A 276,377-nucleotide genomic window follows, 5' to 3' on the forward strand; every position below is an offset into this window, starting at 1 on the left:
AAGTCATTAATACAAATGTTGAAGAGCACTGGGCCCAGGACTGAGCCCTGCGGCCGGTACCCCACTCGTTGCCTCTCCCCAGTTTGAGAAGATCCCATTGATAAGTACTCTTTGAGTCCGATTCTGTAGCCAACTGTGGATCCAGCTGATCATTGTTTCATTCTAGCCCACTTGGAGCTAGTTTGCTCATCAGGAAATCATGGGGCACTTTGTTGAAAGCTTTGCTGTAGTCGAGATATATGATGTCTACAGCATTCCCACGGTCCACAAGGGAGGTTACTTGATCCAAAAATGAGATCAGATTTGTCTGGCAGGATTTGTTCTTGACAAATCCATGTTGGCTTCGAGTAATCACTGCATTGTTGTCAAGGTGCTTCCAGATGGATTGCTTTATGATCTGCTCCATAATTTTCCCAGGGATTAATGTCAGACTGACTGGTCTGTAGTTTCCAGGTTCCTCCTTTTTACCCTTTTTGAAGATAGGGACAACATTAGCCCTCCCTCAGTCATCTGGCACTTCACCCGTCCTCCATGATTTCTCAAAGAGAACAGACAGCGGTTCTGAGAGTTCTTCTGCCAGTTCCTTTATTACTCTAGGATGCAGTTCATCTGGCCCTGGAGAGTTGAACTCATTCAAAGTAATTAGGTGTTCCTTGATATCGATCTCAAGCTGCAGTCCTGCTCCTTCAGCCTGTACTTGGCCTTTGCCAGGGGGGTCATAGACCCTCTTTTGGGAGAAGACTGAGCCAAAGTAGGAATTGAGTACTTCTGCCTTTTCCTTGTCATCTGTTGTCATTTTGCCATCCTTATTTAATAGCTGAACCATCATTTCTTTCCTCTGTCTTTTACTATGCACGTAGCTGAAGAAAGCCTTTTTGTTGTTTTTAGCCTCCCTCGCTAACCTCAGCTCATTCTCAGCTTTAGCCTTCCTGACGCCATCCCTGCAATTCTGTGCTACCTGCCTGTACTCTTCCTTTGTTGCTTGGCCTTCTTTCCACTTCCTATGTGTCCTTTTTTGTTTTCAGGTCATCTCTAAGCTTTTTGTGAAGCCACATTGGCTTCTTCTGTTGTCTTCCACTTTTTCTTCTTGTTGGAATTGTTTGTAATTGTGCCTTGAGAATTTCCTTTTTTAAAAGCTCCCACCCATCTTGGACTCCTTTTCTCATTAGCGTCGCTTGCCATGGGACCTTACTGATCTTTGTTCTGAGTTTATTAAAATCAGCTTTCCTGAAATCCAGGGTATGCATTTGACTACACTCGGCTTTTGCTTCCCTTAGAACCATGAACTCAAGTATAACATGGTCACTTTCCACTAGAGCTCCTGTAACTGCTACTTTATCCACTAAGTCATCTCTGTAGGTTAGGATCAAGTCACGGATAGCCAATCCTCTAGTTCCTTCCTCTACTTTCTGTAGGAGGAAGTTATCCACCACACAAGTCAGGAATTTCCTGGACGGGCCATGTTATAAAACTCAATAGGTGACTGTGGGCTATTCACCACGTATCTCACAGGGTTGTTGTGACTTTTTTTTAAAAGGGTGTGTGTGAAGAACTCGTATCAGGAGTTCAGGGGAAGGAGAGTTGGTTCCATATTCAGCCTGCTGTCCGGACAGAAGGCATGTCTTTGTCATCATCCTTGGGGGAGCCCTCAGCAGAACCTCCATCTCCCCAGCATCAGAGAAGTCTGAGACTATAAAATGAGGTGAGGGTCCTTTAACAGCTGCCTTGAGTGCCATATTTCTTGGTAGAAATACAGGGTATAAATCAAGTAAAGAAATAAAAATTCCAGTCAGCTCCTCCAGAAGGCATGGAGCTGACCATACTACAGATTCTGGCTGCCTCCATAAGGCATCAGTTGGCTTTAGCTTGCTACTGAGACAGTGTCCTCTTATGTTTCCAATAGAGGGGAGCTCCAGTCTGCAAAACTCCCTGTGACTGTGAGCTACCTGTGGTCCTGGTTCAGTTGCCCTTTACACAAGAGGGCTTCTGCCTTTGCTTAGCCTGCTGTACTTCCCTTGATTGGAATCTACTTATTTGATGCAGCCTCACCTGCCTAAACATGTCAGTTCTACCTAGGCTGGACTCTCTGTGCTCAGGTCTGCCTGTGCAGATGCCACCAGCTTCCCGTATGAGCCTCAGGTAACTGTGGAGCTGGAGAGTCATACACTGATGCATCAGCGTCCTTTCCTATGTGCCAAACTCATCCAGGACAACTCTACCTGCAGTGTAAATGTGCCAGTTTTGCTGGCTTGCAAGTGTTTATCCCTTGGCTTCAAGCTTTCATGGAATGTTTCTCTGTGGGTTCCACACAATGGCGACATTTTAATTTTGCATATGGCCGGCAGATGTATATGACAGCCAGCTTGCCGCAGATGCAAAGATGACACATATAAGCTTCCCACAAACCCTGACAGTTGTGCAAAGAGGCCCATCATTGGTCATCAGAGTTTGTGAGAAATGTATTTTCCTTGGAAGGTTTGCTTTGGAAGCTGGCATGAACTGTGTTAATGTTTCCTCTCTTTTACAAACTTTGACTCGACAAATGTACCAAAGCAAGAAGAAATCCAGGGCAAACAAACACAAAAATATGACAGTTAAGACTTCACAGTCTAAATATTTACGAGAGGGATGAAGTGATGGCCTTGACGTTCCTTGGCTCTTCTATGAAAAACAACAGTCCAGGCTTTTCAGAAATGACCTTTTCATTTTCTTTTCTTTTCCTTTCAAAAGGAGAGATCTGGTATCTTCTGTGTCACTTCCTCAACATTCCCGTCGCTATTCTCAGGGCTGGCTCCAGATTTCTGAGGGCCCTGGACAGATGCTTTCAGTACTCTCTCCCCAGCAGGCTGCCCTCAGTGGGCCTCCTCATGGGCTTACCAGATGTGTGTGTGGTGTTAGTGGCACTGGTACTGTCCAGCAGCACTTGCTGGATCACTAGCCCTCTTCAGCTGAATTTGCTGCCAGCACTCTAGAATGCAATGCCATAATATGACATTCTGGTGGAATGAAAAGGGGTGAGTGGGTTCAGCTTCATGGATGTGGTAGTCCTGTCTGTACTAGGGAAATAAATATAGGGGAGCCATGACCAGACCCAGCATCAGGAGTGGTGGACCCTGCCAGAACCCCAGCATTTGCCTGAGTATGCTATGAGCTAGTGCTCATCCTGACTGTTCTGAAGTGACCCACCTCTTCACCCTCACCCACCAGCCATGTCCATGCCTAAAGGAAACAGAACCATAGTGTACCCCATAAAATGATCTGAGATGATTTGAGGATGTATTATATATTCCTGTAACCCATAATTGGTCTTTGCCAACTTGACTTATCACCAGTGTGATATATTGACACAGTTATGAATGCTCAATTACCAGATATTCTTATATAACGGGCTTCCTGGCTGTTCTTCAGTGTGATTCCTCTGCCCCTGGAAGACCATGTTGTGAACACGAGCTACAGACGGCATGCATGCTGTTAGCGATGTAGAACTATGTTTGTGGGCCTTTATACAAATCTGTGGTGCTAACAGGGTGGCCGCATGCAGTCTTTTACAGAAGGGCTGTCTGGTTCAATTCCAGTTGAGATAAGGAACCCTAAGGACCGTTGCTCATCACAGCATCTGGAGAGCAGGCTGAACATGGAAACACAAAGATCACCTGGTGACAGTTTTCTGCACAACGGTGAGATTCACTGCATTTCTGTTTAGATTATCATGATTCTTTCTAAATTTGCATATATACATATAAATTAACATATGCATTTTAATGCATATTTAAACACTGATCGGATCTGAGCTAGCAGTGGCTGACCAAGAAAGATATCTTGGGGTTGTGGTGGACAGTGCAATGAAACTGTAGACCCGATGTGCAGCTGCTGTGAAAAAGGAAAATTCCATGTTAGGCATAATTAGGAAAGGATTCGAAAATAAAACTGCCAAGATCGTCCTGCCCTAATATCAATCTATGGTATGACCACTCTTGGTGTAATGTGTCCAGTTCTGGTCACCACACCTAAAAAAAGGGGTATTGTAGAGCTGGAAAAGGTGCAGAAAAGAGCAACTGAAATTATCGAGGTGTTATAGAAATTTCAGTTGTAATATGTTTATTATCCCATGATTTTATAAGCTATGCCATGTCTATTCTACCTCTGCAAGGTAGAATAGACATGCTTTGGCAGATAAGGCTGCAAAAGAAGCAGCATAGATAAGAGGTGAAGAAGTACATTATGAAGAAGCCCTAATCCCATACTTGAGCACAGACTTAGTTCCAATTTACTCCCTGGCTGAAAATGAAAAAGCCCTTGAATACAAGGTAAAACAAACTGAAGATGGATGGTGGGTAGTCCCAAGAGGCAAAGTATTCATACCCAGGCCTCTTTTGAGTTTTATAGTAAGAGACTTGCACCAGGCTATGCATTTAAGAAGAACTGCGATAGAAGATCTACTCATGAGACACATTGTGGCCCCAAGATTGTATGTTGAAACCCAGAGAGCAGTGGCTAATTGCTCCCTTGTGCCTCAAAAACAATCCAAAGATGTCTAAGCCCCCCGCTCAAATGAGAGGTCACCCATGGGCCTACTGTCCTTTCCAGAGACTTCAAATTGACTTTTCAGAGTTGCCCCAGACTCATGGCTATTGGTACCTGCTAGTAATAGTAGACCAATTGACCGGATGGGTTGAGGCCTACCCAACTTGTACAGCCACCACACAGACAGTAGCCAAATTCTTGTTAAAAGAAGTAGTCCCTAGGTTCTTGTTACTTGAAGAGATTGAATCGAATCAGGGCCCCCATTTTGTTGGACAGGTGACGCAAGCAGTGGCCCAGGCACTACAGATCAACTGGAAGCCACACACTCCTTGGAAATTCCAATCCACAAGTCAAGTTGAGAGGATGAACCGCACCCTAAAGTCAACGCTTACTAAGATTTGTTCAGAGACTAAGCTGAAATGGCCACAGGCCTTGCCAATCACCTTGACTTGAGTACAGTGCACCCCCAAGGGAAGTATTACATTGACACCCTTTGAAATGTTATATGGGCACCTACCTCAGATATTACCTATGGCTGATAGCTTAAATGTGAATTTAAAAGTAAGAGCTTTAGAGATCCAAGAATATGTTACTGCTTTGCAGTCTGTTCTGTTTTGTCTTCATAGGTTTGCAGCACCACACCAATCCTTGCCTTTGGACGTTCCAGTGCATAATTTCAATCCCGGTGACTGGGTGTTGATCCGGTCCTAGAAAGACGAACCACTTACCAAGAAGCGGAAGGGCCCGTTTCAGATCCTACTCACCGTTCACATTGCTGTAAAAGTCGCTAGAGGAAAGAAGCGGATTCATCACACTCAAGTAAAAACATCACCTTCACCAGAGAGGGTCACACTGGAAGCTGACCCACCTGAAGGCCACCGTTGGAGTAGCGAACCACTAGAAGGACTCAAGTATTTGTTCAAGAGAGAGCTTTCTCCGAAGGCTTACTCATGTGCAATATTCTTTCCTTCTTAAGTCTAGTTGTCTTAACACTCCCCACTCGAGTAAAAAGAAGTTAGTTTAAAAAGCATGCTGAGTTTATGTTTAAAGAGACTAGAGATGATTCTGTTCTCTATTACGAATACCCATCAACTGTCAGAGATTTCACTTTGTTGCCTGCCTTGACTAGAGAACCGCAGGTAATAGTAAGAGCTCTACAAAAAGAGGGCACTCTCTTTTCAAGGGATCCTGATGAATTGAACAAAACTACGTTCCAAAAGTTCAAATTCCAGACTTACACCAAGAGAATGTGTTTTTGTTGTCAACATTCTGGCAGCTAGAACAGAAAAGGCATCCTAGGCCTCACTTGCCATTTAGAGAAAACTGTCAATGCCACAGCTATAATAGTGAGGGCCATGCAATCTGTAATTGAGAATCTCAACCAGCAAGTGGCACAGCATAAGTTTGTTTTAGATTATCTCTTAGCACATCAAGGTAGTTTCTGCACCTTAGTAAGGCAAGGGTGTAAAGTAAAGTTCCATGATTTAAACAAAACTATAGAAGATGAAATCGCCAGACTACAAGATATGATTGGATAATGGATAGAACTATTTAAGAGCAAGTGATCCTTGGTTATGGTTGACTCCCTGGCTCCCTGATTTTGCATGGTTGAAACAACTTGTGATTAGCGCAGTTCTGTTTCTTATGGTATCATTGATAATGGTTTGCGTCTTTAATTGCGTAATCCACTGCTGGACCAAGGAGAGGTATGGGATTTGAGAAAAGCCTTTTGCGGGGGGAGCGTTATAGAAATTTCAGTTGTAATATGTTTATTATCCCATGATTTTATAAGCTATGCTATGTCTATTCTACCTCTGTGTGAGATTGCCATGCTAAACAAAGACACAGTGCCTTATCAGAGACTCAGGAATGTCGAGAATGTAGTATGCAAGAGTACGTGACTATCTGCTGCCTCTCTCTGCGCATGCCTGAGTATGTGAAAGGTGTTGCCTGTTTCCTGTCTTTTTGTCAGCTAAACAAAGAGATTAATAGAGCACAAGCGTAAGACAGCCACCGAAGAGTTTGTCTATATAAGCTTCTGAATCACATTACTTGATAGCGATCTTTGCTGGAGCGTTAGCCCCAAAGGTTGTCTTATTTTGCAAAATAAAGTCATGTTGGATCAGATCTCTGCCTCCTCTCATTCTTGGTAAACACATTGGATGAGTCTACCAGGGATAGAACACAATTTTTGTAACAAAGGGGATGGAGCAACTCCACTGTGAGGAAAGGTTACAACATCTGGGACTGTTCAGCTTACAAAAATGGTGAGACAGGGGAGACGTGATAGAGGTGTACAAAATTATGCATGGTGTGCAGAAAGTGGGCAGGGAGACATTTTTCTCCCCCATGCTACTAGAACCGAGAGGGCTCATCCCATTAAGCTGATTGGTGGGAGATTCAGGACAGATAAAAGGAAGTACTTCTTCACACAGCACATAATTAAACTGTGGAATTCACTTCTAGAAGAGGTAGTGATGGCCACCAGTTTGGATGGCTTTAAAAGGGGATTGGACAAATTCATGGAGGAGAAAGCTATCAATGGCTACTAGTCCTGATGGCTCTGTGCTACCTCCAGTATCAGAGGCAGTCTGCCTATGTACACCAGTGGCTGGGGAACCTGGGCGGGAGAGTGTACTCTTGTCCTGCTTGTGGGTCTCCCATTGGGGTATCTGGTTGACCACTGTGGGAACAGAATGCTGGACTAGACAGACTTTGGTCTGATCTAGCTCGGCTGTTCTTATATCAGGGGCATTGTAGAGCTGGAAAAGGTGTAGAAAGGGGTAAAGAAGTTGACTGTGTGTGTGTGGTGGAGAATCTTCCCTATGAGGAAAGCCAGGGCTGGCCCAAATCTGTCTCTAGTGAGTTCATATTTCCAGCCAAATTCTCATGGACTTCACAGTCTAATAAACGCATTCTCATATGTTTCCTTCCCATGCGAGATTCACTGATTTCCAGTGGCTGGAATATAGCAACTACAAAGACCTCTGAGAGAAATGTGCAAGTAGCGATGTAGCATGTGCCCTGTGGGCGGAACTCATAGCTCATGGTAGCTCAGTGTAGGTATCCTAAAGTGTGCATTTCTTCGTGTGCACATTTTTAAAAGCATGAGTTATACGCCTCTCCTTGTAAGGGGAATGGAGAGGACAGATGCCCTCCCCCAGGGAGCTATAGGAGTGCAACACGGCAGGGGCTGTGGCTAGGGGTGCCAGTTGGCATGGCTTCACTCAGGTGGGTTGGGCACAGTGTAACCAACTCTGAAACTGTACGTTTGCTTGAAGCTCCCACAGTATGAAGTGAAGGGCTCTTCCAGCCTGTGCAAAGCTGGGTCCATTCGCTCGTTGTAAATAAGAGGCGGAGGCCAGCCAGGAAGTGAATTTGTGAGTGACCTGGAAGTTGAACTGAGAACTCTCCTGTCTCTCAGCTTGCTCAGCCATGACACCACACTGACTCTCAGCCAAACCTCCGCTAAAGGGCTAGTGCAAAAAGGGAATAATGGGTGTGTGTGTGTGTGTGTGTGTCTGTCTGTCTGTCTGTCTGTCTCTCTCTCTCTCTCTCTCTCTCACGCGCACACTCACACACCACAACACATCTTTTTCCAGTTTGGTTAGAAAAAGAACGGATGACAGAGGTGAGGTCAAATGTGGAAGGCCTGAACAGGCTGCACCCAAGCCTTGCTAACTCTTTGGAGTTCATTAAAAATGGCTTGTCAGTAGACCAGCTGGAAGCAGGAGAAGGGAAAAACAGTCGGAGTTTCTTGCATCACCGTCATAATTCTGGTTGCCACTTGGACAGCTTTCATCACACCTGCCAGTTTTATTGAGAGCTGGCTTGATGATTTTCTCTCTCTCTCTCTCTGTGTGTGTGTGTGTGTGTGTGTGTGTGTGTGTTTAATTTTAGCCTCTGGTGCCAACCTATGACAACAGCAACAATCAGCACCACCACCACCAGAAGTTGGGGTAATTGATGTTGTTAGTAGTTGTCATAGGTTGAATAAGATTTGACGTTTGGCTAAAATGACCAGACTTTACTAAGATGGTGTGACTGAGAGAAAACTTGGAGAGACTTAGACATTGTTCATTGCTTGTAGAATCTAGACATTAAGATGGATATTAATGAATAGAAAGTTCTAAAAGGTTTAGGGTGCAATCCTATGGGGATAGGCGACCACCTCCAAACTCAGAGGCAACCGCCTACGCAATGCATGGCGAGAGGAGTGCAGAGGGGATCCTCTCCTCTACGCTCCAGCCACCTTGTATTTGTGGCTAGACTGCCGATTTTGGACGTTGGAGTGCAGGGTGGGTGTAGGCCGGAAGTCGTATGGGAAGTGTCATACCAGCATTTACACACTCCCCGCCCCTGAGACTGCCCCCTTTTGCCCCGCTCCGCGCTGCTCTTACAAGTGCAGAGCCCAGGGATGATCTGCACTGCCTATAGAACCAAACAATTCTGTGGCCATCTAGCTGCTGACTAGTGGCCATAGGATTGTGCCCTTAAATGCCTCTCCTACTATGGCTGAGTTACTGGCTGTAAGAGCTTTAGGGTACAATCCTGTGCCTGTTTAGACAGAAGAAAGTCCTACAACTCCTAGCATGCCCCAGCCAGCTATGCTGGGCGTTGGAGCACTATTTGTCTAAACATGCATAGGATTGCGCCCTTAAGCTACAATATGCGAGTGGGCCTCACCCACCACTAGAATGTGGTCCCCAAGAGCTTCGCCAAAACTGAATTTGGCCCAACTGAGAGTTTCAACACCCCCACTATTCACTAATTACTCTGAGGGCTGCAGGGGAAGATACACTGCCCTTACACCGGCCAAACAGCCACCATACCCTCTCCTAACTCACCATCATGTTTCACGGCACATGATCAGAAATGGGCCAAGACATTTGCAAGGAGCAGAGACCAACCATGCAAATGATGCCATCCACAGTGGTAATAACAGAGTAATACATGAAATAGTTTCAAGCCACTGCTCCAGAATCTGTTGACTCAGGCCAGCCACCCACCCCACCCTGCAGCCTTTCAATTGTAGAAGGTAGGATAAGGAAATAAAATAAGCCTTGAAGTTCATTCAGAGTTCACCCCCGCCCCAGTACATCTCTGCCCCTAAATAAAACACATTTTTTTATTTTATTTCTTAAGAATTTTAAAATTTAAGTGTTTTTTTTTAAGTTTGAGAACCACTGTGGTGTAGTGGTGAGAGTGTTGGACTGGGACCCGAGAGGTCTGGGTTCTAGTCCCCACTCAGCCATGAAACTCACTGAGTGACTTTGGGCCAGTCACTGTCAAGGGCTCCTTGGAGGCCTCTCTCAGTCTAATCCAGTAGCCAAGTCCAGACACAGACGAAGGGATTCCTTTCAAAGCTTTATTCTTCTTTTACAACTTAACAACTATACCGATTGCAACTAGATCCGAGCAGCACCGAACCTATGCCCTAAGTTGGAACAGTTGGTCCCCGTTTGAAAGGGAATTACTGGCAGACCCCTAAACTTAAGGACTAGGGAGAGTCCCTCCCCTTTTCTCTTGGATCCTCTGGGCGCAGCCGTTGTTTGCGCGCCAATCGGGCACTCCGCCTCCTTTCCGCGCCCTCCATCTGGCACCGCTCTCTGCGTCGGCGTCATGCGTCCACCAAGTTTGCTATCCGCGCTCTGTTACTCCCTGGACTGCTATCTAAGCTAGGAATGTTGGTGGGAGGAATCTCCGTCAGCTGTTGGCCCTGGGAAAGAGGAGCGCGCTGCCCTCCCAGGAGCGACTGCTCTTCCTCAGAATCAGAACTACTCTGGGATTCTATGGGCTCAGTGTCCACCCTGACAGTCACCAACTATCAGCCTACCCTCCCTCACAGGGTTGTTGTGAAGATAAAATGGAAAGCAGGAGGACCATGTAAGCCATCTTGGCTTCCTTGCAAGAGGAAAAGAGTAGGGATGGCAGAGAATTCCGCCACGGACTCCAGTGAGGCCGGATTCTAAAGAATCCAGCCCCCCGGAGTCCGTGGCGGAACAGACTGCTCCCCCCCGTGAAGTCCCCGCGGACTGGATCCTACCTGCCTCTAGTGGGCCCGGATCCGGCCGCTGCTCCCTGCCGCTCTGCTGTGCAGCTGTTAATGGCGTCCCCTATGCAGGACGCCATTTGCGTTCCTGCTTTAGCCGTGATAGGCTACATAAATACTTAACTAGCCTATCACAGTGTGGCAGGCATGCAAATGGCGGCCAGTGTAGCAGCCGCCATTTGCGGCCGCAGCCCGGCAGCGGCCGGAATGGAAGTCCAGCTGTGGCGGGGGAGGATTCTGGGGGGGAGGGACGGATCGCCTCCCCACCCACCGCGGACTGCCGGACCGGAATGGGGTGAGTATTCCGCACACCCCTAGAAAAAAAGTCAGTATATAAATGTACTACTACTGAAGTGCTGTCCTCCAGCGCCATCTTTATTTGGGTTGGAAATAGTGGTTTTGTGTTTTGGAACTCAGACCCCACTTTTGCCTTGTACTTACATTCTTGGGCAAGTTACTTCTCTTTTAGTCTCATCAGTTGGCCTTCTGGGAAATGAGTCTTCTGACCATGGCAGCCATTTTATGAATAGGCAACCCCTGGCAGCCATTTTGTGAAAGCATCCACAACACTCTCTCAAAATTCCAAATGTGCCCACTGACCCAAAAGGTTTGGGTACCCCTGATCAAACCAATGCCCTCTTCAAGAGCCAAGGTTTCACATACTGCCTAGGGTTGGGGCCTGAAAAATCTCTGTTGGCCGAGCAGTCCTTATGGGTGCACCCACAGAGAAGGCCTTGTGGCTGCCCACCTAGCTTCGTGAGACCAGGGGATCTGAAGTCGTGCTTCAGGTGATAACCTCTGGACTTGTAGGGAGGAACATATGAAAGCAGGTGATTCATAAGGTACCCACATCCTAAGCTGTTTAAGGCTCTTAAGGTTAACACCATCACCTTGAACTGAGCCTGGAAATAAAAGATAGGGGGAAAATCAGTGGTGTGAGGGAGATGGAAGACAGATGCTGTCCAGGGTATCCCTGTTGCAGCTCTCTGGAGAAAGCTGTTTTCAGAAATTCAAATAAATTGTGGAGAGCTGTTTCGATTGTGTGGAGAGAGGGTGGAGAAATCTCCTTTGCGCTCATTCCTTTGGTGTTTATTTCAATCCCACAATACCCAGTTGAAGCTGTTGTGTGTTCAGACAGGCTTTCCAATCAAAAATTCACTTCTTGTACTCTCTAGCTAGTTAAGTGCTCCTTAATTCACCTCCAGCGAACTCATGGTACATGTAATAAAAGGGGGAGGCGGTAGCGGTATTGTTTATATAACGTTTTCCTTTAAAATGCAAAAGCACGAAGCAGATTTCACAAAGAGTTTTTCAAGGTACAAGTAGGGTGGAGGAGATCTCAGTAAAATGTTCCTTAGGCATGTTTGTTCCCATTTCGAACAGAAATGCTGTCACGCACACATGTACCTCCATTTTGCATCCAAGAGAAGGGGTTTGGTAGAGATATTATTGCTCCCGTGAAGACCCTTCCCTTCCTCCAAAAAGCTCTGCATGGTGTACGTCCCCCATTCCAATGCCCTCCCAGTGGCAATGGTCATCCAGTGCATGCCTTGCTCCCCCTCCCCGCTAAAAAAATTCTGCTGACGGAACTGCTGACATATAGGACACTCTCGAAAACTAGTGTCCTACTTCTGCATTCAGTAACCCACGAGATCAAGGCAGAGCTAGATTCACAAAATCTTCTGCTTGCTGAGACCAATGCTGCTAATGCAGCCAACGATGATTAGGGATGGGGGATAGTTTCATTTCATTTTGTTTTTAATAAGGATTTACCAACATTCACAAATTTCTTCATATTCTGGCCAGAAAGAATATGAGATTTAAAAAACTGTTAATGTGGGATAAATCAACAGATTTGTTCATCCAGTATTTGACAAATCACAGTGCTAAATCAAAGTTAATGCCTCTTTTTTTCTGACTGGTTTCCCTTTTTTAACCACTACATGGCAGGCAGCTACAACATGGGCCTCTCAGTGCTGGGAGAAGCTGTGCCTGTTGAGTTTGGCCACTGAAGATGGGTGAGAATTTAGTTTCAACTGGGTTTTGATAAGAATATACCAAAATTCACAAATCTATTCATATTTGGGTTGGAAAAAACTTGATCTTAAAGTGTGTGTGTGTGTGTGTGTGTGAGAGAGAGAGAGAGAGAGAGAGAGAGAGAGAATGCAAAAGTGACAAATTCATCCATCCTGCCTTGAGTGCCCCCTTTTGGTTGAAGGGCAGGGTATAAATCGTATGAATGATGGACAGGCCTATATGGGATTTCCCGCAAGCCTTGTCAGAGCTTTTAGACTTGTCTGTCAGCAAAGGTTGATTTATTTGTTGTTGTTTATTCGGTCATTCTGACTCTTTGTGACTTCATGGACCAGCCCACACCAGAGCTTCCTGTTGGCTGTCGCCACCCCCAGCTCCCCCAAAGTCGAGTCCATCGCCTCCAGAATATCATCCATCCATCTTGCCCTTGGTCAGCCCCTCTTCCTTTGGCCTTCCACTTTCCCTAGCATCAGCATCATCTCCAGGGTCTCCTGTCTTCTCATCATGTGGCCACAGTACTTCAGTTTGGCCTTTAATATCATTCCCTCAAGTGAGCAGTCTGGCTTTATTTCCTGGAGTATGGACTGGTTTGACCTTCTTGCAGTCCAAGGCACTCTCAGAATTTTCCTCCAGCACCACAGTTCAAAAGCATCTATCTTCCTTCGCTCAGCCTTCCTTATGGTCCAGCTCTCGCAGCCATAGGTTACTACGGGGAATACCATTGCTTTAACTATGCGGACCTTTGTTGTCAGTGTGATGTCTCTGCTCTTCACTATTTTATCAAGATTTGTCATTGCTCTCCTCCCAAGAAGTAAACGTCTTCTGATTTCCTGGCTGCAGTCAGCGTGCGCAGTAATCTTTGCGCCTAGAAAGACAAAGTCTGTCACTGCCTCCACGTTTTCTCCCTCTATTTGCCAGTTATCAATCAAGCTGGCTGCCATAATCTTGGTTTTTTTAGGTTTAACTGCAACCCAGCTTTTGCACTTTCTTCTTTCACCTTCGTCATGAGGTTCCTCAGCTCCTCCTCGCTTTCAGCCATCAAAGTGGTATCATCTGCATATCGGAGATTGTTAATGTTTCTTCTAGCGATTTTAACTCCAGCCTGGGCTTCATCAAGCCCAGCATGTCGCATGATGTGTTCTGCGTACAGGTTGAGTAGGTAGGGTGAGAGTATACAACCCTGCCGTACTCCTTTCCCAATCTTAAACCAGTCCGTTGTTCCGTGGTTTGTTCTTACCGTTGCTGCTTGGTCGTTATACAGATTCCTCCGGAGGCAGACAAGATGACTTGGTATCCCCATCCCACCAAGAACTTGCCACAATTTGTGATGATCCACACAGTCAACGGCTTTAGAATAGTCAATAAAACAGAAATAGATGTTTTTCTGAAACTCCCTGGCTTTCTCCATTATCCAGCAGATATTGGCAGTTTGGTCTCTAGTTCCTCTGCCTTTTCAAAACCCAACTTGTGCATCTGGCAATTCTCGTTTCATGAATTGCTGGAGTCTACCTTGCAAGATCTTGAGCATTACCTTACTGGCATGTCAAATAAGTGCCACTGTTCAATAGTTTGAACATTCTTTGGTGCTTCCCTTTTTTGTTATGGGGATATAAGTGGATTTTTTCCAATCTGGTGTCCACTCTTGTGTTTTCCAGATTTGCTGGCATATGACATGCATCACCCTGACAGCATCATCTTGCAAGATTTTAAACAGTTCAGCTGGGATACCGTCTTCTCCTGCTGCCTTGTTATTAGCAATGCTTCTTAAGGCCCATTCAACCTCACTCTTCAGGATGTCTGGCTCTAGCTCACTGACCACACCGTCAAATCTATCCCCGATATTATTATCCTTCCTATACAGATATTCCGTATATTTTTGCCACCTTTTCTTGATCTCTTTTGCTTCTGTTAGGTCCTTGCCATCTTTGTTTTTGATCATACCTATTTTTGCCTGGAATTTACCTCTGATGTTTCTAATTTTCTGGAAGAGGTCTCTTGTCCTTCCTATTCTATTATCTTCTTCCACTTCTGAGCATTGCTTGTTTAAAAATAATTCCTTATCTCTTTTGGCTAACCTCTGGAATTTTGCATTTAATTGGGCATATCTCCCCCTATCACTGTTGCCTTTTGCTTTCCTTCTTTCTTGGGCTGCTTCCAGTGTCTCAGCAGACAGCCATCTTGCCTTCTTGGTTTTCTTTTTCTTTGGGACATTTTTTGTTGCCGCCTCCTGAACAATGTTGCGAACTTCTGCCTATAGTTCTTCTGGGACCATATCTACTAAATCTAGTCCCTTAAATCTATTCTTCACCTCCACTGCATATTCATGAGGAATATTAGTGAGCTCATATCTAGCTGATCTGTGGGTCTTCCCTATTCTCTTTAGTCTGATTCTAAATTGTGCAATAAGAAGTTTGTGATCTGAACCACAATCAGCTCCAGGTCTTGTTTTTACCAACTGCATAGATGTCCGCCACCTTTGGCTACAAAGGATGTAGTCAATCTGATTTCGGTGTCGACCGTCTGGTGAAGTCCATGTATAAAGTCATCTTTTAGGTTGTTGGAAGAGAGTGTTTGTTATGCACAGTGGGTTGTCTTGGCAAAATTCTATCAGCCTATGTCCCGCACCATTTTGTTCTCCCAGACCATGCTTGCCTGTAATTCCAGATGTCATTTGACTACCCACCTTAGCATTCCAGTCTCCTATAATGAAAATAACATCTTTTTTTGGTGTACTATCCAGTAGATGCTGCAGATCCTCATAGAACTGATCTACTTCTGCTTCTTCAGCATCTGTGGTTGGGGCGTATATTTGGATCACTGTGATGTTAAATGGCTTACCCTGAATACGAATTGAGATCATTCTATCGTTTTTTGGATTGTATCCAAGCACTGCTTTAGCCACTTTATTATTAATTATGAAGGCTACTCCATTTCTTCTGTGGTCCTCTTGTCCACAGTAGTAGATCTGGTAGTGATCTGATGTGAAGTGGCCCATTCCAGTCCATTTCAGTTCACTGACACCCAAAATGTCTATATTTAATCTTGACATCTCCCCAATAACCACATCCAATTTGCCCTGGCTCATAGCTCATAGATTCCAGGTTCCTATGGTGTGTTGATCTTTAGAACATCGGATTCTTCGTTCACCACCAGCACCGTCGGCCGCTAGCCATCCTTTTGTCTTTGAGCTAGCTGCATCATCACATCTGGGGCTAGTTGAACTTATCCTCTGTTCCTCCCCAGTAGCATTTTGACCATCTTCTGACCTGGGAGTCCCATCTTCCGATGGTATATCGACATATCTCTGGTTATACTGATCCATTAAGTTTTCATGGCAAGAATACTGGGGTGGGTTGCCGTTACCTTCCCCAGGGATCATATTTAGTCTGACCTCTCTGCCATGACCTTCCCGTCTTGGGTGTCCCTTCAAGGTTTAGCTCATGATGTCATTGAGGTGCTCAGGCTCCAGCACCACGACAAGGTAATGATCTTCTTTGCTGAAGTTTACTTACTTACTTACTTATTATTACTACATTTATATCCTGCCTTTTTGAACTCTTGCAAGGAACCCAAGGTGGCTTATGTGGTCCTTTTCCTCTCCATTTTATCCCCACAACAACCCTGTGAGGTAGGCTGGGCTGAGAGTCAGTGACTTTCTCAAACTCACCCAGTGAGTTTCATGACTGTGTGGGGACTAGAACCCAGATCTCCCAAGTCCCAGTCCAACACTCTAGCCACTACAACACCATGCAGGCTCTCAAGGTTGGGCTCTAGGTGATCAGGAGCCAGAACCTTGGAGTGGGGGTCAGGGGTAGGGAGCTGTCTGTCAATTTAAGTGTGTCAGAAGTGGGGTGGGGGTCACATTGCAGAGCAGCACCAAAGGCAAGGGCATAGTCCAAACCAGGCAGGGGTCAGGATCTGAGACAGTGATCATTGATTTATTTATGTATAAGGGGGCAGGAGCTTAGATAGAGTTCTCACACTACTGATAAGTTGCCTGTACTAGTGTGGCTGCTGTACACATCACCCCCAAAACACAAAATGTATTACCATAGAAGACAACAAAAGTGGACACTGATTCGCAGAAAATTGGCATATGTTAAATGGTAAGTATAGATGCAAATCCCAGCCACTATGGCCATGCAAGGCTGAAATAAAGCTTCCTTCCAGGCAAGCAAGCTCTCTTTCATTCTGCCATGCCTCCTGTTCACATGAATTGTACCCTTCTGGCTAGCATCATGGAAAGCAAAGCAACCCCAGGTAGCGAATGTGTCTGCCAAGAACAGTTCAAGAATGACTCACAAGACTTTGTTTTCTCTCTTTTCTCTTTTGCTGATGCCCATATGCACATGACCATGGGGGCAGGCAATGACCCGGAAAAAAAACCTCTCAAACAGTGAGAATTAGGAAAGCCTACATTGTTTAAGACTTTTTATTTTAGGGAAGGGGGAAAAAAGATTATTATGAGGACTCGTCATAGAGGTTTATAAAATGGTGCATGGCATGCAGAGAACAGAGAGAGGGTTTTGTTTTTGTTTAAATATCTCCCTCTCATTATATAAGAACTCAGTCACCCAATGGAGTTGGCACAGAGCAAGTTTAGAGCAGGCAGAAGAGAGTACACGTTTCACAGAATATGCCATTAAACATACAGAATGAGCTGCCACCGGATGTGGCAATCATCACCAATTTAGGGTGCAATCCCATGCACGTTTAGACAGAAGAAAAGTCCTCCAGCTCCCACCATTCCTCAGCCAGCATGGCTGTACTTCTTCACACAGCGAATAGTTAAATGGTGGAATTCACTTCCAGAAGATGTGGTGATGGCCACCAATTTGGATAGCTTTAAAAGGGGATTGGACAAATTCCTGGAGGAGAAGGCTATCGATGGCTACTAGTCCTGATGGCTACATGCTACCTCCAGTATCAGAGGCAGTATGCCTATCTGTACCAGTCACTGGGGAACATGGGCGGTGCGGTTGTACTCGTGTCCTGCTTGTGGGTTTCCCATGGGCAGCTGGTTGGCCACCGTGTGAACAGAGTGCTAGACTAGATGGACCTTTGGTCTGATCCAGCAGGGCTCTTCTTATGTTCTTATTGCAGTTGTGTGCTTGACCCTTGCCCTTCCTGGCTTATTACATCAAGCAAGGAGGGGATGTCCAGCTGGGTCCAGGAGACTGTAAATTCCTCCTTGAGAGAGGGAGTGGTGCCTGCCACTTTAAAAGAGGCAGTAATTAGACCACTCCTGAAAAAGCCTAACCTGGACCCAGAGGATGTTAACAACTATAAGCCGGTGGCCAACATCCCCTTCCTGGGCAAGGTTCTTGAGTGGGTGGTTGCAGGACAACTCCAGGCACTCTTGAATGAAACTTATTATCTAGATCCATTTCAGTTGGGTTTCAGGCCTGGTTTTGGAACAGAACTGCCTTGGTCACCCTGTGGGATGACCTGTGCTGGGAGAGGGAAAGGGGGAGTGTGACCCTGTTGATTCTCCTGGACCTCTCAGCAGTTTTTGATACCATCAACCACAGTATCCTTCTGGATAGGTTGTCTGGGTTGGGAGTTGGAGGCACTGCACTGCAGTGGTTCTGCTCCTACTTGGATGGCCAATTCCAGAAGGTGCTGCTGAGGGATTATTGCTCTGTGCCTTGGCAATTATGCCATGGGGTTCCACGGGGCTCTATTTTATCCCCTATGCTGTTCAACATCTACATGAAACCACTGGGGGAGGTCATCCAGAGGTGTGGGCTGAGGTGCCATCAATATCAGGATGACACCCAGCTCTACCTCTCTTTCTCATCAAATCCAGGTAAGGCAGTGGCTGTTTTGAATCAGGGCATGGTAATGGACTGGATGAAGGCCAATAAACTGAAACTCAATCCAGACAAGATGGAGGTACTGTTAGTGGGTGGTCCATCTGCCCGGCTAGGTGATGTTCAACCTGTTCTGGAGGGGGTTGCACTCCCCCTAAGGATCAGGTTCATAGTTTGGGGGTGCTCTTGGACCCAGAACTGCCATTTGAGGCACAGGTGAACTCAGTGGCACAGAGCACTTTTTATCAGCTTAGGCTGGTATACCAACTATGCCCTTTTCTGGGCAGAGATAGCCTAGCTAGAGTTGATAACCTCTCATCTGGATTACTGCAATGTGTTATTCATGGGGCTGCCTTTGAAAATGATCCGAAAACCTCAGCTAGTCCAAAATAGGGCAGCAAGATTGTTAACAGGGACTGGCCAATGAGATCACACTATGCCAGTACTTTTCCAGCTGCACTGGCTACCAGTCCATTTCTGGGCCCAATTCAAAGTGCTGGTATTAACATTCAGTGCTCAGACAGCTTGGGGCCAGGTTATCTGAAGGATCACCTCCTCCCATATGTGCCTGCCCAGACCCTAAGATCATCCTCATTGGTCCTTCTCTGGGAGCTCCCACCAAAGGAAGTGAAGGGGGTGGCTACCAGGAAGAGGGCCTTTTCTGCTGTGGCCCCCCAGCTGTGGAATGAGCTCCCTAGAGAAGTTCGCCTGGCGCCTACGTTGTACTCCTTCCGGTGCCAGATGAAGACCTTTACATTCTCCCAGTATTTTAGCATTTTAGCTTCCTAATCTTTTAGCTTTGGTGTCCTAAATCTGTATTTTAAATCAATGCATTGCTGCTAGGTTTTATTCTGGTTGTACTGTTATTTTGTGGTTTTAAGCTTTCTTATTTCATATTTATATTATTTTATGCTACACTTTGTGGTTTCAGTTTTTGTGAACCACTCAGAGAACTTCGGCTACTGGGCGGTATAGAAATTAAATAAGTAAATATGTAAATAAAATAAATTCGACACCTTTTTTAAAGCAGTAGAAAAATTTGTGGAGGAGAAGTCTACCAATGGCTATTGGCCATGTGAGGTCAGTGGCACTTCCACATTCAGAGGCAGTATACCAGTGAATAGGAAGGTAAACAACAGGGGTGGGCTTCCTGGAGTACATCTAGTTGGAAACAGGATGCAAAATGCATTTGTGGGAGTGGGGTGGGTGGGATGAGTGAGCTTTTACAGGAAGCATGCATTGGATTGCAGCTTAATTTTAAATTCCAGTTGGTGATGCACTTACAACTTGTATCTGAAAACTTCCTTTCCTTCAAGTAATGCCAGGGATCAAGGGGTTGGGAAGATGAGCTACTTGTCTGAGGGGGTGGAGTGCATTTGAACCCTTTCCCTTCCATCTAGTATTGCCTGTGTCCTAGAATCATAGAATAGTAGGGCTGGAAGGGGCCTATAAGACCATCGAGTCCAACCCCCTGCTCAATGCAGGAATCCAAATCAAAGCATCCCTGACAGGTGGCTGTCCAGCCTCGTCTTGAATGCCTCCAGTGTGGGAGAGCCCACCACCTCCCTAGGGAATTGGTTCCATTGTCATACTGCTCTAACAGTCAGGATGTTTTCCTGATGTTCAGATGGAATCCGGCTTCATGTCACTTGAGCCCATTATATTGTGCCTTTGTGTGGATTTTTACTCTAAGTCTCTTTAGGAACCAATGATGGCTGAAAAAAGGCAAGTATAAATAGAACAAATAAACCTTGTAACCCTGTACAAAAGTATGACAGGTTTAGGTGGCAAATTCTATACCAACTTACCTGGGTGTAAGTTCTATTAAACTCAATGGGACTCCCTTTTAAATAGACATGTGTACGATTGCACTCCAGCAAAGGAGATCATTTTTACCTTGTCATGGTGCTGGAGCTTGAGCACCTCAATGATGCTATGAGCCAAACCGTGAAGGGACACCCAAGACGGGAAGGTCATGGCAGAGAGGTCAAACTAAATACGATCCCTGGGGAAGGTAACGGCAACCCACCCCAGTATTCTTGCCGTGAAAACTTAATGGATCAGTATAACCAGAGATATGTCGATATACCATCGGAAGATGGGACTCCCAGGTCAGAAGATGGTCAAAATGCTACTGGGGAGGAACAGAGGATAAGTTCAACTAGCCCCAGATGTGATGATGCAGCTAGCTCAAAGACAAAAGGATGGCTAGCGGCCGACGGTGCTGGTGGTGAACGAAGAATCCGATGTTCTAAAGATCAACACACCATAGGAACCTGGAATGTAAGATCTATGAGCCAGGGCAAATTGGATGTGGTTATTGGGGAGATGTCAAGATTAAATATAGACATTTTGGGTGTCAGTGAACTGAAATGGACTGGAATGGGCCACTTCACATCAGATCACCACCAGATATACTGCTGTGGACAAAAGGACCACAGAAGTAATGGAGTAGCCTTCATAATTAATAATAAAGTGGCTACAGCAGTGCTTGGATACAATCCAAAAAACGATAGAATGATCTCAATTCGTATTCAGGGTAAGCCATTTAACATCACAGTGATCCAAATATACGCCCCAACCACAGATGCTGAAGAAGCAGAAGTAGATCAGTTCTATGAGGATCTGCAGCACCTACTGGATAATACGCCAAGAAGAGATGTTATTTTCTTTACAGGAGAATGGAATGCTAAGGTGGGTAGTCAAATGACATCTGGAATTACAGGCAAGCATGGTCTGGGAGAACAAAATGGTGCGGGACATAGGCTGATAGAACTATGCCAAGACAACTCACTGTGCATAACAAACACTCTCTTCCAACAACCTAAAAGTTGACTTTATACATGGACTTCACCAGACGGTCGACACCGAAATCAGATTGACTACATCCTTTGTAGCCAAAGGTGGTGGACATCTATGCAGTCAGTAAAAACAAGACCTGGAGCTGAATGTGGTTCAGATCACGAACTTCTTATTGCACAATTTAGAATCAGACTAAAGAGAATAGGGAAGACCCACAGATCAGCTAGATATGAGCTCACTAATATTCCTCATGAATATGCAGTGGAGGTGAAGAATAGATTTAAGGGACTAGATTTAGTAGATATGGTCCCAGAAGAACTATAGGCAGAAGTTCGCAACATTGTTCAGGAGGCGGCAACAAAAAATGTCCCAAAGAAAAAGAAAACCAAGAAGGCAAGATGGCTGTCTGCTGAGACACTGGAAGCAGCCCAAGAAAGAAGGAAAGCAAAAGGCAACAGTGATAGGGGGAGATATGCCCAATTAAATGCAAAATTCCAGAGGTTAGCCAAAAGAGATAAGGAATTATTTTTAAACAAGCAATGCTCGGAAGTGGAAGAAGATAATAGAATAGGAAGGACAAGAGACCTTTTCCAGAAAATCAGAAACATCGGAGGTAAATTCCGGGCAAAAATGGGTGTGATCAAAAACAACGTTGGCAAGGACCTAACAGAAGCAGAAGAGATCAAGAAAAGGTGGCAAGAATATACAGAAGATCTGTATAGGAAGGATAATAATATCGGGGATAGATTTGACGGTGTAGTCAGTGAGTTAGAGCCAGACATCCTGAAGAGTGAGGTTGAATGGGCCTTAAGAAGCATTGCTAATAACAAGGCAGCAGGAGAAGACGGTATCCCAGCTGAACTGTTTAAGATCTTGCAACATGATGCTGTCAAGGTGATGCATGCCATATGCCAGCAAATCTGGAAAACACAAGAATGGCCACCAGATTGGAAAAAATCCACTTATATCCCCATAACAAAAAAGGGAAGCACCAAAGAATGTTCAAACTATCGAACAGTGGCACTTATTTCACATGCCAGCAAAGTAATGCTCAAGATCTTGCAAGGTAGACTGCAGCAATTCATGGAACGAGAATTGCCAGATGTACAAGCTGGGTTTAGAAAAGGCAGAGGAACTAGAGACCAAACTGCCAATATCCGCTGGATAATGGAGAAAGCCAGGGAGTTTCAGAAAAACATCTATTTCTGTTTTATTGACTATTCTAAAGCCATTGACTGTGTGGATCATCACAAATTGTGGCAAGTTCTTGGTGGGATGGGGATACCAAGTCATCTTGTCTGCCTCCGGAGGAATCTGTATAACGACCAAGCAGCAACGGTAAGAACAGACCACGGAACAACGGACTGGTTTAAGATTGGGAAAGGAGTACGGCAGGGTTGTATACTCTCACCCTACCTATTCAACCTGTACGCAGAACACATCATGCGACGTGCTGGGCTTGATGAAGCCAAGGCTGGAGTTAAAATTGCTGGAAGAAACATTAACAATCTCCGATATGCAGATGATACCACTTTGATGGCTGAAAGCGAGGAGGAGCTGAGGAACCTCATGACGAAGGTGAAAGAAGAAAGTGCAAAAGCTGGGTTGCAGTTAAACCTAAAAAAACCCTAGATTATGGCAACCAGCTTGACTGAGAACTGGCAAATAGAGGGAGAAAACGTGGAGGCAGTGACAGACTTTGTCTTTCTAGGCGCAAAGATTACTGCGCACGCTGACTGCAGCCAGGAAATCAGAAGACGTTTACTTCTTGGGAGGAGAGCAATGACAAATCTTGATAAAATAGTGAAGAGCAGAGACATCACACTGACAACAAAGGTCCGCATAGTTAAAGCAATGGTATTCCCCGTAGTAACCTATGGCTGCGAGAGCTGGACCATAAGGAAGGCTGAGCGAAGGAAGATAGATGCTTTTGAACTGTGGTGCTGGAGGAAAATTCTGAGAGTGTCTTGGACTGCAAGAAGATCAAACCAGTCCATACTCGAGGAAATGAAGCCAGACTGCTCACTTGAGGGAATGATACTAAAGGCAAAACTGAAGTATTTTGGCCACATAATGAGAAGACAGGATACCCTGGAGAAGATGCTGATGCTAGGGAAAGTGGAAGGCCAAAGGAAGAGGGGCTGACCAAGGGCAAGATGGATGGATGATATTCTGGAGGTGACGGACTCGACCTTGGGGGAGCTGGGGGTGGTGATGGCAGACAGGAAGCTCTGGCGTGGGCTGGTCCATGAAGTCACGAAGAGTCGGAAGTGACTGAGCGAATAAACAACAAAACAATTGCACTGTTATGGTGTTATCACTAGATCTACTGTTCCTTCTTAGCAACACCCCCGGCTTCCCGGTCTGTCATCTCTTTCTGTACATCCTTTTAATCTGCACGTATTATTGCTGGGGGGGGGGGGTGGTTATAACTTTAAGTATAAGAACATTATTATGGTAGTTATGAGATTTAAAAAGCACTTGCAGTCAATGCCGTTTTTGTGCAGTTTAATCTTAATTTTGCAAAAAGATGCTTAGAGATCATTTTGCAAATGCGTTTGCCAATCTCTCTCTCTCTCTTTGAAGAAACAGGGATAAGCTCATTGAAGAGTCAACCTGGAGGGGGGGAAATCACACTTCAAAGACAAAAAGTAAGTCCTTTTGAGCAAATTCAGACCTGTGCTAAGTGCCAACTCAACCCTTCGGTCAGCTCTGCAGAACACCGGACGAAATGTGTCAGGACTTAGGCCTGACTGCAGGAGGGTCCAATATTGCTAAAAAGAGAGCCGGTGCACCATCGTGGTTAGAGGCAGACAACTGGTAGTCTCAGCCAGGCTTACCTCACAGGGTTGTTGTGATTGCATTGATACAGTCATCCCTGGATCATTGTGAGGTAAGTGTGGCTGAGCCCAAGGTCGCCCAGAGATCTTCCGTGGCTGAACAGAGATTTGAACCCGGGTCTGCCACAGTGGTGGTAGTCCAGCACTCTAACCGCAATGGTGTTCTGGCTCTTTTTTTAGTAACTGCAAATATATGTGAAGAATCCAGTGTCATACGCTCGCCCAGATCACGCTGTGAGCAGACAGCCCTGTTACCCTACCCCAGTTGCACTGTGACATCTGCATCCTCAGCATACACTCCCTGCAGAGCGCTGGTGGGGAAGAAAGGTCAGCTCTATGTATGTACCAGTCACCAACTCCCGATCGCCCGGCTTTGGATCTCTGCCTGTGTACAGTTCAAAGTCCAGGCCGGCCGGTAACCAGTGGGAGTTAGTTGGTCTTTGCACCACCCAGAACTTCCACATTGAACAATCCTGCAAAGGTCAGTGTCAGAAATGTGATCCCCCACCTCACTTTACTTTCTTTGCTGGTGTGTATATGTGCTGCTTATATATGTCTCTGTGTTCCAACTGCCACCAGGAAACTGGTCTCCTCCGGTTTTGTCTTATTTTCTTTTGTGTGTTATTTGCCTAGTTTGCCTAGGTTGGGGGATGCCTTGTAAAAATGTTATCATGAGTTGCTTGCTAGTGTGATCGTTCTTTGGGGTTCAGCTCCCCGACCCCTTGGGCACCTCTGAAAGTTAGATGTACTACAGCACAGTCCAGTCCTAAGCATTTTTACTCAGAACTTAAGTGCCATTGAACTCAACGGAGCTTACTCCTAAGCAAGTACGCATAGGATTGTTCCCTGAGTGGGGGAGTGGATGGATTTGATCTCTGCTGCACATCCACGTAAATGCATGCGAATGAACAGTAAGAGGCCACATGGTACACAGTCTGCTATTTCATGCGCTGTAGCTGCTGGGATATGTTCTATATAGTTAATAGGGCAATGACGTAGGGCTGGAATAACGAAAAAGCACAGCTACCTTCTTGTCTTGTTGCAAATCCTAGCGGGGCAGACTGTTGCTGGATAAATGGAAATGGCAGACAGAGGATGGAATGTCAAAAGGTTGGGGAAGGCATGGCATGCAACAGACACACTTTATTGCAGGGCCTTCTCTGTGGCTGCTCCAAAGCTCTGGAACTCCCTGCAAGGAAGGCCAGAGTAGCTTCATATGTGTTTGCCTACCACCCAAAGGACAAGACATTTTTATTCAGACGGGCTTCTGTCTTTTAAGCTGATTTGTTTGCTGAAGGAGGTTTCGACTACTTTGCTGCTGCTTATTACTTTTTATATTGGTGTGTGTTTAAATGGGTTTTTTTAATTGACTTCTTTTTACTGTTTAAGGATAAGTTCTGTATTTTATCTGGGTTTTTAAAATTATTGTTAGCCACCTTGAGCACTATTTATAGTGAGAAGGCAGAAATATAGGTGTAATAAAAGAATTTAATAAAATAAATAAATAAATAAATAAATGCAGGTACACCTGTCAGGGAGGTGAGATTGGCCGCAGCAGGTGCCTGTTCAGTACAGGCTATGTGGCAAACCCACTGCGTAATGTGTGAAAGGATTGCTCCTTATTTTACTCCCCCGCCTCCGCCTCTACAAGCACAATATCCTTTACGTATTGATTGTACCTATACCTAAGAAAATTTAATGTGTGCATGACGTACGTAACCGCTGCACCTAGCTTACAGGGGCACCTGCTAAGGAAAAGGGCTTGTACTCCGTGTTACACGCGTTGGAAACATGAGCAACGTGTGAGCCCGCCTTCAGCTTCCGTTGTGCACGTGCACGGAAGCTGGTCTGAAGCGAGGCTCCCCAGGAGGGTTGCTCCTGCTTATTCTAAGCTGTTTTGATGCATTCCCGAAGAAAGGCTTTTTTTTTTTTCTTCGCTCGAGCGCTCTGCCTCGCGTTGCCTTCTGGGTCTTGCAGTTCGCCTCTGCAGAACAGCTGCAAGCGAAGCGTACAGACGGGGGAGAAGAAAACGACATTTCCCAGCAAGTTCCGCAGGACATTTTTCGCGATGAGTAATCAGGAAGCTGCAATTGGCTCTTCGCAATTTGCATTGCATCAGTTAAGCAAAGGTGGGACAAGAGGCAGGGAGGGCGTGGCCGTTAAATCCCCCTTCTCCTTTATGCTTGGGGAAGGGCCCTACCGACGATGTAGGGTGTTAAAATTCAACATTAAGCGGTAGTTTTGAATGCGTCTCCTATCTTCTTTGGACTGCTGTGAAGGACTGAGTAATGTGGATTATAGCAAGGTAGATCTATATATTTCGGAAATTCTTGTTGTTTTTGCTTTTTAAAAAGAAACATTTCCCAAAGGAGGGGGGGGGGGTTGGGAAAGCAGGAACACTGCAAGGCCATCCACCAGGGCTTAGCGGAATCAGCAGCAGAAAGAGCTCTAGTCTTTTTCGTTGCTTTCCTAAAAGCAAAACAAAAACAGAAACAGGCGAGACTTTGGTAGAGGTTTTGCCTGCAGTGGGCCTTAATGTGTAAATAACCCTCCCCCCGACACTCCCCCTCCCCCAGGGTGAGATATCAACCTACTTCTGAGATGGAGATCAGATGGGTGACCTCACACTTGAATATTCCCAGTTCTTGGGGGGGGGGGGGCGTCTTGCAACATCTTGTAGCTTTCCCCGACCTCTGTCATGTTTGCCAGTACACAGGAAACTTAGACTGTTACTTTCCCTGAAGCCCTTCCGAAGGGTTACTTTGACCCAGGGAAAACGTGTTTTTCAACTGAAAGCAGTCTGTGTGTCAAACTCGTCTCCTGCTGCCAAAGAGCTCCTTGGGGGAAGAGGTGGATCGTTTGCGAAGTTAAGTTTTACAGCCCATTTCAACCGCCGCCTTGACAGAAAGGAGCTGGTGTCGTTTCTCTCGTCTGTCTTTGCCATTTCATTTATGGATGGTGCGTTGTAAAAGTCTTGGGCGGTAATGATGACTCTTTGATTTGCATCAGTTGGCACAGATGTTTGTTGCAAACTTTCGCCACCGTTTGTCTCCCTGTTCCCCAACCTCTTGTCTTTGGAGAGCTGAAAGGTGATGGATGACTATTTCTACTAAGAGTTAGTGGAGCTCATCCTGCTGGGAACTGAGTGTCCTGTATATTTCTATGGGTTTCTCTCTCCAGGAACAAAGGCCTTGTGGGATAATTGAAACTGTTATGAGCAATTAGGTGCACAGAGATGTTGGAGGGGCAAACAGCAGTCTCGTGTTATCCAGGGAGCACGCTGCTCTGTCAACTGCGCTAAGGCCAAACAACTAAGGAACCAGGGAAAGGGCAAATAGCTGTCAAATGCTTTTCTTAAGCTAATGCTTTGGGAGGAGAGAACTGTGGGTCATATTGCAGGAGAGGTAACCAGGTTATTTTGCATTTGGGTTTTGGTCTACCTGACAGATGTATCCTTTTCCTTACATCTTTTAGGATGCAATCCTAGGCAAAGTCATACAAGTTGTAGGCCTTTTTTCTGTCTAAACCGCATAGATTTGCACCCTGTGTGGAATATGCAGATTCTTGCTGTATGTTCCCACCAAGTAATTTAGTGTTTTTTTTAAAGAACAAACAAAGAGGGGATTCTTAAAGTTTGAGGTGTCCAGGTTTATGTTACCAAATAGTGGAATTCTAGATTGTTACTTGAAAAAAGGAAGTTCTTAGCTAGCTCTCGTGGTTTAAGAAGGAATGTTGGGACAGGGGTGAGTTGCTTTCGCTTGTGTGTTGCATAAAGGTCAGATAAAGGGAGTTTTCCAAATGGTTTTGTGATTTCGTACAATTGATTTCTTCTGGTTCTAGTAGGAACCTGTCCTATGTTCTCTGTAAGAGGTTTACCTCCACCTACTGCTTAAAATTCTTCTGTTTGCTTACAGTACTTAACAGCTTCCCTTCTGACCCAAATAGCAGCTTGGTGATGTGATTTCCATTTGGACTGCAGCAGAGCAGGGAAGGTTTAAACCTTCCTGCACCCCCCCCCCCAAATTGGTATTTTAAGGTTTACAAAAATATGAACAACCTCAAATGATGCTCTTAGCATTACATTTTCATTTTCATTTATTTCATTTCTATACCACCCAATAGCTGAAGCTCTCTGAGCAGTTCACAAAAATTAAAACCACAGAATGCAGCATAAAACAATATAAAATATGAGACCTTAAAACCACAATATAGCAGTACAACCAGAATAAAAACCAAGCAGCGATGCAGGGATTTAAAATACATATTTAAAACAGCAGAGCTTAGGAAGTTAAAATGCTGGTGCCAGAAGGAGAACAACATAGGCCCTAGGCAAACCTCTCTAGGGAGCTCATTCCACAGCCAGGGGCCCCAGCAGAAAAGGCCCTCTTTCTGGTAGCCACCCACTTCACTTCCTTTGGGTACGTGGCTACCACAACAATGTAGGTTGTCCCTTTATATAAACCACCCTTCAGTAGAGTTTCCAAGGCAGTTTACAAAAACAAGATAAAACACACATATAATAAATCATAACATCTTAACAGAGGAAAAATACCTTTTAAAAGCCTAGAAGAATAAAAATGTCTTTGGCACCAGGTGGGCCTTTCTGGGGAAAGAATCCCATAAGCGGGGCACCATGCGGAGAAGGTTATCTTCCTCTGTGGACATCTCTCACCTTACCTTAGATGGTGGGGGCACCTGGAGGAGAGGCCCCGAAGCTGACCTCAGTGCATGGGCAGTTAGGGGAGCAGGCGTTCCTTCAGGTACCTGCATCCTAAGCTTTACAGGGCTCTAAAGATAAGTCCCAGCACTTCTAATTGTGTTTGGAAACCAATGAAATCCTTTCAATACAGATGAGAGAGATTCCCACTGATGAGTCCCTGTCAGCAGCCTGGTGTCTCAACAGTCTTCAAGGGCAGCCCCACATACAAGGCTTTACAGTAGTCCATCCTAGGTGGTTACCACAACATGGATAATTGCGGCCAGCCTACCTGTTCAATACTGTTTACTCTCGGGTAAGAAGGACTTTGTTAAACGGCAGTCATATGAATATCTGTGAGTAACTTTACTTCAGAGTAAACTTGCCCGGAGTTGCACGGTTAAAGTCGCTCGGCTGAGAATCTGCACCCCCCATACTAGTGGCTGGATTGAGATCATGATGGGGAGTGTGTCACCCCAGGCTGGCAATTTCAGATTCCCCCCCCCTCGCCCCATACAAGGGAAAACTTTCTCAAGAACACACTTTTTGAGTGTGTTCTTGAGTGTTCTACCACAAATTATGCAGTCGGGTTTCCCACATTTGGGGAAATCGCAGGGGTCAGCTTTGGGGACTCTTGATCAAATGAGGCCTGGGGGATGGGGGTGGAATTTTATCCATTAAATTTGGATCTCACCTTTCCACTAACGGTGCTCAATGCTGGATCCATTTGCTTGTATGGATCACTGCTGGGCAATATAAATTGCAGGCGCAGGGGCCCTGATCTGGATTGGGAATGCAGGGGGGGGTGTTAAAGCCCCCTCTACTCCCCCACACTGGGGTCCCAATCCAGATCAGGGCCTCTGTGCCTACTTGGGGGGCAGGGGATGTAACTGCTAGCTATGTCTTTAAAGTAACATGTGCTTTGGGTCTTCTGTGAGTTCTGTTGTCTGTTTAGGGCCGCACAGAGTTCAACCTGTTGCACCATCAAGAACTGGTTAAAGCAAGAGTGTGGAACCTCAGGCCCAAGGGACAGATCCAGCCTTCTGGAGCTCCCCCTCCAGGGTTCCCCTGGGCCTTTCCCCCCAACCACTGATGATTTGGTTTTCCTGTTTTTGTGCAGATTTTCCCTATTCAAAAAGGTTGAAATGCTTCGTGACTGGCAGAAAGAGCTTTAAGCTAAATTAGGTTGGCATTTTTGGGTTTTTGGCCCTGTCCTTTTTGCCTTTGGCCCCACCCACCACTGGAATGTGGACCCTGAGAGCTTCTCTGAAATGGAATTTGGCCATCGGACTGAAAGAGGTTGTGTACCTCTGAGTTAACCCCCTCCCTGCCTGAGACCCTGAAGAATCAGAGGCGACAGGACTGGGCTCAATCGACCAACGGTCTCTGTCTTGATATATGGCTGCCATATGTTTGTACATGTTCTGCATGACATCTGCATTCTCACCACCTCGGATAGCATCCAGCCATTGTATGTGTCTTTTTTGCTGCTGCAGCGTGCTTGATCTGACGTAAAGAAAGAGGCAGGTGGCAGGATCAGCGTGGCAAGTAAATTCAGGTGCTCAGCTGGCATAATGGATTGTCGTTTCGTCATTAAAAAAACTCCTTGGAAATAAGGCTAATGGGAGAGCATCAGTATAAGAAGGGAAATTGTAGCATTAAAAAAAGGAAGTAAACAAAGACCCTCTATCCCCCACCAGAATTTACTTCCCCACTGGATGTCTTTTGGAACATAAAATTGCTTCCAGTTTGGTCACCCAGTTCTCCGCAAATTGAGAGGTAGTGCCTGTTATTTCAATAGCTATAAAAGATATTCAGGAAACCAGCTCCTCTCTCTGTTGTGTGTAAAACAAAAGTTATGTTATACCAGTGTGTTAAGTGTTGGATAGGAAATGCACCCTTTCCATTTTAAATACCGTGCTTATGTCAAAGCTAAAGGCCCTTTCCACCATTTAAGTTTTCCTCTCAACTATAATTCTGTTTTCATTCTTCTTTCTTATGCTTCCACCACCGTGGGGGTAACAGAGGTCCTTAGAAACATGAATGAATTAGCAGTTCTGATACTCTTAAAGAAAGTGCAGTGCTCTCTGGCAAACTGCTATTTTAACACCATGGAAATCTTTCTCCCAAAATTACCCTGTTGTATATCTCGCCTGTTGATGCTGTAGCCATAGTAAAGGAGGCCAAATATTGCGGGTGGGCGGGCGGGCGGGGGGGGGGGAAGCACGCAGACGCGCGCGCTTACACACACACACACACACACACACACATATATTTTGGAACTGAATTATCATAAAATTACGGAGATAACAGACACAGAAGTACTGCTGAACCCCACGGAGAATTGTCTTGGGGCATCTAAAAAGGGTACCAAGCAAGGAAGCGAGCTAATTTTTCACCGACTGCTTCTAACAAGATAACGTAATGGCACAGCACTTGAGGAAAACAAAGGATGTACCCTTAATTCCAATATGGGAGAATAAATATTGGTATATTTTCAGTTGTTTAAACTGAACATGTGTCTAACTCTGAGATTATTTTATTTATTTATTATTTATTGTATTTATATCCCACCATTTTTCCACCAAGGAACCCAAGGCGGCTTACATTCTCCTCCTCCTCTCCATTTTATCCTCACAACAACAACCCTGTGAGGTGGGCTGGGCTGAGAGTCTGTGACTGGCCCAAAGTCGTCCAGTGAGCTTCCATGGATGAGTGGGGACTAGAACCTGGATCTCGCAGCTCCCAGTCCAACACTCTAGCCACTACATCACACTGGCTCTCAAACAGAGATGGTATGGTAACAGTAAAAGGTATTAAGTTTAATTTTTTCTTGAAAACTCTACCTGCAAATATTATGGAGACCATTTTGGAAACAACTTGAAAAATACAACATGCAGGAAGGTTCTATCTACTACCAAAAATCTATATACAGGTAACCCAGGGTGACCCATTATTTCAGGCATCAATACCATAACGAGGGTGTTACCATCCATTTGTCAAGAATACAGCCAGCTACTTACAGGATACAACAGATCTTCTAATTAAGCTGGAGGATATTAGGGGCCTCCCTGAAGGAACCTTAATTGCAAACATGGATATTGAATAATTTTCCATAAACGTTCCTCATAAAGATGGACTAAGAGCAATATCAAAACATTATCCCAGACAAAAGACACTTCCAGCATTGCCATGGAATTATCACGGTTTGTACTTTCCCATAACTACTTTAAATTTATGGACAGATTATATCTCAAATCCATGGCACTTGGATGGGCACCAAAATGGCTCCACACTATGGAAGACGTTGAACAACACTGTTTATCTACCTGTTTGGTGGTCTCACATGTATACCTTGGATACGTTGATGATATTGTCCTAATTTGGACACATGAGAAAGAATTATTGAAGAGTCTCCGTGATAATTTTAATGCCTTCCATCCTACTATTAACTTTAGCATTTCCTACTCCTACATGGATGTAAATGGAGAGCCAGCATGGTGTAGTGGCTAGAGTGCTGGACTGGGAGTCGGGAGATTCGGGTTCTAGTCCCCACTCGGCCATGAAAGCTCAGGGGGTGACTTTGGGCCAGTCACAGACTCTCAGCCCAACCTACCCCATAGGGTTGTTGTTGTGAGGATAAAATGGAGGAGGAGGAGGATTATGTACGCCGCCTTGAGTTCCTTGGAGGAAAAAAGGCGGGATATAAATGTAATAAATAAAATTTTCTGGATACTACCATCATTTTGACGACTGGCCACCTTCATACTATCTTATATAGAAAACCTACTGACCGATACACATATCTTTATGTAAGCCCTTACCATCCTCATCACTTTAAAAAAATGCATTATTTACAGCCAAGCCACACTTTGTAGCTGCATATGCTCTGATGAATGAGATTCTCAGAGAGGTTTGCCTCGCACCTAGATTGGGCTCTTTTCAGTGCCAGGTGAGCACCTTTTTATTCTCCTAGGCGTTTCAGTTTTTCAGTTTCTTTTTTAAATCTGGTATTGTATTTTAACTCTTTGCACTACTGCTAGCTTCTATTTGGTTATTATTTTTATTTTTTATACTGTGGTTTTAAAGTTTAACACTTCTATATTGTTTTATGTCTTCTACTTTATGGTTTTAACTGTTACGAACCGCCCAGAGAGCTTCAGTTATTAGGCGGTATAAAAATGTAATCAAATAAATAAATGAACAGGGTCTTGACAATCAGTTGAATATACTTCATAGAATCGTAGAGTAGCAGGGTTGGACGGGGCCTACAAGACCATCAAGTCCAACTCCCTGCTCAATGCAGGAATCCAAGTCAAAGCATCCCTGACAGATGGCTGTCCAGCCTCGTCTTGAACGCCTCCAGCATGGGAGAGCCCACTACCTCCCTAGGTCATTGGTTCCATTGTCGCATTGCTCTAACAGTCAGGACGTTTTTCCTGATGTTCAGCCAGAATCTGGCTTCCTGCAGCTTGAGCCCATTATTCCGTGTCCTGCACTCTGGAACAATCGAGAAGAGATCCTGGCCTTCCTCTCTGGGACAACCTTTCAAGTACTTGAAGAGCGCTATCATATTTCCCCTCAGTCTTCTCTTCTCAAGGCTCAACATGCCTAGTTCTTTCAGTCTCTCCTCATAGGGCTTTTTTTCCCTGTCCCCTGATAATCTTTGTTGCCCTCCCCTGAACCCTTCAAGTATTCTTAAAGTGAAGGTACCACCCAGACTTGGTAAATAGCAAGATTAAGGCTACGTTATTACTTATAGGTAAACTGCTCTAACACCAGCAAGATAACAACCTTAACAGAATGACTTTAGTAGTCATCTGTAGTTCACAGTTAGGGTGCTGCAACTCATTATCCGACACCTACAGCCCATCCTGGAAGGTGAGGCCACTCTCAGAGACATAATAGGAGGCACTCCTATGCTAGTTTATTGGCAGCCACCTAACCTGAAGCAACAGTGGACCAAGGACAAAACCTCTTCACTGGACTCTGATCAAGTTGCCAGACCTTGGAAATGTAAATGTCAACTGTGCCCATTAATAAACTCCACAGATAACGTAAGTAGACCCAATGAAGTTGTCCAACGCATCGAGGGCAAATATGCCTGTGCCTCATCTAATGTTGTGTATTCGATCTCCTGCATCAAGTGCCCGATAGCCACTCGCACTGGCCAAACAGGACTATCTTTGGGGCAAAGATTAAATGGGCACAAATCAGACACGAATAAGCTTGTCAGTGAATACTTCAGCTTCCCTTAACATACCATCATAGACCTCAGGGTGATAGTTCTAAAGAAATTGAAATCGGGGGCTCTCTTGGAATGTGAGACTGCAGAACAAGAGATGATAAGGGACTCAATAAGGACTATGGTTTCTGTGCACATTATAAGGATTCTTAGTGCGTTTTCTGGCTTGTAACCATCGCTTTATTAGAATGGAATGCTTGGTGCAGATCTACCTGTTTAACTATCTTTTCAGGCTCAGAGTGTCCAGTTCCACTTACATTGTCTGGATGTTTAGGAAATAGCTGATTTTGCTTTATTGGTCTTGCTGGGTAGACTACTGAAAGATGCTAATCCACCTCTCTTAAAACAATGTAAGATGTCTTCTCATGAAATAAAGATGCCAAATGTTTAATGATAAATAATTAAGAATTTTAAATTTTAAATAAGTAAAATGTAGTAATTGTATTAAAGGAAAATCAGTCCAGAGATACAAGCAGGTTCATAATGAATTCTGGGTAACTGGCATAGAAAATAAGGGTCACGATGACTTGGCTGGTATCCAAAGAGAAAATGCTGAGTTAAAGCTCTGTCATTGGACCAAAGAGTTGAGTAATGAACTGGCATGAGATTGTGTTATTCCAGGTCAAAAGTATAATTTAAGTTTTTGTTTATTAATTGATGAGCAAGAAATATTGTGTAAGGTATACACATCGAAAAGCTTGATATATAGATGTCTATACACCTTTTAGGTTTAATTGGCAAATTTTGGAAGGAGTTATCTTCTCAAATTCAAAATTGATCTTATTTATCAACAACCTCCGATATGCAGACAATACCACCCTAATGGCAGAAAGCGAAGAGGATCTAAAGAGCCTCTTGTTGAGGGTGAAAGAGGAGAGTGCAAAAGCTGGTTTGAAACTCAACATTAAAAAAACGAAGATCATGGCATCTGGCCCCATCACTTCCTGGCATATAGAAGGGGAAGAAATGGAAGCAGTGACAGATTTTACTTTCTTGGGCTCCAAGATCACCGCAGATGGTGACTGTAGCCATGAAATTAAAAGACGCTTGCTCCTTGGGAGGAAAGCTATGGCAAACCTAGACAGCATAGTAAGAAGCAGAGACATCACCTTGCCGACAAAGGTCCGTCTAATCAAAGCTATGGTTTTCCCAGTAGTAATGTATGGCTGTGAGAGCTGGACTATAAGGAAGGCTGAGCGCTGAAGAATCAATGCTTTCGAACTGTGGTGCTGGAGAAGACTCTTACGAGTCCCCTGGACTGCAAGGAGGTCAAATCAGTCCATCCTAAAGGAAATCAACCCTGAGTGCTCATTGGAAGGACAGATACTGAAGCTGAAGCTCCAATATTTTGGCCACCTAATGCGAAGAGGAAACTCTCTGGAAAAGACCCTGATGCTGGGAAAGATTGAAGGCAAAAGGAGAAGGGGACGGCAGAGGATGAGATGGCTAGATAGCATCACCGATGCAATGAATATGAACTTGAGCACACTCCGGGAGAGAGCGCAGGACAGGAAGGCCTGGCGTGCTACGGTCCATGGGGTCACGAAGAGTCGGACACGACTGAACGACTGAACAACAATTACACCTAATAGGTGTAATCATAAACCTTTTTTATATTTTCTAATTTTTTAGGAATATGTAATAACAGTGATAAGACTGTGAGTGAGCCCTAATTTATGGGACAATAGCTAATATTAGCTATGAAGTCATTTCTACACAAAAGAGGTATAAATACGTGCTAATTTTAGAATGTAGGAGCTTCTTATTAGAAGCTCACCAGACCTGTATACCTGTCAGCTGAATAGCTTATTTCATATTGAATGAAGAACTTCGTACTTAGGATGAGATTTCTCCTTTTTAAACTATTAGGACTAGAAATCTAAAAACAAGGAATGTTTAGGAAATTCTGTTTCCCGTTAAGCTATTATGATCTAAGAAACTTTAGCAATGCTCTGTTTAACAACAACAATGGTTTTATGTCATTTTTTGCAAGTTATATTTTCATGTGATGTTACATTTCTAATAAAAAATAAACAACGGATCAAAAGATTTTCCTTTACTGGTTCTTGTTAGTACAAAACCAAAATTGAATTCACCTAAAACATATTTTGGTGTATGCTTCTGAAGTATATTGATCAACTATGGGTAGTTAACTGGCAGCCAAAAGATTCCTAAATACTGAAACTATAGTTTTAAAACACCCAGCAGAGGCCAAATCTGTAACAATATCATCTGATGAAGTGGATTGTGACTAGGGATATATGAATGTTGTTCCATCCATTCTGTGCAAGTTCCATGGTTTGCGTGCAGCGCTCCACTCTGCCGTTGCAGGCCCCCAGAATTTTTCTCTCTGGTTTTCACTCCGAAATTTACGCCGATAAATGCGTACCGATGAACCCAAATCCTGTGTCCTCTTCACCGGTCTGTGTAATTTACATAAGATATCGCAAATTTGGGGAGATTTTCATGTCTCCTCCCCCCGCATTGGCACCATTATTTCCCGCCTTTTGTGTGTGCTGCTGCAGTCTTGCTTTCTCGGACAGGGACTGTGGAAATAATGATTTTAGTAATTTCTTAGGATTTCTGCTGTGTGTCCCTCTTGTTTACTGGCCTTTAAAGTGAGTCCAGGAAACCTCAAATAATAAATACGTATTTATTATCGTAATATTATTTGAATCGCATTCGCATACCATCCTTCAGGTTTACGGATTTCACTATGGATTTATTTCTGTAAATTTTGCAACTTTGAAAAGAAAAGATCATGTGATTGCGGACTCCACTGGACCCACTGGCGCTGCTCCGCTGCGGATTCCACGGCCAGGTCTGAAGGAAAGGAGGGCAATGAAGATGATCAGGGGACTGGAAACAAGCCCTATGAGGAGAGACTGAAAGAACTGGGCATGTTGAGCCTTGAGAAGAGAAGACTGAGGGGAGATATGATAGTGCTCTTCAGGTACTTGAAAGGTTGTCCCAGAGAGGAAGGCCAGGATCTCTTCTCCATCATCCCAGAGTGCAGGACACGGAATAATGGGCTCAAGCTGCAGGAAGCCAGATTCCAGCTGAACAACAGGAAAAATGTCCTGACTGTTAGAGCAATGCAACAATGGAACCAATTACCTCAGGAGGCGGTGGGCTCTCCCATACCGGAGGCATTCAAGATGAAGCTGGACAGCCATCTGTTAGGGATGCTTTGACTTAGATTCCTGCATTGAGCAGGGGGTTGGACTCGATGGTCTTATAGGCCCCTTCCAGCCCTACTCTTCTATGATTCTATGAAATCCAAACCCATTTCAGTTCATGGCGGATTTCTCTGACATCCTTCCTTGTGACCCATGAAAGTTCATGCAGAGTTATTAGTATATCTGAACAACTAAAACAGTTGTCGTATGTTAGCCCTTCATTTTTTTTTTTGGATCAAAACCGAAATAGTGTCATAAAAGGATGGATTGAGAACATAGGAATATGTCTTACCCCAGGTCAAACTACCTGTCCATCAAGCCTAGTTTTGTCTGTTCTGACTGGCAGCAGCTTCCCTGGGTCTCATGCAGAGAATGGTCTTTCCTAACTCAGCTATGTGATCCTTATAACTGGAGTTGCGACATTTTGAAACTGGGATGTTCTTCATGCAAAGCATGTGTTATGGCTGCTTCTCGAAAGGTACTGATATGTTTTGATACTTAACCATTTATTAACTTGTGCAATTGCTTTATACATGAATATTTGTTTGAAATTATAATTTAGGAACATAGGAAACTACCATATATCAAGTCAGCTCATTTCGCCATCTAACTCAATCTTGTCCACACCTGGGGTGGAGGACCTCAGTCTGGGAACCAAAGCCGCCCCTCTGCACCCTTTTTCTCAGCCACCAATCACTGGGTAGTTTCCCAAGTTTTGTGCGGTCTTCCCCCCCCCCCCCAATTCTAAAAGGTTGAAATGCCTCTCCTAAGGCTGCGTGACTGGCAGGAAGAGGTAAGATAGGTGGGTTTTTTGTATTTTGGCTCCACCCCTTTTGCCTTTGGCTCCACCCCTTTGCCTGCAGCCCTTCCCATCACTAGAATGTGGCCCCCAAGAACTTTTCTGAAATTGAATTTGGCCCTCTGGTTGAACTGAATGACAGCTGTGCTTCAGGGTTTCAAACAAGTGCTTTTCCCAGCTCTACCTGGAGATGTTGGGGATTGAACCTGGAACTGTCTGCATGCAAACGATACCACTGAGCTACGGCCCTTCTCCTTCACTTATTGCTGTTAAATGTTCTGTATGGGGCTTTTTTTTTTAGGGTATTGCTTCCATTGTCTGTAAAATAGCAGACTTATAAAAGAGATCTATTCTCCAATACTGTCATAGTTTCCCCCCAAGGAATGCTGGGAGTTATAGTTGGATGAGAGTGCCGTAAATTCTCTGCTGGAGATCTCCAGCCTGCTTAATGAACAAGAACATGTATTTATTTGAAGTATTTATATACTGCTTTTCCAGGGATAGCTTCATGGAATTAAAAGGCAGCAATAAGCAGCAACAACTAAGAGTTGATCCAAAGGCCTGAGAGAAATTCTGATTTAGGGATGGGAAACCTCACGCTCTCCGAGGTTCTCCGATATCCTCCTTGAAGCGCGTTCTGACTCGTGTCAGTATCGGACTGCAAGCTTTGTTGTGTGTTTTTCTGCACAACAATTTCTATGCATTTGGGGGCACATTTCCCCAAAGGTATGCATCAGTTGTTCACATTTTTGAAAGGTATGCATTTCCCCCCCATTGATTAAAGCATGTTTGTGAGCATTTTTCAGACGTACACATTATTTTTTTCATATGCATTTCTGTTGTTGTGCGAATTGCATTGCAAGCTCAGAAAATGCCTGGACTTTAGACCGCAGGTTGCGTTCAGATCTGAGAGTTAGGAATTGGATACATTCTGCTCAAAAAGGAACCAACACGAATTTTTCACCTATCTCTGTTGTGTCTGTGCTCCTCCAGGACCATGGAGGTGTAACTAGAAAGGCATTTTTTCATCTGCAGGGCTGGCCCAAGCCGTTTCTCTGCCAGAGACAGAGGCCCGCCACGCCACTTTAGTGTCGGCAGCCAGCCGCTACTCGCTCAGCCTTGCTGGCGCTGCAGAGACGCCACCCCAAGGCTTGCAAGACTTCACCGAGCCTGTGGTGAAGTATGGCAAGAAGCATGGGCAGAATTAGCAAAGTCTCATGGGAGTTGGGGAAGGGTTTGCTAGGGTTGTCCATTGCTGGGAAATCTATTTGTCTTTTCGCCTGACAGAGTTCCACAGCATGCCCAACATGGTTTGCATTTGCAGGCCAAGCCATGGCTTCCCTCCACCCTGAACTTCAGGAACTTCTTGCAGTTGTCGGGTGTTTTGGGGTGGTGATTTGCACAAATTAGGGACATTTGCACAAAGTTCAGCTGCAATTCATGCCAATTAAAAAACACGGAAAATCTGCAAACTGGCCTGACTCACTGCAGGCCAAGTCAGGCTCCGTGGCGGAAAACAGACCCTAGGGCCAAGCCAAGAGCCAAGCCCTAGAGCCAAGCCTCTCCCAACATGGCCCAGCCTCAGTCTGTGGGCGGCTGTTATCCAGTCAGGTGCTGAATACTGGTAGCCATGGAGCGTCTGGCTGGACAGCCACCACCGCTCCCTCAAGATCTCTTCGGCTTGAAGTGCGGCAGCTGTCGCTCTTCCATCAGAAGCAGAAGTGACCCACCAGCGGTGCTCCACAGCCTGTCCGGTGCAGAGTACTGGATGTGAGGGTTGAGCAGCATGGTGCTCAAGACAGTGGTGAGCTGCATGGCAGGGTGTGCGCATGCTAATTCTGGTTGCTGAGGTGGGCAGCAGCAGCAGTGGAGGACGTATTCTGCTGGTTTGGAGTTGAAAGTGCTGTCAGTGCAAACCATGGCTTGGTGCCTTGTCTGAGCCAACCTCATATGGGTGATCCCGAAATGAACCTACCATTCTCTACGTTCGGCATCTAAGGTCCTCCTCCAGGTGCCTCCTCCAAAGGAAGCTTGGACGGGGGCAAGGAGGGAGAGGGCCTTCTCAGTGGTGGCCCCCCATCTGTGGAGCAAGCTCCCCAATGAGGTCCTCCTGGCACCAACATTATTATCTTTTCGGCACCAGGTTAAGACCTCTCTCTTTTCCCAGGCATTTGGCAGCACATGATGAGTTGTAATAGGTTGTGGATTTGTCTTTACTTATGACTGATGGTTCAAAGTCATCTTTAGTTATATGGTTTTTGTGTATATTGTCTGTCTGCTTTTATGTAAATTGCTTTTAAACTTCATATATTATATTTTAAGGTTTTAACTTCTGTAAACTGCCCAGAGAGCTTTGGCTATGGGGCGGTATAGAAATGTAATAAATTATTATTATCATCATCATCAAAAACTTTCCGTGCCTCTTGCAGGTGGATCTCTCTGCCATGTCTCTGCTCCTTGATTATGTGGATGTGACCGACTCCAGCTTTGTGGTGGCCCTCCTCTGCATTGCCTTTAACCCACTTTTCTGGAATCTGGTACGTGCTGTCCCCTTTTCCAGCTCATTAACTGGAGATATTTTTTTTAGCCTTTGTGGCCATTGAGGGGCAAATACCATGGTTTGGCCTAGTTCTGAACCAGCATTTCACCTCTTTTCAGCTTCGTTCAATGGCTGACGGCTGTGCTTCCTTTATTCTTCTGTGGCTTGGAGGGGCTTGGCTCTGTGATCTCTCCTTTTGCTGTCTCCCTTGATAGCATTGTTATGGTTCTGAGTGGGTGGGGAGGCTGCAAGCAATTGCTTTTACTCTCCAGAGCTCATACGGTGCAGCATCGAGATAGAAAAGGTGAGTGCTTAAAAAGGAATGAGCTCAGACAAGAGCCGGCTGACCATGCCGTTGATGAATGCTGTAGATCTAACGGCAGACAATGAAACATTTGTCTGGGAGCGACAGATCTTTCAAGTCTGCCTCTTCCCTGTGCTGATCAAGTTCTCTCTGCAGCAGGCCATGATCCATTTGCCTTTGTCATTTGAGCTCAAATCAGCAAACGCTGGGAGCAGGGCTTTGACTACAATGGTTCCCAAACTCTAGAGCAGCCTTTCCTGGCACCACCCAAATTTGGACTACAGCTCCCATCACCCCAAGGCAGCATGGCCAATGACGGTGGATGATGGAAATTGTAGGATGAACCATCTGGAGGGCACCACGTTGGGAAAGCTGCTCGATTCATTCATTTATTACATTTCTATACCGCCCAATAGCCGAAGCTGTCTGGGCGGTTGACGACCTCTCTGTGGAAGGCAGGCGTACTCCTGGACCACAAGAGTTGGTTATGACCTATAAATCCCTCTGTGGCTTGGGGCCAGGCTACCTGGCAGTCCGCTTTCTCCCATATGAGCCTGCCAGAGCTTAAGATTTTCGGGAGAGGCCCTTCTTTCAAGACCACCACTTTCAGGGGCATGTTTGGCAGCGACTTGAGAAAGGGCCTTCTCAGTGGCCGCTCCCAGGCTGTGGAACTCCCTTCCCAGGGAGGGCAGGTTCGCTCCCTCTCTGCTGTTCTTCTGCTGGCAGGCAAAGACCTCTTTATTCAAGCAGGCCTTTGGCGTGTAAGTGGGCCTGCTGGGTTGGATGCTATTTTTATTCTGTTATTGTTGTGTTTTTAATTGTGTTTTAGTGTATGTGTTTTATTATTGTTTTAACAAGCTTTATTTATGATTGTAAGCTGTCTAGAGTGCCATTTTTCTTAGCAGGAAGGTGGGGTACAAATCAAATCAATAAATAAATGGTCCAGCCAGCTCCTCCAGAGAGCTACAAGATTTACCTATTTTGGGTCACTCTTGGAGACGGATCTAAAGAAAGGCTGTATCAATTTAGGGATGTTTTGAAAGCTGCTGAATTATTCATTGTTGTCGTTCAGTCGTTCAGTCGTGTCTGACTCTTCGTGACCCCATGGACCATAGCACGCCAGGCCTTCCTGTCCTGCGCTCTCTCCCGGAGCGTGCTCAAGTCCATATTCATTGCATCAGTGATGCTATCTAGCCATCTCATCCTCTGCCGTCCCCTTCTCCTTTTGCCTTCAGTCTTTCCCAGCATCAGGGTCTTTTCCAGAGAGTTTTCTCTTCGCATTAGGTGGCCAAAATATTTGAGCTTCAGCTTCAGTTCCTGTCCTTCCAATGAGCAGACAGGGTTGATTTCCTTTAGGATTGACTGATTTGACCTCCTTGCAGTCCAGGGGACTCGTAAGAGTCTTCTCCAGCACCACAGTTCGAAAGCATCAATTCTTCGGCGCTCAGCCTTCCTTATAGTCCAGCTCTCACAGCCATACGCTGCTACTGGGAAAACCATAGCTTTGATTATACGAACCTTTGTCGGCAAGGTGATGTCTCTGCTTCTTACTATGCTGTCTAGGTTTGCCATAGCTTTCCTCCCAAGGAACAAGCGTCTTTTAATTTCATGGCTACAGTCACCGTCTGCGGTGAACTTGGAGCCCAAGAAAATAAAATCTGTCACTGCTTCCATTTCTTCCCCTTCCATATGCCAGGAAGTGATGGGGCCAGATGCCATGATCTTCGTTTTTTTAATGTTGAGTTTCAAACCAGTTTTTGCACTCTCCTCTTTCACCCTCAACAAGAGGCTCTTTAGATCCTCTTCGCTTTCTGCCATTAGGGTGGTATCGTCTGCATATCTGAGGTTGTTGATAATCCTCCTGGCAATCTTAATTCTGACCTGTGATTCATCCAACCCAGCGTTTCTCATTATGTACTCTGCATATAAGTTAAATAAGCAGGGTGACAATATGCAGCCTTGTCGTACTCCTTTCCCAATTTTGAACCACTCGGTTGTTCCATGTCTGTTTCTTCCTGTTGCTTCTTGACCCTCGTACAGGTTTCTCAGGAGACAGGTAAGGTGGTCTGGTACCCCCATCTCTTTCAGAATTTGCCACAGTTTGTTGTGATCCACACAATCAAAGGCTTTAGCATAGTCAATGAAGCAGAAATAGACGTTTTTCTGGAATTCTCTTGCTTTCTCCATGATGCAGCGAATGTTGGCGATTTGATCTCTAGTTCCTCTGCCTCTTCGAAACCCCGCTTGTACTTCCGGTAGTTCTCGGTTCGCATACTGCTGAAGCCTAGCTTGTAGGATTTTGAGCATCACCTTGCTGGCATGTGAAATGAGCGCAATTGTGCGGTAGTTTGAACACTCTTTGGCGTTGCCCTTCTTTGGAATTGGAATGTAAACTGACCTTTTCCAGTCTAGTGGCCACTGTTGAGTGTTCCAAATTTGTTGGTATATTGAGTGCAGCACTTTAACAGCATCATCTTTTAGGATCTTAAATAGCTCAGCTGGAATACTGTCATCTCCGCTAGCTTTGTTGTTAGTAATGCTTCCTAAGGCCCACTTGACTTCACTCTCGAGGATGTCCGGCTCAAGTTCAGTGAGCGCACTATCATGGCTATCAGGGACATTCAAATCTTTCCTGTATAGTTCTTCTGTGTATTCTTTCCACCTCTTCTTAATCTCATCTGCTTCTGTTAGTTCCCTGCCTTCTTTGTCCTTTATCATGCCCATCTTTGCACAAAATGTTCCCTTGAGATCTCCGATTTTCTTGAAGAGATCTCTAGTCTTTCCCATTCTGTTGTTTTCCTCGCTGTCTTTGCATTGTTCATTTAAGAAGGCCTTCTTGTCTCTCCTTGCTATTCTCTGGAATTCTGCATTCAGTTGGGTATATCTTCCCCTTTCTCCCTTGCTTTTCGCTTCCCTTCTTTCCTCAGCGACTTGTAAAGCCTCATCAGACAGTCACTTGGCTTTCTTGCATTTCTTTTTCTTTGGGATGGATTGAGTTGCTGCCTCCTGAACAATGTTACGGACCTCCGTCCATAGTTCCTCAGGCACTCTGTCTATCAGGTCTAATCCCTTAAATCTATTCCTCACCTCCACTGTATATGTCAAGGGCTCCTTGGAGGCCTCTCTCAGTCTTATCCAGTAGCCAAGTCCAGACACAGACGAAGGGATTCGTTTCAAAGCTTTATTCTTCTTTACAACTTAACAACTACACCGTTTGCAACTAGATCTGAGCAGCACAGTACCTATGCCCTAAGTTGGAACAGTTGGTCCCCGTTTGAAAGGGAATTACTGGCAGACCCCTGAACTTAAGGACTAGGAAGAGTCCCTCCCCTTTTCCCTTGGATCCTCTGGGCGCAGCCGTTGTTTGCGCGCCAACACTACGCCTCCTTTCTGCGCCCTCCATCTGGCGCCGCTCTCTGCGTCTGCGTCACGCGTCCACCAAGTCTGCTATCCGCACTCCGTTACTCCCTGGACTGCTAACTAAACTAGGAATGCTGGTGGGAGGAATCTCCGTCAGCTGTTGGCCCTGGGAAAGAGGAGCGCGCTCCCCTCCCAGGAGCGACTGCTCTTCCTCAGAATCAGAACTACTCTGGGATTCTATGGGCTCAGTGTCCACCCTGACAGTATATTCATAAGGGATATGATTTAGGTCATACCTGAATGGTTTAGAATTATTCATTGTGCTTATTGCCAAATGCTGAGTTTTATGTGCAATTGGTGCTTTACATTCTTCTCTCTTCACGTTAACAGCTTCAAGCTTAGGAAAGACAGTATACAATGCTTTTAAATAGATAAATCCAGGTCTGATATTGCAGCCAGAGGCTGAAAGGTTGCAAGAACTCACTTCCTTAATAGCTTGCTCGGTATAAACCTCTTCATTTTTAATCCTGCTCATTGTTGGCTGACCAAAGCCTTCCATTAGTTGGTACGATTTGGTCAATGTCACGGCAGCCCCTCTGTGATCCTGCCCCAGTCAGCCTGAGAAGCTGGCTAAGCAGCCTTCCCTGACATAGTTCCCTCCATGGCCTAATGGCCATGCTGATGGGGATGATGTGAGTTGTAGTCCAAGCCATCTGACCAGCAGCTGCTCTGCAGTCTTGCTTGGCAGAGGCCTTTCCCATCAGTGACCGTCTGATGTGTTTGACTGAAGACAGCTGGGATTGAATTTAGGACCTGGTGCTTGCCTTCTACCACTGAGCTACAATAGTATAGATACCTTGATATTAGTGACATGGGAAATCCAAGAGATGTCATGATAATGACCAATCAAAAAAGTCGGCATGTGAAACCACCCCTCCACCCCGAACTATTAAAGCAGTGGTGCGGAACCTCAGGCCCAGGGCTAAATCCAGCTCTCTTGGGGCCCCAGTCCAGACTTTCAAGATTCCCTAGATAGCCCCACCCCCTTTCCCCGGCCCCACCCCCTTACCTCCAACCACCAATTTTTGGTAGATTCCTGGCTTTTGTGCAGTTTTCCCTCCTTCTAAAAGGTTGAAATGCAGCTCCTAAGGCCTGGGGGGGGGGTGTCTCCATGAGCAATTTAATGCGAGGTTGCTGCATTTGGACATCGTTAGGGATACATGATGTCATGGCCATCTTGCAGCCACCCTGGAGTTTCACACCAAAACACTGGTTCTTCTGAGACTACTTTTAGTCTGATTGTTTTCCTTAATTCAGCTTGTCTGTGCATCTGTTGTGGTGTGCACCACCCTCTGCTTTTAGTCTGGCATGATTTCCCTGCCCAGGGGTGTGTCTTTCATCTGGCTGTGAATTCACTGACCCTGGTCAAGGGGTGTTTCCCCAGTGTTTTCCCTTCCTGTGTTTCCCCGATGTTTCCACCATTTCACAGCTGGCCGTCAGAGTTCTGAGCTACCTCATAGCATTTACTTCGCCTTGCCACTAAACTCTGGTGGCCATCCCCACAGTATAGGTGGGGATGAAAGAACTGGGCATGTTTAGCCCTGAGAAGAGAAGACTGAGGGGAGATCGGATAGTGCTCTTCACGTACTTGAAAGGTTGTCCCAGAGAGGAAGGCCAGCATCTCTTCTCAATCATCCCAGAGTGCAGGACACGGAATAATGGGCTCAAGTGACAGGAAGCCACATTCTGGCTGAACATCAGGAAAAACATCCTGACTGTTAGAGCAATACGACAATGGCGCCCATGACCTAGGGAGGTGGTGGGTTCTCCCACACTGGAGGCATTCAAGACGAGGCTGGACAGCCATCTGTCAGGGATGCTCTGACTTTCCTGCATTGAGCAGGGGGTTGGACTTGATGGCCTTGTAGGCCCCTTCCAACCCTACTATTCTATGATTCTGTGATTCTATGCTCTGGGCAGCCTCTAACTTTTTTTTTTTTTTAAGTAAAGCATTAAAGCGAAATAGCGCCTTTGTCCAGTAATACCTACACCCCCTATCTCACTGTCACACATTTGCCAGCAAGTCCTATAGCCCCTATTTCACTATTGCACAATTGCGCGATAGTGAGATGGCGAGATAGGGGCTATAGGACTTGCTGGCAAATGTGCAATAGTGAGATAGAGGAGAGTAAGAAAAAACAAAATTGGCAGAATCGGGCATAGGTTGGGGAAGCAGGTGTTTCCTCAGAAGTAACTCCCATTGTGGTCAGTGAGGCTTGTTCCCTAAATATCAATGCTGTGTTTCTTTACTGTTTGCTTTGTTGCTGTAAGGAAGTAATTAATGTGAACCTTCCCATTATGGGAGCTTAATTGGAAGGAGGTGTGTGTATGGGGGGTAGAGCCTGGAGGGGAGGAGCCTCTCTTATTGGTTGAGCGGCCTCTGCCAGTCTGATGATGTTCACTCCAACCCCACACCCCACCCCCCACCCCACCCCACCCCACCCAGGAGTATGTTCCTGTGACTTAGAATGGTGTGGTACACTCACTTGTGGAGCCCTGCGCGGACCAAAGCTGGTTCCTTGAAAAATACGGGTAAGCCAGCAGTCGCTTCTCCTTCCGCTGCTGTGAAGTCACCCCCTTGATTACTGCCAATACGAGCTTTAAGCTAAAAATAGTCTAGTGTTGTTGTTTGGGGGGGCATCCCCACCACTGGAATGCAGCCCCCAAGAGCCCCATTGACATGGAATTTTGCCCTTGGGGTAAAAGGGGTTCCGCAGCCCTGCTGCTTTAAAGTACAGGAGTTATGTAGAAATTCGTCTGTGTTTCATTAACTTCAACATTGCATGGATGTTTTAGCCACGTAGGGGCCAGCCAGCATCACCCTGAAATTTCACCTTGAAATGAACATTGGCAGCCACAGTGCTGCATTGTGAAGCCTTGGGGACAGGGGGTGATGCAAAGCTGACACCGAAGGGCGGGAATGCTTGGGTCTGGCTGCAGCAGCAAGGTGGCTAAGCGGACCTGAGGAGCTTTTCCTCGCTAACTTTCTGCAGCCCCTGCAGTCTCGCTGGTGCGGCACTTCCAGGTTCGGACAAATGCTTGAGCCTGAGCAGGATAAGCCGCCCACGGTACTGTGGTGTTAGAGAAATTACCTGCAGCTGGTGCAGGAAAAAAGGGTGGTGACAACTGAGTTATCAGGACAAAGGCAGCAAAAAGTAATTGCTGAGGGGGGGAAAGGAATTGAAAGCAGAGGAACAGGTGTTTCGTTGCTGACAGCTGACCTCTGGGGATGAGTGATGTGGAGCTGGGAGGATACGGCTGGCAGTAGCTGAGTCTGAAGCATGTGTGTCTTCCGCAGCCCGGGGAGGGATGCCCCCTCCAAAGGCAGGGCGCCTGCTTGGCATGCAGGAGGTTCTCGGTTCAATCGCTTCCCTGGATCATGGGTAGGTGGGCTTGGAAATTTCAAGTCAGCAGCCTTCCCCGGGGCGGCTTACAATATATAACATACAATTCTATATCCGTACACCAAGTTCATAAAATCTTACATTAATTTTAAAGCCAGTTTAAGAAATAACCGGAAACATGTTGTTGTTCAGTCGTGTCCGACTCTTTGTGACCGCATGGACCGTAGCATGCCAGGCCTTCCTGTCCTCCGCTCTCTCCCAGAGCATGCTCAAGTCCATATTCATTGCATCGGTGATGCTATCTAGCCATCTCATCCTCTGCCGTCCCCTTCTCCTTTTGCCTTCAGTCTTTCCCAGCATCAGGGTCTTTTCCAGAGAGTTTTCTCTTCGCATTAGGTGGCCAAAATATTTGAGCTTCAGCTTCAGTTCCTGTCCTTCCAATGAGCAGACAGGGTTGATTTCCTTTAGGATTGACTGATTTGACCTCCTTGCAGTCCAGGGGACTCGTAAGAGTCTTCTCCAGCACCACAGTTCGAAAGCATCAATTCTTCGGCGCTCAGCCTTCCTTATAGTCCAGCTCTCACAGCCATACGCTGCTACTGGGAAAACCATAGCTTTGATTATACGAACCTTTGTCGGCAAGGTGATGTCTCTGCTTCTTACTATGCTGTCTAGGTTTGCCATAGCTTTCCTCCCAAGGAACAAGCATCTTTTAATTTCATGGCTACAGTCACTGTCTGCGGTGATCTTGGAGCCCAAGAAAATAAAATCTGTCACTGCTTCCATTTCTTCCCCTTCTGTATGCCAGGAAGTGATGGGGCCAGATGCCATGATCTTAGTTCTTTTAATGTTGAGTTTCAGACCAGCTTTTGCACTCTCCACTTTCACCCTCAACAAGAGGCTCTTTAGATCCTCTTCGCTTTCTGCCATTAGGGTGGTATCTGTCAGGGTAGAAACTGAGCTAATAGAACTCCAGAGCAGTTCTGATTCTGAGGAGGATCAGCAATCCGTGAGAGAGGAGCCAGCACATCCCTCACAGGCACAGCAGCTGGCTGAGATTCCTCCTGCCAGTATTCCTGAGATAGATGGTGACCCGGGCAGTGAGAGAGTGCGGGAACGGGGCTTGCTAGACCCTCGATGCAGATGCAGGGAGGGACGAGCGATGGAGGGCACGGAAAGGAGGCGTAGCGCCCGTTTGGCATGCAAGCAACAGCCACGTCCCGTGGACCCAAGGGAAAGAGGGAGGATCTCTCCCTAGCCCATACGTTCAGGGTCCTCAAGTGATTCTCCTTCAAACGGCGACCAACTGCCTACCCGGAGCATAGGCTACTCTGCTGTTCATTGCTTAGTTGCTGGTGATTAGCATCTGAAAGAGTCATTAAGTTGTAAAAGGATTAAAGCCTTGAAAAGAATCCTTTCATCTGTGTCTAGAGTTGGCTATTGGAGTGTACTGAAAGAGGCCGCTAGGGCGCTCCTGACAGTATCGTCTGCGTATCTGAGGTTGTTGATAATTCTCCTGGCAATCTTAAAAAGCCACATATATAATTGTAAAAGCGCCTTTCAATATAAAAGCTAAATCAAATAAAGAAGCACATAAAACCCTCTTAAAAACACCCCCCGATGGAGCCAGTCATGTATCTCTTGCCTCGAACAATAACATGGGCAGGCTCATAAAGGTGTAGTAGGTGTTCCTTGAAATAACTTGGACCTAAACCAGTTAGGGCAGGGGGGCAGAACCTCAGGTCCAGAAGCCAAATCCAGCCCACTTGGGGTCCCAATCCGGCACTCCAGGGTTCACCAAGTGGCCCTGCATTCTTCCCCTGTCTCGACCTTCTTTCCCCCAATCGTTTGGAGGTTTCCTGGCTTTTGAGCAGTTTTTTCCCCTTTCTAAAAGGTGGAAATGCCTCTCTCCTAAGGCTTAGCTACTGGCAGGAAGAGCTTTAGGCTGAAATAGCCTGGTATTTTGGGGATCTTTGGCCCTGCCCCTTTTGCCTTCAGTAAGCCCATCTTGGAATGTGGCCCCCCAGAACTTCTCTGAAATGGAATTTGGCCCTTGGGCTGAAAGAGGTTCAACACCCCTGTTTTAAGGCTTTAAAGGTCAAACCAGTACTTTGAATTGGGACTGGAAATGCACCAGCAACCTGTCAGGAATGAATCTGAGCATGTGGAGATGTCTGGCAGCTCAGATTTGGATTCAGAATAGGAACAGCTAGAACAGATGGAGGCACCCTCCCCAGTGAGCGCAGATACAGCGAGACTTTCTTCCCACAGATGGCCCAGCCTGCACGGCTCTCCCATTCCTCCACCCTGAGAACTGAAGTTTCGGAGGGGGAGGAGGGGGAGGGGCATGATTTGAGGGACGCTAGGGTCCGTCGCAGAGCAAAGCGGGAAAAATTAGGGGCAGGGCTCAGACGCTCCGCCAGGTTGGCCACTCATGAAAGCCAACGCAGGAGGGAGCCACCCTAAGGGAGGGGCATCCCTGCCAAGCAAACCTGGCCGTGAAATTCATGCCCAGACTGCTGGCAACCTCTCTAACTTCAACTTCGGCTCCTCTGTTGATATTTGTAGATGTGTGGATGAGCTGGTTCTATGCAGTCTGAGAGTTTCCTAGAACCTGCATTTGTAAAGAAGCAAGTCATTTACCGATAAAACAGTGTTGGCCTGAAGCCTTGTTTCCTGGAGTGTGTTGATTGTGAAGGGAGAGGACGAAGGAATGTGGCACAACCATTGCAACTGGTACAGAACTGGTGTAATGTGACTCTCTTTGTGTCTTGTACATCTCCATCAAACAAGCAAAGATTTTTGAAATGACATTTACCAAGGAGGGGAAGGTACTGAAGCTGGGCCAGAAGGATGGTGGCAGCTGAGGATTTCTGTCCAAGCTAGAAACCATTGATCGATGCTGTGACATCTCTGTCTGCTGTAAAGTGACAAAGGTTTAAGTAGGCTAATACGTAACTCTTGACACCTGGTGATGATGGATAAAAACGGCAAGCGGCTAAATTTAGATTTCCAGTGACTCGACATGGCTGGGTTACACACAAAGGCTCTAGAAAATGGGTCATACAACTTGAGAGATTCTGTGCCTGGGGTCTCCAGGGTGGTAACAGCACCTTTCTTAGTGCCCACCAGGCTCCCTGCTCTTCCTAATTTTAATTGTATTTGTTAAGGGCTTAAAAAAAAACAAAACACTGGGACACTGTCATGCTGGAAAGTGAAGTTCAGTCTTTATTTGAGTTCAACAGAGTGGTTTTGTGTTTCAGAGCTCAGACCCTCACTCTGGGCTTTAGTTTCACTAGTTTGTCATCTGGAAAATTAGTGTTTTGGGGCCTACTGCGCTCACCATGGCAGCCATTTCATGAATGGTCAAGGCCCCCATAGCAGCCATTTTGTGAGAACACCCCCAACACTCTCAACATTCTGACTCTGTCCACTGAGCCAAAAAGGTTGGGCAGGGGGCCTCTTTGCTATGTATTCATAGACAGAGACATCGTACCATTTGTAGGGCTGAGGGAAAATGACCCATCCAAGTTTGCTCCCCCATTCACAGGCAGTGATGGGGGGGGGGGTGGATTCAGTGTTGTTGCATAGAATTGCACTCTAAGCTTTGAAAAACCCTTCCCATTGGTACCAATGGGAGGTTTTGCCTAAGCTTACCTGCTTTGGGGGGCAGGATTTCCAGGGGGATCCTTAGCTCTGACAGGTCAATGGAGCCTCCATTTTTGGAGGCACAGCCTTCATGTCCTGCATGTAGACTTTTTGGAGGCTTTTGGTGGGCCGTCATTAGAAACAGGATGCTGGGTTCGGTGGGCCTTTGGCCTGTTATGGTCTCCCTTCCCCTTTTGCTCACCAGGATTGGTCTTCATGTCAGTCTCCCAATTGCCAGCAGGGGGCACTGATGGAGCAACGTATCTTCCCCTCCATCCTTACTTCTTGCTCTTCAACGTTTTTATTAATGGCTTGGATGAGGAGGTGCAGGGAATGCGGATCAGATCTGCAGATGACACAAAATTGGGCAGGATAGCTAATACTTTGGAAGACAGAAACAACATTCAAAGTGATCTGGATAGACTGGAGCGCTGGGCTGAAAATAACAGAATGAAATTTAATAGGGATAAATGCCAAGTTCTGCACCTAGGAAAAAGAAACCAAATGCACAGTTACAAGATGGGGGATACGTGGCTCAACAACACTACAAGCGAGAAGGATCTTGGAAGTGTTGTAGATCACAAGCTGAATATGAGCCAACCATGTGATGTGGCTGCAAAAAAAGCCAAATGCTATTTGGGGCTGCATTAATAGAAATATACCTTCCAAGTCATGTGAAGTACTAGTTCCCCCCTACACAGCACTGGTTAGGCCTCATCTTGAGTACTGTGTCCAGTTCTGGGCACCACACTTGAAGAAGGATGCAGACAAATTGGAAAGAGTTCAGAGGAGGGCAACGAAGATTATCAGGGGACTGGAAACAAAGCCCTATGAGGAAAGAACTGGGCATGTTTAGCCTTGAGAAGATAAGACTGAGGGGAGATAGGGTAGTGCTGTTCAAGTACTCAAAAGGTTGTCACAGCGAGGAAGGCCAGGATCACTTCTCGATCATCCCAGAGTGCAGGACACGGAATCATGGGCTGAAGTTACAGGAAGCCAGATTCTGGCTGAACATCAGGAAAAACGTCCTGACTGTGAGAGCACTACGACAATGGAACCCATGATCTAGGGAGGTTGTGGGCCCTCCCACACTGGAGGCATTCAAGATGAGGCTGGACAGCCATCTGTCGGGGATGCTCTGACTTGGATTCCTGCACTGAGCAGGGGGTTGGACTCGATGGTCTCATAGGCCACTTCCAACCCTACTATTCTATGATCCTACTGCATGAAGTCTGTGTATGCGTAAGGGACAGGGAGGGAGCTGTATGCTGTGTGTGCGTTTTCCCCTTGGATGCCCTTTTTCAATGACGTTTTTGCTATCAAGCCCTTGAGGTGCAGGGAGATAATGGAATACCCTTATCCCTGCCTTCCTTTCTTTCCTCCTCTTATTCACCTTTGATGAATTAAATGGTTGGAAGTGACACCGGGCTGGGAGCAGAGCACATTTGCCGTTGTCTTGTGTTTGAAACTGGATCTCTGAGATTGGCGCTTTGGATAACCACCATTACTGGAACCCATTAGGCCCTCAGCTTCTGGGGGGATGCTTGCTAATGCCTTTGGAGGGGGTCCCACAGCCCACCTGTATACCTTGTGAATGGCAACCAGGCATTACCTGGGGAATGGGAGCTTAGGAGACCAGATGAGAGAGCAGCACTGGGATGATTCTTTGGACCAGGGCCAGTCCGAAGCATTTTGCTGCCTGAGGTGAAGGGCAAGATGGTGCCTGCCCATTCCATGTGCAAAAGCCAACTGGACTGGTAGCGAAATCCTTCTTCAACACTGACAAAGGGACAGCATCCTCTACCACCCCTGAAGGTAGCAGGTTAGGGAGAGCAGGGCAGACTGCATGGCCCGCAGCTCCCAACACCTTGCTGCCGCCTCCCAGAATCTGCTGCCTGAGGCAACTGCCTCATTCTGCCTCATGGTAGGACTGACCTTGCTTTGGACAACCTGCCTCTGTGGTTTTCAAACCATGTTACAAGCATGCATTGGATGCTTCTGGGGGGGGCTTTCACCAACGAGAAGATCAGTAATAGTGGACAAATGTCTCCACAAGAAAGCTTGCTGGCCTGTTACCGTCTTTTCCTGTAGTGCAGGGGAATAACTTTATTTAATTTTTTTAAGTTTACTTGTTTTATTTTTATTATTGAGTCATTTTTCCATCTGATGTCTACAAAGTGATGCACAAATATATTGAAAGCCATTGTAGTGCAGGGCAGCCATCCCCAACCTGGTGCTCTCTGGATGCGTTAGGCCGCAACTCCCATCATCCCCAGCTAGCATGGTCATTGGCTGAAAATGATGGGAGTTCAGTGCATCAGGAGGTCACCAGGTTGGGAAATGTTGGTGTGAGGGAGGGGTGGGGGACATGTGGCCCTCCAGACATTGCTGGACTACAGTTCCCATCAGGCCTAGCCAGCATAGCCAATGGACAGGGATAATGGGAGTTGCAGTCCAACAACATCTGGAGGGCTCGATCCCTGTTCAGACAGGACTCAACTGCAACAGAAGCCCTTTCGACGCCCTTGCTGAGCATGAGGCTCCCACGGCCCGTCTGGGTGGACCAAGCCAGCTCAGGGCTGGAAAGTTCTTCACACAGAAGCTGACAGCTGCACTTCAAAGATTCCCCACCCTGAGAGCTGCACACAGAGGAACCTGTTCCTGACAGTCCCTGTCAACCTGGTCAAGAGAGCAAGATGGAGGGAGTCCTCAGGACACAAGAGCCCTGCTGGATCAGACCAAGGTCCATCCAGTCCAGCATTCTGTTCACACAGTGGCCAATCAGCTGCTCATGGGAAACCCACAAGCAGGACTTGAGCGCAACAGCACCCTCCCGCCCACGTTCCCCAGCAACTGGGGTACACAGGCTCACTGCCTCTGACACTGGAGGGAGCACATAGCCATCAGGAGGGCTAGTAGTCTTTGGCAGCCTTCTCCTCCGTTAGTTTGTCCAATCCCTTTTTAAAACCAACAAAGTCCATGGCCATCACTACATCTTGTGGTGGCGAATTCCATCGTTTAACTATGTGCTGTGTGAAGAACTCCTTCCTTGTATCTGTCCTGGATCTCCCATCGTTCAGCTTCATCTGTCCTTCATGGGAGGACCCCGTTGGGTCCTCGGGTTATGAGAGAGGGAGAAAAACTTCTCCTTATCCACTGTCTACACACCCTGACTAATTCTGTACACCTGTATCATGTCTCCCCGTTCTTGCCTTTTTTCTAAGCTGAACAGTCCCAGACATTGAGACCAAAAGAACATCATGGAAGAACATTGATAGTGTTTGTACAAATCATAATAATGTTCAGCTTCCCCAGTAATGAGCCAGATGATTTAAAACCAACCTCATCATAATGACATTGAACATCTCTGCCTTTATCCCCTCACTGTTTAAATAGGAACAGGTAACACTCCTGGCCTGTAAACCACTGTTTTGAGAATAAGCTGCCCTCCCACATTCTCCTTGTTCCTAATTGGTTGCAGCTGTGGGACGCTGTCTTTGTTGCTTGAATACAAGAGATGCTAATGGAGGACATTCAGTACCCTATTACAGCTGTGCTGGACTCATGCTTGTTTAGCAGGGCACTTGGCACTCCAAAGGGCGCCAGCAGACTGGCATGGGGCTAACTCCTGTGTTGCTACCTCTAGCCAGCTACTTTTCAATGGCTGTGGTGTTTATTTATTCATATATTTTCAGGATATGGCAGGATTTCATTAAGAGCCCATTAATCAGCAGCCGGCTTTAGAGAGACAGGAACAGGGTGGGGAGTGGGGGACAATCGCAGCATGGTTTTGATTGGTATCTGCTGGGCCGTAACAGTGGGGAATGATCTAGATGTAGAATCTGGCTCGGCCATGCAATTAACAAGAGGGGCAGCGCTAGAATCAAGGCGATGTAACTAAAGCAAGATGGGGAGGCGAGCTCAGTTTTGGAGCAGGGGGAGACTAATCCCACCCCATTCACTGCACTAACAGTTTAAACCTATCACCAATATTTTATGAAGATGCATTCTACTAAATCAACCTTCCCCAACCTAATGGCCTCCACAGTTCCTGGCATCCCCCAGCCAGCATGCGCATGGTGATTTCCACATATGGGCTCTTTTCTGGGGTAGGGGGTGGGGGTCTTTAAATTTGCGCGAATGGGATCGTAATATTTTTCATATATGTTTTTTCAGTGACCTTGTGGACATGCAAGTACCGAAGTGGAGGATGAAATTGACACATGCTTTGACAATTTCAGAATATGGCTTTGCTGGGCAAAAGGAAGGAGTGTGGGGAGAGGATGAAACTGACAAGGATGTTAGCAAGAGGGGAATATGCCTCCATGGGGCTATATAGCTGACAGGCAGACTTGCGATGGTGTGCACTTGCGTAAGATTGCCGATACAAAAATATGCTTTCAAAATTACGACCCCATTTGCGCAAATTTCAAGATCGCTCCGCAAAAAGATCCAATTCACACAAATTGGCACCATTAAAAAAAGACAGAATCCGCATGTTGGATCGACTTGCTACAGATCAAGTTGACACCAGTGGCGGGAAATGAAATTAAATCCACCAGTGCTGAAGCGGAAAAATCCATTGAGATTTCACCCCCAAAAGAGAACTCTCATACATCCCTACTCCTAAGTCATACCACTGGGTGTTGTATCCCAGTAATGTCTTCTTTAGAAGGTGCTGAACTTCAGAGATTGTCAAGGTAGTGTCTTCCTAGCTAGCATTTGTACTAGGCGGAAGTTTGTACATAGGTGGAAGTTTGCAAATCACCCAGGAGATGCTGTCCCACGCAGCCCAGATAGAGCAGGTGAGAGTCGCCAGAGTCAACAGGACTTCCTCGTGAGTAAATCTGCACATTTGCATATTTGGTGGTGAATAATGCTTCACATTTGGGAGAGTCACAAGCATATCTTTACCAAGCCTCTTTGCTGCTCTGATTAGACAGCAAATGAGGCATTGCAGAAAACCCTTCAGATAAAGCACAGCCCCTTGGCCAACTTGGTCTTCACAACTGGGATGAAGGTGAAAAGTTGTTGCTTTTTGCATGGGCTCTGTTGATGTCTCCAGTTCTAGGGCAGCCTTCTCCAATCCGGTGCCCTTCACATGTCTTGGACCACAACTCCCATCATCCCACAGACGGCATGGCCAGGTTTGATACACAGTTCATTAACTTGAAAGCTGGAGCCATGGGGTTGTACATCATCATATCCTGCATGTAGCCAACTAATTTACTGAGAATTGACCTGCCTGCAGTTTTAAGAGGAACTGTACCCCATGTTTGGTGGTTATCTGTTTGCACTTTTCACTTCTGTTAGAGAAATCAACAGAAACAGTTCAATTTTCGCAACAGCAGCAACGGAACACTTTGCCCCTGCATTTATCTATTTCATTTCTATACTGCCCAATAGCCAAAGCTGTCTGGGCAGTCCACAGAAATTAAAACCACAAAGGGTAGCATAAAACAATATAAAATATGAACGCTTAAAACCACAAAATAACAGTATAACCAGAATAAAACCTAGCAGCAATGCAGAGATTTAAAACACAAATTAAAAACATCAGAGCTAAAAGACTAGGAAGTTAAAATGCTGAAATACTGGGAGAATGAAAAGGCCTTCACCTGGCACCGGAAGGAGTACAACACAGGTGCCAGGCGAACCTCTCTTGGGAGCTCATTCCACAGCCGGGATGCCACAGCAGAGAAGGCCCTCTTCCTGGTAGCCCCCTGCCTCCCTTCCTTTGGCAGGGGCTTACAGAGAAGAATAACTGAGGATGATCTTAGGGTCTGGGCAGGCACATATGGGAGGAGGTGATCCTTCAGAAAACCTGGCCCCAAGCTGTTGAGGGCTCTGAATGTTAACACCAGCACTTTGAATCGAGCCCAGAAATGGACTGCTAGCCATTACATTATGTCTCCTACTGTATTATATTATAATATTAGATTATATCTCCTACCTATACGAAGCTGTAGGTGTCCATGGTGGCTTACAGTGTTTCAGAGGCAACGGAGACGGGTCCCTGCTTGCTAGGAGCTTACATTCGAAAACAGACAGTGAGGAGGCAAAAATGCAGGCAAATGTGGTAGAGCACTGCTGTTGAACCTCTTTCATCCCATGGGCCAAATTCAAATTCGGAGGAGCTCTCAGGGGGCACATTCCAGTGGTGGGCAGGACCGAAGGGGAAAGGAGGTGTGGCCAAAATACCAGAACTCCCAGCGTATTTTCATTTAAAGCTCTTACAGTCAGTATCTGAGCCTTAGGAGAGGCATTTCAGCCTTTTAGAATTGGGGGAGGGGGGGACTAGATGAAAGCTCTGCTGTTTTAAATCAGCATTTCAAACCTCTCCATTGCTGCAAGGTTTTATTCCAGTTGTAGTTTTAAGCTTTTATATTTTATATTGTTTTATGCTGCACTCTGTGGTTTAAACTTTTGTGAACCACCCAGACAGCTTCAGCTATGGAGTGGTATGGAAATGAAATGAAATAAATATAATAAGATAGCACCAATTGATTGGTGTTCAGGGGACATGGGGTGGTGCCATCTGGGAAGCCCTGGAGGGCCAGATTGTGACCTCAAAAGGCAGGCTGGATTTGGCCCTCAGGCCTGACATTCGGCACCCTTGTTGTAAAGCTTGAGGATGAGGATTAATGAGGATTAAGAGGATGAGCCAAAGGAGGGAGGGATTCACCATGATAAAGGCGCGCATTCCATAAATCCAGTGAGAATGGGCAGAGCCATTTGAGGGAGCAAGAGACCTTCAGCCAGTAGAGATGGACAAGCAGGAGCAGAATGAGAAACTGAAAGAAGTCAGTGAAAGCCGGTGTGTTGTGCGGGTTAGAGTGTTGGACTGGGACTCAGGAGTTCTGGGTTCTAGTCCCCACTTGGCCATGAAGCGCACTGGGTGACTTTGGGCCAGTCCCTGACTCTCAGCCTAACCTACCTCACAGGGCTGTTGTGAAGATAAATGGAAGGAGAGGAGGACCATGGAAGCCCGCTTGGGTTCCTCTCAAGAAGAAAGTAGGCAGGATTTAAATGTAATAATAAAATAAATACAGTTGGGGTAAGACCATGCGTAGCTTTAAAAGTAAGGAGGACATGTCCATGCTAGGTATGGAAGAAGCTGGATCGGAAGCAGATCTGAGGAAGGAGCAACACGTGGTCAGAGCGATGAATAATGTTGGTGATGGAATTGGGGAGTCATTGGGAATAGGGATGGACGAATCAGTTTATATGCAGTTCATGTCAGTTTCTCAGCTATTCAGTCATAAATCCGTTCTGTTCAACTTCTGCAGCAGTCTGCAAATTAAAATGGACGTGTGCACACAGACCACATTTATTTTCATATGCAACTTTCCCTAATATATGCAGTTTGTTGTACACATCTTTCCCCAACATACACAGTTTTGGCTACATATTTTAACTCAAGAGCCCCATCACAAAATTCAGAGAAATGCACAATCCAAAAGATAACAGAATGGATGTGTTACTGTGATGTGGTCTCACAGATCAGTCCGGGAAGTGCGGATGAGGTCATTTCCTTTAAAAATATGGACTAAACCATCCCTGATTGAAAATCGCCCAGTCAAACTGATTGGCAATTAATCGAAGTGTTTCTCCAAACAATGTGGAATGTAACAAGGGCATTCGCTTCTGCACGCTGTGGTGAAGGCCACCAGCTTAGATAGCTTTAGAAAAGGGTTAGACAAATCCATGGGGGATCGGGCCATCAGCTGTTAGCCGTGGTAGTGAAAAGAGTTCAAAAGAGTATGATGGGGGCATGCAACAGCAGAGAGCTGGTGCCTTCATGCCTCACATGTTGGGTTGGGGCCCTGCTCAAATTGTCACCAGCAGAATCAAGGTGAGCATGCCCCCCCACCTCAGTTTTGCCAAAGCCCCCAGCACCAACATGTCTGTTAGGTGTTCAGTTGAACACATAGGTGTTCAGCTCCAGCTCTCCAGTGTTCCCCAAATGGCCATGCCCCAAACCCTTTCCCCCAACCACCAATCATTTAGTGATTTCTTGCTGTTTGCACAGTTCTTTCCCCATTCTGAAAGGTTGAAATGGCTCTCCTAAGGCTTAGTGCCTGGCAGGAAGAGCCTGAAGCTAAAATATGCTGGAATTTGGGGCCTGCTCCTTTTGCCTTTTTAGGGGCCGCCGCGGTGGCTTAGTGGTTAAGACGCTGAACTGCAGACCGGAAGGTCAGCAGGACAGCAGTTCGAGACCCGAGTGCCGCAAGATGGAGTGAGCTCCCATCTTCAGTCCCAGCTCCTGCCAACCTAGCAGTTCGAAAGCAAGAAATTGCAAGTGGATAAATAGGTACTGCTTCGGCGGGAAAGGTAACAGCGTTCCGTGCACCTCGGTGTTTAGTCATGCCGGCCACATGACCACGGAAGCGTCTTCAGACAGCGCTGGCTCTTTGGCTTAGAAATGGAGATGAGCACCACACCCTAGAGTCGGACACGACTGGTTGGGGACACCTTTACCTTTTTATCTTTTACCTTTTGCCTTTGGCCACACCCAACACTGGAATGCACACCCCGAGAGCTTCTCTGAAATTGAATTTGGGCCTTGGGCTGAAAAGCGGTTCAGCACCCCTGGCACAGGGGCTACTTTGGAGGAGTTCTGGGGGCAAAACCTTCCGAGTGCTTGCAAAAGCCCTTGAGCTTTCAAAAACCCTCTTGTTTTTGAGCTGAATGTGAGGTTGTTTGTGCACCTCTGTTTGCTTGTGAGGTTCTCAGAAACGGAATGCTCACTAGATGGATTTTGCTGTGATCCAGCAAAGGTTCCTCTTTATGTTCTTTTATATTTTTAAAAAAGTGAGAGATCTTTCACAAACAGTTATCCACTTCTTTGATGTGGGAGCGGAGTGACCGTAGAGAACCCCTGAGGTCACTTTGGGCCACTTCTCTTCCTTGCTGCAGGGTCTTTGTTTGTGTTTTAAAAGGAGTTTTGGTTTTAGTCTTTAAATTAATTCTGAGTGGCTTTGGCTTATCAGTCCATGAATGAGTATGCCCTAAAAGATTATGCCAAAGGAAATCAATTAGACTGAATTGACTTCGCTATCCTCACTGCAGTGTGCTCAGGACCAAGGAAAATAAACACAGTTCAGGAAAAATAAATAGATACAGGTTTCATGAGGTCTAGGATGTTGTTTTGCCTTTGCACCTGGTTTCTGGAGATTATTTCTCCCTCAGCCCTTCCTTTAAATCCATGCATGATATAACAGCTTGATAAGGGATTTTCATTTCTCTAATAGTGTTTACGTGAATTCCCGAAAGCCCCATCTCATTACCCAGTTTTGATTCTTTTTAAAAAGACCTCCCCACACACACACACACTTTTTTTTTTTAAAGCAGTAAAAGTTGGTAAATGTTCCATGCGGTTTAGAAGGATTCACAATCCTTTCTGTTCCAATGATGGAACAAGAGCAGTGGGAAACATTCATTTTTGCTGGAAGCAAAGGCCATTGGACAAATTTGTGGGGATTCAGTCCATCAATGACTGATTGTCAAGATGGCTATCTGTATGCAGCCCCCACGTTCAAAGGCAATATTGTGCCCCTGAAATACCACTTTCTGCAGGGCAACTATGGATCAAAGTGATTGCTTTCATGCCCTGCATGTGGGTTTCCCAGAAGCATCTGACTGACCACTGCTGGAGACAGGGTACTGGGTTGGATGGACCTTTGCTCTGATCCAGCAACAGGGGCAGCCCAAGACAAGGAGAAACAGCAAATGGTGACCACCACCACCCAAGTCAAAGTGTAACACCTCAGGCCAGCCAAATTATGTTGGCACCTGAGGCAGAAAATCCCACAAGCACCTCTTCCCCCAAACCTGGCGGTAAAAATACAAGCACAAATTAACTAGCAATTTGCTGTCCTCTCAAGACACCTAAAACCAGCTTCCTGAGGTTGGCTGGCTACGTTATTCGGCATCTGTCTTCAAGTAGAGCTACGAAAGAATCCTGCCTGAAACCCTGGAGAGCCATTGCTGCCAGTCAGTGTTGACAGTGCTAGGCTAAATGGAGCCAGGGTCTGACTCAGTAGAAGGCATCTTCCTATGTTCCTGTCTAATGGTAGAGCCGGCCCTGTCCTAGCAAGATGTCAGGGTGGACACTGCGCCCATAGAATCCCAGAGTAGTTCTGATTCTGAGGAAGAGCAGTCACTCCTGGGAGAGGAGCGCGCTCCTTTTTCCCAGGGCCAACAGCTGATGGAGATTCCTTCCACCAGCATTCCTAGCTTAGATAGCAGTCCTGGGAGTGACAGAGCGCGGGAAGCAGACTTGATGGACGCACGATGCCGACGCAGAGAACGGCATCAAATGGAGGGCGCAGAAAGGAGGCGTAGTGCCCGGTTGGCACGCAAACAATGGCTGCGCCCAGAGGATCCAAGGGAAGAGGGGAGGGACTCTCCCTAGTCCTTAAGTTCAGGGGTCTGCCAGTAATTCCCTTTCAAACGGGGACCAACTGTTCCAACTTAGGGCATAGGTATTCTGCTGCTCATATCTAGTTGCTAACAGTAGAGTTGTTAAGTTGTAAAAGAGGAATAAAGCTTTGAAAAGAATCCCTTCGTCTGTGTCTGGACTTGGCTACTGGATGAGACTGAGAGAGGCCTCCAAGGAGCCCTTGACACAAGGCTGTTCTCATGTTCTTTATGAGTCCCATCACAATATCTATATACAGCAGGGGTGAGGAACCTCCTTCATGTCGAGGGCCAAAGTCCATTTCAGGGAAGTTCTCGGGGGCTACATTCCAGTGGTGGGTAGGGTCAAAGGCAAAAGGGCACAGGTTTTAAGCTGTTACTGCCAGTAAAGACAGCTTAGGAGAGGCATTTCAGCCTTTCAGAGTAATGGCTCTGTCTGCAACCTAGATAAATGATGCAGGTTATACAAATTAACTGGCCTTGTCTGGTTTCTCTTATTGTGCATAATTTTTACTGTGTTTACTATGTTACATAATGTACTTGGCTTCTCACTGCCTTGGGCAGGGGCAAAGAACCACCTGGGATGCTAGCACCTCACCCCTGAATTTTTGGTTATCTGATTCAGCCAATTCCTGCTGCTTCTGACATTTCATCGGGTGTTGCGCATGCACTTTCACACCCATTTCTGTAATCAAAGGGGCGAGAAACTGTCTTTTTTCAGAAAAGAAAGCAGAGATGCTTAGGAAATGGAATTCACCACCCAGACCTATTCTATAACTTTTCTGCTCTCCTGGGCATCATTGCATTTACACAGAGCTCTAGTTTCTACGAACATACATTGTCTTGGCTTCTTTGTTGTTTAGTCCTACCAGAAGAGAACATTCCCCTCCAAGACTATAGGCCAGGAAAATTAACTCAGAAAGTCGGGCTCTTGATCACACATTCCCCCAGCACGTGGGGAATATGATTGCGGCCTGATCTCGGATAATTGCTAGTAGCGAGTTGAGTGTTGTTTAAGCAGCCTCATTAACGTTGGCTAATTGGCTCTTGGTTTGTTGAGGACTGCTCCTCGTTCCCTCGTCGGCACAAGCACCTTGAACGTTCCTATATGACTTGGCCACACGTAGTAGGATGTATTTTAAAGGGGCTCATTAGAGAATTCATGCAAATACCATCTTCTCTTAATTGCCTGCTTGTACAAATTAATTAGTGTTGGGGGTTGCTTTGTTTTGTTCTGTTCTCCCACTTTGCTCTCCTGCTATTTTCACTACTGATTAAAATAATGTTTGTTCTCTCTCTCTGTCTCTCTCTCTCACTCTCTCACACACACACACACACACACTCTTACTCACTCACTCACTGACAATGGAACAGGGCTCCAGATGGTGGTACAATGAATACAGTTAGGACCATTTCTCCCACAAGGAGAGGGTCTTTTCAGCTTTGGCATAGGTTGGATCCATGGCTAGCTGTAACGTTACTCCTTCTAGATTCGTCATTGGGGAAATTACACACAGCGCCATATGCGTTCCATCACCATTTTTCACAGGAATGCATAAGTGTGTGTGCGTGTGAAGTATCATAAAAGCACCTGCAGACAGCAAAATAAATTTTACCCACACAGGCTCTGACTAACAAATGTCCATGGTCTTAACGGCCCATTTCACAGTGAGCAAGGAGGGGCATAAAGTTCACCTTGGGAGGCTGTTCTACAAGTGAGGTGCCACGACTGAAAAGGTCCTCTTTCTTGTCTGTGCCAACCACACTTCTGATAGCGAAGAGCCACCAAGAAGGGCCTCAAAAACTGAAGGCAGATCTCAAGTAGGTTTATATTTGGGCCGGGGAGAATTCTGGAGTTATGTGGTCTAGGGTGGCCGGTTATCCTACTTTACAGAGAACAGTCCTGGATTTGAAGGCCTCTTGTATGTATCTAGTCCAAGTCCGGTTCAAAAGTAAAGGGTGATAAGAACTGTTGCCTGCCTGTCAAGAATACCTGGGCAACAGACTGAACAGGTAGGCACGCAGGTCACCTGGTCACAGTCTTCCACAGTATTGTGAGATGTACTGCATTTATATTTAAATTATAATATTTCTAAATTTGCACGTGTGTGCGTACACACACACACACACACACACACAGCAGCATATGCAAATTTGTGTCCTCTTTAGTTCTTTTTGGGAGGTGGTGGTGAGTGTTCTCTTTTTTGCGATTCAAAAGCGCCCCCCCTAGCCTGAGACGAGGTGCTCAGAACTGAAGATCCAGGCCAGTGGATCTTTCAGGGGATTTAAATGGCACAACGATAACAATATTGGCCTGTCATATCACCTGACCAGCTACTGAGAGCCAGTGTATCGTAGTGGTTAGAGTGTTGGACGGGGACTTGGGAGATCCGGGTTCTAGTCCCCACTCAGCCATGAAGCTCACTGGGTGACTTTGGGCCAGTCACTGACTCTCAGCCTACAGGGTTGTTGTGAGGATAAACATGGAGAGGAGGAAGAGGGTTGTATGTCCGCCCCCCTGGGTTCCTTGCAAGAGGAAAAAAAGTGGGTATAAACTATGGAATTCGATACCTCAAAATGTAGTAATGGCCACCAACTTGGATGGCTTTAAAAGGGGGTTAGACAAATTCCTGGAGAAGAAGGCTATCAGTGGCTGCTAGTCCTGATGGCTATGTGCTATCTCCAGTACCAGAGATGATATGCCTGTGTACATCAATTGCTGGGGAACATGGGCAGGAGGGTGCTGTTGCACTCAGGTCCTGCTTGTGGGTTCCTGGTCGACAGCTGGTTGGCCATTATGTGAACAGAATGCTGGACTAGATAGACCCTTGGTCTGATCCAGCAGGGCTCTTATATTCTTAAATGTAATAAATAAATGAATGAATGAATGAAAGGTCCAAGGCTGGAGTACCTCCAGCTGTATATAGGGGGCAGCAAAGAGCAACAGATTACGAACATGAGGCGCTGCAATCCTATGCATGTTTAGTCAGAAAAAGTCCTACAACTCCCAGCATCCTCCAGCCAGCCATGCTGGCTGGGGAATGCTGGGAGTTGTAGGACTTTTTTTCTATCTAAACTCACCTGGACTGCACCCTTAAGGCACAGATGGCTCCCTCTTTTTGTGAACTGTCACAGCGGTATGACGAGGGCGGGGGGATAATGTACTAGAGTGTATTTGCTAGTATTCCTGGTTCTAAATCCCCTCATAATACACAGCCAGAAGGAAAAGCTCTGGATGCTGGTTTTGAGGTGGACAGCGCATAATGGACTTGAAAGAGCATGGCACACCCCTCCACATGGCTCTGCACATGCTTCCAAGATCAGATTTTTCATGTCAAATCTGAAGCCTCTTTGTTGTTGTTGTTCAGTCATTCAGTCGTGTCCGACTCTTCATGACCCCATGGACCATAGCACGCCAGGCCTTCCTGTCCTCCGCTCTCTCCCGGAGTGTTTTTCTTGAAGAGATCTTCTAGTCTTTCCCATTCTGTTGTTTTCTTTGATTTCTTTGCATTGTTCATTTAAGAAGGCCTTCTTGTCTTTCCTTGCTATTCTCTGGAAATCTGCATTCAGTTGGGTATATCTTCCCAACTGAAGAGTTGGGTTGGACTCAATGGTCTTATCAGCCCCTTCCAACCCTACTATTCTATGATTCTATGATTCCCCTTTCTCCCTTGCTTTTTGCTTCCCTTCTTTCCTGAGCTACTTCTAAAGCCTCATCAGACAGCCACTTTGCTTTCTTGCATTTCTTTTTAATTGGGATGGATTTAGTTGCTGCCTCCTGAACAGTGTTACGGATCTCCATCCATAGTTCCTCAGGCACTCTGTCTATCAGGTCTAATCCCTTAAATCTATTCCTCACCTCCACTGTATATTCATAAGGGATATGATTTAGGTCATATCTGAATGGCTTAGTGGTTTTCCCTACGTTCTTCAATTTAAGCCGAAATTTTGCAACAAGAAGCTCATGATCTGAGCCACAGTCAGCTCCAGGTCTTGTTTTTACTGACTGTATAGAGCTTCTCCATCTTTGGCTGCAAAGTACATAATCAATCTGGTTTCGATATTGACCATCTGGGGATGTCCATGTGAAGAGTCGCCTCTTGTGCTGTTGGAAAAGAGTGTTTGCTATGATCAGCGTGTTCTCTTGGCAAAACTCTATTCGCCTTTGTCCTGCTTCATTTTATACACCAAGGCCATGCTTGCCTGTTATCCCAGTGATTTCTTGACTTCCTACTTTAGCAATCCAATCCCCTATGATGAAGAGGACATCTTTTTTTGGTGTTAGTTCTAGAAGGTGTTGTGGGTCTTCATAGAACCGATCAACCTCAGCTTCTTCCGCCTCAGTGGTTGGGGCATAGACTTGAATTACTGAAATGTTGAATGGTTTGCCTTGGATTCATACTGAGATCATTCTATCGTTTTTGAGATTGTACCCCAGTACTGCTTTTCCCACCCTTTTGTTGACTATGAGTGCTACTCCATTTCTTCTAAGGGATTCTTGCTCACAGTAGTAGATATAATGAATTAAATTCGCCGGTGCCTGTCCATTTTAGTTCGCTGATTCCCAAGATGTCAATGTTCAATCTTGCCATCTCATGTTTGACCACCTCCAGCTTACCTTGATTCATTGACCTTACATTCCAGGTTCCTAAACAATATTGTTCTTTACAGCATCGGACTTTCTTTTCACCACCGGACACATCCACAGCTGAGTGTCCTTTTGGCTTTGGCCCAACCGCTTCACTCTTTCTGGCGCTACTTGGAAATTCCCTCTGCTCTTCCCCAGTAGTATATTGGACACCTTCCGACCTGAGGGGCTCATCTTCCGGCGTCGTATCTATTAGCCTTGTGATACATTCCATGGGGTTTTCTTGGCAAGAATACTGGAGTGGGTTGCCATTTCCTTCTCCAGTGGACCACATTTTGTCAGAACTCTCCACCATGACCTGTCCGTCTTGGGTGGCCCTGCACGGCATAGCTTATGGCTTCACTGAGTTACACAAGCCCCTTCGCCACAACAAGGCAGTGATCCATGAAGGGGCAGTGATCTTCCATTCCTCCTCTGGACCCAGCACATGGACCCATCATGTGGCATCTCTGGCGGGTAGGCAGTGTTCATCTGCATGCAATCCTGGATTGATCTGAGGCTGTGCCTGCATCTGAAGGATCTGTGGATGTGCATTGGATGTACAAATTAGTGCATTAAAAAAAAGCTAGGTAGACTTGTATCTAGGAAGTTGCAGTCGTGGAGCTGAGCCAAAATAAAGATGCCAGATCACACAAGCCACGTTTTGTACCCTACAGGGGACGAAAAATGTGGTCTGGAAATGTCTGAGAAGCAGCAACTCAAATTAACTGTTCAATGTGATGCCTTTTTTTTTTTTTTTTTTTTACCAAAAAAGAAGAAGACATAACACGCTGGAGCACTCCCGTATCTTTATACCCAAACGCTGGAAAAGTTCCAAGGGTAGCCCCATGATCTGTTTTCTGCCGCCTGCAAATTAAAATTGGACCCCACCCCTCCTCCTTGTGTTTCTTTTTAGTTGCTGAGCAGCATAGAAATAGCACCTTTCATGATAAAGAGTTGTCCAGGGCAGTATTGTCTCATTCTTGGGGCTGCCACTGCTTTACTTCTCTCCCCTTTTCCATCGTGTCTGTTCCCCTGGACGGCTGGTGGAGATAAGAACGCCTTTGATTATGTTATCTAGAATTCAGGGGATATTTACAGCCTCCCAGCATTCCATAGATGAAAATAGGGACATGCTTGTGTTCTCCCAGGGATCACCTTGTGAGCCCCATCCCTTCCGCTGTTACCAGGGCTGGCTCCAGCTTTGAGGGGGCGCAGGGCAACTTGCCCTCTGGTGAACCTCATTCTCTGTCAGTGGGCCCTGCTGGTAGAGGCAGGGAGCAGTTGGCAGTGCTCTGAGCAGCACTGGGTGGCTGGGTCACTTGGCCGCCATTCTGATATCCCACAGTGCCTGGGGTAGTGCTACATAGAATCATAGAATCATAGAATAGTGGGGTTGGAAGGGGCCTGCAAGGCCATCGAGTCCAACCCCCTGCTCAATGCAGGAATCCAAGTCAGAGCATCCCTGACAAATGGCTGTCCAGCCTCGTCTTGAAGGCCTCCAGTGTGGGAGAGCCCACCACCTCCCCAGGTAATTGGTTCCATTGCCGTATTGCTCTTACAGTCAGGAAGTTTTTCCTGATGTTCAGCCGGAATCTGGCTTCCTGTAATCAGAAGCATTGTGGAAAATTAAGATGGTGGCTAGACCCAGCTATAGGGAGACCTACTTTATAGAGAAGGGTTGTTCCAGTCCAATTCTGGTTTAAAGATAAAGAACCCTAACAAGGGAGAGCAACGCTGGGCCTTGGATAGGGATGTCAGAGAAATCCACAACAGAACCAAATGAGTTCAGATTTGGCTTTCTCTCTGTTGGGTGGATTCCACCGACTTGCGGACCGATTTTCTAACTTTCCTGAATTTGGGGCAAATTTCATTGTAGAGACATATGCAAGATTTTTTTAAAAGCCTGGCCAAAAATGCACATTTCCCCCATAGGCTAAAGCGTGAAAATGTGCATTTTGGTGAATTCGTGCCTTTTCATATGTGCGGAATTGCACATTTATGCAAATATGAATTCGTGCAAATTTAGAAACGAGCAAAAATCTGATTCCATCGATGGGCAGAGGACAGAGCAAAAGGCACCTGAGAATCCATGAAACACAGGCAGGATGGATTTTATACAATCCGTACATCGCCAGCCTTGGAGTTCCTGCTCATCCACAGTTAGCAGCTAAATATAAAACTGAGCACATGTGCTTCGCCAGTCTTCCCCACTATGGTGAGACGTATTGTACTTCTATTTAAATCAGAGCAATTGTTTCTACATGTGTGTGTGTGTGAGTAGCATGTGCACATTTTATGCAAATATGTGCCCTCTCTTGTGGTGCTGTGCTTCCTCTTTTGTGGAATGGCAAGCTAGACCCTGCATGGGGCCTTAACGTTCATGTGCTTGCATGTATGCATATTTCTGCTAGAGGTCAGGTGCATCTTTCCGTCCATGCGGAGATTCAGCTTCAGTCTACAGCAGCCTTTCCCAACCTGGTGCCCTCCAGATGTTTTGGACTACAACTCCCACCAGCCCCAGCCAGCATGACTAGTAGTCAGGGTTAAGGGGTTGGGGGTTGTAGTCCAAAATAATTGGAAGGTACCAGGCTGTTGTAGAGATTTGAGGGAGGTTGCTGAACCCCATAGATTCAAGCAACTTGTGTGAACGACATTTTAGCAATGCCAAAAAAAAAGACAAAACAAGAAGCATGATTTAGTGGGGGACCAGAAAACAACAGCTGTCCCTGGTAAATACAAGTGCAGGAAGCCTTGATCTCCCTCCCCCCCACTCTTTCAAGCATAGCTGAGGTCAGCACCCCAACATTTTTGGCAGCCTGGGTGGTTGCTTAGTCTGACTGCAGTGGAGGCTGGTGGCTCTGATGTCAGTGGGGTGGTAAATCCGCCCCGGGTTTCAGAGCATCTTCAGAGTTCTGACTGAAATCCAGAGAGGATTCACCGCCCCATTGAATTTGGAGCACCTTGGATAGCTCCTTCAGAGTTCTGGCTGGTTCTGACTGAAACCCAAACCTCCACAGCTTGGATAGCTCCTTTGGAGTTCTAACTGAAACCCGGAGCGGATTCACAGCCCCACTGACGTCAGAGCCACCAGCCTTTGCTGTCTGACTCTGTCACTGAAGCAGCCCTGGAGATTTCAAAATATGCCTCATGCAAACGAAGTGTCACTGTATTCTTTCCCCTTCACCCCAGGCCATCTCTGCATGAGGTGCCTCGCTACTGCCTCTGGGCTGGTTTCTAACCCTGAGGGAGCACAGCAGTCTTTTTTTCAAAGTGGACCCCTTGATCTCTGGATCAGAGCATGGAGATCAATGTCTTTCTAGGAAATGTGGGGCTGAAGGAGGAATTGAGTCCTGCTTGCTTACGTTCCTTTGCCTTGGGATGCATCTGAATATATTTAATTTGGTTCTAATAACATCGTGTGTACCTTCGTTTTCATTCAAGCGCGCTGAAAAGCCATCTCCTCTCGTTTTCCATTGACTTTAAGCGAAAGCAGAGCAATGGCAAGAAGAAAAATTAGGCACGCCTTGACATGCAGACAGGGCCAGCCTGATCATGAAGCAGAGTAAAGCAGTTGTCTCAGGCAGCATAGAATAATAGAACAGTGGGGTTGAAAGGGGCCTACAAGACCATCGAGTCCAACCCCCTGCTCCATGCAAGAATCCAAGTCTGAGCATCCCTGACAGATAGCTGCCCAGCCTCGTCTTTATCGCCTCCAGTGTGGGAGAGCCCACCACCTCCCGAGGTAATGGGTTCCATTGTCGTATTGCTCTCACAGTCAGGAAGTTTCTCCTGATGTTCAGCTGGAATCTGGTTTCCTGTCACTTGAGCCCATTATTCCGTGTCCTGCACTCTGGGATGATGGAGAAGAGATGCTGGCCTTCCTCTCTGTGACAGCCTTTCAAGTACTTGAAGAGCGCTATTCTATCTCCCCTCAGTCTTCTTTTCATTAGAATATTCTCCAGGGAGCTCAGAAGTTAGGAAAATGGCTGGCACTTTGATTTCCCCTCAAAATGGTCCTACAGTGGCTAGGCTGAGAAGCTACAAGGTTTCTCAGCAAGGCATCACTCGGTGAGGATCGGGCAATAGGTTCCAAAGAGAGTCTTCAGGCATGTCCCTGAATACCAGTTACTGGGGAACATGAGTGAGAGGGTGCTGTTGTGCTCATGTCCTTCTTGTGGGTTTCCCATAGGGATAATAGAACCATAGAATCAGAGTCATAGAATCATAGAATAGTAGGGTTGAAAGAGGCCTATAAGACCATCGAGTCCAACCCCCTGCTCAATGCAGGAATCCAAGTCAGAGCATCCCTGACAGACGGCTGTCCAGCCAGACAGGAATCTGGCTTCCTATCACTTGAGCCCATGATTCCGTGTCGTGCACTCTGGGATGATCGAGGAGAGATTCTGGCCTTCCTGTCTGTGACAGCCTTTCAAGTACTTGAAGAGTGCTATCCTATCTCCCCTCAGTCTTCCCTTCTCAAGGCTCAACATGCCCAGTTCTTTCAGTGTCTCCTCACAGGGCTTTGTTTCCAGTCCCCTGATCATCCTTGTTGCCCTCCTCTGAACCCTCTCCAGCTTGTCTGCATCCTTCTTAAAGTGCAGTGCCCAGAACAGATTTGGGGTGTCCTAAAAGGGCAGCAAATATTTAGTTATTGACTTTGTTACTACTGTATTTCTGCTGCCAGAGATGGGGAGAGGTGCTTATGGGATGTTCTGCCTCATGTACCAAAATAACTTGTCTGTCTTTGGATCCTCAGGCAAGTGGGTGGGGGGCTCCATTTGCTGCTCTGTGTCAGGCAGGAAAATGTCTTGGGTTGGACCTGCACAGAGATGTATGATTCTAAAGCAGGGGTGGGGCCCCAGGTGTCTTCGGACTACAACTCCCCATCATCTCTGACCATCTCCAGTCCCCTCCCCGCCTACAGAACCACCCCCTTTCCCTCTTCTCCAAGGTCCTGTTTGTGACCTCGCAGAGGCAGCCAGGGCAGTGCTGTCTGTGCCAGCCGAGAAGGGGAGGGGCGGGGAGCTCGGATTCCTGGGTCTGAAATAGGAACGCTGTCTCCAACCTCGGATCCAGGAATCTGAACTACCTTATCCCCCCGCTCCCCGACACTGTCTAGGAGTCATAGGATTGCTCTTCCCATAAATAATAGATGGATTATCTTGAGCATCACACACCAACGAGCCCCCAGCTTATTGCTAGATTTCTTGGGACACAGCGATTCATCTGCAGACAATCGGCTTGGGTTTTCATTTTAGGCCCCTTGTTTACTCCTTTCCACCTGAAATTGGCATCTAGCTGCATCTCCCTCATTCTTTAATCCATTTTGTGAGAGGAGATGGATGGCGGAGTAACAGACTTCAAGGCAGAGTACCTCTCCCCCTGGCCACCGCCTGCTTCTCATTTCCTCTGCCCATTAATCATCGCCATGCTTGTTACCAGCTTGAAGGATGTGGGGCCTTTCCTTCGGCATCGTGGCCCGCTCGTGCCACCATTCGGTCCTCTCCTCCTTCTCCTGCCTCTGCAAAGTGCCTGCTTGCGTGAGAACCCATCTGAAGCCCAGGAGCCAATGACGTACGAAGCAAGGCAGCGGCTGCTGCTGCTGTCCACCCCCCCCCCTTGGAACAGCGCAGGAATCAATGTCATTTTGATGGCAGAAAAAAAGAAAACCGGGAGGCTGATGTTTTGACAGCTTCCAGATAATATCAGAGTCTGACTTCAGCTGAGTCGCTCTTCGGTTTTCAAGCCCTGTCTTTCGTGGCACGAAGGCTGTCTGGTGGGGATTGCAGCTATGTGCAGCGTCATCACGCCAGATAACTTGATAATAACTTGTGTGTCCTGCAGAGGTTTCCAACATTCTACGTCCAACCCTTTCCAAGTCAACAGGTCACATCAACCTGTCCAGGAGACCCTGAACATCTATCGCAAGATTCCTGTGCATTGCAGAGGACCCCCTGGGAAGATGAGTCTATCAGTGGCTATTGGCTGGGTTCACACAACATGCTGTCCCACACTCAGTGGTTGAGTGTGGGTTGTCGTTGAACCATGGGTTGTTGTACCATGGGTTGTCGTGTTGTCTGACCGCAGCACATTTTCCGTAGAGTGGCTGGTTACCCATGCAGTGTGGTTCATTTTTCTCAAACAAGCCACCTCAAGAACCCATGGTTTGTTGTTGGGTTTTTAAGGCCACATTGCATAGTTAACAAGCCACCCTGAGGAAAACGCGCTGTGTTCTGACAACACGATAACCCATGGTTCAACAACAACCCACACTCAACCACCGAGTGTGGGTTAGCATGTTGTGTGAACCCAGCCACTATATTGGCTAGGTAGAACCTCCAGATGCAGAATCAGTATGCCACTGAATATCAGTTTCTGTCTGCGGAGCAATCACAGGAGAGGGCTCTTGCCTACAAGCCCTACTTGTCAGCTTCCTGGAGGCACCTGGTTGGCCACTGTGGGAAACAAGATGTTGGACTAGATGGACCATGTGGTCTCCCCAGCAATACTGCTGTTCTTATGCTTGGGGGCATGTCCATGGGTCCATATTCAGTTCATGAAGAGCAGTGCCCAGTCTGTTGGGCCCTGCTGTAGCTACGCATGAACTAAGAGTATGGTGTGGCATTCCTGCCCTTTCCCCATGAGAATTCCTCTTCTCTCAGGCCTTTCTCACCCAAGCAGGGCACACATTTCCCACACACAGTCACGCTGCCACCAGGACCTTTAAGACTCAGATCCAGCCCTTTACTCTGTCCTCAAGCTGTGAGGTCACACTTCTTTATATTATCATATTATATTGTTTCCTTTTTTACCTTCCCCTTATGTAGCCAAGTGCAGGAGGCGTAGAATTTGTATAAACAAACAAGACATTATTAAATACAGCAATAAGTTGTTGAATAGTAAGCAAGTAACTCTTAATGGTTCTACTAGTGCATGTTCTCTCATACATAGTACTCCAGTTCACACTCTCAATCAATCACTACACAATCACTGCAGACCTTTATCTCTAACTCATCCAATCTCCCTCTAATCCAAACCCTATCACATCAATGCCCCATCTCAAATCATATTCCTGTCTGCCTCACACAAGCACAGCACCCAACTTTTATAGCACACACACTTCACACACACACACACACACACCCCACTCAGCCAGTGCAAATTACCATTCTTCCTGTCATTCACCTCATTCTCACTCTAGAGACACTCACCATAACCATAGACTTATAACAGGAACACATTATTATATTTACAAACGCCATATAGTTAAATGCAGCACATAGTTAAACTATGGAATTCGCTACCACAGGATGTAGTGATGGGCACCAATTTGGATGGCTTTAAAAGCAGGTTAGGAAAATCCCTGGAGGAGAAGGCTATCAATGGCTACTAGTCCTGATAGCTATGTGCTACCTCCAGTACCAGAGGCAGCGAGCCTGTGTACACCAGTTGCTGGGGAACATGGGTGGGAGAGTGCTGTTGTGCTCATGTCCTGCTTGTGGGTTCCTGGTTGACAGCTGGTTGGCCATTGTGTGAACAGAATGCTGGACCAGATGGACCCCTGATCTAATCCACCAGGGCTGTTCGTGTGTGTGTGTGTGTGTGTGTGTATATATATATATATATACAGAGAGAGAGAGAGAGAGAGAGACGTGTAATGTCACATATGGTCTCGAGCATACCCTACAAGGAAAATGGGTGGAAAGGCAAAGCCATCTTTCAGAGAAAGTTGTCCACCATTATTGAACCGTCTCATTAAGGAGCCATTGATGGGCGATCAAGGAACTCCCGGTTTCCCCACGACACAGTTTAGAGACCATTGTGTCAGGGCTGAGCAACTGTTGGAAGGGAACCAGGAAGCAGCGACTGTGACAGGGGGCTGGAGCCAGGAGTCAGAGCCAAATAACAAAACAAAACAGAGCCAGGAAGATCTTGTTGCTCAGGCAAGTTCCCAGCCCAAGTAGGTAGCCTGTTATAGCCCTCCCACTCTAGAAAAGGCCCAGTGGCCAACCAGTCTGGGTGGGTGAGCCCAGACTAGAGATGGGCAAATCTGTCAAACTTGATTTTGCACAGGGTTACAATTTTTCATGTTTAAGTTTTGCTTTTGTCTTGCTTCCACATCGGATTGTGATTTTTTTTCATCCACATGAAAATTTGTACAGATTCGCATCCTCATTTAAAAAATAAATAAATTAAAACTGGTTTTTGGTGTGCATTTTAAAAAAATGTATATGCACTTTTGTGCACACTTCTGTAAACATACACATTTTAAGTGGTTTTTCCAATGAGTAAAGATTTTGTGCGCATTTTAAAGATGTACCTGTGTGTGTGTGTGTGTGTGTGTGTGTGTGTTTGCAACTGCATCGTAAACGTCGGATATGTAGACTGCAATGCCAAATGGTGTTCCAGTTTGCGTTCAGGTTCAGGAGGTGCGAATTTGGTGATTTTGCATTAATGGCTTTTATCCTCACAACAATCCTGTAGGTAGGTTTGTAGCGGAATATGCATTGTACTGCATGGAATTGATAAGGATGTATTGTATTTTTGTAGATGTGACTAGTTCCATGTGTGTGTGTTATGGGACGACTATGAGTAATGGAATGTGTTCTCGGAACTGAAGGAAGGGTTCCATGAGAGGGTCGGTCAAATACTGGAAGCAGCACACTGCTTGGTTTAGCAGGGATACTTTGTCTGGGTGTTACTGGTGTCACTGGCAGGCCTGGTTATATTGAGGACAATGGGAATAGTGGCAAGACCAGGTCTGAAGTGAAGGATGAGGTCATCAACTTCATGTAAGTTATAAAAGACCAGGGTTTGACCTGATGGAGAGAGAGAGATCCCTGGAGAATGAGAAACCTGCCATACATGCTCAGACTGGCTTCGCCCACCAGGCCTTCCATTTAGGTAAATATGAAGCTTTGATATTGACTGTTAGATTGAGAGGAACCTAGGTTTTACTACGTTGACAATATGCTTGCTATTCTTTTCATTAGACTCTTAATAATTATAACTTGTGTGTATTTAGGTAATCCATCTCATCTTAGCTAAAGCTCTTTATTCTCTTAGACTGTTTGAGCAATCAATATATATTCTTTAATACCATATTTGTGTTGTCTGGCTTGAGAGAGGTTTCAGGGACCACTACCCATACATTGATTCTTGAAGCCCTGAACTTTTGGTAGAGATTTGACCCCTCTGAGTGGGGTCTGTCCTTAAAGCCGTTGTATCCTCTCTTGATCTGGTTAATCTCAGATACACCTGATCAAGTTTGGGAAACAAGCTTGTTGGATGAAGCGAGAAGTTACTTGTCTCTGGTCAGGTTGAAAGATAAGGACTTGGCCAAGGCCATCTGGTGAGTTTTGTAAGTGAGGAGGGGATTTGAAACCGAGTTTCTCCCCTCCATCCAAACTCTAGCCACCGTGCCACAACTGGGTAGCCCACACACCATAAGACACCATCCAAATGTTATCTGGTATGTAGTTGTGTTTCTTGGCTTCTGAGTTGTTCTTGTTGCTGAGCGTCTTGTGAGCCAAGAGCGTGATGGCTGTTTTATATTGGATTCCTCCTTCTCTTTCACTTCAGGAGCCATATGAAACAAAAAACACAAAGCACAAAACACGTGCCTAAAGGATCAGTGAATCCCTTAGGCTTGGAGGGAACAAAATCCATTTCAAGGAAGTCATCACACAAAAATCAATGCCTGTCGATCTGATCATGTGAGCTGGGGACATGTGCTTGGGTTTTGTGTCTCCCGTCATTAGAACAAAAGATGAGCACCAAAACAGCACTGTTCCAGGAAGCATTCCTTAATTGGCCAGTCATGGTTTCTGTTGGTATTCTGGTTTTTAAATAGCATAATTTTAATCTGGTCTTTTAATCTATCCTTTTACCGTTTTATCTCTTGTGTTCACCACTCCAAAATCTGTTCTAGATATGGGGCAGTATACAACTACTGTAAATAAATAAACAAATAAAACTAGATCTTCAGTGGCAAGCTTGTTTCTTCACCAGAACACCTGCGAGGTAGCCCCTAATCCGCCCCCCAGCTGAGTTCCTTAGAAATTCATTTTCCTTGCAACCACCATTTCTCTCCTTGTGTTTTTAATTATTTTTTGCAGACCTGTGTGTCTCTACTAGGGGTGTACAAACTAAACTTACCTTTCCAATCCAGGGTGTCCGCGGGGCAGGGGAGGCGATCCGTCCCTCCCCCTGGAATCCTCCCCGGCCAGCTCCGCTCCACGGTGAGTCCGCAAAGCCGCTGGCCAGGCCCGTCCACAGCCGGACTTCTGTCCGCTGCCAGCCTGCGGCTGCAAATGGCATCCAGCGTAGGGGACGCCATTTGCATCCCTACTTTAGCCGTGATAGGCTACGTAAATCTTTACGTAGCCTATCACGAAAAGAGCCGGGACGCAAATGGCGTAGCGAAGGAACAGAGACGCAAATGACGTATGTGCATCCCTGTTCTTTCGCACAATAGGCTACGTAAAGATTTACGTAGCCTATCACATCAAAGAGCAGGGAACCAAATGGCAGCCGCTACACTGGCCGCCATTTGCGTCCACAGTTCGTCAGTCCATCCAGCGATACAGCAATGGCGGCTGTATCACTGGGGCTTTGGAGCTGGCGGCAGGCAGGACTTCGCAACAGAGGAGGAGGTAGAGGATCTGATCGTCCACAGACTTCGGGGGGCTGGATTCAATAGAATCTGGCCTCATTGGGGTTTGTGGAGGATTTCTCCAACATCCCTAGTCTCTACCAAGCTCTAGCTTGGGGTGAGGGCTGGAAATTCAAAATGGTAGCCCTCCTGCTAATTTATTTATTTAGGATGCAGTCCTATCAGGATTCATGTCAGCCTCCGAATTCAGAGGCTGATGGGCATCCTATGCAAAGTGGGAAGAGCGTGGAGGTGACTTTCACCTCCACACGTCTCTGACTCTGAATTTTTGCTAGGTTTTTGCTCATCTAGCTAGGGCTGAGTGGATGGGGAGGGAAGGAGGGTGGGGATAGCTCAGACCCCCACTTCCCCAGTCCCCTCCCCTCCTTACCCACAGAACCACCCCCTTTCTTTCTTCTCCGAGGTCGCCTTTGTGAGCTCAGAGATGCAGCCAGCACGGTTCTCTCCATGCTGGCTGGGAGGGGGAGGGGGTAGGGAGCTCAGACTCCTGGGTCTGAGGTTGGAGCGCTGTCTGTGACCTCAGATCCAGGAATCCAAACTATCCTATCCCCCCCGCCCCGGATGCTGTCTAGGGGCTATAGGATTGCTTTTCCCATTGCTGGTTTCATTTATATTCCGCCTTTCTTCCAAAAAATGGCATTCAAGTCAGCTTACAATAAAATCCCAATTAAAAGCACTTAATTAAAACATAGCCTAAAAAGAAAATTAAAAGCACAACAACAACAACAACAATATTCATTCATTCATTCGTTCATTCATTCGTTCATTCGTTCATTCATTCATTCGTTCATTCGTTCATTCATTCGTTCATTCATTCGTTCATTCGTTCATTCGTTCATTCATTCGCTCATTCGCTCATTTGTTCATTCGTTATTGCCATTATATATGTATAGGGACAGCTTCGGTGTCAGGCCAGTGGTCCCAGGCTGCAGTGGCTCAGGCCGTATAAGGACCCAGACAGGCAGATTAGTGTAGAGCAGGGTAAAGGACCTCCGCAGGTCTGGCACATCTGTATTGGGTGTAGCACCATGCCTTTGTGGTAAGCCAAAGATGAAAATGGAATGGCATAAAATAGAACGTGGGAGCCGGGTTTCAAAGCCAAGGTTGCATAAATTAAAATGCAACATGTTTAAAAGTCAGGTCTGCCCGGACGATGGAGAAATAGTATATCCATGTCCCTGGAACAAATACTAAATATGAACGAATTGCAAGTATCTGTGGTCTGAGGAGCACAGAAAAGAAAACCGTGGCATTTCCAGCTGATTAAATTGAAGAGCTTTTATTTAAAATAGAAAAACAAGCAGGGGTAAGCAAATGTTATGCTCACTGTAAAAGTTTTGCAGTCAGGATGTTCAACATTTAAAATGAAAATATCTAATGGGGAAAAACAGCACAGACACACCTGCTCAAAAACATGTTTTCTTTGAAAATTTCACTTGCAACTAATGTAAGCATTGAATCATCCACTTCCAGTTCTGCAGAAAGCTGGTAAAAGTAGTGTGAAGAACCTGTAACATGAAAAGTAGGTTATCTTGGGAGAATGGGACAAATAATTCTTTTTTGGTATAAGGTATATGTTAGATCTGGTGACTCAAAGCTGGACTTCCTGGTTCCTAAAAACAATGCCGTATTTACCCCATGTCCAAAGAAATTTACAATTCTGAACTGAGAATTCTGTATTCTGCAACCTTCATAAATTATGCAAATTGAGCAAATGTGCATAATTGATACTGCTAATTATGCTTTTTTGCTTAGGTTATTCTAGCTTTGCTTAATCACAGGGAGGGGAAGAGGGCCCCGCCCTAAACTATTGGGAACTTGACTCAGGTCTGGCCTCAGTGATCTCATCTGCCATTATCCACATACTTCCAAGCATATATATGCACTCTGTGATGAGGGCAAGAAACTTGGCCTTTTAAAAAAGAAGAGGGGCTTAGGGGATATTTGAACCTAGGACTTCCCAGGTCTTAGCTACTATAAAGCTTTCCTTAGATCCCAAAATCTATCAGAAGCAGCAATCTGGATTTGCATCTGAACTGGACTTTGCAAGTGAAGCGTTCCATGCAAGCAACATCAATCTTTCCAAGAGACAGTTAAAAGGCATCAATTTTGCCTGCACGTCTGATATAGGGCTCTGCTCTCCCTGTGACTCAGCAGCCTGGTGTGGATCCAAACCTGATGTTGCTGCAAGACATGGCAACTTGGCCGAGCCCCCATTTCCCCCCCCACACACGTCTTGCCTGGAGCTGCGGTTATAGCAACGCGGTGACACATGCTTTCTGTTTTTCAAAATTTAATTTACAACTGCAAACTATTTATATACCAGCAAAAGAGAGGAATCATGCATCTGCATTTTGTCACTTGTGTAATTGTGAAGCTATCATTGCATGAGCCATCTGATCAGCCACTCATAGATTCCCAGCTTTGATGCCTTGTGAAGCAAGTGGCGTGTTGGACCAATGGCCAGTTTTGCCTTCAGGCCAGTCCCAAGACAGAGAGACAAGGTGAGCTGTACCTGCACCGATGTTTCATCCCGGCCTCTGCTTGCAGTGTGATAAGTAGCGTATGCTAAAACCATGAATATTTAGAGCCGGGGTGTGGAGCTTGTGGCTCCCAGATGGTTTGGTCTACAGCTCCCATCAGCTCTTGCCATTGGCTATGCTGGCAAGGGCTGATGGGAATTGTTGGCCGAAACATCTGGGGCTCCACAGGTTGTCCACCCCTGATTTAGAGGCTGAGCTTGAGGTGGGGTAGGGAGAAGAGAACAACAGGTCCCAGAACATTGTCCAAAAGCATGATGCAGCCAGCTTGCTGAAGCTAAGCAAGTCTAGGTATCTCTTGATAGACTGATTGATTTGATTTGTACCCCACCTTTCTACCAAGAAGAAATGACACACAAGGCAGCTCATAATCATAAATAAAACTTGATTGAAACAAGAATGAAACCATGCATTTAAAACACAACAAAACCCCAGCAAGAATAGAATAAAAACAGCATCCAACCCAACAGACCCACTGATACTGCAAAGGCCTCCTTGAATAAAGAGGTCTTTGCCTGGAGGTGGAAGGACAGCAGAGAGGGTGTGAGCCACTGAGAAGGCCCTCTCTCACATCACCATCAAATGTGCCTCTGAAGGTGGCGGTATCGAAAGAAGGGCCTCTCCCGAAGATCTTAAGCCCAGGCAGGCTTGTATGGGAGAAGGTGGTCTTTCAGCCAGCCTGGTCTCAAACCATATAGGGCTTTATAGATCATAACCAGCACATGCTCCTGGTGGTTCCACACGGACCTATGGCCCAACTGCAGTCCACTCGGAGAAGAGCCTTCAGTGTGATGGCCCCCTTTCTTTGGAACTCCCTTCCCCAGAGGTCAGGCAGGCGCCAACACTGTGCTGCTTCCAGCACCTCCTGAAAACAGCTCTCTTCCAGGAAGCCTTCCTTGACTGACCAGCCATGGTTCTTATTGGTATTCTGTTTTAAAAGAGCAATTCTAATACGGTGTTTTAATTCTGTTTATCTTTCTATCCTTTTACCTTTTATGTTACTGCTCCAGAATCTGTTTTAGATGTGGAGCAGTGTACAACTGTTGTAAATTCATCAATTCGTTAATTGTGCGCAGTATGGTCAGTGTCTGGAAGGGAGACTGTTGAGAAACCCCATCTATGCCACTTTGAGTTCCATCATGGAGAGAAGGTGGGATAGACATTTAAATAAATAAACGCAGGTTCCAACTGCCCCTCTTTACCAGGGATTGTCCCTAGGCACTGCATTGGTTGCCTGTCAGGTCACATTTCAAGCTCCTTGTCTTGACTTCTAAGGCCCTGCATTTTTCCCTTCCCAGTTATTTGGCAGAGTTGGTTGTGTGGCATGCTCCTCTTAGGAGAGCTCGGTCTACAGATTCCAGAATCCTGGTGGTACCTTGGACTAAGGTGGCAAACTCTGGGCTCCAGGCATTTTCTCATCTTGGCCCACGTTTGTGGAAGTCTCTCCTTCTACACCTCCGTATGGAACCAGAGTTGAGCAAATTTAAACGAGGCTTGAAAACTTATTCATTCAAGTCGGAGCCATAAGCATTGGTGTACGGGGTGAGATACAATCAGTTTGTAGTTGGGTTTCAAATTGGTTGGTTGTTTTAACTGATTAGTTGTAAGTAGTTAAAATTTTGATTAGTTGTTTATTTAATGTGTCATTACTGACTTTGTTTATATCATTATGTCATGTGTTTGGGAGAGAATTGGAATGCATTCTGGTACAGAGCGCAATATAAGCTGTTGTTGTTATGGTGATGGTGATGTTCTGGTCCCTGGTACAACAGCATCCCTATTACATCCCTTTTCTTGCCTTCGTGGGATGCTGTGTTAAAATGTTCTTCTCTCTAACCAGCTCTCTTGGTGGCACAGTGAATAGGAAACAGGTCTAGTGATGCCTGACAGACTCAATTCCAGCAATGCCCTACAGGTAGGTGTGATGGTCAGCTGGATGGACCATTGATCCAGTCCTGCAACTCCTCTGTTCTTAAAGAAGGGAAGTTTCATGCAAAGCAGAAACTTGTCTGAGTTGCTTGCATTGTTTGATGCGCCTGTTTTTGACACCTCTTGTTTTTCTTTTCATTTGTCCAATCAGGTAGGGAGATGGGAGCACAAGACTCGGTCTCTCACACACATCTTCCATTCTCCATACATGGCCTGTTACTGCCTAGGAGCTGTCATCGTGACACTTAATTTTCTGCGGAGTCACTGGTAAGCATCCCCATTCTATGGGCACTTGGGGCTTGCAGGGGAAGCCAGTAATGTCTGATGGAATTAAATCAGGGCAGGTAAAGTCCAGTCCAGGTAGGTGAAGTCAAGTCATAGCAGGCAAAGTAAAGCCAAATGTATTCTTATGCAGGAGGTAGAAGAAAACAGGACCATGGACAGCTCCAAGTGAGCCCTGCTGGCTGAGACTCTCTCCTACTAGGATAATTATAGGAGGATGTTGTCTTAGCAGGGAGCTACTAAAGTCAACTGAAGCCTTCAGTAGCCTGACAAAACATATAGTATAGTTGGTTTCACCCCCATGGAGAAGCTAACTGGGTTGTTAAAGGGCCTTCACCTGCATCTGTAGTATTTGACTTCTGTGAGGCTAAGGAGACAGAGGTACTGTCAGGGGCTCTTCCTGTCCATCAGAGGATGGTGGCAGGGCTGTCTTTGGGCTGGAAGGGCCCTGCATAATGTACCGATGGTCCTTCCCTTGAGGAGAAAGCATGAACCTTGTCCTCATTAGAGTCCTCATGCAGCACCAAAGCTCCCATAACATTTAAAAACAAAAACAAAAGAAGAGAGTTGTACAATGCTTTTGAAAATGCAGCGGATTTGGACTTCTGCTTATTATAGAGACCAAAAACACAACAGGAACATTCTCCAAGGTGTGCAAGTCCCAAGCTTTATCTTATGTTGATTGATCTGTGGTTGAGGGGCTGTTGTACAGACTAGAACACAAAGGGGAGAGGGGTCAGGATTGATGATCTCTGTGGAGCCTCTGTGGCAGAGACTCTTTCTGGCTCAGTGAGCCTCTCAGAATAATCTTATATTGTACTGGCAAAATTTGACAATTGGAGGCAGCTACCATCAGGCATCAGAAGGACATGAGAGGAGTCCAGCTGGGCCAAACCCAGAGTCTATCTGGTCCTGCTTCCTGTTTCATTTCATTCCATTTCATGTTCATACCTTGCTTTTCCTTCTGAAAGGAAGTGCAAAGCAGTGAACAATCACAGCAGCCAACCAGATTCTTCCGGGAAGCCTGCAAGGAGAACATGAAGGAAATCATCCTCCCCAGCAACTAGTATTCAGAGGAGGAGTGGACACAGCTAGAATGCGTTTTTTGCATGTTGATGTTTCCAGGTTTGATCCCTGAGATCTCTAGTTTAAAAAGGACCAGGTAGCAAAGGATAGGAATGGCCCACATTGGTCTGTGTCCCTGGAGAGTCAGAGCAGACAATACTGAGCTATAGGAGCAAATAGTCTGACCCAGGTGTAAGGCAGCTTCATTAAGATACACTACCTCTGGACATGGAAGTGTCTCTATAATTCATATCTACCTGAAGCATCATCTTCTCCCACATACACCTGCCCACACCCTAAGATCATCTTCAACAGTCCTACTCCAGGAGCCCCCGAAAGGAAGTGAGTGGGTGGCTACAAGAACAGGGCCATTTCTGCTGTAGCACCCAGGTTGTGGAATGAGCTTCCCAGGGAGGCTCACCTGGCACCTACATTGTGCTCTTTTCAGCATCTGGTGAAGACTGTTTTATTTTCCCAAGCCTTTTAGTCCTGTGGTTTCTGTTTTAAATCTGGTTCTGTATTTTAAATCTTTGCACCGTAGCTAGGTACTGTTTGGTGGTTATTTAAATTTTTTATGCTGTTAGTTTTAAACTTTTAAATGTTCATATTGTATTTTATCACCTTGTATTGTATGGTTTTAACGATGAACCACCCAGAGAGCTTTGGCTACTAGGCGGTATAGAAATGTAATACTAATATAATTTATTATTTTTCTTTTTCTTTATTGCATTTATACCCCGCCTTTTTCCCTCTTGCAAGGAAATATATTCTAAAATATAAATATAAGACAGAATTTTTGAATTGAAATGGACCTTGGAGATCATCTAGTCCAACCCAGTGTCCAGTACAGACTCTGCAATGCTGGATGCAGCCACAGCATCCCTGCCAGATGTCTGTCTAGCCTCTGCTTCAGTACCTTCATCAAAGGAGAGCCCACCACCTTCCGAGGCAGTCTGTTCCACTGCTTGGCTGCTCTCACCATTAGGAAGTTTCTCCTAATGTTTAGCTAAAATCTGCTTCTCTGCCATTTCCACTTATCAGTTCAAATCTTGCCCTCTGAAGCAACTGAGAACAGGTCTGCTCCATCTTCTGCTTATATCACTTTCAAATATCACCTTCAGATACCTGAAGACTGCTATCATGTCTCCCCTTAATCTTCTCCTGGCTAGACATACTCACAGAACCAGCCCAAAACTTTTTTCTGCCTGAGGCAAAGAACAAAATGGCACCTGTTCCATGTACAAAAACCAACTGGATGGCAGTGAAATCTTTAACACTGGAAATGCGACACTGCCGTACACCGCATCTGAAAGCAGCAGGCTATCTTCGGGGGTGTAGAGCAAGCCGTGTGGCATACAATTCTCTCCTCCAATACCTTGCTTCCACCTCCCAGCAACTGCTGCCTGAGGCAACTGCCTCACTCTGCCTAATGGTAGGGCCGGCCCTGCATACCCAGCTCTTTCAGCTGTTCTTCATAGGACTTGATTTCCACAGTCCTGGTTGCTCTTCTCTGGACAGGTTCCAATTTGCCAATATCCGTCTTAAAATGTGGCACCCAGCAATTATCTATCTCGATTTTGCAAGGAATGCCAGTTTACTTTCCAAAAGGTACACCCACATTTCAAAGGGAGTGAAGACTGTCATTGTTCAATACAGCATTTTCATAACAACAACAACAACAACAACAACATTTTTATTATTGCTGCTATTTTGATAACTGACTGTTTTGTCTTATTTGTAGCTTTCTTTTTCTTTTTGAATACCATTTCTTTAGAAAAGGTGGGATTGTTGTAAATTATTGTAATGTGATGAATGATAAGAGGGAGGGAGAGAGAGAGAGACTGAAGAAAATGTTTTGCTCTGATTTTTCTTAGCATCCTGCCCCCACCCCCTGCTCCCAACCCTGCTTTGCCATCCCATGGATAGTGGGGGTCTCATTGGGGTCTCAGTGAGTGGAAGGGGTGCAAGGCCACCCACCCCCATTAAGAAGGAAAGGGGGAAAAAATCTGATGTGCTATTTAAGAGTCACAGAATTCTCTGTTTGCAGAAGCATTGGGGATTTTCTGTGCACTTAGCTCACAGGTCGCTTCAAGTCTCTTATCTCTGATATGACAAGATAAAGTTGCCTCCTCCTCTCCTGGCAAGTAATCCTGCATGAATGATGTACTGTACATTATGGTAATGTGTCCTCAGATATACCCAGTGCAGTGAAGGTAACCGAAGCAGGATGTGCGTGGCTTTTTTCACGACTTTTTCAGCATCTGCTACGGCTTCAGAGTTCCGTTCATTCTGTGTTTGGTACTGGTTCATAGGTGGTCAAGGCAGGGTTAGTGCATGAGGCAAGACAGGGTCAGACTGAGACTCTGGGCCCAGCTTGGTCTAAAACTCTCACCTAGAGCCACAAGTATTCTATGGGACTGCAGAATCCTGCTTTCAGGTTTCTAGCCCTTATGATGGCAAAGAGAGGCTCAAAAAAGTGAAATGACACCTGCGGAAACCTCAGAAGGCAGATAAGTCGATAAGCCTCTTTTCCAGGGCTTCCATGTTGTTCATCTCTCCTTGACACTCTCCCATGCATGGGTGACAAAGTGAGACTAAATTGTGCAGGATAAGATACATTTTAGAAGTCTGTTCAGTTTGCATCATCTATGTAGGTTGCAGAATTTAGCTTTTTCTGGATACAGAATCTAGATCCCTTGGGTGCGGAAACGTGTGTGTGTGTGGGGGGGGAGATAGGCATAGATAGATACACACACACACACACACACACACACACACACACAAATATAGATTATACACTTTTATCAGTTTTCAATAATAGGACTCAGTCCCAGGAGTTCATAAAATGGAGAGTTTAAGCAGCAGAAAACAAGGCATAAAACTGCCTGATCCTGAATGAGAAGATAGGTCCATCTATCTCAGGGCTACCAGTAACTCCCCTATGTTTTTGCAACCTTGCTGAATCCATCTAGTTGCAATTACCAGGGACTGCATCAAGGATCTTTTGCCTTCAAAGCATGTGCTCTACCACCCGACGATGCCCCCATCTCCTAGGCAGACCCTCAGCTGAACTCCCGAATCCAGTTAATAGCATTGGGGCTCAGACAAAGGCCTGCAAATTCCCAAGGTACGAAACTCTTGAGAATCAACCCTGTCACCGACTTTCTTTAGAACAGAGGCCGGTAGCAGCTGCTGTTGCCTTTGCTTTGAGATGGCTGTGGTGTTTTCCTGGAATGCTGAGAGGAAAGGTTGCAATTGGATCATGATTGATTCCAAGGTAATTGGGAGTTCAGGGCCTGCTTGACTTATGTAATAGGGAGATAAGTGTGTTTGAGGTTTGCAGCGCGAGCCTCTCACCGGCCAGTTTCACAGTGGGCGGTCTAGTCGCTGCTGTTTGTTTCTGGGACGTTCTATAAACCCTGGTATCTGTTTCCTGATATAAACAGTGCCTGGTAGTAAAAGGAGGGATACTCTGTGTTTACAGAGTCTTGTTGACAGCCTGCTAATGAACTCAGTAGTTTCTCGTAAAAGATCACGCATGCCATTCAGGCGATGAAGAAGATGGATAACTATGAAAGAGCCCTCAGTGAATTTGCTACCTGGGGTTGTGCTGATCCAGTCGCGCCTTCCAAGCAGGGGGAAAAGAGGCTGAATGGAGTGAATCTTCTTAATGAATCTTCCCCTTCAGTGCTGCCTGTAAGGCACACATCTGCAGGAAGAGTGCAGCGTAGTGCTTAAGACAGGAGTGCACAACCTGTAGGCCCTCAAGGCCTTAACTGCACACCCCACAGCTGCCCTGATCCCCTCTGCCATATTCCCTCCCCCTACATCAATTTCCTGCGATTATACCAGTGCTACCAGCAATGCAGATCACTTTTTCCAGTGAAGGAGGGGGTTAAGAGAAGGCTCTCCTCTCCCTCTCCCGGGGATCCTCATAGAGATCACTTTTTCCCAGTGCTGCTACCTGTGAGGAAAGGGTGATCTGTATCAGGATCACTGGTGTATGTGTGTGTGTGGCTCCCGACTTCTACGCCAGCATCTCATGCAGCCCTCTGAGCCAAAAAGGTTGTGCATGCCTGGCTTAAGAGAATGAGCTGGCAAAATCCTGAGTTCAGATCTCCCCATCATCAATAACTACGGTGGGAGGCACTGATATTCATGGCCAGGGGTGTTGCTAGACCTGGGCCCATAGGGCCTGAGCCCTGAATCTATTTCCTAGGAGCCCAGATCTATGCACCGGAGCCCATTGGAACCAATGGGGGGGGGGTGCTTGGTTTAATTGCCATGCAGGGGGGTGATTTTCAAGACGGATTGGCACCAGGGAGGGAAGGTTTAACTCCTCCCTCCCCACATGCTGCAACACACACACACTCCCTTTAGCTTAAGGAAAAGCCATTTCCATTGGTTTGGGGTGATCTGGGGCAGGGTGCAAATGAATTGGAGAATATATTTTATTTGAGCTTAGTTTGGTGAGAAATTGGCTGGCTTTGCCTCCTGCAAAATTTAAGCTAATCCTAACATTTATTTCTACATTTGCATATATAGAGTTCAGTGGACATACGCACTTTCTGTGCAGGTTTATGCCCCATGGACCTGGCCCCCAAACCTTGTCAGGGCCCAGCCTCATGCTCTGTATACCAGCTTTCCTGTGGCATCCGGCTGGCCGCTGTGAGAGGCAGGAAGCCTGACTTAGTTGGGCTTTTGGTCCAATCTGGCTGGGTTCTTCCTGCGATCTAAGTAGCAGAACCCATGGAGCGAGTTCTCGAGCAAATGTTTAGCCTTTGGTTTTGAGCGATGCTTGATCAGCTGCAGTGCTGGCATGACACATTTTTGTGCCCTGTTGAGCCTGATAAGAACATACGCAAATGTTTTTATCATACAGCCGGGAAAAGAAAAGAGTAGCCAAAATGTAAGGGAAAGAAGTCCTAAGCAGTGCCTGCTCACCTAATGCAGGCTCTATAATCTCAGCGTCTGGTGACGTCAGAAGAGCAAGGCTGCCTTGCTATGTCACTTCCCGGCTTCTTTCTTTCTCTTTTATTTTCTGACTCACCAAATACTTTCCCAATAGAAGCACATCTCGTTGTCCTATCCGGCTGAATAAAGCCAGGCTGTGCATTAGGTAGCATCGCTACTTTAGGTCGTCAGCTGCGGCTCTTTCCAAAACCTTGCTTGTTTCACTGAGCTGAGTGACCATTAGAGATGACCTTGTTCTTCCTTTGACATTCAAGAGATTTCTGCCTGGCTGCTGTTTAATAGGATCATCCTATTGTGGTTTACTTCTGGGGTGGAATGAATGAGGCCAATTTTTGTAGGACTATGACTACGTGAAGCTGCCTTATGCTCAAAGCGATGTATCCTCCATGCTGCAAAGAACCGGCACAGGGTAGAGGTTGGTGTCAGACTAGAACTTGAGGAGAACTGGGTTCAAATCATCCGTTCAGCCATGAAGATGATGGGAGTGACTGTAGCTCAGTGGTAGGGCACTTGCTTTGCATGTAGAAGGTCTCAGTCTCTGGCATCTCCAGTTATATTTATTTATTTAAAGTATTTTTATGCCACTGCTCAGCCAGAAAGGCTCCCATGTAAAGGTTTACGTATAAAGAATTAAACAAGGCAGCCCCTGCCCGCAGACTTACAACCTAAAAAGACACAACACACAAGGAAAAAGGAATGAGGACGGAAGGGGTGGGGGGAATAGGATAATAAGATCAGGTAAGGGGAAAGACCTCTGCTTAAGCCCCTGTAGAGCCAGTCTGATAACAGGGAGCTAGATGGACAAAATATATGAGGCAGTTTCCTGTGCCACTGGACCAATCACCATCTTTCAGCCTAACCTCCTTCACACGGTGTTGTGAGGATAAAAAGGGGAGCAGGAGAGAACTTTGTATGCTCCTTGAAAGAAGGAGCTCCTTGAAAGAAGGGTGGGATAAAAATGTCATGAATGAAAAGAAATTCAGTAAGTGAATAAGTAAATGAACAAATTGTGACCAGTCGGTCAAAAGGAGCTGGGTGAATTCACATGGAATCATTTGCATGCTTTCTCTTGCATGTTTCATTTTGCATTCATTTGATGCATTGCATCATTCATTCAGTTTTGCTAACCACGGGAGGGACACCGAAAAGCCCACTTCCCCCAACTGCTGGGAATCTAATTCAGCAACTCCCCTCTGGCTTCCGTAGGCATTAGCCACACACTTTCAAGCATATCTTTTCAGCAATGAGGGTTAGAAACATGCTTACTTTTTAAAAAGTGGAAGCAGATGCTCAAGAAGCTGACTTCTGCGCCCACCGTCACATTCTGCCTACCACAGAATGATGGCACATGCATAGCTCTGCTTACTGCGTTAGACCACTGATCCATCATCGAGACTCCTATTTTTTTTTCTTCTGCCTGGCATCAGCTCTCTAAAGTCTTTCAGTTCTTGTGCTACCTGATATCCTTTCTCAACTGGAGATGGCATGGATTCAACCAGAGACCTTCTGTATACAAATCCCAAGTGCCCTACAATTGGGCAACAGCCCATGCCATAAACCAGGGGTGCAGAACCTCCAGTCTGTGGGCCAAATCTGGCCAACCTCAGGTCCAGAACTGGCCCTTCAGCATTCTCCAGATGGCCATCCCCTGGGCTCCACCAAGGAAAGTGAGGGTAAGGGGAGACATGATAGAAGTCCACAAAATTATGCATGGTGTAGAGAATGTAGGGAGAGAGACATTTTTCTCCCTCTCTCAAAAAGCTAGAACCTGGGCTCATCCTATGAAGCTGATCAGTGGGAGATTCAGGACAGATAAAAGGAAGTCGATTTTCACACAGCGCATAGTTAAACTATGGAATTCGCTACCACAGGATGTAGTGATGGCCACCAATTTGGATGGCTTGAAAAGGGGGTTAGACAAACTCATGCTGGAAAGGCTATCAGTGGTTACTAGTCCTGATGGCAGTGTGCTACCTCCGGTAGCAGAGGCAGTGAGTCTATGTACACCAGTTGCTGGGGAACATGGGTGGGAGGGTGCTGTTGCGCTCATGCCCTGCTTGTGGGTTCCCGGTTGATCGCTGATTGGCCCCTGTGTGAACAGAATGCTGGACTGGATGGACCCTTCGTCTGATCCAGCAGGGCTGGTGTCCTTCTGTTCTTATGTTCACCCCCTTTCCCCTGACTGCTGATCGTTCAGTGGCATCCCAGGTTTTGCACTGTTTATCACCCATTCTGAAACCTAGCAATACTTCTCCTAAAGCTTAGCTCCTGGCAGGAAAAGCTTTGAGCTAAAAGACACTGGCATTTTTGCCCCCACCTGCTTTTCCCCTTGGCTCCGCCCTGTTCTGCCTTCAGCCCCTGAGAGCTTCTCTGAAATTGCACTTGGCCCATGGGCTGAAAGAGCTTCCAGCGCCCTTGCCCTAAAGATATCTGTACGAACCTAGGATGCTGCTGTATTCTGAGTCAAGGCGTCTGCTCTGGGAATTGAACCTGAGGCCTCTGTCCTGCTCTAGACTGAGCCTTGGCTCTTTGCAAGAAAATACAGAGAGCCATGCAATAGACTAGTCAATCTGGCAAGCAAATGGTCACGCACACAGATTTCAGTCCAAGGAGATAAAGGCTAAGGCAAGAGTGGTCAAAATCTAGGCAGAAGTCAGGACACAGGCAGGCAGGCAGACAACAAGGATCAGGCAACAGCAGGAGAGGTCAAGGTAACAGGCAAGAGGTCAAACACAGTAAATCAGTCAGGTACGTTACTGAGTTCAGAAGCAGGGTCAAGAAACAGTCCGGGGTCAGTAGCACAGAGCATCCCGCACAAAACAAGGCATAGGAGACAAGGTAGCAGACACTGGAACTAGCAGAGGCCTTGTCCCAGCAGCTCTCAAGTTACCCATGAGAGCTGATATAGCTAAAGCTACTAGAACCCCACCCAGTTCTCCACTGCTTCCTATTAGAGGCTTGTCAGATGTCCTCCTCAGGAGGAAGGCCCAACTGTGAGTAGTCCCCTTCAGTAAGCGAGCACTCCTTTGCCTGGCCACCATCCTATCCTGGACCTTAAGGCGCCGGCGTTCTTGGGGGCTGTGTGGTGGCCCAGCATCTTCCTCTGCCTCAGAAGCTGAACTCTCCACCTCTCTAGGAGGCAGATTCAAGGGCATCACCCCTGAGGGTCCCGGACTGTCCTGGCTAGTGGCAGGGTCTCCTGAGGGGCCAACTGCCTCTGATGGTTCTGGCTCCTCCTCTGAGGATGGCTCCAGTGGCGGCAGGACACCTGGGACCATGACAGCCTCCCGCATGCAAAGTGACGCTTTTAACGAACTGGACTCTCAACCAGCATCTTCCGCCCCATCTGAGGGATCGCAAAACCAGCGAGCTTTGCAAGGGGCCAGCAGCACATCGTATCCTTGGGCTTCTTTGCGCTACAAAACAATATAGATTGGTTGGCTTGAGGCAGCGTGGCTCAGAATCCCCGTCGCTGGGGGAATTGCAGTGGCAGGATGCTCTCGCCCTCACGCCCTGCTTCTGGGCTTCCCAGCGGGCATCTGGTTGGCCACTGTGGGAAGCAGGATGCCAGACCAGACAGGCTCTTCTTCAGTTCTAGCAGGGCTCCTCTTGTGTCCCTCCCTGTGTGGAGTTTCCTTTATGGCGTTTTTCATGTAACTGAGTAATATATATTCTTCTCTTGTAACAGCCTTCCCCAACCTGGTCTCCTCCAGATGTGTTGGACTACAAGTCCTAGTATCCCCAATAGTCCCTCAATCTGAAGGGCATTAGGCTATCTTAGTGGACGCTGTCTGCTGGTTTCAGCCAGAACCAGTCAGACCTCTAAAGGAGCTATCCAGGGTGCTGAACCCTATCCCCCAAATAGCTTCAGCACCTTGGATAGCTCCTTTAGAGGCCTGACTGGTTTTGGCTGGAACCCGGAGCGGATACACTGCCCCACTGACATCGGAGCCATCAGCCTCCGCTGAGCTGTCTTACACTATTTGCTCTTTTATTTATGCCTCCCTCTTTTCTCACAAGCAAATGCAATGCATGGAGCAAACTGCAGTCAATGTACCAGTGGAAGGAAGGATACTGGCTTGGAATTTCACTCGGCCATCAAGGAAATATTGCATTTTATGGCTGAGGAAACATGACTCTCCTTCCACGGATCTTCTAGCGATGGGAAAGATGCTTGGATCCCCCACAACTCAGAATGGCCCGTTTTTTAAAGCACCTTGTGCAGAATTTGTGCCATCCTGCCTAATGATGCATATACTTTGAAATATAAGATTCTGAAACTATGAGAGCCATGTGTAGTGTAGTGTAGTGTAGTGGTTAGAGTGTTGGACTGGGACTCGGGAGACCCGGGTTCTAGTCCCGACTTGACCATGAAGCTCATTGGGCCAGTCAGAGTCTCAGCCTAACCTACCACGCAGGGCTGTTGTGAGGATAAAATGGAAAGGACCATGTAAGCCACCATGTGTTCCTTGCAAGAGAAAGAAAAGGCAGGATATAAATACAAGAACAAATAAATAAAATAAGGGGGTATAACCCAGTATGATAGATGATGGCCGAACTAGCTTTGTGATGTTGGAGATTTGTGATCAAGATATCTGGCAGGTTGTTTATTTTCGTAAGATCAAAGCAGTTGTGGGCCGGTGGCTAGATTGGAGCTATGTGTTGGGGAAATATGTCCTCCCCCTTCTCTTCCATGCTGTTTTTCTGATCTAACACCCCCACCCCTAGTAAACTTTGATTTGTTCCATATGGGGAAAAATACAGATGCCTCTGTAGAACAGGGAAAGTTGCAAATGGGATGGGATGGAAGCAATAGATGCCCTCGCTATTTTAAAACAAAACATTTAAGCGTTATATTTAATATGTTTCCCCCACTTTTATGTAATGTGATAAGTATTTTTTCACAACAATGAATAATAACGTAAATTGGATTTGTTGTTATTGAGACATAGCTTTGTAGATCTTTTTCTTTTTTTTTCCTGAGGAATTACAGGACTCTGGAATACATCTGGCATTAAAAAATATGTTTGCATATTATTTATTTATAATTCATAAAGATATTTCCAAGCATCTATTAATTACATTTAAATCCTACTTTTCTACCAAGGACCCAAAGGGTGGGATACATTGTTCTCCCCCTACCCTTCATTATATTTTCATGACAACCCTGTGAGGTAGGTTAGGCTGCTAAGGGGAGTGGCTAGTTCAGGGTCACCCAGCAAGCTCCAATGGCTAAGTGGGGATTTGAGAAAAGCTGTATCTAGAGATGCTGGGGATTAAATCTGCGACCTTTAGCTTGTAAAGTGGGTGCTCTACCACTGAGCTATGGGGATCTGAATGTGGATCTCTTCAGTCCTAGTCCAACACTAACCACTATACCACACTGGAACTCCTATGAAACACTCTCCAATGGGGCTTTCCTTCTTGGGGATTCTGAAGCTGGTCAACTGAGAGCCTGCCATCAAGTTTAGGAGCTTATAGCTGAGCTGGAAAGTGATAAGCAGTGAGAGAGGGTGTACTATTTCAGGCTGCAAGCCCTGTTGAATAGAAGGATTAACCCAACTGAGGATACTGCTGCACCCAGGTTCTCTGGGATGTGATCAACAACCAAGGGTTCAGCTCCAATAGGCAAGGCCAGGCACAACCAGGGTCAAGTTCCAAGGAGAATCTAGAAGCAAAGCCAAGGTCAGATACTAGACAGAGAAATCAAGGAGAGGCTAGCACCATGGAGAGCTCTGAGCTCTGAGTGGGCCTAGGCTAGAACACATAGAAGCTCAGCTTGTATGTTACTCCAACAACTGGCAGACTCAGGTTGAGCCTTAAGTAGGACTTTGGCTTCCTAGAGGCTGCTAGCTCCTCCCACACTCTGCATGAGGGAGGATGTTGGGGCCATGCTTGCTTTTGAAGCCTTTGGATGCAGCAGCAACTGCAAAGCAACTGGGTTGTGATGGTGGTCTCAGAACCAGAGACCACAGATTCTGAGGATGGCAAGGCAACCACCTCTAGAAACACTAGGGCTGCTCTCACAGGCTCTTCTGGTGTCAGGGTGGAAACTAAGGTAATAGAACCCCAGAGCAGTTCTGATTCTGAGGAGGAACAGCAATCTGTGGGAGAGGAGCGCGCTCATCTCTCAAGGGCACAGCAGCTGGTAGAGATTCCTCCTGCCAGCATTCCTGGGATAGATAGTGACCCTGGCAGTGAGAGACTGCGGGAGAGGGGCTTGCTGGATGGTCAACGCCAACGCCGGGAGCAACAACAGCTGGAGGGTGCGGAAAGGAGGCGTAGCGCTCGTTTGGCGTGCAAGCAACGGTCGCATCCCAAGGACCCAAGGGAAAGAGGGAGGAACTCTCCCTAGCCCATAAGTTCAGGGTCTTCCCGTGATTCTCCTTCAAACGGGGACCAACGGCCTAACCTGGAGCATAGGCTACTCTGCTGTTCCTTGCTTAGTCGCTGGTGATCAGCATCTGAAAGAGTCATTAAGTTGTAAAAGGATTAAAGCCTTGAAAAGAATCCTTTTGTCTGTGTCTTGAGTTAGCTATTGGAGTAGACTGAAAGAGGCCGCCAGGGCGCTCCTGACATCTGGGGCTGAGGCAAGAGGGGCATAGATGGGTTCTTCTGTGACTACATCCTCTTCCAAGTCTGAGAGGTGTATATCAGAGGCTTTTCCTTCTCAGGAGGAGGAATCAGAACCCTGGGTCATCATGACCAGGGGGTTGGGCTGGGGTTGGGGTAGGGGTGGGGAGGTGGCATGATCGTAACAAAGAGAAAGAGATAATTTTAGTGGAGGCAAATATGGGCAAAGGAGGAGTTGACGCCAAGAAAAGGATGCTTGTTGAGATAACGGTTACATACTGACCCAAATAACGCATACGCACAAACAGGCCTTGTTAGACAAGCAGGGTCATTACCCGCCAGAAGACGCTGTGAAGGGAAAGAACAGCTGCAGAGGCTGGCAGGAGAAGCTGATTTTGTTATAATAAAATACCAAATCTTGGGCTTATGAAATGTTTGACCCTTGCCAGCAGGGAGCTCTTCGAGAGCAGATGTGACACAATAGTGGGTCCCCTCACCTTTGTCCTCCCAGCCAATAGGAGCACTTGCTCCTGGCCCAATTTGCACCTGGGGGGGGGGCTGAGCCACCCCGCAGATCTCTGGTTTCCATTGAATGTTGTAATCGGTGACCCCTGCCTGGCCAGCCGTGAAGCACCAGCTGGAGAAGATCCAGTTTATGCCATGTTTGGTCCAGGACTTGCAGGTCTCAGCTCCACTGGGTTTAGTTGGGGTTACTTCGTGGCAGGAGGAGCTTGGAAATGAGGGCACTGGGCAGGGTGTTCTGACTCCCCTAACAGGGGAAGGGCGGGTCAGTCTATGTGAACTTGATCAGCCTTCCCAGCCCAGGTCGTCACCTGTCCAGATTCGGAGAAGCCATAGCCTGACGGCGGTGTTATTCAGTGGAGGCTGGTGGCTCCGATTTTGGTGGGGCTGTAAAGCCATTCTGGGTTTCAGTCAGAACCCGCCAGACCTCTAAAGGAGCTATCCAAAGGGCTGAATCCTATCCCGAAAATGGGGGCAGAACTTTGGAAGGCTCCTTTATTGTTCTGGCTGGTTCTGACTGAAACCTGGAATGGATTGACAGCCCCACCGAAATCAGAGTCTCCAGCCTCCACTGGTGCCATTATTATCACATTGTTATCTTTTCTGCACCAGGTTAAGACCTCTTTCTTTTCCCAGGTACTTGGCAGCACATGATGAGTTTTAATTGGTCCTACATGTGTCTTTAGTTATGACTGACTGTTCAAAGTCGTTTTGTGTTACATGTTGTTTGTGTATATTGTCTATCTGTTTTTATGTAAATCGCTTTTAAACTTGGTATATTGTATTTTAATGTTTTAACTTCTGTAAACCACCAAGAGAACTTTGGCTATGGGGCGGTATAGAAATATAGTAAATGATGATGATGATCATGACAATAATAATTTTTATTATTTTTATCCTGCTCACATCATTTTTTTTTTTAAAGGAGACACAGATCCTGCCTTCAGGTGTACAAACGAAAAAGACAAGACATGCAAGGGAATTGGAGTGGAGGGGAAAATGCTGGGGAGGGAGACCACTTTGACAGTGCCGGGAAAACAAGTGGCGAGTTGTAAACAGGCATTGACATTGAGATCCCGTCTGAGCCAGGATGAACTTCCCTTCCTGGTGGATGGAGGTGCTGCCACTGACCCGCTGCCCGTGGTCCCCCATGCCTGCCAGCAGGGTCAGATCCTGCCTTGCCAGGAGTAGTCCAGTGGATCAAAGAGAGTGTAGTACCAATGACAGGGAGCTGTCCAGCATGGGGCAAAGGAAGAGAGGTTGAGGTTGGCTTCAGCGAGGGCTAGGCTCCAGTAGAGCAGTTTCGTAGGTGATGTTTGCCGCACCGGCCCTTCTTGGCTTGTCATCAGGGTCCCAATCCAGAGCATTCATCCTTCTCACAAGGAGGGCTCACAGAGATCTGACATGCTGCCAGGTGAGCTCTGCACCTCCAGCTTTACTCTCAGGCTTCCTGGAGGTGATCCTCCAGGCTTTGCTCTCCAGGCTGACTGGAGGTGATCCTGCTGGGTCCGGAGCAGGAGTAGGGAAGCAGTGCAGGCACTTCATCCAGCACCATGGCCTCCTTCAGTGGGGTATCACCCCAGGTGGTGGTCTCAAGAGGGCTGTTATTGGCACCCTCGGACTCCCCTTGAGTGCCATAAGCAGGAGGGCCAGCAACAGGATCCTGATCCTCTGAGGTCTCATTCAGTCCTGGGGTGGTTCCACCAGGGACATGATGGGACAAGACACCCAGCCAATGGTAGAGGGAGTGTGCTTGGGAGTTGCAGGACTTTTTTCTGTCTAAACTTCCATAGTATTGCGCCCTATGTGGCTTTTTCCTGGTGTGGCTAGTTTCTCTGGTACCCTCTTACACAATCATTTGCCTTATGGGTGGGCCAGTACATGTGGGAGCAGGTGATCCTTTATGGAGCCAGGATCCAAGCTGGATCTTAGCTCCATAAAGCCAGCACTTTGAATCAGGAAGCCAGTGAAACTGTTTTAAACCTGGCCTTCTGCCCAAACAGTCCCAGTCAGTAATCTAAGCGCTTGCATCCTGAACCAACTGTAGCTTCCAAATAGTCTTTAAAGGCAGCCCCATGTATAGCACATTGCAGTAATCTAACCTGAATTTCATCAGGGTGTGGATAATGGTGGCTCTGGTATCTCCATCTAGGAAGGGCTCTGGCTGGTGAAAGGAACTTTCTGCCACAGATGCTACTTGAGCATCAGGAGGGAGGAAGGCAACATATAACATAATAAGCGGCCCAGTTGGCTGAGATTATCTTCAATCTGTTACAAAATTATTTGGTGCTTGGGATCGAATTGGGGATGCTTACATGAGAGGCACATATTTTGCTTCGAAGCTCCTCCCGCTGCAGGCTGACTCGTGATGCCTGAAAGCAGCCTGAGAGCTCTTGTGTTGACAAGCTTTGTATCGACTGTGTACCAAGAGAAATTCGCTAGTTGCTCGGACTGCAGTTTTAACAAATGTCGTGAACTACAGATGCTGAACTGATTATATCAGCTGAAGAAATCAGTGTTTGTTGTTATGGCACAGAGCTGTAAGTAAATGCCCAGAAAATGTTCTGGGGTGAGAGGGGGAGAAAGGAGACCTGAGTTCATGTGTTATGCAAATAGAAACTCTGTTTAGGAAACCATAAATCATTACTCCATGAGAAGATGGTCCATTACCATCTGCAAACACTGTTCCTCTTAGCTGTAGCTAAAATGCCAGGTGGCCCAGTTATGAGATGCTGATGGAGGTGGCTCCTTGTTTACTCAGGTACTGAGGCATGAACAGAACAGGTATGGCGGTGTGAGGAGAAAGGGGAGCATGAAGCCTTGAGCCCAGTTTTTAGCAGAACTTGCAAGCTTTAAGGTGGTCACTTAATCAACTATGTTTTTAGTTGATTAACCAGCCCAGGGAGCAGTTTTAATGAGCAGGGCTGAGAAGAAGGGCAAGCTTCTTTATGTTTTGAAGCTCTTTTGATTCCGCTGTGTTAACTGTGAAATGGATTAGAAAAAGATTTTTTTAAAAAAAAGATCTGTTTTCCCTCTAGCAATGAAGGGCAGCTTTTCTAATAAAATTGCAAGTCATCTCATAACGTCTTATGTTTTCTTCAGACAGTATCTCAGAAAGGAGCCAAATTCCAGCTGTAGATCCATGTTAGTCTGTTGCAGCAAAAAAGCCATGAGTCTGGTGGCACCTTAAAGACTAACAGATTTATTATGGCAGGACTTTTCATGGCCTAGTGCTGACTTCGTCAGATGCATGGAAACACGTAAACCGATCAATAAAATATATTATGTGCTCTAAGAACACTGACAGTTTCCAAGCGTAGTAACAGTAGCAACACAAGGACAATTGTGTTTTTGTGGTGACCTCTTGCATTTCATGGTCTTTGGGATCTTCTCTCTCGCTCGCTCTCAATCTCCATAGTGTGTGTGTGTGTGTGTGTGTGTCCATCCGCAAATTCATCTCGCATACCTGATGAAATAGGTTCTAGTCCAAGGAAGCTTATGCCACAATAAATCTGTCAGTATTTAAACTACCGCAAGACTGTTTGTTATGCCTCTATTGAGTGTTGATACTGTACGAATTTACTTAAATTTAATTAATCAAACTGTTAAAAGGCAGTTGATGGATCAACAAAAGAATTCTTTCATTGCCCTGATTTGGGGGCAGGAGTTGAGCATGTAGACATTGAAACATTCCGCACTTCTTTTCTTCCCCATCCCCAACAAGAAAAATGGCATACCACATTCATAGTGAAGCATGTGATTCAGGTGGCAGTCTTATGCACACTTACCTGGGAGTAAGCGCCACTGAACACCATGGGGTTAACTTCTTTCTGGGTAAACCTGCATAGGATTGCACTGTAAGTGAATGAGCTGCAAACTCCACAGTTCATGTGGACATTGTACCCGGGCCTTGCCTGTGTTCGATTGTGCTCTTTTTTCATTGTGTTGGAATGGGGGAAGTGCACATTTCATATGGGGAAAATGCACCTTTTTTTAAAAAGTGCACCTGAATGTGCACTTTTCCCCCATAGTGTGAGGCATGAAAATGTACATTTTTGTAAAAATGCACACTTTTTAAAGTAGGCATTTTTAAAGTGAGCATTTTTCAGCTGCACGTTTGGGAATTTGGAAACATCCTTGGAGAACGTGTGCTGCTGCTTGCATTCGTGTTCAGGGTTGCAAGTGGGACAGGTTTGTATTATTTGTGAACATAAATGAAATTGTACATCCTTACTCCCCCTGCCTCCCAATTCCACCTGCAGATGGGAACTGGACTGTCAGTTGAATTTTACTTCAACCCTGATAACAGCCCATTGTCCTCCACCGCACCTGAGGGCAGCAGGGTAGTTGGGGGTGCAGGACAGCCTGTGTGGCTCACAAAGCTCTGTCCTGCAACAGAGGGGAAAGGCACAGGGCTCAGAAGTAATGGCCAGGGAACTGCCACTGCTGCCCACATCGTTTGCCACCTGAGGCAGTTGCCTCACTCTGCTAATGGAAGGGCTGGCTCTAGGGCGTTTATTTATTTAAAACATTTGTATCCCGCCCCATATCATTATGATCATGCGAAAAGACCCAGTATCAGCCTTCCTTCCAGGGATGCTGGAATTGCGATACACATATGAAGTCGTAGTATTTGGCTTAGCCAGCTGCCAGCAACAGAGGAGAACCATGTACAATTGGCAAACCAAACAGAAATGGCAAAAAATTGCCAGCACACAGATGCCTGCTTGATCCAAGGCAATTTCCCATCACGGTACAATGCTGAGTTGGGAAAACAGAAACCAGACATGAGTTCAACACCACCAGGGCATGAAGTAGCCCTTTTTGTTAGGCTTGGCCAGTGCTGAACATAACCCAGATAGGACGTTCACGAGGTTTAGTTTCAAAATAAATATCGGCCATTTTCCAGAAAGAGTTCTTAGCCATCCCATCCCCAAATTCCTGATCCGCAGCTCCAGCTGTGGGAAAGGTTTTGACGCTGTGTTCGACATGTGAGCTATGTAAAATATGCAACTCTGTGGAGGTGTACAGAAGGAGGGGAAAGGACGGAGATAACGGAGCAGGTCTTTTTCAAGCTTGTCTGGTGATGAATGTTTGAATTTTGGGCTCCGTAGTTGGTGATCACGGAGGAGCTCAAAGTATTTGGCCATTGTAAGACACATGTACAGTAAAACTTTCCACTCTTAATGCAATCCAGCTGCTATTTTTAGCTTTGAAGGAATGCTTCAACCCAGGAAAACTCTGTTGGCCAAGGCTATTGTGGGCCTTGTAAAGTCTAGGATGCTGAAGTTTCCTCGGGAAATTGCAGGAATCTCTGCTGAACCATGCCCTTAGACCAGCCTTCCCTATGTGTTGGATTGCAACTCCAATCATCCCCTGCCAGCATGGCCACCTGGAGGGCACGAGGGTGGAGACAGCTGCTTAGTTTGAGTTCCTGGGGGGGTCCAGGGGGAACAATATTTGGGCAGGATCCAAAGAACTCATCATAATATCAAACATGTATCTAGAGCTTTGAAAAACTTAATCCATACAACAACCCTGTGAAGTAGGACAGTATTATGATTATTCCCATTTTGCAGACGGAGGAAGTTGAGGTTGGGGGGGGGAGTTAGTTGCCTAAGGTCAAGAGGCAAGATTCAAATGGGGAATTTCCTGATTTGTACTTTGGTTTTTAGCCACCGCACAGCACCAACCATGCAACTAATTCCAGGCACCACAGGGGGGTGTTGAACTTGGCTAACACCCCCGCTCTTCCCCTGCCCAAGATGGAAAGCAGAACCGGGGCGGCTGGGTCACATCCTCTCCTTTCTTTTCCCTGCAGTTTCACAGAAGCTCTAAAGAGTCAGCCCAAACTGAAGGCCCTGGATTGTGTTTTCGGCTACTATGCCAGCGTGGCGATCATGGCCATCGGCACCGTGTTCGTAACGTCCAGCTTCCTCGCACTGGGTTTCGTTGGAACATTCTTGGGTAAGGCTCAGGTTCACATTGTGTTACATGATGTGGGCATCATACTAGACTGGGTGTCAGCCCAGGGCGGCATTGTGTCCTGCTACGCCGAGGACATTCCTGTATTTCAGGGGGGACAGAACTACTTTAAGCCCAGGGGCTGTATTCCACTCTAGTGAAGCTCTCGGGGGCCACATTCTGAGGGTGGATGGGGCCAGAGGTAAAAGGGGGCAGGGGCCAAAAAAACACCAGTATATTGTAGCTTAAAGCTCTTATTGCCTGTCAATAAGCCTTTCCATTTCCACCTTTTAGAATGGAGGGAAAAAAACTACATAAAGGTGCCAGGTAAAGACCTTTTTTATTTTCTCAGCATTTTAGCACTCTAGTCTTTTAGCTCCGCTGTTTGAAATCTGTATTTTAAATCTCTGCATTGCTGCTAGGTTTCATTCTGGTTGTACTTTTATATTGTAGCTTTACACTTTCATATTTTATATTACTTTATGTTGTACTTTGTGGTTTTAATTTTTGTGAACCGTCCAGAGAGCTTCAGCTATTGGGTGGTATAGAAATGAAATAAATAAAATAATACATAAAATAAAAGCCGGGAAACCACCAAACCATCAGTGACTTGGGGAAAGAGGATGAAGCCAGTGGAACGAGACCCCTGGAGAGGTTCCGCCCCGCTGCTGTGTTTGGAAGTGTGCTCTCTTTGAAGGCTGTATCCAAGTCTGGTTTAAAGATAAAGAACTCTTAAGAAAGGAGAGCAGCAAAGGCATTGAAACTGCTGCCTGTCCACATGGTTAGCAGCACCTGGACAGCAGTCTGAGCATATTGGTCAATTTTCCCCACTATGTTGAGATATATTGCATTTCTGTTGCAATTATAGTAGTTATTTCTAAATGTGAAACTATACACCTAAATTAGCATAGACACATTTTATGCAGGTCAGTCGCCTCCCTTGTCCTCTTCTCTGGTGATGCATTTCCTCTTTTTTGGCAGTGCGTAAATAGCCACCCTACTTTAGCAAGGGTCTGGCTCCAGACACTCAGGTTCTGGGTTTGAGAGGGAGGGTAGAACTGGCTCTCTATCCAAGCGGGCCAGAATCAGGTTTGTGGCCCAACCTGGGCAGGGATCAAGATCCAAGGCAGCACATTCTGCGCAGACTGAGGAGCAAGGTCTGAGGAGGCGCGGGCTTTATAGGACCTGGTGGACCAGGATTGGCCCTTGTGGGGTCACCTGAGAGAATGCTCAAGCAGGCTGGTACTGCAGCTTAGATGGCTGCACCTGGAAGGCACAGATCTCCGTCTTCCTGGCTTGCAGTTGGAACAGAACACCGGAAGTGCGGGAGGCAAGGCACCAAGCCCTGCAAACCCTGCAAGGCACCAAGCCCTGCAAGGCACCAAGCCCTGCAAACCCTGCAAGGCACCAAGCCCTGCGACTGCACCTTATGGGGGGAACACTGTAGTTATTTACTTAGATAATGTATAATTCGCTTTTCAGTGCAGTAATGCTCAAGGTCAGGAACACTAGTGTGGGTAATGGGGAGCCAGGATCTCTGTCCGACATAGGCGTCGTTGGGCACCTCTTCAAGGGCCCACACCCCAGCAGGGGCCTGCTGAAAAGAGCCCCCTGGGGTTGCTCCCTCTCTTCAACCTTGCAACCTGCTTGTTCACGTGCCTCTTGCTCCGGCCCAGACAACAGTGGTGGTGAGAAGGAGGAGCAGCAGATGCCACGGCCCACTTGCTCGCTGGCTGTCTGCCTACCAAGCCAGCACAGATGAGAAAGAGGATGACAGGCAACAGCAGCTGGTGACGATGGTGTACCGCTGAGGGAGGGCATCTTGCCCAAGGGCCCTCCAGAACTTGGAGCCAGCGCTGCTGCCCACCGGCTCTCATTAACGGGAAGTGGCTATAAAGTGGCTTCCTGTTCAAGATGGGACTTTGCTTGGGCATCCATTGTCTTCCCTGGCTCTGATTCAGGGCTTGTTCTATGGCTCAGGCTTCCTAGACACCATGCAACGCTGCCGTGTGGCAGATATCGGCAACAGCGTTCCCGCCGCTTGACATCCAAGGCCTTGCAGTGTATCGATCAGTTTATCTAAGATCTTCCTTTACCCTTGGAAATGAGGTCATGAGAAAAAAAAATGAAAGGGGGGCTTTAAAAAACCCTCTCCCTTCTTCCAGGCATGTAGATTTATGTAAACACAACGACATAAACCCCCACCTTTTCCACTGAGCTTTTGGCTTAACCCTTTCACCCTCATCCTCAGCTGAAAGAAAGCCTTTTGGAAGCACATGTGATTATCTTCATACCTTATTTATCCTTCCATCTCCCCCCCACCACCACCATTGTCACTGCATCATCTCCCCCACTGTCAAAATTCAGCTTGTAAGCCACTTTGGACAAAGACTTGTCTTATTGGGAGGGAAATTGTTTCTCCGTCATTCTGCCAAATGCCACGTGCAGTAATGGTGCTGTATAAATGATAAATGGAAATGCAGGTGGGATCTCTGCATAATCCATCAGCACGCAAACGGTTCAGACGGTGATGCTGATGTTGGCTTTTTATTTGTTTTAATACACAAAGGAGGGTCTGAAAAATGGGGAGGGGAGGGGGTTGCCATTTTGCCCTTCCCCTCCCACTTTTCAAGAACCTGCAGCAGCTGGGTGTAAACGGGGCCAATGCTCTCTTAAAGAGCATAGCAGGGTCTTCACATTGTTTGCAGAAGGTCTGATTCATCGCAGCCAAGGATGATTTGTTTGGATGTCATTTCCGCTGACATGCAAAACAGGTGAGTCAGGATGAGCAGAAGGCGTGACCTGCTCTGATAAAGAGTCACCTTCTCTGGAGCCTTCCTTGACGTGAAACGTTTCAGACACTCATAAGCACAGTCAAGTTCGCCCCCACTTACAGTGACAGCTCCATCATAGGGCATATCGGTGGCATTGCCGGATTGGGGAGTGGGGAGCTGGGGGTGGGAATTATCCCATCATGCCTCATTATGGGGCTACGAAGTACAAGCAGAAGCACCCGGGGGACCAGAGGACGGGGAGATGTTTAACGTGCACCACTTCAGAATTTTTGTGGTGGGACCGTAAGAAATGAAAAGATGCTTTAAAAAAAAATGAAATTGAGAACCACCCAGGCTGGTTTGTGCACACAGATTCATGACATGAGGAAGGACCATAGCACACTGGCAGTTTTCTATCAAGCCCAGCAATCGCCAAAAGGGGCTGTAGCTCAATGGCAGGGTAGCTGCTTTGCATGTAGAAGGTCCCAGGTTCAAATCCCCGGCATCTCCAGTTAAGACCAATTCTGGCCCACTTGCACTGGCTGCATATGTGATTCCGAGCCCAATTCAAAGTGCTGTTTTTGACCTATAAAGCCCTACGCAGCTCGGGACCACACCTGATGGAACTCCTCTCATGGCATGAACCGACCCGTACACTACGCTCTGCATCTTAGGCCCTCCTATGGGAGCCTCCTCCGAGGGAGGCAACAAAGGAGAGGGCCTTCTTGGTGGCGGCTCCCCATTCATAGAATCATCTCCCTGACAAGGCCTGCCTGGCGCCAACATTGCCATCTTTTCAGCACCAGGTTAAAACTGCCCTCTTCTCTCAGGCATCTGGCAGTGTATAATGAATCTCTTGATTGTCTCTGGCTGATGGATTTTGTTTTAGATACATGTTGTTGTTGTGCATGTTATTTGTTCTATGTTATTACGTGGATGGTTTCATATTTTATATAATGTATTTTAATGTTTTTTAATTTTCGTGAACCGCCCAGAGAGTGGTATAGAAATATGTGGCGGTGTAGAAATATAATAAAGGAATGAAAAAAGATAAGGGAGCAGGCGATGGGGGCCAAATCTGCCCTCTCCAGGGTTCCCAATCTGGCCCCCTGGGATTCCCCAAAAGTCCATGCCTTCCCTAGCCCTTTTCCCCCCACCCACTAATCACTGGATTATTTCCCAGCTTTGGCGTGTATTTCTCCCCCTTCTAAAAGGTTCAAATGCCTCTTCCAAAACTTAGCTACTGGCAGTAAGAGATGTAAGATGAAATATGCTGGGTTGTTTGGGTTTTTTCCCCCGCTCACCACTGGAATGTGTCCCCCAAGAGATGCTTCTCCTAAATGGATTTCAGCCCTCGGTACCAATAATACTGGGCTAGATGGACCATGGGTCTAATTCAGTTTGTTTGTTTGTTTGTTTGCAATATTTATATACCGCTCCACATCAATGATTTCAAAGCAGGGAACAACAAGATAAAAGAATAAAACCCCATAATTAAAACAATTAAAACATTTTAAAAGAACAGATTCTGAACTTAATAAACCACAGCTGGTCACTCAGGGAAGGCCTCTCAAAATAACAGTGTTTTCAGGAGGAGCCGAAAGCAACACAATGTTGGCGCCTGCCTGACCTCCAAAGGCAGGAAGTTCCACAGTAAGGGGGCCACCACACTGGAGCCTCTTTTCGTGGTAGGCTTCAACCGGGCCATGGGTCCATGTGGAACCACCAGCCAGCCCTCCAATGACCTCAGTGACTGGGCAGGTGGGTAAAGAAGGAGGCACACTGTCAGGTCCCAAGTTGTTTAGGGCTTTGTACACTAGTTGTTGTTGTTGTTCAGTCCTTAAGTCGTGTCCGACTCTTCGTGACCCCATGGACAATAGCACGCCAGGTCTTCCTGTCCTCTGCTCTCTCCCGGAGTGTGCTCAAGTTCATATTCATTGCATTGGTAATGCTATCTAGCCATCTCATCCTCTGCCGTCCCCTTCTCCTTTTGCCTTCAATCTTTCCCAGCATTAGGGTCTTTTCCAGGGAGTTTTCTCTTCACATTAGGTGGCCAAAATATTTGAGCTTCAGCTTCAGTATCTGTCCTTCCAGTGAGCAGTCAGGGTTGATTTCCTTTAGGATGGACTGATTTGACCTCCTTGCAGTCCAGGGGACTCGTAAGAGTCTTCTCCAGCACCACAGTTCAAAAGCATCAATTCTTCGGCGCTCAGCCTTCCTTATAGTCCAGCTCTCACAGCCATATGATACTACTGGGAAAACCATAGTTTTGATTATACAGACCTTTGTTGGCAAGGTGATGTCTCTGCTTCTTTCTGTGCTGTCTAGGTTTGCCATAGATTTCCTCCCAAGAAGCAAGCATCTTTTAATTTCATGGCTACAGTCACCGTCTGCGGTGATCTTGGAGCCCAAGAAAATAAAATCTGTCACTGCTGCCATTTCTTCCCCTTCTATATGCCAGGAAGTGATGGGGCCAGATGCCATGATCTGAGTTTTTTTAATGTTGAGTTTCAAGCCAGCTTTTGCACTCTGCACTTTCACCCTCCACAAGAGGCTCTTTAGATCCTCTTCGCTTTCTGCCATTAGCGTGGTATCATCTGCATATCTGAGGTTGTTGATAATTCTCCCGGCAATCTTAATTCCGACCTGTGATTCATCCAACCTGGCGTTTCTCATGATGTACTCTGCATATAAGTTAAATAAGCAGGGCGACAATATGCAGCCTTGTCGTACTCCTTTCCCAAATTTCAACCAATCGGTTGTTCCATGTCCGGTTCTTACTGTTGCTTCTTGACCCTCGTACAGGTTTCTCAGGAGACAGGTAAGGTGGTCTGGTACTCCCATCTCTTTAAGAATTTGCCACAGTTTGTTGTGATCCACACAATCAAAGGCTTTAGCGTAGTCAATGAAGCAGAAATAGACGTTTTTCTGGAATTCTCTTGCTTTCTCCATGATCCAGCGAATGTTGGTGATTTGATCTCTAGTTCCTCTGCCTCTTCTAAACCCAGCTTGTACTTCTGGTAGTTCTCGGTTCACACACTGCTGAAGCCTAGCTTGTAGGATTTTGGGCATAACCTTGCTGGCATGTGAAATGAGCACAATTGTACAGTAGTTTGAACACTCTTTGGCATTGCCCTTCTTTGGAATTGGAATGTAAACTGACCTTTTCCAGTCTTGTGGCCACTGCTGAGTGTTCCAAATTTGTTGGCATATTGAGTGCAGCACTTTAACAGCATCATCTTTTAGGATCTTAAATAGCTCAGCTGGAATACTGTCATCTCCGCTAGCTTTGTTGTTAGTAATGCTTCCTAAGGCCCACTTGACTTCACTCTTGAGGATGTCCGGCTCAAGTTCAGTGACCGCACTCTCATGGCTATCAGGGACATTCAGATCTTTCCTGTATAGTTCTTCTGTGTATTCTTTCCACCTCTTCTTAATCTCATCTGCTTCTGTTAGGTCCCTGCCTTCTTTGTCCTTTATCATGCCCGTCTTTGCACAAAACGTTCCCTTGAGATCTCCGATTTTCTTGAAGAGATCTCTAGTCTTTCCCATTCTGTTGTTTTCCTCGATTTCTTTGTATTGTTCATTTAAGAAGGCCTTCTTGTCTCTCCTTGCTATTCTCTGGAATTCTGCATTCAGTTGGGTATATCTTCCCCTTTCTCCCTTGCTTTTCGCTTTCTTTCTTTCCTCAACTACTTGTAAAACCTCATCAGACAGCCACTTTGCTTTCTTGCATTTCTTTTTCTTTGGGATGGATTGAGTTGCTGCCTCCTGAACAATGTTACGTCCATAGTTCCTCAGGCACTCTGTCTGTCAGGTCTAATCCTTTAAATCTATTCGTCACCTCCACTGTATATTCATAAGGAATATGATTTAGGTCATACCTGAATGGTTTAGTAGTTTTCCCGACGTTCTTCAATTTAAGCCGAAATTTTGCAATAAGAAGTTCATGATCTGAGCCACAATCAGCTCCGGGTCTTGTTCTTACTGACTGTATAGAGCTTCTCCATCTTTGGCTGCAAAGTACATAATCAACCTGGTTTTGATATTGACCATCTGGTGATGTCCGTGTGTAGAGTCGCCTCTTGTGCTGTTGGAAAAGAGTGTTTGCTATGATCAGTGTGTTCTCTTGGCAAAGCTCTATTCGCCTTTGTCCTGCTTCATTTTGTACACCAAGGCCATGCTTGCCTGTTATCCCGGTGATTTCTTGACTTCCTACTTTGGCATTCCAATCCCCTATGATGAAAAGGACATCTTTTTTTGGTGTTAGTTCTAGAAGGTGTTGTAGGTCTTCATAGAACCGATCAACCTCAGCTTCTTCGGCATCAGTGGTTGGGGCATAGACCTGAATTACTGTGATGTTGAATGGTTTGCCTTGGATTCATACTGAGATCATTCTATCATTTTTGAGATTGTACCCCAGTACTGCTTTTCTCACCCTTTTGTTGACTATGAGTGCTGCTCCATTTTTTCTAAGGGATTCTTGCCCACAGTAGTAGATATAATGGTCACCTGAATTAAATTTGCCCATGCTTGTCCATTTGAGTTCGCTGATTCCCAAGCTGTCAATGTTCAATCTTGCCATCTCATGTTTGACCACCTCCAGCTTACCTTGATTCATTGATCTGACATTCCAGGTTCCTAAACAATATTGTTATTCGGTCAGTCGCTTCCGACTCTTCGTGACTTCATGGACCAGCCCACACCAGAGCTTCCTGTCAGCCGTCGCCACCCCCAGCTCCCCCAAGGTCGAGCCCGTCACCTCCAGAATATCATCCATCCACCTTGCCCTTGGTCGGCCCCTCTTCCTTTTGCCTTCCACTTTCCCTAGCAAGTTGTTCTTTACAGCATTGTTCTTTACAGCATTAGACTTTGTTTTCACCACCGGACACATCCACAGCTGAGTGTCCTTTCGGCTTTGGCCCAGCCGCTTCACTCTTTCTGGCGCTACTTGGAAATTCCCTCTGCTCTTCCCCAGTAGTGTATTGGACACCTTCCGACCTGAAGGACTCATCTTCCGGCGTCATATCTTTTAGCCTTGTGATACGTTCCATGGGGTTTTCTTGGCAAGAATACTGGAGTGGGTTGCCATTTCCTTCTCCAGTGGACCACATTTTGTCAGAACTCTCCGCCATGACCTGTCCGTCTTGGGTGGCCCTGCACAGCATAGCTTATGGCTTCACTGAGTTATGCAAGCCCTTTCGCCACAACAAGGCAGTGATCCATGAAGGGGTTGTACACTAGTACCAAAACCTTAAACCTGGCCCAGTAGCAAATAGGCAGCCAGTACGGTTCCCTCAGCAAAGGCGTTACATGCTGGAAAGGGGCAGCTCCCGACAATAGCCGAGCTGCTGCGTTCTGCACTAGCTCCATCTTCTGGACCAGACTCAAGGGCAGCCCCACATAGAGTGCATTGTGGTAATCCAGTCTTCAGGTGACTAATGTATAAGGCAGCTTCTTATGTTTTACAAATGAATGCCATAATAAATTATGTGATGTGTAATGTGAGGCAAACCTGGAAGTTTCTGCAAAAGGTCTGAGGAGTTTTTGAGGAAAATGAAAAGAGTTTCGATAGAAGCGAGCGTAGGTAGTTGCATCCGTAAGGGTGCAATCCTGTACATGTTTAGATGGGAAAAGCTTCCACAACTCCCAGCATTCCCCAGTCAGCATGTTTTTGCATCAGGATTGTGCCTTAACTGATGTAGTCCACAGTGCTGTTCATAGACGCATCCCTGCGTTGATGGGAAGACTTCAGAACAACGTAGCCATATCGATAGATATAGATATACAGATAACTGTGCTGAATTGTGTCCCTGTCACCTCCTCAAGACTGGGAACCCAAAAGACTTCTGATTATGGAAGCAGCAGGTGCTGTAGAAACCTCTGGTTGAATGGCTACAGTTTGGTTTCTTCTAATCAGGCAATTAGTTTTCTCTTTTTAAATAGTACGATTAAAACATCCAGCCACTGCTGGGACATTTTGGGGGGTCCTAAATGTAGGCTAATGGGTTGGAGTGGCACGTAGTGAATCACTCTTACTAAACTATTTCTCTGTATCCTCCCAATTTCCTTCACAGCAGGGGTGGTTCAGGCCTCTATTTTTCAATGGTTGGATATTTTCACTTTGAGCTCATGTAAGCCCATTTTTCTTTCTTGAGTGCTGACTAATGTTTTATTTTTCTGTGTGCGAGCAGTCAGTAGGGCAGCTCACCACCCCTTTTATTCCCCATTGTTCTTCCACAATCGGACCCATTGTGACACCGCCTGGCACTCCCTGCAATCCTAGTTTTTAACGCGGAGAGGCTTTGCCCTATTTTCTGTCCTGCCTCGCAGTTAATGCAGGCCTTGAAGGAGGTAATGAGGCTTTCATGGAGGGAGGGGAGGGCGAGGAAGAGTGCATTTGTGAGTCCATCCATCTCAGGTCCCTATTATTGTTATTATTACCTCCAGCAAAAGCAAACAAACCAAGATTTCATGTCACTGTGACTTAGCCAAATTCTGCCCTGCACATTCTGTTTGTAAACCTATTAGCTGGAGAGAACAAAGAGTAGTTAAGACTCAGCAGGCTGCTTTAACAGACCGGTGGAAGCATATGGGAAGATTTACAGGGTGCCCCAAATTTCCTTCGTGGGGGGCCAGTTTAGAACCAGGGGAAAGTTCCAAAATCGTGGGTTACTAACACAATGAGTCACCTCCCTCCTCTTGAGATGGGTAGACTATATTTCGGGCCTTAAAAATATCTACATAGTCTCTCAAAGACCTTACGATAGCGCTCTGAGGTAAATGTTGATCTTTTTAAAAAACAACGTTGATTTGTATTTTTATCTTGTGCTAGCAAATTCCATCCTTTAACTATGTGCCAAGTGAAGGAGTACTTCTTTTTATCTGTCCTGAACCTCCCACCATTCAGTTCCATGGGATGAACCTGGATTCTAGTGTAATGGAGAGGGAGAAGAACCTCTCCTTATTCACTTTTGTCACACTATGAATAATTTTGTACACCTCTATCATGTCTCCACACACTCTCCTTTTTTCCTAAACTAAACGTTTCTGGCCATTGTGACCTTTCCTCATAGCGGTGTTTCTCAGCCCCTTGATCATTCGGGCTGCCCCCTTCACTTCAGACCATAGGCGAGGGAACTGCCATTTTGAATGTTCCTCTGCGTTAAGAAAACTATCACAACATGGAGCAGGTTGAGGAAGGCCCTTTCTCCCTGATGTGCTACATTTTTTTAACTTGCAGAGAGAATGGTCTTACATGAGGAGCAGTGATCCAGTCCGCTCTATTTCCACATGATTTTGCTGTGTCATTTCTTCTGAATGTGTAGACTAGGTGGAAGAGACAAGCTAGACAGGGCAACAGACGTCCCTCAATGAATATCCCAGTCTTTGCAAATATTTGCAAACAACAGCTGGGCAGGAAGGCATGTATGGATCACAACCACAGCACTGGGAGAGAGGGGTTGACCCTTTACCCTGCGTGATCTTCCTAATGAACCCCTAAGCTGTTTTCACCCCATGCAGGTTGTATATGTGTAGGTGTTTTCTTATGGGGCAAATCATAGTTTGTGTGGGGAATGGCTTTCATTAGGAGACACTGGCTGGGCTCGCACAACATGCTAACCCACACTCAGTGGTTGAGTGTGGGTTGTTGTTGAACCGTGGGTTATCGTGTTGTCTGAACGCAGCGTGTTTTCCACCAGGTGGCTTATTAACCAAGCAGTGTGGCTTGTTAAATACCCTGAAGAACCCAACAACAAATCATGGGTTCTCATGGTGGCTTGTTCGAGAAAAATAAACCACACTGCATGGTTAACAAGTCGCCCTGCGGAAAACGCACTGATTTCAGACAACATGATAACCCACAGTTCAACAACAATGCACTCTCGACCACTGAGTGTGGGCTAGCATGTTGTGTGAACCCAGCCACTGTTTCCTGCTCAGCTACTTTTTGCCAAAATTTGCAGAGCAGAGAGTTCCATGCACGGATCTCGCCCATCTTAACTAATTTAGACCTAAGAAGAGTATAAACTCTAGGCTTGTACTTTTCATCATACCCAGGAACAGCTCACTTCTCTCTCTAATTGTCAGACTAATGGAGAGTTTGGCAAAGTCAGAAGCTTGCTCACTTTTGTGGCCTCTTCCCTGGCCCAAATAAAAGATATTAGGCTCCTGTAGCTTTTGAATTCCTCCCCACCCCGTCTCTAATGGACCAACACAGCTGCCTGCAATTTTTTGAAAGAACAAAGCTAAGCAACTAGATTCCCCGTCCCCGTCCCACGCTCATGCCTTGTTTGCTTCTCCTTTCATTTCCCCCAATATGACATTAAAAGAATTGTATATTACTAGCTGTAAGTTCTAGAATCCAACGGGGAATAAGAGATGCAGGATGTACAGTTCTCAGACCGGGGTGGGGCGGGGGGGGAGCCTCCCTGATGCAGAGTACGCTGAAGAAGGTAATATTATAGGGAGGAGAAAGGCAATTTTCTTGCAACAATGGAATAATGACACTTCCGTTGAGAGCAAAAGGTCTCCAGCTATGTCGGTTGCATGTTGTTTGGGCTGCAGCAATCAGCAAGTTTAACATCGGTTAATCTATAAGAACGACAAGATTCTTATTGGGGTTTTCTTTTCCCAAATAGAAAGAGGGACAAGCTATGCCTTTCCCCACTCCTCCTTCCCTTCAAGCCAGCCAATTCAATATTCCTCAGGATTAATCATGGGGTTTGAACTGGGGAACCCATGAATGATGGGTCTGAAATACAAACCCCACCAGTTTGTAGAAAAGATGCCATGCATTTCAAGCAAGACCTTGACCCCTGTGAATTTGGGTCCAGCTCAAAAGAGGTTTTGCCTTAACCACTATCCAAGCTTCCCTGCCAGCCCCCAGCCCCTTCCCAAGAAAAAAGAGCCCTTGAGAAAGGAGGAGAAGGATTGCCAGTCACAGAAGAGGTCTTGACAGTTTCTCTTTAATATCATGGAGCAGAGGAACATCCATTCTGGTGGAGAATATGGGATTGTGAGTTTCCTCTGCCTCCCAAGTTGAGATGGAAGGCAAAGGAAGCAGAAGTCTCATATTGCCCATCAGTCATTTTTTACTGGCAAGCACGAGCTTGTTTCTCTTCCTCCTGATTCAATTCAGGAGGTGGGGAAACCACACATCCTATGATCCCCAGTAGACGATGACACTCCTGAGCATCATATCCTAACTGAGAATCCAGCAAACATGCTGGGGTATGGGTTATGGCAAGAAACAGTCCCAGCCAGGGAGACTCCCCCAGAGAGGAGTCAGTTTTACTGCACCCTTTTGATCTCCATCACTGCAAACCAAGGCGGGGGTTCCCTCTCATTTTCGGCCCTTCTCCTGACTTCTTGCCTTCCACAACTACCACCAGAAAGTGGATAGTAGAACCCAGTGGGGTCATCCCATTAAGCTGATTGGTGGGAGATTCAGGACAAATAAAAGATGTATTTCCAGCTGCACTGGCTACCAGTCCATCTCCGGGCCCAATTCAGAGTGCTGGTATTAACATTCAGAGCCCTAAACTACTTGAGGCCAGGTTGTCTGAAGGATCACCTCCTCCCATATGTACCTGCCCGGACCCTAAGATCATCTTCAGGGGCCCTTCTTTGGGAGCCCCTGCCAAAGGAAGGGAGGCAGGTAGCTACCAGGAAGAGGGCCTTTTCTGCTGTGGCCCCCCAGCTGTGGAATGAGCTCCCTAGAGAAATTCACCTGGCACCTACATTGTACTCTTTTCGGCACCAGGCAAAGGCCTTTGTATATTTCCAGCACTTTAGCACTCTAGTCTTTTAGCTCTGATGTTTTAAATCTGCATTTTAAATCTCTGCAATGCTGCTAGGTTTTATTCCGGTTGTACCTTTATATTGTAGTTTTAAACTTTCATATTTTACATTGTTTTATGTTGTCCTTTGTGGTTTTAATTTTTGTGAACTGCCCAGAGAGCTCCAGCTGTTGGGCGGTATAGAAATGAAAAAAGAAAAGAAAAAAGAACTCTTTCACATGCCATATAGGTAAGCTAAGGAATTTGCTGCCATGAGATGTAGTGATGGCCACCAACCTGGATGGCTTTCAAACGGGATTAAACAAATTCATGGAAGGTAATGCTATCCTGCTATTCGCTACTAGTCATGATGGCTATATATACCGATATATATATCTGCCTCTGTATACCAGTTACTGGGGAACCAGATTGGGAAGGCGCTATCACACCGATGTCCTACTTGTGGGCTTCCCATGGGCAATAGGTTGGCCTCTGTGGGAACTGAATACTGGACCACATAGGCCTCTGGTCTGATTCAGCACAGTTCTTCTTACGTTCTCATCTCCTCCTACCTGTTCCCTCCCTCAGCATTTGTCCCTGACGAATGTCCTGCTCGCCATCCCCAGGTGTGTCTGCCATTGCTGCTACTTTCCCCAAGATCCTAATGCCTGTAGCTTGAGTTGCTTCTCTGGTGTCTTCCCACTAGCACCAGCACCACCATGTGCTTCTTTCTGACGCTGGCCTCCAGAGCATTGGGTCTGTGGATCAAGCGTTCCGCAACCACCCATGAGCCCCGTCGGTTTGTCCGACCTTTCAGAGCCCTGTCGTGTACTTTCAACATACCGCTTTTTGCTTTCGATATACCTCTTTTTGGGGCCACGGTGGCTTAGTGGTTAAGATGCTGAATTGCAGACCGGAAGGTCAGCAGGACAGCAGTTCGAGACCCGAGTGCTGCGTGACGGAGTGAGCTCCCGTCTTCAGTCCCAGCTTCTGCCAACCTAGCAGTTCGAAAGCAAGAAATTGCAAGTAGATAAATAGGTACCACCTCGGCGGGAAAGGTAACAGCGTTCCGTGCACCTCGGTGTTCAGTCATGCCGGCCACATGACCACGGAAGCGTCTTCGGACAGCGCTGGCTCTTCGGCTTAGAAATGGAGATGAGCACCACACCCTAGAGTCGGACACGACTGGTCGGGGACACCTTTACCTTTATACCTCTTTTTGCTTTCAACATACCGCTTTTTTGCAAGCTGCTTTGAGTCTCTCTGATAAAAACAGAGTAAGAAGAATCATGCCCTTCTAAATAAAGAAAGAACAGAGGAAAGTGAACGACCTGTCTTGCAGGTGCCCCTGTAGGAGTTTTAAGAATTCTAAAGTGCTTTGGATATATGAGAAGTGCTTGCCGAAATTATGGTCTGGGAGTGAGTCACCTCAAACACAACCCAGTTCATTTTTCCACTCCCACACCATGAATTTGACACTTCTTTACAAAGCTGTCCACTGAGCCTTAATTAACATGAGCAAAGTGTTTTGAGCCTTAATTAACATGAGCAAAGTGTTTTGAGATTGCAGGCTAAAAGGACATCAGAGAGAGAACAAAGCACTATAATTTATTGGTATTACTACCTGGGTCAGGTCTGCCATTTCCTTAACCTCATGCTGTGCACAAAGAAAGAATAATAATAATAATAAAAAAAAAAGATTTGAACTTCCAAGAATGAATGGCTCTTTCTGTTATTTTCCCCCCCTCAGGCAGTTACCAAGTGGGATAATGACGCGGCAGAAAAGTTTCACCCGCTGGAACGATTATTTTCCGTTGCCTGGCAATCGCAGCAGCAGCCTGCTGAGTCACACCTAGATGGGTTGCATTGGTGTTGTATGTTGCCATTGGAATGTCCTAAGAGCCACCAACGCTGTTTGTTTCGCAGTGTTTGTGTGGATCGTTTTTGCTTTGTGTTTGGGGGTCTAACTGATTACTGTCTTGGGCAGTCTGCAAAGCTTGATTTGGCTTGAGAACCTTAAGGGCTGAGCCCCTGTGCTTGGTGTTTTCAGAGCCAGACCTCAGCTGCAGAAACTGTCAGATATGACATCCATCCAGTTCTATGGGCATATAAATTGGCAACAAATCCCCACCCCACCCAATTCTGTTCCTTTATTGTTCCTCTGGTTTGTTCTACTGTGCATTCCACTCCTTCTAAATTCTGGTTTAATTAGGGCAGTGTCTAAAATTAACTCTGGAATACAGCATGTACAGTTTGCAGCTTTCACTTTCCTCCATTTATTTTCATCTCTCCCGCTGCTCCCATCTTACCAACATAGAATCATAGAATAGTAGGGTTGGAAGGGGCCTACAAGGCCATCGAGTCCAACCCCCATGCATACCCCACATGCATGGATAAAACACTGCAAAAAAAGCCACCTTGGTGTAATCATTTGAGCTGCATAGTTATATATTTAGTACTATTTCCAGTACTATTTCCAAAGTTCAAGCTGTGATTGCTATTGCGTATGTAGCTAAAACTCCATGCACAAGAGGGAGACATCAGCAGCCTTGCAGAAGTACTAAAAAAATATTTAGCAAAAAAAGCTAAGGTGGAGGGAACCATAAAACCAGCCCAATGGGGACTGTGCATGCTTGGTGCTCATGCAATGCTGACTACAGTTGTGGGGGGCAGAAAAATGGAGCAATCCTGGAATGCAGTATCAGCAACCATGAACAGATGCATTCCATGCTGCAACATTTTATTACAGTTTCCACTTGTTTATGTGGAAAACATATATTTCTTATAAATACCCGTACTTCTCCTTTGGGGACAGGACAGGCAATACATTTAAGTAAGTATAAAGCCATCCCCTAGACTCACACAACTCCTTTTTAACATCTGTCCACATTCCCAGTAATTTTCCTAACCACTTTGATCTATTGCACAGGCCTGGCCTTCTTTCTGAAATGGACTTATTGTGTAAATCAGCAAGTTACTCTACCTTGCTGGCAACAGGTTATCTGAAAAGTTACGCTAAGCAAAAGATAGGTTTGCAGGGGGGACAGGAAAGGGTGAGAGGTTGCTCTGCAAGAGGTATGCGGTACACTTTAAAAAATCCAGCCCAGAAAAAAAGTAAACCTTACTCCCAGTAGGCTTTACAGAACAGAGAACCAGCGATTGGCATTTTTCATGGGGAAAACCATTAGTCAGCCAAACATCCCAGGTCTCTATCACAGGGCCGGCCCTTCCATTAGACAGAGTGAAGCAGTCACCTCAGGTGGCAGATGCTGGGAAGCAGCAGCAAGATGGTGAAGGAGAGAGCTGCAGGCCAGCTGGCTTGCCACCGTCCCACTGCTAGTGTTGAAGAAAGATTCAGCTGCCAGTCCAGTTGGAGTGTTTAGGTGGAATGGGGGAGAGCACCATCTTGTTCTTTGCCTCAGGCCGCAAAATGTCTTGGGCTGGTCCTGCTCAATGATCATAATCAAAAGAAAAGAAAAACCACGAAACTCACCTACGAAGGGCAAGCCGGCCTTGGCAAACCAAACTAGCTATGGCAAAGGTGGAGTGCTAAATATCAATGGCAGGATTGTAATTTCTTTGGAATCAGAGACCCTCCCATTCTGCTAGTCTGTATATACTTCCCTCTCCATAGGAGCATCCCACTCCATCAATAAGTACATAGAACAGCCTGTTGAAAGCCAGCGTGGTGTAGTGGCGAGAGTGTTGGACTGGGAGCCGGGAGATCCGGGTTCTAGTCCCCAGTCAGCCATGGGAGCTCACTGGGTGACTTTGGGCCAGTCACAGACTCTCAGCCCAACCTACTTCACAGGTTTGTTGGAGGATAAAATGGAGAGGCAGACGATTATGTATGCCGCCTTGGGTTCCTTAAGGAGGAAAAAAGGCGGGATATAAACGTAATAGACAAGCAAGCAAACGTTCTCTGTGTCATGTTCCTGCCTGACCAAGAAATGGAACCCAGGATGGGGCTGTGCAGATTAAGGGGCAGAGCTTTGTACCTAGGGAGCTGGTTTGGTTCCACATAGCCCCCACTGAGTTGTATGGGACAAGTGAGCAAGCTGTAATATGAAGCAGAGAAGAGAGGGAGAAGGGAGAAAAAGAACCGGGCACGGAGAGTGAGTTGGCAGAATCTAATTGCCGCTTCGGGGGCTCATGACTCAGCCACCTTCTGGAGAATTATCTCCAGAGGTTGGCATAGTAAACCAGGTGGAATGGATTTCTACATTCCAGTTAAGACCTGGGAATTATATTTTAGTGATCTGTATGCAAAAAGACAATCCGGAGCCCCGCTATTACAAACAGAAACAACAAATAATCTACCAGACTGGCCTCCTGTCTCCACCTCTGAAATTAGCAGGCTTATTTCTAAGCTTAAATTGGGCAAAGCACCCGGGAGTGACAGCATTCCACCTGAGTTGCTTAAGGCCAACATGGAGGGGTGGGCCCCGGTCCTAGCAGTCTTATTTACATGTATCAGTTGGTCAACACGTATAGCAGAGGACTGAGGCCTCGCCACCATCATTCCGATGTATAAAAAGGGGGAAAGATCGGACCCCGCTAATTACAGGCCTTTCTTCACACCATCCATAATTTTATAAACCTCTGCTATGTAGAGGGAGGACTGTAGCTCAGTGGTAGAACACATGCGAAAGGTTTAAGGTTCAATCCCTGGCATAAAACACATGTGAAATCAAATGCTAACATGCCTTAGGGGGAAACGACAACAGGGCAGGACAGACATGGAACATGAGTAGCTGCCTTATCCTGAGTCAGTCCGTTAGTCCATATAGCCCACTGTTGTCAAAACCGACAGGCAGCAGTTCTCCAGGGTTTCAGGCAGGAGTTTTCCCAGCCCTACCTGGAGATGCCAGGGATTGAAGTTTAGACCTTCCGCATGTGTTCTACCACTGAGCTGCAGCCCTTCCCGCTACGTATACAATTATGCATGGTGTGAAGAAAGCACCCCCACACCTCCCCAGTCTCGTAATATACTAGGACCCGGAGTCATCCCACAAAATTGATGGGCAGGAAGATAACAGGAGAAAAAGAAGGAAGGAATTCTTCATGCAAGATGACATTAATTCATGGAATATCACTGTGTGATGTGATATGAGGCTGACCTCTACCATGATGGCTTTAAAATTGGGAGGAGGCAAATTCCCAAAGGATGAGGCTATCCATGGTGATTCGCCATTATGGCTATACAGAACCTCCATGTTCAGAGGCAGTTGCTGAATGCTAGTTCCTGGGAAGCAAGAGTGGGAAAGAACTGTTGCTTTCAAGACCTGCTTGTTGGCTTCATGGAGGCATCTGGGTGGCCATGGGGCGAGGCGGAGAGGAGGAGGCAGCTGAGCCAGTTGGACCTTTACTCTGATCCAGCAGGGCTGTTCTTGTGTTAGCCTTACCCTTGTGCGTCTGTTTTCTTTATAGGTGACTACTTTGGCATCCTCAAGGAGGCAAAAGTGACGTGCTTCCCATTCAATGTCCTGGACAATCCCATGTACTGGGGCAGTACCACCATCTATCTGGGCTGGTCCATCATGTAAGTCCAGTGTTTTTGCTATCCTTGGTTGTTGCGTTGGGAGGGATTGTCCGTTTTGACAGGTGTTGTTGGCAGTTCCCCAAGCCTACAGAAGGTGCTGGGCAACTTCTGATCTGGGCGAGGGCGGGGGGTAACTGAACAGTGAGTAGAGAATTGATTGACAGCCAGGGCCAGAAAGGAACGGTGGGCGGAGTTACTGGCACCTGGGAAAAGTCAGTTATGTTGTTGTGTGTGTTATTTGTTCTATGCCATTACATGAATGGTTTTATATTTTATATAATGTATTTTAATGGTTTTTAATTTTTGTGAACTGCCCAGAGAGCTTCGGCTATGGGGCGGTATAGAAATATAATAAATGAAAGGAATGAAGTGAAATTAGAAGGATAGAGACAGTAGGGAAGAGATCAAGGAGAGAGTGAGTTGGGTTAGCGTGGAGAGAGACAGCATTGCTGTTCACACATGTGGCCGCCATTTTGAATATGCAGTCCCCCGCTCAAGGATTGTCATATCATGCGAACCTGGCGAGCGTGGGTTGCATGTGGGCTACATTTTCACCTTTAATGTGCACTGCTACGAAATCTGTTTTAGATATGGAGTGGTATACAAATATTGTAAATAAATAAATCTGCAATTTGGTGCCCGCAATGAGCTGAAGCATGTCATCAGAACCCAATCAGTGAGAGGAATGAGAGGCCGGGGTGGGTTAAATGAGTTGGTGGTTAGAATTAGAGACAGGGTGTGAATGACAAGAGACGGAGAGAAGTTATTGAAAGCAGAGATGCGATCTTAGGTTTTTAGACCCATTATTATGACTACTATTTATCACTTATTGTTTGTTGTGGATGTTTGACGTATTAATTGATGTAATATGTGTTTAACCTTTTTTAATACTTATGTTCTGATCTGGATGGATTTGAAAGTTGGCAAATCTCACCCCGCTGTATTAAGGACTTAAAAAGGAGAGTCCTGCTGCGCTCTGTGGTGAGTGGTGAGTGGTGGTGGCAGCAGGAAAAGTCTGGACCCGGTGGCCTCTAGGGGCCTTATAGGGCACCCCTACCGATGCCCGAGGAGGTTATTTGATTTCTCTCGTGTTCTGGTTCCAAGGAGGAGGGGCCTACGGGGCTCAGTGCAGCAAGACACCCGACCAAGGAGAGCCGCCACCGGGCATCTTGCTCCGACAAGCTCCAAGATGAGATTGCAGGTTCTTATGCCAGGATAGCCAGTGCCCCCTGTCAGCCTCCACCCCTTTCTTGCAGCTTGGACAGCCTTAAAGGGGCGGGCAGTGCGTGGGTCATGGGCTCTTGGAGAGAGGAAGGGGGGCCAGGCTCCAGGCCTGAATGCAGTCAGCTGACCTCTCAAGCCAATGGGGACATACCAGGCAGTATAAAGCCCTCACATCCAAGTCAACGCCTCAGACTGAGCAACACTTCTCGGCGAATAGCCACACAAGCTTCCTTGCCTCCTTGCCTCCATGTGGAATCCAAGCACCAGCCTGCCTTTGACCATGTCAACAGCCCCTGGACCTTTTCATGGTTGGCTGCCAGCACCTGATCCAGACTTCCCACCCTATCAGTGGGCTGTCCTGGACCTGGGCCAAGGGCTGACCTAAAGTTACAATAATGTACTGTCCTTAGCAACAGCATTGTAGTAAGGATGCTTCTGACACTGTGGTTTTGACAATGTGTATTTGTGTTCCCATGAGCCAAGATCCTGAAGGTTGGGTGAAATGTGTCTTTGTAGAGATGCATTGCATCTCCCCTCCTGGGGATCCAGGACCCTCCCCCCACATACACACCTCCTGTCATAACAATGGATATTTTTCTAGCCTGTAATAATTGCCATTGTCCCAACACAAAGTTAAATATATTTAATAAGTGCATTTAGGATCTTGGAATTGTTGTAGATCACAAGCTGAATATGAGCCAACCATGTGATGTGGCTGCAAAAAAGGCAAATGCTATTTTGGGCTGCATTATAGCTTCCAAATCACGTTAAGTACTAGTTCCCCTCTACTCAGCACTAGTTAGGCCTCATCTTGATTACTGTGTCCAGTTCTGGGCACCACACTTTAAGAAGGATGCAGACAAACTGGAGAGGGTTCAGAGGAGAGCAACAAAGATGATCAGGGGACTAGAAACAAAGCCCTGTGAGGAGAGACTGAAAGAACTGGGCATGTTGAGCCTTGAGAAGAGAAGACTGAGGGGGAAAAGGATAGCGCTCTTCAAGTACTCAAAAGGTTGTCACAGACAAGAAGGCCAGGTTCTCTTCTCAATCATCCTAGAGTGCAGGACACAGAATCATGGGTTCAAGTTACAGGACGCCAGATTCCGGCTCAACATCAGGAAAAACGTCCTGACAGTTAGAGCAATACGACAATGGAACCAATTACCTAGGGAGGTAGTGGGCTCTCCCACACGAAGGCATTCAGGATGAAGCTGGACAGCCATCTGTCAGGGATGCTTTGACTTGGATACCTACATTGAGCAGGGGGTTGGACTCGATGGTCTTATAGGCCCCTTCCAACCCTACTATTCTATGATTCTATAATAGAACTGTGTATGTGGTTGTTGGGTTTTATTCACTTTTACATCCACAGGTATAAAGTGGGAAGGTCTTAACTGCGGGGTCTCTGTTCTAGTCGAGAGCCTCGTGTGGTGCAGAGTGGTAGGCGGCAGTATTGCTACCGAAACTCTCTCCAGGACCCGAGTTCGATCCCAGCAGAAGCCGGGTCCTGGGTAGCTGGCTCAGGTCGACTCAGCCCTCCATCCTTCCGAGGTCGGTAAAATGAGTACCCAGCTTGCTGGGGGAAAGGTGGTCACGACTGGGGAAGGCAATGGCAAGCCACCCCGCTACAGTCTGCTACGAAAACGCCAGCGCAAGCGGCGTCCCTCTAGGGGTCAGCAATGACCCGGTGCTTGCACAGGAGGAACCTTCCTTTCCTCTGTTCTAGTCAACATGACAAGTGTTTGGGCTGGCCCTGCTTTGCTTGTTGATGATTCTAGTCACGAAGCACACCTGTTAAAGGAAAAAGCACCTTTCCCGTTGTGGAACTGTTCTCCAATGCTTTGTCTCCTAGGTCGATGTGTTCCCCATGGATAATGATAACACTAAGAGCCTTTTATTCATAATTTTCTGAATGCTGCACACAGAGCATCAAATTGACGTCCCCTTTTTACACAGCTGTAGGATCCTTCACACATGGTCAACTAGTAGCTAACAGTGGAAAACAGAAACTGACATTGCTTACAAGAGCTTCCCTCAGGCAAACTCTTCTAGGCCCTGTAGATCCGTTCCATATTTTTGCCCCAAAGAAGTATAAAATATTTGTGTGTATTTATCATGTACATCCAGAGAGCTCAATGTGGTATTGTTGTTGTTGTTTATTTGCTCAGTCGCTTCCGACTCTTCGTGACTTCATGGACCAGCCCACGCCAGAACTTCCTGTTGGCCGTCGCCACCCCCAGCTCCCCCAAGGACGAGTCCGTCACCTCCAGAATGTCATCCATCCATCTTGCCCTTGGTTGGCCCCTCTTCCTTTGGCCTTCCACTTTCCCTAGCATCAGCATCTTCTCCAGGGTGTCCTGTCTTCTCATTACGTGGCCAAAGTACTTCAGTTTTGCCTTTAAGATCATCCCCTCAAGTGATCAGTCTGGCTTTATTTCCTGGAGGATGGACTGGTCTGATCTTCTTGCAGTCCAAGGCACTCTCAGAATTTTCCTCCAGCACCACAGTTCAAAAGCATCTATCTTCCTTCGCTCAGCCCTCCTTATGGTCCAGCTCTTGCAGCCATAGGGGAATACCACTGCTTTAACTATGCGGACCTTTGTTGTCAGTGTGATGTCTCTGCTCTTCACTATTTTATCAAGATTTGTCATTGCTGTCCTCCCAAGAAGTAAACGTCTTCTGATTTCCTGGCTGCAGTCAGTGTCTGCGGTAATCTTTGCGCCTAGAAATACGAAGTCTGTCACTGCCTCCACGTTTTCTCCCTCTATTTGCCAGTTATCAATCAAGCTGGTTGCCATAATCTTGGCTTTTTTGAGGTTTAACTGCAACCCAGCTTTTGCACTTTCTTCTTTCACCTTTGTCATGAGGTTCCTCAGCTCCTCCTCGCTTTCAGCCATCAAAGTGGTATCATCTGCATATCGGAGATTGTTAATGTTTCTTCCAGCGATTTTAACTCCAGCCTTGGCTTCATCAAGCCCAGCGCATCGCATGATGTGTCCTGCGTACAGGTTGAATAGGTAGGGTGAGAGTATACAACCCTGCCGTACTCCTTTCCCAATCTTAAACCAGTCCGTTGTTCTGTGGTCTGTTCTTACCGTTGCTGCTTGGTCGTTATACAGATTCCTCCGGAGGCAGACAAGATGACTTGGTATCCCCATCCCACCAAGAACTTGCCACAATTTGTGATGATCCACACAGTCAAAGGCTTTAGAATAGTCAATAAAACAGAAATAGATGTTTTTCTGAAACTCCCTGGCTTTCTCCATTATCCAGCGGATATTGGCAATTTGGTCTCTAGTTCCTCTGCCTTTTCAAAACCCAACTTGTACATCTGGCAATTCTCGTTCCATGAATTGCTGGAGTCTACCTTGCAAGATCTTGAGCATTACCTTACTGGCATGTGAAATAAGTGCCACTGTTCGATAGTTTGAACATTCTTTGGTGCTTCCCTTTTTTGTTATGGGGATATAAGTGGATTTTTTCCAGTCTGGTGGCCATTCTTGTGTTTTCCAAATTTGCTGGCATATGGCATGCATCACCCTGACAGCATCATCTTGCAAGATTTTAAACAGTTCAGCTGGGATACCGTCGTCTCCTGCTGCTTTGTTATTAGCAATACTTCTTAAGGCCCATTCAACCTCACTCTTCAGGATGTCTGGCTCTAGCTCACTGACCACACCGTCAAATCTATCCCCAATATTATTATCCTTCCTATACAGATCTTCTGTATATTCTTGCCACCTTTTCTTGCTCTCTTCTGCTTCTGTTAGGTCCGTGCCATCTTTGTTTTCGATCATACCCATTTTTGCCTGGAATTTACCTCCGATGTTTCTAATTTTCTGGAAGAGGTCTCTTGTCCTTCCTATTCTATTATCTTCTTCCGCTTCCGCGCATTGCTTGTTTAAAAATAATTCCTTATCTCTTTTGGCTAACCTCTGGAATTTTGCATTTAATTGGGCATATCTCCCCCTATCACTGTTGCCTTTTGCTTTCCTTCTTTCTTGGGCTGCTTCCAGTGTCTCAGCAGACAGCCATCTTGCCTTCTTGGTTTTCTTTTTCTTTGGGACGTTTTTTGTTGCCACCTCCTGAACAATGTAGCGAACTTCTGCCCATAGTTCTTCCGGGACCCTATCTACTAAATCTAGTCCCTTAAATCTATTCTTCACCTCCACTGCATATTCATGAGGAATATTAGTGAGCTCATATCTAACTGATCTGTGGGTCTTCCCTATTCTCTTTAGTCTGATTCTAAATTGTGCAATAAGAAGTTCGTGATCTGAACTACAATCAGCTCCAAGTCTTGTTTTTACCGACTGCATAGATGTCCGCCACCTTTGGCTACAAAGGATGTAGTCAATCTGATTTCGGTGTCGACCGTCTGGTGAAGTCCATGTATAAAGTCGTCTCTTAGGTTGTTGGAAGAGAGTGTTTGTTATGCACAGTGAGTTGTCTTGGCAAAATTCTATCAGCCTATGTCCTGCTTCATTTTGTTCTCCAATGTGGTATATATAAGATTATTATCTGATTTTACCCTCACAGCAACTCTCTGAAGTGGTTTAGGTAGAGAGATGGGAGTGAGCCAAGGGCGCTCTCTCTGTCTCTCTCTCTCTCTCCCCTCCTTCCATCCAACACTTGTTCTGCCCCTTCTACACCTCTGTGTTTAATGGGCCTCTTTATCCAGTTTAACATGTTGTAAACGGGAGAGTGTACACACTGCAGAGCAAGGCATGGACATGTGTCTCTCCGGGTGGCATTGAGACCGTAACTCAGAGCAGTGGTGGCAGATCCGGCTCATATGACGCACTGTCTCTCTCGCACTCATCTCTGTGATTTTTAATAGGCTGCTAACGAAACTGTGTGACGACCTGACAGTGGTAATACATTACTCTCCATGAAATGGAAATGGAGCCAAGCAAAGCATCGAGGAGGTGGGATGGGGCCTGAGTGGTGCAAGAAGAGGTGCTTGTAAGAAGATTGAGGTTCAGTTCCTAAAGCTACCTCGGAAGTGGAACAATCCCAAATCCTGTTCCAAGAAGATACCAACTAGGAAACCCACATTCTGACCTTGTTTAGCCTAAGTTGTACACGAGAGCCTACATTTTTCTACCTGCCGTTTCCGCTGTGTTCCAAAGCATGTGTGCCTTTTGAGCGTGCTACATTTGTTGGCAGCAAGTTTCATAACGTAATTACATGTTGGCTCGTTCTTTTTTGCTGTCACCTGTTTTGTGCTTGTGACATTTTCCCTGTTGATTTTTAATCATGCCCGGATACTTGATTTTAACCATCCCCAGAAATCCCCTCAGAGTGATGCTACATCAGGGGTGTTGAATCTCTTTCAGCCTGAGAGTGGAATTCAGGTTTGGAGAAGCTGGGGGGGGGGGGGGCTGAAAGCAGTTTACAATGAAATCCAGGTAAAACCAAAGTCAACAGGAAGAGCAATAGGAACTAGCAACAGAAGACAAAGAAAGGGCTTAACCTGCCTGCAGAACACCAGAAGGGGCAGGACCATAACACATCCCACGGAAGAGTATTCCAATCCACTGGAGCAGCAACCGAGAAGGCCTTGCTTCCTGTGTTGGGAATTGAAGCTAGGTCTCCTCTGCTGATCTTAAACGATAAAGAGGCATATGAGAGTAGTTACTTCCTGAGCAAATGCATATAATATTCATTATAAATTAATCCTTCCACTTATTTTAAAAAGAAGTATTCAAAAACAGTTGCAAAACTGCTCCGAGGACATAGGGAAAGGGTCTTTGTGACATTGCAGGTATTAGCCAATCAGTACCACCCACAGCCGTTTTTGCTCCAACTTTGCAGAACCATTTTTTTTTTTGTCTTAAGCTTAGAGACAAAAAGGTACATTTGGACAAAACACAGCAAGGGCACTTCCAAACTGGCCCCACTGATGTAGAACTGTTCCTTCTTTCTTCACCCAGCATCATGCTGCTATCATCGGTAACCTGCCCTCTGCTTTCTAATGCGATTCTGTTACAAAACAGGGCAGGCAAGCAATACATCCCATCTCAGGGGCTGCTCATCTCATCACCGTCGCCATGACATCCGAACACCAAGGCTGTTTCCTTCCACTCCATGAGAACATGTTCTGTATGACCTCATGAAAGGGACCCAGGGAACGTATCAGATTTCCTAGGCTTAAGCTCAGCAAAAAGCACCAGCAGGGTGGAGGGTGGAGAGACTATAACAAGAATTCTCCCCTTCCTAATGTTGCAAAGTCAGGGCTGAACAGAACACATTTGGTTGTTGCGTTTACCCCACCTAACCAAACTTTGCAAACTTTGCAAGGGGATTGTTACAGTACTTCACTTTTAAAAATGGATAACTATGTTTAATAGACATGGCCCTTAATTCTTTAATTGCTATTTGTTGTTTATTATTGGTTGATTGATACAGTTTATGAGTCACCTTTCTGTAAACCACCTGAAGCAATGTATGGTATGAACAATCAATTAAGGCACAGCAGTTCTTAGAAAATATAATAAAGTGACATTTTAAAACTACCAGCTTTTAAAACTCAGTAGCAATAAAATACCCATTTAGAATGAGATTCAGCTTTGCCCTTTTGCTATATTTCTACACACAGACCCCTTAATTCAGAAAGCCTTCTTAAATAAGGCATGTTTTAAACAAGGTTAGAACCTGGCATACTTCAGGGATTAGAGAGTTCCGCAGGGCGCGTGCCGCAAGGATGTGCTTTGTGCCTTTACTGTTGGAACTTCAGTGAAGGAGGCTGCAGCAAGGGAGGCCTCAGCACCCTGTTTGAGGGGACAGAGAAGTGTGGAAAGGAGGAAATTATTTATTTATTACATTTTTGTGCCAACCAACAGCCGAAGCTCTCTGGGAGGTTCATGATTGAAATAATAAAATACAACATGATAAAATACAATATAAAAGCTTTAAAACTACAGCATAAAATAAAAATAATACTCAAATAAAACTTTTTATCCCATCCTTCAGCCAAAAAGGCTCTCAGGCTGGCTTACAAAGAGAAGAAATGAGATAGCCCCTGCCTGCAGACTTGCAAACTAAAAGGCATGACACAAAAGGAAAGGGGATGTGGGCGGGGGGGGGGAGCAAATTCAGGCTCTAGTTGCAAAAGTTCTTGTGGCACCACATACATACATACATACATACATGCACGATGCCACCCTACTGTTGTAGGTCCATTTGCAACCTGGGGGAGGGGGCATTTTGGTTTTTGGTCAGGGTGAATTTAGAGGGTGGTGGGTGCAAAACATATCAGCACTCCCCTGGGCTCCTAACTGCGGCCAGCTGCTATTTTGCTGCCCCCAGAGCTCCCCTCAGAGCAACTCTGTGTCATGACAGAGCATCACACAGACCCTTGAAACATGCTCCCTGTGTCAGGATCGGGCCCAGCATCTCTGCAGAGGCCTTTCGAGAGGCTGTGGGAATGGACTCAGAATCTGATGAGGAAGGCTGCGAAGAGGTGGGGGAGGGACCAGAGATGCAAGGACACAAAGACAGAGAAGAATCTGTCCAGGTGCAAGGTAATCAGTTGGAGCAAAGCCCGACCATAACCTCTCCATGACAGACACAAGGATCAGACATCGGGCCGAGGAGGAGGAACAGCTTCAGGAAGTAAGGTGTTCTACATGCTTGGCCCATCACAAGAGGTCTCTAGGGAAAGACACCCCCCCCCCCCCGAGGGTGGGACTGGAAAAGCCTCTCAGGATCTATCCTGCAGATTGGCACCAGATTCGCAACAGCTTCTATCCTAACCTTAGTGCATCCATCAAAGGGATCTTCAGGTCATCCATGTAGTACTGTGTCAGCTTAATCAGGGATATTAGTGTTAGGTTGCTGTAGGACAACCAAGTCTGTAACTTGAACCACTGTTAGATTGATTGATTCGCATAATAAAGCCTATTTACTTGGAGATTGGCTTTTTTGTTTGACTATAAACATGCCAGGAGGGCCCAGCACTTGACACCCTCGACCCCTGAAATCTGAAAGTAGGAGGCATTTTACCCCCTATTTACATCTGAAACACCCCCCCCTTCAAAATCTCACCACTGACCTGTGGAGTGGTCTGCCTCTGAGGGTGGTGGAATCTCCTTCAGAGGTTTTTAAGCAGAGGCTGCCCATCTAGCAGGGGTGTTGAAGTACTGGATTCCCTGCATTGGCAGAGGGTTGGACTAGATGATCTCTGAGGTCGAATTCTGTGGTTCCATGACTCTATAACTTCTGAAAAAAAGTTTTGAGCCTACCTTTAGGTATGTGGTTGCTCTGCATTATGGGTCTGATATGAGCAACTGTTCATCAAATCTCTACTCGTTGTTCTAGCCAATCAAAACTCATTTAGACCAGCTGCTTACCTGGCTATTTTTGCTTCTGCTGCTTAGTCTTATTAACAGCACCTGGTGTTCAAATGTTTCACCGTTTTCCACATCATCCCACGGCACCCAATGCATTGTTAGTGTGACTTTTATGCTCTGCCACCTCCTTGCATCAGCACCCCCAGCAGTCACCAAGCGCTACCTGATTTCTTCTTAGTCATCAGCATTCATTTGTCCTCTGCACAGTGACCCATTTCTGAAGGAGCTAACTCAGCGCTGGCCTGAGGGGAGGCATTGATCAAGTTTTCCTCTGATCAAAACAATGCTCGAATTGGGTTTAGACACAAGAGCCGTCATCGACTGGTGCTTGATCAAAGAAAGACGCACATCATGTTGAGATTAAATTTAAAGTCAGGCAAGGGGGAAAGTTTCTTCCAAAACTCTGGTAAAAAGTGGCTGGCTTCCTGAAGAAGCTGGCTTATGCCAGGTCAGACCATCTAGTCATCTTGCTCAGGTTTTTTACTCTGAATGGGCAGCAGTTTTGCAGGGTCTCCGAGAGAGGTCTTTCCTAACAATTGGTACCTGATCATATTCACTGCAGTTGCTGGGGATTGATTGATTGATTGATCGATCGATTGATTGATTGACTTCAGTTCTATACCACCCAATAGTCGAAGCTCTCTGGGTGGTTCACAACAAATAAAACCATAAAATACAAGACGATAACATAAAATATAAAAGTTTAAAACTACAGTATAAAAAAATAAAAATATTAACCAAATAGAACAGTGGTTCTCAACCTTCCTAATGCCGCGACCCTTTAATACAGTTCCTCATGTTGTGGTGACCCCCAACCATAAAATTATTTTCGTTGCTACTTCATAACTGTAATTTTGCTACTGTTATGAATCATAATGTAAATATCTGATATGCAGGATGTATTTTCATTGTTACAAATTGAACATAATTAAAGCATAGTGATTAATCAACCCCCACCCAAGAAGAGACAGGGCTCCTTTAGCCCATTAACACCCCCTTCACCCCTCACTGCCCAGCCCACCCCATAGGGACTAGCCTCTGCTTCCCACAACCCCACATAGGGCTCCTCTCCCAGGTCGTTTTGCCCATAAACACCCCCTTCACCCCTCACTGCCCAGCCCATCCCATAAGGACAAGCCTCTGCGGTCCACGACCTCCAGGTCCTCGCCCAGCCTTCTGACCCACCCCATATGCTTTTGCGCTGCGCCCTTCTTCCACACACCCTATAGGCCTCCCTTAGCCCATATAAAAATGCCCCCTTCACACACCCCCACAGTCCAGCCCACTCCTCAGGGGCAGGCCTGTGCGCGGTGCGCCCCAACCCCACAGTCCGCCTGCCCCCCGCGGGGTGCTTCGCAGCTGCCCTTCATCCCTATCTCAGGGATCCCCGAACCCACGCAGGGGCCCCGTCTCCTCCTCACTCCACAGCGCAACCCAGCCCACTCCACAGCATCAGGCCTCGGCTTCACACACCGTCCTCACGACCCGCGGCGACCATCGCGGCCCATCTCCCCTCACCCTCCTGGCTTGCGGGGGCCACCCTCCGCCCACAGCATCCAGGCCTCGGCTCCCTTCTCTCCCCACATCCCCCAATAATTCGGCGTGCAGCTCTGGACACCGCCCTTCCCTCCCGCCGTCCCTCGTGTCATGGAGATCTTCCCTCGCCCTCCCATAAGCGGCGACCCTTCGGCCGCTCTGCCTCCCGCCATCTCCGATTTCTCCACACGCCATCCTTGCCTACCCCACGGCGGGCGGCCGGGCCTAGCCAGGCCTTGCAGGCGGCGGACACAGATACGCCAGCCCTGCCTGGCTCTCTCCTTGCGCTCTTACCGCTTAGGCCGCCGCTGCTTCAGCAGCCCCCCAGCCAGCCACACGCACTTCGTGGTCCGGCCTCCCTGGGGCGGAGCATGCCGGACCCCGCCAGCCAGTCACCCCCATAAGGGGAGCCGCCACCATCGGCGCTGGAGCCTCTGGGTCTCCCTTCCCTCTTCGCCTCCTTTTCTCTCGCCTCCCTCACCCGGAGCCTCGCAAAGGTGGTAGATTCTATCTAGCGTATCTGCATGTGTGCGGACCCGCCTGGAGACGGATAGAGGAGCGGTGTCTCGGTTCCTAAATATGTGTTTTCCGATGGTCTTAGGCGACCCCTGTGAAAGGGTCGTTCGACCCCCAAAGGGGTCGCGACCCACAGGTTGAGAACCGCTGGAATAGAACCTATCAGCAGTGCAAAGATTTAAAAAACAGTACCAGATTAGAAACAGAACCCAAAAAACTAAAATGCCTGGGAAAATAAAAAGGGCTCCACCTGGCGCTGAAAGGAACACAATGTAGGTGCCGGGTGAGCCTCTCTGGGAAGTTCATTCCACAACCTGGGTGCCACAGCAGAAAAGGCCCTCTTCTCAGCAGCCAGTGACGCCCACCTCACTTCCTTTGGCGGGGGCTCCTGGAGAAAGTCCACTGAAGCGAGTCTTAGGGTTCAGGCAAGTATATATGGGAGGAGAAAGTCTTCAAGTTATCTGGCCCCATGCCAGGATTGAAGCTTCAGAATGCAAAACAGGAGTAGTGTCTCTAACCAGAGCTTAAATGGCTGCTATTTGTTTTCATCTGAAGGTGTCACTTTGATATGATGTTCCTCTCTGATGCCATGGCTAAAAAATGGAAATGTTTGTAGCAGATATTGACCTCTGTAGAATGAAAGCTGTCTTATTTATTTAGAGTGTGTTCAGAACCATCAAGGTGAGAACTAGGAACTCTCTCCTCTGTGTATGGTTGTCAAGATACTGGGATTGCTGTTCGGGACATCTTCTTGGGCAGCAGGGGTGTTACTAGACCTGGTCTCATGGATCCCTGTCTCTGATCTATTCCACAGAGCTCCGAGTGTCCATTGATGCCAATGGAAATTTGTTTTCCCAGCTTAAATATCATGCAGTAAACATGCAAAAATAGAAAACAATTTAAACTGCTAAAAGAAATTTCAGTAAAATACTAGACCTGTTCAGACAGCTGGCATAAATGTGCCATCATATGCCATTGGTGTGCTATGGTCCATGGGGTCACGAAGAGTCAGAAAAGGTGGGATATAAATGCAATAAAATAAAAATACAAATAAAATAAATTAAATTAACGACTGAAGAAGAGGACAGTCTTAACCTGGTGCCAAAAGGGTGAATGTTGACACCAGGCAGGCCTCAGTGGAGAGATCATAATCAGGGGGCCACCACTGAAAAGGCCCTCTCTCTTGTTGCCACCTTCTGAGCCTCCCTTGGAGGCAGCTCTCAGAGGAAGGCCCCAGATGTTGATCAAATGCCTAGCAACACCCTCTGCTGGGCAGTACAAGATTCCCAGTTTCCTACACTGATTTTTCTCCTACAAGTGAACTTGACTTATTCACACCCTCGTGGTTATACACAGCAGATGTATCACAAGCAACCCAGATATTGGTTCAGTTCATCAGTCTTGCCCCACCCCAGGACTTCAGGCAAGTTATCTGCCTTTTTATCTTTTCATCCCTCCCCTGCCCACCTTTCTAAAGTGCTGCGTGTACATTGATTAATTTAAATTTTTGTTCATTGCCTTATTATTAGCATAAACTCCCCTGGGCTCTCCTCAGACCACCTTGGAAATGAACCACTTTAGTTTCCTCCCCTGGCCTGAACCAACCCTATGGTCATCATCTAAGGTCCTCCATCAAGTGCCTTCTCCAAGGGAGGCTCAGAAGGCAGCAACAAGGGAGAGGGCCTTCTCGGCGCTGGCCCCCAAATTATAGAATGATCTCCCCAATGAGCCCACCTGGCACCAACATTGTTATCTTTTCAGGGCCAGGTTAAGATCTTCCTCTTCTCTCAGGCATTTGGCAGCATATGATGAGGTTTTTAAACAGGTCTTGGATTTTTCTTATTGTTGATAGTTTGAAAAATGTTTTAGATATCTGTGTGTGTCTTGTGTATGCTGTTTGTTTGTATGTTTGTACGTAAATGGTTTTAAAATATATATTTTTAAGGTTTTTAATCTTTGTAAACTGCCCAGAGAGCTTTGGCTATTGGGTGGTGTAGAAATGTAACAAATGAAATGAAATGAAAAAAAAGGAAATAAATTGGTTCAGTTCCTGAGCCAATCCAAGCAGCTCAGGAAATAGATCCTCCCCCCTCCACCAGGCCCAGTGCACCCTGCCTACCCTTCCCTTTACTTAACTGCAAGTGGAGAGTGCAGCAGTAGCAGCTGTGGAGGTGGGGAGAAGGAAGGATTTCTACCTTTCCATTCTCCTCCTTCTCCATCATCCTAACACACTAGATGGGGTCACACAACACAACAAGCCAGAGTATGGTTTGAGTGTGGATTGTCATTGAATTGTGGGTTGTTGTGTTCTGTTAACAACCCACAAACAACCCACGAAGAGAATCCATGGTTTGTTGTTGGGTTGTGAACTGTTGGTTGTTCATGGTTAACAAACCATAGTTTGTTGGTGCAGCTGGGTTCACACAACACAACAACCCATAATTCAACAACCCACAGTTCCACAAGAACCCACACTCAACCCGTACTCTGACTGATGTGAACTAGGTCACTGTCTTTTCAGTCCTTACACACTTCCTTCTCCCCACTCTCCAAACTTTGCTACTACCACCTTCAGGTAAATAAAGGGAAGGGTGGGAAAGATACTTTGGGGGAGGTGGAGAGAGGGAAGCCAGGCATCCTTCTCCTCCAAACCAGAGAAACGTTTGGGGGTCAGAGGGCCCTTTTAAGAACTCCAAGAGTTTGTTTCCGAGCCAGGTTTAGGCAAGTTTCATCAGCATCACTAAGAATCAGGAAGATACATCTGGGGCCCATAAAAAGATATTCCTTGGGCCCATAGAAAGAAATGTGGAGGGTGAGGGGAGAATGGGAAGCTATTTCCGCTTGAGCCTAGGCTTCCTTCTGGATCGGCACAGCATGAGCATTTTGACATTGTGAATCTCCTTTCCCTCTTCCTCTTTGGCCTACATTTCTGCCCTGGGTGGTCGGGAGCTTTCTTGTCAATTGTGGTGACTCTTTGCACTGGTCTTATGTAACCATATTTTCAGCATTTAAGTAGCCTACATAATCTCCAGACTTCGCCTCCTTATTCTGACTTCTGCGAGTGAAATCGCATCATTTAACTTCACGAAAAGAGGACAACCCAATTAGGGGAAGAGGCTGTTTTTGCCAAGAGACCAGCAACGTTCGCCAAGAAGCCTTTGCCAGGTGGGGCGGGGCGGGTGGGGAGGGAAGAGATCACAATGCAAGAACAAAGCTGAAACTTTGGGAGTCCTTCAGGGGATGAGCACACCGACTCCCCATCCCGCTGACTCAACTCCAAGTTACATATGACCAGAAAATGGCAGTACGAAAGCACTTACCTTTTCCCCCCTTTGTTGTCTTCCTTCTTTTCAAACCAGGCATGCAAGCCCAGCTGGTCTTGTCCTAACGGGGGGGGTGGCACTGTGCTACACAATTGCGTTGCACTACGAAGGGTGAGTACTTTGGGGCTTGGCACAAAAAATGCTAGAAATGCTTTCCTTTCAGAGCACGGTGCTAAGGAAAGAAGCTTTTCCAGTTACCCTATGGTGTGTGTGTTTTCCCCATGACTTAATAGCAAGCTGGCTTACAGTGAGTCAGACTAATTGTTCACCTCGCTCAGTATTGTCTGCTTTGATAGATAGTAGCTCCGGTGGGGGCTGGTGGCTCCGATGCCCAGTGGGGCGGCAAATCTGCTCCGGGTTGCAGTCAGAATTCTAAAGGAGCTCTCCAAGGTGCTGAAGCTTGGTGAAGAGACTGGCCAAATCCTGATCAAATAACAGTCAAGCAATGACAGCATCCACTTACCAAAACAGTAGCAACGTGCTGGGAGTTGTAGGACTTTTTCTGTCTAAACATGCATAGGATTGCACACTTATAGTAATGAGAAAGACAGCAGGTTTTTTTTAGAAGACCTTGGAGGTCAGTTGTTCCCAGCTTAGAAGTTTTCTGGAGCCCCGTTCTGGGTCACGATGCCATAGCTCAGCGGTAGAGTCCCTGCTTTGCACACAAAAGGTCCGAGTTCATTCCCTCCAGGTAGGGCTGAGACAGACTCCTGTCTGAGATCCTGGACCTGACTTATGGGAGTTGTAGTCCAATGCATCTGAAAGGCACCAGGTTGGAGATGGCTGCTGTAGACAATACAAGCTACCTTGTATTGCCAATTACCAAATATTTGCATAGCCTATCGCGTGAAAAAGCAGAGATGCAAATGGCGTCCAGTACACCATTTGCGGCCGTAAAGGTCTTAGTTTAAGCTAAATGCAACTATTTACGGCCGCATTTACCTTAAACTAAGACCTTTACAGCTGAAGAAGGCGTACTGGACGCCATTTGCGTCCGCATTCAATCTCCCTCAGCCAGCAATACAGCAATGGCGGCTGTATCGCTGGGGCTTCAGAGCTGGCCAGTGGCTCCACGGAATCGCCGCGGAGCCAGCTGGCCAGGATTCCGGGGGGAGGAACGGATCGCCTTCCCCCCCGCAGGCGGATTCCCCCCAGAGCAGCAGGTAGGAAATCTGCCCATTCCTACTTCCACGTCCTGGATCAAGGGGGTGTCACTCCGACCGTAGGGCTCTTTGGAGACAGCAGGGGGGGGTGCATCTGTTACCCTGAGACCTATAGGCAATGCCAGCTCCAGGTTTTGGAGGGCCTTTGGGCAAGGGACCCTCCATGGGCCCCACCAAGGTTCCCCTCATGTCCTGGACCCCCTGAGCAATCTCTTAAGGATCTCTTGCCTCCTTAAGAGTCCCACCTTCCTTCTTTCAAACTTCCCCTTCCCAGTAATGTGGGGTTTAGACTATAGATGTGGGGTGACAGACACTCTAGACATTTGGGATTTAACCACAACAGTTTACTGGTAAATTAAAGCAAACAAATTACAACTACAGGTATTTACACAATAAAGCTGAGTGATACAGAAGGCATTAAAAGAAAATAAAAGTTGCAAAATGCAAGTTCCTTTACCCTAGCTGCACTTAGACTTTTACAGGCTGCTTCTTCCTGCTCACTCTTCTTCCTGCTCTCACTTCAGGCTCTAGCTGTCTCTCTGCTCTTCCTGACTCTCTCTTTTGCTCTGGCTGCAGCCTGGTCTTTCTGATTCTCACTGGCTCGCTCCCTCTCTTTATATACCCTCCTCCCACAGAAACAAAAGTACTGCTTCAAACATGTAAAACTGAAACTTAACTGGAGAAATGAAACTGACACTTAACTGGAGAGATGAAACTATTCCTCTCAGGGTTACCCCCTCCCAACAGACCTGTGGGCCTGACCTTTTTTCTTTTGCCTCTGTAGGCCTCAAACCTTCACAGGCCCCCTCCCTCAGTGAGCCCACTTTTTACTGCCATTGTCAGCAGCTGCTCCTCCTCCTCTTTCCCATCGTTGCTCCCACTTGCTTGCTTGACAGGCAGAGAGCCAGGGAGCAAGCAGGCTGTGGCATCTTCTGCTCCTCCTTCTCACCACCACTGTTGTCTGGGCTGGAGCAAGAGGCAGGCGAACAAACAGGTTTCAGTGGTGAAGAGGAGGAGCAAGTCCAGGGGACTCTTGTCAGTGGGCCCCTGCTGGGGTGTGGGCCCTCGGCAGGTGCCCAGCCATGCCTACCTTTAAGGCTGACCCTGCCTTTGGCCATCTGACGCAATAAAAAAGCTAGGCCACCACCTACACAAAGGCATCCTTGACTATGGAATATTTTGGCCATGGTCAAACAGGTGGTCAATTGGCCAGTTCAGCTTGGCAATATTTGACCAGTGAATTGACTGCTGTCCCACCCCTGCCAAGAAACATTTTGTACTCTGTAAGGTCCATATACAAGTTTCCATCTGGTACCCACACATGCATTGAGACAGCTTTTCCTGGCTGCATTAATTATATGTTTGCAACTCTAGATGGTTCCAGTTCATTCGTTGATTCCAATGTGATCTGTGAAAAGGAAGGGGGAGGTTTAACCCTGCTTTCTCTCAGACACATGGAGAAGCCCTGATGTGGGAATGTTTCATAGGTTTAATTATGTGCTAGGAAAATGCTGATCGTTCTGACAAGCATGACCAAGATGAGGCCCATATACTGCAATGGATCCTGGGTTGGGAGAGGAGGGGCATATCATGCCTGTTGTGCCCCCTCCCCCAACAGTCTTGCCGATGGCATCTGGTTTATGTTCACACACCAGGATGCTGCATCTGCTAAAAACAGAGAATGTTGCTATACATTTAGCTAGGGATGCACAGATTTTGTTAAATCCATTCCATCTCTGTTTCATGGATTGTCAGGCATCTTTCTGCTTTCATCCGCTCATTGACGGAATCGGATATTTTTAAGGGATTTATGAGAATTTCATTCCACTTGCGCTAATGCACCTTAGCACTAATTTGCACTTACGCTGATGTGCATTCACACAAGTATGCATTAGTGCCAGTGTGCATTAGCACAAGTCCAAATTAACAGTAATGCGCATTGGCACAAGCGCAAATTTGCACTAATCTCCCTAGAAATTTTTAAAAATGGACTGCAAGTCTGTGGAATCCGTGCAACTCAGAAAAAGCTGGTCTGATGAATAATCCACAGGTCAGATTCATAGAAATTCAAAATCATTTGAATCTGTTGTAGATTTCTCTGACATCCTATTCTTAGCTCCACCCTGGGTTCCATTCTTGGTCACACTAAATTGGAACTTTTATATTGCTAGTCAATGACCAGGAAAATTTGTGGGTGTTGGGGATGAGCCATTGCTCAGGGTTTTGCATGCAGGAGGTCTCAGGTTTGATCCCCAGCATCTCCAGGTAGGGCTGGGAAAGGCTCCTGCCTGAATCCCTGAAGAGCTGCTGCCAGTCAGTGTTGACAATACTGGGCTAGATGGACTCGGTATAAGGCGGCTTTCTATGACCTAATACACATGTATCTAAACGCATGAACACTAAGGCACTTGGCTTTGCACGCGGGAGGTGCCAGGATGCTCCTGGGAGATGAAGCTGGAGAGCCATTTCCATTCCCAGTGTAAACAATACTGCGCTAGATAGACCTAGCAGCAGTCTGACTTGGTAGAAGCCAGCTTCCTGTGTTTAAAAAAGAGCTGTTGGATCTTTCTTCCTAATTTTCTGCTTTCATGGAGTTTTCATATAGAAAAGCATTCAAAAATCTCTTCCCTGCAGTTGGAAATGGTGAACACGTTGTGTCCCCACTCCACTACCTGTGTGTGTGCAGGTGTGTACATCAGGCCTTAACCTTCTCTTTGGGCATTAGGAGGAAATGGTGGCAAGGCATTCGCCTCATTTTAAGATTCCACCTCTTCTTTTTTTGGTCTCCCTTTCTTCTCTCCCAAATCATGTACCTTTCCCCTCACCCCACCCCACCCCAATTCCCTCTCTCAGGCCTTTCACAGAAGAAATCTATCGTCAGAAGGCGACCAAGAACAAATAATGCCAGACGCCGCTGCAGAGGCCCAAGAAGAACGAGGCAGTTGGGAAGCAGGAAAGCAATGTCCTGCCACTGCAGCCAACCCACTGGGGCAGGATAATTTGATGGGATACGAAAGTTCAGCGTGATGTCTAATTCCACTTTCCTCAAAACTCTTCAAAAGTCCCTTTTTGAGATGGAAGCTGGGAGGGCCAGGGGTGTTGGGAAAGGAGAACTTCCACCCTTCACAAAGACTTGGACCAACCCCAGGACCAACTTCATCTTTTTGGTGAAGAAAGCTCCCCCTGTGGCTTTCGGCGGCTTCCGTTAACTGTTAATCTGCATGTGTTGATTATGTACTCATGAGTGTCAAAAAAGCAAAACAGGCAGGAGAGTCTGGGATTTTTATGTAACCATGCACACAGAGAGGAAGAAAGAACACAAAATGATGGTTCGTGTACATTCCTTTGTGAGAGAGAACAGCCATAAGGGCACTGAACATGTGCCAGCCACTGCCAGCGTGCGGGGGGGAGTAACAATATTTGGGGGAAAGTGAGGTAAGGAGCACAGATTTGGAGGCATGGGCTGTGCAGAAAACCTCACTCGTGCTTTGGTTTTTCACGCCGCCTTGTCACAGTGACATAAATGGTTCAAGAGTACTCTTCGGCTACCTCTCCTCAAAAAGATTCCTCCAATGGATCCTTTTCAGAAGCTTTGTGCCTGCTGGGCTTGGTGCAGGGCATTTAGCATGCCGGTTTTATCACTTACGGCTGAAACACATGAGCACAACAGTCATACAGTGCAACTGTGCTGGGCTGAACCATTCCATACTGTAGCTTAGCACCATTCCCCCTTCTAAGAAAAAAACAAAGCCTCCCTTGACATGAACAGCTAGGCTAAACTTTCTCCATAATATGCTGTGTGTGTTTGTGCATTAATATGTTAGAGCATAGGTGGTTCTCCTCACCAGTAGTCTGAAATGGTACAGCCCTTTCAGAGCTGTATCACATGACTCCTGTTTGAGTTCTGAGCCTTCCTGCTTGGGCCGAGCACATCCACCACCCACTCCTCACCTTCTTGTGCTGTGATGTCTTCAGGTCTTGGAACCAAGTCCTCGACCTCTGTCCTCCTCTGCCTGCCCTGGCTCTCCCGACATCATTGGCTGACCTGCTCTGACATCACACAGTGGGAGTTTGCAGGCAGAAAGGGGACACAGCCCCTCTGGCTGTCATTTGCTTAGCTGCTGTGATGTCACAGAACGCCTTAGACATAGCTGAGCTAAGTGGACGTGGGTGATGTTATGAATTAAATACATTCCAAGGTACATGAGCAACTTTTCTGAGATTAAACCACATAAGTATTATCTAGATGCCGTGGGCTCTTAAAGCCTCACTCCAGCCTTACAAAACACATTCTAGTGCTATGCCCTGTTAATTCAGATCAAACATCTTCAGAGAAAAAATGCAAAATGCAGTATTTCTCCACAATTTGAATAAGTTTGGTGTAGATGTCACAAATTTCTCTCCCTGCCCTCCTTTCCCACCCATGCAAACATTTCCCTGGAATACAAAGCCAGTTGCTCCTTGGATTAGGATAATTGACGCAGACGCTGAAGTTTCCTGTAGCAAAGGTCACATCTATGATGACAACAACAAGATCTTATGACGTTTAAACAGGTTTCAAGAGTTGTGTGTTTGTGTCTGTCAAATACCACTGCCCATATTTTTCAGACCTGGCTGAAAAGATGACATATATAAAGTGCTTTTGAAGATCAAGGGATGGAAAAGCCGTCAGATGTACCGAGCATTAGCAGGATTCTGAGATCCTTTTTCTTCTGTGTACAGTGGTGCTATAAAGTCTGTTCTCTGTTTTCTTTCCCTATTGGCTTTTTGTTCTAGCCCTGTCATGTTCTACCATTCTGCCATGAAAATATCTTAAATCTCTCTCCAGTGTTTCCAAACAATCTCTGATATCAAGTATGGGGGTTTACCCAAATTCCTTCCACCACCGCCCTAACCTTCTGTCCTTCATAAGTTGTAACTTTCTGAACTAGCTCCAGTACTCCCAAAATATACTCAACATATGTCGAAAAGACCCAGATTAACCACAATATTAAGCATGCTATAGCACAAAGTCCAAAGTCAAACTTGAGCCTTATATCTTGGTACAGTAGTCCAGTTTGTTTGTTTTTTGCTATGTCCACAACAATTACAGCTCAAGCTCCTGAATACCAAATACCCTGTTTGAAAAATAAATGCACCAAAAAAAGAACAGAAGTAAAAAATATATGTTTACTTGTGTACATCCCTCATGGTAGCTGGCCACAATTGCACGTCGCATTTTCTCCGTGATCAAGTTGCTTTTCTATTTTCATGATGAATTTTTGTAAAGATTTTTATATTTAGATAACTTTTCCACAGCCTCTTCTCCCTTCATGTTTACAGATGCATACCAAGATGGCCCCAGTACCCATAACAACCAAGCAAGCGAAAATACTTTGCATTATTCAGATGATGTATGTCAGAGATTGCCGGCCTGGCTTATAGAAACAGATCTAAATTAGCTCACATTTGATAGGAGAATCAAGCATTTCCCAGAAGAAAGAGGCTCATGCCTCCAACTGCCCTATTTACCAGGCTTTTTCCATGTTCTGATCCCTGAAAAATCACTGTCCTGATCACATTCCTATTTTTTGCTGGGGGGGCAGTGCTTTGTCAACATTTGGTTTGTATGAGTTGCCAGAGTTTTGTTTTGTTTGTTTGTTTGTTTTTATCTCACTCAGCCAAAAGGGTGGCTGACATCCAGTCAACAGAAACAAGTCAGTTCCAGCTTGCACGCTTACAATCTAAAAAGACACAACACAAAAGGAAAAAGAGAAGGGGAGAGAGAAGGGGGAAAAGCAAAGGGTCTTTGAGCAGGGCTGGTGGAATCGTCCTGTTTCCCATCTCCCCTCCCTCTGCTGCTGCCTGCTGGAATGGCTGCTGCTGGTGGCAGATGAGGGAGAAGGGCCATTTAGGTTGTCTTTATGCAGGGCTCCCTCTCTGACATCTCTAGAAGTTAAGTATCAAGAGTGACTGCATCCTGCTTTTGGTGCACATGCATCTCCAATGCATGTGCATGAACCACTAAGGCACCGTGAAATTGAAAACATCAACCCAGTCTGCAGCTGCTGTAAAAAAAAAAAGGCAAACTCCATGTTAGGCATAATTAGGAAAGGAATTGAGAATAAAACTGCTAATATCACACCGCCTTTATACAAATCGATGGTGCAGCCACACTTGGAATACTGTGTCCAGTTCTGGTCACCACACTTAAAAAAAGATACTGTAGAGCTGGAAAAAGTGCAGAAAGGGGCAATGAAAATGATCAAGGGGCTGGAGCATCTCCCCTATCAGAGAAAGTTACAACAGCTGGGATTGTTTAGCTTGGGGAAAACGAAGGTAAAGGGAGACATGATAGAGGTGCACAGAATTGCGTGGTGTGGAGAATGTGGATAGGGAGACATTTTTCTCCCCCTCTCAAAATACTAGAACCCAGTTGTTGTTCACTCGTTCAGTCATGTCCGACTCTTCGTGACCCCATGGACCATAGCACGCCAGGCCTTCCTGTCCTGCGCTCTCTCCCGGAGCGTGCTCAAGTTCATATTCATTGCATCGGTTATGCTATCTAGCCATCTCATCCTCTGCCGTCCCCTTCTCCTTTTGCCTTCAGTCTTTCCCAGCATCAGGGTCTTTTCCAGAGAGTTTTCTCTTCGCATTAGGTGGCCAAAATATTGGAGCTTCAGCTTCAGTATGTGTCCTTCCAATGAGCAGTCAGGGTTGATTTCCTTTAGGATTGACTGATTTGACCTCCTTGCAGTCCAAGGGACTCGTAAGAGTCTTCTCCAGCACCATGGTTCGAAGGCATCAGTTCTTTGGTGCTCAGCCTTCCTTATAGTCCAGCTGTCACTCACAGCCATACGTTGCTACTAGGAAAACCATAGCTTTGATTATACGAATCTTTGTCAGCAAAGTGATGTCTCTGCTTCTTACTATGCTGTCTAGGTTTGCCATAGCTTTCCTCCCAAGGAGCAAGCGTCTTTTAATTTCATGGCTACGGTCACTGTCTGCGGTGATCTTGGAGCCCAAGAAAATAAAATCTGTCACTGCTTCCATTTCTTCCCCTTCTATATGCCAGGAAGTGATGGGGCCAGATGCCATGATCTTCGTTTTTTTAATGTTGAGTTTCAAACCAGCTTTTGCACTCTGCACTTTCGCCCTCAACAAGAGGCTCTTTAGATCCTCTTTGCTTTCTGCCATTAGCGTGGTATCGTCTGCGTATCTGAGGTTGTTGATAATTCTCCCGGCAATCCTAATTCCGACCTGTGATTCATCCAACCCGGCGTTTCTCATGATGTACTCTGCATATAAATTAAATAAGCAGGGTGACAATATGCAGCCTTGTCTCACTCCTTGCCCAATTTTGAACCAATCGGTTGTTCCATGTCCGGTTCTTACTGTTGCTTCTTGACCCTCGTACAGGTTTCTCAGGAGACAGGTAAGGTAGTCTGGTACTCCCATCTCTTTAAGAATTTGCCACAGTTTGTTGTGATCCACACAATCAAAGGCTTTAGCGTAGTCAATGAAGCAGAAATAGACGTTTTTCTGGAATTCTCTTGCTTTCTCCATGATGCAGCGAATGTTGGCGATTTGATCTCTAGTTCCTCTGCCTCTTCGAAACCCAGCTTGTACTTCTGGTAGTTCTCGGTTCGCATACTGCTGAAGTCTAGCTTGTAGGATTTGGAGCATCACCTTGCTGGCATGTGAAATGAGCGCAATTGTGCGGTAGTTTGAACACTCTTTGGCGTTGCCCTTCTTTGGAATTGGAATGTAAACTGACCTTTTCCAGTCTTGTGGCCACTGTTGAGTGTTCCAAATTTGTTGGCATATTGAATGCAGCACTTTAACAGCATCATCTTTTAGGATTTTAAATAGCTCAGCTGGAATACTGTCATCTCCGCTAGCTTTGTTGTTAGTAATGCTTCCTAAGGCCCACTTGACTTCACTCTCGAGGATGTCCGGCTCAAGTTCAGTGACCGCACTCTCATGGCTATCAGGGACATTCAGATCTTTCCTGTATAGTTCTTCTGTGTATTCTTTCCACCTCTTCTTAATCTCATCTGCTTCTGTTAGGTCCCTGCCTTCTTTGTCCTTTATCATGCCCGTCTTTACACAAAACGTTCCCTTGAGATCTCCGATTTTCTTGACGAGATCTCTAGTCTTTCCCATTCTGTTGTTTTCCTCGCTTTCTTTGCATTGTTCATGTAAGAAGGCCTTCTTGTCTCTCCTTGCTATTCTCTGGAACTCTGCTTTCAGTTGGGTATATCTTCCCCTTTCTCCCTTGCTTTTCACTTCCCTTCTTTCCTCAGCTACTTGTAAAGCCACATACTAGAACCCAGAGTCATCCCATAAAGCTGATTGGTGGGAGATTCAGGACAGACAAAAGGAAGTACTTCTTCACACAGCACGTAGTTAAACTATGCAATTCGCTACCTCAGGATGTAGTGATGGCCACAAATTTGGATGGCTTCAAAAGGGGGTTGTACAGATTCCTGGAGGAAAAGGCTATCAATGACTGCTAGTCCTGATGGCTATGTGCTCCCTCCAGTACCAGAGGCAGTGAGCCCATGTACACCAGTTGCTGGCAACAATGTGAAAGACATTTCTATTCTGGCACGCCTGTGCTACTAAGTGTTTGTTTTGCTTAAGCATGTGTGTGTTTGTGTGTGAGATGATAGATAGATAGATAGATAGATAGATAGATAGATAGATAGATAGACAGACAGACAGACAGACAGACAGACAGACAGACAGACAGATAGATAACTTTCCCTTCTGTATTTTTATTCCCTCTGTTTCCATCAAGGTTTCTTTTTTTACTGAATGTATGGTTTTATATTGTATTGTAATTTTAAATTGTTGAGTGTTGCAGGGTGCTAGAAGGGCAGGATATAAATTGAGAAATAGAGAGAGAAATATAGTAGGGGTTGCTGCAAAGAAAGGCCTCTGATGAAAGTTGGTGCTGACACAGTCCAATGGGGTCAGTGCCTTTCAAGCAGCCATGAACAAGCCTGGGCTTATTAAATCTGGAGAGTCTGCTAGGCTTTGAATGAGTGTGAAGTGTCGTTTTGGCTATTGACACCCGCTAAGTAGCCTGAGTGGGCAAAACCTGATCAAAATCTGGCATGATTTGCAGTGCTCAGTCTTTGCCAAGAATTATTAGCCAGCTTGAATTTGCCCGCTGCCACTTTGGCCTCAATTGCTTTAGCATTCCCAGATCCTTACACCAATTTTTGGTCCCCGTAAAAAGACCTAAATATTCAGGTGATGGAGGTTTTATTACATCCTTCCGCTGCCATCAAGACAGATCTGTGCATGCCCTGAAGGAGGGCTGGTCAGACTGTTTGGTGAAAATCCAAATGGCCTCCCTCCATGAAGCTCTTAATGTGGGTCCATATGACCCTTAACATGTTGCACAACTTCTTTAGTTTTAATGGGGCTTCTGCAGGGGGACCTTCCCAGTAGATTGTGTCCCCAAGAGCAGATTGGTTCATTTCCCACTCTGCTGCTTTTAACGGTAATCAAACCCCGCCGTCTGAGGCAATCACCTTGCGTTACCCCCACTTGGAGCTAATGTTGACAACGACTTCTCCATACACTTCCTGCATAATCCACAAATCTGCTAAGTTGTTCATGGTGGTAAAAGAAAGTTGCATTATAATAGATTCCAGCTGAAACCCAGGTCTGTCCAGTTCTGTGCGTTATGTGGCTTGCATCCTGCGAGTGCCTTTTCTTCCAAAGGACAACTTTGGAGTATTGTTTAGCTTATTAATGGCACTTGCCGTGGAAGATTAAATGGCTTTTCACTCCCCATTTCTAAGTCATCGTTAATCACTTGACAAATTTCTAAGAATCCGAGCAGGCTTGTCTGGCACTGTCTCCGCTTCTGGCACTGGAGTTGTTGGCACCCAGTTGGAGACAGTGAGAGTTGCCTCCATCTATTTTCCCGCCTCATTAACAGAGACAATCAGCAAAACAAGCTCAGATGGGCAAGACTTGTCCGAGATGATGTCAATGTGGTGTAGCGGATAGAATTTGAGATAAGACAGGGGAGACTCTGGTTCTGCTCCCCACTCAGCTATGAAGCTCACTGGGTGACCTTGGGGCACTCACTTTCTCTCAGCCTAATCTACCTCACAGGGTGGTTGTGATGGTGAAATGGAGGGGGCAGGGGCTGGAGGTGGAGGGGAACTGGAATGCACAGGCAAGAGAGTGCAGTGGGGACCTATGCTAGGGATGCTGGAGAAATCCACAATGGAATCAATTGAGTTCAGATTTCTATGAATCTAACCCATGGATTCCACAGCGGACCAGCTTTACCCAAGTCACACAGATTCTGCAGACTTGCAGACTGTTTTGTGTTTTTTTACTTCCCAGAATTTTATGCATATTTAGTCATAGAAAAATATGTAAAATTAAAAAAAAACAACGGCCAAAAATGCGCATTTCCCCCATAGGCTAAAGCACAAAAATGCCCATTTTGGAGGTGCAAATTTGCGCAAATTCAGGAAACTGGAGAAAAAATCCGGTTCTGTCAACGAGTGTACGACACACAGATGGAACAGATTTTGCAAAATCTGTACATCCTTAAACTGCGTTGGGTGATTTTGCAGTACTGAGCAGAGCAATCTCTCAGTGATGAGAAGGAAATCTATTCCCATCCAAGGATCAAGTGAGCCCGTCTGAATTTGCCTGCCTGGTGACTGACTGTTGAGGCCTCACTTGGACGACATGGAGGTGATGGAGGGCAGGTGCCAAAAAGGCCTCCAATGTAGGTGCCAGGGGAGGAGGAGGAGGAGAGAGCCCCTGTGATGACTTGTTCTTCAAGGGTTCCATGGAATAGGCTCACACATAAATGGAGGTTCCCATATAGCAGGCAAAGGTTTATTTTTTCATCCAAGTACCAGCCCAGCACCAGCATAATCTCTATGCTAGGGAACAGACTAACTGAAAACACTGGGCTAGTTAAATACTCTGCAGCTGTTCTGGGAAAGAGTTGATCCTAAAGAGAGACACAACCCCCACCCCCCTGCCCAGAAAAGGCTCCCAGCTGGTTTCAATGGCAGTGCCTGGAGTCAAAGTGGTTCCTGCTTAAAAAACAGTGAAGATCACTGACTTAGGGGTTTCACTGCCACGAAACTCTGGTGTTGGGCATTGGACTACTTGTTGATCTAAAGCAGGAGTGGGCAACCTTTTCACCCCGAAGGTCCACATGCAGCAATGAGGACCGCACCCCTACATGTATGCTCACATGCATGCACATTCACACACGCACGCAGAAACAGCCTCATGCCCACACCCTTCCCCTCCCTGTGATCTTCATTTAGATCCCCCCCACTCCAGTAATCACTGTTTCTTCACTGCTAAGACCAGCGGAGAAACAGCCATCTTGATGCGTTCTGTGGGCTGCGATTAGGGTGGTCAAGGCCTGTTTGAGGCCCACAGGTTGCCCACATGTGTTTTAAAAGATAAGACATAAGAACAGAAGAAGAGCCCTGCTGGATCAGACCAAGGGTCCATCTAGTCCAACATTCTGTTCACACAGTGGCCAACCAGCTGTCAACAGGGAACTCGCAGGACATGAGTGCAACAGCACCTTCCCACCCATGTTCCCCAGCAACTGGTATACATAGGCATACGGCCTCTGATACTGGAGGTAGCATAGAGCCATCAGGACTAGTAGCCATTGATAGCCTTCTCCTCCAGGAATGTTCATGGGAGAGCAGTACATTAGCCATGAGAGCTAAATGGGTCCCCCATGTTCAGTGATAGCCTCTTATTTACCAGGCACTGGGGAGCGGCAACAGGAAAGGGTGGTTGCTTTCCTGTCCTGCTTCCCAGAAGCGAAGGATCTGGATGATCACCAGTGGAAACAGGAAATCTGGACGAGATGCATCCAATGGGATGTTTCATGAAAACAGATCCAGAATTGAGCCCTGGGTAAATGTCTAGCGCAGCCATGTCAAGTTCTCTTTTTTTCAGTGTAACCCCTTTGCAATTTTGTGCATCTGCCATTTTTAGCATTTCCTCCTCCATCTCAGGCTTCTAATGCCTGGAAAAGATTCCCCCCCCACACACACACACACACACACATACCTTCCTTAAACATAAATAAATAGCAGCAACAACAAATCCTTTGGGACCTAATTATGCGTCACAATGACATTTATGAATGGATTGTTGGTGGAGATAATGCCACAGGCTAAGGCTGCCGTTTCTGCTCTGTTACTATTTATTCAAGTGCTACTTATTTTGAACCGCTGCCTCGTGGGACCAAGATTAGTGGGGTCCCAGGCAGCTGGAGTCGGTTCATACCTGTCTCTGTTAATCAGGAGACAGAACCACCATTCAGTTGCAGAAGGGAGCTGCTGCACCTCTGACTTCACGCCCTGCTGCGGAGAGAGAATGAGGGTAAATAAAAGCAATTGTGGCTTGGAGAATAAGATATGATTAACAGGTTGGTTGGTGAATGAGCTTGGAGTGGCAGGCCCCTGGCCCCTTAGTTTGCACCGGAAGGGAGCACCTTTCAAATGGCTTTGAATTCCTTAGTGAGGAGAATGCCCTGCCTTCATTTCATTAGATGTGAGTGAGGAAAAGCAGCTTAAGAGTTATAAGAAGGAAGGAAGGAAAGAGAGAAGGAGAGAGAGAAAGGGAGGGGGGAGCAAGGAAGGAAGCACGCAAGCATGATATCTAGCTCTCCCCTGGCCTCTAAGGTGGTGCTGTAAAGGCGTGCACACCAGTTTGCCATTGGATCTGAATTGCACCTTCTTCCAGGAAGAAAAAAATTTACACCAAAATGGCTGCTTCACATATTCCAAGGAGCGGCCTTAAGTGTTGCCAACCAACCACCCAACTTGTGATCCAACAAATAAAACTGTCTTCTGTCAGGTAACCCTTACTAGGGTCTGAAATGTGTCAGGCACCACCCATATTCCACCAGATTCTATCTGTCTCCACCATTTTTGTCAGGCTCTACCCATATCCCACCGGATTGTGCTCTTGCTCCTTCTCTGGCTTTCCAGAAAGTTGCCTGACTTATGCCAGCATCCAGTTTCACACAGGAGCCAGCCAGGGCCCCACCAAAGGATGCATTGCCCATGGCCCCCTCAAATCTGCAGTTAGCCCTGAGAGCAGGGTCTGTAGTTTCGTGATAGAGTGTATGAGATTAATGCAGAAGACCCCCATTAAGGATCCATTACAAGGATCTTAGGTTACAAGGCTAGGGAAGAAAGGGGGAAAGGACCCTTCATACTGTTACAGGATGAGGGTTGGTCAAGATGACCCTACAGGATCCCTTCCAACTCTGTAATTCTTGACAAGTAACCATTCTGTAAGTAGAGCTATCATTGTAGATGCCCTGAGGCAGTACGTCTTAAGACCCAATAAAATACAGCTGATAGCTACAGTAACATTCTGGTGATGTGTTTTAATGGGAGCTAGGAGGGCCCAAGAATCATAGACTAGTAGGGCTGGAAGAGGCCTATAAGACCATCGAGTCCAACCCCCTGCTCAATGCAGGAATCCAAGTCAGAGCATCCCTGACAGGTGGCTGTCCTGCCTCGTCTTGAATGCCTCCAGCGTGGGAGAGCCCACCACCTCACTAGGTCATGGGTTCCATTGTCATATTGCTCTAACAGGACGTTTTTCCTGATGTTCAGCGGAATCTGGCTTCCTGTAACCTGACCCCATTATTCCATGTCCTGCACTCTGGGATGATCGAGAAGAGGTCCTGGCCTTCCTGTCTGTGACAACCTTTCAAGTACTTGAAGAGCGCTATCATTTTTCCCCTCAGTCTTCTCTTCTCAAGGCTCAACATGCTCAGTTCTTTCAGTCTCTCCACAATAGGGCTTTGTTTCCAGTCCCCTGATCATCTTTGTTGCCCAGCCCTCCTCTGAACCCTCTCCAGTTTGTCTGTATCCTTCTTCAAGTGTGGTGCCCAGAACTGGACACAGTACTCCAGATGAGGCCTAACCAGTGCTGAGTAGAGGGGAACTAGTACTTCCCGGGATTTGGAAGCTATGGTTCTATTAATGCAGCCCAAAAGAGCATTTGCCTTTTTTTGCAGCCACGGCACATTGTTGGCTCCTATTCGGCTTGTGATCGACAACAATTCCAAGATCCTTCTGGCTTGTAGTGTTGTTGAGCCACGTATCCCCCATCTTGTAACTGTGCATTTGGTTTTTTTCCTAGGTGCAGAACTTGGCATTTATCCCTATTCAATTTCATTCTGTTTTCTGCCCAGAGCTCCAGTCTATCAAGATCACTTTGAATGTTGTTTCTGTCTTCCAAAGTATTAGCTATCCTGCCCAATTTGGTGTCATCTGTAAATCTGATCAGCATTCCCTGCACTGCCTCCTCCAAGTCATTAATAAAAAAGTTGAAGAGTACTGGCCCCAGGACTGAGCCCTGCGGTACTCCGCTCGTTACCTCTCCCCAGTTGAAGAAGATCCCATTGATAAGCACTCTTTGAGTCCGGTTCTGTAGCCAACTGTGGATCCACCAGATCGTTGTTTCCTCTAGCCCACTTGAGCTAGTTTGCTCATCAGGATATCATGGGGCACTTTGCTCATCAGGATATCATGGGGCACTTTGTCAAAAGCTTTGCTGAAGTCAAGGTATATTATGTCCACAGCATTCCCACAGTCCACAAGGGAGGTTACCCGATCCAAAAATGAGATCAGATTCGCCTGGCAAGATTTGTTCTTGACAAATCCATGTTGGCTTCGAGTACTCACTGCATTGTTGTCAAGGTGCTTACAGATGGATTGCTTTATCATCTGCTCCAGAATTCTCCCAGGGATTGATGTCAGACTGACTGGTCTGTAGTTCCCAGGTTCCTCCTTTTTCCCCTTTTTGAAGATAGGGACAGCATTAGCCCTCCCCCAGTCATCTGGCACTTCACCCGTCCTCCATGATTTCTCAAAGAGAATAGACAGCGGTTCTGAGAGTCCTTCTGCCAGCTCCTCTATTACTCTAGGATGCAGTTCATCTGGCCCTGGAGATTTGAGCTCATTACAGCCCTCCCAGAATCTTATACACCTTGGCCTGATTCAGCATGGCAAATGCATTCTTAGATCTTTTTAACTGGAGATGCTCCCACACCAAACCCAGAGCGGCTTCGCAGCCCCACTGACATCAGAGCTGCCAGCCTCCATTGTGTAGGGCAGGGGTAACCTGGGAGCTTTCCTATGGACGGTGTGGAAAGTTCTTCTGTTAAAAAAATCCCTTTGATGGCCCCTCCCATAACTATGCTGAGAGCTCACACACACACACACACACACACACACCCCATTCCTGCCAGAGTCACATGTTACAAGTGCCAGTGTTTACCTTTCTTCAGCTGAGGCACCTATATGGCATAGTCGCAGGTGACCACAGCCCACAGCCCCTTTGATGGGTGGGGGTTGGTTGGTGGGCAGGCGGTAGTGCGGAGAAAGGGCTATCACATGCCATCGTAAGCAAACATCAGGATCCATCCACAGAGCTCTGCAGAACTGAAAACAAGGGGAAAGATAAACACAGATTCCTTGTTTTAATGGAGTGGAGAGAAGCAGAAAAGGAATCAATGATGAAAACCATCCATCTCTTCTAGCACTGGCCAGCCTGAGGCCTCTGGAAGTGCTTAAACATGGCATGAAGATGATAGACATCCCCTGTTCTTTGCCTCCAACCCCTAGTGCGTAAAGATATACTGCCACTATACATGCGGGTTCCACTTAGTTATCATGCCTAATGGCCATTCAGCAACCGATTCTCCTTGAATTAGTTGAGTGCCTTTTAAAAATGATTGTAAGAAGGGACTAGAATCATATCTTCTGTTCTGGCAAGGCTTATACACCATGGTGGAGCTCACAGCAATGCAGCTCCAGAACGTCTTTAATAAGCAGGACGTTGACATCACCTGCCACCTCCCTCAGACTTCTGTGTTCCCCTCTGAGCTTAGCTGTAATCCTCACAGTATCTGGGGAGGGATGAATTTTCCCAGCAACATATATTGTTCCCTGTACAGTGCAAAGTATTTTCAGGTGGCTTGGTCATGTATGGGCAATTAAGACTAAGGATGTCGGAGAAATCTTCAACGGAATCAAATGAGCTTGGATTTCTAGGAATCTGACCCATGGATTCCTCAGTGGAATGGCTTTTCCTAAGTCACAAGGATTTCACAGGCTTGTGGACTGTTTTTTTTTTTTTTTACTGTCTGGAATTTTACACAAATTATGTCATAGAAAAATACGTTAAAAATTGTTGTTTTTAAAAAAAACCTGCTGAAAATGTGCATTTCCCCCATAGGCTAAAGCATGAAATGTGCATTTCGCTAGGATTTGCACATATTAGAGGGATTTATGCATTTGGGGAAGGTTTGGACATTTTCACAAGTGCAAATTTTGCGCAAATGCGAATTTGCACCAATTTGGGAAATTGGGAGAAATCCACTTTCTCCAATGAGCAGATGATGAAACAAAAGGCACCTGGCTATCCACGAAATGCAGGCAGAACAGATTTTACAAAATCTGTACATCTCTAATTAAGACCCAGTAGTTTTACAAAAGAACCACTCTTGGTGGAGATGAAAACTGCTACGACTGGTGTGTTGATATGGCTCAACACAGCACCTGAATTTTTGGACTCTCCTTGGGGTTGTGCCTATGGGGATTATCATGATGAGTATATGCACTTCAAAATTTACCACTGCACCACTGTTTGTATTCCCCCTTCCTTCAAGGATCTTGGGTTGGTGTTTGGGGACAGTGGAAGTGAAGGTAACCCATTCAGATTCATTGTGGATCAAGGGATTTGAATCCAGTTTTCTCCAACCCAGCATTGAATATCCTTCCCACCACAATGCAGGATGTTGCCAAGAGTCAATATTTCTTGGCTTGAAAAGACCAGCCCAACGAATTCACAGGAAAGGGTCCCCAAACTAATAGGAAAACCACAGAGCAAGTCAATGGAACTGGGAAGAAGTCAGTGACGAGAGTACTATTCATATTAGAAAACTGCAGTGCAATATATCATGCTGACACATGAAAATGATGCTGATGCACATATGGTAGCCAAAAATAATTCTTCTAAACAGCACATAGGCCCCAATAACCAGTCATGGGCTGGGTCTGAGGCTGATGAGATCTCTGGATGATATCCTGTCTCATTACTTCCTTGGAACGACTTAAGTAGCTTTTCTCATGGAAGGCAGCTGAAAATAGCCTTCTAGCCAATTCAGTATATCTTCCAAAGACTTTTCTGATGTAAATCATCCAGAATGTCTTAACCAGAACTCCCCAAAAGGGTCTTATTATTCCCCAGAAGCCTCAATATGAAAGTCAATTCATAAAGAAATCTCCAAAACATAGCGTAAGGCTTCTCCTCCTGGTTAACACTTTCTGGATGATTTACATCAGACATCAGGTCTTTGGAAGAGATATTCAAGCAGCCAGGAAGTTATTTGCAGCTGCCTTCCATGAGAAAATGCTGGCTGGGGAATGCTATGAGTTGTAGGACTTCTTTCTGTCTAAATATCTGTGGGATTGCGCCCTAAGTGGTTCTGACAAAGCAATGAAACGGGATATAATCTGGAGATCTCGTCATCCCAGACTAAGCCCACTACAGGGAATCAGTGTGTATAATAATGATTTCTTTATTTTTTGGCTTCAGCATGTGTATTTAAACATGTTTTTCCTGTATCATTCTAATATATTGTACTGTTATTTTCCAGTATTTACAATACTCACGTCACTGTCTTGCTACAGGTTCTATTGACTTGATCTGTGCTTTTCTTGAAAATACAAACTTCAGGGGCTCATAATCCTCACCTCAAATTGAGCATTATGACCCCATAGTTCTTCTCTGACTCCAATTCAGCACCTTCTCTTCTCTTTCCCACCAAATCTGGAAGCTTTTACCCTCCCTCCCATGTATGACCCTCCAAGCCCCTTCCCTCCCACCTGCTTAGCTGGCTACTGATTCAACAGCAATGGAGGCAGTTGGAAGCCCTGATGACATCCTCAGAGGCACAGCAGAGCCGTAGCTTAGTGGTAGAGCATACACTTGGCAGGCAGAAGGTCCCAGGTTCAATCCCCAGCATCTCCAGGTAGGACTGGAACACACTCCCATCTGGAAAGCCCAGGTGTTGCTACCATTCAGCATAGATGACACAACGCTGAGCCCAATGGACAAACAGGGATAAGTGTGTTTACCTTTAATTTGGGTGGCTGGGCATAGGCGATCCATTCTCTCTCGGCCACAGTCCTCCCCCTCCCCCCTGCCATCTGCGGAACATGTGGTAAATGACCTTACAAGATTGTTGTTCATTATGTAGCCATCATCCTTACATGAAGCAAATGTCAAGTACTGTGATTAGATCAGAAATTATTAGCCTTTTGCTTTGCTTACAGGCAACCCCAACATTTTATTTCACATACAAGGGCAGGGGGAAACTGAGGCACAAGCGTAGCCAACAGGATGTCTTGGGCTGATGCTGTGAGTCACTTTCCTGATTTTGTGTTGTGTGGTCTCATCTCTCTTCCTGCAATAAGTGCGTGTGCACAGACACCTAGCATTTAAAAGAACTAATTCCAAATCAAATGTTGGCCAACTGGCTCATTTGCCTCTTGCTTGTCCATCTGTGTGTGTGACTGTGTGCGTGTGTGTGTGTGCGCGTGTGTTTCTGGGGGCGGGATTTCAAGTTGTTCCTCCCTGCTGCATAGACACTGGCATTACTCAGAGATGGCATTATGGCCCCGTCAACACTAAGATCTCTTTTTAAACCCATGGCCTCTTGTGAATGCCATGTGGGAGAACAGCAGCCAGGCCAGTAAATACGGCGGGAGCAGGTGCTTGGGAAGATATACGAGTTTTCATCTATCTTGTAACAGCACAGTGGAAAATGTGCTGTTCTGCTGGATGTAATAAAGCCCTTTTTATTGGGCACGACTCAGCATTTTGTGCCAAAGTCATCCATTCTGTTCCCTCAAAAGCCGGATTTTGCATCCTTTACAGATCCATGCAAACCATGCAGGGTTCTTTCTCCCTATTTCCTCCTTTTCCTCAGTTTCCTTGCCTTCTGCTAGGAATGGAGAGGGGCAAAGAGCCATGGGAGCCTTATCTACTGGCTGCTGAAAATCCTGCACTTCTTTTTGCTTTGCTTTGCTTGTGTTAAGCTCCAGCAGTATGGATGGTGTTTTGCATCTTGATTATATATAATGTAGATCAGGGGTACGCCACCTTTGTGGGCCCATGGGCACCTTTGGAAATTTAAGAACCTGTCATGGGCACCACCACAAAATGGCTGCCATGGGAGGTGTGGCTAGTCACAAAGGACAAGTCACCTGCCCAAAAGACTGAGTACAAGCTAGAGGTGGGGTCTGAGCCCCAACATACTAAACAATTCCTTTGAACCTGCAGATTTCAATGCCAACAGAAACCTATTTCATGGAAGGCAAACTTTTTTTCTCTCCCCTACCTCCACAAGCCAACTCATGCTCAGCTGTTGATAAGAAAATCTGTGAACTGAAACAAAAGTGGGAGGGGTGGGTCACCTCTGTGGCCACCAAAAAAGGTGAGCACCACATTGCTTCTCCATGATCTAGATATAAAACACCATGCACATAGATGGCACTTCACATAAGCCAGTTTCTAACATTCTGTCGTACTCCTACTGTGACCAAGAAACAGAACCAAGGAGGTGGCTATGCACAGGAAGAGGTGGGGCTATGCGGATAGGGACAGGTTTGATCCTGAGAGGGTGGAGAGGGAGGGCGTCTCTATAGGCAAAGAGTAGCTTTAGCTCTCACCCCAACAGTGTCCCTAGGTGTAACCCCTTCTACTTTTTACCATACAAAACCGAACCGTTGCCATTCAAAGCTTACTGAGGGTAGGGCCTTCTCAATGATGGCATCCAAAGTGTGGATCTACATCCACACATCCCAGGAGATTTGGCTGGCTTCCTTTCTTTCCACCTTTAGGTGACCAGTTAAAACTACTCCTCTTCACCCAGGGCAGAATTAATCTGTGGAACTCACTACCAGGAAAATGCAGTGATGGCTTGAAAAGGAGAGTTGACAAATCCGAGGAGGAGGAGGAGGAGGAGAGGTCTATCAATGGCTGTTAGCCATGTTGGCTAAATGGAACCTCCATGTTCAGTGGCATTATACCATTAGATACCAAATGCAAGGGTCAGCGGGAGAAAGCCATTGCCTACCTGTCCTACTTCCGAGCTCCCTGGAGGCATCAGGTTAGCCCCAAGGGGAGAAACAGGGCACTATGGACTGTTTGCACCGATCTGGCAGGCCTTTCGTGCCATAATGGATCTATTGCTCTGGTCAGGGGGAAAGGCCATGGCTCAGCAGTAGAACCCCTGCTTTGCATGTGGAAGGTCACAGGTTCAATCCCCAGCATCTCCAGGTGGGGATGGAAAAAAAACTCCTGCCTGAAACCCCAGAGAACTTTTACTGTCAGGGTCGACAGTACTGAGCTAGATGGACTAAGGATGTTGTATTCTTAACTGTGCTGTTGAAAGAGGCATTTGACTGGGGCACTCCATGTAGTAATCTGAAATGTTTTTGCCTTTTGCCTTTATTTATTTATTTAGCTGATAGAATATTGTTGCTGGTTCCTGGTGGGGGGTTTTCTGATGTTTTATAGGGACAGCAAAATGGGTTATAAATATCTTAATGGATCAGTCCGTTAATTCATTCCTGCTTTGGGGGATGCTATTGTAATAAGGGCAAAACCTGCTTTCGCTCAAACCCTGGTGGTCTTAGCAGATAAAGATTCTGCAGGTGGGAGGCAATACATCTCTACAAGGAGCGCCCAGAGACATATTGCATCACTTGGGTCTTTGCAGTATATAAGCCCTCCGTGCACACCCTGCTTGTCATAATGGCATGTGTTTTGCTTATAAACAATAGTACGCACTCATATATATTTGGTGTTTTTCTTTTCTCGCTTCCTTCCCATGTTGTTAACTTTAGTGAGAAGCTATTCCTCCCTGCCCTCACACCGCCTCCCTTTGCAAATGTGCTGTGTTTACCTGCTCACAGCACTTTTCTGTCTCGTCTAATCAACGTAATATTTGTCTGGCCCTTCCTGAACTTCAAATGTGTTTGCTTTTCCACATAAACTTAGAGTTACCTGGAAATGCCCACCCTTCACCGTCCCCTGCCTGACACATTCATTTCAGTCCATATAAAGTGAAATCACATCTCCCCGGCACAGCAAACAGAGCAGGCCATGTGGGAAAACGTTGCCAGTTTGCTCCAACCCAGCAGAGAGAGAAGAGGATAAATGAACCAATGGATGGAAAGGTTGCTGGGCCAGAGAGGAGAAACTTAGGTTCAAATCCTACTCTGTTGCACACTGTCTGAATAATCTTCAGCCAAGTCACCATGAGGTCTAGTGAGACCTTTTCTGCATACACCACCGCCATCCAAGATAAGGCGACTGACTTCTGCAGTTATCAGCGCCTTTTTGGTGGTGACCCCGTGTACGATATTTCCCCAGATTGTGAAGCAGGAAGCAGGAGTCCCTGGGACTGAGGCCTGCTGGGAAATCCAGAATCAGGCAGACGGGCAGAGAACAGGTCCACATGAACTGGGCAGGCATGCTGGCTGAACCAATACTAAGTGTAAGTATTGCTGCTGATGCACGGTCGGCCCAGACCTCAACAGCTGGGGTAGCTTTTCTCCTTACTGCTGCCCATGGCCTATATTTCACAGTAATGTGTGCAGAGTTTGGGCTGTCTCTGGTTACCGTTGACATTTTCTTTCTAATCCCAGGCTCTTTTAAAGCCAACAGAAGGTGTTAGAATGGCGCTGCCTCTCTGGGTACAACTCCGGGGACATGTTAATGCTTCTCTATCCCCACAAACAGACAAATGCTAGGCCTCTTTTTTCCCCTCCAGCATCTTGAAACACATCGGGGTCCTGTTTCTAAACACAATGTTCTGCAGAACTGGCGTCCCAGCCAGCTAAGTAGGTGACGATAATTTGAACCGATTGGCTTGGAACATCCAGTGCATGTCTTGTAACCAAGTGGAGAACGAGGCCGAACCACAGCAGAAGGTGCTGGGCTTACACAAAACAAAGCCAAAGGGTTAGGTCCATGTGCAATGCCAGCCACAGGGTCTTTAAAACCATCACGTGCCCATGTGCTACTGGCAAGCTCATCCCGGCATCAGATTTCCACATCAACGAGAATAAACCATTTTCCGGTTTCCTCCCCACCCCACCCATGAATTGGTTGTGAACTGGGGAGTTTTGGACCAACAGCTGCAAAGTTACCAGATGTAAACCTAGGCAGACCTCTGGAGCTGGCTAACATGGTGGGTGCTGATCTTTCTGTTCAAAGGGATTGAAAGGGGACTGTTAGTTCAGGATAGAGATGTGTCAGGCCTAGACCCAAAGACTGAAGGGAAGGAGGAGGAAGAGGAAGAAATAGTAGTACTGCTAGCTCTGGGTTTCCGAGGACCCTTGGGCAAGACATCCTCAAAGGCGAAGGGGTGTTCCTGAAATATTTCAAGGCCTCAAAAGGTCAAGGCTGAGCCATAGGCTATAGTCCAAGATGAGCCAGGAGCTGGGAAGCAGGAGCCGAGCGACAAAGCCAGGAGGAAGGACCAGGAGGCAGGAGCAAAGAGCAAGTGAGGTGTCGGGACCAAAGAGCAACCACAGGATATAGGAACACAATACTGCTCAGGAGGACCATATTGCTCAGGCAAGGCTCAACCAGAACAGGAAATCCTCTTACACTCCTTCCTGTCCAGGAGGATCCAATGGCCAGCCTGAATGGGCGGAGTTGGTCCAGGCCCTGACAGTACTTCACTGCTTAAGCAAGATGCTGTAAATGGTAGTCTGGAGACTCAGTACATGGGGCAGCCACACACAGACCCTGAGGCTATCACTTTGAGTCCCAGCAGCTATCAGGGATGTTGGAGAAATCCACGACGGAAGCAAATGAGTTCAGATTTCTATGAATCCAACCGGTGAATTCTGCAATGGATTACCTTTCCCCAGAACACGGATTCTGTGGACTTGCGGACCGTTTGTTTGTTTTTTTTACTTTCTGGAATTGTACACAGATTTAGTCTTAGAAGAATATATAAAATAAAAAACATGCTAAAGCATGACAGTGTGCATTTGGGGGAATTTGCACATTTGGGGGGATTCGCACATTTGGGGGATTTGCACAAAGGTACATTTGTGCGAAATTGGGAAATTGGGAAAAATCCAGTTCCGTCCATGAAGAGACAATGGAACAAAAGGCACCTGACAACCCACAAAATGCAGGCAGAATGGATTTTATAAAATCTATACATCCCTAGCAGCTATTAGTAAAAGCCCTATGAAGAGAGACTGAAAGAATTGGGCATGTTTAGCCTTGAGAAGAGAAGACTGAGGGGAGATAGGATAGTGCTCTTCAAGTACTTGAAAGGTTGTCACAGAGAGGAAGGCCAGGATCTCTTCTTGATCATCCCAGAATGCAGGACACAGAATAATGGGCCCAAGCTACAGGAAGCCAGATTCCAGCTGAACATCAGGAAAATGTCCTGACTGTTAGAGCAGTATGACAATGGAACCAATTCCCTAGGGAGGTGATGGGCTCTCCCACACTGGAAGCATTCAAGACGAGGCTGGACAGCCATCTGTCAGGGATGCTCTGACTTAGATTCCTGCATTGATCAGGGGGTTGGACTCGATGGTCTTATAGGCCCCTTCCAACCCCACTATTCTTTGATTCTAATACAAAAGCACTAATTTTTGGCCCCCAAATGGGCAGCTATTCAGCACAGACAGCTCTAGTTAGAAACTTGTTTTTTCCTATCTAGTGATTCTCGGATGTACAGTATTGTTTCTTTGCCATGTTCCAGGACTGGAGCCTAGTGTGAAAATAAGCCCTGATGACCTCACCTGTAAACACTGAGTGCTTCTCAAGGCCAGTGCTGAGATGTGGAATCCCTCCCACTCCAAAGATCAGCAGCCGGTATTTAAAATGTCACGCTTTCCTTTCTGAGTTCCAATTCTAAAGAGGGAGCCAAAGAGGAAAGTGTGAAGGAAATAGTTTGAGTGCCTCTGCCCTTTTTGGCCATGGGGGAGTGGGGAGATGTGCTTGGAGCATGTCACTCTGTGTGGAACAGGGAAAGGATTACCTGTGCTGCTGAACTGAACTGAACATTAAAGCCATTTGACATAGCTCCGTTCCCACGTGTTGCCCTGACCGCAGAATTCTCCCTGGCTTTCCCTCAAGGCCTTGCCTTTGACCTCTCGTGGGTCAAAAACAATGAGTCACTCCTCAGGTACACACACACACACAGGTGGGCTGGTGGTGAAATGTGGGCCATCATTCCGGGAGGAGGAGATCTGTCGACTACAGGAAGGAATGCAGGACAGGAAAGTAGCACAGGGAAGGAGAGGAGAAGTGCTGATTCGAAATGACAACTATCACTTCCAACTAGGGCGACTGCTTTCACAGTAGTCGTAAAGGAGGACACGAAATCATCCCCAAAGAGGACAAACTCCTGTAGTCCTGTGCCCCTCACTCATAGTTTTGTCCACAGGCCTTGTCATGCCAAACAGAGAGGTTTTTGAAGGCACTACTGAGAAGTTCTGGCTTGATGCCCTCTAGAATGGATGGAGACCTCTGCCTGAGGAATTGAATGGCTTTTGCCCTCAAAGTAGACATCACTGACATAGACAGATGAATGGGTTTTTTTTCCTTACCACAGAAAAGCCGTAAAGGGCGGGTGGAATGGAATCTCCGCACAACGTCTTTGGATTGGTAGCGCCAGGAGCTGTCCATCCGGAAGCACCCAGTCTCAGTCCCGATTCAAACTGCAACTCGCCCTTCCCCCAGCTTCTGGTGGCTGTTTCATTCCAAAGGCTTCAGCCATTAAGGAACATTCTAAGCCCTTCAGGGCCAGCCCAAGACCTTTTGCTGCCTGAGGTGAAGGACAAGATGGCACCCCTTCCCATCTGGGTACAAAAGCCAACCAGATGAATCTGCCCTCAACACTGATGTTGGGACACCATCCTCCAGTGCCCCTGAAGGCAGCAGGCTAATTTAGGAGGTGCAGAGCAGGCTGCACAGCACACGGGTCTCTCCTCCCAAGACCTTGCTGCCATCTTCTAGCCTCTGCTGCCTGAGGTGACTGCTTCACTCTGCCCAGTGCTAGGGCCGGCCCTGAAGCCCTTCATCATCTGCTAGCAACAGGCCCATTTGTGCTTGGCCCCAAACAGTTAGGCTCACTACGCTGTTAAGCAGCACAAAATGCCCACCAAACTAACCTCTGCTTGCTCACCCTCTTTGTCTGTTTGCTTCCAGGCCTGTAAAGCTCAGATGTCTTTCCTAGAGCTGAGCTGAACACACATCCCTTCCTGTTTTCACCATGCCATTCCCAGGACCACTTTGCTGATTTCCAGAGGGGCAAAACAGAGCAAAAGGCTGGTGACGGGATCTTCCTGGCAGCACCAACTGCTCTCAGTGGCCACCAGCTTGAGGCTGCCATCTCCCCCCACCCCAGCCCCCAGCCCTCTGTGCTATGCTCTGTCGCAGTGTGCTGTTGTGCAGAGGAGGAGGCTTCTGGATAGGAAAAATAGCAACCAGCCCCCACTGTCATTCTCTTTTCCAGAAGCCCCAGATGTGTGATGCTACATTACAAAATGGCAGCTGCCAAGGTGGATGGCAGCGGCAAAGAAAGCGAAAGCCCAGCACACACCTTTGCCACTTTCCTTAATGCGGGGTTGGTTGCCGGACATGCAGATTGGTGTGTGATGAAGGCGGGGATTGGACTAATGGCTGCTGATGTCACAAAGGCATTGACAGCTCCCTAAAGCAAGGGAAAGAAGTGATCATTCCCCTCTGTAATTCCAAAGAGGAAGGAGCACTGAGGGAGATATCTACTGGGTGGAAATATACACGTTCACCAAGCACAGTCTATTGCCTCTGTTGCCACCCGCAAAGCTGTTCCAACGGAGACATAGGTGAGGCATTGTTAGAAAAGTTGTCGATTCAGCTAGCCTTCTCCCCCTCTGGTAACAGGTCACCCTTGGTTCCTCTGTCCTCAAGTTGACCCTCTGCTCCATTCTCCAGGGTTCTCCCTGCATCACCTATTGGACATCACAGCCACAAGGACGTCCCCTTGGCCATCATTCCAGCTTTGCAGATTCACTGTGAATCACATGGGGCCACCTTGCCTGGCGGGCATTAACGAGCAGGGCTCGGATGTGTGCTTCCTCATCTCATTAAGGAAATTAAAAGACCTGAGGCTATTGATTGCCGCACACGTGGCAGTTCCCCGACTCCGTGGCTCGGGCTGGCCTGATCTGGGTTTAATGTGTTTGTTAATGATAAAAGAATCAATTTAATTTTCACAGCGCAGTTTTAAAAAGCAACCAGGATTGGGAACTAGATGGGCCTTTGGCCTGTTCTGGCAGGGCTCTCCTGATGTTCAGAGCATCTCAGCCTCTTCCCGTCCGACACGTGGCCCTCCCAGCAGCCGAGCTGATCTGCATCCCTGGTTGCCCATCAGTTCACACCCGTCGCTAGCAACTGAATTTGTGCCAAAAGCTGAAAAGGAGGCTTTGAATCTCAGGATGGCAACGTGCCTGAACATTTCTCAGAAGTAGTTGACTGTTGCTACTCCTGGCTAAGGAATAGCTTGTTCTTGAGAAGACTCTGTGGACCCATAAGCTCATAGCAACTGGATCCAAACTAATATCAGAGGGGTGTGTGTGTGTGTGTGTGTGTGTGTGAAGAGGTAATCTTTGCAGGTAGTTTTTTCCATCAGGGAGAGGTGTTGCAGAGATTCTGAGAGGGAAGGAGAGAATAGCAGATGGATAGAGAGATACAGCGGCTGGGAAAGTGAGAGATGGCTCAATTGCACTTTTGGAAACTTATTGCAAGAGGGGGGGTTAATGGGGTGACCCAGCTATGTGCTTGCACAAAATGGAACAATTTGCCAAAGATGCTGACATCAGCACAATGAAACTGCAGATGCGGCACTGTGTGCTCTCATCTCCTCCTCCTCCGCAGAAATGCATGCTGTGATGTCATGGCGCTCCAAATTCCTCATTGCACGTGATAACTAATGAAGTGGAGCAGGGGGCAGACCTCGCGTCAGACGTTCATGTGACCAGGCTTTGCTTGTATCAATACCCTGCTTTTCAGTCAAGACTATCTCCCCAAGTGGGTTGCAATTAAAATCCAGGGAGGAGGAAGAGGAATAGGGATGGAGAAATATGTCAATTTCAGTTTCTCATTTTTCTAATCTTAAATTCGGTTTGTCCTGAACTGTGAGAATTTTTTTTTTTAAGTTTATGTGGAAATATTTATGCATTTTTGTATGCTTTTTTTTAAAAAAATTATTCAACGTTGCAAAATTTGGAGAAGTGTGAATTTTGAAGGATAACTGAGTTTTGGTTCATGTAATGGTTTGAATATGCAACATAAGGTAAATTCGCATTGAAATGTGAGACTAACTAATTTCTCCCCCATCCATGAAGAGCAATTATATTAGGGGTGTGTGGAAATGTTTGTGGCCATTTCTTCTGGTCCCTGGCAGTTGCTGATGGAGTCTATATTCTTAACTCTGAGTGGACAGGACAGAAATAACTGCAGGTGGAATCAGGGACTGGCTGACACTCAAGCTGCCAACCCATCAAAGCAACCCATCCCTTTGTCTGCCGAGTCTTCTGACCCCTGGCCGTCAGAGTTGGTGACACCATTTCCATGCTCTTACGGCTTAGAGAGGAGGAAGAAATGCAGGGGTGAAGTTTTCAGCGGCTGCAGCCACACATCCGCTTATGGTACAATGTCTGCTTCTTGCCACAACACAAGCACCTAAGAACATAAGAAGAGCCCTGCTGAACCGGACCAAGGGTCCATCTAGTCCGGCATTCTGTTCACACAGTGGCCAAACAGCTATCAACTGGGAACCCACAAGCAGGGCATGAGCGCAACAGCAGCCTCCCACCCATGTTCCCCAGCAACTGGTGTATGTAGGCTCACTGCCTCTGGTACTGGAGGGAGCACACAGCCATCAGGACGAGTAGCCACTTATAGCCTTTTCCTCCAGGAATTTGTCCAGCCCCCTTTTGAAGCCATCCAAATTGGTGGCCATCGCTACTTCCTGTGGTAGTGAGTTCCATAGTTAAACTACGTGCTGTGTGAAGAAGCCCTTCCTTTTATCTGTTCTGAATCGCCCACCAATCAGCTTCATAAGATGTCCCCGGGTTCTGGTACTTTGAGAGAGGGAGAAAAAGTCTCCACATTCTCCGTACCATGCATAATTTTGTAACGCACGCGTCTAAGAAGAGCCCTGCTGGATCAGACCAGAGGTCCATCTTGTTCAGTGGTGCAGCTTGGGCTGGGCCTTGGGCCAAAGTTGAGGGCCCTTGCCGCCCTGCCCCCCCAAAATGACCACCCAGAGAGCGACAAGCGATGAGGGTAGCAGGCGCAAACTCCTTTTTCTTCCTGTAGACATGATAGTGCTATGACAGAAGTGGGTTTTATTAAAATGCAAAACTGCACATGCTCAATTTATTTATTCATTTTTAAATTTGGGCCCACAAACAGTTTGTTCTTGTTGTTGTTCTAATATAAGAGGACCGTATGAGCAGATGTAAACTGTGGAGTGGCAGGAAGCAGGGAGAGAAAATAAATGTTACGTGTGTGCTTCACAATTGAAGTAATATACATGGGCATTTATAAGACCATTAAGTCCAAGGTTTAAAATTACCACTGGTCCTGTTTCCACTAGTAGCTACTGGGCTATACTTACTGCCACTAAATCTGGAGTTCCCATTTAGCCATGGACAGACCTTTCCTCCTCCATGAATTTATCAAACCCATTTTAAAGCCATTTAACCCAGTGACCATTACCACATCTTGTGAGTCCTACTTCTTCATTTGTATTATTTTATTTGTAACCCACCTTTCTACCCCCAAAAATGGCACTCAAGGTGGCTAAATGGCAGACTGATGACATGCTATACAAGAAAGGTACTGCCTTGGGAATCTCCTGCCCATCTGGGCTGAAGAAAATAGCTTGTGTAGTGTTGCAGATAGAAGAGAGGGAGTTGCTGTTATACCAGGCCCTTTGTCCATCTAGACCAATATTGTCTGTTCTGACTGGCAGCAAGGGCTCTCCTGTGTCTCAGGAAGAGGTTTCCCACTTCACTGGTTCCCTGAGGACTTTTCTACCTGAGTCTTTTAAGCCGCACCTTTACCAAGGCTTCTGCTTCTGGATTCTTTGCGGGATGAAAATCGGCTTTTAGATGCGTTTTTCCCCAGGTTTTTTTCTTTCTCTGCCTTTCTATATGTTCCATTACACAGCCGCTAGCTGGAACTGTGGTATAGCAGAATTGCACAATTACTCGAGGCTTCTGTAAAAACCACTGAGAAAAAATACTAGACTCTCCCTGTTAGGAAAAAAAAACCCAGTAACAGTTGCAAAGCATGGGGGAGGCCCTGGAGGATGACAACGTCATGTAAAGGACCCACAAACTACAGTGAGTGAGGAAAGGCTCTGAGGTCCTTTTAATGGGAGATGACGAGGATTGTACCTGGGACTGTCTGAATGCAAACCAGGGGCTCTACCATGAAAGTATAGATAGGAGAGAGGGGGGATCATTGTCTGTGGTGTGTACACACATCCCATGCTCGCCTCCAGTTAAGCAGGTCTTGCAGAGTTTTGTTTTGCTCCAAAATCCTGCAAAGCCTGTTTGACCACAGGCAAAACTGGGGAAAGGCTCAATGTGTGTGCACACGAAGGGGTGACTGTCCACTCTCACAATACCTCCAACTCTGTCACAAACTATCTTCTGCCTCTAGCATCCCCGCTACCCACTATCCACAGCAGGGATGGGGCGGCAGCTTCCAAACCATCTGGATCAATTCATCTCTTTTTGTTCCAAACTGAAGCATTACCTGAAGGAGAATTAAAATGCTGGGGGGAAAATCCACCTGCTTGGGAAGCTTAGATGACAATCGTCTTGCAGTCAGACAGGAAGACCGGCCAAATTAATTCTCAGAACGTCCTCCTTCCCGCCACTGAATGGTAAACTGCCACAAAGTGCTTATTTCCTTGTGACTGCAAATCTTTGGCAGTGCTGACAGGGGAGCAGGCAGAAAGAAGCAATAATACAATAGCACATGATGCATTATTGATCTGTACTCAAGTCGGTCCCCTACAGATGATCTGACTGGAACTGTTTCCCGTTGCTGTTGCCGACACCAACATAAGTTCCCAAGAACTTCATACATCAGCTGGAGGAGGTGGGAGTAGTGGCACGGCGAGTGAGTCAGATAATCAGCCTCTCACCCCATTGCAGCAGAGGGGGCAGCAACACGATCATGCTAGGGCTGAGCTGAAGGCGGCCAGGAGTCCAACAGAGGACTGGGGCCAGGTGGCAAAGAACATAATGACATCAGAAGAGCCCTGCTGGATCAGACCCAGGGTCCACCCAGTCCAGCATTCTGTTCACACAGTGGCCAACCAGCTGTCAACCAGGAACCCACAAGCAGGGCATGAGCACATCAGCACCCTCCCACCCATGTTCCACAGCAACTAGTGTACAGAGGCTCGCTGACACTGGTACTGGAGGCACCTTCTCCAGCTCTACAATATTGTAGGTGTGGTGACCAGAACTCTACACAGTATGATATTGGCAGTTTTAATCTCATTTCTTTTTTCTAATTATGCCTAACATGGAGTTTGCCCTTTTTTTTTTACAGTGGTCGCACACCAGGTTGACGTCTTCATCAAGCTGTCCACCACACCCCAATACCTCTTTCTTGGTCAGTCACCCTAGGTCGGTCAACCAGGAAAAAACAGTGATCATTGAGCCAAGAAAGGTCCTCCTTGCCCCGGCTAAGCCCCAACCCCAACAGGAAGGCTTGGAGCTCTTCTCATTGAGAGGAATCTATGACTCACCTGGGTGGGTGGAGTCACATTCCAGTACCTGAGAAGCCAGCACAGCCCAGGGAGATGCTCTGACCTGCTGCCTCTGAGGCTCTCCACTCAGGTCAGTTCTCCAGGGAGAGAGGTGTTCCCCATGCTAGCCCTGGGGATGAATGAACCACCCCGCACCCACCCCACATGCTGCTCACTGGACCCCCACCACTTACCCACACTGATTAGAGCACTGGGTGAGCCACCAAATGGTCTGCAGGCACCCAACGGGCAGCGCACGGCATCCCCCCATCCCGCAAGCTGCTATTTTGTGTAAAAATGTGGCTTAGCTGTAAATCATCATTTACATAAATTGGTGGCTGTATATAGCACCATTTATGCAAAATTACTGGTGTACATGATGATTTATGTAAACAGCCAAGCTGCTATTTTTACACAAAATGGCGGCTTGTGGACAGGCGAGGATCCCTGCATTTGCCCGGCTTGGTGCACACCGAGTCGGGCAAGCACAGGGACTATGGACTGTCGCCCGAGGGGCTGAGCTGGCAAGAAATCACTGGGCTCAAGCCCCAGCCAGACTCCCCTAACATCCCTAACTCTGACAACTCCTGACTTTTGGATAGGGTGGGCTGATTAGAGTGCCAGATCCTCAGTGGAGTACCATCTGTTGGAAGGGTTTTCAGTGTTCCCTAACACAGAGATCCTGGTCATTTGTTGTTCTTGTCCCAATCCAGCATGGTTTCTGCTGCCAAGAAGAGGCCACAGCCCAAGCAAGACAGAGAAAGGTAGACCTGGGGTTCCAGAGACAACTTGGTACTCAGGTGAGGGTCAGGACCCTGGACAGGACCCATGTGCTGACTCAGAGTCTGGAGGCTAGCGTTCAGGACCATGAGCAGCAACCCTGGAGCGAGTGACCTCAGCACTGGCCTGTGCTTTACAGTCTAGAGCAGGGTTGGACAACTTGTGAGCCTTCGGATGTTTTGGCATACACATCCCATTGTCCCTCGCCGTTGGCCATGCTGATGGGAGTTGTAGGCCAAAACATCTGGAGGGCCACGAGTTGTCCAACCCTAGTCTACAGAGTGTCAATACTGAAGCCCTACCCTCGGTCTCTAGCCCAGTCTTGGCCAACCTCGTGTCCTCCAGATGTTTTGGATGACAACTCCTGAAAGTCCTGATCATTGGCCTTGCTGATCAGGGCTGATGGGATTTGTGGTCCAAAAGTCTGGAGGGCACCAGGGTGGGGAGGTGTTCTGATCTGGCCTGCGGAAGGACCAGAGCCTCTTTATGCAGCCACAGGCATCTTCTAGGCAGCTGGGTTTTGAATTATGGGGGTTATTCAGGGGATGCCCTTCAGGACTTTCCTGATCCCCCAATGAGTCCAGGATCCCTTCATTGGAGTCCGGTGTCAAGGGGATCTCCTTGGGGTTCCACAGACGGGCTGCAGGATCTGGTGCTGGCGGATTGGCTTGGAGAAGGCCAGGATTAGTCTCCTGTGTGCAACTAACGCTTGAGGAGCTTGCAGCTGAGCACCCCTGGTTGCCAAAGATGAGTTCCCTGGTTGCAAAATATGGGTATTTTTAGTGCAAAATTTCAGGCCCTCGGAGGCACGATTGGGCTAGTTTCTTCTGGAGCCATCCGTTTATAAAAGGTAAAGGTGTCCCCAACCAGTCGTGTCCGACTCTAGGGTGTGGTGCTCATCTCCATTTCTAAGCTGAAGAGCCAGCACTGTCCGAAGACGCTTCCGTGGTCATGTGGCTGGCATGACTGAACACCGAGGTGCACGGAACGCTGTTACCTTTCCCGCCGAGGCGGTACCTATTTATCTACTTGCAATTTCTTGCTTTCGAACTGCTAGGTTGGCAGAAGCTGGGACTGAAGACGGGAGCTCACTCCGTCACGCAGCACTCGGGTCTTGAACTGCTGACCTGCCGACCTTCCGGTCTGCAGTTCAGTGTCTTAACCACAAAGCCACCGCGGCCCCTTTAATACCCTGTTTATACCCTGGCTCATTTATGCTTGTTCAGCATCCCTTAATCATCCTTGCACGATGCTTGCTTAGCGTTGCTGTTAATGGAGCAGCCTCAACGATGAGAGCAAATGGATTATCCATGGCCAGATACCAGCTAAACTTGGAGGAGCTGGCTATTTTTAACACACACTCATATACCCCAAGCTATTAATAGCCCACGTCATTAGTGACAGACTAATCAATATCCAATTTGTCTGTCCCCAAAGGAACAGCCGTTCTCGATGGCTTCTGTTGCCAGTTAACCACATGAACAATGTTTATGGACGGGAGGGGGGAGAGATGTATGTGGCTTTTGTAATTAGCTAGCTAATAAACCTCCTGTCAGAGTCACTTGAACAGGAAAAGCATCCCAATGTAGGTAATTCAATTTTGCTTTCTTGGCCTAAAATGCCAAGCAGAGAGATTGTTTTCTACCAGTCTCCATCCAAAGCAGAAGAATCAGCTTGTTGTTTTCATTGAACGCCTTTTAGCAAGACCCTGTGCATTCTGTTCTTGCGCAAGCCGATGAATTGCCATGGGATGCAGAAATCAGCATCTAGAGGATCTCAGATTTAATCTATTGGGTTTTATTAAAGTGAGTTTCTAGCCCTTAAGAAGTGGCAAAAATAGACATTGAGTATGAGGGCAGCACTGCCTGCTGAACTCTCATATGTTGGAGTTGAGCAGAATTTCAAGCACTTTGCCCCTGCCCTGGGAGAGGTGGCGGGGGGGGGGGTATGCAAAATAAACTACATTATGCAGATTATGCCTCATTTGTACAGATTGCAGAATTCAGTGTGGACGTTATCAAGGGGCTCAATCTGCGTTACTCTTGGCGTAGCCAACTCAGAGGTCCCTAGGCCCTGCAGTCTATCTGCTTGTATCATGAATCATTATGCATCTATACAAGCCGGCGCCAATCCAGAATGAATCTAGAAGATCCAGATTAATTCCAGGTCACACAGAGGGGAGTTGCCCATCCCTAATCAGGAGCATGAGAGGATGTCTCAGCCTCCCCCAACCTGAATCCCTCCAGATATTTTGGACTCTAACTCCCATCAGCCCCAGACAGCATGGCCGATCAGCAGGGATGGTGGATCTTGTAGCCCAAAACATCTGGGCAGACCATTGGGAAAGACTGCCAAAGTCAGGGCTGCTGAACCCCTTTTGGCTCAATTCAATTTCAGAGAAAGAATACCAAAAATAGCATAAAAATAGAGAAAGAATACCAAAAATATGAAGCCCAGGAAGGGTTTTAAAGCTTAAAGCCCTTTCTGTCAGTAACTAAGCTTTAGGAGTGGCATTTCAACCGTTTAGAATGGGGGAAAACACCTGCAAAAGCTAGGAAACCACCAAATGATTGGTGGCTGGGCTAAAGAGGGTGAGGCCAGGAAAAGGGGGCATGGCTTTTGGGGGAGCCAGGTTCAGACACCCCTGCCCTAGGTAAATGTCATTATTTTTCACCTGGACACCTGTGCGCTAACCAAAAAGAGTCAGCCCACAGAGAGTCAGCCCATGCTTGTCTGCGCCCAGTGGAGGCTGATGGCTCCGATTTCAGTAGGGAATCCATTCTAGGTTTTAGTTGGGACCAGTCAGAATTCTAACAGAGCTATCCAAGGTGCTGAAGCTATTTGGGGGTTAGTATTCAGCTCCTTAGATAGCTCCTTTAGAGGAAGGCCAGGATCTCTTCTCGATCATCTCAGAGTGCAGGACACGGAATAATGGGCTCAAGTTACAGGAAGCCAGATCCCGGCTGAACATCAGGAAAAGCTTCCTGACCGTTAGAGCAATATGACAATGGAACCCATTCCCTAGGGAGGGGGCGGGCCCTCCCACGCTGGAGGCATTCAAGACGAGGCTGGACAGCCATCTGTCAGGGATGCTCTGACTTGGATTCCTGCATTGAGCAGGGGGTTGGACTCAATGGCCTTGTAGGCCCCTTCCAACCCTACTATTCTATGATTCTATGAGTTCTGACTGGTTCTGACTGAAACCCAGAATGGATTCACAGTTAGGGATGTACGAAGCCCCCACTGTCTGGTCCAGGGGAGGTCCATGGAGGGGCAATTCGGGCCACTAAGGGCCCTGTGGAATCCCCCGGAGCCGAGCAGGGTCCATCAGAGTTGGTGGAGTAGCTCTCTGGCTCACTATAAGATGCAATAATGGTGGCTGCCATTAGCCTCTTGCAGAGAAAATACAGCCATAAATGGCATATTGTACGCCATCTGTGGCCATAAAGCACTGACTTTGACCTAAATTGCAGATTTATGGCTGTATTTAGGTCAAGTGAGTGCGTAATAGCCACAAGTCACAATACGCCATTTACGGCTGTAACTTTCCTGCAGTAAGAGAATGGCAGCTGCCACTAGCTTAGGGAGCCAGAGAGCCGCCCGGTGTGAACTCCTCCAGACCCGGAGGGGAGCGCGGCTGGTCCTCCGTAGACTCCAGAGGTCAGATTCTTTGGAATCCGGCCTCATTTGAGTCCGCAGCAGAATTCTCCAGCATCCCTATCCACAGCCCCACAGAAGTCAAAGCCAGCAGCCTCCAGCACCTGTGCCTGCTTTGGGGACCAGCTGAGGTTGAGGTGAGGATCAGAAGGAAGCTGTCAGTGCTGCTGATTCCCCAAGCACTAACCCCCCCCCCCCCCGTCGCGACTTTCTGGTTCTCCCTCGCAAACCTGCCCTCCCCAGTTCCCCTCATTACAGCTGTGTGGGAAAGAGAGGCCTAGCAACCTCACCAGCTTCCCACAGGATGTCTGCTTTAGCCTTGAGGGGGGAAACACTTCCCCAGAGCATTCTTTGAGTCCTCAATGAAAGGTCTCTGGATTAGGTTAATGTGCCGACGACGGGCACCGCCGCTCCGCCAAACTCCCCTGCCTTCCTCATGTGTACCTGTGAGCTTCTCCTACTTCTTAATAAGAGGATTTTTTTATTATTATTATTATTATTATTATTATTATTATTATTATTATTATTGAGCCCCAGGGCAACACTGGCTCCAAGTTCTTTCTGCTTTTGCTGTTCTTTCTTCCTTCGTATCCCTTGCTAATACTCTCCTTTGGTACCCGTACCTCCAAAGTCACCTGCATGCTTGCCCATATTTGTGCTTTTACCATGTGTTTCAATAAGTCTGTGCTGTTTAAATTCTCCCCACTCCTCAAAACTTTTTGCAAGGGGGGGGGGGGAGTTGCACACACTAGGAAAAGCTATACACAGGCAGGCAGCAGCAGCAGCAGCACCTTCTAGTGCCCCAGAGTGGAGGAAATGGTGTACTGCAGCAGTTGTCCTAATCCAATTCACTTCTCAGGGTATATTTGTCATTTTCTTCTCTTAGCGCACACCGGATGTTGATCAGAAATGGTGAGGATAAATTTCTCAAACAATAGCGATGTAGGATTTTTTCCCGCCCTTTGTTGTTTTCATTCAGCCACTGGAGAAACTTCCCAGTAAAAGCAGCATTTTGCATTTGGGCAATAAAATAACAACAATAATAAATAATAATTAAAAGCTGATTATATGCTTTTAAAAAATGTGAAGATATAACTAGCATCACATTAAAAATTCCAATTTCTTCTAAAAAAAAAAAAACCAAGCCTGAAGGCAGTGTACATTGTCACTGCCTTTTTATTCTCACAACAACCCTGTGAGGTAGGTTAGACTGAGAGGCAGTGCCTGCCCCAAGGTCAGCATGGCTGGCTGGGGAATGCTGGGGGTTGTAGACCTTTTCTCTGTCTAAACATGCATAGGATTGTGCCCAGAGCTTCATAGCTGAGTGGGGAGTCTAAGTTCAATACTGCACCATGTTGGTGTGATTTATTCATAAGATAAGCCTGCACTGAAATGATGGGGAAACAATCTCCCAGTCTGTGTGTTCACACATGCATTTTCATGACTCGGTGGCTGCAGCATGTGCGAATGGGGTCCTCACCAGTAAAACAGCACATGCTGTGATCTCTTCAGTGTTGCTCCCTGCCATTGCTACACCTGAAGGAGGTAGGCTCTGATTTCTAGTCTCTCCTCCCTTCCAAACTGGGAGAGAAGGCAATAAAATGGCAAATGTGTTTCACTGTAAGTGTAAAGTGTGATCTCCATTGGGATAGGAACTGATGAGAAAAGGATTTTGAGGTGGACAGCACAATGAAAATGGTGACCCAGTATGTGGCTGCTGTGAAAAAGGCAAACTCCATGTTAGTGATCCGTAAGCAAGGGACCAAAAACAAAACTGCCCATGTCATAATGCCTTTGTACTAATCTGTGGTGTGACCACGCTTGGAATACTGTGTACAGTTCTGGTCTGCATCTCAGATAGAAATTGCAGAGCTGAAAAAATGATCAGGGGCCAAAAGAAACTCCCCTACAAGGAAAGATTACAACATTTGAGGAAGGGGGGTTACGTTAGAAAAAAAGTGAGCAAGAGGGGACATAATAGATATGTATTAAATTGTGAATGGTTTGGAGAAAGTAAATAGGCCTCCCATCATACTAGAACCCAATGGGGTCGTGCCATGAAGTTGAATGGTGGGAGATTCCGGACAGATCAAAAAAAGTCCTTCTTCACGCAGTGCATAGTTAAACAATGGAATTAGCTGCCACAAGATGTAGTGATAGCCACCAATTTGGACAGCTTTAAAAGGGGATTCATGGAGGAGAAGGCTATCAATGGCTACTAGTCCCTATGGCTACATATTACCTCCAGGATCAGATGCAATATCACTGGGAAACAACAACAGGAGAATGTTCTTAAGAGTTTTAAGGTGCAATCCTATGTGTGTTTAGACAGAAAAAAAGCCTATAATTCCCAGCATCCTCCAGCCAGCATGGCCAAGGGACATGTATGTGTGAACCAGCTTGATCTGTTCCAAAAGGGTGTTTGAAATGTGTGTGCTTAAGGGACAGCCCTAAAGCTGATTATATCCCAGTGATTATGCAGAATATAGCAGCTGCTTCTTCATTCCTGCCTCCCCAACACTCTTCCAATGAGATCATATACTTAACTCTGGCTGACTGAGGATCCTTCTCATCTCTGGTTAAAGATTAACTTCCCATCACCACCACCACCACCACTGCAGTTCTTTGGAGAAGCCTCTTCTCATTTTGCAAAGGCAATAAAAACAGACAGAGAAGGAGAGAGCAGCCATTATTTGCTATTGCAGGAAGGAACACTGAGCCAGTGGATACCTTAAAAGCTGACTGGGGCAGGGGAGGTGGCAGACAAGATACCTTTCTAGAACTTGCCAGGTCTACAAGAGCACCTTAACTGCTTTACAAGGCCACCTGTTGCCTGCACATTTTTTTATTTCCACAGACATAGGTAGGATATACACACAAAAGGAACCTGCAAGTGTGTGTAGGGATGTAAATTTATTTATTTATTAAATTTATTAATTGCCCATCTGGCTGGTCGCCCAGCCACTCTGGGCGATGTACAACATATAATAAAACAGTTTAAAACAATAAAATTCTACAATAAAAACATTTTCTAAAATACCCTAACCCACCCCAAATGCCTGCCTGAACAACCACGTTTTTAATGCACGGCAGAAGCTCATTAAAGAGGGGACATGGCGGAGTTCCTTAGGGAGGGAGTTCCACAGAGTGGGGGCCACCACAGAAAAGGCCCTCTCCCTTGTCCCCACCAGTCTAGCTGTCCTGGCTGATGGGACAGAGAGAAGGCCATCCGAGGCTGATCTTGTTAAGCGGCCTGTTGCTGGAGGCGCTCTTTAAGATAGGCTGGGCAGGAACCATATAGGGTTTTAAAGGTCAAAACCAACACCTTGAATTTGGCCCGGAAAACAACTATTTATCAAGTCAGCTATTTATCAAGTTGTAAGGATAAATAACTTGCTGACTGACCTCTGCATCAGAATCTGTGTACCTTCATCATGGATTATCAGAGCCACCAACTGCACGCCAACTGGTATAAAAATGCATTTGGACTAATGCAGTTTTGTTAAAACATAGGTTTTATAAACATGCTACGGAAGAAACGTCAACAGGCACATTTGTAGCAATGTGGATTTTATTTGTATCAGGCAGGGTTACAAATGTCGACAATAACATTCAACCACATCTTTTATGTTCACTTCTGTAATGTTGTTTTTTGTTTCTGCATAATAAATAAATAAAGTCTGCTTCTGACCCCATTTAACAGACAGGAAAACGAAGCCCAAGAGACTATGTTTTGCCCAAGGCCATCCAGGGATGGGGTGACACTGGAACCCCAAACGCACAAGTCCATCCAAATCTACTGGTGCAGACCCAAGATCTCAAGCCTGCGGCTATCCAGGGGCGATGCACTCTGCACATGCTCGGGGATGGCAACATTCATGCTCTGCAGGTGTTGCGGGGCTGTCCTTTTCCTGCAGAACAGAGCCTCCAGCTACCGACCCGCGTCCCGGCTGGCTCAAAGAAACCCCTCTTTGATTTAATGATCTGACGAGGGCAGTAGTGTCTGGAGGGCGAAACAGGTGGGAGCAAAGGCAACTTCGTGGCAGAGCTCTGGATCAGTTTCAGCCCTGCGGAGAGAAACAAACAAAAGCCCCCCTGCAAGGGTTGGAGTTTCCCCTGCTGAGGCTTTTCTTTTGCCAGCCAAGCAGCTTTAGGGAAACAAAAATGCAGCCAGCCAACTTTGGACAATGTTCAAAGGGAGAGAGAGAACGCAACCCCCTTCTCTTCCCAAGTGCAACGAAGCCTAAAGGCCGAGATCCTGCGGGTGTTTACTAGTGAGTAAGCATCCTTGACCGCAGTGGGGCTTACTCCTGAGTAAACACGGGTCGGGCTCTGCGGCACAACGTGTAGAAGGCACTGGCTCTCGTCTATCCACCCCGCCCCCTCTATTACCCTCACTTCTCCCTTTCTCCCCCCTTCTGTTGTGGGGGCCCGCGCCCCATTTTCGAATGTAAGCTCCCCGGAGCGAAGACCCTTTCTTTCGCGGGGAGGGGTGCCTCTTTGGGTTGCTTGCGTTATTGTAGCAAACAAGGCGCCGTGTGTACGCGGACGGCACCGGGGCCGCTCCACGGAGCCCTTCCTGCCCCCGCACCAGCGGCTCGGCAGCGGGCGTCCGCTCGGGCGGACTTGGACCCGGCTGGCGCTTCTTCCGCGGAGCCCGAGGCGCGTCTCGGCCGCAGTCCGTCTGGAATCAAGCCCCCGCTCCGCGCGCACGACCTCCAGATCTGGGCACACACACGCCCCCCCCCCGCCGCCCACACTCCTAATCTCATGGGGGGGCTCTGTAGTGGAGCCCCTTTCCTCAGCTCGGCGCCCTCCAGATGTTTTGGGCTGCGGCATTCGTGAGGTGATGGGAGCTGGAGTCCCAGGGCAGTATCCCATGTTAGCCCTCCGTAGAGTAGACCCACCAGCATGAATGGGACTCAGGCTAGCCACAGCTCGCTTACGCCCCATTCATCTCAATGGGTCTACTCACAGGGCACCAGGTGGGGGAAGGCTGAGGCAGGATCCCTGGGCAATGCTGCCCTCCGCACCTGCGCAGGGGACCCTCCGTTCTTCATCGGGGCCGAAAAGGGCCGCGCCCTGGCGCGCCGAAGCGCGCTCCGCCTCCCAGCCTCGCGCGCCCCCCGGCCCGCCCGAGCGGCGTCTCCGCCCTGCGCCCGGCGAGCCTCGGGGCTGCGCGGCGCCGCCGGCTCCCCCTTTCGCCGCCCTCCGGAGGGGCGGGCCCCGCGCGCCGCCGCCGGTCTATATAAGCGCCGCCGCCGCCGCGCTCCGCAGCTCACCCGAACGGAGCCGCTTCGCGAGCCCGCCCGCCTGCCCGCCCGCCCGCTCGCCCGCCCGGCCGCCCTCCGGAGCCGCCCAGCCCAGCCCAGCCCAGCCCAGCCGCCTCCTTCTCGCCTTCAAATGCGCCTGGCGGAGATGATCAAGAAAATGGGTCCCAGCGAGGCGGAGCTCAACATCCCGGCCAAGAACTGCTACCGCATGGTCATCCTGGGCTCGTCCAAGGTGGGCAAGACGGCCATCGTCTCCCGCTTCCTCACCGGCCGCTTCGACGACCAGTACACGCCCACCATCGAGGACTTCCACCGCAAGTTCTACAGCATCCGCGGCGAGGTTTACCAGCTGGACATCCTGGACACGTCGGGCAACCACCCCTTCCCGGCCATGCGGCGCCTCTCCATCCTCACAGGTGAGGATCCAGGCCGCGCGTGCAGCCGCGGGGGACCGGCAGCCCGCGTCGTTACGCGCCCAGCTTGGGCGGCTGTGCCCGGGGGGCGCGCGCCGGGGGCCGGCGACCCTGCCCCGGGCCCCACTCAGAACTCTGAAGGAGCTCTCCAAGGGGCGAGGCTTTAGAGGGCTGACTGGTTCGGAGGGCAACCCGGAGCGGATTCACCGCCCCACGGACATCGCAGCCGCCAGCCTCCGCTGGTGGTTCTTTTCGGTATCATTAAAATTAACAGGACTAATATTAATCAGGGTTCCCCAAAGGGTAGCCCTGTTAGTCTGTTGTAGCAAAAAGGGTCTTGGGACAATTTCACAGCAGCCAAGGTTGGAGAAGGAGGCCTTAAAGACTAACTTAGAGAGCGCTCCTGTACGTGTCTACCCAGAAGTTAGTGCCATTGAGTTCAACGGGACTTACTCTCAGGAAAGTGGGTACAGGACTGCAGCCGTAACTGATTTGGCAGAAGCTTTCATGGACTAGAGTCCACTTCTTCAGATGCGTTTTCGTTCTTCCTCCCTCTATCCCCAGCTGAGCAAAACCTGATGGTTTTATCCCCCCCACTCCCGCACCAGCTTCCCAATGACAGTTGGAGGTAGTTTGAAGTGTAGACTTGGACCCCTTGTGCCTCTGCTTGCACAGGTTCAGCAGGTTTTGTGTCCTTTCAAACACCTGCGTGGTCAGAGAGGCAGTAGCTGAGATGGGTTGGGGGGAGGGGGAGAAAGAAAATAAATCCGAATGTCCACAGGGGGAAGCCGAACGTCTCCCCGAAAAGTTTTTCTTACTGTCTTTTCCACTCAGAGAGTCTTCCCAGTCCTAAAAGGGTGTTTACTTAGAAGTAAGCCCCAAGTTGGCACACACAGAACTGCAGCCTCACAAGCCCTTCCGTAACTCTCCCTTTGAAACCAGTGCAACCTGTAGCCCAGATCTTCCAAATCGTGTTTCTTTGGAAATCAGGTCCCACTGGGCTCAAGGGGAGGGGGGTTACTCCTGGGTAAATGTCCACTGGATTGCAGCCGCTAAAGAGCTTCACTTGACGCTGCATCCTTCCCATGACTGACTAAAGGGGTGGGGGTGGGGGTCATCCGCAGCCCTTTGCAACTTTACTCTCAGGTTCCTTAGAAACTGCGCAACAGAAATTTGAGGTCTAAATCTTTATTTATTGGTTTTTGTGGCAGTTTTATATGACCTGCATCTCCACTGATTACACTGCAACTTCCCTCTGGCTTTTACAATTAAATTGCTCTGGAGTTGTAGAAGGGGGAGGGGGTGCGCAGCTTTTGACAGAGCAGCAAGGAAAAGGGGAAGGTCATTTAACTGCACACACATAGACCCCAACAACCCACTGGCTGCCAGGGAGATGTTGTGCCCACCCCACACAAACCATTAAAGAAAAACAACCTTGAACTTGATCTCAACTGCTCTCACCCAATCCGCTTCCACCAGTGTAGCTGGCTGCCGCGTTCCCACTCCAAGGCGTGCCTTTCTCCTGCCAAAATAAACCCCTGTGCGCACACAGGTGAGGGGAAACGCAGTTGTATCGCTCGCTTTCCTGCTCGAGCAGAAAGAAAGCCTTCGAAATACACAAGTATGCCATGCACGGTCTCGCTTTTCGGGGTTAAATGACTGTGCTTCTTTTCAAATGCACTCAAACGTACTGCTGTCTAACCCGGTTTCCTTCTCTCTTGCTCTGTCTTCTGCAGGTGACGTCTTTATTCTTGTCTTCAGCCTGGACAATCGTGACTCCTTCGAGGAGGTTCAGCGCCTGAAGCAGCAGATCTTGGAGACAAAGTCCTGCCTGAAGAACAAGACCAAGGAAAACATCGAGGTCCCACTGGTCATCTGCGGGAACAAAGGCGACCGCGACTTCTACCGCGAGGTCGGCCCCAGAGAGATTGAGCAGTTGGTGGGACAGGACACCAAGAAGTGTGCCTACTTTGAGATCTCGGCCAAGAAGAACAGCAGCCTGGACCAGATGTTCCAGGCGCTCTTCACCATGGCTAAACTGCCCAGTGAGATGAGCCCTGACCTCCACCGGAAAGTGTCTGTCCAGTACTGCGACCTCTTGCACAAGAAAGCGCTCAAGAGCAAGAAGCTCTTGAAGGAAGGCTCCGAGGACGGCAGTGGGGACGCTTATGGGATCGTGGCTCCCTTTGCCCGCCGGCCGAGTGTCCACAGCGACCTCATGTACATCCGGGAGAAGGCCATCAGGGGCGGGCAGGTGAAAGACAAAGAGCGGTGTGTGATCAGCTAAGACTCCTACGTTGGCCTTAAAACCTTCCCAGCAAAGAGGGGAAGAGGCTGTTTACTTACCAAAACTTTGCCAGCCCGCATGGCGGCGGCATAGGCCTTCTGCCAAGGGTGGCATCTCCCACGTCCAGAGGGCACAATGCCTCCTCACTTTTTATGGGGACTTTTTTCATCTGCTCCCCTTGGTTTTTATTTTTTGGAGGAGGGTGCAGAGAGCACCACTGGGAGCGAGGGGCCAGCGAGGGGCCAGCAGAGGACTTCAGAGTGGAGAAGAGACATTTAATTAAAACAAACTCTGTGAAGGAGAGATGTTTCCTTCCAGTCTCTCTACATTGTATTTCATCTTTAAAGACTTGGGGTGGTGGGTTGTTGATCAGGGTGGGGTGCAAAGGAAACAGCCAATATTGAACTGTCAAGAGTCTCTCAATGGCTGTCTGTATGTGATGTTTCTGTGTGCTGCAGCCAAACACATCAAGAAGAAGAAAAATTGGCATAGTTGCTGCTGAAGAGCTTGGCAAGACCCTCCACTGCCCTTCCTTATCCCCCCCCTCAATTGTGGGAACTCAAGGGGCTGATAGGGAGGGGTTTGTTGTTGGAAAAATTATCCTGTTTACATTCATCCTTCTTTGTCTTGATTTTTCTTGCAAAAAGAGAAAATTGCATTCAAGCGAACAGGCACTTTATATGTAGAATTCTTTGGTCTATGGACATGAACAAAATTTTAGCTAAGTGTTTCAACAATGTGTGACACTGGTTCTTTTTCTGTTTTGTTATATTTTTTCTATAAAATAAAACTTTTGAAAATAATGCAGTTTGGTTTGACTTCTGATGTTTTTCTTGGCATGATTGAAACGGGGGGTGCAAGTGGGCTTAAAAAATGATATGGTGGTTTAGATGGAACAGTGGGGTGTTCCCATAAGAACGTAAGAGCTGTGTTGGACCAGTCTGAAGGCCTACCAAGTCCCACAGAGGCCAACCAGACGTCCCAATGGGAAACCCAGAGAAGCAGGACACAAGTGCAACAGAATCCCCACAGTCGTGTTTGCCAGCCACTGGTGCACATAGGCATCCTGCCTCTGATACTGCAGGTAGCATGTAGTCATCAGGACTAGTAGCCGCTGACAGCCTTCTCCTCCATGAATCCCTTTTTAAAGCCATCCAAATTGGTGGCCATTGCTACATCTTGCGGTAGCACATTCCAGGGTTTCGCTATGCTCTGCAATTTGCTACCACAAGATATTCTGGACAGACCGCTCCTAGCACTATCAAAAGGTATTATGCAACTGACCCTGTCTTTGCCTCATTACGAAAAGAACAAAGACAGAACAGTGGGAAAACACAAGGTTACAAATGGAAGATGTCATCTCCCCCACCCCCATAAAATTCTGTGAATGAAGCAGGGCGAATGCAAGATAAAAGTCTTGTGGGAAATTATGGTGAGCTGTGTCTCTCTGTCCAACCATTTCTTGCTTTAAAAAAAAGAAGAAAAAGGGTCGCCTCCTTCTTTATTGAAGGGCTCCCAAAGAACATGTGTCTCTGTGGATAGAACGAGCTGAGTGGTGGGCTCATGAATTCAGACTTGGGGTCTTTTTACCTCCATTTCCCCCCAAATATAGAAGGACAACGTGAACAGCCAAGGCTGGGGGTTGTCTCTAGGGGGAACAATCATTGTAAAGATGTTACTACGCTACCCGAAAAGAAAAGTGAAAATCCTTGCAAGTGAATGATTGCAGTTATGTAAAGCTGTTCTCTCATCTCTGGCCCAGTTCCCAAGTTTGTTCTACTATAGGGTGGCTTCTAAGCTGAGTTCGTTTCCACACCCGGTTGCCAAACAAGTCTGTTTCACCCAGAAGAGCGACACCTGTTGGTGAACACTTTGAGAAATTCAGGTTTAGCCCTCCTCTGTTGAGGGTTCAGATTACAATTCTTAGTGATCCTATTAATCTTAAACTGGGAACTGATATATCTCTGGTAAACGTGAGGAGCTCAGAAGTGCCTTGCTGGGTTCGACCCTAAAGACCTGATCTAGTCCAACGTTCTGTTGCTAACAGTGGCTGGCCGGAAACATCCCAGGGAGTGTGATGGTGAAAGATACTTATGGAAAGATGTTCCAGGTATCTGGTACTCAACAAGCACGCCACCCCTGAACATGCAGGTTCTGTTTAACTATAATGGCTAATTAAGAATGTAAGAAGAGCCCTGCTGGATCAAACCAAGGGTCCGTCTAGTCCAGCACTCTGTTCACACAGTGGCCCACCAGCCGGAAACCCTCAAGTAGGGCATGAGTGCGAGATCACCCTCCTGAGAATAAACCTGCTATCCATGGATGCTTTTACCAGAGATTCTCTCAAATGGTGGGAAACTATGTTTCACAGTTTAATGTCACAATCTGAAAAACATTTACTCAGGAGAAAGCTCCATTGAACACAGAGGAACGTACTTCTGAATAAACACAACCCTGAGCTTCCCATACATTCCGACAAGTCAGGCACATGACAAAATAACCTTGACTGGACCCATAGGGATGCTTACACCAACGCTGCTCCATTGAAGCCCAATTTTATGTTATCTTTAAATAACTCTTCAGCGTGGGGAGGCGTGGTTTGCAAAATGGGAGAGGGTGGATATAGGGAATCCAATGAGCATTACTTAAAAAAAATTATGCCGGCTCTAAAAAAAAATGAAACAAGATATCAGTGCATGTATAAGTGTTGGCAACACCAGCAAAAGCGATGGAAAGACAGGTAGGCATGTTAGGCCATCGCAACAGAGATCAAATGTACAACTGTCTGGCCGCTGACACGTTGCCAAAAACAAAGCAACTCATCCTCAAAACAGAGGACAAAAGAGGATGCAGCTTTGCAGAACATTTGCACATTGCTCATTTATATGACTAGATGCACATTTGGAAATAATTGCTATAGTTTAAATACAGATACAACACATCTCACCATAGCAGGGAAGAGTGTGACCAGGTGACCTGCTGTGTGCCTGCCTGTTCAGTCTGCTGTCCAGGTGCAGCTACCTGTGGATGGCCCCTTCAAGGCCCCTGCTCTAGTCTCCCTTCTTAATGTCCTTTGTCTTTAAACCAGACTTGAACTGGACAGCTCTTCAAACAGAGGACTGTCCTCTGTAAAGTAGGACACTTGAGGACCATAGAGTCAGACTAGGGCCAAAGAGACCTGGGTTGAAATCTGCACTCAGCCATGAAATGTAACGGGCAACCTTGGGCCACTTTCTCTCGCCTAACCTACCTCACAGGGTTGTTATGGGGGGGGGGAAAGGTAGGGAGAAAGAACCCGGCTGCAGCCCAACACATCTGGAGGGTGCTAGGATGGGGAAGCCTGAATGAAAGCAGATGCTAGTCCAATGTCCTTTCTTTGATTCAAACAATCCAAGGGAAATGTTGTTTTTAAAGTTTGCACAATTTCTCTCATGCTCCCATTTTGGCGCCGAACGTGGAATTTCTGCCAGAGCTCCTCCCCGACCCCGAAGGTTTCCAGCATGGGCGATCTCTGACACGACTCCTTCTACTAGTACCAAAGGGAGGCAAAGACCCTTAAACTCCAGAAAGCATCTTTATAAGCCTACAGTTCAAATCCTAAAAAATACACGCGTGAGAAATTTTCACTTTGAGCCATAAAAGGGCGAATGAGGGAAATGGGAATTAAACTATTTCCTTCTCCCTGGTGACCTTTCTTCCTGGTATTTATAGGATGCTGGGGGCAAATGTTTGTGAAAAGCTCTTTGTATTCCTCTCTCTCCTCTCTGCAAAACTGATTCCACCCTACCCCAATGTTGGATCTGTGTGGGTGCTACTTTTACTATGAAGACCACCAGGATGGGGCACATAATACCAATTCACAGAGCGCTTCGGCTGTTGGGCGGTATAGAAATGAATGAATGAATCCACCTTGGTTTCCCTAACTGCATTCAACCTGGGTGAGCGTCCACTGTGTCCCCATATTACACTAGCGTCAGCCTGCACAGCCCATGACCCTCCAAGCCCAGCCCAGCCTCACCAGCCATGTAACACAGCCCACCAGGGACTCGGTAAACCTTCCTGTACAAAAGGGGAGCCCTGTTGATTTACAGGCCCACGATGTCTAATCCGGCCTCCTGGTTCCCACGGCGGTCAACCACACGACTCCAGGAAGCCAAGAGAAAATACAGTAGAAAGCAGCTGTACACGGAGTCAGAGCCTTTGCCCATCTCGCTCATGATTGTCTACACTGACTGACAGCAGCTCTCCAAGGCAGGGCCGGCGTCAAGGGTGGGTGAGGGCCCACACCCCCGGAGGGGCCCACCGGGTTTGGCTGCCCATGGGTTTGGCCTGATACCTGTTGTGAGGAGGGAAGGAGGAGAAAATAATCCCCCCCCCCGCTTCCCCTGACATGCTGAAGGAGCTTAGCACAGCCGGACAGGACCAGGTGAGGCATGGCTGGGCACTGCCAAGGGCCCACACCCCAGCAGGGGCCCACTGACAAGCGCCCCCTGGACTCACTCCTCCTCTGCACCATGGCAGCCTGCTTGTTCGCCTGCCTCTCGCTCTGGCCCAGACAACGGTGGTGGGGAGGGGGAAGAGCAGGAGATGCCACCACAGCCGCCTGGCTCCCTGGCTCTCTCCCTGCCCAGCAAGCAAGGGGCAGCAATGACGAGAAAGAGGGTGAGGAGCAGTAGCAGCTGGTGACCATGGCGGTGAGAAGGGAGACTCCCTGAGCCCACGGGGGTGTCTTGCTCAAGGGCCCTGAAAAGCCTGGAGCCAGCACTGCGCCATGAATTTAGAGTTTTCCCATGCCCTACCTGGACATGCCAAGGACTGAACCTGACCCCTCGCATGTAAAGCACGCTTTGCCCGAGCTTCGGCTCATCCCCTGCACATGAAGTATTTGCTTGCTTGTTGCATTTCTCTACTGCCCAATAACCGAAGCTCTCCGAGTGGTTCGCAAAAATTAAAACGACCAAGCGCAGCATAAAACAATAAAAAATATGAATGCTTAAAACCACAATATAACAGTACAAAACCTAGCAGCAGTGCAGAGATTGAAAATTCAGATTTAAAACACCAGAGCTAAAAGACTAGGAAGCTAAAATACTGGGAGAATGAAAAGGCCTTCACCTGGCGCCAGAAGGAGTACAACGTAGGCGCCAGGCGAACCTCTGTAGGGAGCTCATTCCACAGCCGGGGTGCCACATCAGAAAAGGCCCTCCTCCTGTTAGCCACCCACCTCACTTCCTTTGGCAGGGGCTCCCGCAAAAGAACCACTGAGGATGACCTTAAGGTCTGGGCAAGCACATATGGGAGGAGGTGGTCCTTCAGCTAACCTGGCCCTAAGCTATTAAAGGCTTTGAATGTAAATATAAATGCCAAGTTCCCACCCCTGAAATGTTTCCATTCATTCACGTGTTATGGATAGGCTACTACATTCCCAGTTCATGGACGCCACCCCCTCCGCCACATCTTGTATATGTAGAGGTAGAAGAAGGATGCATTGATGTCCTACGGAACGCAAGGATTGGGGGTTAGAACCAACTAGACAGTGGTGGTAGTTAGACGGAAGTGAGCTTCCAGGTTGTTGTGGGTTTTTTGGTTCTTAATTTCTCTCCCTGCATTGATACTTGGCTCTGTAGAAAGTATCAGGCGTATTACACATACTTCTGTGTGAATGAGCTCTTGCCATGGCTTAGTGGAAAATTTGCAGGTACGACAAAGTCAACAGTTGTGTCTTGGCATGGCAAAGTGCATTAAATATATCAAAGGGTGAACAACAGGAAGTCAGCCCTCAGTGACCCCTTACCTATCTCCTCGCACATGCCCTCGTTGCGTTCTGATAATCTACCGTATTGTACTCCTCGGCTTGAGTACAAAATAACAATGCACCTTCCCCACGTGACTTTGGGACAGCGCCAATGTACTGTACTCACGCACCTGAAACTGTACAAACAACGCAACACCCCAGCCTCCCCGTGTGAGCCGACAATGCCTGTTGCCTCTGTAAATCATCGACAGCGAAGGCGTGGGGGCAGAGGAATTCGGGCACCCTTTGTTCTTCCAGCCCACCTCCCTTGCGATAGTTTGCCTTTCTTTTTTTGTTCCGGGCCTCCAGTTGGATGCCGCGTTGCCTCCAGCTGGAAAAACCTAACCATGCTGATTGAAGGTACAAGACCAACATGCAGCAGCCCACGGACACAGGGGCTGGGCACCACTGTTGCAGGTGGGCAGAGATGTGATGGTGCAGTAGCGTTTGGCCTTATTGCCCCACTGCTAAAGATTCCCCACTGACACAACCTAAGTCCATACTGTAAGTCTAGCTATGCGTAACTGAAAAACTGTTTATTCTCCCACCCAGCACCACAACCCCCATTTGCCCATCATCCATTTCTCTCTCCTTCCTCTGTTGTCTCCCTTATGTCGATATCTAGATTGTAAGCTCCTTGGGGCAGGGACCTGTCTCTCATTCTTTGTAAAGTGCCACATACATAGATGGTACTATAGAAGTAATAATAAATGACAATGTCTGACATCAGTGGGCAATCAACCCACTGCTGTAGCAGAACCCTCCATGTGGGACCAGCTAGTGAGGCTTCAAGTTTCTTTAGATCCACAAGTGATGCCCCCCCCCCAGCTAATTCTACCCCCCATCCCGGGAGGTACTACCTGCCAATCAGGGGGAAAATTGGGCATCATAGGAGAGACTTGGAGGCTGGGGATTCACCACCTGGCAACGAAACAACTGCCTTGCTGGATCAGACCAAAGATCCATCTAACCCAGTATACCGCGTCCAACAGCGGCTGGTCAGATTCCTCTGGGAATCCCAGAGCAGGGTTGTGGCCCTCCAGATATAATTGGACTATGTGCACCACTGGACACCTTTCTCGGCACCCTACCCCTCCCACTTTTGAAACAATTTAACACATTTTCTTACCAGCGACCAACATCAGTGTGGAATGCTTCCGTTGGTGCTAAAAACTGTGCGTTCAAAGGAGTTGTATAATGTGTCGGGGCATGGAACCCACTTCTGCCGTGTTTTCAAGTCTTTGGGGCAGGTGACTTGCCCTTAGCCATGCCTCCCATGGCAGCCATTTTGTGCTGGTGCCTGAGACAGGTTCTCAAACTGCCAAATGTGCCCCGAAAGGTTGCCTATGCCTGGCTACAACTGGCCATTGACCATGCTGGCTGGGGCTGGTGGAAGTTGGGAATCCAACGTCTGGAAGGCCACAGCTTCCCACCCCTGGCGTACACAGCATGAAAGCAACATTGCCTGTTGTTTGTCCCAAGCACCTGGTATTCTGAGGTCTGAGGATGCACAGTTGGTCCTATTTTGTTTCTAAAATATTTAAAAGCCAGTTCCCACATTTTAGTGAGAAGCCAAGACAGACACGAGCAGGTGTGATCCTTAGTGGGTGGTATGACCAGAGGTCAAAAGATCCAGATCCAACTCCTCCATGGCACACTCCTCCACATTCCACCCGTGTCGGTGAATCGCTGACATCACCATTCCAACGTGCAAAATATGCCTCCCGCAGACAAGCTAGGGGTTTCTGCATCCTCTGGGGCAGCCTTCCCCAAGCAGGTGCTCCCCAGTTGTGTTGCAGTCCAACACATCTGGAGGGCACCAGGTCGGGGACATTTGCCCTGGGACTCCACAGCTTTGCAGACAAACATGGGTTTGTGCAGCGCATGAACTGTGGCCCTCCGCACCACAAGAGCTCACCCTTCTTGTATTGCTCTTATTGTAGCTGGAATTGTTTTAAATGTTGCATCTTTAATATTGTATTTTGAATGTGATTTTCATATTTATATGTGAACCGCTTGGGGATTTTATTATATTTAGTGGTATTATTGTTATTGTTTTAAAAAATAGTGATGGCCGGCCACCTGGAGAGCCTTAAAAGGGGATTAGATGAATTCATGAAGAAAGGCTATCAATGGCTACTAGTCACAATGACTATACACTACTTCCAGCACCAGAGGCAGTATGCATCTCAATACCAGTTGATGAGGCACATGAGAAGGGGAGTATTATTGCACTCATGTCCTACTCATGGGTTTTCCAGAAGCATCCAGTTGAGGGAACAGAATGCTGGACGTCCCCATGTAACGGGGTGTTGAACCTCTGTCAGCCCAAGGGTTGAATTCCATTTCAGAGTCACATAATTAAGCCTTAGAAGTCGCCGTAATTAAGCCTTAGGAGCTGCATTTCAACCTTTTGGAAAGGGATAAAGCTGCACAAATGCCACCAAATGATCGGTGTTCCCCCTTCACCACCCATCAAACTGCTACTACTACCACTTTCTCTTCCTTCTCCTCTTCTTCTTCTTTATTGTATTTCTATACCGCCCCCAAGGGGCCTTTGGCTAAATTTTAAACCATTTAATGGCTTTTATTTAAATTTAAAATGCATGTTTCTAAGCATGATGATTGTCATCTTTTTTATGTAAAAAGGTGCACAGCTGCAACCAGCAAAACTGGGAAGTATATAACGTTATTATGAGGGAAGGATATTAAAGGCAAAACTGAAGTACTTTGGCCACATCATGAGAAGACAGGACACCCTGGAGAAGATGCTGATGCTGGGGAAAGTGGAAGGCAAAAGGAAGAGGGGCCGACCAAGGGCAAGATGGATGGATGATATTCTGGAGGTGACGGACTCGACCTTGGGGGAGCTGGGGGTGGCGACGGCCGACAGGAAGCTCTGGCGTGGGCTGGTCCGTGAAGTCACGAAGAGTCGGAAGCAACTGACCAAATAAACAACAACAAACAAATTCCATGCCCAGAAGATTATCAACTGACTCAACTATATGCAGCCCCAGAATTTTAATGTTTCCCTTAAACCAGACATTTAAGCAAACAACTGAAGAAATGAGAAGTATCCATTACAAACAAACAAACCAAAACTAATTATGAAAAATGTACACACACACACGACATGTGTAAACTGAGGTCTTCCCTTCCAATCCAGATTCCTTCAACAGAAACCCGAACAGGAGGTTTACTTTATCCCAAGTGTCCAGTAAAATGCAGAGTGATGCCATGTTATAGCTTTGCCCCTCTGCAGATTTCAAATAAGTGTAACATTTCCCCTCCTGGTGCCCGAGTCCTTTGCAGAAGTAGCTGATAAATGCCTTCTAGGGGCTGGGAGAGCAATAGCACCCCCATCCTGCCCCACCTGATTCTCTTTTAAAATGTTGAAGCCAAATTATGCATTAAGAACAGGTGGTACAGCTATTTCTGGAGTGTACCAGGTGGGAAGGGGGTGCTGCATTTCAAAAACAAAGTAAAAACAAAGCAGCTCCTCGCACCTAGAAAAATAGTGTTAGGGAGACTGGGCTGAATCTTTCACCCTGGCATTCTACTTTTCTGTGTGCAAGGACTGTATTTTATTTTAATACAGGGGAGTATTCCTTCCACCTACAGTCTGAAGTGGTACACCCCAGGAACAGCTTTACCACCCGATTCTGCTGAAACCAGCCCTCAAGCACAATCGGAAACAGAACGAAACACCCACACCAGCGCATTCTGCCCAGGACAGCGCACTGAAGTTCATGAGCGGCAAGAACCGGGCACAGAACGTTCTGTTTTGGCACCGATGGTGTGCTGCAGTGAGCTTGGCCACATCCAAGAAGAAAGAGCAGCCGCTTCTGAGTCCGAGGCTGCTTCCTCTTTACTCCTTGGGGATCTCAAACATGCAGAGGCTCTTGTATTTCTGCAGCAATTCACTCTTGGTCTTCACTTGCTCACGGAGGCTTTGAAGTTGCAGCTGCTGGTGTTCAGGACTCACACCAATGCCCTGCATGGTTTTGATCACCTTGCGCATCTCCACAAATTTGGTCCTCAACTCATTCAGCACTTGGTGGACATCTTGGCTGTCTTTATCCATGCTGAAGTGGGGCGGGGAGAGAGAGGGAGGACAGAAAGTGGCCATTATTACGCTTGTATGCCATGCACAAGAGAAAACCACAGGGCACCAGCGTTGCCCTGGCATTGTGCCTACGAGTTCAGGAATAAGAACTAAGCAGGGATTTGGGAGGAAGCACGCCCCCACAAATGTGCTATAGGGCTGCTGCTTCCCTGGGAAAGCACAAAACGTTTAGCTCTTCGTGGGTTTTATAATTGCATTTCTTGGTGCTTTTATTTTTGGTTTTAATTGTCCTGCATCTCTGCCTTTATATTTGAAAAGCTCTTAACCCTTTATCGTCCTCGCTGCTTTTCACTCTTGTTCATAGCTCAGTGTGACAGAGCAGAAGGTCCCAGGTTCGATCCCCAGGATCTCCAGGTATGGCTTTGAAAGAATCCTGCCTGAAACCCCGGAGAGCCGCTGCTGCCAGTCAGGGTCAACAATACTGGGCCAGATGGACCCAGGGTCTGACTCCGTATAAGGCACTTTCCTATGTTCCTAACACCATCATCTTGCTTTGGGTAAGCCCCCTCAAATATTATCTTAATGGAAAAACAACCTAGAAATGTTTTAAATAAAATAACGGATGGTTCCACTGACTGACTGGAAATAAAATCACTGTGTTGAATGTCCTATTCCCTGTCAATAAGCAGATTTAAATCCAATATGTTCCTTTTTATTTACTTATTTTCTCTGTTGGTTTATATAATCTTGTTTTGGAAAACTAATAGCATCTTTTACAAAAATAACTCATGGGTTTGTTTCATTTAGCTTGGGGATCGCGAACTATTTCAGGCTGGGGTCCAAATTCTGCTTCAGAGAAGCTTTCGGGGCCTGCTTTCCAGTAGTGGGTGGGGCTGAAGGCAGATGGGGTGGAGCCAAGGAAAAAGGGGTGGGGCAAAAAAGACCAGCCCGTTTTAGCTTCAAGCTCTTCCTGCCCCAGGACAGGCATTTCAGCCTTTCAGAACGGGGAAAAAACAGCACAAGAACAGTTGGTGGTTGCAGGGAAAGGGAGCGGAATCATCTGGTGATCCCTGTAGGACTGAACTGAGACCCCAGGACGGTTGGATTTGTCCCCCAGCCCTGAGGTTGTCAACCCCTGGTACAGCTGAAGTCTTTCCCATTACCATCTCTCCAGGCTGGGGAAAATAACTGCCCTGGGTTAAATTTGTGCCTTTTCAGCAAAGTGTTCAAGGCCCCAAGAGATCTGCAAGGAAACAAGATGATGGCATCGAGCAAGGATAAACAGAGAGGGCAATAATTATTACATGCATACAAATATCACATGGGAGAAGGTGAGGCTCGGGGAAGAAAAGAAAGACTTGGGGGGGGGCAGCCCCAGCAATGCAAAAACTGCCTTCCTGGATCAGAGCAAAGGTCTGCCTAGCCCATCATCCTGTTTCCAACAGTGGACAGCCAGATGCCTCTCAGATTGGCCATGCTGGCTGGAACTGATGGAAGCTGGGAGCCCAACATCTGGTCGGCCAGGTTTCCCCTCCTGGCCTAGAGGCAGGGCATGAAAGCAAATATGGAGGTTCCATTAAGCTAACTTGGTTAAGAACATAAGAATGTGTGGGTCCCACGACACCTGGAACTGATTTTGACTCCCCCCAGCTGCACTTAGCAAGTGGCTGCCTGCCAAAAAAAGTGTCCAGTGGATGGATTTTAGGACTGGCTACCTAGGGAATGGTATAATAAATAATAATAAAAATAATAATCTTCTATTCGCAATATTCTTTTTATCTTATTTGGCCTCTTTTATTGTCCAAACCACTTGATTTCTTTAGATTCTGAACTCCTTGGGAACTGAACTATTAATGTTGAGCAGCTATCAGACACTCTGAGACCATGGGATAGCACAGGATATAACTACATAGAATCATAGAGCTGGAGGGGCCCTTGTAGGGCAGTTCCATGATCAAACTGCTCTTATTACCAACATGTTTCTCCTAATGTTCCACCAAAATCTATCCTCTTGTCACTTAAGCCCGTCAGATCTAGTCCTTTGCCCTCTAGGGCAGGAGAGAACAAGGCTTTGCCCTCCTTTATGCAACATCACGGCTGGAAAAGTGCTATCATGTCCCCACTCCTCAGTCGTTTCTTCTCCAGGCTAAACGATCCCAGTTCCTTCAACCTTTTCTCATAGGACTTGTTTTCCCATACTGCTGACCATCTTTTTTGCCTTCCTAATCTCAACCCGTCCCAATTTGTCTACATCTTTCTGAAAGGGCAGCACCAAGAACTGGGCACAATACTCCTGTGGAAGTCTGACCAGTGCAGAAGAAAGTGAAACAATTACTTCTCATGACAACTATGGTGCTCTTAATGCCACCTAAAACTACACTGACCTTTTTTGCAGCCACATCACACCACTGGCTCATGATCAGCTTGTGATGGAAATAAAATACCCTTGCTGGATCAATTTGGGGACCCATCCAGTCCAACAACCCTGTTTCCAACCGAAGGCCAGCCAACGGTCTTCTGGAAAACTCACGTAGGAGGCAAACAGCTTTGCCTTGTTGTCGGTCCCCAACCTAAGACGAGCCACGTTCAGACCAAAGGCCTCTCTAGTCCAGCATTCGGTTACCACAGTGGTTAACCAGTTGCCCCAATGGGAAGCCCATCAGGAGGACATGTGTGCAACCTTCCTACTCCTGTTCCACTACATATCCTCATGAAGGAACGAGCTATAAAGGCTACTAGCCCTGATGGCTATAGGGCACCTCCAGTACCAGAGGCAGCATGCCTATGTATACAGTTGCTGGGCGGGAGGGTGCTGTTGTGCCCGTGCCTTGTGAGTTCCCCACAGGCAGCTGGTTGGCCACTGTGTGAGCAGAATACTGGACCGGAGGGATCCCTGGTACAGGACCGGAGGGATCCCAGCATGGCCTTCTTCTGTTCTAGCTGGCATTCAGAGGCATACTGCAGGCGCGGGGAACCTCTTTCGCTTGGAGACCCAAACCCATTCCTGAGAGGCTTTCGGGGCCGCATTCCAGAGGGGGAAGGGGGAGGGGCGGGGCCAAAAGCGAAAGGGGCGGGGCCGAAAATCCCAGACTACTTTCGCTTACAGCCCTTGCTGCCAATCACGAAGCCCCAGGAGAGGAATTTTACGTTTTAGAACGGGGGCCGCGCAAAACCAGGAAGCCACCCAATGATGGGCGATGGGGGAAAGCGGGGGCCCGGCCCGGCCTGCGCCGGCCCGGCCCCCAGGCCCCCTCTCCGGCACGCTGCCCCCACGCGGGCACTCGCAGCTGGCGCGCGGGCTGGCCCGCTCCCGCGCCCTGCAGCCCCCGGCGACGCCCAGCCGCGGGCGGCCCCCGGGCCACTGACCATTTGATGATGTCGTGCACCAGGGGCAGGAAGGAGTGGTCCTCCCGGCCGGGGCTCGGGGGGGCGGCCGCCGGCGGCGGCGGCGGCTGCGCCTGGCACGGAGGCCCCTGCGGGGCGGGCGGCTGGAACTTCGCCTCGGCCGGCGAGGGCTGCTGCGCGGGCGGCGGCGGCGGCGCGGCGGGCGCCGGCGCGGCGGGCGGCTCTCCCGGAGCTAGCGGGGCGGCCGCCTGGGCGGCTCCCGGCGCCGGCGGCTCGTCGGGGCCGGGGCGCGGGCCCCCGCCGGCCGCGGGGCCCGAGGCGGCCATGAGCGCCGCTCCCGGGGCGCGCGCTCCTCCGGCCTCGGCGCGCGCTCTGGCTGGCTCCTGGGGCGCTGCCTCTCGCTCCTCTGCTGCTGGGCTCGCCGCCCGCCCCGGCTCTGTTGCTCGCGCGCGCCCCGGCTCCAGTTCTCGCTCGCGCGCGCCCCGGCCCCGGCGCTCGCGCGCGCGCGCGCTCCGCCTCCCCTCCGGCCGCGCTCCCCGCGTGCAGGCTTCGCTTCCTCCCCCGCGCCGCGCCTTCCGGGCTCGCGCGCCCGCCCGCCCGCCCTCCCGCGGGCCCCGCCGTCGCGGCAAAGGCGCGACGGCCTCCGCGCTCCCCTCCGCCAGAGCCGCGGCGGGGTTTGTGCGTCAGCCCGGCGCCGCCTCCTCGCGCGACTTCGGCGATGCGGCCGCGCCGGCCGGCCTGGACCCGGTGCGCCCTCGCTGCCCGCGGATGGCGCGCCAGCTTCGCGCGGGAGAGCGCAGGGCCGCGTGTCGTTTCGCTATGTGTTTCACAGAGCCGTAGGAGAGTAGGGCTGGAAGGGGCCCGCAAGGCCATCGAGCCCAACCCCTGCTCAGGGCGGGAATCCAGCCAGAGCATCCCTGACCGGCGGCTGCCCAGCTCCAGCCTCGTCTCGGACGCCTCCGGTGTGGGAGAGCCCGCCACCTCCCGAGGCCGTGGGTTCCCTTGTATCGCTCTGTGGTTCCGTCGCCGTATTGCTCTAACTTGATGTATCAGCATCAAGCAGGGGGGTCAAGGAATAAATAATAATAAGGAATAAATAATAAGGAAGACTCGCGAGTGAGTCTTCGCTGAACGCTGCCGGAAGGGGATTGCGCGCGAGGTGCCTTCGGGCTGCGCGACTGACTTGGCACCCGTAAAGGTGCAACCCTGTACATGTTTAGACGGGGGGGGGGGAGTCCTACAGCTCCCAGCATCCCCCAGCCAGCTGTGCTGGCTGGGGGATGCTGGGAGCTGTAGGCTGTCTACATAGGCATAGGCTTGCGCCCTAGGTTTGTGCAGAAATTCCTGGGGGCTTACTCCCATGAGTAAAAGCCCGCACAGGCTCGGCCCGCAAGAGCAGTGTTACACTATCATTATTAGCCAATAAAGATCACAATCCATGGTCAGAAAGAGAAAGATACCAGGAGATGACAGGAATGATTTAAAAAAAAAAAAATCCGAAAGCTAAAAAAAGCTGAATTGAGTGCCATTTTTTGGTAGAAAGGTGGCGTGCAACTGAAAGAAATATCTGATAAGCACTCATGTGTACCCCGAAGTAAAGCCCCATAGTTCAATGGGGTTTATTCCTGTATGTGTGTGCGTGCGTGTATATATGGGATTGCAAACTTAATCATAGACAACATGTTATAGCAGGATTCAATTGCAGCAACTCCTGAGCGTGCTTACACAGGACCCCAGTGCAGATTTACTCAGAAGTGAGTCCCATTAGGACCTACTGCCTAAATCACGATGACAGGAAGGCCTGGCATGCTGTGGTCCATGGGGTCACGAAGAGTCGGACACGACTTAACGACTGAACAACAACAACAAGTCCTCTATCTTCAGTGGGGCTTACCCCCAGGTAACTTTGTACAGGATTGCAGGTTTAGTTGACAAAAAAAAAAGCTCTTCCACTGCTCAGCAGATCTTTACTTCCAAGTAAACTGGGTCAAATCCCAACATGGTTTCCAAAAGCATAAAAACGCACACACAGACATATTCATACATGCAAGACGAGGCTGATACAAAGATAGCGCATGGCTGGGGGAAGCTAAAGTAAACGGATACCAATAAACGATAAAACATGCCAGTATTGAGGCCGGCCGGGCACACATCAGAGGGGAAATCATTGCACGGGCAGGTGCCACCAGGGAGAAGACCTGTCTCTGTGTTGCCCCCAAACAGAAATCTGTTTTTAAAAAGCTGGTTTAATAATCAGACTGCAGGAGCTGAGAAACGGCAACTGGCAATGATACTGCTATTATTGGGGGAACATCAGTCCAGCTTTGGGTTCTGTTCCTCTGTAAAGCACTACGTACATTGGTGACACTATAAATAATAGTTGTCATTTTGAGTCTGGACATCACCGTGAGCAAGATGAAGTGAGGGAAGGAAATTGGTTCACTCCAAAGAGGGTGACTGTGGTTGATGTAAACAGTATATGACTATTTATTTATTGCATTTTTATGCCGTCCAAAAGCTGAAGATCTCTGTGCAGTTAGCAAAATTAAAACCACAAAAGCACAACAGAAAATACAATGTAAAATATAATAGATTAAAACTACAGAATAAAAATACAACCAGAGTAAAGCCTAGCAGTGGTGCAGATATTTAAAATGCAATAGCAGATTTAAGACAGCAGAACTAAAAAAAAAACAAAAACCTGGAATGCTAAAAATGCCTGGGAAAATAAGAAGGTCTTCACCTGGCACCAGAAAGAGTACACGATGCCAGGCGAACCTCTCTAGGTTATGGACCTCTCCAATTATGGATGCATTTGGCAGGGGATTCACATTTTTAATTAAACATAGATATTGCTTTATTTGGGGGATGGGAGGAGGGGGACATGCATTTAAAAAAACACTATACACCTCTTCTGCTTCTTGTCTCATGTGATTTAACCTACTAGTCCTCATGAAGGCTCCTCCTCTCTCAACTGTCACCACCAGCCATTCAAGTAGGCTGTACTGAGGGAGACGAGAGGGAGAACAAGGCCATTCCACCAGCCCTACTAAAAGAATTAATTTCCCCCTTCTTCCCTCCCCACTCCTTTTTCCTTGTCTGTCATGACTTTTTTGACGGTAAGCCTGCAGGCAGGAACTGTCTTCTTTAATTGATTATATGTGAGCTGCTCTGGGTGCCTTTTTGGCTGAGCAGCAACATAAAAATACTTCAAATAAATAATAAAATTAATCCCAAAGAGATCCTTGTGATGGTCAATTAATGGCAGCACCAGGAAATCTGCTTCCCATTTTGCTTAAATAAATATTAACAAGCAAGTGCTATTTATAGCCTAAGATGAAACCCTATTATGAGTGTCTGAGTTTGGCTTATCGGCCAGTGCAGGGCTAAAAACAGCCAATGTGACTGGCAGCTGATTTCCGATGGGTCAGCGGAGCCCTGGATTATCAAATGGTTGTTAAATGGGGAATGGGATCTAAAAGCAAAAGTAGCAGGCCCATGGGTCAAAATGCAATCCACGATATTTGGCAGCAGAGCTGTTACTGCTTTACTCCAGGTACAGAGCTAATGCTGAGCCAAGACCTGGTCCTGCTGGGAGCTGTTTGGTGCTGCAGTTTAGTCCCACAATACTATAGCAGAATGGGATTTTGTGTTCCTCGTTGTTGGGGTCTTGGGGACGCGAACCTGCAACTGCCAGTCTGGAGGCTGGGGCCTACCTGACTGAGCTGCCATGTGCTCAGGCCTTGGGGCCCGCTACAGGCACAGAAGGGAATAGGCCTGTGCAACATCAGGCCCTGCAATTGGCTGGCAGTATGGTGCTTCCAGATTGGCCAAGAGTCGTATAAACTGACTTCTGCCTGTGCTTGGTCAAAGGCGAAGACATTTCTGCCTGGTGTTGAATGGGAGGGGACCTTGGAGATCAGACTCCAGCCGTCTGCTCAACGCAGACTCTACAATGCAAGATGCAGCTGCAGCTTCCCTGACAAATCTCCATCCAGCCTCTGCGAAAATACCTCCAGAGAAGGAGAGCCCACCATCGCCCAAGTCTATCCCACTGCCAAGATGCCCTCGCTGTTGGGAAATTTCTCCTAATGTTTAGCTGAAATCTGTGTCTTTGCAACTTCCAACCATTGGTTGTAGCCCTGCCATCTGGAGCATCTGAGAACAACTCTGCTCCATCTTCCGCATGACAGCCTTTTAGATATTTGAAGGCTGCTATCGTGTCTCTCCATCTTTTCTTATTATTTCTTTAGGGCACAATCCTATGGACTGCACCCTTGCTGCCTGGAAGCCCATGAACTCAGAGGCTTCCGAGATTCCTGTGCCATGCCAGGCTGAAGCCAGCAGGGCAGACAGAGCAGTGGAGGCAATCTTTGCCTCCCTGCTCTCCGTTCTATGCTATTTTGGCTAGGTGGACAGAGGGGGAGGGAAGGAGGCTGGAGGAGGCTCAGGATAAATTGTATCCTGGCCTGTCTGGTCTCCTCCCCTCCCCGCCCACCAGAACGCCCCCTTTTCCCCTCTCCAAGGTTGATGTTCCAGCCTCGGAGAGGAAGCTGACATGGTTCTTTGTGCATCAGCTGCAAGGGTGCAGGGTCAGGGGCTGGATCTCCAACTCCCCCTTCCGAGGTCAGAACGCTGTCTCTGACCTCAGAAGGGGGTTTTCTGATCCATCCTATGGTCCCTAGAATGCTTGCTCAAGGACCATAGGATTGCTGTCTTATTTAATTAAACTGCTTATATACTGCTTGATATAAGAGCTCTAGGCAGGTTACATTAAAAAATACATAAAATACAATTTGGAAAAAAATGTAAAAACAATAATAAATACATTACAAAAACTGTGAAACAGCAGTGCGATTATAAGTCGGGGAAAGCCTGCATGAAAATGTGCCTCTTCAAGAGGTGTCTAAAACTCACCACAGCTTCCGTCTCTCGGGCCACACGTGGGAGAGTGTTCTAGATGACGGGTGCCGCTACGCGTTGTTCCAGGCCTCCTCGGACGAACTTCGGGGTCAATTTGGTGTCTATAGGGGAAGAGGGGTTGCTAGGTGTCTACTCCGAGTAAGGACAGACCAAATGAATGGCATGGAATTTGTGTATGGAATTTGCTGCCGCAAGATGCGGGCATGGGGGCCAGCTTAGAAGGTTTTAAAAGGGGATAAGACTCATTCATGGAGAAATCTATCAGTCACTGCTAGCCAAGACCAACCTTCTCACCTCTGCATTAGTTCCTAGTTCCTTCCCCTCCCCCTTCTCACCTGGGCTAGCACACACAGGTTTACTTCTTCTGTGTGTGTGTGTGTGTGTGTGTGTGCACGTGTTTTTTACCCTGTTCTTTTTAAAGATAGACAGACAGACAGACAGATGCATGCTTTGGAGTTGTGCATAACTTGGGATTTCCCTGAACATGCAGATACCGCTCCCTTGTGTGTTGGGGGGGGGGGGGATTTTAGCTACCTAAGCATTGGCACTTCCAGCCCGAATGTCAGAAAGAGGGGGAAAGACAATTGTACGCAGGCTCCAGGTTTTAGAATGCCTCTGAGTACAGCTGCCTGGGGAAGGCTATGTTCTACTTCATGTTCTACTTGTAGGGTTCTGAAAGGGATATGGCTGACCACTGTGGGAAACAGGATGCTATACCAGATGGACCTTTGACCTGAAGAGCAGGGCTATTCTTAATAATTCATATGTGACAAAGTGGGCTTTTCTAGTCCATGAAAACTTCTGCCACAATAAAGCTGTTAGGCTTTAAAGTGCCACAAAATTCTGTGTTCTTTTTGCTGCACACACCCCCACCCCTGAAATTTAGCATGGATTCCGTATGCCTTAACTGTGAAAGGATCCTGAGTAGGTCCTTATCGTTTGTGAAGTTAAACCCATAAGCAGAAATCCTAGGAGAGGAGTGCAAGGAGATTTGGGGGAGCGTGGGGGGAGGGGGCAGGAAACAGATTGCACAAGATTGAAGCCAGCCAGCCCAGCCTTGCTTTCCATATGGATCCAATGAGCTAGCTGGCAAAATAGCGACTCCTGAGGAATAACCACAGCATGGTCAGAATTTAGGGGATGCCATGTCCCCATTCCATCTCCCCTAAATGACACTAGAGTGGGCACTTATGAATCACCCCCCCACACACACATACACACACAGGAAATACATCACCAACAAGGGGGCAGTGATTTGCATAAAATTGGCATGTGCTAATTTATCGGTGTACATGCAAATTCAAAAATAATTCTCATAATTTAAATAGAAATACAAGACATCTCACTGTGACCAGGTGACTTGGGTGCCTGCCTCTTCTGTCTGCCGTCCAAGCGTTACCTGGTTAGGGGGAACAATTAAGAACAACAGAATGTCAGAAGAGCCGTGCCGGATCAGACCAAGGGTCCATCTAGTCCAGCATTCTGTTCACACAGTGGCCAGCCAGCTGTTGACCAGGAACCCACAAGCAAGGCATGAGCGCAGCAGCACCCTCCCACCCATGTTCCCCAGCTACTGGTGTAAATAGGCTCACTGCCTCTGGTACCGGAGGTCGCATATAGCCATCAAGACTAGTAGCCATTGATAGCTTTAGTTCTTAGGGTGCTTTATCTTTAAACCAGAATTGGACAGGACAGCCTTTCAAATAAAGGACACCTTTACAAAGAATATAGTCCTTTGGCAACCTTTCAAATAGAGGACTGTCCTCTGCAAAAGAGGACACATGGCCACTCTAGCTTTAGCAGAAGACACCAAGGTGAATTAATGAAGTGGAGTTTGCACACTCCAAGGCTGAGTCCAGACACTGCAAGCCCTGTTTGGAGAAGAGACTGACCCTTGACTCAGCTTTAAACCTTGCCCCAGACATGGTCACTATTAGATAACCTTTTGGGATGGGATCTCCTTGGAGATCTTGAGATATGGTGTTCCCATTTTTCCATGGCTTTGCTTATTCCTCTGTAAATGTGGGTAGCTGAGATGTCTGCTGTAAGAAGAACTGAAGTGCCTTTTAGGAATGGTGCACAGCCTAGGAGAAAGGCGGTGAAAGAAGATGAGGGACTGAAGATCGGCGGAACAAAAACAGAAAAATCAACACAGCAGGACACTGGCCTTCCTATTATTTATGACTCTAATTGGCTCCAAAAAGCAAACAGCCTTGTAACGAAGCCTCCATCCAAATATATCATTCAGAAGCACGTGACAGACACCCAAAGTTTTAATTGCTTTGTTTATTACCTTGGCCCTCAGAGACTAAAAAGAACTTTGCTTCTCTTTCTCGGGTGCATCCTAGACAGGGCTGCAAAATGGATCTCAAAGATTATGCACTATACTATTTACGTTATTCAAATAATATTAAATTATGTAATTGGCGGGGGCAGGGCGAAATATATTTTTTGCAACTTTTAGACCTGGTGTGTCAACGTGGTCGATGAAATGACACATCAGGCTGCTTTGGCTTAGGCCCAAAGTGCATGCGATATTAATCACGCTTTTTCAAAAGCACATTTTGACAGGCCACTTTTATTTGGGGGGGAAAGCAACCAAGGGGCCCCATTTTGGGACATGCTCCTGATTTGGATTCTGATCTTATTTGCCTCAGAAGGTGCTGTCAGGGCCAGCCGAAGCCATTTTGCTGCCTGAGACAAAGGACAAAATGGTGGCCCCCTCCCATTCCACGTACAAAAGCCAACTGGTCTGGCAGTTGTGTCTTTCTTCAACACTGGCGATGGGACAGCGTCCTCCACCACACCTGAGAGCAGTAGGCTAGCTTAGGGGGTACAGATTCAGGCCACATGGCACACAGGCCTTTCTTCCAACATCTTGCTGCCACCTCCCAGCATCTGCCGCCTGAAGCAATTGCCTCACTCTGGCTAACAGTAGGGCCAGCCCTCGGTACTGTGTGCAGTAAACAGCAGTCTCAGGGGTGAATAACAGCGGGACTGTACTTTCAGCAGAAAACTGATGCAGGGACATCAGGAGCACGTTCTGGATCAGAGGGGTGGGGAGACTGCTTTTTCATCGAAATAAAAGCGGCAATGGTTTTTAAAAAATAACATGTAGCTTGGCCCTTGATAAAGGCAGAAGGCCTGAAGAACAGTGGCTCTCTCACAAGGTCAGTGGCTCTTTGCCTGCAGCCTAACACAGGATCAGGGCAGGATGTGGTGATGGCGGCGGGCTTTCATGACCTACTTCTAGGCTTCCCAGAGCCATCTGGTTGGCCATTGTGGAAAGGGGAGCCTAGACTAGACCGACCCTTTACTCTGATCCAGCGGGGCTCTTCTTACACCGACCCGTGACTCTGGGTAGCTGCTGATTGGGCGGCAGCAGTCAGCTGGTCTTGTGCACAATTGTTCCGAGCTACGAACAGATGAGCAAGCAGCAGAAGCCGTCCATCAGCATCTCAGAGTTCACCAGTCATTCCCAACAGGTCAAACGTCCCACGCTTTCATGTTGCATAATCTTGCTGGTCGTCTTCTTTTATTATAGTTCATAGGCAGTTAGTTTGTTTGTTCCATTGATATTTTGTCTGCTGCACTTTTGGGAACATTTCAATTTTGTTTTTCCAGGTTTTAATTTTAATTTTGTGTTCATCGCAGCCACCTTGAGTGGTTCAGTTTTATACTAGAAAGGCAGGTATAAATATTCTTAATGAAGAAATAAGGTAAATTCAGAGGTCCCCAATATGGCGCCTGTGAAGGGAGCTCCAATGTGGTGCCCGCAGGCACCTGCAAAACTTTTTTTTTAAATTTTACTGTTTTTTTTAATATATGTACATGGATTTGTATATACCCATAGCAATAAATTCATTCATACAACCTTCTAGCAATTATACAGAGGCTTCAACAAAAGTGGACCAAATATCCAAATAAGTATCCATTGGAAGGTGGGGTCTCTATGCCACCCATTCAAATATTGAAACTTCAATCCGCTGCATTATGGGAGGTGTTTATCTTTCCACTGTTGTAATATCAGAAAGGGTGCAGAAAGGGTTACTTCATTAACCATTTGTTTATGTCCATGAAACAGGTAAATAATTTAAGGAGCATGTGTACCGGTGAATATTAAAGACTATTCCAATACAAAATTTATCTGTGTAATGACCCCCCCACACCAAAAAACACATATGTTTAAACATATGTTTTGGACATTGCCAAAACATATGTTTAAAAGACGCATTAGCCGTATTGCACCACCAGAAATTAGCCAAATTAGACAATCCCTTATTAAAGAGATGTTGCAGCATCCAACAGATGTGAATTAGAATTTAGCTGAATTAGAAGCAGCCTAAGATCCAAAGATGCAACAGGGAGGCGCCAATGCAGCAACCCACTGATTAGGCATTTAGTGGTGGTGCCCACAGCAGTTTCTGAAATTCCCAAATGTGCCCACAGGTCCAAAAAGGTTGGGGACCCCTGGGGTAGATGATAAATGATGCTTTGTGCATAAAGAAATGTCTCGCTACTGCAGCTTTCCCCAGCCTGGTGCCTCCAAATGTGTTGCATTACAGCTCCCATCATCCCTCAGCCAGCATTTATATCATTTTCCCTGCCATGTTAAGACCTTGTATGCTGAAGGCATTTTAGGGTGCAGTCCTATTGATTGCACCCTTGTTGCTTGGAAGCCCTGAACTCGGAGGCTCCCGCCTTTCCTATGCCCTGCCGGGCTGAAGTGAATTCGTAGAAGTGATCTTTGCATCCCCATCCTCTGATCGCCAGTATTTTTGCTAGACAGGCTTTTCAGCCTGTCGAGAGAGGGAGCTTCAGAGGGGAAGGGAAGGAAGCTGTTCAGAATAACTTGCATCCTGGCCTCTCTGCTCTCCTCCCCTCTCCGCCCATGGAATGCTCCCTTTTCCCCCCTCCTCGAGGTCGATTTTCTGACCTCGGACAGGCAGCCAGCACAGTTCTTTCCATGTTGCCCCTGAGGGGGCAGGGGCTGGATTGGTAACTCCCTCTTCCAAGGTCAGAGCGCTGTTCCCAGCCTCTGAGGGGTTTTACAAGCGATGCTATGGTCCTGGGATGCTCTGTTAGTGACCATAGGTTTGCTCTCTTAAATTGGTTTATTAAGCCGGTTGATAAACCGCCTCTTTTATGTATTTCCTGCTTTTTATTCCTGTAGTTGATGTTTTATTGTTTTTATTGTATGTCATATTAGGATTTTTGAATAACATTTTGCATATCACCCTGGTATCGTAAAAATAGGGGGAGTATCGAAGATTTGTTTAAAGAAATGCAAAGTTCTGCGACTTTGGGAGTTCAGAATTTGGTGAGGAAGGCTGGATTTTAGCTGGGCTTCCTACACTGTAGTGTACTCAGCCTGAAAATTAATCCGGCCTTGGCTGGCTCACACAGGGGCATTTCTTTGCGCTAGGCGGCTTGGGCAAGCATAGCTTATGATTCAGAAACGAATGTAACAGCAGATACCTTGACCCAAAAAGCTTCTATGCAGCGAGCCCAGAGTAAAGACGGGTTGCTAATTATGGCAATTAAGTGGATCTGAGCGTTTTCAGCGTGCAAAACAATTGCTTCTGTGGATCTGCGGCAGCTGAAAGCAGCACAATAAATAAAGCACTTGTTTTGTCACTGATTTTGTGTTCAGAAGGCCTCTGTTTATATTTTAAAAAATGGGTCAAAAAGGGTGTGAGTGTGTGTGCACAGTTCAATACTTCTTTTCAAGTGCCTTGGGCAAAACAATCTCAGGAACGCACTAAATTTGATGGAAAACCTTGACATTCAAACACAGGAAGAGTAAGGGCAGATAATGCCCTTTTGGCTAGTTATTTGCCAGCTGTAGCAGAAATGGGGACAAAGTGCCCTTCTTTTTTTTCTTCCCTGCTTTTATTTGTAAACTATTGCTCATATCTAATTGACCCAATTGCTGGAAATTGTCATCACATCCCTCCCATTTTCAGAATCGAGCAAGGAGCTGATAAAAAGGGCATGTCAATAAATCTGGATGAAAAGTTTTTAGGGCACCTCAAGTGGAAGATGCAGCACTTTTTAGGGCACCCCCTTGGAAGCCAGTTACTGTGAGGCATTTTGTACTTGGGTAGGAGAATGGCTAAATGAACTCACAATGTACAGTGGCAGTATACTGGGGAGCAATGGCAGGAGAGGGCTATTGCCTTAATGCCCTGCTTGTTGACTTCCCAGAGGGATCTGGTTGGCCACAGTGGGAGACAGGATGCTGGGTTAAATTGACCCTCCTTGGTCTGATCCAGTAGGGCTCTTATGCTGATATAACAGGACCTTCTCTGTTGTGGCCCCCTGACTGTAATAGTGCCCAGACACATTTGCTGTGTCACTTACTTTACACTTACTTTATTATCATCATTTTGGGTTTCTGGTGGAAATTGTTTTATATTCCAAATGTTTTTACCAGCATTTTATTCTTGCTGTCCTGGCTTTATTTCTAAATGCTGTTTATTTTTAGCTGATTCCTAGATCTGATCCTATTTTAATTGTTTTAGGGCACAATCCTATGCATGTTTAGCCAGAAAAAGTCTATTTATTTTCATTATAAGCCATCTTGGAGAACATGGGCAGAAGAGATGTAATTTATTTATTGTTGTTTGTTTATATTTTTGCAAAACTTAGGAGATGGATGGATTTCTAGGAATCACCTTGGCAGGAGTTAGAAATGGAGACTTGAGGGGCAAACATAACATGCAAAGCCACGTAACAAAACCTGACTTATTTTTAAGTGAAAAGCAACTTCGTGAGGCTATAATTTTGAAGGGAAGGTCAGGGATGTGTTTGTGAAGAAGATGCTGAACCTTTCCTCAGCCAGTCCTTTACCTGCTCAAACTCACACTGAATTTGGCCTTCCATTGCCGCTGGGGATGAGGTATTACGCTAAGGAATATAAGACAGGGGTCCCCAACGCAGCTCCCATGGGCACCCACAAACCTTTTTTATTTTTTTCCCCATTTTTTAATATACATACATGGATTTCTATATATCCATAGCAATGAATACATATGAAATGCATAGAGCTTTCTAGCAATTATACAGAGGCTTCAACAAAAGTGAACCAAATAGACGAGCAAAAGGCTGGATGCGCCTGATCTCGTCTGATCTCAAAAGCTAAGCGGGGTCATCAGACTTCCTGCATTGAGCAGGGGGTTGGACTCGATGGTCTTGTAGGCCCCTTCCGACTCTGTGATTCTATGAAATATCCAAATGAGTATCCATTAGAAGCTGGTGTCTACATGCCATTCAAATTTTGAGAGCACGCAAGGTCCTTAATCCATTGCACTATAGGAGGGGAGCGTTTATCCTTCCAATGTTGTAATATCAGTCTTTTAGCTCTCAAAAGGGCACGGAAAATCCATTTATGCTGACCATTTGTTAATTTCCATGAAGCAGGTAAATAATTTAAAACAGCGTGTATATCAGTGAATAGTAAGGACTGTTCCAGTACAAAACTTATCTTTCTAATAACCTCCTCCATTTATAAGAAGCCTTAGCTGTATTGTACTGCCAGCAATTAGCTGAATGAGACAATCCCTTAGGAAAGAGATGTTGCAGCGTCCAATAGAAACAAAACAAACGTTTTTGCTGAATAAGACGCAGCTTAAGATCTCTAGATGCGACCAGCAGACACTAAAGGGAGGGGGCCGTGGCTCAGTGGTAGAGCCCCTGCTTTGCATACAGTAGGTCCCAGGTTCAATCCCTGGCACCTCCAGGTAGGGCTGGAAAAACTCCTGCCTGAAGCCCTGGAGAGATGCTGCTGCCAGTCAGTGTTGACAATACTGGGCTAGATGGACCAATGGTCTAAGTATAAGGCAGCTTCTTATGTTCCTATGCTCCAAAGTTGCGATCCACTGATTAGGCATTCTGTGTCTGTTCCCAGAGCAGTTTCTCAAATTCCCAAATGTGCCCACGGGTCCAGAAAGGTTGGGGACCCTTGGTGTAAGCAGTAGCCCAATGTTCCCCATGCAACGAGTCTCTTTCTCTGTTTCTACCCACAGTTTTTACCCACTATCCATCTCTGACATACAATTCCAATATAGCACCCTCCAGCATTCCACAGTTGAATGGTCCCAGCCGTGGTCTGAAGGCACATGAGGCAGCCACCTTGCTGAAGCTAAGCAGGGCTGGGTCTGGAGGGAGACCCCCTGGGAACCCCACGTAGCCACCTTGAGTTCCATGATGGAAGAAGGTGGGATATAAATGAAATGCATAAAAATAAATTGAAGACAGAGACATGCATGTAACATGCCTGTTGTCATACTAAAAATCAGTAACTGAGGAACCCCCCACCCCTGACTACATTCTACTCTGTGCTGTTCGTTTACTCTGAAGGAACCCATCTTTCGCTGACTTAAAAGCCAAGGAGGCAGTTTTGTTCTTTAAGTAAAAGGAAGGCTAGCAAGATATAATTGACCTACAGTCCGTTGTCAACAGTTCAAAATAAACCACAGGAGCTGCAGTCTGAAATGGTAGCTGCCTAGCACCTCAGTGTTCATGCGCACAGATTTAGATGCGTGTGCACTGCAGACAACATGCATCTGTTCCTCTCTCGGAGATTTAACTTCTAGACGCTGTGGGTGAAGAATGCTGAACTGTGAAGAATGGCGACTAGCAGCTTGCACCAATGCCATTTGAACAAGGCGACTCTGCCCACCGAAAAGGTGAAAGTCAAGACAAAATCGGGAAAGGCTGAAGTAGAAACTAAACAGAGAATGTCTCTGATAAAGAGGCACAGTGGGAGCAGATGCTGCGGCAGCAGACGCACATTTCGGCGGTGGCAGTTTTATCTGCGTCAGAGCCAATGACTTGTAGAACATGTCAGGCTAGCATTATGGAACCTGAAAGGCATAACCCCCCGAGTGCTGCTTTCTGCAATAGCCTCACGACACAACGGAGCCGGTTCCCACTTGTTTCTTTCCCCCAATTTCCAGATGAATAACCTCCACCCTCTTGCGTTAGCATCCCTCCCCCCGCCACTGTGACAGGCCCCCGACATCCTTTGCTGACACCCCATGGCCCTCTTAACTTTCCCCCCTCTTGGCGCTCCTTGGCCACTTTCGTTAGATCATTAACATTCATCGTGCTAAGAAGCCCACGTGCCGTGCGCCAGACCCGAGACAGGGCTGTGAGATTTGTCCTCCGCACCAACGCACCTAATGACTGTTTTCTTGCTGGAACAGAATTGGCAGTAATAAAAAGAACAGGCAGGCGTGAGCTTGGCAGTCTGATCTTTACCATTTCTGCTTGCTGGCCCTGTGTGGAATCAGTGACCCTGCTACGGCTGGACTTTGGGGCCAAAGTCGAGGGCTCCTGCCAACTTGCGGGGGCCCAAGACCAGCAGGTCATCGGGGCAGCAGAAGCAAACTCCATTTTATTCCTGCGCTCGTGATGGTGCTATGATTGAAGCAGATTTTGTTAAAATGCAAACTGCGCATGCTCAGAGTTTGTTTGCTTTTAAAATCGGGGCTGGCAAACAGTGTTGTTGCTGGTGTTGTTCTAACATATCAGGAATGTAGAATTAGTTGTAAAACATAGAATGGCAGGGTAGCGGGGAGAAGGAAAGAAATGTCAGTTGTGCACTTCACAATTGAAGAAATGCACATGGCCTGTTGGCCACCTAAACGGGAGTCCCATAAGTCCAGTGTGTAAAACTACCTAGCTGCACCATTGTGTGGAGTGTTGTCCTCCTCTCTTAAAGGGGAAAGCGGAGTGAGTGTCATGATTTCTTTGCAATGCAGGGAAAGTGCAGAATGTGTCGTTATTCTTGGATAGAGAATTCAGCTGCCTAAGACTCCTAGCTTTCATTATAGAAAAAACAGCATGCTGCCATTCCTTATGGTTGCAAAGACAAACTCAAAAGTATGTGGGCTGTGCTGTATTCAGCCATAGTGAATTAACGGGGCACAGCCCTCTTAAGCACAGCACAGCCGCCAGAGTGACCCTTCCCTCTGTTCCCTGGTTCTGGGAGAAAACATGCTGCAGGCCTGCATTAGGCTCCCTGCCAGAGCATCGTGTAGAGCCCTGTGAGCTTCACAGCTGAGTGGCACTTTGAACCCAGGGTCTCCCAGCGCTCTAACCTGGCCTTACCCAACCCAACCTGGTGCCCTGGACTGTGCTGGCTGGGAATTATGGGAGTTGCAGTCCAATACATCTGGAAGGAACCAGGTTGGGGGAAGATGCTCTAACCACTGTATGACAAAGGCCCATGGAGACAGCTTTCTCTTTATTGGCTTCTGGCAAGAGGTAAGGTGGCTTTAAAAGGAGATGAGACACATTCGTGGAGGAACAATGAGTCTATTAAGAGCTATGTATGAATCGTTACGTTATGGCTAAGTGGAGCCTCCCTATTCAAGAGCAAGTGTGCCCCTGAATGGCAGATGCTGAGTGAAGGGGGCAGCAGTGGGAAGCCGTGCTTGCTGGTGGGCCACTTATGAATCAGCAAAAAAGGAAGAAATGCATCACCAAAAAGAAGACAAAAGGGGACACAAATTTGTATCGACCTTGCATCTGCTAATGTATAGGTATAGATGCAAATTTAGAAATAATTGCCATAATTTAAACAGAAATATAGTCCATCTCACCACAGTGTGACCAGGTGACCAGGTGCTGTAGATGGGCAAGAGTCCTTATGGTTGGTTATCTTTAAACTGGAATTGGACAGGGAAGTCCTTCAAATAGGGGACGCCATCAAACAGAGGATGGTGCTTTGTAAAAGAGGACATTTGGCCACCCTTAGATGCACCTTTCATCTGATCCAGCAGAGTTCTTCTCTTGTCCTTAATCTGAGGCCTGCTACCCATTTCTCAACGGTGCAGAGTGCAAGTGTGGATGAGCTATTTAAAAACCATGATGCCCCACAGCCTGTGTCACGGGCTTCTTTTCTTCTTGTACTCCTTCAAGGGGGATTAATAATTAGCTGCTAACGAAGAAAACATGTTTTGGAATGGGGAGGTTCACCCATGCTTGGCGCAAGGGCCCTCTGGGCGTGCACGGCACCTTTGAACTAAATTTTCTTGGAATACTCTCTAAGTGCCTTATTCGAGGGATCTCAGCCCATCGTTCCTTGCAGCTTCTGAGAAGATTGCCATCTGATTACAATTCCCTGTGACTGCAGACTCTGGACTCATCCATCCATCAGAGTTCCTAGGGCCACTGGGAGGATGCGCGCACACACAGCCTCCTAGGAAGAACATTGCAGCAAGGGGAAGACCAACCTGGCCCCATATGTCAGCCCGAGAAGGAACAGCTGCAGGGAGCTTTTGTTTCGCCCTTCCCAGTCAGAAAGAACACCCATAAGGACTTTGCCTGGTGCCTGAGTTCTGTGTTTCTCCTCCTCCCTCCCAATCCCTGTTCCTTTTGTGTCATGTCTTTTAGATGATATGCTCAAGGGCAGGGACTGTCTCGTCATTCAAAGTTGGCAGCTGCTTCGGCGGATATCTCTATGGAAACTGATGGTTGAAAAATGGATTTCAGATTTCTCTGGAATGTCCTGAATAGCGGCAGGGGCAGGCTGGGGTGGGAGCCATCCCAAGTTTGAGGAAGGTGAGAAAACCTTTCCTGAGGCCCCTGACTGAGGGGAGGGGCTGAGGTAGGTCTCTGTGAAAAGGAGCCAAAGACAAGCTGCAGTTTGAGACACAGGCACAGGGTGCTTCCAGACGAGGCTTTTATTGTGCAAATGCCTGGCCTTGTTCATCCAATTTTACAGGTGTCCATACATTTGTAACCTTCCTGTCTTTTCCCATTGTTTGTTCCATCCTCTTTCTTACTGCCCCCCCCCCAAAAAAAACACACAACCCCACAGAAATCTGTTCAGGGGGGAAAGACAGAAAGCTGCACAGCACCTTTGATTGGCAGCACTGAGAGCTGTCTGTCTGAAACAGGTGCAGAACTTCAGGCTCAAGGGCCAAATGTGGCCCACCTAGGGTCAGCCACATGCCTTCCCCTGCCCCATGCCCATTCTCCCAACCACCGATAATTTGGTGGCTTCCCAGCTTTTGTACAGCTTTTCCCCCATTCTAAAAGGCTGAAATGCCTCTCCTAAAGTTTAGTTACTTGCAGGAAGAGCTTTACACTGACGCAGGAACATCGGAAGCTGCCTTATACTGAGTCAGAGCCTTGGTCCAGCTAGCCCAGTATTGTCACTGCTGACTGGCAGCAGCAGCTCTCCAGGGTGTCAGGCAGGATTCTTTCCTTGCCCTACTTGGAGAAGCCAGGGATCGAACCTGGGACTTTTTGCATGCAAAGCAGGGGCTCTATCACACTGAGCTATGGCATAACACATGCTGGCATCTTTGATGATTTGGCCCCGCCCCTTTTTCCTTTGGCCCGACCCATCACTGGAATGCGGCCCCCGAGAACGTCTCTGAATTGGAATTTGGCCCTCGGATGAAAGAAGTTGAAAACCCCTGATCTGGAATACTCCAAGGGTCATTTCATGAGCCCCCAGCCCACATATTGCTGAGGGTTTCACACCATCTTATTTATGCTGAAATATGTTCATTCATTCATTTCATTTCTATACCGCCCAATACCCGAAGCTCTCTGGGCAGTTCACAGAACTAAAACCACAAAGTGCAGCATAAAACAATATAAAATATGAAAGCTTAAAGCCACAATATAAAAGTACAACCAGAATAAAACTTAGCAGCAATGCAGAGATTTAAAATACAGATTTAAAACACCAGAGCTAAAAGATTAGGAAGCTAAAATGCTAAAATGTTGGGAGAATAAAAAGGCCTTCACCTGGCGCTGGAAGGAGTACAATGTAGGTACCTGTCAAACCTCTCTAGGGAGCTCATTCCACAGCTGGGGGGGCCACAGCAGAAAAAGCCCTCCTCCTGGTAGCCACTCGCCTCACTTCCTTTGGCAGGGCCTCACAGAGAAGGACCCCTGAGGATGATCTAGGGTCTGGGCAGGCACATATGGGAGGAGGCGATCCTTCAGATTGACTCAGCGATACATAGCTATGCTAAGATAGAAAAGCAGAATCGTCCTGCAGTGTTAGTACAACAGTTCGAAATGAGTCCCACCAGCATATGAAATGGAGCCTGGACACTGCACAGTTCTTTCATCGTCACACATGTGCAAATTATACGTATGTGTCCTAGAGAACAGATGCATATATACACACACACACACGTACCCAATTTGGAGACTTAACTATTATAGAGCTGTGAGAAGAGGCTGTACCCTAGAGATTGACCAATCTAGCAACTCACACGTCACGCACTAAGAAAAATTTTATACGACAATCCCCCAAAGGCAAAAATATGGGGAGGAAATAGGGACAGAAAATTCAATGAGTTTCATAGCTGAATGAAGACTTGAACCCAGGTCTCCCAAATTCTAGTCCAAAAGCACTCTAACCCAGACTACAAAGCCCCTCATCCCCAACCAGCACCTGAGCTGCTGCCCAACACTTCTGGAGGGCGCCCGGGTGGGGACGTTTGCTCTAACTGTTACACCGCGGTGTCTCTTCATAAGGACAGTTGGGGAATAGGTCCGTCTATGCTCCTGGTGCAGTCCCCAGCATAGAGACACAAGTTCTTTCTTCACACATTATAGGTTTAAAATGTAAACTATGTCATAGTTGTGCCTTTAGAAATAGAATCCACACTTGCATTTATGAGCATGGATTGCATTTTGAGTACAGGTTGGGAGGGGCGTGGGAGACCGTTAGTTAGTGTGACTAAGGGCAGGCATGCCCGCGACCAGGCAGGGACCCACTGACAAGAGCCCCCCGGAGTTGCGCGTCTTCTTCGCCATTGCCGCGTGTTGCTTCACTGCCTCTCGCTCTGGCCCAGACAATGGTGATGGCGAGCAGGAGGAGGAGGAGATGCAGCGGCCTGTTTGGTCACTGGTTCCCTGCCCGCCAAGCAAGGAAGGGGAGCCATGAGGAGGCGGAGGAGGAACAGGAGCTGGTGACCATGGCAGTGAGAAGGGAGATTCACAGAGGGAGGAGGCCCACGGAGGGTTCCGCCCAAGGGCCCTCCAAAGCCTGGAGCCGCCATTGCGGGAGTTGCTTTCCAGACCGGTCATTCTTCAGGGCCCAACCCCACTGCCAAGCAGTGAAATATCTGAACGGGCGGATCTGTTTTGCCACGAGCGCCCGTGTGCGCTGAGGCGTTCACATGGACATGAGGGCACCATGCAGTTCACAGCCTGCCATTTCAGACCCTGCAGCTGCTGAAGCATATTTTAGAATTGTCAATAATAGGAGGGCTCCTAGATCCATCACTATTTATGGAGGCACACGCGTCTCCATAGCACAGAGTGCCTTTTTCCAGCTTTGGTTGGTACGCTAGTTACAGCCATTCCTAGACAGGATTCTCTGGCCGCAGCAATCCATGCACTGGTAACCTCAAGGTTGGATTACTGTAATGCACTTTATGTGGGGCGTCTGTGAGGCTGTCCCAGGGGCTGCTGCTCATGTAAAATGCCTCAGCTAGGCTGCGGAGTGGGTCGGATGCCAATAAGCTACTGGACCATGTTCAAGATGTTTATGCTGACATATAAAGCCCTGTATGGCTAAGGACTTGGCCATCTGATGGAGCGCTTTCTACCTTATGTACCTGCTCGGATATTAAGATTCAGTGGGGATGCCCTTTGCCTGGAGTTTGATGCGTGGCAACCCAACAGAGGGCATTCCTGATTTAGGCACCCTGACTGTGGAACCCCTTCCCCCAGAGACAAGTCTTACAGAGAGCCAGCGTGGTGTAGCGGTGAGAGTGTTGGACTAGGAGCCGGGAGATCCGGGTTCTAGTCCCCCACTCGGCCATGGAAGCTCCCTGGGTGACTTTGGGCCAGTCACAGACTCTCAGCCCCACCTACCTCACAGGGCTGTTGTTGTGAGGATAAAATGGAGAGGAGGAGGATGTAAGCTGCCTTGGGTTCCTTGTGAGAGGAAAAAAGGCAGGATATAAATGCAAGAAAGAAAGAAAACATCATAAGGCAATTGTGTGTGTGTGTGTGTGTGTGTGTGTATATATATATATATATATATATATATATATATATATATCTTTTATTAGGAAGCATTAGTAACAACAAAGCTAGCAGAGATGACAGTATTCCAGCTGAGCTATTTAAAATCCTAAAAGATGATGCTGTTAAAGTGCTGCATTCAATATGCCAACAAATCTGGAACACTCAACAATGGCTGCAAGACTGGAAAAGGTCAGTTTACATTCCAATTCCAAAGAAGGGCAACGCCAAAGAGTGTTCAAACTACCACACAATTGCACTCATTTCACATGCCAGCAAGGTGATGCTCAAAATCCTACAAGCTAGGCTTCAGCAGTATGCGAACCGAGAACTACCAGAAGTATAAGCAGGGTTTCGAAGAGGCAGAGGAACTAGAGATCAAATCGCCAACTTTCGCTGGATCATGAAGAAAGCAAGAGAATTCCAGAAAAACGTCTATTTCTGCTTCACTGACTACGCTAAAGCCTTTGATTGTGTGGATCACAACAAACTGTGGCAAATTCTGAAAGTGATGGGAATACCCGACCACCTTACCTGTCTCCTGAGAAACCTGTACGAGGGTCAAGAAGCAACAGTAAGAACCAGACATGGAACAACCGAGTGGTTCAAAATTGGGAAAGGAGTACGACAAGGCTGCATATTGTCACCCTGCTTATTTAACTTATATGCAGAGTACATCATGAGAAACGTCAGGTTGGATGAATCACAGGTCGGAATTAAGATTGCTGGGAGAATTATCAACAACCTCCGATATGCAGACGATACCACCCTAATGGCAGAAAGTGAAGAGGATCTAAAGAGCCTCTTGTTGAGGGTGAAAGAGGAGAGTGAAAAAGCTGGTTTGAAACTCAACATTAAAAAAACCAAGATCATGGCATCTGGCCCCATCACTTCCTGGCATATAGAAGGGGAAGAAATGGAAGCAGTGACAGATTTTACTTTCTTGGGCTCCAAGATCACCGCAGACGGTGACTGTAGCCATGAAATTAAAAGACGCTTGCTCCTTGGGAGGAAAGCTATGGCAAACTTAGACAGCATAGTAAGAAGCAGAGACATCACCTTGCCGACAAAGGTCCGTCTAATCAAAGCGATGGTTTTCCGAGTAGTAATGTATGGCTGTGAGAGCTGGACTATAAGGAAGGCTGAGCGCCGAAGAATTGATGCTTTCGAACTGTGGTGCTGGAGAAGACTCTTACAAGTCCCCTGGACTGCAAGGAGGTCAAATCAGTCCATCCTAAAGGAAATCAACCCTGAGTGCTCATTGGAAGGACAGATACGGAAGCTGAAGCTCAAATATTTTGGCCACCTAATGCGAAGAGAAAACTCTCTGGAAAAGACCCTGATGCTGGGAAAGACTGAGGGCAAAACGAGAAGGGGACGGCAGAGGATGAGATGGCTAGATAGCATCAGTGATGCAATGAATATGGGCTTGAGCATGCGCCGGGAGAGAGCACAGGACAGGAAGGCCTGGCGTGCTATGGTCCATGGGGTCACGAAGAGTCGGACACGACTGAGCGACTGAACAACAACAAATATATCTTTAATCCAAAGAACAAAAACCTTCCCAGCTTTTAAACCGGTAGAGGACTGGCTGTTGCAAAGTATACAGGCTACCACCGGTGGACGTCACTGGCAGATGATGAGGAAGCTTTGGGAATGATCCTCCGTACGATAATAGCTTTGGTACAAGTGTGTCTCTGTTTTCATCTGCGGAAGATTGGAAGATGTGGAGTTCATTCTCACCATGGGAATTGTGGAGACCAATGTGGATTTCCATGCAGTGCTAGCCGCCTCCTCCGGGTCGAGACTCATGTCAGCCAGAGAGAGGTTGTTCTCTGTGGTGGCGCTGCTTGGGTCATGCGTTCCCCAAGAAGGCCGGCCCCACACCAGTGTCGTTGGCCTTTGGCCTCCAGGCGAAAGCGGTTTGGTTCACTCAGGCACCCTAAGTAATGCTGCTTTATGATTTATCTTTGGGGTTGCTGCTTTGTGTTGGCCAGCTGTTGTTCTCTTGTCCTTTAAAAAATCTGGATGTTGTATTTTTTTTTATTTTTGCCAACTGCCCAGCCATTGCTTGTGATGACAAACAACATAGGGTTGCTGCATGCCCTCTTTTACAGCGGGCTGTCCTCTCTTTGAAGGGCTGCCCTGTCCAATTCTGGTTTAAAGATAAAGAACCCTAAGAACGGTTGCCCAGACACAGGGAGCAGCTGGACAGCAAACTGAATATGCAAACATGCAGGTCACCTGGTCGCAGTCTTCCACTGGTGAGATGTACTGTATTTCTATTCCAATTATAATAATTATTTCTAAATTTGCACCTATACATATTAATGAGAACATCAAATGTTAATGCAAATGTGTGTCCTCTTTTTTGGTGGAGCATGTCTTCTTTCTTGGCCATAAGTGGCCATCCTAACACCAAGCTCAGTGAAAGGAGGTAGAAGAAAATCAGAAATGCCTCCCATCTCTCCAAATCCTGCATCATGCGGAGAAAAGATCACGGTGGTCATATGGTGCCTTTTTAATGATAAACACAGATCATAGCAAAGCCAGGAACATTTGCTGTTCCGTGCTCAGCCGGATTATACAAGGGCACTGGCTGGTCCGTTCCGGCGTCTCTCAGGAGCTGCCAAGGTAATTGGCGATGTCTAATTGTTCCTTCTCGATAATGAGCATTTGGCTTGCTCAGAACCAGCTGACGGAAGCAACACTTAAGTTGCTATTTTAGGGGCACCGGCTCCAGGTTAGGCAAAGGTGGCCGGAACAGGCGCTCGTTAAGAAGAAGGGGGGGGGGAAGCAGCCATTTATGCTGAAGCACAAAGGTGTTCAAACTTTTCATGGTGGGCCTCTGTCAAGAAAGCATCTATGCCTCCATAAATATAAGGCAGGTAGGTAGAGGTAGGACCACCAACCAGATTTTCTAGGCTCTTGGGACAGCCTTTGTTTTCAACCTCCCAGCTCTGTGCTTCCCAATTTTCTGCAGATTCTGCATGTGACCCAATAAAGTTATTTTTTAAAACAACAACAACCTCTCACCAAGGTTGCTTCTGCATTAACTGTTTATTCTGGAGCGGCCATCCTTCGTTCACTTTCTTTTTATGGAGAAACCAGATGATGTATCACCAGCCAGATCTTCTACAGATCTGATTTGTGGGGATTCCCCCCCCCCCACACACACACACACTTAAAATACAACTGCCGTGCTAGCCAAAGCATTACTGAGGCTTTTCAGGGCTACTGTGCCTTTAATTAATAGCTTCTGCCTTGCAGATTCCCTTTCATTGCTTCCTGTTCAGTGTGGCAGTGGCAGACTTAAGTACAGCTGAGTCACTCAATTCCTGTTCCCTGGGGTAGGAGGGTCTTTAATTACTGATTTTCTCTTCTCTATTTTTTCTCTTTTTTTCTTTTCATTTTTGTGTGAAATAACACTATTTCTATAATTATACTGAAATGGAAAACCAAATAGCTCTCCTGGTACATAGGGAGGAGGCGCAAGATGGACAATTTAGGCCATATTGGATTTGCGGCTATGCATATCTTTCATTTATTTATTACATTTTTATCCTACCCTTCCTCTAAGGAGCTCAAGGCAGCATATATGTCTCTTCCCCCGCTCCCCATTTTTCCTCACAACAACCTTGTGAGCTAGGTTAGGCTTAGTGACTAGCCCAAGCAAGCCTCAAGGCTGAGTGGGGATTTGGGTTGGAGGAGGGCCTTTTTTGCTGTGGCCTCTTAGCTGCAGGGATGTAGTCACCAAAGATGTGCATCAGCATAGCTCTCTCTCAACTTTCGATTAAAATGGGATGTCCCAATTTTGAAATTAGCTGTTCATCATCAGTTGCAATCTGGGAGAGCTTAATAAATGAGATATAAGTGCTTAGTCTCTCTGGCAACCATGATGAAGAACTATGGCTTTCTTATATCCCAGACTGTCATTTGGGGGATGCAATGCAGACATCAGATTTTGCCCTCACCCATGATACCAGTGATTTCCTGTTGGTGCAACAACCCATCTTGTCCCAATATGAGACATGCTTCTCATTTGCTTGCCTTGGATTTCCGCTTTAAGATTCTTGGCTATTTATCCAGCTGTTGTTGTTTTTTGTAGGAGGGAAAGGCAGAGAGAAGTGTCCTTTATAAGAGCTGTGGGAGATGGGTTAGCCAAGAGGCCAGTTCTGAAGGGACTGTGTTCCTTTTTCTTGACTCTCACGGGGCTTGAGGAATGTGGACAACAAGACAGTACGTCAGGTCAGTTCAGCATCTTGGGCTAGATAATTGGGGTGACGTCTTTGCTGGCATGTTTTTAAACCCAGAGACATGGACCTCTGTGAGTCCACGGGGCTGTGCCGCATTTTGTGCTGCCAGCTCATGGCAGGAATAAATATTTATGGGGAAACAGATGAAAACGTGCCAAGGGAAGGTGTATTTTTTAAATTTCTCTATGTATTCAATTTATTAGTCACCCTATAACAACTTGTTCTCAGAGTGACTTAAATAAATACGGATGAAAATAAAAAAAATTAAAATCCTATGAAATTCATACGTAAAGATCCAGTTTGCATGGCATGGCAGGTTGTCATAGGTTAACCCTCAGTTAGTAGTTGGGTTAAGTGTGGGTTGTTTAATCCTTGATTAACCCATGATGGCCAGGATCACATGCCACGCCACAACCCTCGATTGCTCCGATTGGATGTCGCATATTCAAAATGGCAGCAGCATGCACCCCAAACACACTGTGGCTAATTGTGGGTTATTTAACCCATGATAAGCTGCCATGGCATGAGAACCAGCCCATTGTCAAGATCAAAAACATCCCCTACCCCCAGGCCATTTAAAACCAGGTGTGCCTTTAGACAGAAAGCTCCTAGTGCTATCTAACCAAAAGCATTGTGCAGCACTTCTGGCTTTTTCTCCTTAACAGATTTTCTGTGGTAAGAAAAAAGATGGACAAAGCAATGGAAAAACGTGGGAGGACAGAAGATAATGTCTGGACCACAACACCTCCCACCCCCTAAAATTCTGTGAATGAGGCAGGCCTCATCTGGAAGCACGCCAGCAGAGACTAACAGGAAGCAATCACTGAAATATCTAAAACATTTAGCAGAGATACAAGCACTTTAAAATACAAACTGGGCAGCAAGAATATACAGCAATTTTAAAAGCCTGTGAGAATTTTTTTAAAGTCTTCACCTGGAGCCAAAAGGACATTAGGGTAGGCATCAGACCAACTTCTCTCAGTGCAATATTTGCTGCTGCAAACTTTTAGAAATGAGGCAAACAGAAAACGGACATGTGTAGAAAGAAAGAAAGAAAGAAAGAAAGAAAGAAAGAATCATTACTGAGAACTGTGGAACTTGTTTATTTATTTATTACATTTCTATAGCACCCAATAGCTGAAGCTCTCTGGGTGGTTCAAAAAAATTTAAACCTTACAATAGAACATGATAAAAACAAAATATAAAATCTTTAAGGGCACAATCCTATGCATGTTTAAACAGAAAAAAAAGTCCTAAATCTCCCAGCATTCCCCAGCCAGCCATGGTGGCTGGGGAATGCTGGGAATTGTAGGACTTCTTCCTGCCTAAGCAAGCATAGGATTGTTAGATAAAAAGGCCTTGCTTTCGGTTTAGAAGAAAAGAACGCCAGGCAGGCAGCAGTGGATCCAACACTATTTTATTGAACGTTTTGCAAAACGGGTGCAGAGCAGTCTGGACCACGAGACACGTGTGCAAAAGCCCTTTATATCATATCGATTCTATTGTTCTTACCAGTAACCAATGAAACAGTTAGTACATCGGCTCACTAAGTCAATATCCAATAAACAGTCACTATCAGCTTACCAAGCTGTTAGTCATGAGCGCGTCAGTATGATTCCCTTTTTGCTCCGCCTATATTTTCCCGCCACTCGGGCTCTTACGTAACTTGAGACGCCAACGGTTATGGAGTCTCCTTTTTTTTCTAACAGGATTGCGCCCTAAAAGTTCAAAACCGAATAAAACCAGAGTAAAAAACAGCAGCAGGGAAAGCTCTACAAACAGAACAACACACAGTTAAAAAGAAGGACTAAAAAGCCTGGGAAAATAAACACTCTTCAGTGTGCCTGGTACTGAAAAGACCACAATGTGGGTGTCAGGCACAATTATAACCATTTCCCCCAGAAATGGTTTCCCTCTATGCAGCCATTTATGGAGCCCTTGGGCTGCAACATTAATGTAGTCGGACAACTTTGGCTCCTACTTAGAGTCACTAGTTTTGCTATTGGGGGGGGGTGTTAACTGCGGTTGTAAAAAATAAATAAATAAATCCTTGATTATGCAAAGTGACCCCTGACCATAGATTTCTGCAGTGAGCAATGGGCAAGCAGGGTCCTGATGAATGGCCTTTGATGGCTGGTGGCCACTCCAAGCCACTGCCAGGGCACAGGACCAAACGACATTCTTTTGGATAGTAGGTTGCAATGGGGAAGCTGAGGAGCAGCTCTAGGAGGATCTTCCCAGTGGGCCCCTGCTCAGCTGTGGGCCCTCGGCAGGGGCCCCACCATGCCTACCCTTGACGCCTGCCCAGCACAAGGAGATTGATCAGAATATTCCAAAACTGATTGCATCGTGGAGACAGGCTGCAAAGATGAAGTGGCAAAGCTTGCCAATCCGCCCTGTCTTGGCTTTGTCCCGGGCCTGCTGAAAAAAAGACATTCTGCCCTTGAAAGGGAAGGATGATGCATTCTCTGCATCTTTCCGCACATTCTTGATTGAAAGCACCCTGCAATGGATCCCGGGTCAAGGATCCAGCTGAAGGGTAACCCAGCTTCTTCTGAAGCTCAAGAATATGTTGTTGTTGTTGTTGTTGTTAAGCATTCTGTCCTCCTCCCAGAAGTTCCAGGCGTAGTGTTACCAGGCTTAATTTCATATAGGTGTCTTTATAATATATTTTATCTGCAAATCTCCAGGCACAGCAGAGCAGAGCATAAGCAAACACAGTCCTCCAGCACTCAGCAGATCTGCTAACCCTGCCTTAGATATTCCTGAGATAGCCCAGGCCAGGGTCTTGGAGCTCAGCTCCATTGCAAGAGCTTCCAATGTAAAAGGTTCAGAGAGGACCGAGGAAAGATCAGGAAAGTGCAGCGTTCCCTGCTGTGGCTAGCAGCACCTTCTGCTCCAGTTCCACCCACTCTGGCAGAAGACCTCCAGCTCACTCTCTAAAATCCAGAGACTGCCCAGTTTAACACCAAACTGTTTCTCTGCCCTGCCCTTTGGCTCTCAGGGGTGTTGCCATCTGAAGGCTGGGTTCCACCCAGGCCAGCAGGAGTAACATCGTCTGCCATTAAGGACAAGGAAAGCTCTTCTGTTAAGTCCCTTGCACCTTATACAGAGCAACAGAGATATTGAGCTGGTTCACACAACACAATAAGCCAGAGTAGGGATTGAGTATGGGTCGAGTGTGGCTTGTTGAACTGTGGGCTGTTGTTGAATTGTGGGTTGTTGTGCTGTGTGAACCCAGCTGCACTAACAAACCATGGTTTGTTAACCACCAACCACCCATGAAGAGAACCCATAGTTTGTTGTTGGGTTGTGAACTGTGGGTTGTTCGTGGTTAACAAACCATGGTTTGTTAGCATGGCTGGGTTTGCACAACACAGCAACCCACAGTTCAATGACAACCCACACTCAACCCCTACTCTGGCTTGCCGGGTTGTGTGAACCCAGCCATAGTCATGCTCACAAGATGACGAATGACATGGGGAGGGACCGTAGATAAGTGGTGGGACATCTTTGCATGCAGAAGGTCCCTGGTTCAATCCCTGCCATCTCTAGGAAGGGCTGCTAAGAATGAATCTTGCCTGATGCCCTGGAGAGCCATTGTTGCCAGTCAGCATTGACAATACCGGACTAGACAGACCAAGGGCCTGACTCAGTATAAAGCAGCTTCCAATGTTCCTGTTCCCTGTACTTTGGACCCGAGCATCGTTCGGGGACAAAGATAACAGCACTGGGATGGGATGCAATGAAAGATACATTACATGGCTGAATCAGAAGCAAGGGCAAAGCGAGGGGATCAGGTTGGGTTACTTGATTAGGAAAGAGAAGGCTGAGGGTGGATGAGACGTGGAGTACAAATGTCAAAGGAGGAGAACAGAATGAGCTTTCTCAGATCAAAGAGTGGGAGACAGATCAATATATGGGAGTACAACAGGGGTTTTGAAGCACAGATATGTGTCTGTAATCAAGCAGGTAGGATGGACAGCAGTAGTTTTAAAGAGAACTACCAGTCCCCTTTTCTTCAATATGGTTATGCAACTAATAGAAATATTGTCATGGATTTATTTTTATTTTATTTTATCAAGTGTATAAAACAGACTTTCTCAACCTGGTGCCCTCCAAAAGTGTTGCACTACAAATTTCATCATCCCCAGGCAGCATGGCTAATGATGGGAGTTGAACCCAACAGACTGGGAAGACACCAGGCTGGCAAAGGCTGGTATAAAGAATAAGGTTGTCACCACTACATAGATCTTAACCAATGAATGAATGGATGGATTCGATCTGCATTTATCTGCATATGAATAAAAGGTCCTAGGTTCAGTCCTGAAAAGGCACCTTCAGCTTAGGTAGTAGGTGATAGCACAGCACCCAGCCTGAAACCCTGGAAGCCCATTTCACTGGCCAATCAGAGTGCAGCCAGCTTTTCCCAACCTGGTACTCTCCAGATGTTTTGGACTTCATGTCTCATCAGCCCCAGCCAGTATGGCCAATGGCCAGGAATGTTGGGAGTTGTAGTCCAAAAGCCCTGGAGGGCAGCAAGTTGGGGAATGCTGGAGTAGACAATGGGGCTGTTCACACAATAACTCATACTCACTGGTTGAGTGTGCATTGCTGTTGAACCATGGGTTAGTGTGTTGTCTGAATGCAGCGCGTTTTCTGCAGGGTGGCTTGTTAACCATGAAGTGCGACTTGTTAAACACCCTGAACAACCCAGCAACAAACCATGGGTTCTCAGGGTGGCCTGTTCGAGAAAAATAAGTCACACTGCATGATTAACGAGCCACCCTGCAGAAAATGTCCTGGGTTCAGACAACACACTAACCCATGGTTCAGCAACAACCCACACTCAACCACTGAGTGTGGGTTAGCGTGTTGTGCAAAACCAGTCATCACTAAACGGACAAGCGGTCTGACTTGTTATAAGGTTGCTTCCTCTGCTCCTAGATCCCAGCCATCACAGATCAACCGCCTCAAAACATGGCATTAGGTCTGTATCTGGGCTCATGTGTCGAGCTGCGATTTGCCGAGTGATGTGCCACTGAACAACATCACTTTGTGATGTGTGGATCAGCCTTACAAGATCCTGAGCACACATTCCATAGAGCAGAGAAGTTTGGACACGGCTATAGGAGGTAGAGACTCGAGGAGCCGGATGACGAACATTTTGAATCCCGCTGAGGACATCCAGCTTCTTCTTTCTGCACAGTGGCATGTGTGTCTCCTTGTACGCGCAGAAGGGGGGCTGCTGGTTCAGCCCTATTAAACAGCTATTAGGCAATGTTCTGTTGGAGACAGTGATATAAGCCCTTTGGGAGATTTGCATTTCTCCCATTAATATCAGCTCATCTGGTGCTTACGGAGCAGCAGGGGGTGGGGGAACTCTCCGTCCCAGGCACTCTGATTGGGGGAGAGTTTGTGAGAGGGGTGGGGGAAGGCAGAAGGGCCCGATCCTCCCTGCAGCTGCTTACCATTTGCGTATATCGCTCCTTAATTGTAGTTCTTGATGTTCTTTCAAAACAGCAAACTTTGTAATGAGCCCGTACATAGGAAATGCATGGATCTGGGACTGGCGCTATGGTGCTGGATTGGATCTGTGGTGACATGGGAAGGCCTGGAACTCTTGCTGACCCTCTACTGGGGCTGCTTTCTCTCCCATGGCTAGGAGAGTATTTAAGGCAGTCGTCACCCAACTTGGTGTCCTGCAGACGGGTTGGACTACAACTCCCATCATTCCCCAGCCAGCCTGGTCAATAGCTATTGGCCAACAGGTTGCCAAAGGAGGGATGGAACAGCCCAGGTCAGAGATGAAGGAGGTCAGTACTCCCGTGCTCATCAGTAGCGGGGAAACGCCTGTGAATAGGCATTCTACCGTACCCTGAGCAAGACAGTGAGACTCAGTCTCTATTGACACTCCTTTAGGGGAGGGACCATAGCTCAGTGGTAGAGCCCCTGCTTTGTATGCAGAAGGTCCTGGGTTCAATCTCTTGCATCTCCAAGTAGTGCTAAAGGAGAATCCTGCCTGAAATCGTGGAGAGACACTGCTTCCAGTCAGTCTTGACAATACTGGGCTAGATGGACCAAAGGTTGGACTTGGTATAAGGCAGCTTGCTATGTTCCTGTTTAAATCAGACCTTTATTCAGAACCTTGAGGACTAGAATCTTAATTTATCTTTAAGTGGAAGGACCATAGCTCCATGATAGAGCCCCTGCTTTGCATGCAGAAGGTCCCAGGTTTGATCCCCAGCATCAGGCTGCCTTTCAGGCAGAAAGAATCCTGCCTGAAACCCTGGAGAGCTGCTGCTGCCAGTCAATGTTGGCAATACTAGGCTAGATGGACTCAATATAAGGCAGCTTCTGATGTTCCTCATAGCCATGCTGGCTGGGGATAATGGTAATTGTAGTCTGACACATTTGGAGGGCATCAGGTTGGAGAAGATTGATTTATGGTGACCTGATGCGATGGAGCAATGGATCCCAAATATGAGACCAGCTGCAGTCTCACAGACTCCAAGGTGACCCAAGAGCCAGTCCAACAGAGATAGCTTTGCATACCACCCAGAAGAAAAGGGGGTTATACCTGAGGCTGGGGGTCTGGGAGAGTGTGGTGGTCCCTTTTAGTTCCACTGTTAGTTGATAGTTCTTTTAGGGTTCTGACTGGTTCTGACTGAAACCCAGAGTGGATTCACCACCCCACTGTCATCAGAGCCACCAGCCTCCACTGGTGTATATTGATTGCATCACAGCACAAAAAAACATGCTTGATAGAATCTCATCCAGATTCTTAATGGCACAGCGATTTAATCTAGGCACACAGGCTCATCTCTTGCAGCCAGAAGCAGTCTGAGGTTGCTTTATCTGCCCACTTCCCGACATGTAATTGTAAAATGCTATCCTAAATCACAGCCCTGGCTTTTGTTGTTGTTGTTATGCAAACAAGTACATCTTCCACCCCCTTTCACTTCCTCCTCCTCCTCTTCCTTTTGTGCTTGTGGTCTCATTTGGGGGGGGGGGCTGAAAACATTTCTCACTCTCCTTTTTGTGCATGTTTGGTCCCTCGTCTCACAAACACACAAGCCCGTTTTTAATGTTTAACCTTTCATAAGAACTGTGTTTGCATATATAATGTATATACAGTGTATAATCCACTGCCACCCCCCTGGATATCAGGCTGGCTTCGACACAGAACATCCCTTATGTTTCTAAAGGTCAAAAGCTCACCTCCGCTATTATGCCAACAGCCTGATCCGGTGGGAATTTTTTTTAAAAAAACGCTTCTCTGCAAGCTCTCAGGGTATGCAGGTTTTCAGGCAGTGATAATGCCAGAGGGTCTGTGTTCCTGAGCCAGCGAGAAGCCCATGTACACAGTGGAAAGGTACATGAAGTACATGGGAACCAGAGAAGAGCTAAGAGTAGAACAGAATCCACTTCACTGAGATGGGGGAAGATCAGGTGGATGGAAAAGACCTTGGAGATATGACCGGATGTACAATTAGGACTAATGCAAAGCCATTACATATGCATAGCCAGGGCTGTGCGGATTCCATGCAAATACAGAATTTTGCCATGGGTGCAGCTTGGCAGCCTGCAAGCCACAGCTTTCGTTTGTTTTTATTTATTTTTAAGTAAATTTGTAACCAGTACCCAGGGCCGGCCCTACCATTAGGCAGAGGCAGTTGCGTCAGGTGGCTATATGCTGAGAGGTGGCAGCAATGTGCTAGAGAAGAGAGTTGTGTGTGCCTGCACCCCCTAAGCTAGTCTGCTGCCTTCAGGTGTGGCAGAAGATGCCATTCCATCATCAGTGTTGAAGAACACTTTAATAGCCAGTCTAGCCAGCTTTTGTACATGGAATGGGAGGGGGCGCCTTCTTGCTCGCCTCAGGCAACAAAATGTATTGGGCCGGCCTCACCAGTATGCCTGCTAAGGTACTCGGAGCTGAGGCAGAGGCAGCTGTCAAGTGGGAGCCAGGAACCAGGAACCCGACCAGGGGTCAGAAGCAAGGGCCAAGTCCTGAGCCAAGCATCAAAGCCGAGGGGTCAAGTGAGCTGAGAGTCATAGAATCATAGAATCATAGAATAGTAGGGTTGGAAGGGGCCTACAAGGCCATCGAGTCCAACCCCCTGCTCAATGCAGGAATCCATGTCACAGCATCCCTGACAAATGGCTGTCCAGCTTCGTCTTGAAGGCCTCCAGTGTGGGAGAGCCCACCACCTCCCCAGGTAATTGGTTCCATTGTCGTATTGCTCTTACAGTCAGGACGTTTTTCCTGATGTTCAGCCGGAATCTGGCTTCCTGTCACTTGAGCCCATTATTCCGTGTCCTGCACTCTGGGATGATCGAGGAGAGATCCTGGCCTTCCTCTCTGTGACAACCTTTCAAGTACTTGAAGAGTGCTATCATATCTCCCCTCAGTCTTCTCTTCTCAAGGCTCAACATGCCCAGTTCTTTCAGTCTCTCTTCATAGGGCTTTGTTTCCAGTCCCCTGATCATCTTTGTTTGATCAGGGGACAGTCAGAGCCAGAGAACAAGCAGAGCGCCAGGGAGGACGATCTTTGCTCAGGCAGAGTCCAAGTCTGAAAAGAGGTTTATATAGCTGCTTTCTCCTGTTGAGGAGAGCTGGTGGGCAGCCAGTGGCCAGCCTGTGTGGCAGACATGGCACGCCAAGAAGCCCACAAAGGAACCTCCTAAGACACCAGTCCTCACACACAACGTATAATTAACAGATGGAATTTTGCTGCCGTGAGTTGTGGTGGTGGCCACTAACAGATGGCTGTAACGGGGAATTCCTGGAGGAGAAGAGATTCATCTTTATCGTTTCACCAGACTTGGAATGGATAGCTCCTCGAGCAGATAGACCAGAGGAGCCAGGAGTCAGATCTGGGGTCAGAGCCAAGAGTCAAGGCGTGAGCCAAGCGCCAAGGAGCCAGTCTGCCACTTTAATACCACTTGCTGAAATCATACATTGGTGGAGTGCTGCAGCCTCCATGCCCTTACTGAAGACGTCCTGAAGGCATCTGGCTGACTACTGGACTAGATGGACCCTCAGTCTGATCCAGCAGGGCTCATCTCCTCTTCTTATGACTCTTGTTCTGTTGGGCTCTGACTCTTGTTCCTGACTCACACTTCATGGCACCTGGCTCCCGCTCTTTAAAAAACATTATTGATGTGAAATGCTACAGTCATGGCTGGCTGCAGGGTAGGCACGGTGGGGCACCTGCCAAGGGCCCACACCCCAGCAGGGGCCCACTTACAAGAGCCCCCTGGACTTGCTCCTCCTCTTCACTGCAGCCTGTTTCATAGAATAGTCATAGAATAGTAGGGTTGGAAGGGGCCTATAAGACTGCTGAGTCCAGCCCCCGATCACCTGCCTCTCGCTCTGGCCCAGACAAGGGTGGTGGTGCGAAGGAGGAGCGGCAGACAGCACGGCCTCCTTGCTCCCTGGCTCGCTGCCCGTCAAGCAAGCAAGTGGGAGCAACAGTGGGAAAGAGGAGGAGGAGCAGCTGGGGACAGCAGCGGGGAGAAGGGAAGCTCACTGGGGGAGAGGGGGCCACTGGGCGTGTCTTGCCCAAGGGCCCCCAGAAACCTGGATCCAGTAGTGAGCCTGATTGTGCCCCTGGCAAAGCATGTCCAGGCACTGGGCAAAGCTGACAAGACCTGGGAGACGTGGGAAATGTTGAGAACATCAGAACATGAGAAGAGCCCTGCTGGATCAGACCAAGGGTCCATCTAGTCCAGCATTCTGTTCACGCAGTGGCCAACCAGCTGTCGACCAGGGACCCACAAGCAGGGCGTGAGCACAACAGCACCCTCCTGCCCATGTTCCCCAGCAACTGGTGTATCTAGGCTCACTGCCTCTGGTACTGGAGGTGGCACAGAGCCGTCAAGCCTGGTAGCCATCGATAGCCTTCTCCTCCAGGAATTTGTCCAGCCCCCTTATATATGTTGTGGTGGAGCAAGCAGATGTTGTTGCTCAGGACAAACCTGAGAAGTCCCTCATCCACCCCATCCTCTGCGCTGTCACATATCTTGCTGCAGGGGGTTGAACTGGATTGACTTGTTGAATCCCTCCGAGCAATGTAATTAAATCGTACAATTCTGACTTCTTTCCCAGATGTTGGAGGAATTGCCAGCCTGCAGTTCTCCTCTCCCCAGCGGATGGGATGTTGCTATAAGATGGGTGCCAAGAATGGAAATGCAGCTTCCCCAGAGAAGCTTGTCATCCGCTCGCCATCTGTCCTGCAGAGGAGACCTGAAGCTGGGCTTAACCGCCACTGAGTGTCCCTGTGTGCACTTTGGGCAGGTGGAAAGAATATGAGTACGGCAGGGGAAGGCACTTCCAGAACCCCCTGAGTCTGAGGCCCCGCACTCACTCGCGGCTTTGTCTATAGGCCTTGTCATGCCAAAAGGGAGAGTATTTCAAAGGCACCGCTGAGAAGTCCTGGCTTGATGACATCTCAGACTGAGGGAGACCTCTGCCCGAGGGCTTCGACAGCTCCTGCCAGTCAGAAAAGACATCAGTGGCCTAGAGAGACCCATGGTCTGACTCGGTATATCTGCCGGCCTCCATGATTCGCAATAAGATTGAACTGGACTGCAATACGATCTGGATTGTTTTACACACACCTTTGTGATGGGTTCCTCCTCTCTCCCTGCACCCCCCACCCACCCCCAGCGCCTGCTTCTTTCAACTTTGCAGTTTTTAATTGAAGTGTAACCACTGTGAAATAGCGGAGAGAGGAAATAGGTCCACTAATTGCTTCAGAGGGAGTGCAGGAGAGAGGAAATGGGTGTTGCTCGCTGTAACTATGAAGGGGTCCTGATGGAGAGGAGGCAGACAGCTGCCTTGTTGGCAAGATGCTTTGTGCACTGATGCGTTTCCAGACAAGATTGGCAATAAACAAGATTGCTAAAAAAAAAAAAAAAAAAAATTCTGGCACCTCTTGTCAGAATTTTATTTTTATTTTTTGGCTGGCCCTGTGATTGCTGCTGGATGATAAAGCAGAGCACAGCTCATTTATTTCAAGAGGCTGCATGGTTTTCAAGATTGGGATGAAGGTGTGGGAAGGATCAGGGCCTGTGTCAAGGGAAGGCATGGTTGACCACCTGCCAAGGATACGCACCCCAGCCAGGGCCCAGTGACAAAAGTCCCCTGGAGTTGTTCCTCCTTTTCACCATTGCACCCTCCTTGTTCGCCTGCATTTAGCTCTGGCCTGGACAACGGGGTGGTGAGAAGGAGGAGCAGGTGCCCCGGCCTTCTTGCTCCCTGGCTCTCTGCCTGTCAAGCAAGCAGGTGGCAGCTTTGATGAGAAAGAGGCAGAGGAGCAAAAGCAGCTGGGGAGGATGGTGGTGAGAAGGTAGATTCATGGACAGAGGGGGCCCATGGAGGGTGTTTGCCCAAGGGCCCTCCAAAACCTGAAGCCAGTGTAAGGTGCAGTCATTGTTCCACAAGCTCTCACCCTGGGGTCTCCCAAAGTTCTATCTCTGAGTGGGAGCAGGATCGATGCATCTTGTTTCTAGTGCACATTCCTGCAAATGCACGCGCATGAACGTTGAGGGCCCGGCCTGCCTTTGCACGCACTGCAGCAGCTGAGGTCTATTTTGAATTAAGTAACATGCCGCAGGCCGATTATGTTTTTGTAGTAGATCTTTAACCAAAGGAACACACAGTATCTTGGCTTCTTAATTGGGCGGGAGGGGGGCAGGGAGGCGGGGAGTGCCATAGCTCAGTGGTGGAAGAGCACATGGTTTGTGTACAAAACCCTATACGGTTCCGGCCCAGCCTATCTTAAGGAGCGCCTCTAGCAGCACCAGACAGGCCGCTTAACAAGATCAGCCTCGGATGGCCTTCTCTCTGTCCCATCAGCCAGGACAGCTAGACTGGTGGGGACGAGGGAGAGGGCCTTTTCTGTGGTGGCCCCCACTCTGTGGAACTCCCTCCCTAGGGAACTCCGCCATGCCCCCTCTTTAATGAGCTTCCGTCGTGCATTAAAAACGTGGTTGTTCAGGCAGGCATTTGGGGTGGGTTAGGGTATTTTAGAAAATGTTTTTACTGTAGAATTTTATTGTTTTAAACTGTTTTATTGTATGTTGTACATCGCCCAGAGTGGCTGGGTGACCAGCCAGATGGGCGATTAATAAATTTAATAAAAATAAAAATAAAAAAATAAATACAGAAGGTTCTAGGATTCAATCTCTGGCATCTCTAGGCAAGGCTGGGAAAAACTCTTGCCTGAAACCCTGGAGAGCAGCCGCCAGCCGGAGCGTGGACCATATTGGGCCAGATGTACCAAGCACCGAACTTGGGCAAAAAACAGCTTCCTATGTTCCTACGCTATGTTGATAGCAGCAATGGAGGCTGGTGGCTCTGATGTCAATGGGGCGGCGAATCTGCTCCGGGTTTCAGTCAGAACCCGTTGGAACTCTAAAGGAACTCTAAAGGAGCTCTCCAAGGTGCTCTGCAGTTGCTGCCATCTCCCCTGCACTCCAAACATGGAGCGGTGGCTGAACATTTACCAAACTCTTGGTGTGTGGAATGTTGTGTTGAGCCAACCAGTTTTACTGGGGTATGTCTGCCAGCTATCGACTTTATAACTAGGGTGGCCATGTGTCCCTTCTTCTTTTTACAGAGGACTGTCTTCTAATTCGAAGGAGTCTCTTATTTCTGGTCCAAGTCCAGTTTAACGATAAAGAACCCTCAGAAGGAAGAGCAAAAGGGCCTTGCAGTTGCCCATCAACAGCACCTGGACAGCAGACGGAGCAAGGCCCACAGGTCACCGGGTCACAGTCTTCCACATGAGGGTGAGACGTACAGCATTTCACTTTAAATGATTGTAGTAATTTCTAGATCTGCCTCGGTACATATAAATTTACATATGAAAATGTTACGCAAATAGGTATCCTCTTTTGTCTCCTTTTTGGGCACTTCACAAGAGGCTACCCTAATTGAGACACGCAAACCCAGGCTTATAGGTTGCCATGGCGATTTACCCTTCTCGCAGCATCGGCCTACCATGGGGGTGTTTGTATTCAGATTATTTCACTGAGTTGGGTTGTTTGTCAGCGCTGCCTGTGTACTCGACACAGATAGCCATTTTGCCACAAATTCTGCCTCATGTGCAGCTGAATTACCCTTAGCACTTGGTAAGGGGATACAGACAACCCAAGGACCCCAGGGGGGCAGAGCTCAGCCCCTGGTGCCATGGTGGTCCAGATGGGCCCTGTCCTGTTCCCAAAAGAGCCTGTAAGATGCTCCACTGTCTTCCGCCTCCTTGCCTCTACCTCTTCTGGGCCCCAAGAAGGCAATCACATAACTGCAATTAATCCTAGTTTTATGGTCCATCTCATTTTGTTACCATTACAATTAAAACTCCCCCTTTGGTCTCCACAGTCTACTCAGCTGGCTGGAGGCTCAGCCCCATGCCTCCTCCTTCCGCCCCATCCCTCGATGAGCAAGCTGGCAGGATCTAGTGTCAGGGATTAATCTGGATCAGACAGACCCATTTAAACACATCCCCTTGAACTGTGCGTGGTATTGTGATCAGATTCTCGGAGTGGGAACACCCAGGTTCAAAACCCCACTGAGGCCTGAAGCTCATGGGGTAACGTTGAGCCAGTTGCTACCTCTCAGCCAAACATACTTCCCAGGGCTGTAGTTAGGATAAAATGGGGTTTGGAGCATAGGATGACCTTCTTTACAGAGGACAGTCCTCTATTTGAAGAACTGCCAGAGGACAATTCCCTGTTTCAATTCTATTTGATGAGCATTCTAGTCCAAATCTGGTCTAAAGCCAAGGAACCACAAGGAGAGCTTGCTGCAGGGGAGGGCCGTAGTTCAGTGGTAGAGCCCCTGCTTTGCGCGCAGGAGGTCCCAGGTTCAATCCCCGGCAGCATCTCCAGGTAAGGCTAGGAAGAAATCTTGCCTGCAACTCTGGGGAGCTGCTGCTGCCGGTCAGTGCCAACAGTACTAGGCTAGATGGATCAAGGATTAGGCAGGGGCCTTGAACGTGCCCATCAACACCCAGCAGTTGGACAGCAAACTGAGCAGGCACACAGGGAAGGAAGGATGGATGAGATTAAGAAGAAAGAAAGACCTTTGGATGTCTGGTGGGGCTGGAAGGGCTCATAGGAACATAGGAAGCTGCCTTATACTGAGTCAGCCCCTTGGCCCATCTAGCCCAGTATTGTCGACACTGACTGGCAGCAACTCTCCGGGGTTTCAGGCAGGATTCTTTCCTCGCCCTACCTGGAGAAGCCAGGGACTGAACCTGGGACTTTCTGCATGCAAAGCATGTGCTTTGTCACACTGAGCTATGGCCCCTCCCTCCCTGATGTTTATGTGGGAGAGCTCTGTCAGCGGTTCTTAGCCGTAATAGCTAAGTGGGGGCTTCGTGTGCTTCTAAATGCAAGACACTGGGGGACAAAAAAAAAGCAAAGGTTATTGCCTGTGAGCCTCCCGGAGGCATTGGGCCAGCCGCTGTTGGGAACAGGGTAGAGTTGCCTAGAACAGCTCCGGATACTCAAAACAAGGAAAGGCCTCACGCATTCACTGGCATATATTTGGTCGCGCAAATATATAGTAAGGCAGGGGTGTTGAACCTCAGGCCCATGGGCCAAATCCGGCCCACCCAGAGCCCCAATCCGGCTTTCTGGGGTTTGCCAGATGGCCACGGCCCTTTCCCCTGACTGTTGTTGGCCGTTTGGTGGCTTATGGGCTTTTGCACAGTTTTCTCCCAGTCCAAGAGGTTGAAATGCCTCTCCTAAGGCATAGTTACTGGCTGTCAGAGCTTGAAGCTAAAATAGGCTGATATTTTTGGCCATTTTGGCCCTTCCACATTTGCGTTCGAACCTGCCCAGCAGTGGAATGCGGGCCCTGAGAGCTTCTCCAAAATTGAATTCAGCTTGTGGGCTGAAAGAGGTTTTACACCCCTGTAGTAAGTCATCCAAGCGCCTCCTGCACAGCCACGTGAAGGGCCCAATTCACTGAGGGGCGTAGGCGCCACTCCCCCTGCGGCTGTATCCCACACTGCTCCAGCAATGTGCAAACTCAGATCACATCAGGATGTTCCGCACTAGCATCCCTCCAATTCAGGAGCAAGAACTGTCAGGGCAGGCTGGGAACACGGAGTACAATTGCTAATGCAAGCTGGAAGGGCCTCTTTTCCAGCCCAGGGTCCTGGGATCAGGTGCTGGAAATGGAACTAGAGGCTTGCGGTGGATTGGGAAGCTTTGAACCTGATTGAGACTAGAGAGCAGCAGACAGTAGACACTGTTCTGTAGACCAGGCAGAAGCAGAAGGCCGGGTTCCTAGTATTTATATGAGACCTGACCAGTGCAGAGGTTTCATACTGCCAGCCAATCACGAAAGCTGATATTGCTAGGGACGTCTTTCCCTGGGAAAACCGGTTCTTTTTTGGCTTGAGAGATTTCCACAGTGTGTATGACTCGCTTTGCATCTGCGAGCTGAGGCCTATTCCCCAAACTCCAGGAATATTTTGTGATGCGGGGGGGGGGGGTCTGCATTGTGTGCAAATTTCTGAGCAATTTGCATGAATTACGGCTGAAATGTGTGCAAATTGCAGGACCTTCCAAACAAAATTGCTCAGACATTTATGCAAATTGCAGAATTCCCCCACCCCAGATGCACAAAATTCCCAGATAATCCGTGAACTGGCCCGACACGCTGCAAATTGAGTCAGGCAGTGCAGTAGGAGCCGAAACGAAGTCTGGGGAGCTGAGCCTTGGAAAACTCAACAAACTCCATCCCCCAAACTGATTTCTCCCACATCACATGATATTGCAGATTCCGATTTCCTTCTGTGCCTGTGCTCAGCTCCCTGAGCACACACAGTCTGCAGTCTGCTTATGCCAAGGGTACCTAGGAGAAAAATGCCATGGTATAGTTTCCCGTAAGCCTTTAAAGGAAAACTGCATAGCAAGGGGTACGACCGACATTAGCCTCTTTCCTTGAATTCTTAATGCTCAGCATGTATTTTCCAGCCTCTGAGCCAAATGGATACCATGAGCCAAGGAGCTGGCAACCGCCAAAGGATAGATCTGCTGAAAAGACAGCATCCATTAGCAAAGTGTTTCCGACAGGGAAGTCAGTGGGACACTGGGGCAGATTTCTTAATGCGCGTGTTTGTGGCACAATCTTCTAAAGGGGAAGTTACGTAAGATGGTAAGAACATGGTTTATCTCTTTCTCCCCACTTTGGTACTCAAAATAGAACAAGATCATTCCCAGGGTCGCTCCAAATTTGGCTTCTGCAATCCCATGATACAAAGGGCTGCCTCGACATAAGAAGCTGCCTGCTTGCTTCCCACCTACTCTACCTGTATCGAACCACAAGTCCCCAACATCGTCCCTTTATGAAATTGACCCTCTGAAGCAATGGTGGGGAAACTTTTTCATCCAGAGAGCCAAGCTGCAAAATAGGAACCGTCTTGGGGGCCACATTCCATCTCTGGGTGGGGTAAAATGTGGTTATTACCATTTGAAGCCTATTCAGAAGTAAGCAGGACAAGGCTTCTGCACGTCTACTCAGAAGTAAGCGGGTCTCATGCCTGCAAAATGCACATCTCAGTGCTATGCAACAGCTCTCCTGCCTACAGAATGCACAGGTCAAAATCTTTGCAACAGCTCAGTTATATTTACAGGGTATTTAAAAGTGAATTGCCTTTAAATACCCTCTTATCTGTGATCAGTAATAGGAGATAACATCACAGCAAAAGAAATTTGGGCTGATGGGGAAGCCCTGGGGGCTGCATCTCACTTGCAGGCCATAGGTCTCCATCCCTACTCTAAAGATGTCCTGGGACTTCCCATAATTTGGTGAGAGTATAGGAACATAAGAAAAAAAACAACCCTTGTTGGATTAGACCAAAGGCCCACTTAATTGAGCATCACTATTTTAAATTCATGTTGTATTTAGAGGAGGAGGAAGAAATATAAATAATATATTAATATAAAAAATGAATGAATGAATAAAAGACACCAAAAAAGGCCATTTTTCCAGGTCCTACTCTTGGTTAATATTTGCAAAACGCTTCCAGACATACAACCAAAAAACAAGATGCCCTTAAGATGGAGCTTGGAACTGTCCTTTGTGAGTTATCCTTTGTGAGTTTTTCTTTTATGTGCTCTGAGGGCCTTCTGTCAGGTGATAGGGAGGCAATTGTGCCGTTCCAGTGGCCAGGAAAGAACCGAACAATTCAGCAGCACCCGGACCTGCAAGCTGTGCAAATGAAGTCCCTGCAGGCAGGTGGTTGGCAAGAGCCCTGCCAGGCTGGTAGGACAGTTGCCACCTTGACCTTGTGTTTGAAAACAGACCAGGAATGAGGTGCACTGGAGCTTTCAGGTCCCTGGCCAAAGCAGAACAAAGTGTGACTTTTAGCCATGGAAATTTTGGCCGGTGAAGACATATTAATCTTCTACTTTTTACCAGTGCTGTCCTGGTAAATTCTGAAGTGCGTGCACTCATCGTGACAGTCACACAGCCAGACCTCCAAAGAGAGTCCCAAACTGCAGGCAGCTGAGTTGATGCCTATCAACAAACCAGTTCTAGCCGTTTTCATCTCCACCAGGAACAGGTCTTTTCTAAAGTTAATGGGTTTTAATTGCCCATCTGAGACCCAGCCACACCAAAATATTTTGCATTACAGCAGGGATAGCTCATAAGAATATGTGCCTTAGGCTGGAAAGGGACAATATTTTTTAAGGAGCCCAAGGTTTTATGATACAGGCACCTCTGCCCATGGCAGGGGTGTCTAATCTCTTTCAGCCTGAGGGCTGAATTCAGTTTCAGGCTCTCTGAATTCAGTTTCAAGCTGTCAAGGACTGCATTCCAGTGGGGAGCAAGAGGGGCAGATCCAGACTACCAAAAATACCAGTACATTTTGGCTTAAAGCTCTTCCTGTCAGAAGAGGCATTTCAAACCTTTTAGAATAGGGAATTCATGATCTGGAATTAGGGGTGAGCAGTGGTCCAGTTTGCAGATGACACCAAACTATTTACTGTGGTTAAAACAAAACGAGATTGTGAAGAGCTCCAAAAGGATGTCTCCAAACTGCGAGAATGAGCATCTAAATGGCAAATGCACTTCAATGTAAGCAAGTGTAAAGTGATGCATGGTTGGGGGAAAAGAATCCCAACTTCAAGTATAGCCTGATGGGATCTGAGCTAGCGGTGACTGACCAGGAAAGAGATCTTGGGGTTGTGGTGGACAGCGCAATGAAGATGTGAACCCAGTGTGCAGCTGCTGTAAAGAAGGCAAACTCCATGTTAGGCATAATTAGAAAAGGGATTGAGAATAAAACTGCCAACATCTTACTGCCCTTATACAAATCTATGGTGTGACCATGCTTGGAATACTGTGTACAGTTCTGGTCACCACACCTAAAAAAAGATATTGTAGAGCTGGAAAAAGTGCAGAAAAGGGCAACTAAAATGATCAAGGGGCTGGAGCATCTCCCCTATGAGGGAAGGTTACAACAGCTGGGATTGTTTAGTTTGGAAAAAAGGAGGGTAAGGGGAGACATGATAGAGGTATACAATGTGGATAGGGTGACATTTTTCTCTCTCGCTCAGAATACTAGAACCCGGGGCCATCCTATGAAGCTGATTGGTGGGAGATTCAGGACAGATAAAAGGAAGTATCTCTTCACACAGTGCATAGTTAAACTATGGAATTCGCTGCCACAGGAAGTGGTGATGGCCACCAGTTTGGATGGCTTTAAAAGGGGGTTGGACACATTCCTGGAGGAAAAGGCTATGAATGGCTACTAGTCCTGATGGCTGTGTGCTACCTCCAGTACCAGTGTCAGTGAGCCTATGTACACCAGTTCTTGTGGAACATGGGTGGGAGGGTGCTGTTGTGCTCATGCCCTGCTTGTGGGTTCCTGGTCGACAGCTGGTTGGCCAGTGTGTGAACAGAATGCTGGACTAGATGGACCCTTGGTCTAATCCAGCAGGGCTCTTCTTATGTTCTTATGGGAGTTTGGGCATGGGGAGGAAACACACAAAGGTCAAGAAACCACAAAACAATCGGTGGTCAGAGAAAAGTGGGCAGTGCCATGGAAAGGAGGCGTGGTCTCTGGGGAATCCCAGAGGACTGCATTAGCCCATGGGCCTGAGTTTCAACACCCCTGATAGAGATGTCAGAGAAACCCACAATGGATTCAAATGAGTTCAGATTTCTATGAAACCAACCTGCGGATCCTGCAGGAGGCTAGATTTTTCCGAGTGACATAAATTCTGTGGACTTGTGGACCGATTTTTGATTTTGGGTGGGAATTTGTGCTAATGCTAATTAGCACTAATGCTCATTAGAGCAAGCAGAACGAAATTCCGGGAAAGAAAAAAATCCGATTCCCTAAGCAATCAGACAACGGAATGAAAGACACCTGACAATCGCTGAAACACAGACAGGACAGGCTGAACAAAATGCCTACATCCCTCTCCCCTGGCCCACGGCTTGCGCTTTCATTTTGTGTGAATGTTTGCTCTCTTATTTATGTGGACTGCACTTGAATTGTGATAAGCAGCTGCCTTCTACCGAGCCAGACCGCTGGTCCCTTGAGTCCAGCATTATCCACTCAGACTGGCAGTTCTCCAGGGTCTCACGCAGAGAGATGTCTTTCCAATCACCTTCTACCTGTTCTTCCTTTCTTTTCAGACTGGAGGTCTGCATGCAAATCGACCTGTGATCTATTCCCAGTTGCTGCAGCCATTCAGCTGATCCTCCCCCCCCCCCTTTTGGTGGTTACCTTCGGCTGCTTCTGCAATGAAAGCCCAGACTGCATTCACTTTTATATCCTATTTATTTATTTATTCGTTCATTCGTTCGTTCGTTCGTTCGTTCCTTCATTATATTTTTTAATCCTAGCGTTCTAAAATGAAACCCAAGGGGGCATACGTGAGGGTTCTCCAGGGGTTCCCCATCCAAGCACTGACCAGAACCAGACCCGCTTAGCTTCAGCAAGATGGCTGCATAATGCACCTTCAGACCTGGGGCCGTGTACGTGTTACAAGGGACATGTGGCCACCACGCATACGATCTCATCGCGCCCGGAATTTCCTGGTCCCTGCTCTGCTTGATTGGCAGCCGCCTGTGAGAAAAGCAGGGAAACTCTGGGCGTGATGGCCTCATCGGTTCGTCTTCTTGAACTAATGAGTGATGCAGGAAGGAGATTGGCAACAGCTACCCATGGTTGCTGCCACATTTTCCTCATAACATGGAGTCTGAGTTCAATACTTAAACTTGTATTTATTACCATGGCAGATTACTGTTTACAATAGGTGGGTTGAATGAGGTTGTTGCACGAACATGAGACCAGAGTCATTTTAGGACTAGATATGCTTGCCCTGAGACATAGTGCTCTGGACCACAAGAGACTGTTCAAAGGACAAAGAAAAGGTGGACCTTGGTACTGCAACGCCTCGGGATTCTCAAGTTGGACCTCGGCGCTTGTCCTTGATTCAACCCAATGAACTCTGGGACACAGTTCTGCTCACACAAGCGGGGGGGGGGAGACTTATTGCTAGACCAGCCTTCCCTAACCCAGTGCCCGCCCGCTGTGTCGGCCTACAATTCCCATCTTCCCCAGGCAGCATGGTGAATGTTTGCATGTGTTGTTTCTATGCTTTTGAAAACAGTATGTTTTATTCCTGGTCAGTTTATCATGAAACGTAATTAGTGGAGTTCACACTACATTCGTTTTGATACAGGGTCGGTGTGTTTACCCCCTTGTTGTTGTTACTAATTACGTCATTACCCCTTTCATTTTTTGGCACAGTTGCATGCTTTTTAGCATGTTGCAGGCTTTTTCCAGTTGCATGCTTCTTAGCATTGTTTCGTTTGGATTGCTTCCAACTGGTGCCCTGGTTTGTGGTTTGGGGGAGTTGTAGTCCAAAACATCTGGAGGGCACTAGGTTGCGGAGGGCTGTGCTAAACCATTTTCCTCTTGCCAAATCTAACCACAAGTTTTCAAGGGGTTGTTGTTTTTAAATCCACACTGAATTGTTTGCCTGTTTATGCTAATTGCTTTTATCCTGTATTTTACAAGGTGCTAGGAGTGGCTCGCATAAGCTCAAAAAGAACAATAATATGGCATTCAAACAGTAAACTATTCAAAGAGGTGGTGATTGTGACTGCTCCCTTCTTCCTCCTTCCCTCCTGCCCACAGGGCAGTTGGTTCTATTGACCAGCTTGATGAAGCAACAGCAAGTGAATAGCCATCATACTCTATAAAGGGCTTCAATAGCTAAGAGGTGCTCACTGATGAAGGGTTCATCTAGAGACATTCAGTGGCCAGGCATAAGCTTTCATGTTGAAATTGCTGAAGTATCAAGAAGTTTGAGTGTATTTGCTTGGGCATGAATAGAGATAACAGTTCTCTCTCCCGCTATGGGTGTTAATTGATAAAGCAAAACTAGGGTGGCTGTATTATCACCCGTTACTGCTGCTGTGAATGGTTACTGTGCTTATTTTGAATATTGAATTGTCACAACTGTACTTTTTGGATTTCATAGCCATTTGGCCCCAGTGTTACAATTCCCCACCCCATCTAAATCCATGTAGAAAACCTGCCAACCACAGATCATGCATCTTATGACGAGGAATCTTAACCCATGAAAGTGTCTGCTATAATAGTTTTTAAGCTGCCACAAGACTCTTTGTCAATTTTCCTAAGTACGATATTACCAGTATGGCATTCAGTTCCCTTTACTCTGAAGTAGAGCTCTTTCCTTCTCCTCAATTCACCAGAAGTGCTAGTTTCTTCTACTACTAAAGAAAAAAAATCAGTAGCATTTCAAGGTGAAATCTTTCAGTAATATCGCTACCATGATCTAACTCATTGGAAATTCTCTCTCAAGTCTGCGGTTCAGCTCAATCCACCTGTCCAGTTCCTAGTTAACACAGTTGACTCCTCTGGTTCCCATATTTTAGGGGTGAAAAGGATTTGTTCAAGAGCAAAATTAAATGTTCTCTGCATATCACATGCCAGAATATGACAACAATGGGGAACAAACCTCAAAAAGGCTGACAAAGCTGTGCCGGTTTATCAGCCAGCCCGTGGAAGTCTGAATGTTCACCCTCAAATGTTTGGAAACAAGAAAACATCCATGGCCTTTATTTAGGTAGCAGTTTCTTTCAGCGTGGTTTTGGCAGCGCTCCTGTAATTTCTCATCACCGTCAGGCTCTGCAATCTCTAATATGGGAACAATCAAGATATTCTCTGTATTTACAAAGCCGACAAAATTGATAAGAAAGAATTGGCCTGGTGAAAATGAGAGCCACGTGAACTGGATCCGCGAGGCGGGGGGAGGAAGAGAAAGAGAGAGCCAAAGTCCTTTTATTAAGGAGCATTTTCAAAAGGCACGAGAAATCATATTGATTTGTGTGTGTTTTTTTAACCCAGTGTTCGAGTCTCTTGCTGTGACTGTCGCTGGCAGTCCAAAGACTCTAGAAAATCTACTTAAGGTTTGTTAGCATGGGATTGATAGAAAAAATTAGGCCCTGACTGGAGGGGCTCAATATGGAGACTCTGTAGCTTTTTCCTGGCCCAGGTTACTGGAGGATTAAAGCCACCTCAGGCTATTTTGGTGCCCTAGGCGGAAATTAATTTCACACTATCAGCACGCGTGGAGAGTGCCGACACGTGCATGGCTTGTATACAGGGAGGCTCTGCACACACAGCTAATCAATGCATTGGGGGGGGGGGTCCGGCACCATGATCCCAATCTACCTCCCCCCTCTATGCATTGAGTTTACACTCTCGCAGGCAGGGTTAGGGTGGCCAGTTGTGAATCGCCCAAAAAGAATACACACATTACCAAAAAAGAGGACAAAAAAAGGATGCCAAATTGCATAAAATGTACTAATTTATATGTATAGATGCAAATTTAGAAAGAATGATCGTCATTTAAACAGAAGTACAGGACACCTCACCATAGTGTGGAAGAGTGTGACCAGGTGACCTGTGTGATTAAGGTGACCTGCCTGCTGTCCGAGTGCTGTTGATGGGAAACTTCAAGGCCCATTTTTCTTTTGATTTTTTTAATCTTTAAACTGGAATTGGACTGGGCTGCCTTTCAAATAGAGGATGCCTTCAAAGTAGAGGACTGTCCTATGGCAACCCTTCAAACAGAGGATTGTGCTCTGTAAAAGAGGACACATGGCCACTCTAGCACCAGGTATGATGGGAGTTGCAGTCCAACATATCCGGAGGGTACTAGGTTGGGAAAGGATGGGAGACAGAGAAAGAGAGAGAGAGAGAGAGAGAGAGAGATGTAAGCTGTGACATTTCTATGCCATGTTCAGGACCAAATTAGACAAGATGTTGGAGACCCCCTTGATCAGCCGTCTCTTTTACAATTTTTTAAAAGCAGCTGCCAGCCCCTGAATTGGATCAGAACCATGGCACTGCGGGGAAGAGGGTTTTTTTTAACCTTTTCCTCACACGCTTTCTCCAGCCAAAATCATGCCCGGCCACCCAGCTTCTATTTCGCTCAATAAGAAAAATATATAGGTACCTATATATTTGGTGTGTGTGTGTGTGGGGCGGGGTTATATTGGGGCAAGTAACAGCTTGGGGATGGAGGAAATAGTTCTTCCTCTTTCCCTCGGTGCCAAGGCCCTGATCCAAGTTAGAGGTCCTGCAACTGCTTTTAAAAGAAAATAGAAAAAAGCAAGTAGGATGTATTTTCAGTATTTCAGGCTGCAATCTCATACATACTTCCCTGGGACTCACTCAGTGGGGCTTACTTCTGAGTAACATGTATTGGATTGTGTTGTATATCAGCCCTCTTCCACAGTATTTTGTGCACGGGTGGGGCAGTTTTGGCTACAGGAACAACAGCACTCACAACCTCAACATGGGCAACAGAGATGATGAAAGGATTCAAACATGGACCTCCCATGTCAGGAGTAATTTGGCCCTCAAATGCATAAGTACAGTGGCCATTCACCAGAGCAGTTATCCACAGCTGGAAGCAGACCAATGTAATGAGGACTCTCTCAGCATCGTTTCAGACAGAAGCATAGGAAATTTACCAGATGTGCACTTCCTCTTTCTTTAATCAGGGGACTTCTGGAAGCAAATGATAAAAGTTTACCAGAAGGTCTTAGTACCCAAATGTGAGTTAAGCATTAATTATGTGACTAAGAGATTATTACATCATGTACCAGCTGATAACGGCTCACAAATATTTGGGCAACTGAAAGGCTGAGGAGGAGGAGATGTAACATAACCAAGCAGAAGGAAGGATGTGGCACTTTGGTTTATTATTTTTTTAAAAACGTATTTGAGCTCATCATAAAAATAGCCTTGGGGGTCAGAACAAGACGTACCGATCCCAGAATTTTGCTCCCAATAGTGCCCAGTCAAATGCTTTTTTGGAAGCTTCGTAGCAGAGGATAAAGATGATGTATTTACTTATTTGTTATATGTATACCCCACCTTCCCATAAAAAAGACCCAAGGTAGCTAACAACAATAAATTCCACAACAGAAAATAACCAAACCACATGATGTAGTAAAACCATATAAAAATCAAATAAGAGCAGATGAAAAGTCAGAAAAATGGCAATCAGTTAAAATATTACATTAAAAATATAGATCAAAACACAGAGCAGCACAGGAGAACAAATAAACTTAGCAGGCCAAATGCCTGTTTAAATAAAGAGGGTTTGCCTGCCAGCAAAAGGCCGTTTGCTGAGGGGGCTAGGCAAACCTCCCTTAGTAGGGAATTCCAAAGTCTGGGTGCAGCCACTGAAAAGGCCCTTTCTCATGTTCCTGTCAAACGTACATCCGATGTTGGTGAAACAGAGAGAAGGGCCTCTCCGAAAGATAACGCTTGGGCAGGTTCATATGGAAGAAGATGGTCCTTCAGGTAGCCAGGTCTCAAGCTTTATAGATCATAACCAGCACACTGAATTGAAATGGACCAGCAGCCAAGATGTCCTAGACATCACCAGCTCCCTATAACTGGCCCTGGCCTGCAGCTTGGCTGAAGCATTCTGAAACAGCTGAAGTTTCCAAACAGTCAGCTCCACATCAAGCACATTGCACTAGTCCAAGCAAGATGTAACTAGGGCATGTGTCATCATGGCCAGATCTGACACTTCTAGGAACGGGTTAATGCGAAAGCACTCCTGGCCTCTGCTGAAACCTGGGCATCCGCTTTTAGAAGTAGATCTATTGGTACATCCCAAAAGAAGACCCTGCATTTTCAAGGGGAGTGCAGCCCCATCCCAAACAGGCTGAACTCCAGTTCCCTGATCTGCCTTTCTTCTGACCAGGGGTACTGGATTATTGGGTAAAGGCCACAATCCTATGCAAAAAGACCTAAAACTCCCAGCATGCCCTACTTAGCATGGCTGGATGGGGCATGCTGGGAGTTGTAGGCCTTTTTTCTGTCTAAACTTGCATAGGATTTCACCTTAAGTCATGGTCTTTCTTTCTTTCTTTCTTTCTTTCTTTCTTTCTTATTTATTTATTTCATTTCTATACCGCCCAATAGCCGAAGCTCTCTTCTCCTGTCTTCTCCTATTGTGGTAATCTTCAGCATCTGATAACTCAGTGGGTAGACTGTGTCTGTACACAGAGGTTTTATTTTGTTATCATGGATTATAGCTATTAATGGATCTCTCTTCTTCTGCAAATTATGTCCAATCCTTTTTTTTTTTAACCACCATAAGTAGTAGCCATTGTCAAATCGTGTTGTTCTGAATTCCAAAAGTTTATTATGAAAGAATGCCGGTCTGTTTTCCCCTGTAGGGAAAATAGGAGCTTTGCCCAGGGGGGGTGGGGGTCAGATCTGGAAAACATCATGGGGGAAGGGTTAATCCCCTTCCTGCAATACCAAGGCTCTGATTTATTTCCCACCCATCCACCGCGCCAGCTGCTTGTATGTTTTGGAGGGCGGGGCGGGGGGGGAACCACACACACGCAAGATCGTGACTGCGCCCACATCACAAATGAAGCCAGCTTAAGGTTACTTTATGCATTCCATGAAATCCACTAGGAAAGCTCCTCCTGGACTATACCATTTCATGCTGCAGTGCTTCATGCTTCATCACACGTTTGAGCACTCCCCAGATTAAAAACAACCCCCCACCCCCGCATGTAGGAAACTAGCATACCAGGGTGAACGTTCCCTGACACACTAGTTTCCTATGCTTATATGGCTAATTATTGTTATTATCATTCTTTTGTGCTGCAGAGCATTCCAACATACAATTCTTCCCTCCCACTGCCATCAACCGCAGCCTGAAGTGGTACAGTCATGCAACAGCTCCGGCACTTGATTCTGCTGTACAGACTGGGCCTCGGACAGATCTGTTCCTCCTGGTCCCTTTACTTCACGCATCAGATCTCAAGCCGGCCTCGAATTAAGCTTGCGGCACCATCTCCCGCTGCATTCTAGGACACAATAATCTTCTGTTTATTATGCAGGTCTTGAAGGCCAAAGAAGTTCTCAAAGCCCAAGGTCTTTGACGGGGGGAGCTGCTATGTTCGTGTGGTCTCGCAAAGGCTGGAGTTTGTGGGGGGATTTGGCGTTATGGGGAAAGACTGTCTGGTGGGAGTTTTTGGCTGAGCGAGCAATTGTTTTGCTGGGGCTTATCTCGCCGATGCTGTTTTGGCTGACGCGTCGTGTTGTTGCTTTCATTGCAAGCGACCTCAGAGGTTGATAATGAGGAATTACCATTATTTGTGGGTTGAAGTGACTTTGGGGAGGTTACGGCCTGTTGCAAAACCAACCCAGGGCCAGCCAGACATGATCTTGTAACACAAAGAAAACGCAAACATGGGAAATGGTGGTGGCAGGCCGGAGCAAGGTGGAGGAAGAGATTTGGGGTTACCCTGCAGATACGAGAGGGGCTTTTGCTGCCCTGAGACACCCCATCCATTGGCCCAGAGCTGCCAATATGAGGTCAGCCCATCAGCAGCCAGTGCCTCTGCTTTTTTCTCAAAGACCCCTTAGGCCAGGGATGGGCAACTCGTGGCCCTCCAGAGGTTTTGGCCTACAAGTCCCATGATCCCTCACCATTGGTTATGCTGGTTAGGGCAGATGGGAGGTGTAGGCCAGAACATCTGGAAGTCAACAAGTTGTCCACCCCTGCCTTAGGTATTGCAGCCTAACTGCTGATGTGGCCAACTTCCCTGAGCAGCCATTTTATGAACAGTGTGGATGTGGAGAAGATGGTGGCAGCTGATGTGTCCTCTTCTCCCCTGCCCACCCCATACACTGTCTCCCTTGTCTAAAGCTGTGCAAGTGGAGAGGGGCTGTAGCTCAGCGGGTAGAGCAGCTGCTTTGCATGCAGAAGGTCTCAGGTTTGATCCCTGCCATCTCCATGTAGGGCTGGAAAAAACCCTGCGTGAAACCCTGGAGAGCCTTTGCTGCCAGTCCATGTCGACAATCCTGGGCTAGATGGACCAAGGGACTGACTCAGGAGAAGGCAGCTTCCGATGTCCCTATGGCTTGTTACTTCGGCTCACTCTCGGAGGATTTTAATGTGACTTCTTTAACATTACACTTGTACGCAAACTGTGGGAGGTGCTGTGGCTCAGTGGTAAAGCTCCTGCTTTGCATGCACAAGGCCCCAGGTTCGATCCCAGGCATCTCCAGGAAGGGCTGCTAAGAACGATTCCTGCCTGAAGCCCTGGAGAGCCACAGCTGCCAGTCAGTGTCGACAATACCGGGCTAGATGGACCCTGGGTTTGACTCAGTATAGGGCAGCTTCTTGTGTTCTAACCTCTACTCACCCGTTTGGGGGACATAGATTGTCTTTCTTTCCCGGTCATCTGCAGCATTGCCAGCTTGCATGTGGCCACGTGCCCTGCTTTACAAGGAACACACTCCTCTGTTTGAAGGGCTGTTTGGTTTCAGAATCAAGAACCGTAAGAAAGGAGAGCATCAAAGGCCTTGATGTTGCTGCCCGTCCACCGTCAGCACCTGGGCACCCAGCTGAGCAGCAGGAACACCTGGTCACAGTCTTTCCCGCTATGAGGACAGGTATTGTATTTCTGATTTTTATTTATTATTACATTTATATCCCACCTTTCTTCCTGTTTGAGGAACCCAAGGTGGTGTACATAATCCTTCTCCTCTCCATTTTAGCCTCACAACAACAACCCTGTGAGGTAGGCTGGGCTGAGAGTCTGTGACTGGCCCAAAGTCACCCAGTGAGCTTCCATGGCCGAGTGGGGACTAGAACCCAGATGCAAGTTTCAAAAAATAAGTACTGTCCCTGATAAATGAGTATAGTGAGAACATATGAAACTTGGCTTTAGAGGCTCCGGGGAAGTTTAAAGATTAAAAACAACACAACATATTAAACATATTAAACTGTGCTGTTTATTGTTTTGCACTATATTGTGTTTTATTCTTTCAATTGTTATTTATTTATTGCAAGGAACCGAAGGTGGCTTACATGATCCTCCTCCTCTCCATTTTATCCTCACAACAACAACCCTGTGAGGTGGGTTGGGCTGAGAGTCTGTGACTGGCCCAAAGACACCCAGTGAGCTTCATGGCCGAGTGGGGACTAGAACCCGGATCTCCCAGCTCCCAGTCCAGCACTCTCACCACTACACCACGTTGGCTCTCAATTGTTGTTGTTTATTCATTCAGTCGCTTCTGACTCTTCGTGACTTCATGGACCAGCCCACGCCAGAGCTTCCTGTCGGCCGTCGCCACCCCCAGCTCCCCCAAGGTCGAGTCCGTCACCTCCAGAATATCATCCATCCATCTTGCCCTTGGTTGGCCCCTCTTCCTTTTGCCTTCCACTTTCCCTAGCATCAGCATCTTCTCCAGGGTCTCAATACATTAGCTCTCAATACAAATACAGTTATTTATATTGTATTTTATATTTTTTAAATGGCATTTTAGGTTTTTTTTAACTAGTTGCGATCTGCCCAGAGAACATTAGTTATTAGGTAGATTAGAAATGTACTAAATAATATATAAATAAGAGGTAGAGGGGATCTTCCAGCCAGGGAGCTGGGCGGGGGGCGGGAGGAGCTGTCCATGAATATGGGACAGTGGTCTCAGTTGAATAATTTTAGACTCTGGACTTAATGACCTTATTGGAGGAGGGGGATGCTCTTTAAGCATCAAGGGTAGGCATGGTTGGGCATGTGTCAAGGCCCCATACCCCAGTGGGGGCCCGCTGACATGAGCCTCCTGGAGTGGCTCCTTTTCAACATTGCAACCTGCTTGTTCACCTGCTGCCTCTTGCTCTGGCCCAGGCAACGGTACTGTTGAGAAGGAGGAAGAGCAGATGCCCTGGCCTTCTTGCTCCCTGGCTTTCTGCCTGTCAAGCCAGCAAGTGGGAGCAGTGATGGGGAAGAGGAAGACGAGCAAAAGCAGCTGGAGACAGTGGAGGCGAGAAGGCTGACTCCCTGAGGCAAGGGGCCCATGCAGGGTGTCTTGCCAAAGGGCTCTCAGAAATGTGGAGCCAGCACTGGCTGGGGGCCCGACTGCTCATTCGGCTGAGGGGAGCCCTGGGCCTCTGTCCCACAGTCTTGCGCTGTCAGCACCATTGATCTGGGAGAGAGGAGAGGAGGGAGAGGAGAGGAGAGGAGAGGAGAGGAGAGGAGAGGAGAGGAGAGGAGAAAAAGGACCGGCAGGTACTGTCTAAGGCGGGGGTGCAGAACCTCTTTGAGCGTGAGGCCCAAATCCCATTTCAGAAAAACTCTCGGGGGCTGCATCCCAGTGGTGGGTGGGGCCAAGGCAAAAGGGGCAGGGCCAAAAATACCAGCATGTTTTAGCTTAAAGTTCTTATTGCCTGTAAGTGAGTTTTAGGGGAGGCATTTCAACCATTTAGAATGGCGGGGGGGGGGGAGGAACTGCACAAAAGGCTTGAAAACACCAAACAATGGGAGTGGGGAGGGGGCATGATCATCTGGGAAATCCTGGAGGCCTGGATTGGAACCCCATGTGGACCTGTTGGGACCACAGGTCTGCACATCTGTACCCCTGGTCTAAACTATATGGTACCCTTCTGTCTCTTGGACTGATTTGTAACCGTTAGTGATTTTGAAGGGTGAAAATGGAGGAAAGTGACAGCTTACTTTTAAAAGAAAGAAAGAAAAAGCAATGTAGTGGGCTCTTCCTGTTGCCCTTCCATCTGCTACTCACTGGAGATTTGCTTTCATCCTGTTCTCTGCCTTATCAGGGCTGTATTTTGCAACCCTGAAAAGAGACCAAACATTGATTGCCAATAACTTGACATTATAGAGATTGCAGAATCTTCAGCAGAAGAAAAAGTACAGCACAGGTACACGTTTAAGGAAAAGAAGATTAAATGTTTTGCCGGATAATTGTGTTGTGTAAATTTGCTTATCACTCAGGAGCAATTACTTCCATTGTTTAGCTGTAACCTTTGGTGCACGCTGCCTCTGTGTTCTGCTCTCTACCTGTGCTGTGCAAAACTGAAAAAGTCACAGCTCTGCTGCTTTCTTTTGTGAATGCCTTTGATCCTACCCTGAGGCCCTGTACATTCTAACCGGTCACAAAACAAACCATTTCCAGAACAGGTAACATTTCACACTTGGCAAACTGTGGATCCGGTTCAGTCTGACCCCAAATTGTGCCATATTGGCACCTCCCTGGTTTCTCTTGGGAGATGCCAACAAGGGATGAAATTGTGCCATAGGAACTGTGATGCCGCTGAATCTTTATTATTTATTCGGATGATTACATCTCCTCCAATTTTCACCCCTGAAAACAGGGACCGGCTTGTATATCACCCCCATTTTCATAACATGGATCACTCTGCAATAGGGCTCCTTCACACTGAGCTTTTATCCTGCAATTGAGATTGCTCCTTCACGGACATTTGTGGGCTCTGATCATTCAAGGCATCTCCTGCACTAAATGCCCTTTGTTCCGTTTTTAAATAGATTGCAGATAATGTGCTGTCAAATCCCCCCCCCCTTGTGTTCCGCTTCAGTTCCCTCCATGAAAAGAGGGAAAGCCTCAAGAAGAGGAGAGAGATCAATGAAAGATAATGGAAGACTCAGATACGGGGAGAAGCAGGGGGAAGGGGTGGGGGGAAAGGAAGCACATGAAAAAGGCAGTCATTGTGAACCTGCATTTAAAACGGAAGCAGAAAGCCCCATTTTAAATGCAGGATTTTAGGCTGGTGTGGAAATGCCCCAGGCGTCTTCTCTCTGCTCAGCAGCTGATCGGAGAGAAGTTCTTTACATCTATCTTCCGTTGATCTAAAAGCGAAGACAGTCTGTGTCCATTTGGTTATGTAGTAGATAAAGGTAGTTTCCCTACGTTTCATCAACACTTCAAAATATACCTCAGCTGCGGCAGTCTGTGAAATGGCAGGCTGTGGTCTAGTTCTGTATCAGACATGGGAAGAAAATAGATCTGGATCTGCTAGTAGATCTCTGGGAGACTTGCCGTGGTTCAGCAAGGGTTCCTGACACCCAACAATAGCAACAGCAAAATGCCTTTTCCCATCTAAATTAGGTGGAAAGTTTGAGGGAACCCAAGAGTGTAATGTGAAAGGGCTGTGAGCTCAGTTCAGTTCTGATGCTGAAAACAAATCCATACACAGAGAATGTGCTCAGAGGCACACTGTTATGTAACTCTAAGTGTATGGCCCCATCTACATGAGCCTTTTACTCCAGGGCAGCTGCGAGTTGAGGTCCTTCGGGACAGATGACATAGCCACCACTTTGCAGCCATGGGTGGTTTTCTCCCAGAAAATGCAGACTTCCGAGGAGGTGTTTTGCTATGATTTTTTTGGTTTGCTGCAGGTTTCCCCGTGGTGGTGAGCCGTCTGCCCCTTCCCCGAACCGACTTCGCATTTTGCGGTGGGCGTGTCGTAGGCACGCGTAGTGCTGGCGGCACTCTGTGACACCCCTTTACTCCCCCTGTCCCTTCACAGCTGCGCAGTTACAGAGGCACAGAGAGGCGTTTTCAGTTATTTAATCACATTTTCACACATTTTGCAGCTTCGTATCTTCGCAACAGTTGCATTCGGACTCAGTGCCCAAGGGCCGGGCGGGGGACAGACGGACTAACTTCGCTCCGGCCTCCATTTCAGAGCAATGGGTAGGCACATACCGCTCACGTGAATCATCGCGGGAGTCTCAGGCTAGGGAACTGACAAACAGATGGAGTGGAAATGAAGGAGCACAGAACACCCACTTTTTACCTAACAAGGGATGGAAAGACAATACAGAACCCCTAAAATACAAATTAGCGACTGCAGTGTTGTGCCCCCACGCTAGCGGGGCTGCACAGCTGTGCATTCAAGTATAATGGCCAAAAAAAGGGCACGGCAGAGTCTGTTAAGGAAGCGCACAGTAAATCGTGAGTGTATAGCACCAGAAGCTAATTCGAAGCTGCAATGCTGTGCAGTTGCGACGGGGTGGTGGGTGAAAGCAGTGCCATGGAGACGGGGCCTATGTCTTTTGCAGCTGCTGATCCTGGAGTTTTAATTTAAAAAATAGATTCAACGAGTTTGGAGTCTGCCCACCCCTGGTCAGGGCCAGCTGACCCATTAACCAGGGCGAGGCGCCTGCATGAGGCGGTGGAGCTGGAAGAGTGGCAAATCGCGCCTCGCCCCCACCACCAACCCAGCTCCAGCCCCAAACCCAAGAGCCCAGAGCGACAAAGTGGCCAGCAGAGCTGTATGCAGTAGCTGCCGTTGGCCTTTTGTTGCTGCAGGGCTCCTGCGATATCTTGGCCATGTGCTGAGCCTGGATCTCAACCACCCTTCCTCCCTGTCATTGCCACGGAAAACTCCCTGTCTCCCTGCTGCCAACTGCCCCAGCGCAGAGAGCCCCTGAGGCAGAAAAGAAAGGTGGTGGGTTCTCCATGCTGGGGCTAGCGGTGGGAGGGTTGTGCGGTGGCAGCAGTGGCGGTGGTGACAGGGGGGGAAGGTTGCACGACAGCGGTGGTGGCACAAGTTCTGGTTCAGGCGGCAGGATTGCTCGTGTCGGGCCTGCCCCTGGTCTGCATCAGGGATGTAGAACCACCGGCCTGCAGGCCTGATAAGGCACATGGGCTTTCACCATCTGACACAGCAGCTTCTTTTCCTGGCACTTCCCCCCCTGCCATGGAGGGGAAAGCTCTTCTCTCTGCTCAGCAGCTGATCGGAGAGAAGTTCTTTCACCTGCTTTGCACTGATCAGCTGCTAATCAGAGATGAGAGTGTTTCCCTGTGGGGCAGAGAGGGCAGGGCCTGGCTGAGGAAGCTGCTACGTGGTGCCGTAGCAGTCATGCACATGGGTTCACATGCATGTGTGATAAAGACAAGATCCACTCACTACCACTCAAGAGATGTAAGTCCTAGTAACCTAGGTGAAGTTGCTGAATTCTGAAGGCCAGCAAGCCTTCAAAACTCTCCGAAGTTTAACAAGGCATCCCCTGAAAGCAAAAACTGGGACAGTGATTTTCCAGGGGCACCCACCAGAAAATAGGAGGTCATGCAGGCAAATAGGGACAAGTGGAACATATCTGATGGCAACCAATTTGGAGGGCTTTAAAAGGGGGTTAGACAAATTCCTGGAGGAGAAGGCTATCCATGGCTCCTAGTCCTGATGGCTGTAGGCTACCTCCAGCAGCAGAGGCAGTCTGCCTATGTGCACCAGTCGCTGGGGAACATGGGTGGGAGGGTGCTGTTGCACTCCTGCTTGTGAGTTTCCCATGGGCAGCTGGTCGGCCACTGTGTGAGCAGAATGCTGGACTGGATGGACCCTGGGTCTGATCCAGCAGGGCTCTTATGCTCTTATTTATTTTATTTATTTATTATTAAATTTATTAATCGCCCATCTGGCTGGTCACCCAGCCACTCTGGGCAATGTATAACGTACAATAACACAGTTTAAAACAATACAATTCTACAGTAAAAACATTTTCTAAAATACCCTAACCCACCCCAAATGCCTGCCTGAACAACCACGTTTTTAATGCACGATGGAGGCTCATTAAAGATGACCTTATGTCCTTATATAATTATAACACATATAATGTGACATATATATCAGATATGTCCTTCTGTGATTATAACTCCCCCCTCCCCCCCTTTGTTTAGTCTGTTACTGGAAGCCATGGGGAAGAAAGGTTTGCAGAAGTAACAAAAACACACACCCCTATTCAGCATGCTCAGTAGCCACAGAATGTTGAGTTTCAGTAGAAAAGAAATACGAAAAATGGGGAGTGGAGTGCCCTCCTTAAGAATATAACATAAGAACGTAAGATGAGCTCTGCTGGATCAGACTAAGGGCCTCTCTAGTGCAGCTTTCTGTTCCCACAGTGGCCAACCAGTGCCCCAGTGGGAAGTCCTCAAGCAGGATATGAGCGCGCCTTCTGCACAGGCGCTTAACTTGCCTGTCTGGTTAACTGTTCACCTCGATGCTTCGTTACTAGAGCCTCCCTTGTGCTTGTGGAGCGACTACACTATGCTCTATGGTCCTTTCTAATTGTTTGCAAGCTGCCTTGGGGAGTGGGGGGCTTTGGCATCAAATAGTGAGACCAGAAACGTCATAAATAAATAACCAATAATAAATAGAAACACCACATTACTGTTTTTTATCTGGTGTCTGTGCGTGCGTATTGTTTTCCTTGCCATAAAGTATGTAGCATCTGATGAACTTTCATCATCTGGAAAAAGAAGGAAAAAAGATGCTGGCTGAAGGCATCCAGTTTATAGAATTTCTTGCACCTCAGGCAGGAAATGGTTTGACACATTTTTCACCATGAGAGAATGAAAACTGAGAGCGCGTTGTTTGACCTGGGGCCAGATTGCGTCCCCAGTGCTTGCACTGACGTAAATCCAGAATCATTCTAATTATCATTATGGGGTCAGGTCATGTGACCTTTGTGGCCCAGACTGACTGGATGGCCCAACCATAGAGACAAACCAAGCAACTACCAGGGGGTGGAGGGGTGTGTGCCAAAATTCCAGGATGTCAGGCTCAGAGATGCAAATGTCTTGGGAAGAAAGTGGGGCTGTCTGCAGTTTGGGAGGAGGCAAAAACTGAGGCAGTGTAGCAGCTTATTAGCATCTCAGAGAGACACAATTGAGAATTTTTGGAGTTGAGTCCACTGAGCTGAGTCCACTGGCTGCCCGGGACGTAGACGCCACTGTTCAGCGGAGGAAATAAAGAAGTGGCAGATGGGAAAACCAAGAAAATAATTTCTTGGTCAATCATTTCCTTGGCTCACATGCCAAGCAATCCTTCGGGAATTGATTCAAAAGTAAGTCCTGCTGTGTTCAATGACATTTAGTCCCCTGGAAGTGTGCATAGGGTTGCAGCTGTATTGGGCTACTCCTCTGCCGCGAGGGTGGGGGAAGCAACCTTTTTATTTGCCTAGGGCAGCAAAAAAGCCCATATCAACTAAAGCTGCAATCCTGAACACCCTTCTTGTTGTTCAGTCGTTCAGTCGTGTCCGACTCTTCGTGACCCCATGGACCATAGCATGCCAGGCCTTCCTGTCCTGCGCTCTCTCCCGGAGCGTGCTCAAGTCCATATTCATTGCATCGGTGATGCTATCTAGCCATCTCATCCTCTGCCGTCCCCTTCTCCTTTTGCCTTCAGTCTTTCCCAGCATCAGGGTCTTTTCCAGTGAGTTTTCTCTTCGCATTAGGTCGCCAAAATATTTGAGTTTCAGCTTCAGTATTTGTCCTTCCAATGAGCAGTCAGGGTTGATTTCCTTTAGGATGGACTGATCTGACCTCCTTGCAGTCCAGGGGAAGTAAATTCCACTGAACTCAGTTGGGCGTATTCCTGAGTGGGGCTTAGTTCTGACATGTGTAGGCTGATGGGAGTTGTAGCCCAGTACATCTGGAGGGTGCCAGGTTGGGGAAGTCTAACTTAGTCTGTGGTTTGGTTGGTCAAAACAATCAAAACAATTAAGGATGCTTTGGGAAGCCATGAGGAAGGCCCATGGCTTACTGGTTGCTGAGTAACCTGCTAATCAAATGTCCCTGGGCTTTGACCCTGTCACCTGAGACTCCACAGCACCACTGGTCTTTACCCATTACCTACTACCTGATCTCTTAAACTGGAGATGGCAGGACTTGAGCCTGGGACCTTGTATGTGCAAGGAGTGGAGGCTGGTGGCTCTGATGTCAGCAGGGCGGTGAATCCACTTCGAGTTTCAGTCAGAACCAGCCAGGACTCTAAAGGAGCTATCCAAGGTGCAAAGCATGCAGACTGGATCTGACTGAAACCCAGAGCGGATGTGCCGCCCTGCTGACATCAGAGCCACCAGCCTCCCCTGGAGCAAAGGTTCCTCTCCCAGCTGAAAGGTACCTTACCAAAGATCCAATGTTGCACCAAATTAGATGAGCATTTTCTCAAATGGCAAAAAGTTGGTGAACCATCTATTTGGACCCAAATGTAATCTCTGGAACTCTTCACTGCCTGCCCCTCTTCTCAAGGAGCAGTTGGTTTTATCGACCCCCTCACAGCTGATGGAAAGCTGAGATGGTAAACCTTCTGAAAGAGCTGTAATAGTCCTAGCATGACTTTAGAAACTGATCTGACCACGAAAACCATCTTGAAGCAATCCCATAGTAAGCCCTTCACTTCAGGAAAAAAAGAGAATGCAGATGTAGGTTAATTGGCGGGCCCATTAAATCTAATTCTCTCTGGTTTTGTCCAGATTTTTATTGAGTATTTACTCCCTTTTTTCCTTTGGGCAATAGCAACAAATCAATCTCCGACTTGTTAATTAACAAGGTGGCTTCACCCTCAGGGAATTTTTTTTTTTTCCAATGGTGGTTTTAATTTTTTTTTACAGGAATAAAAGACAAATCAAGATTAATCCAGCTTGTGGAGAAGTCAGATCAAGCACCAAACTGGAGTCTTGACTGGCTCCATTCGGTTTGCGTGAGGCCGCTGAAGTTTGCTGCATGTTTCAAGGAAGCAGTTGCAGCTGCATGCCAAGGAACAGGTGTTCCATCCTTATTTTTCCATCCCTCACCACTGCATTTGACAAAACCCATCTTTGAAAAGGTTCTCTGTTTGAACACGTAGAAGATTGCCTCCTGTCGGCCTCGGCTGGGTTTCTGGGTGCAGGGCCGGTCCTAATATGAGGCAGACCAAGGCAGTCGCTTCAGGCAGCAGATTCTGGGAGGTGGCAGCAAGGTATTGAAGCTGTGTGCCATGCGGTCTGTCCTGCTCTATGTAGCCTGCTGCCTTCAGGTGTGGTGGAGGATGCTGCCCCATTGTCAGTGTTGAAGAAAGATTCAGCTGCCAGTCCAGTTGGCTTTAGTATATGGAATGGGAGGGGGTGCCCTTGGACCTTAAATAGGAAACAAAGTATGAAACACGGTCAACATAGTTTGGGGCAACAGGGCTGGAACATAGAAAGAGGAAGCCCTGGCTATGTTCTTAGCCTTGATAGCTAAATTCAGTCTACCTCTCAGAGTACCAGTTGCTGGGAAGAAACAAAAAGGAATGGTTGTTGTCTTCAGGTCCTGCTCATGGGCTTTCTAGAAGATTCTAGCTAGCCACTGTTAGAAACAGGGTACTAGGTTAGACAGACCCTTGGTCCAATCCAGCAGGGCTCTCCTTATGCACAAGGCAAGCAAAGCAGGCATGTTGGTTCTGAAATCTGTCTTGTTAGAAAACTTTGGATTGTTGGAGTATTTCTCTTGAAGGGACGGAGAAGGCCCGGACTGGTCATGAAGCACAGAAGGAGGTTGATGGAGGTCCTCTCTTGCCTTATGCCCTACATTTGAGTGCTCCGAGGCTCTCAAAAATGTCCAATTAAGGGCAAAACTTTTACTCCCCGTGTAACTGGAAATGACAGTGCATCAAGGTATTATTTCACACATCCACACAGTGACCTAGTTCTACAAGAAGCCTAACGGTAACAAACCACCCCATTTAGACACTCTGGATTATTACAACGGTGGTCACTCCATCGGGCCAAGAGAACTTGGCCCAAACAGCAACCAGAACTTCCCATCTTTTCATGGATGAGCAGGGTACAGAAATGTGGCTTTTCTTCCTCCCTGACAGCCTCTGCCCATTGTCTGCCTAGCTGAACTTAATAGGACAGAGATGGTGAGGTTTTAAATGAGGGAATCCAATATTTATCACTAAAAAGTGGAGCTAAGTCAGACTGTTATGAACACAAAGTTATGAGCAAAAAGTTACAGGGGTTGGCTGCTTTTTTTGTGGGAAGCTGAGAGTGGGGGGAAAGGGGGTTACGTCTTAATTTTAACCTTGTTTTCCTATGGACAGAGGGGTTTCACAACTGGTAAGTATAAATCAGTGTTTTAATAGAAGGGATTTGTTTGAAGTCCCCTCAAACCAAACAAGAGCAACACCTTCTATGTCGGTAAAAACAAAATTAAATGATTCTTCTCTCGTGAGCCTTCGAAAGGAGATTGTGAAAAGAGAACACCTGACTTTCATTCCCAAATGCTGATCCAAATTTCTCCAGGAAAGAATAGCAAATATTTATTATTATTACTCTTTTTTTCTTTCTTTCTTTTTTTACAAAGCACCCCTGCAGTCTCAGCCTGTTTGTGTCCAGGGCTTTTTATACAGTACAAAGAAATCATACCACCACCACCCTCCCCTGTACTCAAGCAAGTTGTATGTGTGTTTTAATGGGAGAAAAAGGACACGAAGTGCTAAGTATTTTAAAGAGGGAACCAACACTGAATCCCTTTAAAAGCAACCAAGGATTTTTTTAAAAAAAGAGCTTCCCCAATTGCTTTTTAAAAGCAAGAAGGGGGAGATAAAGTTGGTTATGTAGAGGGCGTAAATGTCATACCGCTGGCCTCTGCAGGAAGAGCTTTCGGCAGGATGGCCACTTAGGAATTGAAGGGGAAAAAAGATACACCTTTGCATAAAATTTGCATGTGCTGATTGATATGTATAGATACAAATGTAGAAATAATTATTATAATCAAAATAGAAAACCTGTAAATCTCACCATAGTGCAGAAGACTGTGACCAGGTGCTCACTGTGGATGTGGAACAATTCTTAGGGTTCCTTATCTTTACACTGGAATTGCACAGGATAGCCCTTCAAATAGAGGACTGTCCTCTGTAAAAGAGGACACATGGCCACTAGGGATGTACAGATTTTGTTAAAACTGTGTTTCACGGGTTGTCAGGCGACTTTGTCCCGTCATCTGCTCATTGATGGAACTGGATTTTTTTTTAAGGATGTACAAGAATTTCGTCCCACTTGCGCAAGTGCACATTAGCACAAATCCCCCCCCCCCAGTTAAAAAATGGTCCTCAAGTACACAGAATCTGCATGACTCAGAAAAAGCTAGTCTGCTGTGGAAACTGCAGATCAGATTAATAGAATTCCAAACTCATTTGAATCTATTGCAGATTTATCTGGCATCCCTAATGGCTGCTCTAGTTTTCAGCCTGATCTACACATAGCTTAATGAACTGGTAGAATCCTGTGATGGCAAAGTGGACTATACAACTTTGAGGTGGGGGGATGCCATTTCTTTCTTCCTCTTCCATGTCCCAGCTTCATGCAATTATTTTTTAGGGAAAAGGCAATTAGGGGAATTCCATGCTATGATAGGTAAGGGAGCATTTTAAAATGTCACACACACACACACACACACGGGCTTAATGTCTGAAATGATGCAGTTCATTCTGCAACCTCCCAATTCTGGCTCTTTCTGCTTCATATGTAGACCTGACCAGGCCTTTTTCTTTTCTTTTTTTGACTGTTGGCCTATGACAGCTTTCCCCAACCTGGTCCCCTCCAGATGTGATGGACTACAATTCCCAGCCATGCTGTCTGGGAAGGGTAGGAGTTGTTTTCCTTTGTTTTAAAATTTTATTTGCAATTATAACAGAACCAAAAAACAACAAAAAGAACATAGGAAAAAACAAAAGCATATCCATTCACAATAACTGTTCACAACACCATTAATAAAAAGAAAAGTCCGGGTGTGGGGAGAGATTCAACACTTCTGTACATTAATATAAACTGTCCATATAATTAACTAAGCATCCAGACAAAATTGACGATTGTCAGATATACGTCCAAATGCAGCAAGAGCAGAACTCCCAGCCATTTGACAGCATATGATAGGTTTTGAATCAGGTTTTGAATAATGTGTGTGTGCGTGTGCGCGCACGCACTCTGTTTATATGTTTGTAGCTAACCTGTTTTTATATTATGCATTATACTGTATTTTTAACGTTTTTAATCTTTGTAAACTGCCCAGAGAACTTTGGCTATTGGGCAGTTGTTGTTCAGTCGTTCAGTCGTGTCCCACTCTTTGTGACCCCATGGACCACAGCACGCCAGGCCTTCCTGTCCTGCGCTCTCTCCCGGAGCGTGCTCAAGTTCATATTAATTGCATTGGTGATGCTATCTAGCCATCTCATTCTCTGCCGTCCCCTTCTCCTTTTGCCTTCAGTCTTTCCCAGCATCAGGGTCTTTTCCAGAGAGTTTTCTCTTCGCATTAGGTGGCCAAAGTATTTGAGCTTCAGCTTCAGTATCTGTCCTTCCAATGAGCACTCAGGGTTGATTTTCTTTAGGATGGACTGATTTGACCTCCTTGCAGTCCAGGGGACTCATAAGAGTCTTCTCCAGCACCATATTGGGCAGTATAGAAATGTAATAAATGAAATGAAATCTGGAGGGCACCAGATTGGGAAAACTGGCATATGATATTATCTGCTCCAACTGGCCCTGTTTACCAGGGGTTGTCCTTGTTTCCTGGTCTCTGTGCCTGGTAAGTCACTATCCTGATTTTTGCCTAGTTTTGCGAGGATGCCTTGTGAAAATGTTATCATGAGTTGCTAGTGTGGTTGTGCTTTGTGGTTCAGCTCTCTGCCTCCCCCATGCCCCGGTCTCTAAAAGTTAAGTGTGCTACAGCACAGGCCAATCCTAAACATGTTTCTTCTAATTCCCATTGAACTCAGTGGGGCTTATTCCCTAGATTGATGCCTGACTGGGGGAGTGGATGGATTTGATCTCTGCTGCACATCCATGTAAATGCATGTGCATGAACAGCAAGGAGCCACAAAGGCACACCTAGCCTGCTTTTTCACACATCGTGGTCGCTGTTGTTTTCCAGATTTCTACATGCAAAGCAGAAATGAGAGCAATTCCTGACCAAACTGCAGGGAGAATGAGGAGACATTCATTGGAGGTCATGAGATGGACTGGGGGTAGTGATTGAGGCCATATATTATGCTAGAGGGTAGACTTTGCTAGGGATCTTTTTTCGTTGTGTATTGGGACTATTTGCCAATAATGATGGACTCTAGTCTTTTTTTATTGTCCTGAGGTTTTACAGTCTCTGGCATTGGAGTGATCTTTGGTGCCATTGAACCGGTGCCCATCAGACACATTTATACCTGCTCTAGATTTATATCTCACTTCTCCATAGTCTGCACCCAGGTGTCCTTTAGCTTCAGCTTTCCAAAGAGAAAAGCCCCTTTAGAACACAATTACATAAGAAGAGCCCAGCTGGATCAGGCCAAGGGTCCATCTAGTCCAGCATTCTATTCACACATGGGCCAACCAGGTGTCGACCAGGAACCCACAAGCAGGACATGAGAGCAACAGCACCCTCCTACCCATGTTCCCCAGCAACTGGCATACATAGGCTCACTGCCTCTGGTACCGGAGGGAGCACATAGCCATCAGGAGTAGTAGCAATTGATAGCCTTTTCCTCCAGGAATTTGTCCAACCCCCTTTGAAAGCCATCCAAATTGGCCGTCACTACATCCTGTGTCAGCAAATTCCACAGTTTAACTCTGTGCTGTGTGAAGAAATACTTCCTTGTATGTGTACTGAATCTCCCACCAATCAGCTTCATGTCTAGTATTACGGGAGAGGGAGAAAAAGTCTCCCTTTACTTTTGGAAACTAGCGGCCTATCCCACCACCTTTCAGCTCTGCTTTAGGAGAGCAAGGTCCAGAAGACAGAAAAGAAGAAATCATATTACAATCCCCTAGCAACTGAAACACTTTCTCCAACCAATTGGTACACTGGAGAGCCAACAGAGTAGTGGGCAATGGCATGCCAGATGGCCAAGTAACCAATGGGTACACCAGGTAGCCCATTGACTTCAGTGGCTGGGCAGGTGTGGTATTGGACAGGCCATCCCTGATGGATCTTTGCATTTGGGGGGCTCCATCCCTTCCAACCACTAGGTACTACAGCAGAGTTTGGCTTCAATTGCATTTTTTACTTAGTGCACCGCCTCAAAGAACCTCCCACTTTACTAATATAAAGATTGCCCTGTTTCTCTTTACTTCTGCCAGTGGAGGCTGGTGGCTCCCATGTCATTGGGGCACACCTTGGATAGCTTCTTCAGAGTTCTGACGGGTTCTGACTGCAACCCAGAGCGGATTCACGAACCCACTGACAATCGGAGCCACCAGCCTCCACTCTCTACTCTCTGCTACTACTAAGGAACAAGAGACAGATCTGAGCTGCAGCCAGCTTTCAGAAATGGCGGGCCACCAATGGCTTCTTTGTCCTAGGTGTAATCTGACACTGGCAACACCTACCAGTGACTAATTTGCAACCAAGATGATCAGGGGATTAGAAACTAAGCCTGGAAACTATGAGGAGAGACTGAAAGAACTGGGCATGTTGAGCCTTGAGAAGAGAAGACTGAGGGGAGATATGAAAGCGCTCTTCAAGTACTTGAGAGGTTGTCACGGAGAGGAAGGCCAGCATCTCTTCTCCATCATCCCAGAGTGCAGGACACGGAATCATGGGCTCAAGTGACAGGAAGCCCAATTCCGGCTGAACATCAGGAAAAACGTCCTGACTGTCAGAGCAATACGACCATGGAGCCAATGACCTCGGGAGGTGGCGGGCTCTCCCCCAGGAGGCATTCAAGACAAGGCTGGACAGCCGCCTGTCAGGGATGCTCTGACTTGGATTCCCGCACTGAGCAGGGGCTTGGTCTTACGGGCCCTTTCCAACCTTACCATTCTATGACTCTATGATTCTATGATATACCAGTCTTCCTCCAGATGCTTTGAACTTCAGTTCCCATCAGCCCCAGCCAGTATGGCCAATGGTCAAGAATTCTGGGAAATGCAGTCCAAAAGATTTAGAGGGGACCCGGTTGAGAAAACCTGATATACATATTACGTACACATTAGGATGCATTGAGCAGGGGGTTGAACTCGATGGTCTTGTAGGCCCTTCCAACCCTACTATTCTATGATTCTATGATTTATTCACACTGCAATTGCCATCTTGAAAGCAATGGAGACCTCGTGGACACAACATCTGGTCTTACCTTTGTACTTTTTTGTGTCTCCCACGCCCCGCCCCACACTGTTTTGGTACCATCTAGCCTGATGAAGAGTTCTGAAGAACTTGAAAGCTTGTACACTCTTTTGTGGCATTTTGATAAATCCTAATAAAGGCTCAACTGTGGGTTTTTTTTTTTCTCATTGACCAGCCTGGTTGCCTGTGTTTTACTCTGTGGAGAGAAGCAGTGGAGGCTGCTGGGAGTGCCATTGGCAAGGGGAGGGGAAATTGGTATGTTTGGTCAGAGTCTGGGGTTCTAGAGTAGGCTGGAGTACTTCACTTGTCACATTGTTACCAATCACTTTTTACATTAGCTAACATAATACAGGTTTTGCATGGGTTTCAAATGGAACCAAAGTTCTTTCAGCACTGCACATTTTGCTCCCCATCCCCCAAACTGCACATTTTGTGTCAGGCTGACCATTTTAAAAAACCCTGATGGAAACACAATACATACGTGTCATACACAGTGGCCTGCCAGGCCAAACATTTGCCGACTCCCTTCTCAGTTGGTGGACTATAGACCCAATGGGAGCTTTCTCAGTCTAAACACCTCGTGGACAGAATGACAGCCTCGTGAATATATTAGTTCAATGGGTTTGCTGTTCCCAAGCACTTTGACTAATAACCCCAATCTAGCGGTCAGGACATGGTGTTAACATTCTCCACTTATCAGCCCAGCATGCGTTTCTTAAGAGCTTATAGGAGCTGCAGAGATTGCTGCTAATACGTTCTCTGTTCTGTGAGAGCCACAGGGGGAAATGCAAACCAGCTGCACCACATCAGAGACTGATCATACCTGAGCTGTGAGAATAGTGCCAGCTTTACCTGCTCTAACTGGAAAACCTTATGTTGTTGTTCAGAGCTGGCTATGTTCAGCCTGGAGAAGAGAAGAGTAAAGGGGTGGGGGCGTGAGTGTGGACTTCAAACATCTAAATTGCAGGCAAGCAGATTTCGGATTGAAGACGAGATATTTTCAGCAAAGGCTCTCCACCTCTGCATCAGTTTAAAAAGGGGAAAGTGTGGCCCTACACCCCTTCTAGATCTCTTGATATACAAGAGATCTCTTGACAGACGTTAGATCTCTTGATAGACGTTAGAAGAAACTTCCTAAGGGTTGAACCTGTTTGTCAGTGGAATAGGCTGCCTCAAGAGGTTGGTGGGTAACTAGATGTTACAAAGCTGTTCTGCACAAGGCTGTTAATCAGCTGTTAATCCACTCTATCTCCTTTTGGTTTCGTCACAGAATTGAGACCTGAGTACTACACCAAGAGTGTTTCCTTCCCTGCTTTTCTGCTACATATCCTATAGGAGGTACTGTGGTACAGCAGAATAGTGTCAATATACAAGTGAAAAAGCAGTTTCTTTCACTTTCACAGTTAAATGCTGCATTTTCCCTGCTCTAAAAAAAAAAGCTCACCGAAAGTGAGTTTTCATCATCTGCGTTCATTCTCTAAGTCCCTCCTCCAGGTCCTCCTCCAAGGGAGGCTTGAAAGGTGGCAACAAGGGAGAGGGCCTTTTTGGTGGTGGCCCCCCAATTATGGAACAATCCTCCCAATGGGGCACACCTGGTGCCAACATTGTTGTATCTTCAGCACCAGGTTAAGACCTTCCTCTTCTCTCAGACATTTGGCAGCATATGATGAAATTTTAACGCGGTCCTGGATTTTGCTTACTGTTTATTGTTTACAATCGTTTGGATAGATGTGTTTGTCAGTGTGCTTTCTGTTTATATGTTTGTATGTAAATGGCTTTTTTATACTATGTATAATGTATTTTAATGGTTTTTAATCTTTGCAAACCGCCCAGAGAGATTTGGCTATTGGGCAGTTTAGAACCGTAATAAATGAAAATAAATGCCATTTCTGGGCCCGATTCAAAGTGCTGGTGTTAACATTCAAAGCCCTTAACGGCTTGGGGCCAGGTTACCTGAAGGATCGCCTCCTCCCATATGTGCCTGCCCGGACCTTAAGATCATCATCAGCGGCCCTTCTCCGTGAGCCCCTGCCAAAGGAAGTGAGGCGGGTGGCTACTAGGAGGAGGGCTTTTTCTGCTGTGGCACCCCGGCTCTGGAATGAGCTCCCTAGTGAGGTTCGCCTGGCGCTTACATTGTACTCCTTTCGGCGCCAGGTGAAGACCTTTTTATTTTCCCAGGCATTTTAGCATTTTAGCTTTCTAAACTTTTATCTTTGCTGTTTTAAATCTGTATTTTAAACTCCTGTACTGCTGCTAAGTTTTATTGTGGTTGTATTGTTATATTGTGGTTTTAATGTTCTATATATTTTAAATTGTTTTATTGTGTGTTGTTTGGTTTTAGTTTTTGTGAACCGCCCAGAGAGCTTCGGCTATTGGGCGGTATAGAAATGAAATAAATAAATAAATAAATAAATAAATGAAATAAAAGTGCTCATTAGATGCAGAAGCAAAACTGGAGGGTCAGAACATTGTCTAAAGAACCTGTAAACAGTTGTGAGTAGAGAATGACGAGTGCACGCAAAATGCCTCATGTAGCAAAGCCCAAAGTCCCACATCTGCCCTGTAATGCCTAGTAAACCAAGAGACATGACAAGGCGTCATTACGTTCAGATGTTCCTACCCCCTGCTCCACTTTGTTGGCTGGCTCTTGTTGGGATGTGCAGTGAGGCATATATAAAGTATCTTCCTTTACCAGCATTACTGGAGAGACACTGGAGAGAGAAGAGGGGTAGCTATTCTCATAGCCAACTTACCATTCCCTATAATAATGTCTAGTTTAGCTTCTATGTATAAAATGTGGGAATGGAACAAAATATTGTGATGCATCACCACCCTCTAGCAGGACTAGGGATGTATGAGAAATTCGTTTCAGTTCAATTTTGATCAGGATTTACTGGGTTCACACCTTCCTGACCGAACATGAACTCAGATGCATTCTGTGGTTGAAACCCATACATTTCTGAGCTCACAATGTGATTAGGGGACCAAAGAAAATTGTGTTTGACAGTATGCGTACATTTGGAAAATGTGCATGAAAGAATGTGTACTTTTGAAAATTGTGCACAAACACACTTTAATCCATGGGGGAAGAATGCATACATTTCAAAGTTGTGCACCATTGATGCGTACATTTGGAAATATGCACGGGTTTTCAAGTGAAAAGAAAAAGCAAAGTTTGAAATCCGATAGGGACATGAGACGAAACAAGCTTTGAGGTGGAATTTGGAGAACTTCAGGCTCTCATTCTGCTTGTACCCACATCCTTAACCAGGAGTGGTGCCCTCCCACAAGATAAACATAAACTGCAAGAAGCTCAACGAGGAAATTCCAGTCCGTCACCCCAACATTCAACGTTCCATGTTTCCTTGCAACTCCTGAGCATGCTCACTTCTCATTGGACTGTTTTTGTGTGTGTTGGGGGACGGGGGCTTAAGGGTTGTTGTGTGTTTCTAACAACTTCTGCAAAGCTTGAGGTTTCCCTTCGCGAGCGTGCTGATACCCACTTCTTGTTTCTCAGTGGCCTCAATTTTGGCTTCAAACCTGTCGGCACTCACCACCTGCATTTGACATTCGAGGGAGTGATATAAGCTGCAGTGCAGTTGTTCTGTAGGATATCCGTCGTTTACTTTTGGTTTGGGGCCTAGGTTGCGACCCGACCCAAGAGGCTTTGCCCCAGGGCAAAAGACAGAGAAGGAAAATGATAGAGAAGAAATAAATTATAGCAAGCAGATTAGATGGGGCAGGCATGTACAACTTGTGACCTACATCCCAAACTGAAAACAGCCCACCAGCCACGTATGAGATTAGTGGACGACTAAGGGCTTCAGAAGGCTTCTGTTTTTTTCCATCTGCCTGGGCCTGCAGAGATGAACATGGCTCGCTATCAAGGATCCATCATACATGACCGGTGGGCAACCTTGTCCAGCTCGGTGGGAGGATGCCAAGTTCTGCAGTCATGAGGTAGATCAAACGTTTCCAAAAACAACGCCATAAAAACATTCAAGGTGGGTCCCATGTTGCAGCTAGAGCTGGGCCTTTGTCAGTCTGCAAAGGCCGAGGTCACTAGTGTGGGAGATCCTGGGTCACTTGCCGCCCTCTACCCCTCGTGTTATTTTGTCGTTGTTTCTGAGCGTTGCCCACGTCGAGCGACATGAGGCTGGCACTGCACAATCTCATTCCCAACCTTCAGGAAAGATGGCTCATTCGTTGGCATACATGCCTGGGTATCTCTCCTCCCTTCCTCACAGTCAATTCCTGGTGGCCTTGAGGTTCCTGGAAGCTGATAACAGCTGTATCCCGGGGCAGATAAACTCGTGTGTTTACAATCCTTTCCCAAGCCAGTGCGCTCCTTCCTCGCTAAAGCACCTCATGCGGGGAGTTGATCCCCGGAGGAGCCTGCCTTTAGCCCCCTACCTGCTGTGACCTTTCACGTACTCCTCCCTGGTAGAACAGATGGTTTTCACCTTTCCTCCTCTTTAAACACCCCAGGTTCCCCCTTCGGACTGTAAAAATACCTGCTCTGTGAGCTTGTGTCTGCACAGAGAGCAAGCACCAGGGCCTTATCGCACCCCACGGCTTCGTTCTTATCTTTATCTCTACTGCGGGGCTGCAGTGTATACATAACAGGCTTGGGAAGTTACGCCACAACTGTACAACGCTGAGTAAGAATGTATTGAGTGGTGAACTCTGATGACAGTTTGCCAGCCTCAGCTAGTCTCTTAGGAGAAGAGGAAAAACTACAATAGTGGGTTACCGTTGCAACAGAAATCAATTTTCTCTTTCCCCACCCACTTCTTGAATTCTCGCCCTGCAAATGTTGATGAGGAATATTCCCTAGATATTCACCGATCGCGCAAATGTTGGTTTAATCGATAACTGTATTGACATCTGAGGTTGTTTATCAATGGCCACTAGTCCTGATGGCTATGTGCTACTTCCAGTATCAGAGGCAGTGAGCCTATGTGCACCAGTTGCTGGGGAACATGGGTGGGAGGGTGCTGTTGTGCTCGTCTCCTGCTTGTGGGTTCCCAGTCGACAGCCGGTTGGCCACTGTGTGAACAGAATGCTGGACTAGATGGACCCTTGGTCGGATCCAGCAGGGCTCTTCTTATGTTCTTATCTTTGAATTCATGGTTCATTATCTGGAGGTTGATATTCAACGCTGTTTGATCATTTATTTATTTTTATTTTATTATTAAATTTATTAATCGCCCATCTGGCTGGTCACCCAGCCACTCTGGGCGATGTACAACATACAATAAAAACAGTTTAAAACAATAAAATTCTACAATAAAAACATTTTCTAAAATACCCTAACCCACCCCAAATGCCTGCCTGAACAACAGCGTTTTTAATGCACGACGGAAGCTCATTAAAGAGGGGGCATGGCGGAGTTCCCTAGGGAGGGAGTTCCACAGAGTGGGGGCCACGACAGAAAAGGCCCTCTCCCTCGTCCCCACCAGTCTAGCTGTCCTGGCTGATGGGACAGAGAGAAGGCCATCCGAGGCTGATCTTGTTAAGCGGCCTGTCTGGTGCTGCTGGAGGCGCTCCTTAAGATAGGCTGGGCCGGAACCATATAGGGTTTTAAAGGTCAAAACCAACACCTTGAATTTGGCCCGGAAAACAACTGGTAACCAGTGCAACTCCTTCAGCACTGGAGTGATGTGATCTCGCCGGCGGCTGCCTTTAATCAGGCGAGCCGCCGCGTTCTGTACCAGTTAAATTTATTTATAAATTTATTTATTTATTCTTTTTCTATATCACCTTTTTGGGATCAAGTAAGTTGTTTTACAAAAAGTTAAAATAAAAATATAGTAAAACATTAAAAACAACATTGAGGGTGCAGTTTTGTTTTCTGAGAACTGAGCTCAGAGCCAGTGCTCTGAGGTCGGTTCCCAGAAAACCGACTCCCCGCCCCCCCCCTGCCTCGTAGGCATCGCAGTTGATCCCCGGCTCTGGGCTTGCAAGAGCAGTGCGGAACAGACAAAAAGGGGGTGGCCCTGGGAGGCGGGGGGACAGCAGAAGCACCATTACGATGCTTCCTATGCGCTGTCCGGCCTCCCCCCACCACTCTGAGGCACCCTGGCTAGACAGCCAAAATCTGCCATCTAGCCACAAATGCAGGGCGGCCAGAGCACAGAAGATCCCCTCCACACTCCGCCCGCCCTGCATTGAATAGTTGGTTGCCTCTGGGTTTGGAGGCAGCCAACTTTCCCCTTAGGATTGTGCCCTAAAAACTGTAATAACGATTTAAAAAGCCAAGTTAAAAGATGTGTCTTGACTCCCTTGCTGAACAGAGAGAGAGTGTGGACCAGTCACAACTCCAAAGGGAGCATGTCCCAGAGTTTGGAAGCAACGCAAAACAAAGCCGTTTCTCGTGTGTCTGGCAAGGGGACTTTGCGAGCGAGGGTGTCTTCAAAAAGGCCTGTCGTGCTGATCTTAGTAACCAAGCAGGCTCATACTGAGACAGGTGACCAGGTAGCCAGGCCCGAAGCTGTTTAGAGCTTTGAAGGCTAAAACCAACACCTTCAATGGAGTCCAGAAAACCATTAGCAACCAGTGCAGATCTTTCAGTTTTGGGGTGATGTGTTCACGAAACCACATACCGTGATGTAACCGAGGCATGGATAACTGTTACCAGAACAGTTCCTCCATGATCTCGCTGAACATGTAGGGTTGCCAACTGGCCCTGCTCCTATGCCTCTTTAGTGCACCATTAAGATCTAATAGGCGGGCAGGCGCAAGAGACAGGGTGTTTTCTGGTGTGGCCCCATCCCTTTGGAACTCCCCCCCTACTTGATGTAGGCAACTCCTTTGGTTGTTTCTAAATTTGCCTGAAAGCCCTGGTTGTTCCAATCTGCTTTTAAGTGAATATGGTGCTGCTTGTATTTGTTTTATTTAATTGTTTGAAGTATTTTTATCCTGCTTCTCAGCCAAAAGGAGAACGTATCAGTAAAACAAGACAGCCCTTTTCTGCAGGCCTACAATCAAAAAAGACACGGCACTAAAGGCAAAACAAATGGGGAGGGAAGAGGAAAATAATTAAGCGGCCTTTCAGCCGTGCTGGTGGAATGGCCTCACTGTGCCCTTTCATCCCCTTCAGTCAGTACAGCCTGCTGGAATGGCTGGTGCTGGTGACAGCTGAGGGAGGAGGAGCTGTCACCGCATCTTTATGGATGCGGTCTTCAGAGCTGCTACTTATTATTTCTGTTGTTTTAGTTAGGCTATTGGACTGAGGAGAATTGCTTTTATGAAGTAGATTATACACACACACACACACACACACACTAGCACTATTCATTTATTGGGAAAAGATTAATGACATTCATTTGGGCCCTCAAAGGCAGTATATAAGATGATGATTATGGCGATGATGCATCCAGACCCACCCAAGGATTTAACTTTGAGAAGTTTAGCTCACTGAAGAATGAGTTGAGAAATGCACAGTCAAGGGAGCACTAGGGATGAACGGACCACCCTGTGCCCGCCCCGTGTGCTGCTTGCCAGGCTGCCGCCTCTTTCCTGCCCCTGTTCACCTCCCTGGACGAGCTTCCAGGCGGTCTGCGGGCACCCGGTGAGCGGCTGCCCGACCCCTCAGTGAGCTGCCTGGAATCTTGCGTAAATGGCTGCTTTATGGCTGCCATTTGTGTAAAAGGCCTTTCACGTAAAACAACGAGCTGCCATTTTCACATGGCTCGCGGAGCGGTTGGGCAGCCGCACACCACTCGCTGGGCGCCTGTGGACAGCCTGGTGGCTCGTCCAGGGACCAAACGGGTGGGTAAGTAGTGGCAGTCTACAGGCTGGTGTCTGTCCGGAAGGCTGAGTGGGGGTGGAGTCCACTGGACTCCCACGACATCCCTAGTGAGCACATATGTTTTCATATGTTTTCCAATGGGCAAAAAACAGGAACAGGGGATTGGAAATAGGAACTCTCCGTCTTATCATGGACAGCTGGAGCAGGCGAACGCTGGATTTGATCGTGCCCCTGGAAAACAAATTCCTCTTTTCCTCCTGGGTTGCTACTGGAGTGAAATATTTACAAGGCTGTAGGCTCATCAGCGGCTGGTCACCTTTCCCCCAGCATCAAACAGCAACTTTGCAAAGCTTGGGAATAGTTCTGTGAAAAAGTCAACAACCCTGTTGTGCGTCCAGCACTCACTTTAAAGTCCTGGGGGTTAAAACGTATGTGAATCTTTCCTTCGTGTTTTTAACACCTGCAGTAGGTATGCTGGTAAATCAAGAGCTGTGAGTTCTCCTCTCTCGGAAATACGGAGCTCTGGAAAGTCCCCTCCAACTCCCCACTGCTAAAGGCCCCAGGTATGAACACATGCTGCTGTTACATACATGCGTGCTGTCCTCTGAAGAGCAGTATTTGGCAGTGCATCCTGTTGAATTCGATTGGACTTGCTTTCCTGGAAAAAAACAGGGACATAAGGAGAGAGCTGCCGGATCTGACCAAAGGTCCATCACCTAGGGTAGGGATATACAAATCAGCAAAACATAAGCTCACTGAAGTTCTCCAAATTCCATCTCAGAGCTCATTCTGACTCGACCCCCGTATCAGATTGCAAGCTTTGATTTTTTTCTTTTCACGTGAAAATCCATGTGTATTTTTGTGCATATTTTTGCAAATGTACGCATCAGCTGGGTGCATCTTGAAATGTACACATTCTTCTCCCGTTGATTGAAGCATATTTGTGCAAATTTTTCAAAAGTATGCATTTTTTCATGCACATTTTTCAAATGTACACATGCTGTTGAACGCATGGGGGGGGGGTCCATAAATCACATTGCAGGCTCGGAAATGTATGGACTTTGAGCGCAGATTGCATCCTGCCTCCTGATTGCTCCGACTGAAACCTCCCCACTAACTTCGGAGCCACCAGCCTCCACTGAATAAATAAATAAATGGGTCAAGCCAGCCTCCCTTGGCAGGGAGTTCCAGAGCCTGGGAGCAGCCACTGAGAGGGCCCTCTCTTGTGTCCTCGCCAAATGTGCCTCTGACGATAGCTCTTGCTGTGAAAATTCCCTGTGTTGATTTTTGCAAATCAAGTTGCTGTTAAAGGCAGAAGAGCACATCAGGCAATTTTTCTGGTCAGTGGGCAACCTTAATATATATCAGGTTGTTAGGCTCACCACCACCATTGTGGTCGGACTGTGTTTCCTAGGGTTGCCATATATTTTCTCCTTGTTGCCCTTGCTCCTGAGCCTTTCATAGCAACTTGGCACAGCCAAATTTGGGAGGTGAAGCTTCTTCCCTTAGCATGGACAGAAAGTTATAGACAAAAGCATCACTTACTTATTTTTTCTGCATGGGAAGTTGCTGTTGTAGTTGCAGGAGTGGGGCGTAGTTAAAAAAAGGGGGTGCTTGCTCATAGTCGAGCTGACGTAAGTGGGTCAGATGTTCTACTGCAGAACTCAAGCGCAAGCGTATCTCAAAATGAGGAAAATGCAACAGTACTTTGTGTTCAACGAAGAGCGAATTTGGTTGTGTTTACATGTTCTTCGTTTACAGAGCAATCTGGCACTTAATTTCTAAAATGAGGCCTGGCAGGCAGCCAGGCCTCAGGCCTGGCAAGTCGCTCCCTTGGACCTGAAATCTTACCCTGGGACCAGTGCTGGCATCAGGGCTCAGCATCATTGGGCATCTGACAGGGCCCAGGCCCACCGTCAACCCCTGGCTCCCCCCAGCCCAGCTGCATCCCCTCCTTGCTGTCATGGCCAGTTTGCCTGACCGGAATGAGGAGATGTCCTTTGCTTGGCTTGCGCTCTGCCTCTGGGTGCCTGTACAAATCGGGGCGTGTACAAATGGAGGCTTGTACAAACTGGGACGCTCTCCCAGGGACCGTAGGACTGCACCCTTAATGCATCTTGGGTTTGCTGCCTTACGAGGGCTGTGCTCTAAGAGGCACCCTAGAAATACCTGCATGAAGCCAGTCTGTTGTTGTTGTTGTTTGTTTGTTTATTGCATTTATATCCCGCCTTTTTTCCTCTTGCAAGGAACCCAAGGCGGCTTACATTATCCTCCTCCTCTCCATTTTATCCTCACAACAACAACCCTGTGAGGTGGGTTGGGCTGAGAGTGTGTGACTGGCCCAAAGTCACTTAGGGAGCTTCCATGGCCGAGTGGGGACTAGAACCCGGATCTCCCGGCTCCCAGTCCAACACTCTTGCCACTACACCACACTGTCGTCGCCAACATGAAAGCAGACTGTCCCAAAAGACTCTGAATGAAAAGGGGGTGGGTGGGGAAGTTACTTACCTGGCTGCAATCCTATGCACACTCACTGGAGAGTAGGCCCCACTGAACAAAGTGAGACCTACTTCTGAGTGAACAGGCAGAGGATCGCCATGTTAAAGCATAAACGTTCATTATTTGACAGGGAAATCCCACCACAAAGTGAGGATCTCACTGCAAAGTGAGAATTCTCTGTATTAGAGGTACAAGGCTCAAGGAGAGACTGCTGATTTTCAGTATGAGAAAGCATACTTTGTTTTACTACATGAGGGCACATTTGAGGATAAGGAACTGCAGAAATATGAAGAGTGCTGAATTTCTCAGGGCTTGAACCCAGATCCAAAAGGTATGAATGCCTGCTGGATCAACCCACACATCCATCTGCTCCTCCAGCATACCAATTGCAGCGGCAGACACCGAAGGAGCACAAGTGGGGCAGGCTGGAGGTATCTGGAGGATGCTGCCCATTAGGAGAGAAACCAGGCAACCTATCTAGCAGATGACATCTTCCAAACTGAAGCACAGTTTTCACACAAGCTTGCCAAGGTGCTCCTGATTTCACAGCACTTTTGCCAGTCTTAACTGATGCAGAGGAGCTCCTGCAAGGAGCTTTGCAGACATTTCACAGCTCAGCTCTTGCAAAGGTTATCTGTCTTATCTTAATTGCCACTGGCAATTAGCATTGCTTAGGGAATGATGAAACAAATACACTCTGACGAAAATAAAAGCACCGCTAGATAAGATATATGTATTCTAATCAATAGGGAGTCATTATTAGCTTAAGGCCCACAGAGGTCAGGTTGGCAGCGTGCCCTGAATCTTTGCAGCCTAGCTGTCGTTCAGTAGGCCCAAACCCAGTGACCCCAAGATCCAGAAACTAGAAAAGCAAAAGGTTAATTCTGGGAATGCGCCATCTTCTTTGTATTGCTCTGTTGGAAGCTTCAATGATTAACTGGAGAGGCCTCCATTCCTCATGGACTTGACCGATGACGTGAAAAGGGCCTCTTCCAAGTGTGCTCTTATCGGTGGATCAGTACAAGACGATGTTTCCCACTACTTGTCTTTGTGTGCATCGGTGGGCTGGGTGGAGTCATACTTAATGCATGGCTGCTAACTCACACCACTCTTCCTATTCACTAAGAGTAAGCCCAATTTTCCAGCCTCTGTCTCTGGTAAATCACAGCTCCCATTTGGCCCCCATTTTTGTTTGCCGAGATGTTTTGGATAAACGCCAATTCATTTCAATGAGACTACTCTAGGACTTAAGTTGTATTTTACTCCTTGTCAAATTTTTGTGCATTCTTTTTGTTTATTTATTATTTATTTCATTCGCTGTTCAGTTTGGGTTTATTGTTTCTAACTCTAGATTATCACAGTGTAAACAGAAAAAATAGCCAGTCTGTTATAAATGAAACAGAAGGTAAACAAATTAAAGATAGAACAATAAAAATGGTTAATAAATCCAAGATTTCCAGATTCAACCTAAATATAAAATTACAAACTGTTAGCCAAACTGAGGATAAAACATACAAATATAACATTGAAATGATTAACAGTCAGGCTTCTCCAGTACAGTCTTTTACATTTGCCATTTAAAATCTGGCACATACCTTGGCTAGTGTCCTTAAGAAAATAGCAGTGCATCTCAAAATCTTGAGGTTCAAAAAGCAAAATAAAAATAAAATCTTCTGGCAAACTGACCAATTAGCTCCATTTTTTAACCAATCAACAATAAGTTTTTTCTCTTATACTTTGTGTCAAGGAGCAATTGAACAAAGAATTGGGAAAGACTTAAACTTCATCTGATCCACAATGACAAATGCATAAAATTTCAACCTTTTGCAATGGGAAAAACCTGCACAAGAGACACCAAACAATCAGCAGTCCTGGAAAAACACCAAACAATCAAACACCAAACAATCAAACACCAAACAATCAGCAGTCCTGGAAAATGGGATGTGGTCTTCTGGGGACCGCAGAGGTTCTGCACCTCTGCCATAAATGATCAGGTATCTTAGTTAGTTAGTCTACCATCAAAAACTGTCGAAGAAATTAACTAAAACCTGGCAAGAGCTAGTTCCTTCTTCAGACTGCATTTATTGATTATAAATAAATAGCGTTTTTTGAAGAGTAGGGTATACAAAAGGCCTGGATGGGTTGGCATAGGCACACACACAGAGATACAAACACACAGCTCACACATTGCACACACACATACAAACAAGGTACAACAGCCTTCCCCAAACTTGGCAGGCAAATAGAAGCCAGTAGACTTGAGCTGGTGACTTACAAGCTTTCAGGTTTATTGGAGGGAACAAAGGAATATTTGACAAGGCGTTTTAAGACTATCTTCACTTTTAGGCAGCTGTGGGTTCTTCTCATGAAAGACTTGAAATAATGGTGTATACAGAGGAAGAGCTTTGTTTATTTATTGGTAGCAACTCATGAAGTTCAGCAAAATGGGCTATTACTGGATGCTGGTAGAATTTGAATTCAGTGCCTCTTATTTCATGAGTTGTTGGATCTCTTCTTGCAGTATATTGTCCATTAGTTTTTAAGCATTGTACATTTGGGTTTCCTGCAAGATACACATGATCACATATATATGACTTTTGCACACATATTCGAGTCCAGTGTTTTAATTATTTCAGCTGTGTGCTTTTTAGCGAGTTCCATAAATGAACTGTGCTTTATGTGCCTGCCCTGATTCTACTGCCAGTTTTGTTGGATGACACACATGCGCAGCTGTAGTGCTATGGGAGAGGAGAGAGAGAAACTTCTCTTTAGCCACTTTCTCCAGACTATGTACAGTTTTATAAACCTCTTATCATGTCCCCCTTTATCATGTCCTTTGTCCCCCACCGAGTTTTAAAAAGCGCCAAACCTTTCCTTACACCAAAATCATTGTTGGCAACACCATCATAATCCAAAAATTAAAATCAGGGTGTTTGGGAATCATAGAATAGTAGGGTTGGAAGGGGCCTATAAGACCATTGAGTCCAACCCCCAGAATCTTGCTCTGATAAATATAACCGAGGTTCCTAGCTGTATATCCAGGTTGTTATATCTCCTCCACCCTGTTGGCGGTGGCTTTTGCTGGAACAGATCTCCACTGAGACATAACCAAGCTCAATTCTATGCCTGTTCAGCTCCCTGGCTCCTGCTGAAGGTCGAAAACAACCCCTTCTTTCAGGCGGCCCTAGAATCCTGCCAATTTCATTCAGCCGCCAAAGGCTTGAAAATTCCGAGGGCATGGGCTGTTCCCCCAGCAAGGGAACAGAGCTGACCAAACTCTCCTTGACGTCAAAGGGCTCCAAAGTTTCCCTACTTGAGATTCGGCTGGCTGCAGGCTGTCATTGGAAACATGAAAAAGGTGTGTTTGTGTGTGTGTGTGTGTGTGTTTGGGTAGGGGAAGTGGAGGATTTGTCAACTTCGGGATCTGTCAGTGTCTGAAGTGGAAAAAGGGGAGACACGGATGCCACAAATTGTAGGACCTTCCTACCATTTCCACAAACACGTTTCTTAAGGGGATTTTTTTTTTCTCCTGAGAGATGTCTGCAAATGTTACTGACGCTGTGAGCTTTATACATGTAAATCCCACCAAGTTCACTGAGGTAAATATGCGTAAGATTTCAGCCTTTCTGATTTTACGTGCACCTATAGAGTCATGAATAAAATGCACGTTCAAGCACCCCTCTGCTGGTTGTTGTTGTTGTTTTTTTTACAAACTTGCTTCTCAGTAGGGAAGTCGGGGTAACCAGTGACAAAGGAGGATGGGTTCCTTTGCCTTTGACAGCTGTGCAGAATTTCTGAATGATAAACTGAAGCTGCTGAAACGCCTGCATTTGGGGATTATGTGCACTGACTGAGCACAAGCCAAAATTGTGATGCTGCAGCAGAAAGGGCTAATGCTATTTTTAAGAGCACGATAGTTTGCATGGCTTCATTCACAAGGTTTTATGCTCCTTGAGGCAAGGGCCTTTCCTTTTGCCATTAAACGCTGCCCACAAGGATGGTGCAGTATACATAAACGGACGGTAACTGGTCAGACCATATCCAAAATACTGTGTCTAGCTCTGAGCCAGGGAGTTCAAGACGGGTGTTAACAGTGCCAGTTACAGGTTTTTGAGGGCCTTTGGGCACCACACTCTCAGTGGGGCCCCTCCCTCAGTGAGTCTTCCTTCCCACTGCCATTGTCACCAGCATCTCCTGCCCCTCCTCCTCACCACCGCCATCGTCTGGGCCAAAGCAAGAGGCAGGTGAGCAAGCAGGTTTTTTATTACATTTATATCCCCCCTTTTTTCCTCCTTGAGGAACCCAAGGTGATGTACATAATCTTCCTCTTCCCCATTTTATCCTCGTAACAACTCTGTGAAGTAGGTTGGGCTGAGAGCCTGTGACTGGCCCAAAGTCACCCAGTGAGCTCCCATGGCCGAATGGGGACTAGAACTCGGATCTCCCGACTCCCAGTCCAGCACTCTAGCTGCTACACCACACTGGTCTGGATGAAGAGGTGAAGAGGAGGAGCAAGCCCAGGGGGCTTTTGTCAGTGCTCCCCTGCTGGGGTGTGGGCCCTTGGCAGCTGCCCAACCATGCCTACCCTTGACACTGGCCCTGGAGCAGGTACGCAGGGCACCTGGTCAGTCTTCCCCAGTAACATAGGAAGCTACCTTATACCAAGTCAGACCATTAGGCAATCTAGCCCAGTATTGTCGACACTGACTGGCAGCAGCTCTCCGGGGTTTCAGGCCAGATTCTTTCCTCACCCTACCTGGAGAAGCCGGGGATCGAACCTGGGACCTTCTGCTTGCAAAGCAGGGGCTCTGTCAATGAGAGAGCACATGGCCCCTCCCAGTATGGTGAGATATACTGTATTCCTATTTAAATATAGCAATCGTTTCTAAATTTGCGTCTGTGCACATAAATGAGCATATGTGCCCTTTATGCAAATCTGTCCCTCCTTTGTCCTGTTTTTGGCACCACGTGAGTGCCCCCCCCCCGCCTCCAAGATCACTCTGTGCCCCTTGAAGGACCAAATCCATGGAACTCCAATTTCTTAATCCCTTTTAAAGTGCAGTTGTCCTACAATCCTTTAAGTTTCCAGAAGTTTCTGGTGATTACTGTGTATCATCTTCTTTTGTCTTGGTACTGTAGGGGCAAGGAGGACTTGGAGGACATACCAGTCAGGAAGCTAGATAAGAACTTTATGGCCTCTCTCTGAAAAGAACAGAACAGCAACAGAAAAATACTCCAGATCCCACCCTGATCTACTAAATCCAGTAATCTCTGGGATGCACACATGTAGCGCCACCTAATGGGGGGATATGGGATTCATTTTGGACCAGTAGAAAATGTGAGGTTGCATTTCTGTTTTTTTATGTTACTGAATAGGCAGAAACAAGTGGCCTCTGTAACAAAATGTTGCAGTGTATCCTCACTTCCTTGCACAAATGCTCCTCTTCAGGGTTCCAGCCAGCAAGCCACACCTTTTGCAAGGCACTCCATTTCATTCCATGCCTACCCCCATTTTCTGGTTTGTTTTTTACCAACAGGACCCTCGACGTACTGTTTCTATTGAGCTTGGTTAGTCCTCATTAGGCTTGTGGGGAGATTGGTAATTTTTTCTGTACTTCTGCAAACATCTGGGTTTCTCCAAGCATGCTGATTTTATTTATTTATTTATTTCATTTTTATACCGCCCAATAGCCGAAGCTCTCTGCTTTTGACAGTGCCTCCTTGTTTCTCAGCGGCTGTTTTGGCTACACAGCCGTCGGCACTCACTCCTTGAGTTCGCTATTAGAAGGAGTAATTATACCAGTTCTTACATGAATAGTCATCACTCAGTGAATTAAGTGGCTCCTCATATGTGTGTACAACCCACCACAGATCAAAGAACAGAGACAGAACTTTCCTATTACCCTGCATGACCTCAAGCACCATCCTGCTTGACGCAATCAGGTCATACAATCAGCTGCAAGTCAGTAAGTGTTGACTAAGTGATTTACATGTATGTGTGAACCTGGCCTTTAGTTGTTTAAAACGTGCAAGGTTTTCACCCACGTCGACCCTTTGCCAGCAAAGGGGGTTCAGAGCTGATATGAATAAACTTAATTTTGAGCAGTTTTATATCCAAGTTTTGATGCTCTGTTTACAATGATTCTTAACATTTCAAGACAGATGTACAGCAAGCAAAAGTTCAATTAGGCCAGATTCATGAGAATAACAAATCAAGTTTCTGTCCATTTTGAAACAATACCACATTGCTCCAAAAATGAAATGTGCTAAGGGGTTGTGTTGTGTAAAGCCTCTGGCAGTGATTTGCTGAGCTTCTCTGATGCCATGGAATACTGATTCAAGGTTAATTAATGAATTCTCCAAACTATGCAAGAGAAATTAAGTTGTCTACAGCTACGCTTCTGGGAGGAAAAGGAAAGTTATCCCTTCAACTTCTTGCCTTTAGCGGGTGGGGCACAATGCTGGTAATTGCTAGTCTTCAGTGCTGTGAGATATTCACTGTTAAATGTGTTGTTTCTTCCAAAATCTCCAAAAGCTTCTAATAATTTGTTCCTGAGAAGACAACCCCAGTACAATGATGTTTCATCGGATCTTTAAGGATGTACTTGGTAGCAGTTCAGGGACTAGAAACACCAGCCATTGCTGCTAGTTTTCCAGTCAATAAAGAACCTTACTCAACCATTCCCATCTCTAAACAGTATGTTCTAAAGTACAGCTTCTTAGTAGTAATGCACTGCTTGCCTTAAAGCATTAGGTAGTCATAGGGCCAGTAGTCTGGGGATTTCTCTTCCCATTTCCACCCCTCAATGTTTCTGTGGAAGCTCCTGACATGGAGGCAGGACTTCTCAGAAAGCGGCTTGGTGGTTGTGCTGTTAATCCCAGCATACATTTTTGGGAGAAAAAGAAAGGATATCTTTGCACATATCACCCTCTGGCGGCTGATTTTGGAATCTGAAGAACAAGGCTTGGAGGAAAAGATTTGGAAGATACCCCTCCCCATTGTTCCCCCAGTATTGCCAACTTTTCTCCCAGCACCTTGCTGCTGTGCTTTTCACCATAGCTCATTTTGCAGCAAATAATATTTCATCTCCATGGCTCCAGATCAAGATGCTGTTAGGAAGGGCCAGTGGAAAAGATGACAACCCTAACAGGAAAGA

At 47.0% G+C, this 276,377-nt stretch overlaps 3 protein-coding genes across 6 annotated transcripts; 2 read left to right on the plus strand and 1 right to left on the minus strand.

The window, feature by feature from the left end:
* Positions 1 to 24,491: 24,491 nt before the first annotated feature.
* On the plus strand, positions 24,492 to 143,960 carry PEMT (phosphatidylethanolamine N-methyltransferase). 4 transcript variants are annotated; one of them, XM_084818166.1, is made up of 8 exons: positions 37,243 to 37,663; positions 40,414 to 40,521; positions 81,587 to 81,702; positions 100,673 to 100,818; positions 101,110 to 101,142; positions 118,802 to 118,913; positions 133,903 to 133,977; positions 137,883 to 143,960. In XM_084818166.1, exons 1-8 carry the CDS (start codon positions 37,469 to 37,471, stop codon positions 137,929 to 137,931), a joined length of 834 nt encoding a protein of 277 aa, XP_084674292.1. In that variant the 5' UTR covers positions 37,243 to 37,468; the 3' UTR covers positions 137,932 to 143,960. The 4 variants fall into 4 exon arrangements, with proteins under 4 accessions (XP_084674295.1, XP_084674293.1, XP_084674294.1 ...); XM_084818169.1 differs by lacking the exons at positions 37,243 to 37,663; positions 101,110 to 101,142; positions 137,883 to 143,960 and adding exons at positions 24,492 to 24,546; positions 137,664 to 137,875; XM_084818167.1 differs by lacking the exons at positions 37,243 to 37,663; positions 101,110 to 101,142 and adding an exon at positions 26,183 to 26,370 and having other exon boundaries at positions 137,883 to 140,754.
* A 21,975-nt stretch (positions 143,961 to 165,935) lies between these two features.
* On the plus strand, positions 165,936 to 179,143 carry RASD1 (ras related dexamethasone induced 1). Its single transcript, XM_084818165.1, has 4 exons — positions 165,936 to 166,018; positions 166,641 to 166,727; positions 174,068 to 176,053; positions 177,787 to 179,143. The coding sequence occupies exons 3-4, from the start codon at positions 175,276 to 175,278 to the stop codon at positions 178,335 to 178,337; spliced, it is 1,329 nt and encodes a 442-aa protein (XP_084674291.1). The 5' UTR covers positions 165,936 to 166,018; positions 166,641 to 166,727; positions 174,068 to 175,275; the 3' UTR covers positions 178,338 to 179,143.
* Positions 179,144 to 187,133: 7,990 nt separating this feature from the next.
* Positions 187,134 to 192,227, minus strand: MED9 (mediator complex subunit 9). The gene is made up of 2 exons (XM_084818171.1): positions 191,564 to 192,227; positions 187,134 to 188,216 (listed from the first exon to the last, which is right to left on the minus strand). The coding sequence occupies exons 1-2, from the start codon at positions 191,866 to 191,868 to the stop codon at positions 188,000 to 188,002; spliced, it is 522 nt and encodes a 173-aa protein (XP_084674297.1). The 5' UTR covers positions 191,869 to 192,227; the 3' UTR covers positions 187,134 to 187,999.
* Between the last annotated feature and the right edge of the window lie 84,150 nt (positions 192,228 to 276,377).

Source organism: Heloderma suspectum, chromosome 12 (assembly GCF_057233095.1).
Source record: "Heloderma suspectum isolate Gila_16-S chromosome 12, 16-S_ref, whole genome shotgun sequence".
In the NCBI taxonomy this organism is placed as follows: domain Eukaryota; kingdom Metazoa; phylum Chordata; class Lepidosauria; order Squamata; family Helodermatidae; genus Heloderma; species Heloderma suspectum.

Bases quoted from the DNA above. Each gene is read 5' to 3' on its own strand.
- PEMT (XM_084818166.1), top strand. From the start codon at position 37,469: ATGTCTTACCCCAGGTCAAACTACCTGTCCATCAAGCCTAGTTTTGTC. The intron at 81,703-100,672 runs GTAAGCATCCCC...TTTTCCCTGCAG, and splicing joins AATTTTCTGCGGAGTCACTG to TTTCACAGAAGCTCTAAAGA. The intron at 101,143-118,801 runs GTAAAGACCTTT...TTTTCTTTATAG, and splicing joins AAACTACATAAAGGTGCCAG to GTGACTACTTTGGCATCCTC.
- RASD1 (XM_084818165.1), top strand. From the start codon at position 175,276: ATGAATGGGACTCAGGCTAGCCACAGCTCGCTTACGCCCCATTCATCT. The intron at 176,054-177,786 runs GTGAGGATCCAG...TGTCTTCTGCAG, and splicing joins GCGCCTCTCCATCCTCACAG to GTGACGTCTTTATTCTTGTC.
- MED9 (XM_084818171.1), bottom strand. From the start codon at position 191,868: ATGGCCGCCTCGGGCCCCGCGGCCGGCGGGGGCCCGCGCCCCGGCCCC. The intron at 188,217-191,563 runs GTCAGTGGCCCG...GCCCCACTTCAG, and splicing joins GTGCACGACATCATCAAATG to CATGGATAAAGACAGCCAAG.